This window comes from Trachemys scripta, chromosome 5 (assembly GCF_013100865.1).
Source record: "Trachemys scripta elegans isolate TJP31775 chromosome 5, CAS_Tse_1.0, whole genome shotgun sequence".
Lineage (NCBI taxonomy): Eukaryota > Metazoa > Chordata > Testudines > Emydidae > Trachemys > Trachemys scripta.
Window position 1 is genome coordinate 97,956,437 of NC_048302.1, and position 282,837 is coordinate 98,239,273.

The 282,837-nt window shown below is 42.5% G+C and overlaps 1 protein-coding gene across 1 annotated transcript; it reads right to left on the reverse strand.

The window, feature by feature from the left end:
- Positions 1 to 10,076: 10,076 nt before the first annotated feature.
- On the reverse strand, positions 10,077 to 145,387 carry NWD2 (NACHT and WD repeat domain containing 2). The gene is made up of 7 exons (XM_034772686.1): positions 145,204 to 145,387; positions 96,043 to 96,131; positions 73,964 to 74,080; positions 19,981 to 20,184; positions 17,606 to 17,750; positions 16,702 to 17,291; positions 10,077 to 15,794 (listed from the first exon to the last, which is right to left on the reverse strand). Exons 1-7 carry the CDS (start codon positions 145,352 to 145,354, stop codon positions 11,859 to 11,861), a joined length of 5,232 nt encoding a protein of 1,743 aa, XP_034628577.1. The 5' UTR covers positions 145,355 to 145,387; the 3' UTR covers positions 10,077 to 11,858.
- Between the last annotated feature and the right edge of the window lie 137,450 nt (positions 145,388 to 282,837).

A 282,837-nucleotide genomic window follows, 5' to 3' on the forward strand; every position in this document is an offset into this window, starting at 1 on the left:
CATGTCACTGCAAGACTTCATTACTCACTTGCCAGCACACACATATACAGGAAGACTCACAGGTAAATACAGCCATCTGCAGACAATGGGAGTCATCAAGATTCCAAACCATCATTAATGGTCCACACTTTACACAATTACAATAGGCCCTCAGAGTTACATTTTATATTTCTAGTTTTAGATACAAGAGTGGTACATTTATACAAATCAGATGATCACACTCAGTAGATTATAAGCTTTGTAATGATACCTTACAAGAGACCTTTTGCATGAGGCATATCCCAGTTACTTACATTCACTTATTACCGTATTTTCTCTAAAACCAGCTCAGTTACATTATATTGACTTATTATCAAGTTTTTATAAAACCATATAGACTGCACAACGTCACAGAAGGCATGGACCTAACTGCAGATGCAGACCAGGCCCTGTCCACACTCCCACAAGAGGAGGCTCATGACCCCTGCAGAGACCCAGTACAGCCCTGGGCAGAAAAACTCCAGGATCATCTTCTTTGAACAAAGCAACAGAGAGTCCTGTGGCACCTTTAAGACTAACAGATGTATTGGAGCATAAGCTTTCGTGGGTGAATGCCCACTTCACCCACGAAAGCTTATGCTCCAATACATCTGTTAGTCTTAAAGGTGCCACAGGACTCTCTGTTGCTTTGTTCAAAGAAGATGATCCTGGAGTTTTTCTGCCCAGGGCTGTACTGGGTCTCTGCAGGGGTCATGAGCCTCCTCTTGTGGGAGTGTGGACAGGGCCTGGTCTGCATCTGCAGTTAGGTCCATGCCTTCTGTGACGTTGTGCAGTCTATATGGTTTTATAAAAACTTGATAATAAGTCAATATAATGTAACTGAGCTGGTTTTAGAGAAAATACGGTAATAAGTGAATGTAAGTAACTGGGATATGCCTCATGCAAAAGGTCTCTTGTAAGGTATCATTACAAAGCTTATAATCTACTGAATGTGATCATCTGATTTGTATAAATGTACCACTCTTGTATCTAAAACTAGAAATATAAAATGTAACTCTGAGGGCCTATTGTAATTGTGTAAAGTGTGGACCATTAATGATGGTTTGGAATCTTGATGACTCCCATTGTCTGCAGATGGCTGTATTTACCTGTGAGTCTTCCTGTATATGTGTGTGCTGGCAAGTGAGTAATGAAGTCTTGCAGTGACATGTGATCATGTCACCTGAACTGGAATCCATCTTTAACCTGGTGCTTTTCCAGTGAGGGGGGGTGGAAACCCAGAGAGACAAAGAGTTCCCGCCTTATGCAAAAGATATATAAAGGGGGGAAGAGAAGAGAGAGGGAGAGAAGCCATCATGAAGAATCCCCTAGCTACCACCTGAGCTACAACAAGAGCTGTACCAGGGGAAAGAATTGTGCCCAGGCCTGGAAGGTGTCCAGCCTGAGAAAAACTTACTGAAACATCTCTGAGGGTGAGATTATCTGTATTTAGTTTGATTAGGCATAGATTTGCGCATTTTATTTTATTTTGCTTGGTGACTTACTTTGTTCTGTCTGTTACTACTTTGAACCACTTAAATCCTACTGTCTGTATTTAATAAAATAACTTTTTATTTAGTAATTTACTCAGAGTATGTATTAATACCTGGGGGAGCAAACAACTGTGCATATCTCTCTATCAGTGTTATAGAGGGCGAACAATTTATGAGTTTGCCCTGCATAAGCTTTATGCAGGGTAAAACGGATTTATCTGGGTTTAGACCCCATTGGGAGTTGGGCATCTGAGTGCTAAAGACAAGCATGCTACTGCGAGCTGTTTTCAGGTAAACTTGCAGCTTTGGGACAAGTGATTCAGACCCTGGGTCTGTGTCTGGAGCCAGACGGGAGTGTCTGGCTCAGCAAGACAGGGTGCTGGAGTCCTGAGCTGGCAGGGAAAACAGAAGCAGGGGTAGTCTTTGCACATCGGGTGGCAGCTCCCAAGGGGGTTTCTGTGATCCAACCCGTCACACCTTCTGTCTTCAGGCACTGCAGAGACCCCTTTACAGTGTGCAGATAGTCCAGCCTGGAGCGTGCTGGCACACTCTTTTCTCTGCCACATCCGAGGGCTCTGATACGACCAGCAGCTCTTTTATCTCCACCTGAGAGGTCCCCCGAGACTTCTCTGAGCTGCTGGTCTTCTACCAGGACCTCCTCAGGACCTGAAAGCTAATTTCTGTGACCAGGTGGTGGGACCTGCACCACCTGAGGAGGGAGAGAAACCTTAGTGGGCCAGTGTGTACCCCACACTGGTTCCATGGCCCACCAGGAATATCAGTTGGCAGCTCCTTCATGGAGTTGTGAGCATGAGCAAGTACCCAGCGCAGTTCACGACTTCCCTGACAACACTCCTTTTTGCAGTGAGAGGGACACCCTGGCACACGTCTATGTAAGGTGCAACTGGTTGCCACCTGTATTCTGGCTTTTCCAGAACCTATTACTGAGGTTCTGGCTGCATTTTCCCCCAAACCTCCTGATCCTGGCACACCCCAGCCATGGCCCCATAAAGTCATGGGACCTTCTTGTCAGCCTTCTCCTGGTGCTGGCCAAGATGGCCATCCATCACACCAAAAATAGGAATCTGGAGGGGCAGATACTCTGTGACTGGGGCCTATTTCTGTTCCCTTGTTCATAGAATCATAGGACTGGAAGGGACCTCAAAAGGTCAACTAGTCCAGTCCCCTGCACTCAAGGCAGGAATATGTATTATCTAAACCATCCCTGACAGCTGTTCAGTTACATCTCTGTGCAGAGTTCCTCTGGACAGTGTCCATTGACTCCTGGGATGCTTTAGAAGAGCACTGGGTTTTATCTGGGGTTCTCTGCTCAGGTGTTTCCTTCCGGTTCCTGGATTTTCTGCCCTTGACCTCCCTCCCATTCCTCTTTTTTCCTTTGTTGTACCCTGTAATCAATTGGAGCCTGGACTTTGTGGTTTCTCCCCTTAGTTGAAGGGAAGGGCCTTTAATTTTGGGTGGGCCTAGACCCTCTTGTTTCCATTACTTCAAATTGTACACACTGTCCATCTTCTCTAATAAATGTAGCAGAGGTCATACAGACAACAACCTTCTTCACTGCACAGCCCTGATTCATCCTTACAACAGTTTCATCTTGTGCACTTTATGAAGCTGGGGTTCTGTGGACATAATAATATGTGATTCTGTAATTAAACGTATCCTAATACATAGGCTAAAGAGACAGAATTAAGGTTGCTCAGGCAAACTTTATCCTGGCACTTCCTAACTTTTGAGTGCTTAACGTTGCAATCTTAATTATGTTCTTTTAACATAATTGTTTTGTGTATAATTTCCTAGGTTTTTACAAAACCAAACTGAAAAAAGAAAACCCAGACACACATTCCATTATGTGGCATCATATTGACACCCCCACCCACTGTTCATCAGCAGGTTTGGAACCTTTAGATTCATGACACAAACCTCTGCCACTTAACCTAACAGAATAATTGAGAGCAGCGGGGATAGATTGGCATCTTGTAGACCAGCATTTGAGGGGGATGAGATATTTTGCTGGTGGGATTCACAGATATTTGCTAACAGCAGAGGAATGGTGAGACTCCGGAACCTTGGGTTCCATTCCAGGCTCTAGAAGGGAGTGTCCTCTAGTGGGCACAGATTCTTCTGCCCCATTCTCCCCAAGCTTGACCTCTTTTGCCTCTCCCCTCCAACTTGTCCCTGTCCCTATCCACCCTGGCTCCTCATCCCAGTCTGATTCTCTTCATGTAGCCAGGCCCAGTCTCCACTTCTCAGGCTTCTTATCTCAGTACCAGTCTTGCTGCCTAGCAAATCCTAGGTTTGCCCCTCTGCACTGCCCATACCAGTCTTCTCCCATTTCCAGTCCCAGTCTCCCTGTCTAGCCAGTCCCTGGTTCTCCCTCCTGACTCCTTATGCAATCTGTCTCTCTCCTCCTCCCTAGCCTCCAGTCGCCCCTGCCTTCCCACACACATTTCCCATCCCCAATGGCTCCCTGTCTGTCTTCCCACACTGGCTCCCCATCAATTTTAGTGTGACCCCTTCCCAGCTCCTTGTCCCAATCCCTTTGCTCACCCAGTGTCTGTTCTCTCCTTCGCACTCTGACTTCTTATCAGATCTGCCTCCCCCCTCTTCCCCATTACCCCCCCATCCACTGGTTCTCAGTCCCACTCTCCTTGCCCAGCCAATCCCAATCTCCCCCCACCTACTGGGTTTCTGGCCCCACTCCCATTTCTCTCCAGGGCTCCCAGTCCTAGTCTCTGCCCTGACTCCTAATCCCAGTCTCCTCCCTCATCCCATCTCTCAGTGCCAGTTTTCCTCCTCCCCCTTGCTTAGCTTCCAGTCCCCATCTCCCCCATAGGCTCCTTGTCCAACTGATTCCTCTTCCCACCCCTCAGCAGGTCTGTTTTTTTTTTAAATGGGCAAAACAAGTTATTTTCCCCTAACCTCTTTCTCAGAAACAGCTGAACGATTTTGGATGAAATTTTCCAAAAAAGATCAGTCTGAGGCAGACACTTGGTATGGAATATTTCAGCTCAAAAAGTTAAAGTTTGGCAAAGTTACAAACATTTGAAAACAGTCTCATAATAGGAAGTGTCGGGCAACCTTAATAATAAGCGGCACTACTGGCCCCGCCTAAAATATATAGACAAAAATGATCTCCAAACATCATCATCCTCTGGGATGTTGCATTTTAATCTATGTCATAATGCTCCTAGAATGATCATTGAGGCCTCAGTTGTTATTATCTTTGAAGCCCCAGTCCTGGAAACTTTCACGTATACACATCACTTTAAGCATGTGAGAAGGTCCATTACAGTCAGTAGGACTTTAAAGTGAAGCATGTACTGAAATGTTTGTAGGATCAGGGCCTTGGCATGTAAACCACTTGAGCAGAGACCTACTACTTTTTGTCTGTGCCAAAATAATATCAGTACTAGTGTGTGGAAGGTTGTGACAGTGGGATTGGGGCAGAGCTCATGTATGCAATTCAGGATCGAGGCCTTTGCTTTTAGGTGAATTCAGTGCCAAGCTGACAGTCCTGGATAGTAAAGGTCTCTGTTTCCTTACAGCACAGACATTGCATGGCAGCTGCAATGGAAGCTTCCTACTATTGTTCCTAATAAGATGGTTCAACACTTTTTCTGGAGGGCTCATAACCAAAGGGCTAGTCTCTATGTCCTCTATATTGAGAGGGTGGCCATTGTGATTTAGAAACACCTAGTCTGAGACCTTCAATTCATTTCACATGGCCACTAGTCTGCAGTCAAATGGTAATGAATGACTTTCAGTGACTATCAAAGTGACCACATTTGAAAGGTAACCTAAAGGTGAGACGCTCTATGCCCCATTACCTCCTTCTTCAGCCACTCAGTACTCTAGAAAGAATTATTCCAATAATTTTGAGTACATTCCTCAGTGGATTACAACAACTTTAAAGTGGGTCACATTTGCAGTCTAAATATTTGACAGTGATACTTAATAAACGAATCCTTCATTAAAACTATCCAAAGGGCCTTGCACACATTTTGGTTCAATTACCTGAAAAACAGTGTGTCAAAAATCAAGCTGGCATTTCTAGATACTGGAATTCAGAAAAGTGTATCGATGAAAGGCCCTTTCAGAATGCTGCCTTTTCACTCTCCTAACCCGCGACCTGAATAATTGCTGAACAGGCTGTATTCAGACTATTAATAACTTGAGTTATTATTTGCATTGGTAATGCCCAATGGCCCCAGTGAGGGTTGCAGTCTCTTTGTGTTGTGTGTTGCACAACCACTAGATGTCATGATCCCTACTCCAAGGATCTTACAATCTCACTGAAGATAACAGTTAAGATTCTGTGCTTTAAGCCAACTTTGTGCCCTTGTTATTTTGGAAGCAGTTCACAGTGTATATTAGAGCAGGGGTGCGCCAATTTACAACAGCCTCTTGAGGGCTCACTGTAGGCTGCTCTGCAGTTTGGAGCAGCCCAGAGTCCCCATAGCAAGTCCCCCAATATGTCCTCTGCACGGGGGCTTGGGAAGCAGGGCAGCATAGGGCCTTATGCCAGTGCTTAATTTGTGCCATAGCTTGCCAGGGCTGAGCCCCAGCACCTCCAGGTTTGGCAGTTCATAGCCCCGGCACCTCTGGGCTTGCTGCACCAGTTATGGATGTAAAAAAATTACGTGAGCCCTGGCACCTCTTTCATTACAAATTAAGCACTGCCCGAGGCTGTGCCTGTACTAGGGGAATGAGCGTGCAGAGGTCTTACGCTGGAGGCATTTCAAACTTGTGCTTTCTTAGGCTGGAGTAATTTTCTGCAAACTGGTTTGCCGTGTCTTTCAGTGCTGTGATAGGGAGGCCCATTGGTCCCAATTGGCAAAGTATTCACTGTTCATTACAAGCTACTCCTGTCTCAGTCCTGATAGACTCACTACACCTAATACACCACTTTCGTGGTATTTATCCATAAAGGGTAGCATGTGAAATTTCACTGGAAGCCTGTAACCTGTTGATATTCATAAACATTGTAATATGTGTGTTTGGGTAATGTTTAAGGAACAGTGTGACTACACTGAAAATTATGCCATTATGGTCTTGGAACGAAATTTGGTCACCAAGGAATCATAAGTCTTGGCAATGGCCCATTCAAATAGGAGGGAGTTTTCACCCCTCTCTTGCGAGCTGATTATTTCATATATTGCTCAATTTTCCACCTTTGCACCAACACAGAAAAGTCAATGGGAAAACCATCAAACTACAAACATGAAAATCACTTGGCAGTGAACAGGAATGATCTGAGAACTTTTGGGGTGAGAAACTACTTTATTAGATAGGGAAGGTAACTCTTAATAAGTTTAGGCTAGGGAAGGTAACTCTTAATAAGTTTAGGCTGTAGTTCACATTTTATGATTTTATTTTATATGTAACCATTTGTTTCCATCACTCACCCCCATTTCTATTTAAAGCTCTATTTTTTCTTAAAATTTCTTTTGTTTTACTATAATTGAATTTAAATACTGTGTGTACACAGGAACGGTAATTAAAGATAAAACTGGTAAATGGGGGTTCACCATTCCTTTGATCTGGGATTTCTGTGGGTATCCAGTGATGTGGGGTTGGTTACCACAGGGCTACTTTTGAAGGGATTCGGGGGCTGGTGTTCATATATATTTAACCTACAGGGCAAAGGCAGAGTCAGGCCCACCAACAGGGGTGAATTGCCCAGGGGTCTGGCAATTTAAAAGAGCCACGCGGATGAGATAGATATGTATTTTTTTAATAATAATAAAGATTAAAAAAATAGAAATCTGGTTTCCTGCTGCTGCTGCTCTGTACAGAGCGCCGTCCCTCATTGTGATCGTAATGGTTTGCCAGAGCTCTGCTGCACCCTGCTGGTCTGGCAGTCTGGTAGAGCATCAGCAACAGCAGCCTGGGAACTGCGGAGCTTGCTGCCTCCTCCGTGCTGGCTCTCTGACTACAGGGCTCAGGACAGGGATACTTTAAAGAGGAACAAGCTCCCGCTGCATTACCAGTTTTCCTCCCCCGGGGCTGCAGCTCTGTGCCAGACACAACCCAGCAAGTTCAGCCACCCAATCGAGCCTCTCTAAGTTTGCCGAGAGGCAGCTGGGGCTAGTCCCCCTGACCTCCTTCGCTGCTGCTAGCACTGGCTGATGAGCCGCTATCAGGAGCGCAGGATGAGGGGCCCCTTCCACTGCCCAGGGAACGAGGTGCAGGTTTTCCCTCTGCCTTCACCCCTGGCCACCTCCTCAGAGATCTCCCAGTAGATGTGGCATACCATACCTGCTGTCTCCTCATTGCTCTGAGTGTTGATGTCCCACAGCACCAGCAGCACAAGTATTGTATTGTATGTTTTAACTTTGTTGGTCATATTCAGTTACATCTTGTATATCCGTTTTTTCCTTGTCTTTAGATTACACATGAATCATGATTAGGTGTTTAATTAGCCTACTTGATACTTTAGGTGTGTTCTTACTTTGTGCTTCTTTAAATGGTTTATCTATTAATTAATTTCATTCCATAATGTATTTATTTAATTTAAATATATAATTCAAAATAACAAATTCTACATCTTATATTTAGGCTCACAATTTGTCTAACACTGGTGCTATAACTGGAAAAAAAAAAGTTAACTAGATCAAGCAATGCCACAACTTATGCACAGTGGGTTCTAATGTGTTATCAGTAGGATAAAAAGTAGTGTTGTAAACCTCAGCCTTCCCTTTCTAGGGGGGCCATTGATTGTTTTGCCCTGGGCAAACAGCAGAATTGCTGTTGGCGGGTCTGGGCAGAGCTGGTGTAGCCTGGAGGAGACTGCTTGAGTGGCTGGCAGGCTGGTTGTGTTAGGGAGCTGACACCCAACCATGACTCAGCCACGCTGGAGGCAGCGGTAACAAGGTGACTCACAGCCATGGGTGCCCTGAGAAGTGTCACAAATGTGAGGTCAGGAAAAGTTACCTGCAAGTGTTGAGCAGTAGGAAGGTATTTCTTCTCATTGGCGATTCAGTTATATAACCTTTTGATTTCATGTTGCCTTCGTTACTGAAGTCTTCCACAGAGAACAGGCGGAGGAAAATGACTGGTATTAAATGTTCTCTTTGGATATGTCTACACTACAGTGTAAGCTCAGGATTCAACTCAGGCTCAAACCTAATTCCCTTCCATCTACACACACATCGTGCTAACTCAGGGCTCGGAGCACAAGGTCCCAGGACCCCCATGGGGGTGAACTCCAAGCTTGAGTCACACTGGGACCTAGGGTTCAAGCCTTATTGCTTTGCAGGTTAGACACAGCCCATGGACTTGTGCTCTGGAAGTCCACTAAAAGTAACCCACAATGCCACGGGCTGACTTTCTTTGTCTTCTGGAAAGTTAAGTTTGGTGGACAGTCAGGTTTTTCCATACTGCACCAACAAAGGGCTAGACTGGCCACATTTTGGGAGGGTGCTAGGAAGTCTGGGATATAGGTGTTTGGAATCATGCCCACATAATGCAATATAGATGCTGCAGCCCCAGGTTGGGACCCAGGGTTCAAAAATTCCTAACCTAGGATTACAAATGAGTGTAAACCCTCAAGCCCTAGGTTAACAAATCCAGGGTCTGCTAACTCAAGTTCTACTAACTCTAAGCTTACAGTGCAGTGTAGACATACCCTCTGTGGCTGACCTCAGGCTTAGCTTTGTCTGCCAAAGAAGACTCCACCTTCACACTTCAGCTTAATTCCCCTTTAAAATTTAAAAGAGAGACTCCTTCTAAGCAGACTTATCAAGCCATTCAGTTTGGGAGAAGCAGATAGTTTGTTGTGGGGATGCAAATTGTGCTACCAATGAGAAAGTAAATTGTTGCATTCTCTCCTGAAGAATCAGCAGCAAATCTGGAAGCTGTAGGCCTCAGCCATTCTACCAAGCTTCTGTGGGCCAAAACTCAAGGTTGGCTCCTGAACTGGGCAGAACTGGATCAGTTTAAAATCTTGATAGCTGTTTGTTGTTTTTTAAACATCCATGTTCTCCAGGCTGGGTTAAGTTCTGTTATTTACTCAGTTTTCTGGTGTCACTGTATTTTTCTAATGAGCAGGTCACAGATATTGAGAGAATGCTTCTAGGTATTCACCAATCCTAGGAAAAAAGTAGCTTAGCGAGCTCAGCCAGTGTTTGGTATGTTACGGGTTCATAGGCAAGTCAACTGTTTTGTTTCATTTTGTACAGTAGAATTTAGATATTTAGTTTTTATTTAGTTTGAGTATGGGCCCATTCAGTACTCCTTGTGCAGGAGAATCTCCCATAAAAGTCAATGGAAATGCTTTTGTGCAAGGAGTACTGTACTGGGCTCCGTGAAATCAATGGGAGCTGCAAGCACTCAGCACCTCTCAGGTCCTTGCCATTTGTCAGAATGAAATTCATCCCTATGCAGAGGGCCAGTGTAAAACCTGTGCATCACTTATATCTTGTGACCTCAAAATAATGCTTAGCTTCTATTGGAGCTTTGTTGATTTATACCAGCTGAGGACCTGGCCCTAAAAATTTATTCCCCGTTCAGAAATTTCTTTACTAATTAAAACCACACACTTAGTAGTCTATTTACTTAGTTTATTCATACAAACAATGATTACACAAGACTGTATATTGTTTGAAGACTGCAATAGATTTCTAATTTAACAACTCTGTAACAAAATTTAACTAAATTTAACATTTATGAAAATATAAATCTCTGATTGGGTAATTCTTCCCAACAATACAAAGTTTACATAAAAACATTCAATATGATCTATTAGTTGCAAACAAGTTAGGAAAAGTCATTCAAGTCACTTGATATACTATATTGGCTTTTACATAGAACATTCACACACTATGTTAACCCTTAGGTTGGCATTCGTTTCTTGGAAATGCAGTGGCATGGAGTTCCAACTTCCCAAAAAGAAAAAAATGTGGTTTGTTTAAATTATTTGAAAACTTTGCCAAGGACATGCCATGTTTAAGATAAGTAAAGGGTGGGGTTGGGGGACCTTTTCACCCTTTAGATACAGATAGCCACTTCTTTTAGTTAGGTGAAACTGTTTTTTAAAAAATAGTTGATGATATTTCACAATTTCTGCCTTGAAACTGATAAAACTGTATAAAAGGCTCAGAACAGTCTTAAAGCAGGAAGTGAAACATAAAGGAGCATACATACAGTATGTAAAAGTAAGAAATTTATTACAAATTGGAACAGTAAAGAACCTTTGGACAGCCTTTAGATTTTATGGAATATTTCAGCACATATACAGGCATATTCTGTTAGTCCCAGAGTATTTGGTCATCTGATCTGTGTTGAACACAGGAAAGAACAGGAATGGTAGTAATAAGGCAAACTTTATCAAGCATAATACATGGCATGTCTGAAAGCTTTCTATTAAGATCACTGTAGGGATTTAAGAGATATTCCAAACTTATACAACAGAGAGAATAAGTAACCTTTTAACATAAAGAGAGAAGTGAACAGGTGTTTGACTGTTTATCTGTTAATGCCCTTTCTCTTTGAAAAAGTATTTGTTTTATCCAGTACTAATATGCACTGTGAAAGAGACAGAAAAACAATACAATTTCAGTGTTAAACTTCTTTTATGACCTAGGTAATAACTAGTTTTTCTTTTTTATCAGACTATAGAAAAATCCTTGCATGCAATGTTTGTAACTTTCAGTACTTTCATTTAGATGAAGACTGATTTATTACCTCACACATAGATGTGTTTGATGTTGATTGGCTTCTACCCCTTTCAACCCAAATGTTAATCCCAATTTTTTTTAAAAAGTAGCTATTTCTTTAAATGATGGAATGCATCAAGTGTTCCAGGTTGGCAGGTGACATCTTGTCATTGCACCATCAAGCAGAAAAACACATTTTTGCAAGTGGGTATAAACTTAGGGTAACAGTTGACCTAGCTTTGTCCACAATGAGGCTATCTGGATTATAAAAGAGTATCTTGCCTCCTCTCCAACAATAAATGGAGTTTTGTCTCTAGCTAAAACTTTGTCAACCCCCAAATAAGATTTTTCTAATTCCTGTAATGGTATAACAATTGTAATAGTATTGCTAGAAATTGTCAGTCAAGGCCCTGGATCTAACCTTGGACTAAACCTTGTATTCCAAAATTTAAAAAACCCTGCAGCCCATTGGATAAATGTTTGTTTCACATTTGGTTGATTTTTTTGCTTATTTTTGTTCACATAAATGTAAGAATATTTGTTGAGAAAAACAGCATTCCTACCCTCTGCTGTTCTTTGTCTTTCAAGAAATGCACTGGTACTTACTTTTGAATCAGAAGACTAGCCTATGCACATGTATTATGTATTCAGGAAAACTAGTCCATGTTTATAATCAGTTATCAGCAGCAAAACTGTGTCCTCTGCAATCTATGGCTGCGCACACTTTGTCATAACAGTAGTTGTGTTTTTTGGGTGTTGTTGTTTCACTTGTCTCAGGGTCTGTCACTGTGATGGGGCTATCTCTTGCAAACACCTCGGTAGACTCTCTCCAAATGCAGTCTGCATTCACCTTGAAGCTATAATTGTGACACTTTGGCCTAATCACTTGTGTTGCATTACTGAAAATTTGACGGCTATTTGAAGTAGCAATTTTAATTTTCAGTGCTGCATCTACCCGATCCACTACAGTGTAAGTACCTATACTTCCATCATCAAAGCCAACAATAATATTCAAATGCCTCTGTGAGAGAGAAAGAAAGGTTGGAGTTTTGTAAAGGGAACAAGCACCAATGTTTTTACCGTCAGCCAGTCTCATTACAATTAAACTAGAGATGGCACCATTGTCATCATCCTCTTCATTACGAAAACAGATGTACACAAGATAGCGGCCATCACGGGACAACCTCTGTCGCCAGATAATGCCAGGGGCATGAACCACACGAAGTTTGCCGCTGTGTAAATCAAGCACATTGATGTTCTCATCACCACGGGATAGAATTCCTAGCTTCCCATTGGGGGATATTTCAAAGTCTTCTAAATCTTTTAAGAAGTTATTAGGCAGTTGTACACGCCTGCAGATTACTTCCTCTGTAAGACTCCAGATGTTCACTGTTTCAGTGGATGTTATAAACACTACAATATCTGGGCAGTCTGGGATCAATTTAATATTAACAATGGTTGCACCATCATCGCAGCAAAATTTCTTGGTTATACTTCCTGTCCAGAGACTTACTGCCAACACTTTATTCTTTGTCATTCCAACTACAAATGTATTAGCAGTGGTTATAAATGCATTCTGTAAGGCAACTAAAATATTGCAAACTCTGTGTCCCGTGGCCAGTCGCCAAACTCTAGAGGCATTTTGTTCACAGAGTGAGACAACAAACTGATCGTTGTGTGTAATCATCAGCTGAGATATCCTTTGTCCATTAATGCGGAAGATATTTTCGCCAGTAATGGTGTGCCATACATATTGGCTACATTTGTCATCTGATGTAATCATTATTTCTCCAGAAGAGGTCAGCACACAGTTTTCAACAATACCTTCATGCTTGAACACAGCTTCAATGAATCCAGTGCTGAAGTTCCACTTATGTACAGATTCTGATCCATCCAGTGTATAAATTAATTCACCTCTGGTTGGCAACACCAGTCTTTGGATGGGTTTGCCAGATTTGTCAATGTTGGACATAGCAGTTATGATATCTATATCCCAGATAGAAAGGACACCACTGGTGGATAAAGTTAGCAGCATGTTATGGTGATTGGATTTAATTAGTCTGACTATGGTTCCTGAGATTTCCTGTAAGCTTGCCATACACTGTCCTGTATCTCTCCTCCAAACAAAAATGGCTGAGGTATTTTCCATAGAAGCAATTATACAGTCACCGTTTTTGGATAACACAGCAGATATAAAACGCTCATTGTGTTTTGCTCTGAACTTTTCAGCCACTTTCCACATGCCAGTGTCGAGAAGTTCTATACTGAGTGCCTTACAAATTAAAATTGCACTTTGGTCTTCAGAAAGTTCAATGCTGACAACTTCGCTGTCTTCTTTCCTGCAATCGAAGTCATCTGTCAGTTGGGGATTTGTGATTTCCTCAGTATTCCAAACTGAAAGGCCACCCTCATTGTCCACCATCACCATTTCTTGAGCAGTGTCCAGAACAAGAAGAAATTTCACAAATCCACCTGAAAATTCGGAGGTCACGGTGGACAGTTTCTCTCCACTTCCTAAATGAAATATAGTGGTGGTGTTAAGGTACTGTCCGCAGAATGCATAGACTCCATCTGGAGAACACTGTACACAAGTCACTTCATACCAGCAGTGGAAGTGATAAAGAGGCCACCCATAAAGTAGATCGATTACAGTAACATCTTTGCTGGCTTCCAGCCAAGCAAGTGCATGATTAACGGACAGTGTAAATCCATTAATAAAATTTGAGCCTCCCCCAATTCCACAATGTTTTGATCCCTTAATTTCTACTTCAGACAAAAGACAGGAATTTTGGTTATCGTAAATCAAAAGCGTGTTCTTCGTTGTAGCCACTACAAGATATTTTTCATCACTCGTAAGTTTGATCCCTAAGATAACAGATTGAGCTGTTGTAATTTGCCTTAATAGCTGGCGAGTCTCTGCATCCCAAGTACTGATGGAGCCATTTTCCAAAGCAGCAATGACTGTATTTGGATTAAAAGTAGGCAGGATCTCAGTGACATGCATGCAACTGGATGACAAGGGTAGTCGCTCGGGGCTGTAAGTCACATCCATGGAGGAGTGCAAGGGAACGATAGAACAGTATTTGGGTCCATCTCTGTCACATTCTAAAAGAAGGTGTCTCAATTTAGGCAATGAGCTGACAACTGGAAGGAGCCTCTGTTGCAATTCAGCTGAGAGTGAACCTGGATATTTTGTTACTTTGAACTTTATACTGCGAAGGGTACTTGCCAGAAATTTCAGCTCCTTTTCTTGTGAATAGTTATAAGCCAATTCTATGTCAGAAAGTGCTTTGTCAAACTGTCCTATTTTAATCATTGTGTACAGCCAGCTGAAGTTCATAATAACACCATACAGCAGATCATCTGATCTTCCACATCTTGTCAAGTGATGCAAAAGTTCTGTCATTTTTCTGTGATTGACAAAAAAGATGTCAGGCTCTAATGGATTACATTGGAAGACCCATGGCTGATCAGGTGCTTGCCTGTCAAAAGAGGTGAGATCCATACAGTGCTTCTCCTCATCATTCACACTTCTACTGTTATTGTCAAGGCACCCATTCAAATATTGATCTTCGCTATAAAAAGATTTCCTTCTTCCACCCGACCAAACACCAAGGAAATACTCTGCCATGATCGTATGCATTTCATGTACATCTTCCTCACTGTGGAGATACAGTTTCTGGGCAATAAGCTGCAGGTGCCTATTTGCCCACACAAGAAGTGTTATATTTTTCACTTGCCGCTCTATCAAGTATCCCTTTAAGCCCTCCTTAAGCCTTGCAATGTATATATACGGTACCCTCAATGGATTACATTGCCTGATACTCTCATTTAGCTCATACATAACACTGTTGTCAAGAGCTAAAATATCTTCCAATTCCATTTCACTCAGGCCAGATTTGGACATTGTGATGTAGCCCAGTGCTCTCGACAACAGCTTCAGCCCACACTTGTTTTCTAATGACCAAAATAACTGCTCTATGCTTTCATGAACAGTGACACTAAGGGAGGACTCATCAACATCTTTGTGAGATCTCCAGTTCCTAACTTCTCTGAAGGTTAAGTTTACAAACATAGGCAGTGTGCACTTTGAAAAAGCTTCATTGACATAAATTTGTTGCCCTGATGTTACTTTTCTTTTAACACGCAGCAGCTGATGTTTCAGTACTTGGCTGCACATCTTTCTGTCTCTTGAAATCAACTCAATGTAGTTGTCCTCTTCATGAATAAGGCACCTCAGTTTTTGCAGGATACCATGTTTGTTCGGCAGTGTTGACATGATTATCCGTACTGAACGGGGAAGGTGAATGGGGAGCCACCATAGTTTCCTAGCATCATCGTTATCTGAAAGCTGCTCTAGGGCATCAAATATTATAACCAGTGGTCTGTGAAATGAAGACTCATTCAACAGATTTATAAACAAGTCCCGAAGATCATGAATCTTTTTAGGGTAACTCTGTACTAGGCAACGGTAATTAATTGCTAATTGTTCACAAATACTTTGAAGCAGATTCTTAAGATCTGTACTCATTTCTGTGGATCCCAAAAATCTTATAACTACCACAGGGTCAGATTCTGGTCCCATCTCTTCCTGCAGCCAAGTATAAGCCTATAATGTAGAAGCATAATTTAGTTAATGTCTAAATTAACAGAGCCAAATGAAGCACAATAACAGAGCACATCATTGTTTTACTTATGGTTTTATAAACAGTATTAATTTGTTTGAAAACGTAAGTTTATTTTTGAAGTGTTCCTGTCTGAGTGGAAATGTTCTTAATAGCGGGGTTATAGAATGTGTTAATATTATATGTCACGAATGAAATATTAGATTATATGTCATCTTTAACTCAAGCAATACTGCCAGACCACTTAGTAATACAGCAGTGGAGCTGCGATTTTCAGTGGAGACAAGTTCACAGAAGTATGAAATGTGCTCCTCACACTTCACCATGATAATCTAGTTAATGATTGGAAAGGCATAGGTGAACTAAATGACTTCTGAAATTTTGAAATAAACACAAATCATGGAACTTCTGGAGCAATTCTTCAAGAGGATATGAAACAAATTAGCATGTCTTGGAAACGTGCTTTACTTGTAAGATGGATACCATATGAGCATTAAATGGTGTCACATCCTTATGACGCCAGGAAACAAAAAGGGAGGGACTAATGATGTTATGATGGTGTATTTGTAAAGTTGTTTATTTCTCAAATAAATTCATTCTTACCAGTGGTCTAGGAATCAGATGAAATATTCACATTTCCTTAAAAAGCTCTACTAACAATTATGTTTTGGCTGGAAATATGATATGGAGATGTGGCTACTAGGATGTACACTGCCTCTTTCCTGAATAAATATCCAGTAATGTGCAGAAGACTGGATTTATTGTCTGTATCAAAGACTAATCTTAGATCTATTGATACCACAATAAGGAAAATGGGAATTAATTTGGTCTACATTTACTTCTGCTATTAAGATTAGCATATTATAAAATATATTGGTTTTTATTTTTTACCTTCTTTGCCACTTCAGCTAATAAAAGGGTTTTTCCAGTGCATGGTCCTCCATATATGATAAGAGGGTTAATATGTCCTGTTTTGCTGTGCAGAATGTATTTATGAACTATGTTTAGCGCCTCACACCTGTACTCATAGAAAGAGGAGTACGTTTTACATAATGAAGAGTGTTGAAGGACTTCATCATAAAGCAAGTCTGTCTCGGTGTCAAAATTCTGTTGTACTGTTGCCTGAATTATATCAATCATGTCTTCGTAGAACTGTTTACCAAGTCCTTCAATGTAGTGGTTCTCCACTTCTTGTGAATAACCAAGTTTCATGTCACAATGAGTAACAGAAGTGTACACTCTCAGATTAGATGCTGCAACGATAGTAGGAATAAATTCATCCCGGAGTTTGATCAGTTTCTCATGAGCTTCTGGATCCCGCAGAACCTTTCCACCTATATGAATTACATCCATGTATTTTCCCATCTCTGGAATTTTAACAAAACGTTCAATGTTAGCAATTTTTCGAATGTAACAGACACACTTCTTCAGGAAAGCTGGTGTTTGTTTTCCCAAGGCAAAATCAAGCTCATCTTCAACAGCTGCAGGGAGAAAAAAAGAATATAGGAAAACTGTTAACTTCCTTCAAAACAAACAGGAAAAAAATCTCTGTTCCCTCTAGATGAACAAGCAAACAAAAATACTGTATGCAAAATTTATCAGGTGCGGTTTTATTTAGTACTAGCTATAATGCAGGGCTCAGGCTTAAGCATTTATAAATTTACTTTTCTCCTTTAAATTTATGTGTGAGAAATGACAATCAAAAATACTTTGGTAATTGTGGAAATATTGCTAGGCTAGATTATGAATGGGTGCATAGATCTAGAATAGTTTGTGTATGTATTCTGAACTTTACCAGAGGAAAGATATCTCTTTGCTTGGCTGTGTTTCATTTTTCCTTTCTCATGCAGCAGCTTCACAGCAGTCTTAAAAATCTTCTTAATCTCTTCTGATATGTCCTTCCATTTGTTCTCATTCATAGAATTTGAAGATGATTCCATCTTTAAAAAATATTCATAGTTAAACAGTAGCTGTAACATCAGTTTCTACAACTTCAGAAAGCAAAGGATTAATATTTAAGGTAATGATATATACAAGAAAGGAGAATACAGGAAATAAAATAATGCATACATTAAAAAAACTCCAATATATTCACTTTTAACCTTTTATATTGGACAAATCATAATTTTACATAAATTGCTCTGTTCTGACTATAAAACATAAGACTTCCTGACGTAGTGGACAAAACTAAAATGTAAACAACATTATTCAGAAGTAAATGAGACTAACTGGTAAAATATGAAGAGAACGTGGGGTTTTGGGTCAGACGCGGAGTACTACTATTAGGGAATAATTATAAAATTTTTAGATTAACTTTCATCCTGGGATTTCAAAGCTGAAAATTAGGCACAAGGAATTTCAAATTAAGCACCCCAAATTAGGTGTCACTTTTGAAAATATTGGATTTTATTTGATGGTACTTCAGGTCTTCCTTTGCAGAATGGTGATCATAATCTGACTTGCCTCAAAGGGGTGGCGTTAGGCTAAATTCATTCATCTTTGTAAAGTAAATTGAGACATCTGGAGGAAAGTTCCTGTGGGCCAGATTGTAACCAAGAGAGAGAGCAGCCCAGTGGCAGTTAAGCAGGAAGTGGGTGGAGCTTTGGCTTTCCTTCTAAGCCCTGCATGCCAGCTAGCACAGCTGAGCTGGTGCAGAGGGGGGAGTAAACTGTACCAGGAAGGAGCTGGCACATCTTACTTCCCCAGGTGGAGGAGGCAGGGACCAAATTGTAGCTCTCTGAGTCAGAGTTTTGTCCCTGTTCTGTTCCTGGGGCAGCACAGCTAAGCACGGCCCCCTTTCTCACGTCAGACTTTAAGATTACAGGCTAGCCCTGTTTAAGTACAAAGTAATTTATTATTATTTCTGACTTAGTGCTAGATTGTCAATTTGCAGTCTAGTCCAGAGTAAAGGGGCAGTGCCTCATTGTGCTGCCCCAGGGAATCATAATCTCTCACAAAGCCCTTCCCACAGAAAATTCAGAGTTGCAGATCATTTTATATTCTGTCTGTTACTTCTGTTTTGTTTACCGGGTGTAAGGCTGCACTAGTGTTGCTATATGAACCTTTTCTGCTTACCCTTGTGGGACGGTAGCTTGGGGAAATCTATAAAATGTTAATAAACAAAAATACAAAAAAACCTTCAAGATATATTTAAAGGGCTATTTTGGGCTGTGGGGGGGACGTTATGTAAGTTGTTGTTTTCCCCCCAGTGATAAATATTTCAGACTCTGCTGCACTACACTTTCTTGAACTCTTTTAAGTCCTTACTGCTCAAACATTTTTTATGCAACGGAGGAGGTTATTACATTTTGTAACATGGTAAATGCATGCTATAGAGTGGTTTAATTTCCTTTTGTAGTATAATTACAGTCAGTATGCACTAAAATAAAGTGACATTTTGATATGGGATATAGCTCTACATTAAAGGGTTTATTCTCCTCTTGGAGGGCCAAATTCTGTCCTTGGATATAAACCAGCTCTTGCTGTGAGGGTAGAATTGGGCCCTGTACCATACATAGCTATGGTCAGACAAAGTTATGTGCACATATGGGAGATGAGAATAAGTGGGACTGTTCAAAAATATTTTACCAAGAAACTTTTTTTAATATGAACCCCAATTCAGGGTAGTCCTTGGGTGTATGCTTAATTTTAATCATTTGCTTAGCTTTAAGCATGTGCTTAAGTGTTTTGCTGACTTGGGGTCAGGGAGAGAAATTCACATTTGCCATGTAAGTCCTATTCATGGGCTTTTAATGAGAGCCCCATGCAAGACCTGAGAGAGAGAGAGAGAGAATCTTCCCCACTCCAACAAGAGGGATGGCTAGAGGCACCTTTGCAGCTATTCCTCAATTGCTGCAGAAAGCTCATGAGCTGTAATGTGCTTGAAGCCCACTGTCATTGACCTATAAAGACAACAATTGTGACCAGTGGACCCTTCTTAGACCCAGTAGCCTTGGCCCATCACTCCCTGTGGTGTCCCACACTTCCTCCTTCACGACCCACCAGACTGGACCATCACAGAACTAACCTCTGCAGCGTGAAAGAGTTCATAGACTGTGGAGGTCCAAACCATTATGACCCATAGATTGTTTTCAAACGATGATGGTGAATTCCATGCACTATGACCAATCTATGTAGGTTTTTTTTATTAAGGACATGAAGATAATTTACCGTATTATGATTGTTCTTCAGCATTTCAGATTTTGGTCGGAGGTAATATGCTGGTGGCACTGCATTTTCATCTCTACAGTACCACTCTTCCAAAATCCTTGTCTCTAGCTTTGCCTCCACAGCAGCATCTAGGATCATTTCAAATTCTGATGATTCAACTTCTCCAGGTATTCGGATGGTCCCATATTTTTCTCCCAACAGGCCCTGTGTATTTGCAACAAAGTACAGGTTTAGTGTCCCTTTCCAGTGACGCTAAAACCCTAGTCAGAATATGGCTAGATACTTTCATAAGAATCAACATGGCATTATCAGCAGTTCTATCACTTTGAGGTTACTAGGAAAGTAAATAAATATAGTTAGGCTTTGTAGAATTGGATTTTTATTTTTTTATACTTTTGATGGCTAATATCAATGTTTATTTTAAAGCATTTTTTTCCAGTTTTTATCTTCTTAAATTTTCATAGTTCTGGGAAATTATGGGGGTGATAGACAATAATTATTTAATGAAATAGATATTAAGATTCAAAAGTTAAAGCTTTATAACCGTTAAAAACACAATCTGTCAATCTCATATCAACACATACAAAGTAAATATCTGAGTTCTTCAGTAGCATTTTTCTTTCTTTGCCTCTCTGTAAATTACTATTATCTAGACAAATATTTTTCCATCAGTTTGCGTGTGTATGGTGAAATCAACGGTTACAGACATTTACTGATAAAAATCAACTCCTTCCAAGCCTAAATATAGCAGAAGACTAATTCTTACTAGGACTATTGTACTGAACTGCAGTTTGGTAGTAAGGGCTTGGATATTTAGTATCTTTCTCAATAAGTAATGCTAACAGAAAAACCTCAGGATCAGGGACACTGAAATTCTGAAAATGAAAAAAAAAAAAAAACTCAAAATATATTTTATTAGGGAACCAACTATCTATTCATATGATATGTTGGCACAGAACACAGGTTGCCATGAAAATCCTGTGTGGCAGTGACAATGAAAGGTTTCAGAGTAGCAGCCGTGTTAGTCTGTATCCGCAAAAAGAACAGGAGTACTTGTGGCACCTTAGAGACTAACACATTTATTAGAGCATAAGCTTTCGTGGACTACAGCCCTCTTCTTCGGATGCATAATGAAAACGCCTCTGTTTGCGCTAGGTAGAAAAGAAGCATCAGGTTTTTCAGCATAATTGGTTACTAGCCACATTGCTCTTTGAGTACTCCAGGTGTTCAAAGTGGTGAAGAGCTGAACTCTAAGCAGTACTAATCTTTTCCTTTTACAGCCAGCTCTGTGCCACTACAGCGATCATGCCAGGGCTGGATATGCCAGCTTTATGGCCAGACTCCACCAATGGCAGTGTGGGACAAAGGAGCTGCACTGCACTGGAGAATTTGGCTCCTAGCCTCTCTTACAATGAATGTTATCTAAAAACACAAAAATCTACAGTTTTCAAACATTTTGGCTGAGTCAGTCATTATAGACATGTATTTTAAGGTAACTTTCTGCCCGTTTTTGAGCATTGTCATCCTTAATGTTGTTCATAAAGCGTGAAGATCTGGATTATGGCCTCCTTGACTTCTATGCCTTCCTCTTATTTTCGGCAGTTGAATGTATGTTTTCATTTTGATGAAAATTCAAATGGCATATTCAGACTGATAACCATATAGCCACATTTTAAATATTTTAATAATATTAGTAACAGCAACAATTACCCAGATTACAACTTTAGAAACACAAGCTGCTTCACTGCCTTGAGAACTCTCATTAGCAGAAAATGCTGAACATATTTATCCAAATAGCCACCTGACGAATGAACGAATGGAAAAAAAAAAAAGAAAAGAAAGAGAAATTGGTCAAAACTAACAAATATTCAGGTGCACCCATTTTCTGTATTAAGAGAAGAATTGTTTAAAATCTCAGAGCTGAGACTGTGGTAACTCAGGAGTTAAATTCTGTTACAGGGGCCATGATGGGGTTATAACTCTTTTGGATAATATATTCCTGGAGGTAGCATCTCACCAGTATTCTACAGAATGAGCATTGGTTGGATAATCATATAGGAGATACAGCTCCAAATAGAGATTTTCAAATCTGCAGCTAGCTGAGATTAATTTTGGACACTATGGGTTGCTAATAAATATTAATATTTTATTATTATTTCTATAGTAAACTCATGATTTCTTGGCCAAATGTCCTAAAATCTTTTCTGTGTTAGCCAAAAGTGATGGTTAAATTCTTATGTGAAAGAGGTTTTGTTTTGGACAAATGAATGTCTTTGTCCTAGCAGGCCTATTCTGAGTTATACACTCTGTTTTTACTCTGAACTTCAGCTGACTCTCATGTGTTATCAGTAAGCTTTAGCTGGATCTTAGCATATTATTAAATAATGGATTGTGTGTCCTTTAACTCTGGACCCTTGGGGAAATGTGTCCACATGTCCAGGAAGGAACTGATTGTAACCGATACGGGGCAGATGTTTTCTGTGATTATTAAGATAAATTTAAAGCATCTTTCGACAGATTATTATCAGGATTTAGTCTAGCAGATTATTTCTTTCATAATGACTTGGTTACACATATCTTTTTCAATTAATGAAATAATGGATGGTTGAACGAACGTTTTAGCTTATCAATTGTGTGAACCAGATACCATGAAAAAAAGTTACTGGCCAATAGGTTATTTTCTGTTTCTTTTCTGTAAACTCACATAGTACTGTATCTAAAGAGATGACTGCAGTTATAGATGCATATTGTAGTGGACAAAGTGATGTAACTGATAAGGAACAGAGGGTCCTGTGGCACCTTTGAGACTAACAGAAGTATTGGGAGCATAAGCTTTCGTGGGTAAGAACTTCACTTCTTCAGATGCAAGTCTGATACTTAACTGATAAGGGATGCTCATAAATGCTCTACCTAATAAAATTAGTAATTGACAAAATGGACAAGGAATATGTGGTATAGCAGATGTTTTCTATAATCAATGTATCAGCAAAACATTAATGCATGGATTAATGGCTAAGCATTAAGAGCTAACTGTGGTCACAAGTGGTCCCAGTAGTGATAAATTAGTTAGAAATATCATTGGCTTTTTGATTCAAAATAAGATCAAGCAAGAGAGAGGATTTTTCTTTGTTCTGAACAGTATCTAATAGGTCAGTTTGGGGGAGTTAGTCAGAAGAGAACTGAAGTAAAGCTGCCATCACGTCTCCAGTTACAGAGAGTTGGCATGTTGGTTTCCTTTCTGTTTTCTGTATAGTGCTGTATTAAGGATTGATTGACTGTCATACTTAAACAGTCCGTCAATGGAGTTAATTATTTGACATCATATCTTATTAAATCCAAACACAACAGGCCCATTGAAGTCAGTAGGAGTTTTGCCATTGACTTCAGTGAGGCCAGGATTTTACCCTGTATACTATGTTTGATTTATCTTCTTTTAGTGTTTAGTTTATGTAAATAAAGAATTTGAGCTAAATACAATGAGGTTAAAGAGAGGGAGTAAATTAATAGGAGGGAAACAGACATAATTTGTATGATTCTCATTTAAGGAATCCTTATGCAGATACTTTCTTAGAAAAGTACATGTATATAGTTGTGACCCCGAGTGCCAACTGACAGAGGGCACGTGTGTGTGTGTGTGTGTGTGTGTGTGCGTACAGGTTTTCCAGGGATCACTGGATTGGATATCTGCATAATATTTCACCAAAGGTGGCATGTGAGGTCTCTACCTGAATGGACGATATTTAAGGAGTTATGTATCTATATGGAAAATTATGTTCTTAAGGTCTTAGAATTAAGGTAGATCACCAGGAGGTGACATACCTCAGAAACGTTCCTTTCAGGCAGGTGATGACAGATACCAATCTCCCTGTTAAGCCATTTGTGTATTGTATATCTCCCACTGTATGCCTATTTGAATACTGAATCACAGGCAAAAGAAGAGATTGAAAAATCTGCAAGAGAGAAAATCTACAAAATAAGCAAACAGTGGTGGGTGGATGGGTGGGGGGTCCTCCTGTATATGAATAAAGACAAAGGATTTTTCTGATATATGTTGGACTGCGAAGTGACACACTGAGTCCTTCACTGAAAAGGCAAGCTGACAAGCCTGCTTGTCTCATGAAAGGAGGGTCCTAGCCAGCCTGGTTGTAAAGTGCTGAGGATTTGGGGTGACCAAAACTCTGAGAAAGTATCTTGTTAATTAAGCCTAGGGTCCAGAAAGCATGTTACGATTTTATTTTATGTTACCATTTTTTCCCAATACTTCTACTTGCTACTATTTGAATCTCTATGCTTTGTTAAATAAACTTATACTTTATTTCACTATAAATATACGTAGGTGCTGTATGTTAAGTTGAGCAGTGATCTGAGGTGGAACTGGTAAGCTGGAGTATACTTGCTTCTTTGGAAGCAGCGAATCTGTGAATTCTGAGTGTCCAGTGGACCAGGGACTGGGCATTTCAGGGGGACACTTGGAGGGCTTGAGAGTTGGAGTGTGCCAATAGCTAGCCTGTAGAATAACTGAGGCCTAGAGGGGAGTGCTTGTGCTGCCTATGGCTGGAGGAGTTGGGGAGCAGACCCACTAAGGGCAGGTACCTTAAAATCATCAGCCTTGGTTTGATAGAAAGCTGGTTGGAGAAGTCATTCTTGCTCAGTCAGAAGAGTTAAATAATCATCATTTTGATTAAATGAGAATATTTGATTATATAAATTTCTCTAGTTTGTGATCATTTCTAATTAGCCCGTTTCCCTAGAAAGATTCACATCTCTTCCCACAATGGGGTAAACACATGGCCAACTTTAGAAGTTCATTCTCCTAATCTACTTTTTAGAATCCTAGGTTTTCTGTAGTTCTGCAGCTGCACAGTGTGACGTTCCCCTCTGGTGTTATCTGGACCGGTGATCTGGAGGTCACTCCAATCCTCAACTCTGGGAGCCAGCCTTACCCTGCTCTGCTGTGAGAACCCTCACTCCTGGGCTGTTCACGCACAGTGTCTGGCATGTAAGCTGCTCCTTGGATTGTGCAACTGAATGACACTATATCCAATATCTCCGGTCCCAGACACGACCCTAGAAACCTCCATCTTGCAGTGTCCAGTTATGCCCGCTGGATGCTGCAAGCTTATAGGAGTTTGTCAGTTTAACAAAGAAATTGATATGTACCAGGCTTGTTATCCCAAGGTGAGTCTCTGACACGCTTCAAACCAAACGCACTGCTTCAGGTAGAATAAACAAACAAATTTATTAACTACAAAGATAAATTTTAAGTGATTATAAGTCAAAGCATAATGAGTCAGATTTGGTCAAATGAAATAAAAGCAAAACTCATTCTAAGCTGATCTTAACACTTTCAATGCCCTTACAAACTTAGATGCTTCTCATCATAGGCTGGCTGGTTGCTCTTCAGACAGGCTCTCCCCTTTAATCAGCGCATCAGTCACTTGGTGTGGTGTCTGTAGATGTAGGTGGAAGAGAGAGGAAGAGCATGGGAAACGTCTCTCCCTTTTATCATGTTCTTTCTTCCCTCTTGGTTTTGGCCCCCCCCTTCAGAGTAAGGTGTGCATTATCTCATTGCAATCTCAAACTGACCAAAGGAGGAGGGGTGACTCACTCGAGAGTCCAACAGATTCTTTGGTTGCTACCTAGGCCAGCGTCCTTTGTTCCTGTGAGGCTGGGCTGGGTTTGTCTCATATATTCCCTGATGAGGTGTGAACTGCCTCTCTGCTCTTGGTGAGTTTTTGACTGGGCTTATTTTAAGCTATGAAGACACATTTTCAGCCTCATAACTATATACGTGAAATTATAACCTATAACATTACTATAACAACAATTACTATAACATCACTATAACAACAATGCTTAGTGCATCATGAGCCTTCTGAAGACACCAGACATGACAAACTTGGCATTGGATACCACACAATCATTTTACAAGGATGAAACATGGGGGTGCTGGGTGTTCCCCCGAGGTACAGAGCATCACACACAGATTAAGCAGGAAATAATAACCCTTCCTCTTCTGCTGCTGCTGCTTCTGCTTCAGGAAAAAATAACTTTTTTCTCTGTCAGAGTGAAATTCAGCCTTGTGCAGATGGCCAGTACAAAGCTTATGCACTATTCAAGTCCAGCGTAGGTGGTGCATAGGCCTTGTGAATTTCACCCTCTGCAGAACTCCACTGTATGGATTTTGCAGTTATTTTCTATGGCGATTATTAAATGAAATGACCAGGGCTGTACTTTTTCCGTATTTGGGCCCTCTAAGTTCAATGAGCAGTTTTACCTGAGCAAAGATGGTAGAATTGGGCCTTTCATTAGCAATATTAAAATGTCTAAGTGTCTGCTGCATTTTTATGTTATATTTAAGGCTGTAAGAAAATCACAGGCCATGATTTTGTTGCAGAAACTGCAGCCTTTAACACACACTGCCACTTTTCATAGTTGCTGCAAATTTGAGTGAGTGACCTGAGGCACTGGGTCTCAATATCACTCATATTTGTGTTTGTCATGGGTTTTATTTATTTTTTTAAACATTTTTTTATAGTACTTGAACTGACCGCACCAAAATCACAACTGTAGCAAACTGTGGCTGCAACTTTTGAACCAAAAACCGTAACTTTCATACAGCCTTATATGCCAATTACTGCAGCTGACTTAATCAAGGTTAAGAATAACCTAATTAATTAAAGTTATTCTTAAGAAGTCTTTCCTAATGGAATCTGTACACTTTGCTCTTCTCTGGTACAGTCTGTATTGTTATGTCTCCACTGCGCTAGAAGTAAATAAAAAAATTAAGCAGTCTTTTAAGAGGCAGATTCTTTATTCTATATCTTATCTAAAGCTATCCTTGCAATGGACATTACCCAAACAGTCATGCATCACTAGATCATCATTCTGACTAGTGGAGCAAAGCACAAATAGAATGGGTGTGGATAGGTTATGAATGACTCCTAGCAATGGCTTTTTAATAAAGTTGAGGCATACACAGATTTTATTTAAAAGCTTTTAAATTATTTTTAACTGAATGCTAATACAGTAGAGGGGACACATATTTATTGCTGCCTGTCTTTATTCTGTGGATGGCATTGTCAGTACCTAGTGTGACCAAGTTCCTCCTCTGCCTTGATTTGTCCTGCACTTATTGGCAGATTTGCTTGCCTCAGAGATTCACGGCAGCCCTCAGTTTGGCCACTTTTGCTAGTGGCTCAAACCTGCTGTTCACTCAGTTAACCTCATCACTGGCCAGCATGGGGAAAATGGAGGAGAAAAAGCCCCGCAGTCTCTGCTGACCCACCTGATGGGTTATGGGACACGCCAGGGACCTTCCCCTCTGGTGGGACCCACAGTCCAGGTCACCTCCTCTTGTCTCAAGTAGGGATTGCAATTATCTACAGTGTCTCTTGTAACAGCTGTGTGACAGTTACAAGTCCCTGGGCTACTTCCCCATGGCCTCCTCCCAACACCTTCTTTATCCTCACCACAGGACCTTCCTCTTGACGTCTGGGAAAGCTTGTACTTCACAATCTCCAGCAGGATACCTACTCACTCTCAGCTTATTGCACTTCTTGGTCCCAGCTCCCAGGTCCTTTTTAAAACCAGGTGCCCTGATTAGCCTGCCTGTCCTAATTGATTCTGGTAGCTTCTTATTTGGCTCCCGGTGTCCTAATTAGGCTGCCTTAATTGGTTCTAGCAACATCCTGATTGCACTGGAACAGCCCATTATCTTACTCAGGGAAAAGGGACCTGCTTAATCTGAGGCTAATATATCTACCGCCTATCACTATCTTGTAGCCATCTGGCCTGACCCTGTCACACTAGTTATGTGACTGATGTCACTTGAAAAAACAGCCACAGGAGAGAAGGAATAGTATTTGCCCACCAAAAAGTACATACAAAAGAGCATCCCCCCATCTGTTATGGGGATAGAGACCAGTCAGTAAAATGAGCATACAAGAACAGAAAGTTTGTGCCACTCTGCGTGAAATCAAGCTTTCTTTGTAGAAGCATTTCCCTACACGCTGCATTGGTTGAATAATGGAGAAGCTTTAAAGTTAGTCTGAAAAGAGAATATGCATTCTGTCCAGAGAGCAATGCAATTTACCACGAAAGTAGCAGCAGCGGGGGGGTGAGAAGGAAAGGGAAATCTGAGTGAATTTACAGCATGGTGAAAATCTGCAGCCTAGGACAATAGGGCTGGCTTTGCTGATGTTCTGTATTTAGGATAACCTGGAGCCAACAGCTATAGGGCAACAACAAAAGTGAACACCACACACTGTGTGAAGTGACTATGTGTGAATGAACATTCCATCACTTAAGAGGAGGTGGCCGATGGTGGAAGGGAGCTACTTAAGGGTAAACCCATATGGGTACCCCATTTCCATTAGAATGTTTCCCCAAGGTCTTCTCAAGGAGATGGAGGAACAGGAACCAGCTGCAGTGCACATTGTAGAGCTAGGCTCCTCTAGTCTTCTGCCCACTATAGTACAGAATATTTTTAAAAGGGAGGGCATGTTGTTGTCTAAAAAGGGAATCCTCTGTGTAATTCAGGGTTCCTTTGTGGTACAGGCACACTGACAAAAACTGGCAGAACGGGATTACTATTAGATGACACCATTTTAAAGTGTGGGAATGGGAGTGCTCCTGATCTATATTTAGCAACATTGCAATTAGTGGTGAAAAGAGAGTACTGCAGTCCCAGATAAGTCATTATTTCTTCATCTGTATTGCTGTTTGTCTTCTCTTCACTTTCTCTGTTTTAGAAAATAAGTACACTTTTTGTTATATAAATAAATAACAATAACTATACTAATGGTGTTGTATTCCTCTGGCTTCCTTCTGTGCTCACTGGGTTTAAAAAAATCAAACTAAGAAGGGGGTAGAAAGAGACTAGAAAGGTGCAAAGAGTGAACTGGCCAAATACAGGGAGAACTAGAGGTCCATAAAACTGGTATTCAGTTTCTAGGCATATCATTTCAGGATAGGGCAATGTAAGGCCCTGTGATCTTATGCAATAGCCAAATTCTTGCCAAGGTGTCAGTAGGAGGCTAGCTATGGTGTGGTATCAATACCTGGCTCCAAGTATCCACTTGAAAAAAAAATTCTAGATAAAGAGCATTGTTTGGTAAAGAGCATGTTTTCTAATCACTCCAAACTAGTCTGAGTCTACAATCCAGTTTCCAGACAATACATTTCATGGTGACAGTGTGAGTCATTGAAAACAACATTTCTTCCATTTTCTGCAGGATGATATAAATAACTGACATCATTTTTCTTAAAGAAAAATGTCAGATCCCAATATGAGGAGCAGTACAATGCATAGCCTTGTAAAGAGAATGGGGTTCAAATGCTGCATTAAGTCACATACAAAAATTAGTTTGGTGGCCTCATCCAAGTCCCTATAGGACACTTCTCCACAGTGACACCCTTGCTCATGATCCACTGTAGTCGTTAGCACAAACAGCAGTCTCTGCTAAAGAAAGTCCAAGGACTATAACAGGTATTCAGTAGACTGGAAGCTTGCACTTTACTTGCTTGCACCTTGCCTAATTTTAGCCAATGATGTCTTTCAATTTCCTTAAGCACCAAAATGAGATGCACACAAAAAATACCCCCACTCTACTTTCTAAAAAATCCAACTTCTTCTTCTTCTGCCCTACCAGGATGTAAGATTGTATAATAAATCAAATCCTGAGCTGGTATAAACATACATAGCTCTACACATTCTCAGGCATGCGGGAGTGAAATCAGGAAGGCCAAATCACATTTGGAGTTGCAGCTAGCAAGAGATGTTAACAGTAACAAGAAGGGTTTCTTCAGGTATGTTAACAACAAGAAGAAAGTCAAGGAAAGTGTGGGCCCCTTAATGAGGGAGGCAACCTAGTGACAGAGGATGTGGAAAAAGCTAATGTACTCAATGCGTTTTTTGCCTCTGTCTTTACAAACAAGGTCAGCTCCCAGACTGCTGCACTGGGCAGCACAGTATGGGGAGGAGGTAACCAGCCCTCTATGGAGAAAGAAGTGGTTTGGGACTATTTAGAAAAACTGACCAGCACAAGTCCATGGGGCCGGATGCGCTGCATCCGAGGGTGCTAAAGGAATTGGCGGATGTGATTGCAGAGCCATTGGCCATTATCTTTGAAAACTCACGGTGATCAGGGGAGGTCCTGAATGACTGGAAAAAGGGTAATGTAGTGCCAATCTTTAAAAAAGGGAAGAAGGAAGATCCAGGGAACTACAGGCCAGTCAGACTCATCTCAGCTCCTGGAAAAATCATGGAGCAGGTTCTCAAGGAATCAATTCTGAAGCACTTAGAGGACAGGAAAGTGACCAGGAACAGTCAGCATGGATTCACCAAGGGCAAGTCATGCCTGACTAACCTAATCGACTTCTATGAGGAGATAACTGGATCTGTGGATGCGGGGAAAGCAGTGGATGTGTTATTCCTTGACTTTAGCAAAGCTTTTGATACGGTCTCCCTCAGTATTCTTGCCAGCAAGTTAAAGAAGTATGGGCTGGATGAATGGACTATAAGGTGGATAGAAAGCTGGCTAGATCGTCAGGCTCAACGGGTAGTGATCAACGGCTCCATGTCTGGTTGGCAGCCGGTTTCAAGCGGAGTGCCCCAAGGATCGGTCCTGGGGCTGGTTTTGTTCAATATCTTCATTAATGATCTGGAAGATGGCGTGGACTGCAATCTCAGCAAGTTTGCAGATGACGCTAAACTGGGAGGAGTGGTAGATACGCTGGAGGGTAGGAATAGGATACAGAGGGACCTAGACAAATTAGAGGATTGGGCCAAAAGAAACCTGATGAGGTTCAACAAGGACAAGTACAGAGTCCTGCACTTAGGACAGAAGAATCCCATGCACTGTTACAGACTAGGGACCGAATGGCTAGGAAGCAGTTCTGCAGAAAAGCACCTAGGGGTTACAGTGGACGAGAAGCTGGATATGAGTCAACAGTGTGCCCTTGTTGCCAAGAAGGCTAACGGCATTTTGGGCTTTGTAAGTAGGGCCATTGTCAGCAGATCATGGGACATGATCGTTCCCCTCTATTCGACATTGGTGAGGCCTCATCTGGAGTACTGTGTCCAGTTTTGGGCCCCACGCTACAAGAAGGATGTGGAAAAATTGGAAAGAGTCCAGTGGAGGGCAACAAAATGATTAGGGGGCTGGAGCACATAACTTATGAGGAGAGACTGAGGGAATTGGGATTGTTTAGTCTGCAGAAGAGAAGAATGAGGGGGGATTTGATAGCTGCTTTCAACTACCTGAAAAGGGGTTCCAAAGAAGATGGAGACTGTTCTCAGTGGTACCAGATGACAGAACAAGGAGTAATGGTCTCAAGTTGCAGTGGGGGAGGTTTAGGTTGGATATTAGGAAAAACTTTTTCACTATCAGGGTGGTGAAGCACTGGAATGGGTTACCTAGGGAGGTGGTGGAATCTCCTTCCTTAGAGGTTTTTAAGGTCAGACTTGACAAAGCCCAGTCTGGGATGATTTAGTTGGGAATTGGTCCTGCTTTGAGCAGGGGGTTGGACTAGATGACCTCCTGAGGTCCCTTCCAACCCTGATATTCTATGATACACCACCTGAGGATCTGGCTATATAAATACAATCTAATGCTACATCATATGTACAAATACGAAAATAAAACAATATAGTTTGAAAAAGATTTTTTATGTTTGATGCCTCCTCATATTAAGTCCACACAAAAAAAAAAGAGGAATAGTCATTGACAACCCCTGTGATGAGCCAAACAATACATGTTACAGTATTGATACAACAGTGTTTTGTGAGATTGACAACTATAGAAAATGAGTATTTTTTAAAGGGAAACGTTACCAAGAATATCTGTCCTACATTATATACCAGGAGGCACCTTGATATGCAGATTCATGAATTAAATCTCCCACATGATAACTCATTAACTTTTAATAGCAAAACAACAAATTACAGAATCATTAAATTGGAGGTGATTGGAGGTGATTGAAATGTTTAATGTTACCAGAGCAACCAACATGCATAAAACCCTCAGCAACCAATTGTATCTAGCTGGGGTTTGCATAATTAACATAAACTGTAATATAATACCAAGAACAACCTCAGCAGTATCTCTGTTAGCTTTGTTAAGCCTGGGGTCAAAGCGACCATTAAAGGAAGATTAAACAATTATTATTTAGATCCAGATGGGAAATGTTTTTATTCCCCTTCCACATAGTGTATGAATATACTCACATTACAGACACACTCCTAGTCACAACAGAAGGAACAAAACTGAAATGATTTGGGTTTGCTCTTCAGTCATGACAGACTCACAGTGCATGTGTGTAATTATTTCAAACACTTCATCACCAAAATGTTCGTAGACATTTATACTAGCAGCTTTTATGAATGCAGAATCAGTGTGACTTTTAGGTTAACTTGCAGTTCCCTGAGATCCTTCATGATAAAGTTTAATAAGAACTGTTATATCACAGGAAGTTGTACCAGTTACTAATTAGCTTCATTCATTTAATTTTTGAGGAAATGATGCAGTAAGACCTGCAAACCAAGTCAGTTTAACATGCTAGGTTTCCCCATGATCTGTGTAGTAATCTCAGATACTATTTATTGTAAACACAGTAATTCCTTGCTTCGCTACTAAAAGAGAAAGTGGTAGATTCAGTGAATACCCAGTTTTGTTAATGTTGGATGGATTGGAATAGGAGCTAAAATTGGTGATCTTTTGCTGGACCTTATAGGTAAGTAGCAGGGCTGGCTCTCAGTTTTTATGGTGCTCTGAATTTGGCACTGAACATGAACACAATTAGTTTTTTCCCCTGGTTGACTGTGTCTCTCTTCACAGTAATATCATGGTTTTCAGCTCTCTTTTCATAGAGACTGTTAACTTTTTTATGGGATACTATTCTAAGAAATCATACTTGGAGGAATCAAATATAATTGGTTCATTTTTATAATCTTCCTATTATCTAAAGGCAAATAATACTTTTAACAACAATCTTGTGTCAAGCAGCCATTTTGCTCTGAGAAATATGTTTTGATTACACTGATGCTTATCATGATGCTCACTTATTTATCACCAGACAGCCTCACAAACATCAGTGCAATCAAAACGTATTACTTGGCATCACCAGGGGTGTGTGTTGGGGAGACGGGTAAACCTCAACAGTGGTGCAAAAATGGTTATTAATACAATTATAATTTATTGTGATAATTTTTGGTAATTGTAAACCTGCCTTTGCCTTTCCTGAAGTTTAGAAGATTTTTGTAATTACAAATTCATACATGTGGTGTTTGGAAAATAACAGTTCTTATGCTTATGTTTTTAGCTATTTATTTTATCAAATGAAATATTCAAGCCAATTAAAGAAACTCCTAGGAAATCTTTGCTTTCTCCCAATTAGTAAGAGGCATGAAAAGCTTCAAGGAGACCTTCTCCCGTGGCCATATAGCTAATACTTATCACTTTCATGTCCAATTGCAGATTCTGGAATGCAGTTTTTCAATGACTATTTTGTTGTAATATTCTATGTAGTTTATTTTATGTGATGTTAGTGCTATCTGAATATTAGTTATTGTGATTTTTGTTTTTGTATAGAGGGTCTGGTAGGAGTTTTTAATTGTGAACTGTGAGTGAAGCTACTGTAGACTAACATTGGGAACTGTCTGGTTAAAAGCAAACACCTAACAGGAGTGTTGTCTTGAAGAGCCAGACACCTTCCCTTAGTTAAAGGAAATTTTCTAGGATTTCAGAGAAAAGGAATGTGTAGTACCTGGTTTATCAAGGACACAAAAGCTAGGTCAGGAGCCTCTTATCATCCCTTTTCCCCCTGTTCCCTGCCCCTCAAGTAAAAAAACAAACATTTTATGGGGATATTAAAATGATATTGTAATTAAAGATATTAGCAGCTTCTCTTGTAAAATACCAGATGGCTTTTAGACCATGTATTCCTAGAGAGGAGACATAAGTTAACCCCTTGGTAAACAGAAAGAAATAGTGGAATTTAATTTGGAATTTGAGACTTACATTGGTTAATTGTTTGTCTTAAGACAGTTCCTGGAGTGGCTTTTTAAGTAACTGAATATAAATACTTAATTGGAATCACTTGCCTTTGCCCATTTATAAATTGTTGGTTATCCATGATATACCAAACAGGATTCACCTTTCCTTAAACAAAAGCCTTGCCCATCTATAATATACTAAAATAGGACTCTGTGATTTTGAAAATATAAACTCTGGTATTCTCTTACCTAGAGAAGAGCGCTGGGTAGATTTACTCTTAAACTGTTAACAGCTTTCCACAGAGAGGCATACAGAAGAGCTTGTAACTGAAGTAACCAGTGTTTGTTTGTGTTGTTTGTTGTTTTTAATTTTCTTTCTTTTAATAATAACATAGTCATAGTTAATCATTGCAATTACTTTGCTTGTCTTTAATTGTAGTGTCCCAAGGCATGGAAAGAACCGCATGTGACTAAAACAGTGCGCGTCACATCCCTGAATTGGCACTAAACAAAACAATTCAGATTTGATTTACCATTTCTTGTTTCTCTAAACTATAAATTTTAGTAATTTGGGGGGATAAAATTAACTGGTGCACAACTTGAAATACCAAGATGAAAGTAACACAAGTGGTGGCTGAGAGATGTTCTGAACATGGTTTACTTTGTTTCAGCTGTGTAGGTAGCAGTGATGTAAAGAGCTGTACAGACTGCTGTACTGCACCTTGGCCTCCTGATCGATGAAGCAATAGTGTGCTCTCTGAACAGACCCTTTTAGCTGCTTTTCTGGCTGTTAATGGCAGCAATCAAAGGTAATTGGAGAGAACGCAGTTTGCTGCCCTTGAATAAAACCCACCAAAACTGCTACCATCAGGTGGCTTAAAAAATAGGTAGAAAAGTTATTTCCCTAGATTTCTAGGATTTACATATCATCATGTCTCCAGAGCAGTGCAACAGAGCGGTAACTTTGCTGCTGCTCCACTGAGGAGGCAGCATGGCCTACTGGACACTGGGCTTGGACTCAGCTATAGGAGACCTGGGTTCTCTTCCCAGCTCTGCCACTAGTCTGATGTGTGACACTAGACAAGTCATTGTGCCTGTCTGTACCTCAGTGCCCCATCTGCAAAATGGAGATAACGATCCTTCAGAAAGTACTTTGATATCTACTAATGATAAGAGTTAAGTATTATTAAAATTGAGCCTATTGATCTAATGGTGTTAACATTTAAAAGCACTCGTGATTATCCACAAATTATTTTGTACAGCACACTGCATAGTATTTAATCCAGAAACCTGTACAATTCTTCCTTTCCTTATTCCTGAAGTGCCTCCAGGGAGTACCTGGTGTGGATGTCATATGCCTTTGTATTTCAAGAACATCAGATCAGTGGACTCATAAAACAGGTTTGGTTTCGTTGCACCAAAGATGAAAGCTGGCTGCTGAACTACATCCTAGGAAATCAGATTGGACTGGAGAAGGCAGCAGAGTTCCTGGGAAGACCCTAGATTGAAAGGAGAAACGAGCCCTCCATCCCTGTGCCACATGAGTACCATTCCTGCCCCACTAGGTAAGGGGTTAGAGTGGTGGTAGGATGGTTCTGATCTTTTACCAAACTTTCAGAAATTTTGATCTGGGTTTGGTTCAGGATAATGATAAAGGTAAGGGGTGATTCTTCTTTGAATGAACCAGTTCACTCATCTCTAATCTTTGCTTGCACTTTAACATTTCCATTTCTCAAAGCTTTTGTCTCCCTACAGTGGTGCTAGATTAGAGATTATGAAAGATGATTCCTCGGCACAGAGAAAGGGAGGAGATAGCTATCCAAAAGTACATCAAACACCATAGAAATCTATTTTGCTTATTTCACAGGAAATACATGCTGTATCTCTGATTTACAAAGCAACAACGTACAGAAACCAGAGCATTATATATGCACAATAATGTATATATATGCATGCCATATATATACCCGCCTCAGAACTTTCTGTTCACATGTATATAAAAACAATGAGGCCCAGGCCTTATACAGACTCAGGGTCTGTCAATTTAGCTTAAGTCAATTCCTTACTGACCTAAACTGCATCAACATAAGGTCCCCCTTAAACCAGTGGTCCCCAAACTTTTCACATCACGCCCTCCCTCCCCCTCCAAGGAACTGGGGCCAGGAGTGGGGCAGCGGCTTGGGGCTGGTGGTGGACAGAGGTAAGGGGGCCCCAGCTGGGGGTCAGTCTGAGGCCAGGAGCAGAACCATTGCTGAGAGCAGAGCTGCAGCCAGGGGCCGAGGCTGGGGGCAGGGCTGTGGCTCGGAGTAGAGCTGTGGCTGGGGGCAGGGTTGGAGGTGGGAACCAAGGGGGCGGGGTGGTGCTCCCTCCTCACCCGCTGTGGGGGCTGGCCCAGGCCCTGAACATTCCTTCACACCCTCCTGTTTGGGGACCAATGCCTTAAAATGGATATAATAATGTCCCCACAAAGAGGTTGCAATGATTTAACTCAATCAGCTTCAAATCTGAGTTAGCTAAATCACTAACCTTCTTCTGTAGAAAATACCATTGACAAGCTAATGAGGAACTGTGATGGGGTGTGTATTCCATAGAGGTGATGAAAGGGTTAAATGGAGCTGGCTAGCTCAATTACTCTACCTGGCTGCACCTTGTAGTTGCACCTTGCGTATGAGAGGGAGGGAAATGGAGGCTTAATTAATGATGAGGCCCAGCTGGGGAAGATGGTGGGTAGTTTCTATAAAGAAAGGAAGCCCACTGGTGAGGAGTATAAGGAGAGAGGTAAAGAACTCTGCAGCTCCTCTCTGAGTAACAGAAGGTGGGTCTCTGAGAGATGCAGAGCAACCATCGGGTAGAGCACGTGGTGGTGGTGGTGGTGAGCCCTGACAAAAGGACAGGATGTGGCAAGGTGTCTGATGGAGCAGACCTTGGCTGCAGTTTATAGGGTTACTGGACTGGAAGGCAGGGTAGAGCGTGGGCCTGAGTTTCCCTAACTGCTGCTGGGAAGATGGTATGAGGCCTCTGTTGTAAGGGGTTAAGAATGACCTAAAACACTGAGAGAAGCATGTGACAGTGGGCAGAAGTTGCTTTCGTTTTGACTTGTGTTTTGCTTTTGAGCTTGTTTAAAAGACTCAAGGAAGAAGTTCTTGGGCCACTCTGATGCAAGAGGAGCCCTGGAAGGGTGGAAACCCTCCAACTGATAACCATTGTCAGGTAGCATGTACCCCTTTTGGGTAGAATCATGAGAAGAGACAGACAACACTAGGGCTGGAGTGGCTGTCAGCAGCGGGTGCCTGCTACTGCATGCCCAGCTATAAGGGGATGCTCCAATGGTAAGTCAACTCTTACACACACCTCCCAAAGCGGTCTTTGCGCGGATGTCCTAGCACATGCTAAGTAAAGCAATTGTCATACTGCAGGTAGACCAGAGAGGGCTCTCCAGCAGTTTTGACGAGTGCATTATCTGGCGTACAGATGTTTGGATTTGCATTTGGTTTCTCTCCAGCAGGGGTCACTTGGAATGATTGTTGTTGTTTTGATTACAGTAGTGTCCAAAATGTGTTAGGTATTGTGCAGACACATAGGAAGAGACAATCTGTGCCCAAAATAGCTTATAGTCTAAAAGACATGAGGAAAGGGATACGACATAAAGTTGATTTTTTTTTTATATATATATAGAGTCCAAGGCCAAAGGGACCTTTGTGATCATCTGGTCCAGGGGTGGGCAAACTATGGCCTGCGGGCCATGTCTGGCCTGTCAGATGTCTTAATTTGGCCCTCGAGCTCCAGCCGGGAGCAGGGTCAGGGGCTTGCCCTGCTCCGCGCGTGCCGTGGTTCCATGCGGCTCCCGGAAGCAGCAGCATGTCCCCCCTCTGGCTCCCACGCAGAACCATGGCCAATGGGAGCTGCAGGGGCGGTGCCTGTATATGGGGCAGTGCACAGAGCCATCTGGCCAGCACTGCGCCTCTGTGTAGGAGCCATAGGGGAACATGCCGCTGCTTCTGGGAGCTGTGGGAGCAGCGCCTGCAGATGGGGCAGCGTGCAAAGGCGCCTGGCCGTGCCTCCATGTAGGTGCTGGAGAGGGGACATGCTGCTGCTTCTAGGGGCTGCTTGAGGTAAGCGCTGCCTGGAGCCTGCACCCCTGACCTCCTCCTGTGCCTCGGGGCTGATCCCCCTCCTGCCCTCCGAACCCCTCAGTCCCAGCCCGGAGCACCCTCCTTCACCCCAAATCCCTCATCCCCAACCCCACCCCAGAACCTGCACCTCCAGCTAGAGCCCTCACCCCCTCTGGCACCCCAACCCCAATTTTGTGACATTCATGGCCCGCCATACAATTTCCATACCCAGATGTGCTTGGGGCGGCCACTCCGGAGAGGGGTGGCATGTCCAGCTATTCGGCAACAATTTGGCGGACGGTCCCTCACTCCCGCTCGGAGCGAAGGACCTCCCGCCGAATTGCCACCGCCGATCGCGGCTTTTTTTTTTTTTTTTTTTGCGCTGCTTGGGGCGTGAGGGTGGGGGAAGGAAGAGAAGAGGCGGCAGGGATAGTTGCAGAGGAACACAGAGGGCAGTGAGAATAATGTGGATGAAATGAGAGAGAGAGAGGGAAGGTGCAGCAAACAACCAGTCATTAGAAAGGAACAATGTTCAAAGGGCAAACTGTAAAATGCAAAGTGTGCTAACAATGTTTGGCATCTGGGAGGTTGCAAGAAGATAATATTACATAGTGTCTTATTCAGGCCTCAATCCAGTAGGGTGCTTTAAGGTGGTGTCTGAGTATGCCTACTGGATTGGGCCCCAGAAGCAAGATTGGTGGGAATGCCTTATTTGAGAATCCCCTGGGGGCTTAGGCATGAGTTAGGTGTCAGGACTTTGGTGGCTTTGCACATGCCAACTGGCATACACTAAGATCCCTACAAAATTTAGGTGTCTAAAGTGGCAGTTATGTACTTAAATCCCTTGGTGGAACTAGCCCTAATTGCCTATCAGACTCTGCAATTGAGTCACTAACTCATTTCCATCCTCATCCCACCAAATGAGTCATTTTCACATTGTCTATCCTTTTCTGCAAGTGTGTGGGAGGTTGTCTGCTTGGCATGTGATAGGAAAAATTCATGTAAAACTCAATGCCTTGAATGTAATTCCTACTGCAAGCCCTTAAATTCTTGTTCTCTCTCTCTAGCAGGTCCTATAACAGTTCAGTTAGTGGAGGCTGGTGGTGGTGGTGAGAAAACAAACTCTAAGCCTTTACGCCGTTTAGTAGCATAATGCTATTTTTCTCAGTAATGCATAGCCATTGTGCTGCTGTTCAGAAAGTGTTCCTTAACAGGCATTATCATAGACAGATACACGTTTATGAAATCACTGCATGCAAGACCCCAACAAATCCCATGACTTTGGAAAATCTAACATATGATACTTCTTGGCTAATTTCTCTTTGCTGTTTTTTTTCCTTCTTCTTAGAGCTAAATAGATTGCAATTCATTGAGCTAGTAAATGATACTTTTTTTTTTAATTAAATGCTAAGACCTGAGTGGAATAATACAGTCATCAATGACCAAAAGATAGATTGTGTCAGACCAACCTGATCTCCTTCTTTGAAAAAAGATAACTGATTTTTTAGACAAAGGAAATGCTGTAGATTTAATCAACCAGGATTTCAGTAAGGTATACAGTTCCACATATGAATTTATAAGTTAAATTGGCAATGATGGGAATTAATATGAGAATTGAAAGATGGATAAGGAAGTGGTTAAAGGGAAGACTTCAGAGGCTCATACTGAAAGTTGAACTGTCAGGCTGGAGGGAGATTACTAGTGGAGTTCTTTAGGGATCGGTCTTGTGACTAATCTTATTTAACATATGTATTGCTGACGTTGGCACAAGAAGTGGGAGTGTGCTAATAAAGTTTGGAGATAACATGAAGTTGGAAGGTATTGCCAATATGGAGGAGGACTGGGATATCATACAAGATGATCTGGATGAACTTGAAAACTGAAATTTAATAGTAAAGGTCTTGCATTTAGGGACTAACAAGAATTTTTGCTATAAGCTGGGGGTGTATCAGTTGGAACTGACAGAGGAGGAGAAAGATCTGGGTGTATTGGTTGATCACAGGATTACTGAGCCACCAATAGAGAGTCCTGTGGCACCTTTAAGACTGATAGATGTATTGGAGCATAAGCTTTTGTGGGTGAATGCCCACCTCGTCGGATGCATATAATGGAAATTTCCAAGGGTAGGTATAACCTCGTTATCTCCAGACTGATTCTTGCCAGCATATTTATACCTGCCCCACAGGTCTCTCTGTTGCTTTTTACAGATCCAGACTAACACAGCTACCCCTCTGATACTTGAGCCACCAATGTGATGCAGCCATGAAAAAGGCTAATGCAGTCCTAGGATGCATAAGGTGAGATTTCCAGTAGAAACAGGGAAGTGTTAGTGCCATTATACAAGACACTGGTGAGACCTCATCTGGAATACTGTGTGCAATTCTGGTCTCCCGTGTTTAAGAAAGATTAATTCAAACTGGAACAGGTGTGCAGAGAAGGGCTACTAGGATAACCCAAGGAATGGAAAACCTACCTTATGAAAGGAGACTCAAAAAGCTTGGCTTGTTTTGCCTAACAAAAAGAAGGCTGAAGGAAAATATGATTGCTCTCTATGAATACATCTGAGGGATAAATACCAGGGAGGGAGGGGAGTTATTTAAGTTAAGCGTTAATGTGGACACAAGAACAAATGGATATAAACAAGAAGTTTAGGCTTGAAATTAGATGAAGGTTTCTAACCATCAGGAACGAAGTTCTGGAACAGCCTTCCAAGGGAAGCAGTGGGAGCAAAAAAACTAATTGGCTTCAAGACTCAGTTTGCTAAGTTTATAGAGGGGATGGTATGATGAACCTGCCTAAAACAGCATGTAGCTGATCTGCAACTGCTAGCAGCAAATATCTCCAATGGTCGGTGATGGGACACTAGATCGGGAGGACTCTGAGTTACTACAGAGAATTCTTTCCCAGGTGTCTGGCTGGTGGGCCTTACCCACATGCTTAGGGTCTAACTGATCACCATATTTGGAGTCGAGAAGGAATTTCCCCCCGGGTCAGATTGGCAGAGACCCTGGTTTCTTTTGCCTTCCTCTGCAGTATGGGGCACGGATCACTTGCAGGTTTAAACAAGTGTAAATGGTGGATTCTCTGTAACTTGAAGTCTTTGAATCATGATTTGAGGATGTCAGTAACTCAGCCAGAGGTTAAGGGTCTATTATAGGAGTGCGTGGGGGAGGTTCTGTGTCCTGCAATGTGCAAGAGGTCGTATTAGATGATCACGATGGTCCCTTCTGACCATAGTCTATGAGTCTAATGAGCCTTGTGTGACTTGGAGGTGAGTATTATGTAGGGTGCAACAACAAGGCTAAAACTCCCTTTAAAGAGACTTGGGATAGAAAAGGCCCAATGGGGGTTCTTTATACTTTGGGACATCAGCAAAAAGCAGACTGTTATGCCAGTTTCCTAGTACTTGCTGTCCTGTCCTCTTCTCCCCCGCCATACTGACTGGTTGTCAGATTATGCAAAAAGGATGGTATGTTTAAATGAATCTGTGGGATGGTCTGTTGAGAACTGATCTTCATCTCCCTCCTCCCATGAATGATGGAGAAAGGGATGAAACCTAAGGAGATAAATAGCTGAGAACAAAGAGGTCCATTAGTTCCTCACAGTTATGTTACCTCTGATAAACAAGTATGTCCGGTCCCAAGACGGAAGTCAGGCTGGGGAGTCTAAGAATGGACATTAACATTTTTTATTTGGCTTATCTTTCTTAATGTTTCTACAGTACTTGGAACATTCAAAGTGATATATGTGTTGTTATTGCAAAGCTTTCCAAAAGCATGAATAATAGGTTGTTAGGCAATTTTAATAAACTTGTTTCTATATAGTCTGTTTTCATTTCCTGTTTCTCCTCTGTTGTATGATTTCAGCTTGGTGAATAGTATTAATAAATGCTATCATTACTGTCTTCTAATATATGCATCATAAGTAAGAGCGATTCCTCTCATGGCATCTCTTGGAGTCACCTCACTTAAAAGAGAAGAGAGAGTTCCATGCTTTCTCTCATGCTGTTCCCTATGCATGGAGGAAAACACTCCATCAATCACCACCTTATCCTCCTTCGCCTCTGCTGCAATGTCTACAAATTATTGCTGACATCTTGACTATAAACTCTAGGGCAGGGACTATCATCTTTGTTGTTTGTCTGGACAGCACCTAGCACTATGGGGCTTTGATTCTTGACTGGGGTTCCTAGCTGCTACTACCATAAAACAAAGAATAACAATAATTCTGACCTTATTAGTTGGGAAGACATATGTTTGAACCAGACCCCATTGACACCAGTCTCTCTTAACAAGACAAGTCAGTTGGATTGTACCTTTGAGGTACAACCTTAGGTATTCCATAGAGCATTGGTTCTCAACCAGGGGTATGACTACCCCTGGGGGTACACGGAGATCTTCGAGGGGGTACATCAACTCATGTAGATATTTGCCTAGTTTTACAACAGGCTATATAAAAACACTAGAGAAGTGAATACGAAATTAAAATTTCATACAGACAATGACTTGTTTATACTGCTCTACATGCTGAAATGTAAGTACAGTATTTATATTCTAATTGATTTATTTTATAATTATATGGTCAAAATGAGAAAGTAAGCAATTTTTCAGTAATAGTGTGCTGTGACACTTGTATTTTTATGTCTGATTTTGTAAGCAAGTAGTTTTTAAGTGACGTGAAACTTGGGGGTATACAAGACAAATCAGACTCCTGAAAGGGATACAGTAGTCTGGAAAGGTTGAGAGCCACTGCCATAGAGCTTCAGGCTGTCTCAGAGGAAGTATGGAATGGCATAAAACACAGGCTTTAGAACATGTGCAAGCATTGTAGGCTGATCTAGTGAAATGAAATTTTATTCCAAGCTCTTCAATCAGTACTAAACCCCTCTTTGCGTGTGTGTGTGTATGTGTAGTAAAACTGAAGGCCCCAAAGAAAAGCTGGATCCTGTTTCACAAAAAAAAGACCTGCCAACCCTAGGGTTTAAGGAGGTGGAACTGAAGTTTAAACATAACATGATGTATGGATTTGAGAGAGGAACTACAAGGAAGAAGTAAAGGATGAATGATTTACTTTAATGTGCTGGATGCTATGCATTGCATAATTCAGGTGACTTGATGGAAATGTTCTTTAGAGGGAGAGGTTTGGGATTCAGAGAGGATTTTGATAACAAAGAATGCTGTAGAAGTCACAGGTCTCTTCAGTGAGAAGGTATCTATCCAAAAAAGGAACACAAGTGTAACTGGGGGCTGCAATGGAGATTTGCTGGGAGCGTAGGGGACTGAAATGGAGCAGTCTGCAGCCATCCTCATCTTTTATATGAAGGTGCAGCCCATGGTGAATGTGGGTCCCAGATTGTGATGTTCCACCTTGATCCAAGCAGAGGACACACATGCATAGTAGAGATGAGTGTACAAATTTGTTTATAGCATGTTGCCAGATTAGGATGCACTTTGATCATCCCTGAAATGAATGAAATATGGGCAGAAGGGGAATAGAAAAAAACAGTGATTATAAAGTCATCAAGCATTGCTATCTATAGCAATGTAAACGACATTTATTCAGAACATCCTAACAAAACAATTCAGCATGAGCTCAACAAGAATACCTTTAAAACTGGAAACACTGACTTCAGAAAGACAAACTTCTTGACCTATGGTTTGCTAAAGGAAAGGATAAGATGGATAGTTGCATAAGACCTAATTGTTGGTGGCGGAGTTATTGATATAAGAGGGTGGCAAAATCAGTGTTGCCAATTAGGATCATAGTAGGCTCAATAAAAGCAGAATTGCCTGAAAGGTATCAGGCATTTTTTTTAACAGAATGAGCTAGATTTTTTTTTTCATGAGCATGTGCACACTTTTGCATGCATCTCTAAACCATATGTTTGCAAACTTGATGCACACGCAATCCCCAATTTTCAGAGCATTATGGATGATGCCCCGTACACCGTTACACTTTTTTACAGATTTGGAGGCTGCTGGTAGGTATAAAACAATCTGGACTGGAGACAACTACTGGAGTGGGAAGAGGAAAAGATGAACAGAGGCAGAAAGAGGGCACAAGACACAGTCGATGTGTGGTTGGAGGAGCCAGTTGATTGGTCTGCACACTTTCTGTTGTTGCTGAATGGAAAAGTACTGCAGCGCTTATTCTAACATGTCTCTTGAATAAATGCATTGGCTCAAGTTTTGGAGCCTGAAAAGTTAGTCATTCCCACCATCCAGACAGTTTGTTAATAGTCTCAGAACAGAGTAAGTGTTCAGAGGCCTAGTTCAGAAGCTTCAGTCAGTAACTAGTAACATGAAAAGGATGAACTTCTCAAAAACTGCGCACACACCAAGTGCATCTCTGCAGAAGTGTAAATTCACAGACTTAATCCATTTTCTACATATATGCACAAGATACCTTTCCTAATTACCAATTAAGTAGGGTTACCATATTTCAGCAAGCAAAAAAGAGGACGGGAGGAGCCCTGGCCCTGCCCCATCCTGCCCTAGCCCCGCACCTGCCCCTCCCACTCCCCCCCTCAGAATCCCCAACCCTTCCCCCGCTCCTTGTCCCCTGACTGCCCCCTCCTAGGACCCCTGCCCCTAACTGCCCCCCAGAACCCCACCCCTACCTAAGCCTCCCTGTTCCTTGTCCCCTACCTGCCCCTCCTAAGACCCCCCCCTAAATGCCCCCTAGGACTGTGCCCCCTACCTGTACCCTGACTGCCCAAAACCTTATCCACACCCCCACCCCTAGAAAGCCCCCCCAAACTCCTGACCCCCCCGTCTCTTGACTGCCCCCTCCAGAACCTCCCTGCCCCTTCTCCGACCCCCTGGCCCCCTTGTTGTTGGCCTTCGCCTAATGTCTCTGTGAGCTTGCTCAGGAACGGCCTGAGCCTCTCGTCCCGGCACGCTGGGCAGGAGGAGCTGGGGAGGAGCTCCAGACTGCCGGAGACGATCTGCGAATGCAGGGAGGGAGGGAGTGAGCTCTGCTGCAGGGGGGAGGAGGGGCTCTCTCTGGCTGTTGGAGCCCCATGTAAGTGGCACCATCTGGCTGGCTGCCCTGTTAGCCGCGCGTGCTCTGCATGGAGGGGGGAAAGTCTGGACATTTACAAATTCCCCCCGGACGCTATTTTTAGCTCAAAAAGCCAGACATGTCCGAGGGAATCCGGACGAATGGTAACCCTAACCAACTAACTCTTTTCAGGCTCTATTATAGAAACCCTCCTGAAAGAGATTGACAAGGTGCCTCGTTTGAGCATTCTGCTTGTCTAACAATCTGACTTTTGTTTATACAGTATCCCTCTTTTATTTTTATAATATATACACATCAAAAAAATTTTCTCAAGCTTCCCCCAAAAGTCTGTCTTTGGTCAGAGACCAAGCATGGAACATTTTAGCCATAAAGGAGATTTTGTTGTTTGGAAGGTTTGATGAATAAAAGTGGGATTATTATAAGTGAAACTGTTTTGCAACCTCTAGTGTACTAACTAGTGAAGCTGTCATTTGGCAACTGCCAAAGAAGGTAATTAGGAACTTTGGGTGATAAGACTAGTTCATCCAGCTTGATGAGTTGCAAACTGCCTCCAGAACGAATTTTGCCATGGTAGTGTGACAGGGTCAGATGATGTAAAGACTGATAAATCAATGTACAGGTGAGCAAAAACAAAGTTCAAAGTTAGATCCGTTGATATAGCAAAACCACTGGGTGCAAGATTATCACATGGTTTCAGAATGACTTTGATAAACTGAATAGACTGCGAACCACTAAGTAAGTATCTTCTTCCATTTCCTTTCTGTTCTTCTTAGGCTGCACCCTATGCCTAGAGCAGCTGGTCTGCCTACTGTGGTGTTTAGATGCTGCTTGTAATTATTAGAACTGGGAGCACTGGCTGTTGGGGGTCTGAAAGGACAGGAAAGGAAACAGGAAGGAGGAGGCTGGGAGAGTTAGAGTGTGCAGCTACAGCTTGCAGAAGAGACTTGCACTGTAAATAAAGTTCTGTTGAAGTTGTTAATACTTTGACTGATGGATACAACACCTACCCTTGCAAAAAACTTTTGAAATCTACCTAATCCATAAAACAGACAGGCTGTGATGGCCACACTGAATTGTCTGACTCTTACTGTACCATACTACTGTACCCCCTGATACTTGTACCATACTGTTGTACTTTAAGTTTAGAAATCCCATGTAGTAGGATCAGCTACTGCACAATGTTTTATGTACTTATGTCACTGTATAAATAAAATAGTAAGACTTTCAAAAGGGCCTAAGTGGCTTAGAAGCCAAAGTCCCATTTTCAAGAGTGACTCTAACCTCTTGTGGGCAAAATTTTCAAAACTTAATCATAGAAATGTAGGGCTGGAAGGGACAGCCAGAGGTCATCTAGTCCAGCCCTCTCTATTGAAGCAGCATCCAGTAAACCTAGACCACTGCTGATGGGTGTTTGTCCAACCTGTTCTTAAAAACCTCCAGTGATGGGGATTTCCTGGCCTCCCTTGGATGCCTATTCAAGAACTAAACTACCCTTCTAGAAAGATTTTCCTAGTATCTAACCTAAATCTCCCTTGCTGCAGATTAAGCCCATTACTTCTTGTACTACCTTCAGTGGACATGGAGAATAACTTGATCATCATCTTTATAACAGCCCTAGACATTTCTGTTATCAGGTCCACCCTCCGTCTTCTTTTCTCAAGACTAAACATGACCAGTCTTTTTAAACTATTCCTCAGAGGTCAGGTTTTTCTAAACCTTTTATCATTTTTGTTGCTGTCCTCTGGACTTTGTCCAATTTGACCACTCCTTTCCTGAAATGTGGGGCCCAGAACTGGACACAATACTCCAGCTGCGGCCTCACCTGCACCAAGTAATGTGGGATAGTTACCCTCCCCGTATCTTACATACAGTATTCCTGTTAATATACCCCAGAATTATGTTAGCCTTTTTTGCAACTGCATCACATCATTGACTCATCATCCATTTGTGATCCCCTGTAACTCCAAGATCTACTACTGCCTAGTCAATTATTCCTCATTTTGTAGTTGTGCATTAGTTCCCCCACCTCCCTTCCTAAGTGTAATGCTTGACACTTGTCTTTGTGGAATTTTATCTTGTTTCATTCTTTAATATGCCAAAGGTGTTTTGAATTTTGGTGTCATCCGCAAATTAAGTATACACTCCAGACCATTATCTGTCAATGAAAATGTTGACCAGCACCTGACCCTGGACAGACTCTTGCATCACTCCACTAATAAAGTGGAAGTGTTTTTGTGGTATTTCTCTTTCAGAAATTGTATCACAAGCTCTATTTGGGTTTTTAAAAATCTTTTAAATACTTCTTTCCTATTTTTCCACCCCACTCCAAATTCTAATCTTACTTGTAAATTTAAAAAAATCTCAGTCTGGCATTTTAAACACAGGCATTTGTATATTTGTTTTCTGTTTTCACTTGTCTTCTGATACAATGGGGCCAGTTAAAAAGGGACAGACTAAAGCAAGACAATTGTGATACGTAGCCCTGGTCGACATTAAAAACTTATGTTGGGTATAACTACGTCACTCAGGGGTGTGGAAAATCCATACCCATGAGTGATGTAATTATACTAACCTAACCCCTGGTGTAGACAATGCCAGTCAACATAGCTACTGCCTCTTAGTTGCTCTCCCGTCAGCGTAAGTAACATCTTCACTAAGCTCTACAGCAGCACAGCTGCACTGGTACAGCTATAGTGCTGTAAGTGTAGACCTGCCCTACTAGATTAAAGCGGTCCTGTGCTTCATAATCCACATCCTTCACACTTGATAATGGATATTGCTTATGAAGCTCAGAGGTGACTTCAGATATTCAGAGCACCTTCTTCTATGTCTTTTACTGTCAGTTCACATCACCAGTGACAGATGGATGTTGAAATGTCATTAATATAAACCATCCCTTCAAGCAGCCGGGTAGCTCTATTTTCAGAATTACCAGTTTTTTAAATTGTTCTTTAACACCATCTGTTGTTGGTGTTTTATTAAGATTAATTCACTCCAGATATATTTCTAACACCTCTACAGAGCTTTTATTAGCATTCAATTGCCATCTCTCCTAAAAGTGAAATAAATCAAAATAAGTATGTTAGATATCATAGGTTGTTTGCAAAGATGGCTTCATGCTTTTACTTTTTGTTTCATTAACTAAAAAAATTGAGAAATATAATGACCACATACACTAGGAAATATTTAAATACTAGGCATCCATTAACTAATAGGCCAGACCACCAGCCCGCTGATGCAAATCTCTGTAGCATCTTCCCAGGGAAGTGCATGGAGGAATGGAAAAGAACAGATTTAGAAATTATTACTAATTAAAACACTATGTCCCATGCAAAGCCATGCTTGAGAAGCTAGCACAAGTTTCATGGAACCAGAAGTATTTCCAATTGATACTATCAGCTAATAGGTGGTACCAATATTCTATATTTTTAACAGTTTAATGAACTAGTTTACGTAACTTCTGTGCTCTGCAAAATATTCAGAAAAGAGGAAAAAAAGCAGCTACTTATAACAGTATTCTCTTTAGAGTTTTAAACAAAATGTTCACTGCTGTGTTTTTAAGTTATGTGGCATGTTAATTTCTCTAGGAATGAATGAAACAGGCATATGATATTTAGCCACTTGATGGCACTCTAACAGAACAGTGAATTTGAAAAAAACTCATACTGAAAGCAAGTATTTTTACATTACAGAGGAAAACGTATGGATCTATAATTACTTCATCACCTGCTTCTGTAAATAGCAGTGTATTTTCCTATTTTACTTTTGCAAGCTCTAGTGTCCGTGTTGAAGGAAAAAAGTTTCCTTTTCAGAAAACTGAGTCTTTAAAAACTTTATATATTCTCACTGAGTAATGTGGTAGTAGTTTTGAAATCATTGGTAATAAAACCAGACAGTTTAGGGTGTATTTACAGATTTTAGAACATTCCATAGACAAAGCTTAATCCCTCACAAAAGAAAGATTTTGACTGAAGTTTAAAGAAATTATTTGAGCAAAAGTGACCCTGTTTAATACTAAAAGCAAGAGTAATAGCAAGAATTTGGGTTACCATAAAAAAAAAAGTGATTTCCTAATGGCTGTTAGGATTGCTATGAAATGATTCACTCTGATTATTTTAATGAAAAAAGACCAATGATTATCAAGCGGATTGAACATAATTCAGCCTGATACCTGAGCTGACTGCTGGATTTTGTTTCTTGTGGTGGAGTTCTACTCCTGGGACCATCATAAGCAAAGAATTCCCAAAAGTGATGCTTTGTATTTTGGGAAAGGAAGGATTTATAGTCTAAGTACTAGCACTAAGATTAACATTTCCCTCTGAAAAATATTAATTGCCTGCTTCATACAGGAAAGTGATGTTGGAGAACACAAAAGAGGAGGTGTAAAGATTAAGGCTAATTGTCTTTTCTCAGTTCTACATAGCAGAGCTTGATCTAGGCTTTCTGATCTCATTGGGAGTTCCACACATATACAGAGAACAAACTGTTAGCGTTTTACTCCACCAGCTGTAGCTAGGCAGTGGGTTTTGTCACATCAGGGAGGACAGGTTAGAATGAAAGGTACACACATAGCCTTTTGAGGCCCAGGAGAGAATAAGATACAAAAACCTGTGCTCAGACACCTTAGGCAGCACATTTCCTTCTCAAATCACACACTACAATACAATCCCTCTCTATGCAGTTGCCAATTTTATGCAATGTCATCCTCAGCAATCATATATTTTATACACATTGTTGAACCCTTATCACAAGTAAGCCCCCAAAACTGTCACTTAACCACTTTTTTGTGTATTTTAATCTATATTGGTAAAATGAGTTACAGGGATAGGGGCAATTTAAAGATTAAATTCAAATATTACATGGAAAACATACAGTTCTGAAGTACCATACAAAAGTTTGCCAAGGAACCTCATGGGCAATTTCAAAGGAACATATTCACAAAAGCATAAACCTTTATAACTATTTCAGACTCAAAGGTCATTCAAAGGGAAATGCATTCTAGGGATTAAGGCAGACCAAAGAACCCACAGCAGTTTAATCACATGGCAGAGCCAGAGGCATCATTGCATGCTTCTCAGTTCAACTGCCTGTACTACCTTGCCAAGAGACATATACTGCTGCAAGGGAAAATACACTCCACTGCTTGATAGTTTGGAGACTGCCAAAGAGAAGGATGGCCCAAGCATGCCAAGAAGAATCCTACTGCTGTATGTCTTCGATTGCAAATTCCGGTTCTGTGCTCAGTTTTGGAAATGACTTTTTATCAAAACAAGGGATTACTCATTGCATGTTTGTCTGTATCAAGGAGGAATTGAATGATGAGTGTTCCATCAGGAGGAGCCAAGCACTGTCTATGGCAGGACGCAATATTACAGAGAAAGGGCCAGATTCTGCTATCTTTACTTACATTGAATGGAAACTTGCTCCATGAATTGTCCCATTTAATGGGACTCTTCATGTGACTACTTGAAGAGTAAGCTACTACCTGATGAGAATAAGAGTGGCAGAAACAACGGGTGCTCCTATTTATTTCAGTCAACTCAGTTGTGGAGGATGGCACTATTCCATGTGAGTAAAGGTGTCAAAATCTGGCCCATAGTGATTGTAAGGAGTTAATATAATTGGCAGCAATTTTAGGACTTTATTTGTCTGTTGATTTGGGGGTGGAGTGGGGAAGGCAGCAATAAAATGGAGTTACAATAGGTTCAACAAATTGAGACTTATGACGGGGTGTGTGTGTGTTAAAAAGCATTTATATTAGTAATGCCAAGAAAGATTTAATACCAATTTCCTGTTTATACTTTAGGCCATTACAATGGGGCAGATCCAGATGTCTCTTCTGCAGCTGCCCAGGGAAAGGAATTGGGACAGTGCTGGATGCAAGGGGTTCAGGCTGGGCCCTGCTCTGTATGAGCTCCTGATAGGGCAGCCACACAGGGGACAGGGACAGCTCCAGCACTGGGTTGGGATCCTCCCAAACTCCCACAAGGCAGGAGCCTAGTTATAGACTCACAGAGACAACTTCAGCCATTGGGTTGCTTTTGCTTCTGTGGGGGAGCTCCCATTATCCAAATATCTGGCTTGCACCTCATTCAGCTACCTAGCCAGGCTCTGGATTTACCCCAATAAAGAATATAAATTTAGAATCAGAGGTGGTCAGAGTTTTTTGACTACATGTATTTTTACCAGAAAATGCCACATTGAAACTGTTGGTGGGAAAAGGTCAGTTTCAATGAATTTCCTGTTCCAAAAAATGTTGAAAGAAAAGTTTTGAACGTGTTGAAAAATCCTGTTTTGATATTTCAAAAATGAAAAAAAAAATCCATTTTTGGGGTTGAAATGACGTAACATAAAATTTCTAAACAAACATAGTATATATTAAAAAAAGCTTAAAAATAAAAGAAAACATTAAAATTGATCTGAAACAATTTTTTTTTAGATTTTAACTCAGTTATGATGCGGGATTGGGACAAGTCTCAAAAATCTCATTCTCACAGGACAGGAAACATTTTCCTGCCCAGTTCTAATTACAGGTCTCAAAAAGTGAGATGACAAGTTCCTATAGAAAAAGACTTTGACTCCACATAATCTGTACATCTAGACTGCTATTTACTACCTTTACATGTACATTGAGGCTAGTCAGCCCATTGCAGAATAACAATGTTCTGCAAACCATGAGCATACAAATGTCGTAGTGAAGTGTTTAAAGTTAATTTTAGTGCAGTGAAAAATATGGGATTGACTGCTGGGGAGACAGAAATCTTTTAGACCAGGATAGGACCCCAGAACAGCTACTGCATTGGTAGCAGCCATATATGCCTTCCCCCTCACACTGCACACCCAACGTATCTAGTCTGAACTGGAGGGGTCATCTCTGTTAGTGACTAGTGCAGTCTAGACTCATTCAGTCCATGGACCCTCAATGGGGATTCTCCACATAGGTGCCATTTGTGATGTGGGCTGCTGTCCGCTTGGAAATGAAAACAAACTGCCCATTTCACATAAGTGACTAAACAGCATGACAAGATAGTAAGTATCATTCTCTACTGCATTCATACTGTAACCTAGAGGTGAAATGCTTCATGACCTTTAAGCAGCCCCTTGAACCATGCACTCCCAGATTTTATTTATATTTTTGTCTTTCAGGGTTTTGTGGCTCATTTAATTTTGAGTTTAAATTAGGGCAGAAAAAGCCCGAGTCATTCCCTGCAGTTGCTCAAATGCTTCAGTGGGATAGGATTAGAACAAGGATCAGAAAGCAATATCCTGCACAGGGAATATTTACGTGAATTGCGATTTTGAGCCTTTTTGAAGAACAAAGTATATATGTACACACTTCAATAACAGACCACTTTCAATTTCTATAATAAAAATTACAAATTCAAACACACAGGAGACATGCCCTGTGTAAAGGTAAGGATGATAGATCAAATCACATTTTTGCTAAAATCTGAAATATATTCCATCTACCATTTTCCCTTTAGTTTATTTCGCAATGAAATTTCTAGAAAAAGAAAGCGAGCTTGCCTGGCAAGTTCTGTCCTTTGAAGCCTCTGCTGCTTATTGCTCATAGCTTTGTTATCTTCTAGAAGCCAGATTTTCAAAGTTACATACAAGCAAATATTTCCAGGAGTCTAACTTATGCATGCAAATAACAGATAAATGTGCTTGTCCAAATCAGTTATTTTCCATGTACAGATTAGCAGCTAGGGCCTAGATCCACAAAGGGGTTTAGGAGTTGTGATGCTCAGCACTGCAACTCCTAGCTTTTAGGCACCTAGGAATCACTGGAACAGTGGAATCCACAAAGCCTGCTTTAGGTGCCTAGATTCCCTATGCAATATGTGGGGAGAGAGAGGCGCCTTAGAATTGGATCCACAAAAGCCCAACATGCTAGATAGGGAGCTGCCTCAATTAGCCAATGGAGATGCTGCTGAGAGGAGTGTGTTCGAAGCCCCACCCTTCTCACAGAGATAGGCATCTCTCTGTGGCCTGGATGTAGGCACCTAGCTCTGCTAACAATCCACAAGTGAGAACTCCTCTCTTGGAACCAGGCGCCTAAGGTGTTTCCTGTGAAAATGAGTTAGGTGCTTGCCTCAGTCCACACAAAACCTGAGAAGGAGGAGGTGGCGCCTTAACTTCTAGCCCAGTGGTGAAAGCACTCACCTGGGATATGGGTATCCCAGGCTCAATCACGCCTTTACCTGAGGGGAGAAAAGAATTCTGATGTGGGGGGAATCCCTCACTGTCTCCTGTTGAAGCCATTTCACTGTAGTTAAATAGGGAGTTATTGGGCCAGGCAAAGTGAGAATGACTCTGTAGCCTGGTGATGAGGGCACCCAGCTGGAAGGTATGAGACTCAGGACCCAGTCCCCCTGCTCCAATGACTCTTTAGTTAGCCAAAGTGGAACAGCTTCAAAAGGATAGTGAGGGAGCCCCACTTCAGAATATCTCATGGTTGAGTGGTTAGAGTACCTCTCCTGAAAGATGGGAGACCCCTTTTCAAATTCTTGCCCCCTCCTCAGGCAGAGGGGGTATTGCACCTGGGTCACCCACATCCTCCTCAGTGAGTTTTGTAACCAGTGACCTAAAAGTTATGAGGTGAGTGCCTCCTCCTCCCAGATTCTGAGTGGGACTCAATCTGGTAGGTGGCCTCTGAGTATGCCTACCGGATCAGGTGAGATAAGCAGAGGTGCACCTATCTTCCCCTGGCTTGTGGATTGCACTGGGACTTAGGCAGTGGATAGGTGTTCAGACAGTAGAGTGAGGCAGCAGCGTGTGTGCACCCAACAGAAATATAGGGGAATAGAGAACTTTTACAGTGGACATTTAGGTGCAGAGTTTAAATGCCTACAGGGTTAAGCAACAGCAAAGTGGGGGTTTTGTGGAGTGTAGACATGCCTAAAACTGGGATTTAGCCACCTAAGTACCTCTGTGGATGTGGGCCTAGGTTTCTAACTCTCCATGAGGTCCTTTAAGCATATCATTTGTGTGTGTGTGTAACACTGACAGACTCGGTCGTCAGGATCAAACCTGGGATCTCTGAAGCTTAGTGCATGAGCCTCTGCCGCATGAGCTAAAAGCCAACTGGCTCTTAGCTAAGGCTGTAGAGCAGACTCATTTAACTCTCGCTAAGTTGTTTCGGTGCCACTAGATGGGACAGAACATCACACCCAGGAGACGTGAGGGTTACATGTGCACTACTAGTCTCTTCATATATAAATTAGGTGCACATAAAATCTACATGTATCTAATGTAGATAATCTGACTCTTGAGGTTCAGTGATTTTTTTTCTTTTCATATTTGTTCCATTATTTTACAGATGGTAATTGCCAGGACCTCTCTAGAAAAAGATTTTATTGAAGACTGGTATTATTACACCTGCTCTTTTCTAATATCTCCCCATGATATTTCAAAAAATAATTGTCACTGGTAGATTCACTTGTTAATTCTTTGGATACACCTCAAGACTTACTTGGCCTTCCGCAGAGAGGGTAAGAGAGAGCTGCTGCCATCTGACCCTGATTCCAATGCCACAGGAAATGGCATCCCTCCCACACTCCGGGAATTTAAAATCCCTCCCACACTCCGGTCACTGACTTCATTTCCTTGTAACTATTTTGAAGAATCCATTGTTGTTTGTTTCTCTTTGACATTCTTGGAGAATCTTCTTCTGCACAGCCCACCATTCAATCATTCTAGCCCAGCTTGATTCTCTTCACACTTGCATCAGTTTTACATCAGTGAACAGCACTGAGGTCAGTGAGATAAGGGGATTGATCCACAGCGCACTGACATTGATGGGAATCTTCCCTTTCCTTGAATGGGTTTCAGATCAGACCCTAAGTGAGAAGAGAATCAAGCTCAATATGTTGAGGAGATTTAGTAATTGGGTTATATTCCTGGGATATTTTTTATTTTACTTAAGACTTACATTTTGAACTTTTGGTCCATCCTACAGATTTAAATATTGACATGTGCTGAACCCCACAATTCATGCTGACTTCAGAGGCAGTTCTAGGTGCTTGGCACCCCCTGAAAAGTGGGAATTAAACATAGATTTAGATGCATGATTTTAGGTACCAAGCTTGAAATGCTACAAAGAGAGCAAAAGCAAAGATTAACTCAGATACTCCAGAGACTTTACTTAATTTTGCACATTGATAATAAATCTTAAAATCACTTCAAAACTGAACTGGGAGTTAAAGAACATTCGACAAATTGGAGTAATACGATTTGGGAACTTTCTCTGAGCCAAAATGTGTCCAGAATTAATCACCAAATTGTAATCTGAAGCAATATTAAGAAAATACTACTACTTGTGGCATGATTAAAGCATGCATTATACCATAAGAACAAAAGTTTCAGCAGATGTAAAAGCCAATCCACTCCTATATTTTACTATACACCATAGATGATTGCAGGCTGACTTAAAAACGTGTCTAAGATTTTTAGATCATTAAAATACTCTTCTTAACCACACCAGATTCCTAAATTCCTAATATCAGGTCTTGTCTGATTGCTGTCAATAGTGCTCAAATTCACAAGCTGTCAATAATTTCACACTGATAATGATACATTACCAGGTCTGTTGTACAGGTCCATAGAGAACGTGTTTCCATTACTATTTGGGGCAATGGATTTGAATAACAGAAATCAGAAGTGGATGGAGGAAGCCTCTTACATTTGCTCCCAACACCAGAGGAAGCTAATCCTCACAATCTACTTCCTAGCCAGAATAATCTTAAATGTCCCATAGGACGCACCTTTGACCTTCACCAATTATTCACCTCAGATTTTACAATTTGAAATTTTTCTCTGCTGATAATGTAAACACTTTTGAGTTACTCCTAGCCTCAGTCAGTCATTCTTCTCATCTTTGGTATTAACACCCCTCAAATTTGTGTATGTGATTATCAGGTTCCCCTTTCAGTGGTCAATTAATTTTGACTCATAAATTAATGCTGAACGTCCACTTCACTTCAATTCTTGACTCCTTTTCCTGCGTACCTGAGGTGCCCACAGTTCTTCACCACTTCTTCCGGTCCATGGCAAAGGCCTTGGAGTTCCAGCCTTTTTTTCTTCAAACTTCTCTTACGGAGTCTTTCCATCATCTCTTCATTCTTCCACATCCTTTCTTGCTATCCTCTTCCTCACATGCTTTCTTTGCTGGTTGTTTTTCTTCCATTCTTATCATATGTCCAGCTCTCCAGCCTATTAATCACTGAGTCCCAAGTTCATCTTGTCCCTAATTTCCTCCATGTGCACTCTATTATTTTCTACTTGTGTAGGCTTTCCTTCTATTTCCAAACCATAGAGCAAGCAGGGGCAAACACATGCAGCATACACTTTGCCTTTCAGTTTGTTACTAATTGATGGTCCACAGTACTCCTGTCACCTTTTTCACTTCTACCCATGCACACTGGGTTGTTCTTTTCTGTTCTCCAGATCTCTCTCTGATTGCACTAAGTGTACTGCTCAAGTGAACATTCTTTCTTTTGATTCAGATTCTCTCCTGAAACTTCAATCAACAACTCTTCTCCCATCTTCTCTACTTGCATTATTTCAGTTGTCTTTGTGTTTACCTTTGCTGTCAGCCAAAAGGGTCAGATCAGCAGCATACAGTAGTTTTCTCTGTCTCCACAGGCTCGGTTCTCCTACTAATTAACCTCATAACTATCATGAAAACAAGTGGACTCAGCATACTGCCTTGTCTCAATCCCACCGTCATCTCAACTCTCAGAAATCCCATGTATTGTTACCACCTTACCTCTTGCCCTCAATACAATTCCTTTATCATTTTCAGTTGAAGTCTTCTTCCATCTACATCAATACTCCAAATACCAGCTCCTGCAGAACCAAATCATATGCTTTCTCAAGCTCAATAAATGTTATGTAGCAGTTACACCTACATTTATCATTCTTTCAAACATTTGTTGCATTGCAAATATTGTGTCTATAGTATGCCTTCCCCTCCTGAAGCCACATTGCTCCTTTCCTATATTTTCCTCAGTCTTGCCTCCAAAATTCTGTCAAGGATTTTGAAAGGTTGACTTAACAGGGTGATGACCCAATCGGTGTTTTGATCATTTGCCTTACCCTTACCCTTCCAGAGAGGCATAATTAATCCATTCTCCACTCCTCTGGTGGTATCCTTGCTTGATTCCAGCTAACACACAGTAATCTGTGAAGCCACTTTATGCCAGTATCTCCAACTGCCTTGATTATATCAACAGTCCCACACCATTATTATTGGTCTTCTTCAAACTGCCTTAAATTTGTCAATATTATTCAGGTGCCTAGCACAGAACATAGTGTTCCAAATGGCATCACTACAGCTATACAAAAAAGGGTCTATCACTTCCCCGTTCCATGAAGTGATGCTTCTATATATGCAGTATAGAATCATATTGACGGTCTAATATGGGAATGAAAGTGACCAGTCATTTCAAGAGAGTAAAGTTTAACCTGTAGCATAAATGTAGGATAAAACAGAACATTTCCCTTGGGGAAAACTAGCTATTTATACTAATACAAAAATAATTTCTTTTTAAATTAACTGTATTGTATTACATTTTCAAGAATTGGTCTTTCATTATGCCCATACAAATGAGTATTTGTGCCCACATATCAGTTAATTGGGCAGCTGACATCCCAATTTGCATGCCCAAATACCTGTATGGAACTGCAATGTGGGGATTACATGCACAAAATATAAATAGGTAAATTTTAGAGTACAGGTTGATGCTGGCCGAAATGTGATTCTTTATGTCCACATATTGGTCCTTCCATTATGGTGACCATAATGACTGAAAGCCAGGCATTCAGTTAAGATACTGATCTATTGAATTCCTTTGCTCCATATCCTGCTAGGAATAAAGTAATAATTTCAATTGGTTTCCAAGCATTTTTGCTGCATCTTGGAAGAGGGCCCTGCAAAAATTTGAATTGGAAAAACTAAATCATAAGCAAAGAACATAGATCCATTAAGTATGTCTCTTTGGACAATGGAAAAGAACACCTGCATGCTTTTTATAATTGAAGCTTGTTGCCTATAACCTTTTCTGAGACTCCATTGAATAGATCAGAAAATGATTTCATAAGCTATAAATGCTGTTTTTAAATTTTAGAGATTAAAAAGTGAATGAACAGCATTATTAGTATTCTTTCAATGCTCTGACTCAATATCCAATTTTCCACAGAGTTTTGAAATTGAAATCTTTTAGAGTGTGATATGTGACTGGAAAGGTGTTAGCAATGAGCTGTAACACAACTTTTGGTGTGTCAAAGGGTGTACCAGGCCTCCTGTGCCCTCTGCTGGAGGCATTGCCACCCTGACACCTCTGACCTAGAAAAGCCACTTAGGCTCGGGTACTAACAAGACTTCATGTTCCGATGGCTAGAAGCGCCAGGACTAGGCAGCAGTAGCCAATCAGGAACCACTAGGCAAGACTGCCTGCTTCTTCTGAGGGGGAGTGCTGGGTGTAGCTGGGACAGGAGAGGAGTTCCTAAGTCCTAGCCCAGAGTCCTGGGCCAGGGTCTGTCAGAGTATACCTTCAATTAAACAGTGTGACAAACCATGTGAAGTTTAAGAGCTCAGGTAGTGAAATTTTTAGTTTTACTTTACTTAACTATGCAATGACTACCAAAAAAAAGCTTGCTGCAGGAGACTCTCTGCTCCAGGCAAGCTTTGCAGAGTGAGTGTTGCATAACTAGCTGTTACATAGGCTCAAATCTAAATGTATATAATAGAGAAAATAGTAATAGGTGACAAGCAAACAACTTATTTCCATGCCCTCTTTCAGCTAGAATCTTGAAATTTGGTAAAATCATTAATTCTGGGCTGTTGAATAAAGAAATCCAACCAAAAAGCCAGTATTTGAAATTTGACGTTTCTAGTAAAAATCACTAAAACGTTATTGGTCATTTTTGTTGGATTTCAACAATGCAAGTGCCCTTACATAGTTATTATGTTCATAAAAATTACATTAACGCTTATTAGGAGTGGTCATATTGGGTGTGAGGCTCTAGTCTGGAGAAAGGAAGGTCATCTGAGGTCATTAGTGCAAGATGAGATTTGACCTGTTTAATCAGATTTTTAGCCCCAAAATTTCCACAGATCTATTTATTGGGTAATTACAAACATTACAGTCATTTCCATGATGAAAGCTACTGTTTAAGGACCCGATCCCGTGAGAGGAACAGTTCAGGAAGACCTCTGAGTCCAAACAGATCCCTGCTGATATCAGTGTGGCTCTAAATAGACACAGGAGTCTGCCTGCACATTGTAACTTGCAGGGTATGTTTTAAGATTACATATTTGTTCATGGGCACTTTCATGTTGCACTAGGGAATGTTCAATCATGGGCTGAAAGTAGAATGGTAGATGTGAAACGTTAGAGGTCTGTGAACTCATTCCACTCAGAACCAACATAGCATTACCACAGCTTTTAAAAAGACACGGTCAATAACATTCCCTTGTGATATTAATACAATCTGCCAGTCTTACATAGTATCAGTGTTGCCAATTCTCACAATTCTATCATTAGTCTTGCGATATTGGCCCAGCTCCTGGAGTTATGCGATCTCAATCTATTTTTTTTTAATGTAAGTTTCTAGCCCACATGGATATGGAGAAAAATTTGACAAGATGAACTTTAAAAGCTCAAAAAGCTGAAGGCAAACAAAGAACTTAAATCTTACTATTTTAAAAAAATCTCATAACTTAAAGCAATCTCATGAGTTTTAAGGGCAAGATTCATCATTTTTTTTAACCTTTAGTGTGGCAATACCGCAGTGTTTTAAAGTAGGGGGAAATTACTTCATTCTTTCAAAAAGTGGGGGCATTTGAAAATACAGTGCCTTCCACATTGTGTAGTCAAAGTGAGTGCCAAGTACCTCTCTGACCAAAACATAACCCTTTCATTCCTGTTCTCTGTTACAGCCTCTATGTGCTTGTACAGTAGCAGGCACATAGAGCAGCACCAAAAGTATGTTTTGCCATAGGTATAAGGTATATAGTGCAGCATTTAAATAACTAATAAATTAAGGAGCATACTCTACCCTTGTTCCTCATATGGAACTTCCACTGATGATCGTAAGAATTTCGTGCAAAGTTCAAAGGGAAAATATCCCTCCCAAAAGGAGAAACTTATTTTTAATAAATAAACTTTGTAAGCACATACTGTATTACTTTGATTTAGCATGTGTACCATTACAGTTATACAGTAAAAGCTAAGGTTTTTAAAAAGATTACAAATTACAGGTATACTTTCTACTCATCCCAAGGATATTTCCCCTGGAACGGATATATAATCCTACTCTGATAAGAGGAAAGTGGGGTACTGTACTTTCACAAAGAAGGTGCCACAGACTGAGGATTTCTTTCACATGTTTTTTAAGGATTTACTTATTTTTTTTTGTCTCCAGGTAAGACCTTGATATTTGTGCTTGAACAAAAGTTTAGGTCTCTTAAGTTACTGCCCTGTGCTGATTTAAGAACTGACATTTCATTTTTCTCACACTCATAGCACAGTATTGGCACACAATGCCACAAAAAAGCAATTTATAAAATCAATCTAAACCCAGTAGTTTATTCAGTTTAACAAGATTTAATCCCAAATTCAGAATGTTTGGAAGGGAGAGGAAGAAAAAAGATGTGATTGAAAACTATAAGAAAAAACCCTCCCTAATGGAGGTTACAGGCATTATTGCAAGGGACCAGCTCACTGGAAGTAAAACTCACAGAAAGGAAGGATGACTTAAAGCTATGGTATGTACACATTGTAGTTAAACTAAAACAACAAACAAACAACCTCCCCAAAAAAACACAGCTTGCACCATTTTCTTAAGAAATGGAAGTCAGCTAAAACTGGAGGGCCAACCAGCTTTTAGTTAATGTTATTGTAAATCCAGAACAACTCTGCTTGCTTCTGGTGTAAAGGAAAGCAGAATTTGGCCCATTGAATTCTGATTAGGCAAAAAGACAAAGACACATGAAAAGACTTCTGTAACTTTGCCAATCTGGTCCAAAAACCTAACATAGTAATGAACTGCAAATGGAAAGGGATTTTGTCATTTTCCCGAGACCACCTTGTGAATTTCATGCATAAACTGAATGCATATTGAAAGAATATGCCACTTAAAACATATTGTACACCTTAAACCTTAAGTGGTATATGTTAGGCCTGGTCTAAACTACAGAGTTAGGTTGGCATAAGCCTTACTCTGTAAGCATCTACACTACAATGTTGCTCCTGCTGATGTAAGTTGCCCATTACCCTGACTTAATAACTCCGGGTACATCTACACTACAGGGGGGAGTCGATTTAAGATACGCAAATTCAGCTACGTGAATAGCGTAGCTGAATTCGACGTATCGCAGCCGACTTACCCCGCTGTGAGGACGGCGGCAAAATCGACTTCTGCGGCTTTCTGTCGGCGGCGTTTACTCCCACCTCTGCTGGTGGAGTAAGAGCGCCGATTTGGGGATCGATTGTCGCGTCCCGATGGGACGCGATAAATCGATCCCCGAGAGGTCGATTTCTACCCGCCGATTCAGGAGGGTAGTGTAGACCTAGCCTCCACCTCCGCAAAAGGCGTAGCACTTAGTTCTATGTAGTTAGATCGACACAGTGTCAGTGTAGACACTGCATTACCTATGTCAGTCCCTGGCGGCTGACAGCCTGAGGACCGCTGTCCTGTCAGCCCCGTGTTGTGGGACTCGTGTGGTCAGTGCCCTCCAATGCTCCATACTGACAGTTAAACTATGCTCCTGGTGAGGATGCGCACCGCTGACAGAAGGAGCATAGTGTGGACATGCAAAACCAATGTAATTACTGTGGTTGTATGTCAGCGTAACTTAAGTCAACTTGTAGTTTTGACTTGCCCTTGCTATTTATAAGGCAGAACTGATGCAAGTATTAAATATACCATTTATGACATTCTTGGTTTTAGTTTTGCTATAATGAAGGGAAATGGCTTCTTGCATACTTGACAATGGCTAATTTCTCACCTGAAGAACAAAATACCCCTAATATAAAGGAATATTGTAACAAATCCAAGAATGCTCAGCATTCTCACTGTTTGAGGGGCTTGATTTTTTGACACCACTTTAAGTAGTATCGCTCAGTTGTCAGTGGTGCTGGGGTGGGGATGAGTTTTATTTTTTAAATATGTATTTTTAAACCATTAAAACTCTCATAGAGGTAAGGTGCTTTAGAACAAATCAGCAAGTGCCTTGATCTGATCTTTCTGTGTGTCATGGTATAAAGTTGAAGGGAATTAGGTCATGTGTAGTTCTTTTCCACTTGCCAAACTGCTAATGAAAATATACCATAGGAGTAAAGGTATTGCTATATGTGATCAACCAATGGCCTGTCTAGTCCAAGATCCTACCTCTGCCAGTAGCAAGTATTAGATGCTACAAGAATAGTACACTCTCCATTATAGGCAGTTATTCAATATCATACCCACACAGGAAATTTCTTCATATTCCTGCAATCAAAGATTTGTTTATCAGTGAATCTGACATTCATATTTGTTATATCTCAGACTGAGAAATTCCATTTCTATTACTACCAAATTGTGCATATTCCTCTCTGATATGCTTTTCCTGGACTTTACCCTTTACTAACCAAGTTACTCATGTATACTAAAAAGCTGTGGTTATAAGGTAGAATCAGGTGAATCTGCTAAGCCTGTTCTCTGTGGAAAATAAAAAGGTGAATAGGATCTGCCCCAGACATTTCTTCTACTCAAAAACATTCTCACACTTTTCTTGACTTGGTTAATCACTACATTTAAGAGGCGAGCTCCCCGAAGAGTTAAGGTACATTGGTACTGGAGAACCTTAAACTAATGTTTCCCAAGCTTGTATCTCTTCTGAGGAGAGTGATTGTACGAGAACTTCCACTTCTAGTGCTGTCAGTCCAGCACATTTCCACTGATGAACATTACATTTACTTAAAAACCCTAGCTTTTGGAGCTTGATGATTAACCTGGTAAACTCCTTCTGCATCAGTTGAAATGACTGGATTTAAATCAGTCAGGTACTGCGATACAGGATGGTAAGAATACCTGCTTGTTTCCAATCTGATAACTGTCACCAGCATTTACTCAAGAGCTGTCAAGGAAGGTAGAAGAAATAAGAGGGAGCAGGGATGAATATGAACATTTCAGGGGAGGGTACCAAAGACATATTTGGTGTAATTTCCTTGGTTCAGTGAATGGGAGCTGGAAGATTTGTGGGAGCTATAATCACACTGAAATGCCATTGGAAGAGCTATTGATAGGGTTAGTCTCGGTAAAGAGCAGGCGAGAATTTGAGATCCAGTGCTGTGGCAGATTTGGGCATCTCTCTAGGGATAGGTATTGACAGGATTACCAAGTCCAGTTATCTCTTCAGGTCCATTGATTTCCATTCTTTCTTCAGCAGCAATGCCAGGTATAAACAGTTTCAAAATTCTTAGTTCATAAAATATTCAGGTAAATGTTAGTGTAAGTGGATGTTTTTTATGTTCCATAGAGACATCTGGGGATGATAGGATTTGTTTCAAGTCCATGGCTACAAGAAAATCTTGTAAAATATCTACCCTGCAAGCTTGGTTTCTTTGTCAAAGAAAAAGTGAAAAGTCATGAAAATATATCCAGAAAACTGGACTAGGTCCAGGTTTCTTAGCAAAAGAAGAAATAGATGGAAGCCAGCTCTCTAGAGATTTGAGACAACATTTAAGTGTTACAGTAGCAATTAACTCTAATCAAGGACTAGGGCTCCATTTTGCTAGGCTCTGTATAGGCAAATAACAAAACCAGTCTTTGCCCCAGAGAACTCACAATCTACAAGACAGTCAGGATGCAACAGGTGGATGAAATTGACAAATGAGCGAGGGTGGGCTCTAAGAGTGAGATAACAATAAAATGTTTTTTTCAGAAAAGTAGAAGTCATAGCTCACTACTTGCCTGACCAGTGCCACACATAGGGAACTGTAGGCACCACAGAAACAATAGGTTCCAGAAGATCACTGGTTCCCAGGGCTGGCTCCAGGCACCAGCTTGGCAAGCAGGTGCTTGGGGTGGCCTCTCGGGAGAGGGGTGGCACTTCCACCTATGCGGCGGCAATTCGGCGGAGGGTCCCTCACTCCAGCTCGGAGCAAAGGACCATCCGCCGAATTGCTGCCGCAGACCGCAATCGCGGCTTTTTTTTGGGGGGGGGGGGGGGGGGGGGGGGGGGGGGGTGCTTGGGGCGGCAAAAACCCTGGAGCCGGCCCTGCTGGTTCCATGTCACAGGCTGTTTTGTACCATTCAAGTTCATATAGAAAACTGTGTTAACAGTTTTAGCCTTTTCATCTTTTGTTCCTTAATAACAATCTAAGATTAGGACTTTCCTCAAAAATCTTCTCTTCTCCATTTAAAGTAGCATTTGCCATTTCGGTATGACAGGTATAAGACTCAAACTTCAGCTCTTTATCTGCATTTAGAGAATCAAAGTGAAATTTGTCTTAGCCAACTTTTCTTAGGGAACACTAGTGAAAATTTCTATGCAGCTAAAACCTTAGACAGAATTGGAGATGGCAAAGAAGTGATTGTCAAAAGGCCTTCTACAAAAACTAGTGCATGTACACTGCTTCTCTCCAGTGCATTCAACTATGGCAACTCAAGCCCCCAAGGAGCCAGTTTCCTGAATCTGAGCTTTTCATGTTGCAAATGGAGCTCAGTAAAAGATACGAACGCCCCAGTAGTCTCTGTTGAAAACTCTCTATAAACTTTTCCTTAAACTGTCATTCTAACAAAATAGCAAAGATTATTTTTGTTTAATTTAATGTTAATCCCCCCCCAAACTTTCTCACTGTCTGCATGTTCCTATTCCTAAGTGTCTTCAGCTTACCGATCTCAGGACTCTCTACATTCTAGTAACTTGCAGTGACTCCAGCATGGCTTTTTCACTTTAACAACAGGTTTTACCTAATGGTTTGTTCCGTGCAGAGCTATTCTAAACACTTCTTCAGTCCTTAGGCTTTCAGTTCCATTTTTGTGATTGCAGGCAAAATTGGGTATCTGGATGTTTATTATGACCTTTCAGGACTTGTGGATGGGGACATATTCTGCAACTGATTGGACCTTACAGGAAGCTTCTACAATATATTATAATATGTAAATGAAGATCTCAGAAGAAAGATGTTGGTGTCCTGTGTTGTCTTATAACAAGCACCTCCATTAACTCGATATTTGCAATAAGAAAATAACAGAAGGAAAAAAAAGTTCACCAGTAATAAAGGACAACATTGTGTTTTAATTTTCAGCTCTTAAATCACCCAGTAAAACTTTAACTATTGAAAGTGCAAGAATTACAGAATTGGGTTTACAGGCATTAATCTTATCCAGTTGAAAATATCTGGGCTGAAGGATAGGGAGTCAGATATTCTGCCTTTTGGCCCTGTCTACGTTAAGAGAAATCTGCTTTGGTGTAATGATATCGGTGCAAATTTCTACAATGTAGACAGATCTTCTATCTTCCACAAACATTTTACGTTAAAGCCATGTGAGCTATATCTGTGAATCTAAATAAAAAGCTTTTATAGTGTTTGTGCATTAAAGAGAATTGATGGAATCTGAACCATTCCGCTGAGCAATTCCACTAGTAGCATTATTGTAGTTCTACAAAACTGTTCTCAGTAGTAACAGAATGCATAATTTACCTGTTTTCATCTCGCAAACCACGAAGTCTAAATATCTTTATAGAGAGATATTCTAAGTTGTCATTTTTATACAGACCACCTTTTCAGATTGTCTGACTGTAACATAGGCAACACTAGGTGAGACTTTGTACTGTACCTCTCAGCGGTTCAGCTCAGAATTCACAGCTCTGTTGTAGTGGGGGTGTTGAGGAGAGGCTAAAGAGGTTTAAAGCCACCTTTTTTACCTTCAGAGTTCTTGGCTGCTCTGAGGGCTGGAGAGTTCCCTCTGTAATTTAGAGAGCCCTGAGAGTCTAACAGCAGCCTTCCTGAGTTGCTCTGAGTCTCCTCAGCCCTATGTGCTGCAGCCTCACCCCTGATATGCCCATGCCACCCCCAGTGATGCCCCTCTATGCCCCTCTATTGGAGCACCGAATCAGTTGACTAAGGAGAAAGTGACTGATTACGTGATTTGGCTGACAGCATGGGCTCTGGGTAGAAGAGGCAGGAAATAAAAAACAGGTCCTATTGCTAACTTTGAGTGGGACTAGGGAGTTTCTCCACTGGGAGACCTGAAGAGGGAAACTGGGTGAAATCCTGGCCTTAATGAAGTTAATGGATTTTAAACACTGATTTTAAGTTTGTCAGGATTTTACCCTGGGTGCTGTTTGGTCTCTCCTGGTAAAGGCCTGGGGAAAGAACCTGAAAGGAGCTGTGATCAGAAGCCAGTGAGGGGGCCCAGAGAGAGACTGGAACTATTCACAGTCCTTAAGAGGAGGGCTGTGGAGAATTCCTGAAGACAAGGGACTGAAAGGACAACACAGCCATGAAGCAGGGACTGTGTTTTGGCCCCTGACACAAGAGAAAGCAACACCCCTGCAGTGAGGGGGAAAGTACTATGAAACTTTAGGGAAGGGCTGAAAGGACTCTGAAGCTGTGCCAGAGGGGCAAAACGACATGGAGACAGAACTGGTTAAAAAACAAAATCCTAGTTTTTGCAAAACTAGTTCTTGTTTGAAATTAACCCTTTAAAAAAATCACAAATGTTGCAGGAATTTTTATTGAAAACATCAGAATGGTGATAGAAATTGTATTTACTAAAAACCTGGTGTTTGGTAATTGAAAAGTTTGATAAGTGTTTTAATAATGTTTTTGATAAATAATTGGAAAAATATTGAAAAGATGCACAATCTCCCCACTCCCCCCATAAAAACTGAACAAATTTTGTTTTTGAAAGAAGGCCGTTCTCTGACTAAAAATAACTTCAACCAACTCTGGTTGATTAGCCTTGATACAGGGCGAACAGCTGAATATATTTTGTTTAATAACAATAAATGAAACCCCATAGGGAAGACTTTTGTATTAAACATCAGCATAATGTAGAAGACTTTACTGATTTTGCTAAGATGGGGCCCTGAAGTAAAACTGATACACAAATGGTGGGTGCAGATGGAGAAAATATCGCAACCAACTGACAGGGCCAGGAGGGAGGAGAAGCCTTAATACAGTGTCTGAAACATCTCTTCAATAGCAAAAACCCAACAAAATACTTGTTTAAAAAGTTATATTGACTGAGGGCTATTGGGAGGTTGTGTGTATGAGGCTGGGCTGTTATCCCATATGTAACTGGCTCTACCTAGCTACAGCAGTTTGCTATTCTGAGAAAAAGAAAAAAAACCAAAAAAAATAGTCCTTTTTTTTTTAAACTAGCAGACACATATCTTGAAATATAATTGGCTTTTATACTAAGATCCTTATTTTCGTCCTTTAAATCTTCAGAGGTTTTCTGGCTTCTACTGAGCAGAATTTCACATCAATTGGCAGATCCTGGTAATGATAGCAAAATACTAAGACACAGATCTTCAAAGGTAATTGGGCACCGAACTTCCATTGATTTCAGTAGGAACCAGCTTCTCAATATCTTTGAGGCTCTGGGCCTGCATGTCTTCTCTCAATGACCTGGGTTCTGCTCGATAAGCAATTGCTGCTTATTGTTAACAACTTGCTGTAGTGATTCCACAATATCATCACATCTCCAGACACTTCTCTAACAAGGAAAGTGAAAGAGACATATTTGTGGATTTTTTTAAAACCAGTTTTGTAGATTTAAGAGCAAGGATACTGGGCTGGATCCTCGACTCCATTTAATCGATTTTGCATGGCTCCTGCAGCACTAATCAGACTTAAAGCCATCTTAAGTGACTCTCTGAAGATTCCCCTGGCATTGGAGGGGTAGGGGAAATATTTGGGTTGCAGCTTCTACATCATCTCCCTCCTGAACCCAATGTAGGGGGCATGATAAAAAAAATGAAGCATGGTTAAAGTGCTTTCTTGCCATGTTGATCCTTGGTGGCCAGAATGGCTCCCTGCAACTGCAAGCAGTCAGTGGACAGAGCAATCCTGGTCTTATATACTTTTTTTGAGTCTGGGAAAACATAAAACACGCCCAAGACAAGGACACCTTAAAAGAGGTTTGGAAACCAATTTTGCACCCTCCTCCTCTGCTATTGCCATCCACCTACCTCAACAGGTGGCAAACTTTATGGGACAGGAGGTGACTGGAACAGCTCCTAGAGAAGTGGGGAGGAGAGCACACACTGGGGGAATGCAAGGGTGGCCCCTATTACTCCGTCCATTGGCCAGCTGGAGTAGGAGGGGAGCTGACTGATCCCTTGTTGGGGCCAACAAGCTGACTGATCCCTTGTTGGTGGATTTTTTGCCTTCCTCGCAGCAGTCGGGAGGCACAGTTAAGTTAAACAGGACTAGGATTTAGTAATCAGTGGTAGTACTTGGTAGGGATGTTGGTTTGTCGTAACTTGCAGCCAATTTCCAGTGTGGTTAAAAGGCAGGGATTGTTCTCAGAAGTAAAAGACCTGGGATTTTGCTGGTGGGCTTTATGCCCAGGGGATAGGGGGAGACCTTCTGGCATGCATGGGCCAAGTTCCTTCCCCCGTCACATTTCAGTACTTTCTGTCCACCTCACAGGGTGTGTGGCTGTGAGTGAAAGGATTCAGATGAGAGAGCTGAATCTAAGGGGTAAGCTGAGGAGAGTCTGAGTTATGGGCTATGCAGTAGGAGCCTTGTAACGCTGCACTGGAACCACCTAAAATGCCTGGTATGCAAGAGTCTGGTTGACAGGACAGGACCTCCTTTGGTTAAGTTTAATAAACTTACAGCCTGACATTTAAAATCTGTCCCTCTGTCTGTCTTCATTCGCTGACATGTCCTGAATGATACTCTGGTACATGGCTTATTAACTGTAGAAGTTGGATATGTTGGCTGCTGCCATTGATTTTATTGTTCTCTCATTACACTGACAACAAACTCACACATCCTTTATAGATGACCTGCTTAAGATTTCTTTTTATGGGGTCCGTGAAACTTAATGTGCCTTTTTATTGCAAAATGAAGGGGTGGAAGGTGTTTTCCAAAGAAACAAATTTTTTATTTAATTTTACTTAGAAATAGATGGAATGTCATGAGTAGAGGACTCAGGGATTACTCGATATCTCAGGTGTTGACTGGGTGTTTTCTCATTCCCTAACCAAAGAGCAGGGTGCAGAATCCTTAATAAAGACTATGTTCCCAGGTGTTTATTATTCACTGAAGTTAGATAGGTGTTAACAAAAAATAACAAAACAAAAAAAACCCCAACAAATAACAGTCTGACTAAAAATTCCTTCCAGGCAGAATACATCTCCAGTGAAATAGCCTCGCTCACCTTATTCACAAAGAATCCCAGCCCATACATACTCCACGCACAACAAAACGAATCCACTTGCCTCCCAAATTGCATCGTGCATCTTGTTTCAGATATCAGTGCTAACCTATGATGCTTTAGTCTAAATTGCTCAAATACTGATTTCTGGCTCTGCCATTGTATATCCAACCTCATTAGTTACCTTAACACTTTCTGGGTAGATTAAAAGGAACACCTTATTTAAAAAGTTGGCAGAAGAATGATAAATCTTGATTATGGACAAAAGTTAAGATTAATGCAGTCTATATGCCACATACTGATGTGCCAAAAATATTTTTCAATATTTTTTACCTATGTGCTCATTAAAACAAGGCACAAATTTTTCTAAGGGAAAGAGAAATAAAACTTTACACTTACAAGTCTATTCTGCACCATATAATGAATACAACACCACTGCCAGCAACATTTAGCGCATATGCTTCACTGAAAAGAGAGGATTCCTATTTTGCAGAATTTAACCGATGCAGTCTACTCCTAGTGTCTTTCAGTTACTGAGCTCAAATTAAGCAACAAAGAGTCCTGTGGCACCTTATAGACTAACAAATGCATTTGTTATATATATAAGTCTATAAGGTGCCACAGGACTCTTTGTTGCTTTTTATAGATCCATACTAACAAAGATACCCCTCTGATACTTGAGCTCAAATTAACATTTGACTTGGCGCCATAAATTCAGAATTGAAGATATTGTGATGGGCAGGGCCAGCTCTAGGTCTTTTGCCGCCCCAAGCAAAAAAAATTTTGGCTGCCCCCTGTCCCAGCCCTGGGCTCCTCGCCGCACCCTCCTGCCACCCAAACCCTGGGCTCTCCCCCACCACCCGCACCCCCCTGCCGCCCAAACCCTGGGCTCTCACCCCCCGACCTGCACCCCCCTGCCGTCCCAGCCCTGGGCTCCCCCGTACCCCCCCACCACACACCTCCTGCCACCCCAGCCCTGGGCTCTCCCCCCCCGCCCCCCAACCTGCACCCTCCTTCCGCCGCAGCCCTGGGGCACTGGTAACTCGCTCCCAGGGCAGGTCATTCAGCAGGAATTTTGGATGTGCACAGAACACAGACAGGATTGGTTCCCATATGGTTACAGAACTGCAGTAAAGTGAAACAATTTTCAGCTTGTGTGATTGGAGGATATCTGGATGCATATTATAAGACTGTCCTCCATAAATGAGGAAAAGTTGAGATGCCTTTATTATTCTTTTGTTCCACTCTTTCTTTCTATGGGGAATTTGCAAATGTGATAGATATCATTGTCTTCCTTTTAAACAAACAAACAAACAAACAAACAAACAAACAAAAAAGGCAATGGCTGTTGAAAATAGCAATTCCAGTCCTAATAACCACTGGGAAGCATTTCTTGCTCAATTTTATCCTACTTTTTCTACAGCAGGTTACAGTGGATCTGTATATTTGATTTGGGAGAAATGAAGTAACTGAGCTTGAGCACTCCTGAATTTTGAGGTGTTCAAATCTGGAAGGCAGGTGGGGGGGCACGGGGAGGGGACTGTGGCTCCACAGGGGAGCACGGCAGCATGTATGCAGCAGTGTGTCTGGCACTGCGTGAAGCCAGACACGCTGGTCTGAGTGGCACGGTAAGGGGGCTGGGAGGTTGCAGAAGGGGTATGAGGTTCGGGGGGGGGGGCAGTCAAGGGACAGGGAGAAGTGGGGGTTGGATGGGTCAGAGGTTCGGGGGGCAGTCAGGGGACAGGCAGTGGTTGGATAGGCATGCGAGTCCAAGGGGTTTGTCAGGGGACAGGTAGGGGGTGGGGTCTTAGGGGGGAACTTGGGAGGGGTCTCAGGAGGCGGCAATCAGGGGACAAGGACCAGTGGGGCTTAGATAGGGGGTGGGGTCCTGGGGGGCAGTTGGGGCAGGGGTCCCGGGAGGGGGTGATCGGGGGGGTTGGGGTTTCTGTGGGGGGCAGTCGGAGGGAGTGGATGGTGGCAGGGTGGGGCTACCCTCCCTCCCCATGGAGTGTCCTATTTTTTTGAATGTTAAAATATGGTATCCCTACCCTTCGCAATGCAGCTCTCCATTCACAGCAGGCATGAGGTCTCAGCTTCCTCACTCCCTCCCCCTCTTTCCTGTTGGTAGTGGCCAAGGGAATGCTGGGAAATGTAGTTCTTTCCCTGCTCCAGGGCTGGCTCCATAGGCAGGGAGCTAACCAAGGAACTACAGCTCCCAGGGCCCCCTGTTGGTTCTCAGCTCCCATGCTGGATCCCTGCCACCCCTGCAAATGGGCTGCCCCAAGCATGTGCTTGCTTTGCTGGTGCCTAGAGCTGCCCCTGGTGATGGGCAAATATTGTAGCTATCTCTAACGAGGGGAACAAAGATGACCCTGGGAAATTATAGACCAGTCAGCCTAACTTTGACACCTGGAAACATACTTGAACAAATTATTAAACAATAAATTTGTAACTACCTAGAGCATAATAGGATTATAAGAAATAGCCATTCTGGGTTAGTCAAGAACAAATCATGCCAAACCCACCTAATTTTCTTCTTTTGACAGTGTTACTGGCCTGGTGGATGTGAGTGAAGCAGCAGACATAATATATCTTGATTTTAGTAAGGCCTTAAAAACAGTCCCACATAACATTCTCATAAGCAAACTAGGGAAATGTCATCTAGATTAAACTACTATAAAATGGGTGCACAATTGGTTGAAAGATGATATTCAAAGAGCAGTTATCAAGCTATCAAACTTGAAGGGTGTATCTGCCGAGGTCAGTCCTGAGTCTAGTACTAGTCAATATTTTTGTTAATGACTTAGATAATGCTGTGGAGAGTATGCTTATAAAATTTGCAGATGACACCAGGCTGGGGGGGGGGGTTGCAAGCACTGTGGAGGACAGTATTAGAATTCAAAATGACCTTGACAAATTAGAGAACTCGTCTGAAATTAATACAAGATGAAATTCAGTAATGCCAGGTACAAAGCATTACACTTTGGAAGGAAAAAACCATTCAAATGCATAACTACAAAATAGGGAATAAGTGGATAGGAAGTAGTGGTGCTGAAAAGGATCTGCAGGTTATAGTTTAGTATAGTACAATTTGAATATGAGTCAACAGTGTGATGTAGTTGTGAAAAAGGCTAATATTCTGGGGTGTATCAATAGGAATGTCATGTGAGACAAAGGAGGTAATTGCTGTACTCAGCACTGGTGAAGCCTCAGCTGGAGTACTGTGTTCAATTTTGAGCGCCACACTTTAGAAAAGATGTGGATAAATTGACAGAGTCCAGAGGAAAGCAATAAAAAAAAAGATAAAAGGTTTAGAAAACCTGACCTATGAGGAAAGGTTAAAAATAAATTGGGCATGTTTAGTTTTGAGAAAAGAAGAGTGAGGAGAGAACCTGATAGTCTTCAAATATGTTAAGGGCTGTTATAAAGAAGACAGTGATCAATTATTCTCCATGTCCACTGAAAGTAGGGCAAGAAGTAATGGGCTTAAAAGATTTAGGTTAGATATTAGGAAAAACTTTCTAATCATAAGTTCTGGAATAGGCTTCCAAAGGAGGTTGTGGAATTCTCATCATTGGAGACTTTTAAGAACAGGTCAGACAAACCTTGTCAGGGATGGCCTAAGTGCAAGGGGCTGAACTTGATGACTTCTCAAAGTCCCTTCCAGCCCTACATTTCTATGATTCTATGGCAGGAGATCTTTTCTTGAGCTTCAGGTAAGATACTAGCTACAACCTTAAAAATATCTACTCCTATCATACAGGAGAATGTATGCCACTTTTACAAAAGTTGATGGGCGGGCCAGTGAGGATGAACACAGGAATTATCATTTTTTTGCCAGGTGTCTACAATGTTATTGAACCTTGAAGTACCTTCTAAAAGCAACTTGTCCTGGCAGCAGTGAACTATGGGTGTTTTGCGTCCGTGTGAGAGAGAGGGAGGATAGCCACAGCCTTTCCAGGCTGTCACTGACCATCTCCCATTTTGATGTTCAGATCGAAAGAGCATCCTACCGTTTCCTTGGCCTGCCAGGCACACCAGCAGAGAATGGATTGAAGAGGATAACCTCTGCCTGCTGCTGTTCTTTTATAGGCAAGCCCTTTTTGGCCTGCCAATACCAGAACTTGGGAGAAGTACTGGGAATTAATTCCATAACCAAGGAGTGCTGCCATTGGCCAGCAGTCACAGTGCCCTCCAAGGGGGGGCACCAAACCCCCCAAAATGGGCTGTGAAGGGCCAGTCCTCCTTTACTGTTGTCAAATATCCATTGTCAATTTATAGCACCGTCTGGGAAATCTCAAGTCTGATATTTCAAATGTATAGTAAGAAGTATACAAGAAATATTTTAGAAGTAAAAGAGAAAATACATTTGTCTAGGAAAAAGCCTTTAACTGCACTACAGATGCTAGGATAGCTATCAATGTATTTTTGTTTTAATGTAAAGCATTATTTGTATACCCACAACAAAACATGGACCTGTAGAAGTTTTCAAGCAATCTTCTAACAGCTTCATACGAGTCTTCTGGAGCTCAGGACTGTCCCACTCTTCTGTTTCTACTCCCCAGTATAAGTCTATGACCTGGAAATCAATGTATAACACACAGTTAGTTTTATCCATTAGTTTAAGCTTCTCCTACATAACAAGATGAACAAGATCGCAATTAAGACATTTGTTTTTTATCTTTAAGAGTTAATGTGGGCCAGCGGGTAGAGCAGTGGGCGGAACTGGGTGCTATTCCCAGTCCTGACATGGACCAGCTCTGTGATGTAGGCAAGGCAACTTACCTCTCTGTTTCCCCTCCCACTGTCTTCTCTATTTAGACTGTAAACTCTTTGGGGCAGGGACTGCCTCTTACTATATGTTTGTACAGCACCTAGCACATTGGTGCCCTGATCTCAGATGGGGATTCTAGTTGATATTGTAATGCAAATAATAAATGAATAATAGTAATTATAAGACTCTGGTCAAAATCCTGGCCCCTATGAAGTCAGAGTCTTGCCATTGACTTCAACACAGCTCAGATTTTACCAAATGACTTTTTGACCCACCAGAGATCAAACTATCCTGTGCTAAAATGAACAAAAAAGACAGGACTGGATTAGATATTGTAATATCACTATTCCTTTGTTTCCTAATGTTTTGTTGCTCTGGAAGCAAAAAATGCATGAATTTATAATAGCAGATGGCTTGCTGTTCAGACTTTCATCTGTTGCTATAGATTCAGTTTTATAATGCTAATAAGATGCAAGCAAATGCTTGGAAGAAGCTGGCTGAGGTTGCTACATTTATTTAAAGAGATTTAGTGATGAAGCGTGGTTTCGCTACATATTTTAACTGTTAACGGATGGAAGTTTCATTATTGCAGGACATTTTATTTAAAGGAACAGAGTCCTTTATCTGTCCAAATGTCTCAGGTATTTTTAAAAATAAATTGATGATATATCTTGCTGCGATTTGCTTATTTATGCTACTATCAGCTTTCAATACAACCAATACTATTATAAAAAAGTCATTACTGCACAATTAAAAAACAGTATTGGGACATACCTTCATTATTTAATTTATGTATTTATTTGTATTGTAATAGCACCTAGATGCCTCAATCAAGATGGAACCATATTGTGCTTGATGCAGACTGAACACAGTAGTAAGAGAGAGTCCCTGCACTGAATACCTTACCATCTAAAATGTATATGGTTGATGCATTAGTCAAGTTAACCCACTTGGAAACAGGCAAATCTTAGGAAGGTTCTGGTAACAATAACTGATGGGTTATAAGACCCAATCCTGCAAACAGTTATGCACATGCTTTACTGCCATGAGTACTCATAGTAAAGTTAAGCACATGTGTAACTGTTTGCAGGATTGGGACCACAGGCATTACATGCTGGAGGTAAGAGACCACATGTGGTGAAACAGCCCAAAGCGTGAAGTACATTATAAAGTGGAACAAAAGAGAATAATGTCAGAAAGAATAATTTTATACATTTATACTTTACATAAACTATGTCCCAAACACCTGTTAGAGCAAGAAACTTCTTCTTTGCAGCTCTTGCCATCTCAGCCTTCCTGCATCTCTCTGCTTCATTGATCTTTGTCTCTTTACAAGTGAAAATATTTCTTTTCTCCCTATTTCTTTCACCTTCCCATTATTTCTCTATGGATTTATTATTGAACTCTGTGTTGTTTTCATCAGATGCCTGAATATTAGAATTGCATAAGACAGAAATTAACTAATTCAGTCATATATTCTCAGTTCCATAGATACTTGAATTTTGCAGCCGGATGAACTTATCTCATTCAAGAATTTTCTCAGGCATCAAAGGAAATTTTTACTCTAACTGACCAGTCAGAAGTCAGAGAACTTGAGCTAGGACAGAAGAGAGAACATTGTGTCAAGGGCTGACTTTCTAGCATGCTGTGTGTCTCTCCTCTATGTGTTATGAAAGGTCAGAAGGTATCTTTCTAATAACAAAATCGCCCAGCAAAATTTCAGTAGGATAGAGAAAAACCTAGTATCTTATGTTTAAATGATTTTATTGTTATTGTCTTCTTACTTTATGAATCAAACTTTGTACCCTGTACACATGGTAAATGCATTCTGATTTATTAAAATGTGATTATCTCCAGAAGTGGGACTAAGTAAAAATGTCAGATTTCTCAAAAGACTTCTCCTTGGGTGTTTTCTAAGTCATAACTTCTTTCTTTACTGACAAAAAAGAAAGATGATTGACAAGGAATTTTACATTTTCACATTTTTTTTCTTGTAGGGTGAATATCTGGTGCCACTGACTTTCTATTCTTTTCAGGTTCTTATTCTGTGCTCATCACTGTAGTATTTGAGCACCTTCCACTAATGCACAGAGCAATGGGACTAACGTCTGTCACATTTGTTCTCTCATCCTCTCCCCAGGTGGAAAAGTGTGTGTAGTGGGCAGTGTTTTGTTTTGTAGTGTGTGTGTGTTATTGTTCAGTGTTGTTGTAGCCATGTTGGTCTCAGAACTAGATGGCATCATGGAACGGGCTATCCAAATACCCCGAGAGAATCTGCTTAAATATGGAAAAAAATCTGATCTAACTGCACATATCTAGTTGTCACCTAACACCCCACACTGGAACCCATACAGGGTATCATTAAACAATTATAATCCATATTTGATGGGGACCCCATCCTGAAAGAAATCTTTCTCAACTCTGCCCCCCTTCTGCCTTCAAACAACCACCAACCTTGCCAAGCTCATCATCAGAAGCAAGCCAGGACACACCAACTCAAAGCAGCACCAGACTCCGCCATAACAACTGATGCAAAACTTGTAGACATATTTCTATTGGTACGGTGGTCAATACACCCCTGAACACAGCTATCACAGCATTTGATATCCATCATCCAATGCACTAAATGCCCCAACAACAAGTGTGTGCGTGAAATGAGACAATCGCTAGGCTCTTGAATAAACTCACACAAGAAAGTGATAAAAGACAAAAACACCATATACCCAGTGAGTGAACACTTCTCACAAAGTGATCGCTCTATATCTGACCTCTCAGTCCTCATCCTCAAAGGAAACCTGCATAACACCTTCAAAAGACGAGCCTGGAAGCTTAAATTCATAACTTTGCTAGACACTAAAAATCATGGACTTAATAAAGCCACTGGATTTATGGCTCATTACAACAATCTGTAAGTCACTAACTTCCCCCCTCTCCCCGCTTCTTTGTTCTATGACTCCAGAGATGTTAACTGGGCACTTCACCTTGAAAGGTCTCTTACAGTACGTGTTAACTTCTTATGCTAAATAATCTGTTCCACCTTGTTTTTAGCTGACACACTCTGTAGGCAAGTCTACCCTTAAAACATTGCATGGGTGTAGCTGCACCGATGCAGCTGTGCCATTGTAGTGCTTTCATGAAGACGCTCCAAGCCAACGGGAGAGTGCTCTCTCAAGTCAGTGTAGTTAATTCACCTCCCTGAGAGGTGGCAGCTAGGTTGGCGGGAGAAGCTCTCCTGCTGACATAATGCTGTGTACATGGGGGGTTAGGTAGGTATAAGTACTTCGCTCAAGAGTGTGAAAAATCCACACCCCTGAGTGACGTAGTTATACCAATAGAAGTCTGTAGTTTAGCCCAGACCTGAGTACCTTTTTCAGATCTGAGGAAGTCTGTAAGCTCAAAAGCTTGTCTCTTTCACCAACAGAAGTTGATCCAATAAAATATATTATATACTCACACATTATATGTTTATGTTAGAAAAGGCAAGGTCAAAGAAATGCACCTTGCACTTACACTAGAAGGGGCTGAGGTTTGTGATGGTCTTTAGCTGCTGGGGCGTTCATTCCATAATCTTGGGCTGGCCCCTGAGTAAGTTCTGTCTCCTGCATAGATGAGCTTTATTTTGATTGTAGCTTCAGGTACTTTCTCAAAAGTAGGGCTCATTAGGATGCTGGAAATGAATGCTTGGAGCAATGGTTGTAAAAAGGTAGTTGGGGGCCACCTGCCTCAGTCCTTTCCAAGGAAACCTGAGAGCCCGATGATGGTAGAATGCTGAAGAAGAGATGAATGGGAGTGGTGCATGTATTAATGCAGAGGCAGCACTCTTAAAGAACTACAGTTACTGGTGAATAATCTTTCCTTTCTGCTCGAAAGTGAGGTTTAGGATCTCCCGATACTAACGTGGAAAATACATTATTACTGTTGTGCTAGACTAGAAGATGTTGTTGGAGGCCAGCAAGTTTTTAGGCAATCACATTATCTTGCTAAAGCGGGTGGATGCACTAGCCACCTTTCATTCATGCTAAATGAAGGAGCAATTAAATGCCCATTTGTTCAGGGACAGCTGAAACAATAGAAACCATTGCTGAAGGCACAGACCAGCATGGAAAGGGCTGAACAAGAACTAACTCAGGGAGAATAAGAAGGGTGTCCCTGGGACTGATTGAAAATGCAGAGGCTGAAGAACTGATTGGTGGACGTGTGTGTGTGTCTGTTGGTCGAGAGCAGAAAGCAGCCAGAGAAGCAGATGATAGCATAGCCTGGAGAGGGAACAGAAACAGAACTCCTTGAGACACAGGACTAACAGGAAAGTGAGCACAGATTTCTGAACAAAGAAACTGCTTCCTGCTTCTGTGTTCAGAGGAAAAGACTTTGTAAATATAGTCTTTGTAAATAAACAGGATTGCATCAAAGAACTGACTGATTCTATCATCAATTTCTCCTACTAATGGAAATAACCCTGTAAGGCCCCAAATATTGGCTATCCTCTCAGGCTAAGGGCAACATTATTAAATCAGAGAATTGTAAGGGACCTTGAGAGGTCATCTAGTCCAGTCCCCTGCACTCATGCCAGGACTAAGTATTCTCTAGACCATTCCTGACAGGTGTTTTTTTAATCTGCTCTTAAAAATCTCAGTGATGGAGTGATTCCACTATCTCTCTAGGCAATTTATTGCAACACAAATGATGAATCCTTTGCAGCTACAGTTCACTTAGCGCTAGTAAACACGCTTTGGCAAGCAAATCTTAGCGACATAGGTGCTGACTCCAAGGGTGCTCCAGGGTCGAAAAAAATTAGCGGGTGCTTAGCACCCACCGGCAGCCAAGCTCCCTTCCTCTTCCCAGTGCCTCCCACACACTGGTGGCCCCGCTGATCAACTCCTCCCCTCCCTCCCAGTGTCTCCTGCATGCTCTGGAACAGCTGTTCCATGGCATACAGGAGGCGCTGGGAGGGAAGGGGAGGAGCAGGTATGGAACATGCTTGGTGAAAGGGGTGGGAAGAGGTGGGGCAGGCGTGGGAAGAAGCAGGGTGGGAATGGGGCGTTGAGGGAAGGCAGGGGCAAGAAGAGGCGGGGCAGAGGTGAGGGCTTGGAGGAAGGGGTGGAGTGGGGGCGGGCCTGGAGTGGAGGGGGTTGAGAGGAAGTCGGTGCCTATGCGTAGGGATATTCAAGACCCATAAAGAGACACAGGAAAGAAATAATTCTAGGGTAAATCCCTATGCTTTATTGCTCATAAGCATGCTTCCATCCCAATTTTGCCTGAGCTCTCCTATATCCTACATAACAATGGACCAGATTTTTGATAGTGGTTTGTAATTTTGTGCCTAGTAACTGCATATCCAAACAGGCATGCTTGCACAACTTTGTGTGCACAAAAATAAGAGGCCACTTTTGAAAAATTGGCTGTAATGTCTCAAAAAATATCTTTCAGGACTGGCGTTACACAATCATGACCTAATCTTGCATCACGACCTCATAACATTGTGTTACAACATGACGACTCTGCATCTTGATGTCATGATGTTGCATTGCAATGTGGTGATTCAGTGTCAGGCTATTAAAAATCAACTGTCACAATGGGATGACATGAGAAATTTGCCCTGCCCAGCAAGCTGATATAGGTGTCAAACCTATATGTGCATGAAGGACACTGAGAATTTAGAAAGAAGGAGTATATGGGATACAGCAGAACAAGAAGATGCTTGTGACTGATGTCAAAGCATATTTATTACAGTAACTCCTCATTTAACATTGTCCCACTTAATGCAGTTTCAATGTTACGTCCCCGCTCAGTTAGGGAACATGCTTGTTTAAAGTTGTGCAATGCTCCTTTATATCGTCGTTTGGCTGCCTGCTTGTAAGAGTCTGTGTAAGAGCAGCGACTTTTCAAGGAAGCATTGCACAAGTTCCACTTCTCCGTCTCCTCCCCCTCCCTCCCAGCGTTTCCCCTTTCAGGGAAGCACCGTGTTTCCACTCCACCCCCTCCCTCACAGAAAGTCCTAAGCACCGCCAAACAGCTGCTTAGCGGCACTTAGGATTTTTGGGGGAGGGTGGGGAGAGGAATGTGGCGTGCTCCAGAAAGGTGGTGGCGTGGGGGTGGGAAGAGGTGGGCCTGGAGTGGAGTGGGAACAGGAAGAGGCGGGCCAGGAGCATTCATGGCAAAATCCGAGCCTGTTCTCCAGGGAAGCTGCCGCTGCTGCTGCAAAGGTGCTTCCTAGCATCCTTGCCTGCAACGAGCTGTGCCTGTGTGGGGTAAGCCAGGGGCACTTCCCAACCACAGTACAGTACACAGTATAATGTCTTTTGTCTGCCCCCCAAAAATTTCCTTGGAACCTAACCCCCGACATTTATATTAAATCTTATGGGATAATTGGATTCGTTTAACATTGTTTCACTTAAAGTTGCATTTTTCAGGAACATAACTACAACGTTAAGTGAGGCTTTATTGTACTTATAATTGGAGACACTGCTCAACCAATGTCCCTCCTAATAGAAATATTACTCAGTATTATTGTCTAGGTAGGTTGCCAACCTGACGCTCTGTGTAAGAGTTGACTGCCCAAGCTAGACTACTTGCACATCTGATTTCTTTTTTTAAGCTTTTCACTCATGAGTCAGTGTTTTCTGTTTGCTTTCCTCAGCTTCTGTCATAACAACTCCTATCATCTTTATAGGTCATTCTTTTTTTCTTACTAATTAAAAGAAGTTAGTGTTTTATTTTGCATATCTTTCTGTAGGGTGCATTATCCTGTTGAGCCCTTTAAGCAGAAAAAACTGTAAATTGTTAACAGTATACATGAACTTTTTTGCTTGAATCTGGATGCCTTCATTTTCCTGTGCACACTGGATTTTCTTTCTTCCATTTATCATATATCTTTTTTTCCTCCCCAACTATACACCAGAAGATGCCCCCACTTAAGAGTTACTAATTATCCTGAGAAAATGTTTCCATTACAAACTAGTTTCTCAGTTTAACAGAAACCTAGAGAAACAGATATATGTCAAGCTGCTTAAAGATTCAAAATATCATGTGTTCTGGAGATATCCTTTCTAACGTACTTTTTAATCTCTATTTTAACAACAGTCCAAATCAAAATACCCGTTTTTCAGAAACATTTTCGTGATTCAAAGGAAAACAAATGGAACAAATAGAGTCTACCCTAAACCAATTCAGAGATGGGATTAATGTATTCAGTCACCTTTCCCCACATATGGTAATTGTGTCCCACAGGAGTGGTCAACACAGGAAGCCTGACAGATCTGATGTTTTGCAACAATTGAGAACCTGTTATCGGTGGAGCCAGATGACTCAGAGAAAACTGGAGCACTGAATATATTAAAATGAATTTAAGTTAAATCACGATTTATCAAGTAGATGATAACTTGAGGATACTCTACAGTATGTGGCTTTCATGGTAGCCAGACACTGATCAGATCTTATAAGTAGAGGACCACATATAAAGAATAAAAAGTAAAGTACTCCCCTTTCATCCACCCAAATATTCTCTCTATTACAGGAAGAAGCTATGTCCCTTCTTGTATGTTTGAAAAGTGCCTAGCACTTCATGGGCATCACTGCAAACTAATAATTAATAATAATGATTTTTTTGTATTAAAAGATGCTTCCCATAATAACCATAAAATAGTGGGAGGTCAGACTGCCAAGAAAAAGATATTTTTATGAGAGAAAAATCCATCTCAGAGCTGCTGCAGAATGCTTTCTCACTTTCCCTTTGTAATTTTTAAATAACCTTTCCCACTTGAGCCAAAAAAACCTGATAAAATCACTTGTATACTAATGTCAAAACTAGGACTGTCGATTAATTGCAGTTAACTCATATGATTAACTTTCAAAAATTAATCGCAGTTTTAATTGTACTGTTGAACAATAGAATACCAATTGAAATTTATTAAATATTTTGGATGTTTTTCTACATTTTCATATATATTGTATTATGTTGTAATTGAAATCAAAAAGTGTATATTATTTTTATTACAAATATTTGCACTGTAAAAATGATAAACAAAAGAAATAGTATTTTTCAGTTCACCTCATACAAGTACCGTAGTACAAACAATCTGTCATGAAATTGAAATTTACAAATGTAGATTTTTTTGTTACATAACTGCACTCAAAAACAAAACATAAAACTTCAGAGCCTACAAGTTCACTCAGTCCTATTTCTTGTTCAGCCAATCGTTAAGACAAAAAAGTTTGTGTACATTTACAGGAGATAATGCTGCCCTCTTCTTATTTACAATATCAAAAGAAAGCGAGAACTGGCATTTGCAAGGCACTTTTGTAGCCGGCATTGCAAGGTATTTATGTACCAGATATACTAAACATTTATATGCCCCTTCATGCTTTAGCCAACATTCCAAGGGACATGCTTCCATGCTAAAAAAATAGTGTGTTAATTAAATTTGTGACTGAACTCCTTGGGGCAGAATTGTATGTCCCCTGCTCTGTTTTACCCGCATTTTGCCATATATTTCATGTTATAGCAGTCTCGGATAATGACCCAGCACATATTTATTTTAAGAACATTTTCACTGCGGATTTGACAAAACGCAAAGAAGGTACCAAAGTGAGATTGCTAAAGAGAGCTACAGCACTCGACCCAAGGTTTAAGAATCTGAAGTGCCTTCCAAACTGAGAGGGGCGAGGTGTGGAGCATGCTTTCAGAAGTTTTAAAAGAGCAACACTCCAGTGCGGAAACTACAGAACCTAAACCCCCAAAAAAGAAAATTAACCTTCTGCTGGTGGCCTCTGACTCAGATAATGAAAATGAACATGCACTGCTTTGGATTGTTATTGAGTGGTGGAAGATGAAGGGACATATGACTCTTTAGCGCATCTGGCGCTAAATATCTTGTAATGCCAGCTACAACAGTGCCATGAGAACGCCTGTTCTCACTTTCAGGTGACACTGTAAACAAGAAGCGGGCAGCATTATCTCCTGCAAATGTAAACAAACTTGTTTGTCTGAGTGATTGGCCGAACAAGAAGTGAGAATGAGTGGACTTGTAGGCTCTAAAGTTTTACATTGTTTTATTTTTGAATGCAGTTTTTTTATACATAATTCTACATTTGTAAATTTAACTTTCATAATAAAGAGATTGCATTACAATACTTGTATTAGGTGAATTGAAAAATACTACTTATTTTGTTTTTTACAGTGTAAATAATTGTAATCAAAAATAAATATAAAGTGAGCACTATACACTTGGTATTTTGTGTTGTAACTGAAATCAATATATCTGAAAATGTAGAAAACATCCAAAAATATTTAAATAAATGGTATTCTATTATTGTTTAACAGTGCGATTAAGCACGATTAATTTTTTTAATTGTGTGATTAATTGCGAATAATTTTTTTAATTGCTTGACATCCCTAGTTAAAACTAGGTTTGACTAGTCACTGCCTTTTATGGATCCCCAGTTGTTTCAGGACATGTAAGTAAAATAGTTAACGTCTGCCTCTGCGCTGGTGGGGCTGCCCATCTCACCTCCATCTACATGAAGAATTTCCTGATGTTTTGAGGCCTGTGTCACTCGGTCTTCAGATAATAGTTGAATCTATTAAATAAAATAGTTTTATTTTTGTGAATACCTATGAGGGAAACCTTCCTCAATCAAGATATTCATATATCATCATCAAAGCAGGAACTGAGGTCTTTCTCCATTTTATACTACAGCCCATCTCAGAGTGTGTTTTCTTCCCGATTATGGATTAAATGCATAGTGTTATGTCTAAAGGAGACATCACACTGTTTCTTTCTTTCCTTTCTTTGAGATGTCTCCTCAGAGATGACTGAAGAATAAGGAAAATAAAGGAATTTGATAAAGATATCATAATTTTTCATGAATAGTACAGGAGAGAAAGAGAAGCTGGTTTTATTATTTTATACTCCCATTTGCATTCTCCCCATGCAGCATTGCTACAGAGACTGTCCAAACAGCTGATCAGCTGGCACCCTCACATCAAGATTTTTCATAAACACAGTCTAAAATCACATTGGATGCTATCTCTACTGCCATACAGGCTTTCCAACTCCATTTGATTCGAGGGGATCTAAGGCCTGGCCTACACTACGAGTTTAGGTCGACTTTAGCAGCGTTAAATCGAATTAAGCCTGGACACGTTCACACAACGAAGCCCTTTCTTTCAACTTAAGGGGCCCTTTAAACCGGTTTCTTTACTCCACCTCTGACGAGGGGATTAGCGATAAAATCGGCCTTAGCGGGTCGGAATTGAGGTAGCGTGGACGGAATTCGACGTTATTGGCCTCCGGGAGCTATCCCAGAGTGCTTCATTGTGACCGCTCTGGACAGCGCTCTCAACTCAGATGCACTGACCAGGTAGACAGGAAAAGCCCCGTGAACGTTTGAATTTCATTTCCTGTTTGCCCAGCGTGGAGAGCACAGGTGACCACGCAGAGCTAATCAGCACAAGTAACCGTGATGGAGTCCCAGGATCGCAAAAGAGCTCCAGCATGGACCGAACGGGAGGTACGAGATCTGCTCGCCATATGGGGAGATGAATCGGTGCTAGCTGAACTCCGTAGCAGTAAAAGAAATGGCAAAATATTAGAAAAAGTCTCCAAGGCCATGAAGGACAGAGGCCATAACAGGGACACACAGCAATGCCGCGTGAAAATTAAGGAGCTAAGGCAAGCCTACCACAAAGCCAGAGAGGCAAACGGAAGGTCCAGGGCACAGCCGCAAACATGCCGCTTCTACGTGGAGCTGCATGCCATGCTAGGGGGTGCAGCCACCACTACCCCAACCGTGTGGTATGACTCCTTCACTGGAGAAACACACAGGGAAGAGGGTTTGGGGTACGAGGAAGAGGAGGATGAAGATAATGTGGATAGCTCACAGCAGCAAGGAAGTGGAGAAACCGGTTTCCCCAACAGCCAGGATATGTTTATCACCCTGGACCTGGAGCCAGTAACCCCCGAATTCACCAAAGGCGTGCTCCCAGACCCTGAGGGCACACCGGGGACCTCTGGTGAGTGTACCTTTTGTAAATATTACACATGGTTTAAAAGCAAGCGTGTTTAATGATTAATGATTAATTTGCCCTGGCAATCGCGGCCAGTACAGCTACTGGAAAAGTCTGTTAACGTGTATGGGGATGGAGCGGAAAGCCTCCAGGGACATCTCCAGAAAGCTCTCCTTCATGTACTCCCAAAGCCTTTACAAAAGGTTTCTTGGGAGGGCTGCCTTATCCCATCCGCCATGGTAGGACACTTTACCACGCCAGGCCAGTAGCACGTAGTCTGGAATCATTGCATAACAAAGCATGGCAGCGTATGGTCCCGGTGTTTGCTGGCATGCAGACAACATCCATTCCTTATCGCTCTTTGTTATCCTCAGGAAAGTGATATCATTCACGGTCATCTGGTTGAAATGGGGTGATTTTATTAAGGGGACATTCAGAGGTGCCCGTTCCTGCTCGGCTGAACAGAAATGTTCCCCGCTGTTAGCCACGTGGTGGGGGGGAGGGGTGAAGTGATCATCCCAGAGAATTGGGTGTGTGGGGGGACGGAGGGGGGTTAGTTGGGTTTGTGCTGCATGTTAACCCGGAAACCGCAGCCCCTCCTTTTACATTGCAAACCCATTTTAAATGGCCAACCCAACGGGTGCTTGGTATGGGAAATGAGGGTGCTACTGTTTGAAACCATTCCCACACGTTAAGAAGGTGAAAAAAGCCAAAAGACTGTGGCTTACCATGACTGCCTGCAAGCCGAAATCTTTTGCCTGGCACTGCGTGAGTGATCTCTCACACCAAACCGGCAGGCCCTCAATATAAGAGGAAAAATGCGACCTTGTAACGCAAGCACATGTGCTGTGTAATGTGAACAGCAAAATTTAACTCGAAAGAGTGTACCCATTGTTCTCTAAAATGTGTCTTTTTTAACCACCTCTCCCTTCTCCTCTACCAGCTGCAAATGTTTCTCCTTCACAGAGGCTAGTGAAGATTAGAAGGAGAAAATGGCGGACTCGGGATGACATGTTCACGGAGCTCCAGATGTCCTCCCACGCTGAAAGAGCACAGCAGAATGCGTGGAGGCAGTCAATGTCAGACTACAGAAAAGCACAGTATGAACGAGAGGAGAGGTGGCGGGCTGAATCGCGGGATGAAGAGAGCAAGTGGCGGGCTGAAGATGATAGGTGGTGTCAGCTTGCAGACAGAAGGCAAGAGTTGATGCTCCGGCTGCTGGAGCATCAAACTGATATGCTCCAACATATGGTTGAGCTGCAGGAAAGGCAGCAGGAGCAGAGACCGCCGCTACAGCCCCTGTGTAACCAACAGCCCTCCTCCCCAAGTTCCATAGCCTCCTCACCCAGACGCCCAAGAACACAGTGGGGGGGCCTCCGGCCACCCAGTCACTCCACCCCAGATGATTGCCTGAGCATCAGAAGGCTGGCCTTCAATAAGAGTTAAAGTTTTAAACTGCAGTGTGTCCTTTTCCTTCCCTCCTCCCCCACCCATCCTGGGCTACTTTGGCAGTTATCCCCCTAGTTGTGTGATGAATTAATAAAGAATGCATGAATGTGAAGTAACAATGACTTTATTGCCTCTGCAAGCGGTGATCGAAGGGGGAGGGGAGGGTGGGGTTTTTGGTTTACAGGGAAGTAGAGTGAACCGGGTGGGGGCTGGTGGGGCGGAGGGTTCATCAAGGAGAAACAAACAGAAGTCTCACACCGTAGCCTGGCCAGTCACAAAACTCGTTTTCAAAGCTTCTCTGATGCGCACCGCACCCTACTGTGCTCTTCTAACCGCCCTGGTGTCTGGCTGCGAGTAATCAATGGCAGGATGATGTGCCTCAACCTCCCACCCCGCCATAAATGTCTCCCCCTTACTTTCACAGATATTGTGGAGCGCACAGCAAGCAGCAATAACAATGGGGATATTCTTTTCACTGAGGTCTGAGCGAGTCAGTAAGCTGCGCTAGTGCACTTTTAAACGTCCAAATGCACATTCCACCACCATTCGGCACTTGTTCAGCCTGTAGTTGAACAGGTCCTGACTACTGTCCAGGCTGCGTGTGTACGGCTTCATGAGCCATGGCATTAAGGGGTAGGCTGGGTCCCCAAGGATAACTATAGGCATTTCAACATCCCCAACGGTTACTTTCTGGTCCGGGAAGAAAGTCCCTTCCTCCAGCTTTCAAAACAGACCAGAGTTCTTGAAGACGCGAGCATCATGTACCTTTCCCGGCCATCCCACATTGATGTTGTGATCCACCAGGGCTTGCAGCAGCATTGAAAAGTACCCCTTGTGGTTTATGTACTCGGTGGCTTGGTGCTCCGGTGCCAAGATAGGGATATGGGTTCCATCTATCACCCCACCACAGTTTGGGAATCCCATTTCAGCAAAGCCATCCACTATGGCCTGCATGTTTCCCAGAGTCACTACCCTTGATATCACCAGGTCTTTCATTGCCCTGGCAACTTGGATCACAGCAGCCCCCACAGTAGATTTGTCCACTCCAAATTGATTCCCGACTGACCGGTAGCTGTCTGACGTTGCAAGCTTCCACAGGGCTATCGCCACTCGCTTCTCAACTGTGAGGGCTGCTCTCATCCTGGTATTCTGGCGCTTCAGGGCAGGGGAAAGGAAGTCACAAAGTTCCATAAAAGTGCCCTTACGCATGCGAAAGTTTCGCAGCCACTGGGAATCGTCCCACACCTGCAGCACGATGCGATCCCACCAGTCTGTGCTTGTTTCCCGTGCCCAGAATAGGCATTCCACGGCATGAACCTGCCCCAGTAACACCATGATTTGGGCATTGCTGGGGCCTGTACTTGGTGAGAGGTCTATGTCCATATCAATTTCCTCATCACTCTTGTCGCTGCGCTGCAATTGCCTCCTTGGCTGGTCCTGGTTTTGCTTTGGCATGTCCTGGCTCTGCATATACTCCAGGACAATGCGCGTGGTGTTCATAGTGCTCATAACTGCTGCGGTGATCTGAACGGGCTCCATGATCCCAGTGCTATGGCATCTGGTCTGAAAAAAGGCGCGAAACTAGTATCTGACGGACGGACGGAGGGAGGGAAGGAGGGGCGAGTGACGACATGGCGTACAGGTACAGGGAATTAAAATCAACAAAGGTGGCTGTGCATCAGGGAGAAACACAAACAACTGTCACACAGAATGCCCCCCCCCAAAGATTGAACTCAAATGAAGCAAATGAATACAGAACAAATCTATTTTTTACATCTTAAGCTGGCAGACGACGGTGCAGCATGACTGATAGCCCTCGGCATCTTCTGGGTGCTTGGCAGAAAATACTGGGTGCTTGGCAGAAAATAGCATACTACGACTGATAGCCATCATCGTCGAGTCTGCCCAGGTGCCCATGATTGACAGCCACTGCAGTACGATGACGACGGATATCAGTCATAATATACCATCTTCTACCAGAAGGCAAGGGGCTGCTGTTGTGTGCAATGCAGCCCCACGTCTGCCAGCCCCACGTCTGCCAGAACCCAGATCACCGATGAAGGCTACCAATCATACTGCACCATCTACTGCCAAAAGGCAATTAGCTGCTGCTGTGTAGCAATGCAGTACCACGTCTGCCGGCACCCAGAGGACATATGGTGACGGTGAACTGAGCTGAGCGGGCTCCATGCTTGGCGTGGTATGTTGTCTGCACAGGTAACCCAGGTAAAAAGGCACGAATCGATTGTCTGCCGTTGCTCTGACAGAGGGGGAGGTGCCTGACGACATGTACCCAGAACCCCCCGCGACTCTGTTTTGCATCATTCAGGCATTGGGATCTCAACCCAGAATTCCAATGGGCGGCGGAGACTGCGGGAACTGTGGGATAGCTACCCATAGTGCAACGCTCCGGAAGTCGACGCTAGCCTCAGTATTGTGGACGCGGTCCGCCGACTTCATGCACTTAGAGCATTTTATGTGGGGACACACACAATCGGCTGTATACAACCGATTTCTATAAAACCGGCTTCTATACATTCGGCCTAATTTCATACTGTAGACATACCCTAAGATGGATTCTCTTAATTCAAATAATATTGATTTTCATAAGAAAAAGCCCCAACAACAATCAGAACCTGCTGATGAAAGCATATCAAGAGGGATGCAGGACTTCAGATGCAGAATGATAGCTTAAAGACATTAACTGTTAACACTAAAGACAATGCTTCTTTATTTCATAAAATTGAGTTACGGGGAAGCAATGCAAAGACATTTAATATTAGTGTGTTGGGAGGAATGCCTGAAGATTTGGAATTAGAATTTTCTGATAAGTTACATTTTTACAATATTGCATAGTGAATTTATTCCTCCTTTCTGAGAGCCTAAACCAAAGCCCAGTGAAGTCCATGGGAGTTTTTTTTTTAAATGCAATACAAGTTTATTCAAGAACATCTTAGGTATTTACATGGCCCCCATTACTGATGTATCTGAGCACCTCACAGTCTTTAATGTATTTATCCTTCCCCGTGAGATAGGGAAGTATTATCCCCCCATTTTACAGATGTTGAACAGAGGCAGCTTGAACCCATGACTCCCAAGTCAGGATAATGTCATAAGCACTGCATCATCCTTCCACCAATACCACAAGACAGGGAGCAGAGGCAAAGCAGACTGGCTGATGAGAACACAGTCCTGCTCTTGCAAATGAGAGGCTAACAAGGAAGGAGGGGGCTTTCAAAGGAACCTAAGGAAGTTAGGTACCCAACTCATACTGAATTCCATCTGGAATTGAGCACCAATTCCTCAAAGATCCACTGAATAGCCCAGCTAAAACTTTGGAAGTTTATGTGAAATGAAAACAGCTGAGGTGCTGTTTTCCCAAGACACAGGTTCAGCATGGCACTCTGGGAACTAGGTTCACCTCTCTCATCGCCACCAAAAGAAACTGTCTATTTAAGTCTTTGTATATGGCCCTTGGCAATTTACTTATGTTTATTTCACTCCTAACAGATGGAGAAGATGTAAAGCTGGACATCTTGAGAAGACACTATCATAGGATGTATTCTGTGCCAATTTATGCAGAGTAATGGAATTTCTACTTCTGTCTTCTCACCCCTTGCCAAAATTAGCTCTGTTCTCTGCCATGCTTACCTGTTTCTTGTGAGAGATGGAGAAACATTTTATTTTCAAATTGTTACCAGACAGAGCTAAAAATTAACTTGACAAGAGAAACTTGTTAAAGGTGATTGGCTCCCATTAATTTTAAAGGGACTTCTCTCATGCTTAAAGTCAAGTATGTGTTTAACTGGATTTAGGGCTGCACACTCAACATCTTGCAAGATCCAAGACCAAAGTCAACAGAAAAGGAAATTTCTTCATTGCTTCTGGAAATACAAGTCTGGGACTTTACCAAACCATTCAACTGGCTACATCAAACAGTGAAGAGACACTATTTAACTCCTGACCGGCATTCAGGCTTGCACTTGCCCTGTTCCTCCTCCTCCAAATTGTAAGTAGAAATAGGTCTAACCTACTCTCACCACTCTGGCAATAATATCCAGGATTAGGCAGCTGTCACAGAAGCACTGTCTCCCACTGAAATTTGTTTAGGCATCTAGCCACAGTAATCACCAAGATCATGCTAATTTTCAAAGCAGGAGACATTTAGCCTTTGGCAATTTTCTGCTAAGGCAACTTTGTACCAAGTGACTGACCTGCATTCAAGAATTTGGTCCCATCAACACTGGTAACACATAGTAGATGGAGTTACTTAGTGTCATTCATGAGCAGCTGCTTTTGATAATTCAAGTCTGTTCTTTCAGCCTCTGTACGTAGGAGCCAAAAAACAATATATATAAAAGTTCATAATATTTCTCTGAATAAACTACTTTCTTACTAGTTGAGGTTTATCAAATATATGGAGACATTTATGGCTACAGTGTCATTCACCTGACACCAGTTTACAAGCCATATATTTGAGGTCATCAAATTGGTGACAGAATGGGCCCGGTCAGGGCCAAACCTTCCTTCAAACAGGACCTTTGCTGCAAATTATGCAGCTCTTTATTGAGGGCCTAACACAAAATGTGATTACATTGCAATCATCTTGCGGACTCAAAATGTTGATGTCCTAGAGCTACAAGAAACATACCTGGAGAATGAAGACCACCATGCAAAGATCAACAGAAATGTTCTCATATTTGCAAGGCATCACCCTAAATATGGACTTGTAACATATGTAAAAAACATGACCTTAAGAATTCCATCTAGGTCATGCCTACTATGAACCCCTACTCAATCGCCATCAAGATCAGTGATCTGCAGTCGTAAACGTGTACAAGCCACCATCAACGAAATGGCTCTGTCCAGCATTACCAAGCCATCCTACATCCTACATGGGGCTATACAAGAATGACTGTACTGGAGAACAGCTGACATTCTGGGCTTTCACCAAAGACCAACACCTCCTCTATAATACCAAAGATTGTGGCATGGTCAGTTGGATTGATGGAAGAAGTGCTACACTCCAGTTCTTTGTTTTGTCTTGCACAACATCAGTAACCACCCAATACCATTCTCAAGGTCAGTTCTTGATGACTTTCCCAATAACCGATACTGCCCAGTTATGATTTGCACAGGCCTACATGTTCCACTCATTCAATCCCTCCTGAAACTGTGCTGGAATCTACAGTCTGCTGACTGGTCCTGCTATATGGTTATCATAAAGGGCTTGACATATGTGGCTCATTACCACCACTTTATAGGCCTATTCATATCAGTTGATTGCAAGGGATTTTTAAAAAAGCATTCACTCCTTGCTGGAAAGAGTGAGCGAGGCCCTCTTCTGGCAATATCACGCTGACTAAAAGCCCCAAAACTGCAATGGCTTTGCTTGAGTCTTTGAACTCAGCATGAAGAAAAAGGTGGTGTGAAACTGTGATGGCACTTGACTTCACGTCAAGCTGCAAAGCCTAGAAGCTGTTTAGTGTTTTAGGCACTGCGGCTCCAGCAGTCTACAAACCACCTCAGATAAGTGCAGATGCCACCTCCACGCAGTTAATTGCCAACTCCCATGTACCAATGAATAAAAACATAAGGCAGCAAGTCCACAAACAACTTTACTGTGCACTAAACTAGTGCCCATTGTTTTCAACCCTTTCTGTCCCCTAGACAGTAGATAAAGTCAACAAGAGTCTCTCCAACACGAAGTCCAGGAAAGTGGGAGGAATGGATGAAATATATTCAGAATTCCTGAAGAATCTTGTTTCAAAGACAAGAAGGTGACTGACAGACTTCTTCAGCAACATCCACTCTTCTAGCATAATACCAAAAGAGTGGAAGGTAGCCACGATCATAGCCATTTTGAAACCCAGAAAAGAGGACACTGATCCAAAAAGCTACCAGCTCATCTCCCTCTTTAGCAGTTGCTATAAAGTGTTGGATCAGGTCCTACTTCAAAGGTTACAGCCAATACTGGATAATTGGTTCCCAAAGAGCAGGCTGAATTTAGAACCAGTTACACCTGTTAAGACCAGCTGCTGGCCTTAACCAGCTATATAAAATGTGGCTACCAGCAAAAATTAAAAACAGTGGCAGCATTCATTGACTTTTCTTCTGCATATAATACTGTATGGTGCAAAGGTCTCCTGCTGAAGTTATCATTAGCTTTCCCATGCCAATCAACAATCAGACTCATCACCAAGATGCTGAGTGATGGAAGATTCACCGTACACCTTGGTGAATCTGCCAGTAAATTACAGAGATTGGGATCCGTTTTAGTGCCCACACTATTCAATCTCTATACCAATGATATTCCTATCACATTATCCTATAAATTCATCTATGCAGACGACATTGTGTTAGCAATTCAAGTGTCCTCTCTGGAGGCCACAGAAAAGGTCATGAACAATGGCCTCTGGACACTTGAGATGTATTTCAACGCTTGGCAATTGAAACCAAATGCTTCGAAAACACTTGTCTATGCCTTCCATTTGAATAACTACAAGGCCAAAGTGCTGTTGAAAGTGGACTTTTGTGGTCTGCCTCTTTTGCATGACCACAACACTACAGGCCAGCAGAAAGAACACCAGCATTCACTGGCTCAAATCATGGGCCTTTGTGATGTCCCAAATGCAGACCTGATTGAAGATCCAACAAAAGAAGTCCTAGGATTCTGCCTTCCCCATAGGCAGTGGCCTGCACTCAACTGCATTCAGACAATGCATGGAAGATGTGGATATCTCCTCCACAAATGGAAAATCGGAGAATCTCCAAACTGTGCTATGAAAACCACGGCTAGGGGAAAGACTGGGTACAAACCATGCAATACATTACAGACAATTGCCCCCTTCACACTTACAGTAGTGGCACAAGGGGCATCCATCTAGCTACCCTACAAGCATTAGAATGGCTGTTGAATCTCAATATTCAATTTTAATTCCAGCCTGTTGCTTTTTAAATGCCATACAAAAGAAGAAATAGAACAAGCCATATATTAAGATCACCTGTGGCAGGACCACCTCATCCACTACAGAAGTGGAGCCACCTCATTTTCTTTGTTTGGCATGCTAATGGACGAAATGAGGAAGAATACATTCTGCTAGTAAAGTGATACACTTTTTTGTCTTCTGCATGACTTGTCTGATGTTTTCAACAACTGCCTTCATCACAAAATACCAAATGTCATCATAATCCAGGTATTTTTGGAAACGCGAGTTCAGGAGTGAAGAGTTCTCTTCTCAAGAGATTAAGTTCTTGTGACGGGGTATTGACCCCACACTTGCTCTGAAGAGGTTATGGTACGCTAAGAAAGGGGCCAGTTAGCCAGACAGGCCACAGCTGAGGGGGATCAGGTAGTTTAAGTAATCCCCTGACTGAATAATGAGGAAGCCCAGCTGAGGAGGAACAAGCTGGGCTGGGTTTATAAAGACAGGAAGTTAGCAGAGGAGGGCTGCAGGGAAATAGGCTGTAGTCACTCCCTGGGAGAAGGGAGGTATGTCTAGGGTCTACACGGACAAAGTATCCTGCAGTTACCCTCTGGGAGGAGTGAGTTTTGGGGCTGGCAAATCTGGGGGGCGGGGAGCAGCCAGAAGGTTATGAAATGCTAAAGCAAAAGGTAGTAAGATAAAGAATGGAACAGACTGTGGCTGCTGATTAGATGGTCCATGAGCTGGAACCCAGAGTAGAGAGCAGGCCTGTTTCCCCTATCAGCCACTGGAGAAGTGGCACCAGCTGAACAGTGAATGGGAAAACTGCCTGAGCCCATTCATAAGAAGAGACTTTGATACCCCAGAAGAGGAGGACATGTGACTTAGCCAGAGGGCCAAGCCATGGAGCATCTTGCCTCACTGAGGGCCAGGAAGAGAAGGCAGGCGTGCAGCGAGAGGTGGAAAGGATGTGTCGGACCTGGAATCAGCTAATCCCCAGAGCGACCAGGAGGACGCTCACTAGCGGTAAGCAGACCCTATGACAGTTCTCCACAAATAATTTTAAAAGCCCATGAGGGAAACTGAAACTCCCATTCTGCCTTGACCAAAGGGTATTTCCCTTCCAACTCATCAAAGTTTGTGATAATTCCTTGACCTGAAAAGACTCATGGCCCATCAGCTCCGCCAAGCAGTTGACACAACTCCTCCATATTTTGCACTGCAGTTCTCTGTGAAAGAGGACTCTTGGTCAAACAGCTGGCCTACAAACAGCTCCCCCCACTCTAGCAGTGCCCCAAACTGGCTACAGGGTCTGATGGTGCAAAGGATAGTGGCATCTTCAGCTGCCTCCAGGATCTTGAAAAAGTAGCTGGCATTGGCCTGGCTCTGCAACACCAACTCCAGGCTGGTGGCCAGCATGGCGGCCATGCTCTGTCCTGACAGCACCATCACCTTGCGCTACCTGCGCCACTGCTGCCAGCTGGGCCCAATGGGAGTCTTCTATTGCCAGAGTCTTCAGGAAGGTACTTAAACACATGCCTAGCTAACTGCAAGATGATGAATGACTTTTATATTCATTACTGATATTGTTCCACAAAAGGTATGGAAGGACCAAGTTACTGCAAAATACAAGGTGAAAAAAGTTCATGAGTGAAATCCTAGTCCCACTGAAGTCAGTGGGAATTTTGCCATTGACTTTAATGGAGCCAGGATTTTACTCCATATCTTTCCAAACCTGGTCATGACTCTGCAAACACAGGGGATAGTTTAAAAAAAAATGTTCAGAGTTTGTTTCATTAGTCATCAAGGATTCAATAATCTGCCTATCAAATTCATTTCTGTGTTACTGCTGACAAAATTGTAGTTGGAGCAGTAATTATTATATGTAATATGAAGATGCGGTAACTTAAATGATGATCAAAAGAAAAGCAGTAATGATGTGATTAACATTAACCCAAATGTTGAAACTATATGTGACTTTAATTTCTAGAAAGACAGCACCATAACTTGGATGTGACATTATTTCCTCTTAGGTGTTTTGTATTTTTAAAACAGACAGTTTCATTATGCATAATTTTCAAGAGGAAATGTTATTAATTTGTTACTGTATTGTTCTTATTTACCAGTAAACACTCTTACATAGAGCAGTGGATTTTTCCTAGTTGTCTTTTTATTAATAACAGCAGTCTTCACTTGTGATGCTTTCAGCACTTCAATTTGACAAAATTATCATATTACTTATACTTTTTTTTGTTTTGTATAGGCTTCTATTTTGTGCCAGATTTATCAATAATTACACTATTTTTACATATAAATCAAAAATATTTTCAAAAAATAGGAAGGTTAATTATATATCATAATTGAATAATTAATGTGATAAAATCTACCTGTAATTCCAGCCCATAGTTTTCCCTGCAGAATTCTCTCAGCTTCGGACAAACATGTTCTCTTAGTGTACTTCTTTCTGCTACTGTATCTGTGATAGAAAAAAAAGAATGGTGTTAACAATATTTATATTAACGCTATATTTTTATGATATATATAGATTTATGGAGGAAAATAAACAAGTCTTGAAAAAATGAGTGAAAATCTAATAGGGGGATTTCAATACCTAAACTTTATGTCCCTGGATGTTATGTTTAATGTAAATTTGTTATGATATTTAATACATCCATCTTAATACATATTTTACTAGTACTCTTCTGTAAAACATGACTGAACTGACCCTGTAAAGTCAGCAGTCATATGTCAACTTGACTTTTATTTAATTTTCAGGGAGCTGAATTTTACTGATTAGCAAAACCTCCAGAACAAAGAGACAAACCAAAGATTAGGTAGGTATAGCAGAATATCCATAGATAAATCAAGGTTTCATTGCAGTAAGAGCAAAATTCTGCCATCATATCTTCACCCCCTCTAATTTTGTAATCTCTTAAAAGAGGAGCATTGAAATAAGTATACAAAAATGCACCAATCCTGACACCCACATGTGGCCTACAAGTCTGGGTATGCAGATCCCCAGAGGCCTGTTTTCATAATAAAAAAAAATTGGAGATTACTAAGACTACCTCTGTTCTTCGAACTGTGGATTTGATTCTCATCTCGCATAGACATACTTGTGGTAGTTCTCATCTGAGCAAGTGCACTAAAAATAGTATTGTAGCCACAGTAGCGCAGGCAACAACGGCACCCAGGGGGTTCAGGCAGGTTTGTACTCAGGACGGCTAGTACAGTGCCACCACTGCCCATGCTACCATGGCTACACTACTATTTTTAGCATCCTAACTCAGATGAGAGCTAGCAAGAGTATGCCTACATGAACTGGGAATAACACCTCTAGTATAGATGTAGCCTTAATATCAAAGATCCTAGCAAGTGCTCTCTGTCAGCCACCCACTGGGACTGCTGTGAGGGGAATCCAAGCCTCTGCTGGTCTATGTTCCCAGTGTGTTTCAAGCTTTTAGAGCTGCAGCAGGCTGTAGCACTGGTTCCTCCCGTGGCTTCTCTGACACATTTCCTGAGCATTGACTCTATCTGTCTGTTCCTCTTCTAGGAAATGTGGGTTCTCAGCCCACCTGCTGTAGCCCTCTAAGACCAGCACTGACCTCAGAGATACCCTGATTATTCAAACTTTGCCCCAGGGGTACAAAGTTTCTTGTTTACAGTTTACCCCTCTCAGGGGCACACAGCAGTTCTGAAGCAGTCAACACATACATACACAAACACTTTGCACAGTCTTAAACGCCTTTATCCTCTTTTATACTTAATCAAGTAAAGCACAGGAGCGCACTGATCATACAAAACAACAAACACTAACTGCATGTCCCTGCCTCACTTTCTTCACCACTCCAGGGCATTCTTTGAGCTGGGGTCCGAGTTCCCGGGATTTTGCAGAGTCCTTGGGGGCCAGCTGGGCTCAGGAAAGTATGTAGGGCACTCTTACCTCATTTAAACCCTTTCTGGCCACCTGGTCTCTTTTGTTCTCCTCCTGGTACTGTTCCACTGCTCCTACTTTCCTTCCAGAGGAAACAGCTAAACTAGGGTTACCATATTTCAGCAAGCAAAAAAGAGGACGGGAGGAGCCCCGCCCTAGCCCCGCCCCTGCCCCTCCCACTTCCCGCCCCCCCAGAACCCCCAACCCCCCCCTGTTCCTTGTCCCCTGACTGCCCCCTCCTGGGACCCCTGCCCCTAACTGCCCCCCAGGACTCCACTCCCTATCTAAGCCTCCCTGCCTCTTGTCCCCTGATTGCCCCAACCCTTATCTACACCCCCACCCCCAGACAGACCCCTGGGACTCCCACGCCCCATCCAACCACTCCCCACCCCCTGACAGCCCCCCCCAGAACTCCCAACCCATCTAAACCCCTCTGCTCCCTGTCCCCTGACTGCTCCGATCCCTCTCCCCACTCCTGCCCCCGACAGCTCCCCCACAGAACTGCCAACCCCCCCCGCCGCTCCTTGTCCCCTGACTGCCCCCTCCTGGGACCCCTGCTCCTAACTGCCCTCCAGAACCCCAACCCCTACCTAAGACTCCCTGTTCCTTGTCCCCTAACTGCCCCCTCCTAAGACCCCCCCAACTGCCCCCCAGGACCCTACCCCCTACCTGTACCCTGACTGCCCAAAACTTTCTCCACTCCCCCCAAAAAGCCCCCCCCTGAACTCCCGACCCCCTCCCCCGTTTCTTGACTGCCCCCTCCAGAACCTCCCTGCCCCTTCTCCTGCCCCCTGGCCCCCTTACCCTGCTGCTCAGAACAGGGTGTTGGGCTCTGTGCGAGCCGGACACATGGCTGCGCTCCCCAGCACAACAAAACCCGGTCCCTGGCCCTGCACAGTGCTGCCGGAGCCGGGCTGCAGGGGAGAGCTGCCGGCTCAGAATGCAGGGCGGAGCTCCTCTACAGCTGCTCCGGAGTCCAGCCCGTGACTTTCCTGCAGCCCTCCCAGCCGCTCGCTCTGCTCTGCCGGGGGAGGGGGGAAATCCCGGACATTTTGAGTTATTTACAAATTCCCCCCGGACGCTATTTTTAGCACAAAAAGGAGGACATGTCCGGGTAAATCCGGACGAATGGTAACCCTAGCTAAACTGGTTTTTCTAAGGATGCAGCTTCTTTTTTGCATAACTGTTGTGAGATCTAAGTACTGTCATTAACCTTAACCTTTCTATCTGTCTGGGGTATATACGCTTTACGTCAGTTTCAAGTATTTAGTTAATTTATTTCAAAATAAATTATGCAAGTATGTTTGTAACAATACAGACACACGCAAAAATTCCCCCAGGAGTAGAGTGGCAAAGAAACCTCTATGACAACCCAGTTCCTGTTTCTCTAACCCCTTCCCCCCCCAACCCCAGAGTCCAGGCTGGGGGTTAGACACCCACAACTCCTCCCTCCCAGCTGTGGTGCCCCCCCTTGCTCAGACACCTGTCCCCTCCCCTCCCCCAGAACCCAGGGATCCAAAGGGAGAAACAATCTGATGTTTGGTCCCAGGCTTGAACAGAGTTTCCTGTGCACCATCCTCTCCTTCCCTCTGGGCATGCTAGGAACTGCAGCTGCCAGGAACCCTCTAGCTCCTTCCCAGGAGCAGTGTCTTCCATATGCAAGCTGGGCTCTGCCAGGTCCAGTGGCCCCTAGTGGCAGCTAGCAGCACTGCAGCCCATTTTTGTGGGGAAAGGAAATTCTGCGTGCAGAATTTTGCAGAAATGAATGTGCATTTCGCAGTGGCACAGAATTCCCCCAGGAGTAATGCTTTCAGGCTCTGTGAGCAATAGTGTATCCACATATATATAGGCCCTCAGGAAAGAGCAGCTTTTCATAACACAACTTCACAATATCAATCAGAATTTATAAGTTGTGCAGACAGAACCCCAAGTGATCACACTATGAAACCAAAGTTCTTATTAAAATACTATCTATCCAAAGTAGCTTTGGACACATTTATTTATAATTAATTGTTGAAGAACTGTACTGACACGTTAGAGCTAAATTAGATGGTTCATCAAGAGCTATCTCAAGTAATCTGTTTCATAGCCTGAGAAAGTGGGACACGGCTATACCTACACTGCAAACACGTTAAACATGTTTCGTAGCCTCTCAATCTAATCCTAAAAAGGTGTAGGTTTGTGGATCGGATTTTGTTATGGAACGACACCTACTCTGCGAGTCAGTAAGGGATGGGGAAAGGCACAAAGTGATTTTGTCAGTGCAAGGTTATTATTGGAAATAAAATTATGCTTGTGAACGACTGGGTCTGTGTGCCATAAAATGAAAAGTAACAGAGCATTCATTTATGAAAGATAAAGTAGAGCTGTGGCAGTTCGAGCAATATTTGTATAACTGCTTTGACATTAAAAGAGCCATTTTAAAATTGACTTAACAATCCTCTTATGTTGTAAGCTACAGATGTCCACACAAATCAAACAATATGCCATGTTTACCAATGCCATAACTGACATATGAATGCTGATTCTGAGGTCCATTTTCGCAATCTAGAGTTTGAGAGTGTGTGTGTTTGGGTGCATAATTTAATTAGTTAGATTAAGTAGTTAATATTCACACATATCTTTGAAGTGCTATATAAGTATGAGGTATTATCACAATTTATTATTGTAAATCAATGAATGTATTGGTTTGTTTTGTTTGTTATATTTATCTAATTTAAACTAAAATCTAATTTTATTTTATTATCATCTATTACCAATGAATTGATTTTTCTGCTCCCATACATTGTGAAAGAAACAATATTTTTGAGGGAAGATGTCTTCTTGGATTTCTCCAGTTTCCCTCCCCTCTGTTTACTCCTTCACTATCTCTTCGCCATCAAAAGATCCAAGCTTCTCTGATGCTCCCATTCCCCACAATTTTCTTTCAAACCTATGAAATCTGCATCAAATTGAAAAAAGTGTGCTATAAAGGTTTTAAAATATATATCTACATATTAAAGTCAGGCTATCTTTAGTACCATAGGTTCTTTCTGCATAAATCTCTGGTGGAGAGAAAAAAATATAACTAAAATACATTACATTAAATATCTTTTCTATACATAATGAATTTATGGTCTGACATCTTAAATTATGTTTAACGTATTAAAGAGAGAAAGGAAGATTCAGTGATTAGGGTGGTAGGGGACTTGAGAGACACAGGCTCAATTCCCTGTGTTACCACAGACTACCTGTGTGACCCCAGGCGAGTCACTTTTAGTCTCTCTGTACCTCAGTTCCCCTCCATGTGTTAAATGAGGATTATAGTACCTTCCTATCTCACAGGGATATTGGGAGGAAAAATTCATTAAAAAGATTATGAGGTGCGCAGATACTACTGTAACAGAACATAAAATAGACGGCCTACTAAGGAATGAAATACTGCCTACAATGGCATGTGACTCATTGGCAACTGCCAGTAGCAAAAATCCCCAATGGCCAGAGACAGGATACTAGATGGGGAGGGCTCTGAATTACTACAGAGAATTCTTTCCTGGGTATCTGCCTGCTGGGTTTTGCCCACATGCTCAGGGTCTAACTGATCACCATATTTGGGGTCAGGAAGGCATTTTCCCCTGGCTCAGACTGGCAGAGACCCTGGAGGGTTTTCACCTTCCTCTGCAGCATGGAGCACAGGTCACTTGCAGGTTTTAACTAATGTAAATGATGAATTCTCTGTAACTTGAAGTCTTTAAATCATGATTTGAGGACTTCAGTAACTCAGCCAGAGGCTAGGGGTCTATTACAGAAGTGAGTGGGTGAGGTCCTGTGGCCTGCAATGTGCAGGAGGTCAGACTAGGTGATCACAATGGTACCTTCTGACCTTAATCTATGAGTATATCAGAAATGTGTTTAATTTATCAAAAATATTTTACAGTATCAGTTTCTACACTTATAGCCATTGAAGTATTGGACTTCAAATTTGTCACTGATCCAGGATGAAATATTCTATGTACTTTGCCTTGAGCCAGGATAATTTTGGTGTGAAACAGTCTACCAAAAATAGAAAGTCTCATATTCTTAAGAAATGCAGTGTTTCCTTAAGAAAAACATTTACATGATGGCGGGCCATCAACTGATATCTGACTACAAAAATACATACCTGTAGTAGCATCAAGTGTCTTAGTGACTGTAGAGAATATATTTTGCTGGAAATTCAGAAGCCCTAAACATTACTCAATGGAGAATCCTGAACCAGTCTGAAATGATCTTTTCCTATTTTCCAAAATGTGTAAAAATAGCATTGTCTCTTACAAGCAAGCAACTGACCGTTGGGACATGAGCATTCAGAAAAACAGTTTTAATTGGCTAATGCTATCCACAGTTACTAAAATGACCAATATCATAGCAGACAAAATAGTCTCTATATTGAAAAGCTAGAATGAGGAACAAAAGTAAAGATCCACTGAAGGGCAAAAATATGGCGTGAACCATGATGGTTTTTGGTCTGGGGAACAAAATATAGAGCGTACAAGTCTGCCACCCTCACTCAGGTTGTGTGATTTCAGTGGCACTACTTTTGGAATTAAGTATTCCTCAATGTGATGAGGGTGGTAGAACCTAGTTCAGAAAGAGAAATAAATCCAGCTCATCACACAGAACAGTCCTGAATTTTTTAATGCTCCAAAAATCAAATAGAGCTAAAGCTATTTGTCTAACTGGAATTCTGTCTGGTATTGCAACAAGGTACCCTACATTTTTAACTCCTGTCTACAAATCTTAATGGAAAAAGATAAAACATTTGTTTAACTGGAATTCTGTTCATTTTAACTCTTATTTGTTTAAATTGCACTGTCCTTGTCAGACTGGGAATAGAGGCCCTTGTTGATTTTGTGATCCTTACATGCATGTCATTCCTGTATGAGCCCACCAAGTGTTAGAGGCCCATGTGGCTGTAACAGTTGGAGATCCTGCGGTGGTTGCAGATTGGAGGGGAAATTTTTGCCTTAATTCTTTAAGTTTCACAGACTTGCAGGTTATGTCTGAAGCTAAGGACATAAGCATGTTCCACCTTTATGATGAGGCTACTCATTCAGAAACAATATCATTACCATAGGACCTCACTAATTCAGAAGTTTTGGTACTTTTATTAATGAACAATTAAGAATTCCTGTTTTTTATTACTTTATGAAGCTTGTCTTTCTGGAAATGGAATGGCATGTAATTTAAGATGGGGCAGAGTAATTAGGATGGATGACAGATAGATTTTATTTAATTAAACCAGTTTAACTTGAGTCATACTGACAGAAAATCTGTGAGGTTGGCAAGTTCCTAAAAACTGGGAATGTCACAGACAGGCAAATTTTAACTTACAGGCTGCTGCAGACGAAGAGATTACTTAAATGACATTCTTCCAGCTGCCAGAATGAACTGGTGGCAACAGCAGAAGAGTATTTTATCCTAATGTTAATCAAGTACTCTGAAACCCAAATGATAGACCCAAAAGCTATGATAAACTGTAGTCACAAAATTGTATTTGCAAAAGTGGAGGATGAGTTGAGACTTTTTTAAAATTCAGGGCTGATATAGATATCAAACCAACAAAACACTGTGTCCTTTGTCAGACACAGCCTCCCTGAATGAATAATTACCCATGAGCAGCAACTCCTGCAGATCACTACTTCCCTGAGGGCACACCTTGTATCATTACAAAATGCCCTGCCTCATTCAGGGTCTGAACCAAAGCCCACTGTAATCAGTGGAAAGACTCCCATCGACTTCAATGGGCTGTGGATCAAGATAGCATGCACTTTACTTTGCAATGTATGAAGCAGAGCTCCTGGTGGTCACATTAGAAAATGCACATTGTATGATGCAGGATGCTTACAGAGCCCTGCCTCATTTGATGCGTAAACCTTCAGTAAATTTTTGATGATGCAGCTAAATTAGCCATATACACGTGGCCCGCCTTCCTGCCAAATGATAGGTGATCACTGTTTATGTGACGTATGATTTTTTGAAAGCTCATAGATAAGTCAAATCACAGCTAGTTTTCATCAGAATAATCAAGTGTACTGCTTCTCTGAGTGGTCTATTTCCTATGCTAAATTTTAATTTCTGAATGCAAGCTCTTCTGTTAGTAGTTTTATATATATATAAGGTGAATGGTTTTGACAAGTTTGAGACAATACGATTCACTCATTTTCAAATCCAAGAATGTAAAATATACACTCTTCCCTTTATATATATATAAAGGGAAGAGTGTATATTTTACATTCTTGGATTTGAAAATGAGTGAATCGTATTGTCTCAAACTTGTCAAAACCATTCACCTTCTGACTAATACCAGACATGGAACAGTTCTGTCCAATCGATGAAAGTTTCAGAAAGATATAAGCAAATGAAAATAGGGAGTTAAAAAGGAAAATTGTAGGCAATCAACTCTTTGCAATCACTAACACTTCTGCCATAACAATCCTGCCCACACAACTATTCACTATTCCCTGAGGCACACCAGCAGCCACAGTGGCCCAAATTTGGCAATGGGGATGAGAAAATTTGTAGAGGTTAATCCCACAAATTGTTTACAAATCCAAACTGGTCTTCAAAGGTACAGAACATTTAAGTTTACAGCCTATTAATGTAACTGATACACATATGTAATGATTACCTGCAGTGAAAGTCACAGCCACAGCAGTTGTATGGGCCATAACAATGTGATTGACTGGATAGGAGTGTTGTGCTACCCGACTCGCAGAGGACAGTAGGAAAGCTGTTGACTGACACAGCAGACAACATTTGTGACGGGCAGGCAGCTAAACCTGGAACCAAGAGAGAGAGAAAAAAGCAGCCTTTGCAGCTGCTGAGACCACCACACAAATGAATGCTATATAGCAGGGGTAGTCATTTTGTCAAGGCCCAAATTTCTTGGTCAAGGTAATCAAGGTCCAAACTCCAGAGAAAATAAAACAATAATAAGTAAATAAAAATATATCTGGGTCCGTTCAAAAGCGTCTGGCAGTCCAGATTTGGCTCACGGTTCGCCTATTGACTAGCCCTTCTATACAGGGTCACACAAAGTCCAGAGCCGTCCACAACATTAACAGTGATCATTTCTTCCAGGGCTGCTCCTTGTGTACAAGGGGTGAGCAACATGCTCTATCATAATGGATGCAGCAGACTTCTCTCTTCCTATTCTCAGTGTGCCAGCCCTGTTCCATGGGCAACCGCAGAGAGGTGGTAGGGCTTTGGCCCTGCCTCTTCTATAGCCCCTTTTTTCTAGCTTACTCCCCCCGGTGATCAGGACTTGTGCTCTTTTGAACACAGGAGGTACAGGCATTGTTATCATTAGATGCTCTTGTACAGTCATAGAAGTGGGGGTGGGGGGACATTTTGCTGGCACCTCTGCCTTTGCATGAGCGAAGGGCGTCTCTCCTGATCTAACCCTAAATGCATAGCCATTCAGAAACCGCACTGAAGAGCATGGTATAAATACAATACTTAGCTTTGTTGGGGTAAGTAGCATCATGGGCGGCACGTGAGCCCTCCCTTCGGGGAGGCTAGCCACACAGCCCTGCCTCTTCTGCCCAAGGCCCCAGCCCTACCCCCATCTGCGGGAGCCCCAAGTGCCCTCCACCCCATTTGTGGGAGCCCTGAGCACCCTCCCCCCCATCCACTGGAGCCTTAAGTCCCGTCCCCCTGCAGCCAGAGGAGCCCTGGCCGAACCATTCCAGGCCGCCACTTGGCCTCAGCACCGGCCCCAGCACCGGGCCGCCACCTGGCCTCACCACCAGTCTGCTGACTTCCGGCCAGCAGCAGAGCTGAGCTCCTGCCAGCTTGGGGGAGAGGGCAGAGCATGCGCAGGGCCAGGGGCTGGCTTAGGGGAGGCTTAGCCTCCCCTACTCTATTATACCCGCCACCCATGGGTAGCATAGATGCTTGGCACAAAGAACATTTTTGTGCTCTACAATATTATAACGTGTGTGCATTTTATTTGGCCATCTGTACAAATTTTCTGTTCATTGCCATGAAACTCTGCTAGAAATAGCAGAGTATGTGGTGAAAATAATACTGAACTTTACTTAGTAGCAATACTGAATAAGGGCATTACTTCCATACCTAATAATGATAAGATGCTCACATTACCTTAGACTTTTCAGCAACTCCTACTAAGCAGTTTTTTTTTTACCACATTTAGCACAATATCACTTTGTATTACTCGTGTTACTAAAAGCTTTTGAATATCAATAGGAAAATAATGTTCTCAAACCTTAAATATTATGGAAACCTTGTCTCTGCATATAATACCATAATAATAACAGTAATTTGCATTTCTATGGTGCCCTTCATCTGAGAATCTCAAAGCACTTTACAAACATCAGGCTAGATTCACAGAAACTGGCACATAGAGATGAAAATTACATGTCCCTGAGCTACTCTGGACCCCGGAGCCCCTGGAGAAATTCACACTGAAAGAGGGCAGGCTGCGTTGCTGCCTTCTCCCTCCCTTGGGTTTCCGTGAACAGGGACCAATTGGAATTAGCAATTGAAGCTCCACAAAAGCCCATTTAGGGTAAGTTGTTAAGGGGACACGGTGAACCAGCTCACTCCCCAGCCTCCATGCTGTAAAGATAGGATTATGGAAGATTATAATTTAGAGACACTCCCTAATACGGGATAGTATTATGAATACAGGTTTCAGTGGTAGCCATGTTAGTCTGTATCAGCAAAAAAACCCAAAAACTGAGGAGTCCTTGTGGCACCTTAGAGACTAACAAATTTATTTGGGCATAAACTTTTGTGGGCTAGAACCCACTTCATCAGATGCACGAAGTGAAAAATACAGGAGCAGGTATAAATAAATGAAAGGATGGGGGTTGCTTTACCAAGTGTTAGGTCAGTCTAAGGAGATAAATCAATTAACAGCAGGATACCAAGGGAGGAAAAATAACTTTTGAACGCCTAATCTGATGGTATCCAGTTTGCAAATTAATTCCAGTTCTGCAGCTTCACGTTGGAGTCTGTTTTTGAAGATTTTTTTGTTGAAGAATTGCCACTTTGAGGTCTGTTATTGAGTGACCAGAGAGATTGAAGTGTTCTCCTACTGGTTTTTGAATGTTATGATTCCTGATGTCAGATTTGTGTCCATTTATTCTTTTGCGTTTAGACTGTCCAGTTTGGCCAGTGTACATGGCAGAGGGGCATTGTTGAATACAGGAATTTAGAGATGTGCCCTGGAAGCTGGGGTTGAGAACACCATGTAGCTGTGTACAGCAGTTCACCACAGAAGCTCTCTAATTTGTTTATTAAAAGTTGTATTCCTTTCTCATTCACTGGTTTGGTGTTTAATGAACCCCAAGATCATTACATGGTGTCAGACGTGCTGAATGAGAAGAAAATTGCAGTCATTTTGAAGTTAACTCCTGTGTTTGCAGCTGAAAGCAGAAGGAAGGAGAGTGCGTGGAACAGCAAACAGAGAAGAATAAAGGCTTTTGTGTGTACTTTTATAAGGACAATAGTAGCTTGACTAGCTTAAGAAAGGGGAAATAGCCAAAAATGGATGTGTTGCAACTTCCATACAGTCTGCAATTGCCAGGCAATGTTGCAGAGAACTGGGAAAAATTCAGACAGAGATTTGAATTGTATTTAGTAACCATAGGGGCAGCATAAACTGTGAAAGCACAAACCAAAGAGCTGAATTCACCAGAAGGGTTTATCTGTGTATTAAGTACAAAAGAATACAGCCAAAATAGGTCAAGTAAAAAAGTAAAACTGTACTGCTAACAGACCATGGTCTTCAGTGGGCAGGATTGAACCTGGGACCTCTAGAACTTAGTGCATGAGCCTCTACCACATGAGCTAAAAGCCATACGGCCCTTAGCTAAGGCTGTAGAGCAGACTCATTAATCTCTCTCTAAGTGGTCTCACAGGAGGTGTGTGGGTTACAGAACCACTTGCTATGAAAATCACTGCTAGGGGGAAGACTGGGTACAGACAATCAGGTGGAAGGTGTGGATTACAGCATGCCCCAAACAGCCTGTTGCCTCTGGTAAATTCTGTCATAAATGTGGGGAAAATAATCAATGTGCAAAATGCTGCAGATCTCAAATCCAGAAAACTCAAGTGCATTCTGTTGAAGACAACATGGTTGAGGAGTTTTTCATAAATGTACAGAAATCAAGAAAGCCTGATGAGAAGGACTGGATACTGCCAATGAAAGTGAATGAAACAATTATTCCACTGAAACTGGATACGGGCGCTCAGGTTAACATTCTGTCTGAACAAGATTATGAGAGACTGAAAATAAGACCAAAACTGAGCCGAACAAAAATAAAGGTACCTGAGTATTCTGGAACAAATATACTAGTGAACGGGAGGTGCATTACTAGCATCAACAACAAAGCACCATGTACCGGCTCCAATTCATTGTGGTGCCAAAAGAGGTGACACCAATTTTAGGCCTTGCTGCGTGTGAAAGACTCAGTCTGGTAAAACTGGTGCTTTTACTACAAGATCATACCAAACCTGGCTACGAGGCACTCATTTGGGAATATCATGACCTGTTTCAAGGAATGGGTTGCTTGTAGGGTGAACATACAATCCAGATAAACAAGCAGGTCCCCCCAGTTATCCATCCATGTAGAAAGGTGCTCTTTGTACTCCATGATAATCTCAAGACTGAGCTTGCAAGGATGGAAGCAATGCAAGTAAACAAAAAATTGAAGAGCCAACAGAATGGGTGAGCTCCCTAGTCATTGTGGAGAGAAGTAACAGCCAATTACACATATAGTTAGATCTGAGAGACCTCAATGAGGCTATAAAACGAGAACATTTCAAGATACCGAGGGAAGAAATTATGACTCAATATGCAAATGCTCAATATTTCAGTAAATTTGATGCATCCTCAGGATTTTAGCAGCTAAAATTAACTGAAGAAAGCTCAACACTACGCACATTTAATATCCCATTTGGATGATACAGATTATTACTGTGACGGGTTGGACCCCTTGGGAAGCCACCTGATGTGCTGAGATACCACTGAGTCTACCTGTTCTGTCAGCATGGGCCCCCTTTTACCTGTCTTGCTGAGCCAGGCTCTTAAAATCTCCTCTAACACACACACAAGCAGGGCCACACCCAGCTGCAGATCAGCTCTGGGAAGACTCAACTTCAGGGACTTGCCACAGCACCCAGATGTCTACCCCTCCCCCCCAGAGTACAAAGCCAAAATTATATGAACTTCACTTCTTCCCTCAATGCGGAGGAGGCTATGCACAACTTCGCCTCCCCCCCAGTTAAAATAAACATAAACTGGGTTATACTGTAAACCAAACATTAATTTAAACTATAACAGGTGTATTTTAAGTAGTTAAGGAGGTAGCAGACAGAACAAGGCAGATTACAAATCAAATAAAACAGAGCACACAAACTAAGCCTCACAGGCCAAATGCCCTTCCAGCCTGGGTCCAGTTCTTTCCCCCAGGTCAGTCTTAATTGTTTCCAGCAGTCATCTTGGATGGGATAGCAGGGGAGAACTGATGACCTGGATTACCTCACTCCCCACCCTTAAATAGGATTTGTATAAGGCAGGAGTCCTTTGTTTCCTAGTCTGACCCCCCTTCCCTTACAGTGGAAAGTTACAAGAAGTCCCAGGTAATGTTTTAGTATCAGGTGACAAGACCACCTGACTCTGTCAGATTACAGCATCCATGAGTCAGGGGCAGTATGGAGCGTCCACAGGAAGGCCAAACTTTTCACAGTCTATTGTCCTTGCTGATGGGCTATCCGATCTATCTGGCTTTTCCATTGTTGTACCTGAAATATTAGTAGTGGGTGTCAGCCAAAGTAGCATAGTTGAAATACATATACATAGTCAATATTCCTAACTTCAGATACAGAAGTGATACATGCATACAAATAGGATAATCATATTCAGTAAATCATAACTTTCCAAGGATATCTCATGTGTCATCTTGCATAAAGTATATCTCAATTATGTCAGATATATTCATATCATAAGCATATTTTCATAAAGAATATGGAACGACATGTCACAATTACACTTAACCTTTGGCATAGCTTCAGCACCAGAAGTGTACCACAAAACCATACATATGATCTATAAACATATTAACGGTGTTGACACTTCAATGGATGACATCATCATCTGGGGCTCAACAAAAGGAAGCATGATTGTAGACTTTAGGAAGTCCTGGATGCAAGGAGAGCTGTAAACCTCAAACTAAATAGGGAGAAATGCGTTTTAGGGGTTGCAGAACAGACTTTTGTTGGGGACATTATTTCCAATGAAGGTGTAAAACCTGGTAAGAGGATGATTTCTGCCATTAAAATGGTGCCATGTCCCCAACAGTTCCTGGGAATGGTTAATTATCTTGGAAATTCAAACCTAATCTATCTACAAAAGCAGTGGCTTTGAGAAAACTCTTAGAGAATAAAAATGAATGGTATTGGGGTGCAGAGCAGGTCATTGATAAAAACATTAAATAGCATAGGGCCAAGAACTGTTCCATGCATGACCCCACGAGAAACACACCCACTTTATGACAATTCCCTGTTTACAATTACATTTTGAGACATATCAGTCCAGCCAGTTTATAATCAATTTAATGTGTGCCATGTTAATTTTGTATCATTCTAGTTTTTTAATCAAAATGTCATTTGGTAACAAGTCAAATGCCTTACAGATATCTAAGTCTATTACATCAACACTATTACCTTTATCAACCAAACTTGTAATCTCATTAAAAAAGATATCAAGTTAGTTTGACAGGACCTATTTTCCATAAACCCATGTTTTACATACATTACCTTGCACAGGAATTAAGGCATGCTGCAGTGAAATTGTAGGAGAAATCTGTCAGGCAGAATGCAATAAAACCAAGCTTGCACCTGACCAGAGAAACAGGATCAACATAAAAACTCCTGTAAGAAACTTCAATTGGACACCTACTGGTAAAGAAGCATGTTGCAAAGGCCACACTCAATTTGGTTCCTTCTGAATTAGTGAGGTCCTATGGCAGTGATATTATTTCTGAATGAATAGTTTCACCATAGAGATGGAACACGCTTATGTCCCTGGCTTTAGACAGATGCATCGTAAAAATAACCTGTAAGTCTGTGAAATTTAAAGATTTAGGGCAAAATGTTCTCCTCCAATCTGCAAGTGCTGCGGGATCTCCAATTGTTACAGCTACATGGGCATCCAATATTCGGTGGGCTCATCCAGGAATGACATGCATGCAGTGATCACAAAAATCAACAAGGGCCTATTCGCACTCTGACAAGGACAGTATAAATTAATCAAATAAGAGTTAAAAATGAATAGAATTAAATCATACTTAGATATAAACACAATGAATACATCCAACAACAGTCAGTCACTAACAATGAGAGCTTTTGTGCTAGGGCAGTCCAAATCGCCTTGGGTTCCAGGGCACCCCTAGGGCAAACACACTATGAGAATAATGGCGTTCGCAAACAGGAATTCTTAAGTCTCTAGGGCTAAGACTTCCCTGCTCAGGCCCTTCTGTACTTAGTGTTCCCTCTCCCAGGTGAAAGCCTCCCTGCTCAGGCTTGTTCTTAGCTGCCTGCCTCATTCTGTGATCAGTTTCAGAACAATGCAGTTTGAAGGGGCCAAGATGAACACACGCTATATATAAAGGTTTCTTTTCTTTATGTAATCATATTTTACTAAGGCACCTATATGCAGGGAAAAAACAGTTATGATGCTGCTTTGTTTAGTAGTATACTTGTCAGATTTAATCCCTGAAATTTCAAGTGTTAACTCCTATTTTAACCACATGACTGTCATTAAAGGTAAATAGATTGATATGCCCACAATAATATACAGCTCTGAAGTTTCTCCCAACGTGTTTTGGGAGATGTTCACAAGACAATTCAATGACAGGATATGGCTGTAAATGTGTAAGTCACTTGAAAACATTAAACAAAAGCCACACTGACAACATAACATAGAATTCAAAAGTCAGGTCTTAGTTGTAAGCCCGATAATTCTATTTGTACCAATCAACTTTACGTCTTGTCTCCAAAACCAAAGAATGACACTATTTAAAACGATGAACAAACTTTAAAATGTAGACATTCTGTTTCTTTAAAATGTTAATTTAAATTCCCTACTACAAATTGTGCAAATAAAAAGATTTAAATGTAGTAGGTTTTATTTCTCATTAGACATCAATATCATTAGACATCACATACACAACCACACACAGGAAAATAGGATGGTATTATGGTGAAGCGAGGTGTTAAAATACAGAACTGTGCATTTTAAGAGATACCAGCATAAAACTAGTGTGACAGATTGGAGAACCAGTCCCCATGTGCCCATACTCAGAATTTCAACATAAATAATTACTTGATCCATGTATACTCAAGCTTTCTATGTTCCCAATTTAAAAGAGACATTGTTTTCTGAAAGTTCACAATTTTTATTCGAAGGGTAATATTTTTAATATGGTACAAGTTTAAGGCCTGATTCAAAGCCCGTTAAAGCCAATGGAAAGACTCCAGATGACTTTAGTGGGCTTTAGACTAGGCCCTAAATTTGTACCATATAAGCCCACTACCCATTGAAATCAACAGTTGTTTTTTTCCATTTACCTCAATGGGCTTTGGATCAAGTCCTTCGAGTCCAATTCTGCCCTCAGATAAATGTAAACCAGGGATCAGCAACCTTTCAGAAGTGGTGTGTCGAGTCTTCATTTATTCACTCTAATTTAAGGTTTCGCGTGCCAGTAATACATTTTAACGTTTTTAGAAGGTCTCTTTCTATAAGTCTATACTATATAACAAAACTATTGTTCTATGTAAAGTAAATAAGGTTTTTAAAATGTTTAAGAAGCTTCATTTAAAATTAAATTAAAATGCAGAGCCCCCTGGACCGATGGCCAGGACCCGGGCAGTGTGAGTGCCAATGAAAATCAGCTCGTGTGCCGCCTTTGGCACGCGTGCCATAGGTTGCCTACCCCTGATGTAAACAATTCCCATTAAAGCCAATGAGTGTGGCATGTGAGTATCCTAAGGCAGAATTTTATCCCCTGTATTGTGCTTATAACCTAACACCAGATAATTTTAATGCATCAATCTTTCATGATTAAATTCATTCAGACTCACAGACTTTTAAGGTTAGATGATCATCATGCTCATCTAGTCTGACCTCCTGCACATTGCAGGCCACAGAATCATACCGACCCACACCTGTAATGGACCCTTAACATCTGGCTGAGATACTGAAGTCTGCAAATCATGTTTAAAGACTCCAAGTTACAGAGAATCCACCATTTACCCCAGTTTAAACCTGCAAGTGACCTGTGACCCATGCTACTGAGGAAGGCGAAAACCCCCCAGGATCTCTGCCAATCTGACCTGGGGCAAAATTCCTTCCTGAACAGGCTGTGTGTGAAAACCTCTAGATTGCAACTACATTGCCTCAGTCACTGCCCCTCACATCCTCTATGCATAGGTTTGGGGGCAAGGAATGTGCACAAGCAGTGTGGGTGTTTTACAGGATGTAAGGTCATGAGCAGAATCTCTGCAGTGGCATTAATTTCACCTTCTGTAAACTACAGAAAGAGATTAATTCAATAAAAAGACAAATTTTCTTTCATTTGATAAAGCAGACTAGCAAAAGGTCTTGAAAACAAGACAATTTACAAACAATTATTGTCATACAATTAAATGATGTGAAGGAAGAAGCTGTAGACAAAGCACATTACAGACACCAAAATTAAGTCTGAAAATTACTTCTACAGAAGACCAAAGCTCATTACAGCTAAACACAAGCAAATAGCAAAGCCTGCAATGACAAGAATTGTTACTGTAATCAAAATTAATTTGAAATAACATATTATTGAACCTAGAGTAGGTTTCCTGGGTGATCTGTGCAAAACAAATTATAACATAAAAATTATCCTCAGGACCGATACTAGGCTATCAAGCAGATGTATGCAAAAAATTCCATGAAAATTAATTAATCTGAATATATTAATTCATACTTCAAAAATGTTAAGGCATTGCACTTAAAAACAAATAGAGAAATGAAAAATATTTTAACAATTATTTCATGTGTATTCTGGCAATTCTAGTAGTTTTTCTGGCACTATTAGAACAAAGAAAAACAACCCGGACATGCTACTGAACCACTAGGGGCACTGAATCTGTGACAATCGATAAAACCACAGGCTATCTCAGACATTTTGTCTCCCAACTAAGCTACATATCAAAGTAGTGGAAGCAAAAGAAATAGGATACTTTAGCTGATAGTTTGAGCAGACACAAAGCACAGGAGGACCACATAAAAATAAGTGAAAATGAACGTAAGAGTGCATTAAAAAAAAAAAAAAATCACACATACAATACCGTGTACGTGATAGTTAACAACTACTAAAGAAAAAAAAAATATCAGACAGTTGTAACAAGGCATTTGTTGCTGAAATGAGTGAATTGCATGAAAAGATGCTGAAAGGAAATTGTTTGCTGCTGAGGGAAACTCCAATATGATCCACATCATATTAAAGAAATCCAAATAACTAATATAATGATTCTTTACATTTATACAGCACCATTCTCAGAAGATATTAAGAGCAGTACAAACATTAACTAATTGACTTTTACAGCACTCCTGTGAGATAGGGTTAGGTTCTTGTGAACTCCTGGTTTCAAATCTTAAGCAATCTGGATAATTTTTTCTAAGATTATATATAGGGCCCTTCCAAATTCACGGCTGTGAAAAACACATCATGGACGTTGAAATCTGATCTTCCCCGTGAAATCTGGTGCCCAGCCAGGGGCTCCTACCCTGCACCAGGACTCCCAGCTGCTAGTCCCAGACTTCCTCTTCCCCTGGAGGGGTTGCTCCTAGGGTGGATCAGACCCACCTCCACCATGTGACCTCCAGAAAAAGAAAGAGGAGAACCCATGTAACCCATGATGGAGCAGGTCATCAAGGAATCCATTTTGAAGCACTTGGAGGAGAGGAAGGTGATCAGAAACAGTCAACATGGATTCACCAAGGGCAAGTCATGCCTGACCAATCTGATTGCCTTCTATGGTGAGATAACTGGTTCTGTGGATAAGGGGAAAGCGGTGGACGTGATATACCTTGACTTTAGCAAAGCTTTTGATACGGTCTCCTACAGTATTCTTGCCAGCAAGTTAAAAAAGTATGGATTGGATGAATGGACTATAACATGGATAGAAAGCTGGCTAGATTGTCAGGCTCTAAGGGTAGTGATCAACGGCTCGATGTCTAGTTGGCAGCTGGTATCGAGCGGAGTGCTCCAGAAGTCTGTCCTGGGGCTGGTTTTGTTCAACATCTTCATTAATGATCTGGATGATGGGATGGATTGCACCCTCAGAAAGTTTGTGGATGACACTATGCTGGGGGGAGAGGTAGATACGCTGGAGGGTAGGGATAGGGTCCAGAGTGACCTAGACAAATTGGAGGATTGGGCCAAAAAAAATCTGATGAGGTTCAACAAGGACAAGTGCAGAGACCTGCACTTAGGATGGAAGAATCCCATCCATCGCTACAGGCTGGGGACCAACTGGATAAGTGGTAGTTCTGCAGAAAAGGACCTGGGGATTACAGTAGATGAGAAGCTGGATGGGAGTCAACAGAGTGCCCTTGTTTCCAAGAAGGCTAACGGCATATTGGGCTGCATTAGTAGGAGCATTGCCAGCAGATCAAGGGAAGTGATTATTCCCCTCTATTTGGCACTGGTGAGGCCACATCTGGAGTATTGCATCCAGTTTTGCCCCCCCCACAACAGAAAGGATGTGGACAAATTGGAGAGAGTCCAGTGGAGGGCAATGAAAATTATTAGGGAGTTGGGGTTCATGACTTAAGAGGAGAGGCTGAGGGAACTGGGGTTATTTAGTCTGCAGAAAAGAAGACTGAAGGGGGATATGATAGCATCCTTCAACTATCTGAAGGGGGGTTCCAAAGAGGATGGAGCTCAGCTGTTCTCAGTGGTGGTGGCAGATGACAGAACAAGGAGCAATGGTCTCAAGTTGCAGTGGGGGAGGTCTAGGTTGGATATTAGGAATAACTATTTCACTAGGAGGGTGGTGAAGCACTGGAATGGGTTATCTAGGGAGGTGGTGGAATCTCCATCCTTAGAGATTTTTAAGGCCTGGCTTGACAGAGCCCTGGGTGGGATGATTTAGTTGGGGTTGGTCCTGCTTTGAGTAGGGGGTTGGACTTCTATGATTTGATGAACCTCTCCCAGCTTCAGGAAGCTGCACGGCTCGAGCCGTCACCTCCTGATGGTGTCAGGGAAACCAAACATATGGTAACCCACCCCCCATACCCTGCAACCTCCACTTTTGCACTGCTGCTGGCAGTGGTGCTGGCTTTAGAACTAGGTGTCTGCCTAACTCTGAAGGCAGTGCCCTTGCCAGCAGCAGGGCAGAAGTAAGGGTGGCAATCCTATGACCCCTCCTTACAATAGCCCTGCGACACTCTCCCCCACCCCACGCTGACCATCTTTTGGGTCAGAACCCCTACAGTTATAACACTGAAATTTCAGATATAAACACGTGAAAATGTGAAACTAATTTAAAATCCCCCTGGCTATGAAATTGACCAAAATGGACCCTGAATTTGGTAGGGCCCTAATTATTTAGAACTATTCTTTCCATGCTAGAAAAACAGTTTTGTCTTCATATGAAAAATCTACCCGACTCCACTGGTCAAAAATTCCATATAAGGTTGTAGCAACACCAGCATGGTACATTGTTGCATCATATGTGGGGATGCACAGTAATATGACCACAGCAGCTTTGCAAAGTCTATTTATAGTACCTGGGTAAAATCCTGAGCCCAATGAAATCAGTGGAAAAGCTCCCATAGATTTCTCATGGGTCACAAGGATTTCACTCAAACTTAATTTTGTGCTTATAAAAGGAACTAGATCAACATCTCTGCTGATCCATCTCTCCATTTATGCACAAAACAAGCACCACTTGAATACATTTCCTACTCTGGTCAGTTTGGATCTAGAGCTGCATTTTCCCTGGGATTTCGATTCTGTCATTGTAAACATAGGGGCTATCTAGGAAGTTCAGATTCAGATCCTAAATTTCTCCATAGAGATGATCAGATGCAGGATTTTGGTTCATGCCTCTCTCCAATATAATTAATAGACTTCGCTCAGTCTGAACAGCAGCTTCCCCTTTTTCTCATGTTCCTACTGCCCTGAGGTTTTTCATCCTCCTCTAGCCTCTCCCCACGGAAGAGTCTGAAAATGTTCTAAGAAATTCACTGTATTAAGTGTGACAGAAGTGAGAATGCTCTGTAACTATTTATGAATATTGTATGTTGACCTGATTATTTGGATGTTTACTGTATGAATAAATATGTCAGTTTACTTTAATAAGAGGATTGTCTGGACAAGCAAGCAGGAAGGGAAATAATGGGTTAAGATAAGCCAACCTTGGGAAAACATTTATGGGTTGTTAAAAGACAATACTCAAACTGTTAGAATTTTCAAAACTATCTCCTGGCTCTGGCCAACTTACAGAACTGTTTTTGATAAGCAGGGCCAACATCTGAGAACCAGAGGATCAAAAGGATTATGGGAATTTTAAAGGAGCACTATTTCAAGAAGAGGGCAGTTGTTTAGAGGAATTGTTCGGGGGGAGAAAACTAACATACAGGGACCCGCTGGGTGTCTAAAGAAGTTAGACCTGCTTAGGTTACCATCAGAGGATGGTAAAACTTTAGGTTAGATAGACATGCATGTAGGCTGTTTGTGGTTTCAAAATCCTCTTTCCAAATGTTTTGTTCCTACTGAATGGTTTGCTACTGTATACCACTGGTCAGAGACTCCAGAAGGGAAGAACCATATACAACTGAACTCAGTTGGGCCTGCTGGGTAAGCTTGGTCGATACACAGTATTGTAGCCCAGGGCCTGGTCCAAGAGTGGGAGAATTGTGGAATCCCATGCTAGGAGAAGTAAAGGGGGTACACTCAGAAACAGAAAGGAGACAGAAGGGCAGCTAGCCCTGTAATAATGACAGTATATCTGCAGCCGTCAAGTAGCAGGTTTTTTTTTTTTTTTTTTTTTGCAGTGCTGTATTTTAAAACTAAATTGAGATGGCTATTAAATTACATCACTCCGCATTAAGAATAGTACTTGCCTGCTGCAGAAATAAACAACAAAGAGGAAGAAATGAAGTGCCACTGGCAACAAAGCAGCAGCAACAGGGCAAAAAGCCCAGGATGGCAGGAATATGGGAGGGAGGGGAATCAGGAATTCAAACTTTCCTTGTCTAATCAAAAGAAGCACAATAGTCTATTTGTATAATTACTTCATTCATCTATAACTAAGGCTACGATTTAGTCATGGAGGTCACAGAAGTGAACGAATCTGTGACTTCCTGTGAGCTCCGTGACTTCAGCCTGTGGTGGTCGGCAGCTGCAGGGTCCCCCGCAGCTCGTGGGGGCTGGGAGCTCTTGGGGCCACCAGAGGCGGTGAGGGTACCCCGCAGCTCCTGGTCAGCACAGGAACCCCCGGAGCTGCTGGCCACAATGGGCCCTTGGAGCTGCAGGCAGCGGGGGTACCCTGTAGCTCCTGGCTGACATGGGAGGCGGGGGCACCCCCCCAGCTCCTGACCCCCACAGGCAACAGGGGGACCCCTGGAGTTGAGGGGGCAGGGGTACCCCCAGCTGCTGCAGGCGGCTCCTAGCCCCTGCACAGCTGCCCTGCTTCAGGTGATGTGGAGTCCCACAGATCCCCATTTTGTCCTGGATATTTTAAGTAAAGGTCAGACAGGTCACCGCTTCCATGAATTTTTCTTTTTTGCCCATGATCTGTCTGTGCCTTTATTTAAAATATGTGACAAAAATCTTAGCCTTATCTAAAACCATCCACATGTAGGTAATGCAATACTGTATTTCTCAGTAAAATACAGAAGAGAGGATTCCAGATGGTGTCTCAGCTAAAAATTATTCAGCAAGACCAAATCATTGACAAAAATGGCCTGTTTTAATGGATTATGTCATGTCTGAAAGGAAAACAATGACAAACATACAAAGAAGTAGTTTATCTTTCCTCCTCTCTCCCTAACCTTTTCCAATTTTTATTATTTGTGTGAATGTTTTCTTTATGAACATTGTATGATCTATCTACAGGGCTACTGTTTATGTGTTTTCCAATGTATGTGTTTTTAGGGGCTTAATATATACCTTGGGTTGTTTTTCTGTTGGTTTGTTTTTGTGGTGTTGGTACTTTCATTTTAACTAGATTTTTTGTCTGTTCCTTATTTTACCCCTGGCCCAATTTCTTCTGATTGCTAACCCCATCTGCCTGATTATAAGTACTAAGAGAACTAGTATGTTTGTTGGTTCAACAATCTTTGGATAGCTGGTAGGCAGGGCCGGATTAACCCAGAGGTTAATAAAGCTATAGCCTTACATCCTCCTATTTTTAGGCCCTACTTGTCAGGCAGGGGCACGGCTGGGACCAGGTGAGCGGGGGAGGGGAATCGATCTTGTTCACACAGCCAGGGCTGGCTCCAGCTTTTTTGCCGCCCCAAGTGGCGAAGAAAAAAAGAAAGAAAAAAAAACAAAAACCCTGTGATCGGCAGCACTTCAGCGGCTGTTCTATCGCGCTGCTTCATTCTTTGGTGGCAATTCGGTGGCCGGTCCTTCCCTCCGAAAGGGACTGAGGGACCCACTGCCAAATTGCCGCCGAAGACCTGGACGTGCCCCCCCCTTCCATTGGTCGCCCCAAGCACCTGCTTCCTGCGCTGGTGCCTGGAGCCATGCACACAACCCTGCTGGAGTGCTTCTGCCAGCAGGAAAGGCAAAGCAGCCCCCTCTGGCTTGGAAGGAGCTCAGCCAGCAGCCTGCTGCTTCCGCTCCCTCCCATCTGCATCTCCCCGCACTGCAGGAACACACTGCCAGGTATCCGGTTAACACTGGTGACTGGACACAAAAAATCTGGTTACCACAGGAAGCCATGCCAGCCATGGGTGTAGTTTGAGCAGGCATTGTCGTCGTCCCCCCAGCACTCCCCACTCTCGATTTCTCCGGAGCTCTGCTTAGCTGTCAGGGAGGGAAGAAGCTCCCTCTGTCCCTCTCCTCCACTAGGCTGGCAGGAAGCTCCAGGACACTACCTCCTGGGTCCTAGTGCCCGTCACCGTCATCTTCTGTGTGTGCTGGGTCCCATTTCTGGACAACTGGTGAGTGCCTGCGGGGGGTGGGGGGGCAGGGCAAGATGGTGGAGGTGGGGGGAAGAGGCGGCACTGGAGCGATAGAGTGGGAAGCTTTCACAGAACCCGCATACACTCTATCCAGCTCCAGACAGAACTATTGCCCCTCCCATGTATAAGGAACGAATTCCCACACATTAGTAGGAAAAACAAAACAAAAGATCCCATTCTGGATACCAGTACTTTAACTTTTACAATACCTTCCATCGAGGGGCTTTAGATTTATGATGCACTGTGTTCAATACTGTATTGAAATGTACTAATAATCAAAGAAATCCAATTTTCTTCTTTGATGTATTTTTCTGTACTGGGATGCACAGGCAAACAAGTTCTTTCCTTATGCTCAGCCTAGCTCCACAGGCCAATGCATCTTTGTACTTTTAAACAGTTGCACTGGAGGAAGCTCAACACACAATGTTGTAGGTTTCTCCCTCAAGGATTTTAAATCCACTTCTTAGCAGGCTATGATAGAAAGACTGGCTGAATAGGGCAGGTTCTGTCCATTTGCTGGGTCTCTAGCAGTTCAATCCATCATAAAGATACCTCACATTTGATTTCTGTTGAGTTTCATTCCAAAAATTTAAAGCTAAATAAACCTGAAGTTAGTCCTCATTTTTCTGCCCAAACTCAAACTAACTTCTTTCCCAAGTGGAAAATGTTGGGTAAGCATGGAATGTGTATGATTTAAGAAAGGAAAGAGAACAGGTCAATTCTTGCTGACAATTACACCTGTGTAGCCTTATCGACTTCAGGGAGAACAGATTTTTGCACAAGAACAGATTTTGGTCCCTTCTGCTTTTTCACACCTGATATAAGCAGAATCTCTTTCACGTTCCTTCCCTAAACTCTGAGCACTTTAAGGGAAAAAAATAAGCAAGGTTTGCTTGATTTACACATGCAAACGAACAGGAAGCTCTCCCTTCATTCTACCCCAGCCTTAAACAAACATGAGACCTGATGTAACAAGGGTGTCACTACAGCAGCCTTGGTTGGACTGTTCTTTTGAAAGATCCTTGATTCTTTTCAGATGCTGATTTTCAATTAAGTCTTTTTGTTCAGTGGGGGCAGAGAACACAACAGGGAATAACTCTGTTTTGTCAACTCCTAGTCATTCAAAAGCTGAAAGTATTATAATAAGTTTGTTTAATGTTTGTACAGTGATTTTGAAGAGTTAACATAGTACAGAAATGCTAAATATTACGACGGGGCAACCATCTAAAGATCTGTGTCACTTCTAGCTGTTACCTTTTTTTTTTTTTTTTTTTTTACAGAAAGCTTAAAACAAATGCAAACTGTAGGGGGCTGGTCACACAGAACTCATGCTTAAAAAACCTCATGTCAGAGCTGCTGATCACACATTCTAGAATAGATAATACTTAGTCCTGCCATAAGGTCCCTTCCAGTCCTATGATTCTATTCTATGACTCTAATTGTGGAAGAGTTTGGTGACAGAATAGCCTGATGTGGTGAATCACTGGAGATTAACTACACAAACTGGGTATCACCCCACAAATAATATTTGGGTTCAATGTGAAAACAATAATTCATTGTCCTCAGCCAGTGCAACCCTGGTAGGCAGCTTTCAGAGCAAGACAGCCTAAAATACAATGCCACCCAATGTAATTTTCCCACTACTACTTCCTCTACTTCAGTGGATTTTACACCTGAGTGGTTTTCTTTTACATAATAAAAGTTGGCTGCCTCCCAGACTGCAGTCAGACTGAGATAGGGTATGTGGTGTAGAATCCAAAGCTTGGGAGAAACACCTGCAGGGCTTGGCTTTGCACTGTACCATGTGGAGAGCTGAGGGTAGAAGCACAAGGTTGAAAGGGGTGAGCAGGATGGGGAATGTTGCAGTGTTCATCCTCAAAGATGAGCACTCCACTACCTAGGAGGAAGGAGGCCTAAGAGAAGGACAGCGTAGCATCCCTCGTGCTACCTCTTACTCAGAAGTATCTCTTTGAATAATTGAGTGTAGTGAGAGTAGAATAAACATTATTTATTTATGTAAAATTAATATGTAAATATCTATGTAGGTAAATGTTTGATGATTTCATAATTTTTTTTTCACTATGTAATCCATACTTAGTCCCTTCCCTCCCATTAGCCTTAGACCCCTCATAACCTTATTCTGGCCCTGCTGGTAGTCCAGAATTCACACAATTTATTAACCACGTTTGAGAAGCAGATGCAAATGAAACTCTTGAGTACTGTTTCTCACAAATAGTAAATGCCATAGAAAAATGCTATAGAGAAGATAGTACTTAAAGAGATTCCAAGCCCTGGAATGCCCAGTTCAATTCTGTGATTTAATTACAGTATCTCTTCCAAATAGTCTAATATTTTTAAAGACTCTCTGTACTGCAGTTATCTGTAACAATGAGTCATGGTAGCTTCCTTCCCCAACCCTTTTTCATAATAATAATAAAAACATTAAGTATTATTCTTTCCATGTGGCATTTAATAGTACATATGATCTGGATTTTTCTGTACAATTCAGGGCTTTGGAGCGGAACCTGGAGCTGGAGTGCAGAGCAGCTCCGGAGCAGTGGAGCTGCAGGTTTTTGCCTGGAGCTGGAGTGGAGCCAGAGCACAGCTCCGAAGCCCTACATTTGTTTACTATAAATATAGGGGATAGATTTATAATGGGACATAGCTCAGTTTAAGTACCCAAGTCCCACTGTAAGTCAATGGGAGTTGGATATCCAATGCCCACCTTTGAAAACCTCCTCCATGGTTTTACAGGTTTTGGCTTCTCAATATACTTTGGTTATATATAAATACGATTATATTTTGAACATAGTATATACAGGTTTCAGAGTAGCAGCCGTGTTAGTCTGTATCCGCAAAAAGAACAGGAGTACTTGTGGCACCTTAGAGACTAACAAATTTATTAGAGCATAAGCTTTCATGGACTACAGCCCATCCGAAGAAGTGGGCTGTAGTCCACGAAAGCTTATGCTCTAATAAATTTGTTAGTCTCTAAGGTGCCACAAGTACTCCTGTTCTTTTTGCGGATACAGACTAACACGGCTGCTACTCTGAAACCTGTATATACTATGTTCAAAATATAATCGTATTTATATATAACCAAAGTATATTGAGAAGCCAAAACCTGTAAAACCATGGAGGAGGTTTTCAAAGGTGGGCATTGGATATCCAACTCCCATTGACTTACAGTGGGACTTGGGTACTTAAACTGAGCTATGTCCCATTATAAATCTATCCCCTATATTTATAGTAAACAAATGTAGGGCTTCGGAGCTGTGCTCTGGCTCCACTCCAGCTCCAGGCAAAAACCTGCAGCTCCACTGCTCCGGAGCTGCTCNATGGGCTGTAGTCCATGAAAGCTTATGCTCTAATAAATTTGTTAGTCTCTAAGGTGCCACAAGTACTCCTGTTCTTTTTATAGTATATACAGTAATACATGATAATATAATCAGAAAATAGCACAGTACATTACATTTGAAGTAAACCACATAGTTATGTAGTTGCCTATTTTATATCACGTTTTCCATTGAACTCTTCTGTGTCACATTTGAACTTGAATATTACATTTTGCACACAGAGATAATCTGATAAATTGTTAAACCACAATCCACATCACACAGGGTGTGTAGAAGGACAATACAGCAGGATCCTAATCCAAAGCCCACTGAAGTCAATGGTAAGACTCCCATTGAATTCAGTGGCTTTGCAGGAAGCCCCAGCAGCAGGAGTCTCCAGGCAGGGCTGGCTTTAGGAAGTGCAGGGCCCAATTCAAACATTTTCGGCGGGGCCCCGGCAGGGATGACTATAAAAAAAAAAAAAAAAAAAAAAAAAAAAAAAGTAAAAAAAAGCCTTTCATTTCTTAGCAACCAGTTCCTTATAAAAAGTTCTGATTTAAGGGATGTGCCACAGTATGTATTTTTTGTACCAACAGGGTTACCATACGTCCGTATTTTCCCGGGAGGAATTTTTAAATTTTAAAATTTTAAAAATTCCTCCCGGATGGCGATCTAAAAACCAAAAAGCTTGACATGTCCGGGAAAATACGGATGTATGTTAACCCTACCTAAAGTTCTTTTTTAAAAAGATGGGCCTGAACTAGAAATGAGCTCTGTTTCACTTGTGTGGGTCCCCACCACTCCCTGCGGGTGTGCTAGGGTGACCAGATGTCCCGATTTTATAGGGAAAGTCCTGATTTTGGGGTCTTTTTCTTATATAGGATCCTATTACCCCAACCCCCTGTCCTGATTTTTCACACTTGCTGTCTGGTCACCCTAGGGTATGCACATGTGTGGGTCCCAGCTGCTCCCTGCCCCCCTCATTGAAGCAGGTGTGGAGGGTTACTGCCCTGGGAACTGCAGGGCACTACTGGACATGGGGCTGGCTGGAGGCAGGGCAGGAGCTGACTGGAGGTAGGGTCTGGCTGCAGGCAGGGCAAGGGGTGCAGGGCTGGCTGGAGGCAGGGGTGTGTGGGGTGGGCTGGCTGGCTTCAGGCAGAGCCAAAGGGGGGCGCAGCATGGGTTGGCAGGGCTGGAGACAGAGGAGTGCGGGACTGGCTGGCTTCAGGCAGGAGGGTGCAGCAGGGGTTGGCTGGAGACAGGGCAGGAGATGCGGTGCTGGCTACAGGCAGGACAGGGGGTGCAGGGCTGTCCTGCTCCAAAACCACCCCAAAAGGGTTTTTTTGTGGTTACCAGTTCGTAACCGCTTTGGCTCAGAACCAGCACACCCACGAATCTGAAAGTCGCTCTTTTATCCACTTTGGGTCTTTGAAGAGACCACGAATAAGTAATCAGCCAGAGACCTCAAGAGACCGCTTCAAAAGGATGGATACAGAGGTGGGTAATTTGTATTCCCCACTTCCCAGGTATGTCCTAGGAATACCATTTAAGTTTGTTTGTCAAGAATATTGTTACAAAGAGTACTTTGAAGCTCTGTAACACTTCCCAGGGTTTATATTAGCCATGTCTCCTCATCAAAGAAGTTACATACTATTCCAAAATAATACATAAACATTTGCCTTCTTAATGTAATGAACTCCTAAAATACTTAAACTTAATTCAGTAAAGTTTGTCCAGAATAATGCAGGAAATTGCCATCTCTGTCACAAGGTGTATTATAGCATATGTGAAACTGAGGCGGCGATATTGATATTGCATTGGAATATCATTTCTGCACAGCAAAAAATACCACATTATATAATTATAGATGGCTTAATTATGGAATGAATTAGTTATGTTTACTTAGGCATTTTTTACATCCTGCGTTACATTATTCATGCCATTATTTGGCTGGCCTATGCAGGTGTGTTTCTTGGAATGGATTTTCTGCCTCAGAATGTACAAGCATTGGACAAAGAGCCAGAAATATACAGGCTTGGAGCAAAAAAACTAGCTACTGGAAGCTGCTGCAAACCCATTCTGAGTGAGGAAGATTAAATGGGTGATTTTTATTCATTTGTTTTTTAAAGTGTTTTTTAATGGCATCTCCAATTTTAGCTTATTAGGCCTTGACAAGAGTTTACACTAATTCTTGTGTGGGTCTCTGAGTGTTGCTGGTAGTGCTGTGGGTGTCAGTTGTGGGCCAGCTGGTTTTTAATTAAACTAATTAAATTTAATTAAATTAAGTCAATTAATCGCAGTTAACTCACGTGATTAACTAAAAAAATGAATCACAATTTAAAAAATTAATAGCGATTAATCTCAGTTTTAATCACACTGTTAAACAATAGAATACCAATTAACATTTATTAGATATTTTGGATGTTTTTCTACATTTTTATAGATGTATTGTATTTGGTGTTGTAATTGAAATCAAAGTATATTATTTTTTATTACAAATATTTGCACTGTAAAAATGATAAACAAAAGAAATAGTATTTTTCAGTTCACCTCATACAAGTACTGTAGTGCAATCTCTTTGTCATGAAAGTGCAACTTACAAATGTAGAATTCTTTTTGTTATATAACTGCACTCAAAAACAAAACAATGTAAAACTTCAGAGCCTACAAGTATACTCAGTCCTACTTCTTGTTCAGCCAATAGCTAAGACAAACAAGTTTGTTTACATTTACAGGAGACAATACTGCCCTCTTCTTGTTTAAAGGTCACCAGAAAGTGAGAACAGGCATTTGCATTGCACATTTGTACTTGGCATTACTAGGTATTTACGTGCCAGATATGCTAAACATTTGTATGCCCCTTCATGCTTTGGACACCATTCCAGAGGACATGCTTCCATGCTGATGACGCTTGTTAAAAAGATAATATGTTAATTAAATTTGTGACTGACCTCCTTGGGGCAGAATTGTATGTCCCGTGCTCTGTTTTACCCGCATTCTGCCATATATTTCATGTTATAACAGTCTCGGATGATGACCCAGCACATGTTGTTCCTTTTAAGAATACTTTCACAGCAGATTTGACAAAACACAAAGAAGGTACCAATGTGAGATTTCGAAAGATAGCTACAGCACACGACCCAAGGTTTAAGAATCTAAAGTGCCTTCCAAAATCTGAGGGACCAGGTGTGGAGCATGCTTTCAGAAGTCTTAAAAGAACACTACTCCGATGTGGAAACTACAGAACCCGAACCACAAAAAAGAAAATCAACCTTCTGCTGGTGGCATCTGACTCAGATAATGAAAATGAACAAGCATTGGTCCACACTGCTTTGGACCGTTATCAAGCAGAACCTGTCATCAGCATGGACACATGTCCCTTAGTATGGGGTTGAGCATAAAGGGACATATGAATCTTTACCGCATCTGGCACGTAAATATCTTACAACACCAGCTACAAGAATGCCATGAGAACACCAGTTCTCACTTTCAGGTGACATTCTAAGCAAGAAGCAGGCAGCATTATCTCCTGCAAATGTAAACAAACTCGTTTGTCTGAGTGATTGGCTGAACAAAAAGTAGGACTGAGTGGACCTGCAGGCTCCAAGATATTACATGGTTTTATTTTTGAATGCAGTTATTTTTTATACATAATTCTACACTTGTAAGTTCAACTTTCATGATAAAGAGATTGTATTACAGTACTTGTATTAGGTGAATTGAAAAATACTATTTTTTTTTACAGTGCAAATACTTGTAATGAAAAATAAATATAAAGTGAGCACTCTACACTTTGTATTCTTTGTTGTAATTGAAATCAATATATTTGAAAATGTAGAAAACATCCACAATATAGAATACCATTTATTTCAATTATTGTTTAATAGTGCGATTAATGGTAATGAATTTTTTTCAGTCGCTTGACAGCCCTACAAAAAAGCCATAAAACAATGGGGAGTGATTTTACAATTGGAAAAATAATTGTTTCTTTATTGGGATTGTGTCTCCCAAAGTGGATAGATTTCTCCAGACACCCATACATAAACCATGAGAAATTAACAGAAATATTATTACATTACCAGCCCCACAAGAAATACTATTACTCATTTTCAGTACCATCAATTTACCTGGATAAGGATAAACACTGTGATACCTATTACTCAGAAACTGGAGAGTAGGTTTTTAACATATATTTAATTGCTTATTGGTTTTCCTCATTACAGTTTCCTGTGAGTTTATAAATTTTACTTTACGGAACCTTTATTATTTATATATAAAACCACAAATTAGTGACAAACTGATGGTATGTTAAGTAGTTTCTGGGGTGCCTTTTGACCTAATATGACATGATACTGGATACCCCCTATATGTAGGGCCCCGCCAAATTTGTGGCCGTGAAAAACACATCATGGACCGCAAAATGTGGTCTTCAATCTGGTTATTGTAAAAGGTTCGCAGTATTGCCACCCTTACTTCTGCACTGCCCTCAGAGCTGGATGCCTGGTGGCTGCCCAGCTTTGAAGGTAGCACCATTTCCAGCAGCAAGGCAGAGGTGAGTGTGGCATGATATTGGGGTGGGGGTCACTTTGGAGGGCGGGCAGGGCTGGCCTTTTGGATGGGCGCCATGGGCAACTGCCCAAGGTGCTGTTGTCATGGGGGTGCCGTGAACTGGGAAGGGGCAGGGCTGGATGCGTCCCGGTTGGGGGTTCCTACTGTGCAACAGACTACAGCTGCTAGTCCTGACCAGGCAGGGGAGGGATAGGACTTCCTCTTCTCCAACCTGGGCTGCTCCCGGGGCCAGGTCAGATCCACCTCAGTGAACCTCTCCTAGCTGCAGGGAGCTCTGCGGCTTCTGGCTAGGAGCCCAGCTCTGAAAGCAGCATCACCACCACCAGCAGCGCGAAAGGGTGGCAATACTGCAACCCCTCTACAATAGCTTGTGACCCTTTTGGGTTTGGACCCCCACAGTTACAAGACTGTGAAATTTCAGATTTAAATATCTGAAACCATGAAATTTAATATTTAAAAAATCCTATGACCGAGAAATTTACCAAAATGGACCATGAATTTGGTAGGGCCCTTCTTATATGTGTGTATAACTTTCTAACATGAATAGTCCCTCCTCACCCCCAGACCCACCCCAGAGCCTGCACCCACTGCACCCTAACCCTCTGCCCCAGCCCTCTCCTGCACCCCAAACCCCTCATCCCCAGTCCCACCCCAGAGCCCGCATCCTCCCCCACTCCCAGAGCCCGCACCCCCAGCCAGAGCCCTCATGCCCCACATACCCCAACCCTCTGCCCCAGCCCTGAGCCCCCTCCCACACTCTGAACCCCTCAGCCCCACCCCCACCACATGAATTTTGTCATGTGCACCAATATAACAAACGGGGAGGGATAGCTCAGTGGTTTGAGCATTGGCCTGCTAAAACCCAGGGTTGAGAGTTCAATCCTTGAGGGGGCCACTTGGGGATCTGGGGCAAAATCAGTACTTGGTCCTGCTAGTGAAGGCAGGGGGCTGGACTCGATGACCTTTCAAGGTCCCTTCCAGTTCTAGGAGATGGCATATCTCCATTAATTATAAAATTCATTCCACATATGGACGTAAAAAATTAGAGGGAACACTGTGGCACAATCTGGTCCCTAAAGATTACTGTATTCTCTAGATCAGGCCTGCACAACTCGTAAAGTGGCGAGGGCCATATTACTCCAAAGAAAACAGCTGAGGGCCGTAACCCCCTGAGCGCCGCCAACCCCCCCCCATCCCCAGCACCGCCCGCCCCACCGAAACAGCAGTATTGAACCTCGGTAATATGTTATAGCGGGCCCCTAAGGTAGTATATTTAAGGTAAAAGAAAAATGTCTTTTTGCTAGAAGTAGAATAAGATCTTCCCCCCACTTTGTCATTAATTGCCCTGTTGAATGAATGAGGTGTAAATGAGGAAGGTGTGGAAGGCAGGCACCTCCAGACAGCTGCAACCCTTGGAGAGGGCAGGGCCGGCTCTAGGATTTTTGCCGCCCCAAGCAAAAAAATTTTTGGCCGCCTCCCCTTTCTTTTTTGTGCCCCTCTGCCCCCGGCCCCACCCCAACTCCACCCTTCCAAACCCCTTCCCCAAATCCCCAGCACCGCCTCCTCCCCCGGCGTGCTGCATTTCCCCCCACCCCCACATTGCTTCCTGCGGGCCCCCTGCGACCTCCCGCCTTAGCGCACCTTCGCTCCACCTGCTCCCCCAGGCACGCCACCACTCCGCTTCTCAGGCGAGGGAGGGCGGAGAAGTGGAGCAGCGGCGAGTTCAGGGGAGCAGGTGGAGCAGAGGTGAGCTAGGGTGCGGGGGAGCAGGAAGTAACGGGGGAGTAGCTCGCCGGCTCACCTGCCCCCCCGCCACTGCCCGCCTACTCAGCCCTTCACCCGCCCGGCTCACCTACTCATTCCCTGCCACTGCCCGCCCGCTCGCCTACTCAACCCCCCCCGCCCCACGGGCCGCACAGTGAGCCTATCTACTCAACCCCCGGGGGCCGCACAGTGAGCCCACACGGGCCGCATGTTGTGCAGGCCTGCTCTAGATGATGGTCCATATTCTGCTCTCCCTCAGACTACAGTAAAGCTTCTGATATTAATGGAGTTACACTGTTATAAACCTGTCAAGTGAGAGCAGTATCCTGCCCAGTGGAGTTATTCTAGATTTACATTGGTATAACATATTATGTATGATTAAATATGGTCCTCTAACTCTGTCCTTTATGATCCTTCCTTAATTAAAATCCTAGACAAGGGTTGAAGTAGCTGTCTTGAACAACAGTGCCTATATTAAGGAAAAATTGTCAGACCTCGCTATACTCCCTGCATATGACTATTTGGAATCAACTAATATAACAGCAACAAATGTAATTATTTCTACCACCTTCAGACTATTTAAATCTTATTGGGACTTATATATTGTAAATGCTTTTGTTATACCTGAACACATGCCATGTCTCAAGAGTTATTATTGTATATTTTTCAGCATAAGAAAAATCAAGGAAATCTGATACATTTCTTAACTTGAAACTAGTCATTCAAGTAATGTCCTCATATATATATGTAGTGCAGTATATAATTATAGTATAGCCATCTCTTGTTCTGAAGATTTCTTTCAATGTCAAAGATTTTAAAAATTCCCCATGCAATACTTAGATATGAATTGCTACCTTCAGGGTATCTTTTCTACATGCCAATATTTCTCATGCATGAGGTATAATTAATTGTCAAGGCTCATGGCATGCTATCAGTTATGAAGTAGAACTCTTACCGAAGTCCATGAGAGTTCTTAAAAATCAGTCGTGTGAGATGGAGTAGTTAAAAAAAAGAAACTGACTACCAGACTTCTTACCAGGCTTGCTTTTTGTGTGAATTTGTACAGTTTGTCATGAAGCCAATTACAGGTTTGCATTGTTGCTTAAACAAGTACAGTAATGCAAGTATCTCAAAGTGGCATAGAATGAACAAGCTTCTTGGTAATTCCAGTTTAGCAAAACACCATCCTATTCTGACACTGCACAAATGTCAAAAATCAGTTTTCCAAGAATTTATGAGATATGGAAACCGGGTGCTTTTTGGGACTGAACTGGATCCTGACAATGGTAATGTAGAGGAACAGGAGGAAAGAATCTTACAGGAAACAATATGTATAATTAAGTACAATGAAATTTGTGTGCAGAACTGACTCATGCCACAGAAATACAATGAAAATTTTCATATTTAATTTTAAAATTATTTCCTCATTATCTGCAACATATTTATCCGTGCTGATATCTACAATAAGACCACAAACGTAGTCTAAGTTAGAATATTTTTTCCATCTCAGATGAAACTACAAAACAACTAGACTAAACTAAACTTACAGGTGCTACAAATATTCCATGTTGATCCTGGGCTAGAATTAAATATAGGATGCTATTTGTAGCAACCTTTACTACTTTTATATATATTACTAAGGCTGCTTTGCTGCAGTAACTGCACAAAAGGGTGTGAATTCTCCATTACAATAAATAAAAGATGAGGTGAGCACCATGGCACGGTAAAAGTCTCACAAGCAGTACACATGGTTTATTTAATCCCTCTTTTACTGTTGTTACATGGGACTGAGACTGTTTCAGTGTTTAAAGACTGAAGCCCTGCCAGATAAGAAGCCTCAAGCCCTAATTAGTTGGCTTCACAGTGGGACAATCGTTAAACAGAAAGGTCAACCCATTACACTAGACCAGAGGGAGAAAGAAGCAACTCCATAGCTGTTAAACTCTCCTCCCTGAGCAGCTCTATCTCCCTGTGCATTACATCTTCCCATCACAAGCTAGGTCCTCACACCATGCTGAGGCTGGAGGAATTATTGGGGTGCAGGAGCCACAGCGGACTGACTTTCGGGCCACCATTTCATCTTCTTATGTAAAACAAACTTGGGGGGTATGAGTTCTCCCAGCTCAGATCGATGCAGAGTGGTGATGTTTCTGTTCTTGATTGCTAAATGTGTTGTAGTGCTAGTCACCCATCTAGCTGGAGAGCAAAGACTTTGTTGTTGTTTACTTTGAAACAGAAAGTGAGATAATAGGGATTGGAATCAATACTGTAACTGTGCATCTTTCAGTCCATAGTTTAATATAATGTAGAATCTGCACTTGGAAATTCCATCTTCCCTAACCATACTTGGAAACTATAATCAAATGTATGGAGCTCAAATCCCTTCCTACAAACCGAGAAGTGGAAGAAGAAAAGGACAGACTCTCAGTGGCATTGAACTTCTAAAACAAACAATGAGAGATATGCTCATATGTATAAAGACCAGACTATCAGGAGCCAAGATTGGTATGTGAATACTTGTGAAGATATAAAGCAACATTTAAACAGTTATTGTGGTAAGAAAGAAAATGATGCACTCTGCCATGTTGTGATTTTTTTCCCTCTTTGACGGTAACAAGATGGACCTGCACCAAAACTGAAGATCCAAACAATCTGAACTTTGGGTAATGTGTACTTCTGGATACAAAGCAAACTCCTCTGCAGGAACCCTGACTAGGCTGAAACAAAACCCAGACTCTATATATCCTTGAATTTTGCAGAAGTCTGTGTCTGGGTCCCCGCTTGGTGGCTCAGGCCCATCTCCAGTTATAACGGTGTTTGGATGTGCAACTCTAATATTCTTTGAACATAAATATCCAGTTTGCACAAGAAGTAATGTTAGTTTTGAAAGCTGCCTTGTACAATGTTGTCTATAGGGTGCTAATAGACTGCTGTGAATCTGGAAACCTTAAATTTTTCAAGCACAATTTTGTGACCTGGATAACAACATTATTAACTATTTAAAGTCTTAGAAATAGATTTCCCTTCTCTCAAATGAGAAGGCTGTCAAAATTATCTAAGTATCTAGAGTTTTATAATGCTGCTCATCACTCAGCCTCTGAACATCTTCCATAATCAATAGCAATAGTGCAGTCCTAGTGGACTTCATGCAGTCTCTGGCTCTCTGTCTTCAGAGTAAAATCTCTGCTTGGTTTTTTTGTTTGGTGTTTTGTAGTTGGTTTGCTTGATTGATATTTTGAGGGGAAGGTGTTTGGGGAGAACAAACAACACAAGTATGTAGGGACACAATTAGATTTCAAGGCACAAAATGAGATCAGACTAGCTGGAGACATACAGGATAACAAGAAAACATTCTACAAATACATTAGAAGTAAGAGGAAGACTAAAGACAGGGTAGGCCCTTTACTCAAGGGGAGAGGGGAAACAATAACAGAAAATGTGGAAATGGCAGAGCTGCTTAATAACTTCTTTGTTTTGGTTTTCACCACGAAGGTTGGTGGTGATTGGACATCTAACATAGTGAATGCCAGTGAAAATAAGGTAGAATCAGAGACTAAAATAGGGAAAGATCATGTTAAAAATTACTTAGACAAGTTAGATGTCTTCAAGTCAAGTCTAGCCTGATGAAATGCATCCTAGAATACTCAAGGAGCTGACTGAGGAGATATCTGAGCCATTAGCGATTATCTTTGAAAGGTCACGGAAGACGGGAGAGATTCCAGAAGACTGGAAAAGGGCAAATATTTTGCCAATCTATAAAAAGGGAAATAAGGACAACCTGGGGAATTACAGACCTGTCAGCTTCACTTCTGTACCCGGAAAGATAATGGAGCAAATAATTAAGCAATCAATTTGCAAACATCTAGAAGATAATAAGGTGATAAGTAACAGTCAGCATTGATTTGTCAAGAACAAATCATATCAAACCAACCCGATAGCTTTCTTTGACAGGGTAATAAGCCTTGTGGATAGGGGGAAAGTGGTAGCTGTGTGTGTATCTTGACTTGAGTAAAGCTTTTGATACTGTCTCACATGACTTTCTCATAAACCAACTAGGGAAACATAACCTAGATGGAGCTACAGTAATGTGGGTGTATAACTGGTTGGAAAACTGTTCCCAAAGACTAATCATCAATGGTTCACAGTCATGCTGGAAGGGCATAACGAGTGGGGTCCCCCAGGGATCAGTTCTGGGTCCAGTTCTGTTCAATATCGTCATCAATGATTTAGATAATGGTATAGAGAGAACACGTATAAAGTTTTCAGATGATACCAAGCTGGGAGGGGTTGCAAGTTCTTTGGAGGATGGAATTATAATTCAAAATGATCTGGACAAACTGGAGAAATGGTCTGAAGTAAATAGGATGAAATTCAATAAGGACAAATGCCAAGTACTCCACTTAGGAAGGAACAATCAGTTGCACACATATAAAATGGGAAATGACTGCCTCGGAAGGGATATTGCAGAAAGGAATCTCGGGGTCATAGTGGTCCACAAGCTAAATATGAGTCAGCAGTGTAACACTGTTGCAAAAAAAGCAAACTTCATTCTGGGATGTATTAGCAGAACTGTTGTAAGCAAGACACGAGAAGTAATTATCTGCTCTACTCTGCGCTGATTAGGCCTCAACTGGAGTACTGGGTCCAGTTCCGGGCATCACATTTCAGGAAAGATGTGAACAAACTGGAGAAAGTCCAGAGAAGAGCAACAAAAATGATTAAAGGTCTAGAAAACGTGACCTATGAGGGAAGAGTGAAAAAAAATTGGGTTTGTTTTGTCTGGAAAAGAGAAGATGGAGAGGAGACATGATAACAGTTTTCAAGTACACCTCTACCTCGATATAATGCCACCCGACATAACATGAATTCGGATATAATGCGGTAAAGCAGTGCTCTGGGGGGGGGGGGGGGGCAGGGTTGTGCACTCCGGTGGATCAAAGCAAGTTCAATATAACCCGGTTTTACCTATAACACGGTAAGATTTTTTGGCTCCCGAGGACAACGTTGTATCAAGGTAGAGGGTACATAAAAGGCAGTTACAGGGAGGAGGAGAAAACTGTTCTTAACCGCTGAGGATAGGACAAGAAGCAATAGGCTTAAATTGCAACACAGGAGGTTTAGGTTAGATATTAGGAAAAACTTCCTGTCAGAGTAGTTAAGCAGTGGAATAAATTTCCCAGGGAGGTTGTGGAATCTCCATCATTGGAGATTTTTAAGAGCAGATTAGAGAAACCTCTCAGGGATGGTCTAGATAATACTCCTGCCATGAGTGCAGGGAACTGGACTAGATGACCTCTCGAGGTCCCTTTCAGTCCTATGATTCTATGATAGTCCCCCCCACTCCCCACTTTCAAATTTCTTAACTTTCTCAAACACATTCCTTTTATTTTTGAATTGTGCAGAGCAGGGAAATGGCTTGTTTTTAGGTAATTTTGTTCATTCCTAAAGATGTAGGAGAATTAACAAAGCTGAGGAACTGAATATTTTGCAATTCTATAAAAGTCCCAAAACACCTTTTTGCTTTTCCAGTTCATCTTCTGCACTTAAAACACATTAACAAAATCTGTTCAGCCATTTCTGGCATCAATTAAACAAACAAAAAACTTCTCATTGTTCCATTTATAAATTTTTCAAAATAGACCCAAATCCTTAGCCCAGTCACCAAGTTCGGTGGCCTGAGCACTCAGCAGATGCATAGTAGGTCATGAGGAGCAATTCTCCCAACAGAGCATCTCCACAGCTGCCCCTATGGAAACTACTTTGGTCCAGCGCACCCTCTTCCATGGCTCAATGAGCACTTTCCACAATGGAAACAAGCACCAACGGATCTGCACTGCCATGGATCCTTTCGTGCCACTTCTGGAACAGTCCTTCCCATCATGCTATTCAGGAAACTTACAGTTTACACAGAGCAAGGTTCTGCATTCTGCAGGAGGTGTACACACACCCAAAACCTTCCCGTCACCAACTGATGCAGCAGAAACTCATCAGTTCTGAAGCCGCAGAGGAGAGGGCCCCACAGACACAAAAAACAGCAAGCTGAAACTTTTTCATTCATTTTTTTTAGACTGAGTCCTGCCTTGTATGGCAGGAATGCTGGATCTTATCAACCTCTGAGCCTCCTGAAATGGGCACTTGTTTCAAATTAGAGATTATTTTTAAAAAGATTATTTGAAATTTGCCACCATCTCAGACTCTGGGTCACTGAACTTTAAAAGTTCATAACTTTAAAACTACTCAACTGTTCTTCAAATGTAGTTTGTTTTGTAGCTATTAGACACCTCAACAGGGCCGGTGCAAGGATATTTTGCACCCTAGGCGAAACTTCCACCTTGCGCTCCCCCTCCCCCTCCGGAGCATCGCTTATTATAAACTTTCAAAAATGAATACTGCATAATGTGGCATTGTTCATTAGAATTAATACACATTTGGCTTTAAAATTTATTAATTTCATTATTTAGTCTACATATTTAATGAAAATAAATGGCCTTGAGTCTCCTGCACATGGCTAGAGTCCCTCCTGCCCCTCCCCGCCCATGGATCTGGAAAGGGCTATTTTGGGGATCAGAGCACAGACCTGGGAGTCGGGATCTGGCTTCTATTCTCCACCCTGGCACCAACTCACTGGATGACTTCAGGCAAGTTACTTCCCCATTCTGGGCTTCCGCTCCCCCCAGCACTAAGGTGTGAAATGGTTCCTTGCTCCTGGGCTGGAAAGTGCAATGCAGGCAGGAGGGGGTGTCTGAAGGCCTGTCTTCCCCACAGGTGTGAGGCGAGGACAGAGTTCCAGCCTCTGTCATGACTGTCCTGGTTGCTTTATTCTGCCCCATGCCAATCACTGCTGAAGCCCCTTACTCAGAGAGCTCTGGCCCAGGGCAGAGGCGTTACTGTCACTCTGGGCCTGATTTTCAGAGATGCTGAGCAACTGCGGTACCCCCAATGTCTGTGGGAACTCCAGAGTTCTCAGTACTTCTGAAAATCAGGGCAATTTATTTCACATGCTGGGCCAGGACTGAGCCTGCAAAGGGAGTTCGATATACATCCCTCAATCCACAGCAGATCTCCCATCAATAACAATACAAGCAATCAGGAGAATGAGGAGGAGCATTTGGTTCAATGCTGGGAGTGGGGAGGATATGGCCCTAATGTGGTCACTAAACTTCTACCTAGTAAAGTTACTGGTGCATCTGCTGTCATTCAGTGGGAGAACAAAAATCTCTTGGGTGCTGCAGCCTGCCCAGGGTTCAGCTGCACTTAACCTGATTTGCTCGCACGCTTGCAGTGGTTGTGCACCATGCAACTGGTCACCCATGTTACATGAAAATCTGGCTCTGACAGTGTCGTAATTAGATTCAACACTTACTGCCGCATTTCCTAGAGCTGTTGTCCCACACTGGCTGCAGACTCAGGCAGACAGAACTGTGTCGGCTAGACACCCGTCACTTTGGAAGATTTTTCTTGTAGCCATAAGGGCTCGAGACAGCCGTGTTTCTTCATTGAAAACTTGCACTGTGCTGCCCCTGAATCCCAGATGAATACCTTGTGTGGGCAGGTGCAGAGCTCAGGGCTTGAAGGCCTCTGGTCTAATGGTCTGAGCCAGCGCAGAACTAGGAGCCTCGATCTCCTGTGTTCAAAGAAGGATTCCAACAATGACTTCCCAGGTGACCTTTGGCAAGTCACATCCCTGTTCTCTGCCTCAGTTTCCCCCAAAATGGTGCTCTATTTATATGCTCCACAGGGCTGCAGGGATGGATGGGGATGAAGTCTTGGAAGGTGGCATGTGCGGAGGACGGTTACATTTTTGCAGCTTTTTAACCCTGTATCCTCTGGCAGGGCCATGATCCACACCCGCAGGTGGACCGGTGGCCACGGTCTCCTCTTCCTTTCCCCCACCCCTGCCCCTCCCTCCCGCTGCTGCATTGCTGTCAATAGGGCCAGCTGCAGGCGGGCTGATGTTACCCGCTCTGATCTGCAGCCGGCAGCCCTTGGGCAGCAGCCGCTGCTGTGGCAGGGGATCCAGGACTGCCAGAGCCAGAGGGAGTGGGCTAGGGAGTGATATGGCAGCCCGAGAGCTCAGGGAGGAGGTGGCTCAGGGCTGGCGGGGGGGCACAGGCATGCAGTGATGTGGGGCGCGGCGGAGGGAGGTGGCGGGGCCCGCGGTTACAGAGGACGCCCACAGAGGGAGGTGCTAACGCGACTGCGAGTGGCCCATCCTCCTGCTGGGAGCAATAGTGTAAAAAAAAAATTGGGGGGCACCGCTTTTTGGCACCCCCAAATCTTGACATCTTAGGCGGCTGCCTAGTTCGCCTAGTGGTTACACCGGCCCTGCACCTCAATAATAAATGCCACAAAAAACTGTAACAGATACAACTTCAGGTAACAGGAACTGACACTTAACGTACAAAAGTCTGGCGTTGTCTCCACATCTCAACACCTCCCTTGTTATCTCGTGCACTTGAGCATCTGTTTTCCTTTACACAAGAAATAAATTCCTTCCAGATTACATAAAATTATATTTATAAATAAGATATTCCTATGATGCAATTCATATAAGATGAGACCATGCAGTATTTTGGGGAAGAAGCATAATGGACCAGAGCTAACTGCTTTAACAAGTATTTTCTTGACTTCTGTGTGTTTGATTATTCACTGATTTAATGTTTGTTTTTTTTTCAAAAGGAAATCAACATTTCAAGTAAAAATAAAGTAGTATAGTGGGAATATGCTACAGAAGGGAAACATCGTATCTTTATTTCCCCACATATGGCAAGAACACCATAATTAGAGCAATCATAATTCTTCATCAGTTGTGCGTTGCCAGCCTTATGCTCATTGGTAGCAGTATATGTTCTATGGCATGTCCACAGAAATGCATATTCCATTTCATTTTCTCTGTCTTTCACACACAGGAGAGAAAATTTCTCAAAAACAGCAGGCAAAGAAGTCCAAACATAGTAATGCAGGTAAGACCCATTTCTGCAACTTTCTATCACAAGAGTATCCCTAGTCTACTCAATGGAACTAATCACCTGAATAAATACTACAATATCATGAGCAAAGTTGCAAATGTTTTTGGAATATTCAGTGTAAATGGAAAACATTTTAAATAAAATTATTCTAGCATTATATTATAAAAATAAGATAACAATGTGATACAATGTAATGAAATCCCATTTTGGTCATCTTGCGAGAGACTGATAAAGTTCTAGGTGTTTAGTTTGATGTTAGCAAAGCCTCCGAAATCTTTATATTAAATGATGTCTTACCTAACATTCTTATATGCATACATTATGGCTCCATAGTTAAGGTTACACTGATTTTTTTTCAAATAAGTGGGATTTCAGTATCCTTGTAAGAGGTGAAAATAAATGTTTGTCATTACAAAATAACACAAATTACTTCCTTAGTACAGTACAAATTTCATTTTCTAGTGAAAGCAACTAAGGTCAGTAGGGCTCTGCTTCAGCAAAGCACACAAGCAGGTGCTTAACTTTAAACAAGTCCCCATTGACTTACGTGCTTTGCTAGATCAAGGCCTAGTTTAAGAGTTCAAAAGAGTTAAAGCTGATCTATTTTATGATCCTTGTAATTTATAAAACAAGGCTTGGAAGGATTAGATTTTTAATCAGTAAATGTAGGTAAACATTGATTTCACTATATACACACAAACTGATGAAAAAATATTCCATCAATAATAATTAAAATTTACAGATAGACAAAGTAAGCAAACTACTGCCTGAGAACTTATTAGAGTTTGATCTAAGGACATTACTTTGTATATTTTGACATGTGATATTGACAATTTATGTTTTAACAGTTATAAATATTTAACTTTTTGAATCTCAGCATCTACTCTCATTCAATAATTATAGTCTTCCTAGAGCTCAGACCTAACTATTGTTATAGTTAATGTGAGCTGTGTGTTAACAGAAGGAAGAGACACTGGAGTTAATACTGTTGATGTAAGTAAAACTTTACAGAAGATGACTCTATATTAAAAAAGCTGTCATTTTGTACAGATTTCTTCTACATAAAATTGTAAAATAATTTATTACAAATATTAAGAGAACTGAATTTACTTCCTTATTACTTTAAAACAACCAAAAATTCTTGATAAAATTGAGGTTACTATAAAACACAATTTTCTAACTTTCCCCTTTATATAAATATATTTCTAATTAGATAATAAGAAGGGATGTAATTTTCTTTGACTCAGCATTTTAAAATTATTTAAAATTCTTGATTGATGTAGGAAAAGGCTTTCTTTTTCAAATAATAAAGCAGCTTTAATTTGCTTTAGAAGACCAATCATTTTCAACTACAGAAACAAGGGTCACTATTAGTATCAACTACTAGAGAAAAATATTTTCACTTATCTAAGCTAGAAAAAAAAGTTTCTATAGATTATTATTGTTTCTAATTAGCCATACCCGTGATTGTTGTTTACTGTTCAATTATTCAGTGTAACAGTGTTCAAGAAATTTGAAAGGTAACATCTTTTCTAGCTGTAAAATAGAAACCATACAGCATATTATGTTAACTGTATTGTGGAGATGCCATAAGAGTTCCAGGGTTAAGGTTATATTGAAATTTGCACTGAAATAGGGAATAAACCCCTGATTCAGCAAAGTAATTAAGTGTGTGTCCAACTTTAATAGACACTGGTAATTTAAGGGAACTACTTATGTGCTTTAAATTAAGTATATTGCTTATGGGCTTTGCTGGATTGGGACCAGAATAAAGAGTGGTCCTCAAAGGTCTAATTGGTATTAGATTCCTGCAAAACTCTGAGGACCTGGGCCAGTGTCCCTAAATTCACAGCACTTACTATTTGACGGCTTGGCCTGCAAGGTCCTGTGAGATGCTGTACACCAGTGGTGGGCAACCTGCAGCCCACAGGCCATGAGACAGTGTTTACATTGACCATTCGCAGGCACGGCCACCCGCAACTCCCAGTGGCCGTGGTTCGCTGTTCCCGGCCAATGGGAGCTTCAGGAAGCGGCGGCCAGCACGTCCCTGTGGCCCGTGCCACTTCCCGCAATGCTCATTGGCCGGGAACAGCAAACTGCGGCTACTGGGAGCTGCAGCCAGTCAATGTAAACACTGTCTCGCAGCCCACCAGAGGATTACCCTGACAGGCCGAGTGTGGCCCCTGGGCCACAGGTTGCCCACCACTGCCGTACACTTTCAACTCCTACTGAAGTCAATGGGAGTTGAGGCCACTCAGCACGTTTCAGGAATGTTCAGAACAGTGGCAGATTTACAGTTAATGGAGCCCTGTGCACAGCTTATTTTTCAGGGGGGGCCCCCCTGGGGACCCAGCCAAGAAAAAAAAATTCTCTCTTATCTTCCCCCCCACACCAGTTTTTCATTCTTTTTTTCTTCCTCCTCCTCTATTATAAGTACTGGGAAGTAAATGAAAATAAAGACTGGAACCTTGATTGGGGAAGGGGGCTGGGGTGCAGGCTGGGGTGCAGGAAGGGGTGCAGGGGTTGGGCTCTGGGAGGGAGTTTGGATGGGCTCTGGGCTTGGGCAGGGGGTTGGGGTGCAGGAGGGGGGAGGGGTCAAGGTCTGGGAGGAAGTTCGGGTGGGGGCTCTGGGCTGGGGCGTGGGAAAGAGTTAAGGGGCTGGCGCTTACCTCAGGCAGCACAGCTCCCAAAGCAACTGGCACACACACCCCTCTGGCAGCGGCTCCTAGGCAGGGGAGCCAGGGGGTCTCCGTGTGCCCCTGCCCACTGGTGCCACCCCTGCAGCTCCCATTGGCCACAGTTCCCAGTCAATGGGAGCTGCAGAGTTCGCTTGGGACGGGAGCAGCGCGTGGAGACACCCCCCCCAGGGGCCACAGGGACATGCCGGCCACGTCCGGGAGAGGCCCAGTGTGGAGGGAGGGAGGCAGAGCGTGCAGGGAGCCACCTTAGCCCTGATGCTGGCATGTCTCTGCGTGCCCCTTGGGGAGCAGGGGGCAGCGGGTCTCCGTGAGCTGCCCAGGGCGGGGGTAGCATGCAGAGCTAGGGGCATGCAGAGACATACCAGCAGCTGGCCGCTTCTGGGAGTGGCGTGGGGCCACCGGCCACAGCACGCAGGTAGCCTGCCTGCCTGAGCCCTGCTGCACTGCCTGCCAGGACTTGGGGGCAGGTTGTCAGATGAGATGTGTGCTGCATTTTGGGGGGCCCCCTGTCATTGGGGGTCCCATGCCACCACACGGTTTGTTTCACGGTAAATCCACTCCTGGTTGAGAAACTAGAAAGATCAAGCCCAGAGTTCACAAATGGATGTTGTGAGAATTAACAAGTAAGGCTTTGAACCTACAAACACACACAGGATCAGGTCCTAAATCTGTTAGTGAATCTGAAACATTTTCAAATGGGTTCTTTTTCAGAATTATGTTTGTATTCACTGTGGGGGGAGCTCTTTAGAAAATAATTTCCTGATTTTATTAAGATATGAAAATAACTAACTTCTAGATTATAGTTAAATCCAAGGCACAGGGAACTTTTTCTAGTTTATAATTTTTTTTATTTATACGCACTGTTAGTAATAGTTATTTCTGTCACAAGAAAGATCAAAAAAATATTTTCATGGATGGATATTTGTCCTCAAGAGGATTCTCTAGATTCTAGGGCCAAGATTTTCCAAAGGGACTAGTGATTTTGGGTGCCTCAGCTTTAAAGGATTTTTATGCCACAAGCCTTACCTTTCTCCAAATCAGACTCCTTTTAGGTATCTCAAGTTGGGCACTCAAAATCATGAGTCACTATGGAAAACCTTGTCTCAGGCTTTCATTTAAAAAATAGAATGTATCTATACCTTACTGTTGTGAAGAAAAATTTGGAAATGTGAACCAAAGGTAAATCAATGCAATGTTGTCTTCCTGAGTCTGCAAACAGCCTGAAAGAAATCACTCAGAGGCAAAACTGCTCCATTCATCTCAATATGATTAGTAACTGATATCTCAAAGTAACAATTTAAGGAACCAATCCTGCTAACTGTGAGATATGGGCCTAAATATTAACTTTTTAAACTAATTGATTGCTGAGCATTTTAACAGAAATATCTAGCTAATATGACACATGGATGTGATGACAAACAGCTTTGATGACAAATATTATGAAGGCATCACAATCAGAGTGACTCCATAGTTAAGAATACATTTACGCTTCCAGCAAGGTTTAAATTGGTACTTATGCATGAATACAATTATGTATTTTCCCCAAATCTGCAGCACTTACTCCTTCTGTACAGAATTAATATCTTGTAGATTTACATTAATCTTTTAAATGGTTTAAGAATTATAAACATTTTTAATGACCATTAGTTGAATTTTATTTTGCTGACTCTACCTTTAAAAATCCTTCTAGCAACAAAATCTCCCAAATTTGGGAGTTGAAAATTGACTCATGCATTCAAAAAAGCTTTGAAAAAGTTACTACTGTGCCAATCTGTTTTCTGTACTCTATTAGTCAGAGCCACATGTCTATTTATGCTCTGATATTTGTCATTTTTTTAAATCAAATTAATTTGTCATTTTAAGTGTGACTTTCAGCTTTCTGTTATGTGCATTGAAGGTGACAGTATTGTTGAATTAAATTAGTGTATTAGGGAAGACATTAGGGGGTTGATGTGAATGAGTATGGTAAAATTAGTGCACTGTTTCTTGGTAAGCAGTATGAATGTTGCCTTAATCTAGGATTTCCTTACTTTCACTGTTTGGATTTTTGTAAAGAAATAGACTTGAGCAATATTCTAAATTCTAAATTAACTGAATTTATGAATGGGAATAACTCCTTCTCCTGAATGTATGCTAAATTCTTCAGCTCTAAAGGCAGAATATTTTGTATTTCTAAGAATAGGCTGCTTAATTGTTTCAAGGACTTCTAATAAAGTGCCTGATGCTGCAGTGTTTTTAAATCAAGGCTGTAGACTTCAATGGAAATTCTTCCTTTAAATAGACAAGGATTAAGATCAAATTATTGTGTTAACTTTAGTCCTCAGCTCTCCGAAATACCTATAGAGAAAAAAAGTTCCCCTTAAATTCTATTTCAGACTAATCACTGTGTATGAGGTACACTTAATTGCAATATATTGTGAAATCTGTACATGAGACCGCCTTTATCATGCAATCTTACTAAGAGACCCCTATACCGTATCCTCAAGTAAAATGCACTTTCTTCTGCACCTTCATTAGAAGACTACCTATTTTTGTAGTTGCCTTGAGTGGTCACTTCACTGTGTTTTGCTCATAGTATATTTCAGGGGTTGGCAACCTTTCAGAAGCAGTGTGCCGAGTCTTCATTTATTCACTCTAATTTAAGGTTTGGAATGCCAGTAATACATTTTAATTTTTTTAGAAAGTCTCTTTCAAAAAGTCTATAATATATAACTAAACTATTGTTGCATGTAAAGTAAATAAGGTTTTTAAAATGTTTAAGAAGCTTCATTTAAAATTAAATTAAAATGCAGAGCCCACCAGACTGGTGGCCAGGACCCAGGCAGTGTGAGTGCCACTGAAAATCAGCTCGTGTGCCACCTTCGGCACACATGCCATAGGCTGCCTACTCCTGGTATATTTGATTCACCTTATTATAAATATACATAGCCGGTGATACATAGAAACTAAAATCACAGTATTACTCTTCAGGAAAGGGGCTGTAGCAAAATTTGAGTATATCACAGCCTATATTTATGTGAAATGGCCCGTTTCCTAAAAACGGAGCTAAACTTCAGGTAACCTAGGGCAGTGAAATACACGATCCAGCAACTTAGGTGCAAGACTGCTCTTAGACATTTAGTTCTCGCAGCTGCCTCTTGTTCAGCTTTTACCCTTAAAAATAACAGATCCCAGCACGATCCTGGAGCAAGAGCCAGATACCCGAGTTGTTCCTTTTCAGTTTGTTTTTTTACAACCACGGGGAAAAAGCTGAGACCCGAGGCCGACCCGAGGCCCCCCCGCCCAAGAGCAAGCTGATCGGGCTAGTGGTCTGAAGAGGGGAGAAATAGAGTCATCCGATGCCAGCCGTCCTCAGGGCTAGGAAGCTGGCGACTCGTGACTATGGCTGTGACACTGGGCTGAAGGCGCCCTGAGCAGCTCAGCTCAGGACTAGGGGCTGCAGCAGTAAGTACAGGAGAAGAGCCCTGCTCCCCCAGGGCAGGAGTGAACCGCACGTGCCCGGAGGCTCCCCGGGTAGCTGACACGACTGCAGCCGCGGAACCGCCTCCTCTCTTTATTGGGCGGGACCCCTGCACTGCTCCCCCACAGCCGCAGGCCAGCTGGAGAGGGCTCGCCCCGCTGTGCCTCTGCCCAGGAGGCGCGATCACAAGAACAGCCCAGAGAAAGGAAGAGCAAGAGCTGCTGCTGCCAGCAGGGAGCTGGCTGGCTGTGCCCGCTTTGGTGCCCTTTCCAGGCAAGCCCCTCAAGCAGAGACATGTCGGGGGGGGGGGCAGATGTGGGCAGACAAGTACCAACTTCTGCCAACACCACCCCGTGCAGAACAGCTGGGAGCTTGCCAAGGCCCCACTGGCTTGTTCTCAGGTGTGATCCAAGGGGTCAGGCTAGCAATGCCCGGCATCAGTGGGGGGAGGCGGGGTGCATGGGGGCCCTGGGTAGAGACCGCTGGAGCCGCGCCTGACAGCCCCCGGGGCTGCAGAGCCAGGGGCACCCCAGGTCCCCCGCGGGGTGGAAAGCGGCCGGTACCCGGGCCAACGCGCGCAGGCGAGTTACCTTCGGGGTTGGCGCTGATGAAGATCCGGACGCTCCTGCCGCTGGGCGCTAGGTGAGACGGCAGAGCCGAGAGGTTCCCGGAGAAAGCCGCCCGCCGGAGCGCCGAGTCCCGCGGACAGGGCAGCCGGCCCGCCGCTCCCGCCGGCCACATCTCCCGCCGCCGCCTGCTCGGCCCCGCAGTGCTCCGCAGGAGAAGCTCCGAGGCAGCCGCAGTCCCCCCTCCCACTCCGGGCTCACAGCAGCCCCCGGCCCGCAGTGGCAGCAGGAGCAGCCGCGCTCGCCACCTGCTCGCTGGAAGCGGCCATACGGGCTCCCCGGCTCCTCTTCTGCCGCCGCCGCCTCTTGTGTCCTCAGAGCAGCACCGGGCGGCAGCGGGAGGTCATCGGCGGCAGAGGCAGCTGGGCTTGAGCTTCCCCCGGCCCCGGGAACGTGCAAGCAGGAGGGCAGCCCACGGCCGAGGCAGCAGGAGGGGCTGCAGAAGCAGGTGGCGGGTGGAAACAAACTTTATGCGCTGAGCTCTTCCCGGCTCCCTGTTGGGGGTTCAGCGATGACTCCACAATCCCGGCCCCATCACCAGCGATGGTGCAGCACAGCAGAGCTCGGCTACTGCGGCCAGCCCGGGGATGCGGGGGGGCACCTCCGCGGGCATCCACCACGCCAGTGCGCGCCTCTCCCCCCTAGCTTGGCACAAGCGTGGGCGATTTCACAGCTCGGTCCATGAGCCCACCCCCAGCGCCTTGGGCTGTGGCCCCCCTCTCACTCCACACCTGCCCAGGGAGGCACAACGCATCATCAGCTGCTCCTGTAGGACTTCCAGAGAAAGAGAGCGCGCGGGGCTTTTGCAGAGAGATTCTGGATGAGGGGGTCGAGCCTCAGCTCTGATTCTCGGGGGCCAGTCTCAGCAGTGTCTTGGCGGGTGCAGGAGAGCTTGGTCACAGCTGAAACACTGTAATAATAAGTCTCTTGGTTGGTAGATTTTTCTCATGCATTAAGGGCTGCGGCGTCCAAAAAGAGATCTTCCCTTCTGCAACTCTTCTCCAGCAACATTTCCAGCCCCTTCCCTCCTCAAACTGTTTCACAGCGCCCGGCGGGGATTTTTATAGGAAAACTGCTCCTGGCTCATCCTCTGGCCACTAAAGAGTTCAGAGAGATGTGAGGTTTTTTTGTTGTTTTAATTGCATCTAGGCAGGCTCCCCAGCGGGTCAGCTCCAGCAGAGGGGTTTCATTTCCAAAATCAGTCACTCGTTTGTAAGAAGGATTCAAAGCCCGCTTTGAGAGGCTGCAAGGGGCAGGAAGCGGCCAGCGCGGCTCTGCGGGAGCTCGCTCTTCTTTGCAGCAGTCAGTGGCCAGGCATCCCCGGCGGGCAGCACCAATGAAATATTCAGAAAGGTTGGGGCGTCTGGCTGGGCGGCCGCCGCCTGCTGATCCGGCGGAAACCTTTCACTAGACACGCTCAGGGCCGAGCAGCGCAGAGAGAAAGCCGCGCGCGCGCGCACTAGGGGGGCGCTGGACTGCCTGGCCCCAGCCCGCGAGCCAGGCAGAGGAGCGGGAGATAGTGGCTATGCTGCAGCAGCAGGCGGCGGACCTTTCACAATCTGCAGAGTTTAGAAACCTCCCAGAGAGAGAGAGAGAGAGAGGCAGGGACCTGGCATCAGATGGGCGGGGGCTAGACCCCGGCCCTTATATGATACTCCCAGACTCCTGGATCAGTTCTTGAAACAAACTGCAGATTCTTCCTCCAGCTGGTATACAGGGATCTTGGTATATTCCAAAGTCTCTCTCTTGATAGATATTTCTTTCTTGGTACATATATAATAATACATATATATAATACATGTGATATGCATACAGGCTGTATGGTAAATAAGTGATACATAATAAACTTATTTACTGTATGTAACACAGGTGAATATGATACATTTAAGTAAATATAGCCTTAGCATTTTATAAATCCACATACACGGAGCTTTTCTCCCTGGGGCCAAAATCAGTGCACTGGCTATATACAGGTTGCCTGGTATTTAGCAGTATAGGGAGTCTTTCTCCCCGCCTCAGCTACTAGTCTTAAGCTCTCTCTCATGTGGTCTATGCTGGAAAAATGGCCTGTTGCTAATAATGAGTGTCAGCAACAGGTGAAGCTGAAGTGGGGTTGGATTATGGTTTAGCTGCAAGTGTAGTCAATGGCAAACCGTGTTCAGCATTGTTTCAGAAATTGAAGTAAAAACCTGGTCATTTACTGAAGTGCTGCCAAAGCCAGGGTTTCTTTGTCTGCCCCCTGCCTCCCTTTTGTGCACCTGTGTTCACCAGTGGTTCAGCTGCACCCATTGCTAGCTCTAGTTGTCAGCAACTGATAATTTGTCTAAAGTAGATCAGGCCTAGAAGCAGCCCCTGGAGGCTGCTGACAGCTCACTGAATGAGATGTAAGTGATTTGTGGAACAGCCTGGGCTACATCTTATGCATTTTACTAGGGTTAATGCTTAGCTGGACTAGACTCTCTGCTTTTTTTCCAGCTGTAACAAGATAGACAGCATGGAGCCAAGGGCAAGTCATGATTATTCCTGCAACAGTGGAAGCAGCTCCTCAGGGGTGCATTGGGGCCCTTACTTTATGCTGGGCCTTTTTATGTTACAGTTGATCTGGAACCCATCATAAACAGTTTCCTAAGAGAGTTTCTTAAGGAGATTCATCTCATGGCTATGGCTTTTGGCTACCTCAGCCATGATGTGTTGCATTTTATGATGGATCTTGGCAGTCATTTTAACCTAATTAAGATCCCCAGGCTGTCTCATTTTAATTCACTGGGAATTTTGCCTTAGTAGGAATAGGATCACGTCCTAACTGTCTTAGATTCTGCTCCTGTGAAGTGCTCATGTGCAGCACTGGGAATGAAGTGAAATGACAGATGTTGATATGAAAAAGAGGACATGTGTGTACGTTGTGGGGGAGTGAGCAGTTCGGCAAAAAGGAGTTTGATTTTTGTCAGTATTTATCAATATTAAAACAAATTTGAATTAATGTAGAAGGTATTTAGTTACTCTTTCTTTAATTTAAGTTTTAATATGTTAAGCTAACAATAAAAGGAACAGGATACCAAGGGATGTCATGTAAATTGAAATATGAAATCTAAATAGGATATTTATTATGTCAATCATAAAACATTAATTGAAAGTCCCAGTAGACTAACACATTTGGCAAATTTTGATGTGGAGCAAGCTATAATTTGCTTTTAGATTTTAGAACAAAACTACATCTTTAGGCCTCCTTCCTGCCACACATGAAGACCCTGCCCTCATGTGGCAGCATTCCATATAGGCACAAGAATCCACCCATGGAGCTCATTGTAGGACTGGGCCTGAAGACCTGATCCAAAACCCATTAAATTCAATGGAAAGACTCCCATTGGCTTCAGTGGGTTTGTGATCAGACCTTTAATGTCCAGTTCTTCCTAAATTCTTAAGGTTAATGGGCGATTTGGCATTAATTCAATAGGAATAGAAGCAGACTCTCATTCCACCAGTGACTTGATATAAAACATTATGAGTAAGAGCCTGATCCTGGAAAAACATAAGCAGTAAGTTACTTTATTTATGTGAGTAATCTCTGAGTACTGGGATTATTCATGTGACTAAAGTTACTCACCTGCATAGGTTTTGAATGAATGAGCCCTATATTAACTACATCCAAATGTTAAAATATATGTTGATCCTATTCTGTAGTTTGTCTTGGCTAAATACTCCTGAAGTCATTAGAACAATCAGATTCATAAGAACATAATACTTTTACACACAAAATTATCAAAGTAGAACATTGCAAAAAGCTGATATTTTCTCTGCAGCCTTTTGTGCTTTATACATCTTATATCTTTACAAGTCAGGTTCAGGTAGGATTTCATGTATTTAAAAGATTTCCATTATCTCTACATTTTTATATCCTGACTATTTTTCTTTGTTCTAAAAAAACTGTTTTAAATATTAGTTGATATGCTTGGTTTTCAGTTGACGTGTGCTCATCACTGGTTAAGTGTCAGATTGGGAACCCTTCCCTTCACCCACACTGGGAAGTAGTTGTTACTTTTATTCAGGCTAAAGTGTCACAAAATGAAAGACAATCTGGCCCTAAATGCTTACAGCTGAACAATATTTTTTGTTTTCACATTTAATTCTAAAAGACATTTTTAGGAATATTTCTTCACTAGTTTGATAAACCTACCCAAGTTTCCTCTAAACATAATACTAGAGTTTAATTAATTCCATATTTCTTTCTCCCCTTTCCCCTCTTCCTGTACCTCTCTTGTTTATCATGTAGCTAAATGCATTTTTTTCAAAGAGACAAGGTAGATGAGGTAATATCTTTTTCAAAGAATGGTTATAACCGACAGAGCACTAATCTCGAGCGACAAGGTGGGTGAGGTAATATCTTTTATTGGACAAAGAGAAGTTTGTTCAAAAAACGGTATTTCCTCACCCATCTTGTCTCTCTAGTATCTTGGGACTGCATAGAACACTAATCTGTAAATTAGGTATAATATTACAAAATGAATATCTTGAATAGATTCAAGTTATTACCCGAGAGCCTGATTCTTATATCCTTGCTCACAGTGAGTAGCATCTTACTCTTAGAGTAGTCCTATTGAAATCAGTAAGACTTTTCAAGATGTAAACTACAACTCAATGGGCCTGATCCAAAGCCCACTGACACTAATAGAAAGACTCCTATTGGTTGCTATAGGATTTGAATCAAGGCCAGTACATGCTACGTGGTCCTTCAGTTGAAAAAGAATATGTTGAGAGTTACACATCACTTTAAATCTTATTTACTGAAGAAATGAAGAATAAGGATCAACTCTAATTGAATTTAAAGCTTGGATAGTAACCTGTGTGAAAAATTAAATGCAATGCTACGGCTCATATTTAACTGCACAAAAGTCTGGAGATTTAAAATTATGGTTCCCACTGCAAGCTAAACTTGTGTTGTTGTGGATGTTTAATAGATTAAATTTAATGCTATAATTAGTATATGTCTGGGATTTTCAAAAGAGCTCCACATTGGTTTAACTCATTGTCATTGACTTAGCTGAAGCAGAGTTGGAGAAATGCTGAAGACTTTTGGAAATCCCACCTTGTGGACGTAATGGGCTCATGTTGCTTAGAGCAAACCTCATCTCTGAGGTTTTGTATTTTAAATTATAACATGTGAGTTTATGTAGCATCTTTCCTCCACTAAAATACAGCCACCCACACAGTAGATTGTGGCTATTTAATAATCCACAACAATATTTCACAGTAGTTTAAGGATGTGATTCTGAAAGGTGATGGGCATCCAAAATTCCCAATAACTTCCCATTGAGATGCTGGAAGTACTCTTTGCAGCTCTGGGGATCTGTGGACAGTATTGCTGTGGTAGCAGACCCTCTCAAACCCCCTCTTCCACATGGAAAGAAGAGATCCCAGTGTAATACTGTGTGGAGCAGAATCACTTCACTGAGTAATGACACCATTTGTCCACTCACAGGAGTAACTCTAAAGCTATGCGATTCTTACAGTTGCACATTTGGTTTATAGCCCTTAGCGTGGTCCAGCTCATTCAGTCTTTGCCTTCGCTACTGTCTCTGTTATCAGTTAGTTGCAATCGTGAGAGTGTCCTTTGTACGGAAGAATTGGACTAACAGTACCATCTTATTTCACTTAAGGGCTGAGTCAGGTCAGGATCGTGTCTTTATGCAATCAATAAGATGTCAAATAATAACAAGCATTCAGTATAGACATGGATGAGACTTGAATCAGTGCAGTTGAGGTTAAAGGCTCTATATCTCGTTTCTTATGCCCTGGGTCATCGTTTCGTCAAATGAAATGTTTATCTTTCATTGTCCACATATATTTACTGAAGGGTTGTTGGGCTCCTCGAGTTTATAGTTTGCCTTGAAACTGTGATTTCCAGGAATAACATATGCATCTGTAGTCTTACTATGGTGCTGTCCCTGGCCTCCAATCCTTTGATATCAGTTTCTGAGAAATTTCTGGTAAAGTGTCTGATAAATTTAAAGCTCCCACTCTCCATCTACCTTTATCTTTTGAAAAGGAGCTTTTTCCTCCTTCCTTCCTTCCTCCCTCCCTCCCTCCTCTCTCTCTGCTCCCAGTCCCACACCTCTAGATTTCTGGGGTGATCCACTACTCTACCCCTTCCACAGCTTCCATGCAGCTGCAATCAGCCCCACTACTTTACTCTTCTTCTCCAGGTGCCATTGTTTGGTCCTCCCTCCTGTTGAATTATGCCATCATCTACCTTTGCTGATGGGGGTGGGGTGAGGGAAGAATTGACCTCATTCTTGTCAGTCTCAGGGCCAGGGCCGGCTCTGGCTTTTTGGCCGCCCCAAGCAAAAAAAAAAAAAAACCAACGGGGCGGCCAGAACGGCAAAGCAAAAAAAAAACAAAAAACAAAACCTGCGGCGCAGCTGGAGCGCGGGTGCAGGGGGACCAGCTAGCGGGGCGGGAGGGCGGGACAGAGAGAGAAGGGGGGCGACCAGGGCTACAGCGGGGGCACTGCCATGTGGCCCCTCCCACAGCACCACCTCCTGCCGCCTGCCGGGAGAGCTCTGCTCCGGTTGGCAGGGAGGGAAAGACGAGGACTGCCCTGCCGGGGCTTGCTGCAGGGCGCTCCGGTCCTCCGCACCGCCGCCCCCTACAGGGCGGCCGGAGCGGAACAACAACAACAACAACAAAAGCAGCTGTGCCGCCCTAGGATTGGGTGGAATGCTGCCTCGAACAATCTGCTGCCCCAAGCACCAGCTTGCTCAGCTGGTGGCTGGAGCCGGCCCTGCTCAGGGCATAGGAACAGTGAAACTGTTCAGAGTTTTGTTAATTTCACTCTTCTCCTTGGAAAAGCTCTACTTCTGCTTGAGTAGAGGCAGAATCTGTGAGATATCACAGTTGGTTCACATTAGGTTCATATTTAGAATGTTTCTCTTAATTATAAGCACACATTCTGCAACTATTGATGGCTTGGATCACTAACTGACACAGGAAGTCATTGAGGGCAAGAACTTTAACAAGATTTATATCGGGACTGGAAATGGGTACAGATAACAAGACTATCCAAAGTTGTTATAATTAATGATAACAATTAAACCTCGTGCATCAGGATTTAAATCAGTCTCTTACTATTAGAGATCAGGACGAGACCCATGTGGGGGCAGATTATCCCACATCTGGCTATTGTAAGATTCCTACTCCTTCCTCTGAAGCATTTGATGCTGGCCTCTGTTGGAGATAGGATACTGAACTAGATGAACTTTGGGTCTGATACAGAATGGCAGTTCTAATGTTCCTATTTTCCCTGCCGACCAAGGAAAGTTTTCTGCTGGGAAGTCTCTGATGAAATCCCTCTAACCCCTTCATGTTTTCCCCACAATTTAAAAAGTTAAAAAAAAATTGCACTGTAATATTTATTTTTGAATCTACAATATAAATTATATATATTATAAATTAATTCCTATTTAAAAGAAAACAGATCTTACAAAATTACACAGGTCTGAGGGGGGGAAAACAAATCACTTTGCTTTTTATGGGGCCCAAACCTGCTCAGCCTTAGGCTAGGGGTGGGCAAACCTTTTGGCCTGAGGGCCACATCTGGGTATGGAAATTGTATGGCGGGCCATAAATGCTCATGAAATTGGGGGTTGGGGTGCAGGAGGGGCTGAAGGCTCCGGCTGCTGGTGAAGGTTCTGGGGTGGGGCCAGAAATGAGTTCAGGCTGTGGTAGGAAGTTGGGGTGTAGGGGGTTGAGGGCTCCGGCTGGGGGTGCGGGTTCTGGGGTAGGGCTGGGAATGAGGGGTTTGGGGTGCAGGAGGGTGCTCTGGGCTGGGACCAAAGGGTTCAGCGGGTGGGAGGGGGATCAGCCCCTGGGGCACAGGAGGAGGTCAGGGGTACAGGCTCTGGACGGCGCTTACCTCAAGCAGCTCCTGGAAGCAGTGCCATGCCCTGCAGCTCTCATTAGCCATGATTCTGCGTGGGAGCCAGAGCGGGGACATGCCATTGCTTCCGGGAGCTGCACGGAGCCACGGCATGTGCAGAATGGGGCAAGCCCCCGCTCCTGGCTGGAGCTTGAGGGCTGGATTAAAACGTCTGACAGGCTGGACGCGGCCCGAGGGCCGTAGTTTGCCCACCTCTGCCTTAGGCACATACGTTATTTTGGCGTTTATCAGTATTCATGTAAATTGTCCATGTGCCTGAAGTTTTGCAGGATTGGTCCCTAGAATGTCAAACTAGTGGTGTTTGTGAATAAAGGATGAATGATCCAGCCTTTAGTACTTAAGTAAAATGTTGTACATAATTTTCTGGTAACAAATACAACCATCTTTAGTTGAACCTCAAACTGAAGGTGAAATCCTGGCCCTGTTGAAATCAATGGGAATTTTGCCAATTGACTTCAATGAGTGAATGTACATAGTCTCAATAACTATAGGCTCCAGGGTGGGCGTTTTCTTCCCACCTTGACTGTAACCTGATATAGAACAGAACAGGGGTCGGCAACATTTGGCACGCGGCTCGCCAGGGTAAGCACCCTGGCAGGCCGGGCCAGTTTTATTTACCTGCTGACGGGGCAGGTTCGGCCGATCGCGGTCCCCCCTGGCCACGGTTCACCGTCCTGGGCCAATGGGGGCGGCAGGAAGCGGCGCGGGCGAGCGATGTGTTGCCGACCCCTGGAATAGAACTTTCTCTAGAGTACAGAGAACACAGTTCATTTTTTGAGAGCTGTATAAGTTTGTACCAGTAGGCTTTGGACTGGATGACTGATGAGAATAGACTTTCTTATGAGATTTTTGGTATTTGTATTTTCAGTCTCGCAGTGACTACTAAGACAACAGGCTTTCTCTTGGTATTTTACCGTGATCACCTTAAGTCAGAACTAGGAAGAGCTGAGGTGCTTGCAAAAATGAAAAATTATAAATAGTTTGAGTCTGAATGAGTTAATTCATGTCAATCACAAGAAGGAGTACTTTAGTACTTAAGTAAAATGTTGTACATAATTTTCTGGTAACAAATACAACCATCTTTAGTTGAACCTCAAACTGAAGGTGAAATCCTGGCCCTGTTGAAATCAATGGGAATTTTGGCCATATTTTATTTGAAACCAATTCAGCTGTTAAAGATGATTGAATTTTACAAGGAATTAAGTGGAAAAGAAACAATAATGTGAATTTTTTGTAAGAATGCTTTATAGGTTTGATCCTGCATCATTTAAGTCAATGGGAGTTTTTCCATAAACTTGACTGAAACTTGATTTAAGCCCCACATGAGTATTATAAGAAGGAAATTTAAGAACAATGATGTTGAGAGAATGAGTCAGTGCTGATATCATCATAACTAAGAAAAAGGGCCTTTAAGAATATGAATGGAATACAATTTTTGTTTACTTTTTAAGATGCCAAGGGGTGATATGAAATGATAATATGCCTTCTGCTTCCACTGAAGTTGAGAAGAATTTTGTTATTGCTTCAGAGAGAGCAACACTGGGTCTATTGTCTGCCTTTCTGGTACTCTTAACATTGCTTGCAGAATGGGCATGTAAATAAAGAAAAATAGATATTTCACCTAGGGGGTTTTCAAATGTATTTATACGACATTTCCCTCTTGATTATTCTGAACATGGGGATCTATGTATTTGTAAATAATATTTATGTCACTATACTTTTATGTTTTGGAAAATAATAAAAAGGTAACAATACAGCATGTTAAATGTTTTGGGTTCTTAAATCGTTTTCTTATTTGTTTGTTGTTTTTAAGGCATTTCAGGTCACCTTTAAGATACTTAGACTAAACGGCAACCAACTTGAAGTCTTGCGCTGCTTTGAATGACAGTAGTGGACCTCATGAGCACGTTCAGTGAAGTCTGTCCAGTTTTGTTACTGGTGGATTGTAGATCCATAGATTGTGGTGGATTTAGATTTTTGACATGAAGGTAAACATTAAATGAGGACAAAGAAGCCCAAAGGCAAAATTCTGCAAATGAATGAGGAAGGCATCTGTAATTAGGCTTTCTGGGCACTGAGCTGTAGAATATTCTGGATCTTCTTTTGCTGGCACCATGAGATATTATATTTCCTGCTGCACAGAAGATTTTAAGGGTCAAATCATGCCCTATGTGGACTACTTGCTATGGTAGAATTTCCACAATATTTCCTGGGGTGGCAGTGTTATCCCTTCAATCAGGGCCGGCTCCAGGGTTTTGGCCGCCCCAAGCAGCCGGAAAAAAAAAAAAACTAAAAAAAAGCCGCAATCGCAATTGCGATTTGCGGTGGCAATTCGGCGGGAGGTCTTTCGCTCCGAGCGGGAGTGAGGGACCATCCGCCAAATTGCTGCCGAATAGCTAGACGTGCCGTCCCTTTCCGGAGTGGCAGCCCCAAACACCTGCTTGGCAGGCTGGTGCCTGGAGCCGGCCCTACCTTCAATGGATTTATGTGATGTTCTGGGGTGCAATCCAGACCAGTGAAGAGTTATGTTACATCTTACCTTATAACCCCGAGTGCCTTGCTACTCTAGCTATGTGTTGGGCTGCCCTCATCCAAAGCTTTGGATTCTGGAACCTGCCTGCAATACCACAGACTTCCACAGGTTTCCACCAACCTTGCTTAGCAGCTGGGAAGGTGACCCCACACTCGTCCCAGCCCCAAATTTCCCCAAAAATGTGTGTTCTGAATTGTCCAGCCCTATCCTGGAACAATCAGAGGAAAGTTAAAGTCCGTTGCTCCTTTAAAGAGTCAATATTCAAATTTGTTATTTTACCTGGAGTTACCAAATAGTTCAGTTTAAACACAGCACTGGATTGGTTTAGATTAAAAATAAAGCAAAGTTTATTTAATTACAAAGAGAGATTTTAAGAGTACAAACATAAGGATTAAAGTCAGAAATGGTTACAAGAGACATAAAGATAAAACACTTTCTAGTAGCTAAAACGTAAGAAGCTAGACTTGGTTCAAGATCAAATCCCTCCCTACTTGTTTCCATCAAGAGCAACAAGAATGATTAAAGGTCTTGAGAACATGACCTATGAAGGAAGGCTGAAAGAATTGGGTTTGTTTAGTTTGGAAAAGAGAAGACTGAGAGGGGACATGATAGCAGTTTTCAGGTATCTAAAAGGGTGTCATAAGGAGGAGGGAGAGAACTTGTTCACCTTAGCCTCTAAGGATAGAACCAGAAACAATGGGTTTAAACTGCAGCAAGGGAGGTCTAGGTTGGACATTAGGAAAAAGTTCCTAACTGTCAGGGTGGTTAAACACTGGAACAAATTGCCTAGGGAGGTTGTGGAATCTCCGTCTCTGGAGATATTTAAGAGTAGGTTAGATAAATGTCTATCAGGGATGGTCTAGACAGTATTTGGTCCTGCCATGCGGGCAGGGGACTGGACTCGATGACCTCTCGAGGTCCCTTCCAGTCCTATAATCTATGAATCTATGAATCTATGAATCTATGAATCTATGAATCAAGATGGTTGACTAAACTACTGGGTTAGGATCAACCCCCCCCCCCCACACACACACCAATAAAAGTGAAAGGGCTGGGACCTTTCCTCTGGAAACTGTCTTCTTAGGTGAAAGACAGATAATTTGGGGTTTCTTGGCCCCTCTCTTTTATAGTCCAATGACTCTCTGAAATGGATTCTTCTGAAAGATACCTCCAGACAAACATCTATTTATAGTTGTGAGGTATGGAACATGGAGCCTGTCTAGAAGGAAGTTTCCTGCTGTTTCTTCCCTGCTGGAGTTGTCTGCTAAAATGAAATTTTTTTAGTTCCTACTTCCTCCAGTGCAAGTGAATGAACATTAGACATGTGATTGACAATCTCCTCCCCTGCTGTGATAGTGTAAAGTTTTCTTCCACCCCTTGTTAGCTTGATGGGTCTGTTTACAAAATATGTAACTACATTCCCATTGTCTTTCAAAACACTTTGGAAGTAACTCCCCAGGTGGGGAAACCATATTGTTTTCCCTGGGTGAGGTAATTCCTGTTTGGCTGACAAACACAGTCTAAGAATTATAATTTCAGTTTCTGTCCATAACTTTGCATCAGTTGCTTGCACCTACATTATGCAATAATATTAATAACCAGTGAGTCACGAGCTTTTCATTGGTACCTTTCCTGACACTTATCAGATACTCTTCATGATGCTAAAGAATTGGAGTACACTTGAACAGATTAAGCCATTACCAGATATCTGGGTACCCCTTGCCCTCTGCCCTTGGGCAGGAGCGGCGGAAGCACCCTAAAAGTGTGTGGGGGGGTCCCACAGGCACTCAAACTGTGGCCCTGCCCTCTTGCACCATCTCTTCTCCCCAAGATTCTGCCTTCACACAGCCTCTTCCCCCAAAACCCCATCCCTGCACCGCCTCTTTTCCTGAGGCCCCGCTCCCGTGTTGCCTCTTCCCCCCCCCCCCCCCAACCCCCCTCCCCCCCCTCACTCCTTTCTGCCCCATCCCCCCCATCTCTTACCTAGGAGCGGCGCCAGGGTTTTTGCAGCCCTAGGTGGCAGTGCTCCTCCTCAGAGCATTCGGCGGCGGGGGTCCTTCCACTCCACGTCTTCGGGGCGCTTCGGAAGCAGGTCCCGGAGCGAGTGAAGGACGCGCCGCCAAAGCGCCCCGAAGACACGGAGTGGAAGGACCCCCGCTGCCGAAATGCAGCCGAAGATGGCAAAATGCCGCCTCCCAAATCCTGCTGTCCTGGGTGACCGCGTAGGGTCGCCTAGTGGAAGCGCCAGCCCTGCTCTTACCCTTACAGTTGGTAAAAAGTGGGGGGGCATGGCCCCCTGACCTCACCCCGTGCCAGCACCCCTGCTCTTGGGCTGTTCTTAAGGTCACAATCTATCTCTGTTCTTATATGGTGCCCAGTACCATGCTATCTTAGTGACATCCAGAGTGCAGCCTTCAAACTCCCTGGCTTTCATGGGATCTGAGGAGGCTTTTCAGAAAAAGACTCTCCCTTCAATGGCATTCTCTATGTAGAGACCTAAGAACAATCTTTTAAGGAGCCATTAAGCAGTACAATTACAAATATACAGGTTATTTAATATTTCAGAAAGCTTATCAACTCAGACAAAGAAATGATACTGCCTGCAATCTTGGCTGCTATTGTATGTATGCAAGCACAGGGATATTACACAGTCATCTCCAAGCTCCTGTCTACTCTGCCAGCTGGCATCAGTGCAAGGAATGTTATTTCATCTTCAAGTTTAAAAAAACCAACCAAAACACCTGTCTTATCTTCTGTAACTGCAGCAGTGCTGGTAAGATTTGAAAAGGAGTATTCCAAGGAGGCTCTGTAGAAATTCTTAATTCCCCTTTTCAGATAGATAAGCAAAAGCTTGTGATTTTTCTCTTAAGATGGAAGGGTAGGTGGCTCCAACACATCATTATTTTCATTCCTTATTCCTTGCTTCCTTGAAAGGTTCCCTCCAATTTTAAAAGAGCACAATCAAGGTGTTTGAATAGTTTTTGTCTCTGTTTTTTTATAATAAATCATTGGAAGCTTGAAAGTAAAATCTGCTTCCTTGCACAAAATCTGTTTCTCTCTCTCACACACAAACATACAGACACATACGCACACCCTGCCCCCCAGCAGGTTTACTGATAATTATGCACAAACTATGTTAAAAGAAAATTATTAAGGTTGCAAAGTTAAGAACTCTGAAGTTAGGAAATACCAGAATTAGGGCTGTCTGTGCCATCTTAATTCAGCCCCATTGCGTGTATACATTATAATACAATCTTTAATTACATGATCACATACTATTTATTCCACAGGAACCCAGTGTTATTCAGTTCACAAAATGAATGGTGTTAACTTAATGAGCAGGTATTCTGGCGTGGAAAATTTCAGCCAGTTAAAGTTTAGCAAAGTGATATATAATTGAAAACAGGGGCTTATAATGGCAAGTTTAAGTTGACCTTGACAATACATGGCACTACCAGTGGTGACAAAATAATAGTTGGTACTTACACATTACTATGTATGTAGTATTACACGTGCATGGCACATTACAGAAAACGTAAGTGGCTCTTGCTGTAGAGTTTTCAATCTAACTTAGATGATGGAGGTCAGTGGGAGCTGTGGGTACTAGACATATGAAAAGCAGGCTATGTCTGCAAACTAAAAGTTTGGCCTTTTGTTTTTGGGCATTGTTTTAAACCTTCTCCCAGTAACTAGGCCAAGATTTTTCAAAAGTGGCTAGTGATTTTGGGTGCCTCATATGGTAGATCAGTATGCCTGCACAAGCGGGTATCAAAGTGTGTTCTTCCCTTGACATTGTGACTGCCGTTTTGAAGAGTATAACCTGTATGTGGAGTGTGTAGCTGTGATGAGGACAAACCAGAGCAGCTTATTGTGATGCCGGACAACTCCGGTGCTAATACAAGAGTGATCAATGGTGACTGTCAGAACAATAGGTTTTCTAAAGAGAGTGGCCAAGTTAGAGGAAACTGGTTCTCTCAATTTGCCTCCAGGAGAGGGCTTGGACTTTAGCCACCTGACTGAGATACTGTATCTATTCAGTGAGTCATATGACAGAGGGAACAGAAACCTTACAGTCAGGATCTGCTCCCATCCAGCTACCTCTCTAACTGGCTGAACATTGCTGGGAAGCAGAAAGACTGCAGGAAGTAGAGGGCAGAAGGGGACTACCCATCTGACACAGAGGCTGGATGTAAGGACTTACAGAAGGGGTGAGCACAGACTTAGGGGACAGAGTGTATTGGTTGCTGTTCTTGTCCCTAAAGATCTGTACATCTTGTATGCTTTAAGAATAATAATTACTGTGGTTTTAGAAATTCTCTGTGCTAAGTCTGTGCTCCTTACAAGAGCTGGGTGGGAAACAGTTTTCCCATCCCACAAAACTTTTTGTGATTTCAGGACTTTTTCCGTTCTGCATTAGGATGAAACTGAGACCTTTTGAAGGTTTCTGTGAAAAACCAGAGAAAGAGAGCTATTACAGACTGGCCAATAGCCTTGTGATTAGGACAGTCATCTGGGCTGTAGGAGACGCAGATTCAAGTTCCTGTTTTGCCCCTGTATACCACAGACTTGAATCTGGGTTTCCTTCATCTCAGCTGAGTGTCCTGATTAGCTGGCAATGATGAGGTGGGACTCTCTCCTGTACAAGCTGTTCCATTTTGTATAAATAATAATTCACCAGAGCAGGGATTTGAACTTGGGTTTCTCAAGTGTCCTAGCTACCAGGCTATAGAGTCAATCTCTTGCTTTCTTTCTGGCCCTGGGAATAAAAAGGGCTTGATTTTTCAAAAACTACTTGAACACCTGCATTCCAGAAACTAGGCTCACCTTATGACAGGTTTCAGAGTAGCAGCCGTGTTAGTCTGTATCCGCAAAAAGAACAGCAGTACTTGTGGCACCTTAGAGACTAACACATTTATTAGAGCATAAGCTTTCACAGGCTACAGCCCACTTCTTAGCCCACAAAAGCTTATGCTCTAATACATTTGTTAGTCTCTAAGGTGCCACAAGTACTCCTGTTCTTTTTGCTCACCTTATGGTGTTTCAATTTGGGCACCCAACAGTTGAGGTCAGTCACTCTTGAAAGCTTGGAGAAACTCTCTAAAAGTCCCAATGTTAAATAAAAGGTCCCATATTAGCTGCTATAATGAAATAAGGAAATTGCAATCAATCCTCATAGAAGAGCAAGAGTAGGTTTCAATCTCGGAAGATAACTGACTTGAACTATAGTGGGAGCAATACTGTGAGTGGTGATAGGTTCTGAAAAATCCCAGTGGCATAAATTTTGGGATCTATCTAATTGCTATTGTGTGTGCAAAAATGCTTGGTGCAGAAAAGAAGTAGATACACATTATACTGTCTCTGGGGAAATGAAGGCCCAATAAAAGCAGGGGAAATGAAAGGAAGAAAAGTTTGAGCTATTTCCATATGCGTCTACTCAGTGTTTCTGTGTCATTCTTACTGCATAAATTGTATGGCAAGTAATCTTGGAATAGGATTTGAAACAGCAATTAGGGAAATGTTGACTCTAGTGAGTCTATACATGCCTGCAGTAAAGTTAAGAGGGAGCCATCTGTTGTGCAGAATACTATCAGTACTTTCCTCCAGTAAGTGAGCTACACCTGCTGTACATAGGTTAATTAAATCAGAAATAGAAAAGTCAATATCCCTGTGCTGCGAGATTGCTTATGAGTACAACCCACCATTCTCATTCTAAAAGAATTGTTTGTGCACATAAACTGAAAAATAAAATCACTGCTCTCTGATTTGTCTGTGTTAATCAGAGGAGATGGACAGCATTTACACTCCACTCTTAATGTGGTTTTCCAGGATTTATCACTGCAAGTTTGTTTTGGAATTAAGAAGTCCCAGAGGAATGAGATTATAATAGTAACTCTGATTTGTCTATTTCTATGCTGGGGGAGATAAAAACTTGCTCAGATTTGTTTTACCTGCAAGGGTTCTAAAGAAACAGCTGTCAATTTTTTAGTCTCATTTAGTGCGTGTCATTATTTTTTATCCAGCTCACAAATTGATACTGCAGCTGTGCTTGGGGAAAATAAAGCTCTCCACCTGTTTCAAATCCGGAACAATGTACTTAGTCTTGGAGACAATCACTGTGAGCAAAAGGGAATTTCACTGTATGAATCTACAGCAGAAACTATGTCAGTGGATTTCTGTCTCTAGTCTACTGTATCCAATAGTGATTTCTGTAAATTGATGGAGCATGCAGTACCCTATTACCAAATGCCATCATGGACATGTTTTGCAACTGTTGCTGTGCCACAGTTGCCCAGCACTGTGCTCTGAAGTGTTACAAAGGCCCTGAGGCAGCCCGACTATAAAAACATTCATTCAATGATCATGAAAATAACTGCCATGACTAGGAGTGCAAATTTTTTATTTTGAAATAATCCTTATCTCCCAATAAAATCACTTGGGTTGTTGCTTTCATAGTGCTAATAGTTTTGTCTCTGTAAACAAGAATAGTTCAGGCCAGATCCTAGCATCCTTACTCATGTTAAGTAGTACTTTACTCAGTATGTAGAACCATTGAATTCAATACGACTACTCACAGAGTGAGGTGCTACTCAATGTGAGTAAGGGTAGCAGAATCTGAATGAATCTATCTCTCTGACCTTTAAAAAACCCATCTTGCTTGCACAGATGTGCTTTTCTGATCTATAGTACTTGGGTTTATTAATATCATACTTTATTGGCTGTGTTATCCATTGGGTGAGGCCACTTCTTTGAAGTTTCACCCCTCAACCAACAGCTCAGCTTCAAACAGAAACCGCCTACCTCTAAACTGGATGCCAACTTTTACAGGTTGGACCTTTTATGCAGGTACCTTTATGAGGAAAAGTTACACTTTCAAAGAGAACATCTGCCTGCATGAAAAATGAAAACTGTAAATTACCTCTCCTTCCTGAACCCAGCTGTTTTCCCAACATTAGGGAGTGCTCTTATTCATGGGCATTTCTGTTGCATTCAATCTACAGATGGATACCTGAGGCACAGAAAGGCTAAGTGATTTGTCCAAGCAAACCTTTGTACAGCCATAAACAAAACCCAGATCTCCTGAGTCCCATTTGAGTACCTTACCTCTAAGAACAGTCTTCCTCTCTTTCTGTAATGTAATTTGAACTGAGAACATTTTATCACTCCCAAGCAGGCCCCTAATTCAGGAAAGCACTTAAGCATGTGCTTACTATTACCCATATTCAGGATCAGTGATAAAGCACGTGCTTAGTTTAATAACATGACTAATCCCCTTGATTTCAATTGATTTAGTCTCTCTCTTCCTCAGTTTCCCATCTGTAAGCAGTGGCGGCGACAGCTCCTCACAGATGCTGGAAACATTGATTGTGAGGTGCTCAGTTCCATAGTGATTTGGGAGTGTTCATATAAGTACCCTCTCCATAGCTAGAACCCTGTTTCCATCTGAGTCAGTAGCATATCTCAGACTGATCTGACACTTAAGAAAGTAGAATTTAATTAAGCAAATTGGAAAAATCTAATTTACCAAGTTAAAATATGGCCAAGGCACTAAAGCTAACCGCCCCTACACTTCCAAAATTGTTCTGATTTTAATGATCACAAGTGGTTATGGCTTAATTTAGTGTTTCATGTGGAAGACGGCACCTCCAACAGCACAGTAATGCTAACTTATCCTGCGGTATCAGTTCAATATTGACTGAGAGAAGCCTGGGACCTAATGAGTCCCAAAAATCACCACCTATAGTACTCTGGGTTTTCCTGTCCACGTACTAAACAGCCATAACTCTGCTTAGCTAGTGATTTCTTACAAGTCGCTGCTTGAGACATTATGTTTGTTTACTTACTTATCCATTTTTATTTTTGCTTTTCCACACTGTGTATGGACAAGTTTAAAATCAGACATGAAAAGACTTAACATTTCTTATCACCCTTTTTTTGTATAATACACAAATCTCAAACATTATGGGCCCATTTGTGATCCGCTTACGCAGGAGTCGTCCTATTAAACTTCAGTGGGACTTTTTGTTTGAGTAATGTGATGCAAATTTGGCAAGTCAGTAGAGTGGAGGTGCTCTGTGCCCTGAAAGGCAGGTGGCTTGAATTAAGGAATGAATTAAAGTCTCACGCTTCAGACTAGTGATGTCACAGAGACTGTTTGCTTGATCTCCAGGGAAGGAGGCCAGCTGAACTGCTCAGACAGTGCTCACTGCCAAGCGATCCATTGAGCAAATAGCTTGCTATGTCTGCTCAGCTAAGATTGCAAGGCAATGAAAACATGGCTGTAAGAGAAAACAATACTGCAATGGTTGAAAATTATTGGGAATTATAACATCCAAATATGATTCATAACTGATTATTTATCAGAGTTAAATGCACATAAGTATTTGCTGCTGTATTGCATATGTAAGAGCTTTTTGTAATATTTTGCAGTAATATAGAAATAGGTGGGATGCTGCAGCTGTTACATTCCAGAATCTTCTTGTGTTTTCAGAAAAATTTAGTCTGAGTGATTGAGAAACTTTTTCTCAGTCTGAGAAATTTAATTTCATGTGTATTCCAGAGAAAGTCTGATTTAATTAACCATCCTCTCCGTAGGTAGGAATTAATTAGTTAGCATACCTATGGTATGATTTAATTAGTTTCTTAATGGGTATTTACATGACTATGTTTGAGTTATTTTTTTCCAGCAAATAAACAATCACTTTACACTTAACAGACGAATGAGTATTGAAAGGGGCCAGGGATATGTTTCACTGTGGGGGTCTCAGATCACTTTTACAACCAAACTAATACGAACACAATTGAAATGTAGCCACCTCTAAGGCCGGGTTTCCTGAGCGCCTGCGCGGCGCTAAGCAGTTTGCGACGCGGCTGCGCACCTTACAGGGAACATAGACTACAGTACTTGTATTAGATTAATTGAAAAATGCTATTTCTTTTGTTTTTTACAGTGTGAATATTTGTAAAAAAAAAATAAATGTACACTTTGTATTCTGTTATAATTGAAATCAATATATTTGAAAATGTAGAAAACATCCAAAAATATTTAAATAAATGGTATTCTATTATTGTTTAACAGTGCGATCAATCATGATTAATTTTTTTAATCGCTTGACAGCCCTAATACATATACACACTTACATATAGATACGTGGATTCACACACACAGGTACTATATGCGCATGCGCACACACACACACAAAGAGTTGCTGGTGACAGATGGTATAATCAAGGTTGCATTTCAGCATCCATTCTAAGTCACTTTTTCAGTTGCTCATAAATTTGGCATTTTCCCCCTGTGCTTCTTTTGCTAATGTATTTACAGTCACAAGCTCTATGCCTCTTTCTAGGGCCGCTGTTTGTGTTTTGGTTTGTTTCACTGCTTAACCTTTTTGAATTGCAGATGCATTATCTCTGAATAATTTTACAACCCCCTTTTTATTGTTGGGCCTCATAAAATTGGCCTTTAATGAGCAAATCTTATCAATGAGAGACTTTCCATCAACTTCAATCGGCTTTGGATGAGGGCCCTGGGGTAAATTGGTATAGCTCCATTAAAGTCATTTGAGCTGTACTCACACCAGTTGGTGAACTGGCCTCTGTGTCTATCAGAAATTACACAGTTGAGAATGTAATGGCATTTTCCACTATGAATGCACAGATGTTCATAACTTGGTAGAGGTCATGTTTTGGTTTTTTTTCTGGAGTATTTGGAGAAAGATCAGGGTGAGAGCTGCCAGGGGTTATTCATGGATGCAGTAGGATCAAGTTTGGTGGCAAGATTGATTATAATAGCCAGGCGAGTGTGCAGTGAACATAAGCAATTTAATATGACTTGCTTATTGTGAATTCTAAGTTGTTAAGGGGCAAAGCAATTGTATTATGAAGGGCTATTTATATGTTGATTTGGAAGCACCAGTATTCTGTTATTTTTGAGTTGGCATAACAAGATAGATGGGTCCTTTAAGGGCAGAGCCTTGCCAGTGTTTGCTTTACTAAGATTGAGCATTCAGGACATTTGTAGCCCTCAGTGATGGAGCACATGACTGAGAGGGAACAAGGCCTTCTGGGAAAATGAGACAGAAGAGCTCCAAGTGCTCAGTATAAGGGCAGCTTTGGAGCCAATGGTTGGGCTTCTGAGAGAGAAGGTGATAGGGTGGGACCTGTGCTGGGTACTCTGTAGAGAGGGACCCAGGGAAGGAGCCCGAGTGAGGTTTGGAACAGGATTGCCTGGGAAAGGACCAGGGGAAAGGCCAGACCCGGAACTGGCAATGTAGGAAATGACCCTTAGAGATAGTAGAGCAGGCCAGATTTGGGTTTAGGGCAGATTGCTTCCTGATGGTTTAGGATTCCAGGGCTGATGCCTATAGTAGAGGGAGATCATATCCTTCCCTCTGCCCCACCATGAAGCCTCTTAAGGAGATGGTGCAGAAATTCCTGACCTGAGGAGAGAGAGATTGTTAAGCCTAAAGAGGGCAAAGAACTGCAAAGCCTTACAACAGAGACCCTGTTCAATGCCTGATAAAAGGGGAAAATCTGGGAGCACCTGCATTTAGGGTCTGAAGAACTTGTCTGTGGAAGTTTTGTTTGTTTGGGATCTTTCTTTTTCCCTGGAAAGGGAAAATTTTTTGCTTTGTGTGGAGATTCAAAAGTGCCAGCTCACCCTGCCGGCTCATCGATAATAATTGTTTTCAGGGAAATGGAGGCACAAATACTGGGAAAGTATTCTATTTCTTCCCAGTGGGTCATAATATTTTCACAATCAGAAAAACACACATTCTCTTTTCATTGTTTCAAATCTCAACAGGGATTTTTCCTAAGAGTTTTTTTTTTTTTTTTTTAAAAAGGTAGGCACAAAAATTATTTTCGAAGGTGAACTTTGGAGAATGTTGTGAGTGAAAACAAGGCGTTATAGTGGAAATTGTTTTGCAACTTTAACCATAATTGCTACTGGTGACACCTCTGCAGTAATGTCTGAATGTTCATATATGTTCAGTGCATATGTACTGTATGTGCATGTCTACCAGGGCATTTTTGAACATCTGTGTAAAGCCTTGTAGCACATAGTTCTCATTTTTTCGGCAGGAAAAAAGGAATGTTCTATTTTTGGACCTGAACAATTTTTTTTAAAGCACAGTGACAGTTAATGATTAATAGACACAGTCCACAATACTGTCAGCAGGAAGCCAGTAAGTGTGGGGGAAGCCTAAATAATTGAAGGGAAGAGGTGACAGAGGCAGCCATTAGTTATACCAGATAAGAGAGGCTTCACTGCTGGGCAGCCTGCCCAGATGAGAGGGCTGTCTTACCATTTGTAGAGTGAAATTCATGGACTTTATGATGCACTTCTCACGTTAAAAAAGTGTATCAACATCTGCAGAAATCTGTGTGAAAAATCTGCATCTTAACTTGTTCCACAGCACATCGTTACACCTGCAAGATAACCAGTTTCTCAGAAATATGGGTGTGTGGTTTCAAAACCCAGCCTGTATACCCTAAACCAGCACAAATCATAGTTCATTAGCTGAGGGAAATTGCACAGCAGTCTTCATGCGGTCTGCCTGCTAAAGGCAACGAGGCCCTGTTGTCTGCAGAATAAAGTCATGAACACTGTGACCTCCACAAGGGGCCCCATGCATTTTCAGAAGTGGTCAGTGATTTTGGATGTCAAACTTGAAACATTTTGGTGCTGATATTCAGAGAGTCCCATGTGTCTCAAGTTGGGCACCCAAAAACTAAGGCATCCAAAATAAAGGAATACTTTTCAATATGTTGGCCATAATCTACATGTCCTATATGTTTCACTATAGCTTTCTGTCTTATTGATAATTGGACATATCATATTCTCATAATAGATGTGAAAGAGGATCTGCATAATTCTCCTCTTTCACTTTTGAAGAAATTGTGGGCTAGTCTCTCATCCAGCACTCTGGATAACCTACAGCCATTTTCTTCAGTTTCCAGTCAGCATTTGATACAGTGCCATATGACAGACGGTGGTTGAATTGCTTAAGATGGCAAGGACACAATGTAGCTCTTCAATTAACATCCTGTTATAAGAAGAATTGTGTTCATATGAGAAATAAAGTGTTGAATGGCATTCCACTGGGGTTAACAAGGGTTTTTTCCACATGAATAGAAATAATATGATATTTTACAAAAAAGTTGATTTGAGTGGCAATGTAAAACTGCATGGTAGTGAAAGCTATAGGGGAAAAGCAAGACAAATTAGAAGGGCCTTGTTGCAGTTTCAGTGAAAGAGAATATGAAGAAACATATGGGGCCAAATTTTGTTCTCACAATGATTTAGATCTGGAATAGCATCATGGCTATAAAATATTTGGGTAGAATCATACTCTGAATTTAAGCTAACTTGATTAGGAAGGATTTTTAAAAGGACCTTGTAGCAGCGATGACTTGTACCTTTAAGAGCCAGGAGGTCTTGGGCCAGTCATCCCTGTTCAGTTAGTTCTTCCCTGTTACATCTGTGCTCTGTGTTGGACTTCAGAGGAAGGAAGCCCCATTGCTGAGAGCTGGCTGGAGAGGAGAAGAGAGCACAAGGCTATGAGGAGCCAGCAGACAGCACAAGGCAGACAGATGCCTGTGGAAGACTTCAGGTATGAAGGCTCAGGAAAGAGCAGGGAGCAACCAGAGGAGCCCAGGAGAGACTGAAGGGAGAGATGGAAAAGAGCCTGTGGAGGGTGAAAGTTGAGCTCAGAGCCTGGGCAGGAGAGTGCTTGAAATTAAAGGAGAGAAGACCGAGAACCACAAGTGATGTGGCTGGAAAGCTAAGTCACCAAACCAGACCACTGGAGCCTGAAGGAGGAGATCATAGAATATCAGGGTTGGAAGGGACCTCAGGAGGTCATCTAGTCCAACCCCCAGACAGATTTTTACCCCACTTCCCTAAATGGCCCCCTCAAGTATTGAACTCACAACCATGGGTTTAGTAGGCCAATGCTCAAACCACTGAGCTATCCCTCCACCCCCAGGGTGGAGGGATAGGGGTGAAGTTGCTGCAATGCCAGGCCTTGCTGTGAGGGGGAGCTCTGGGATGGTGACTCTCTTACAGACTTTAAAAATAATGATGTGTTTTCCGCTAAAAATAGGGAGACTAAAAAGAACCACAAGTCTGCCAGTGGGATACCCTTCTGATAATCATATCCTGTTTTTTTCTCTCTGTGCCAAAATCTCAGTAGGCAAAATATCAATGTCCAAATTACAGTGAACTCTGGCTTAGGAGCATGCAAAGATGATGGTAGTGGCTATATGACATGCTACCCGCCACTGTGTAGCAATCAACAGCTCTTGTCACAGCAACTCAGCATGTTCAAATTATTCAGAGCTGTGGGGCGATTAGAGGGCCAAAAGCTCTATACAATACGTCACAGACAAGTTTATATCTCCTTCTGCAGCACCAACTTCCACAGCCCAGCTTTTATTACCCCCTCAAAGGTTGTACACCACCATTGAGAAGCCAGCTTCAGAGGAGGAGGTCAGGGTGGTGCATGTAGGAGACAAGCACTCTGCAAACTTGCAGAGGCGACATGTGGGTTGGGTCATGTGGGGTCAAGTTCCCCCTCCCCCCAATTTGCTGCTTGGCTTGCACTTGAGCATGGCTAGTAACCCTGCTGAAGCCGACTGCCCTCACTCTGCCCCCTTTCCCATTATCAGCAGGCATGGATCATCTCTGCTGCAAAGGTATTCTGAGAACCATGGGCTTGGGACCAAGATTCCCTGTAGAGTCCTCAATGTCAGCTTGGTTAGAAAGCCTCTTTCACAAGGGCAGGGTGCTACCGCTAGGGCATAATTACAACTAGGCTGGGGCGGCTCCAGGCACCAGTGCACCAAGCGCATGCCTGGGGTGGCAAGCCGTGGGGGGCAGCCTGCCAGTCGCTGTGGGGGCGGCAGTCAAGGAGCCTTTGGCGGCATGCCTGCAGGAGGTCCGCTGGTCCTGTGGCTTCGGCAGCAATTCGGCAATGGGTATCCCGAAGCCGCGGGATCAGCGGACCTCCCGCAGGTGCACTGCCGAAAGCCGCCTGACTGCTGTGCTTGGGGTGGCAAAATACATAGAGCCACCCCTGCAACCAGGTATAGTTTTGCAATTATCCCCCGTCTGCATGATTTTTCTAGGAAGAGGATGATGTGGCTCAGTGTCTTTTTCAAGTGGTCTTCTGCTTCTGTATATGCAGGAGACAGATCTGTAATACTGCAGAATACTGTTCAACTCAGTCATAATATCTATCACATGCAAGTTTAACCTACAAAAATGGAAGCTCTTCTTTTACTATCTAAATCAACCACATTAGACCCAATTATGTCATTCAGATAAATGACCACACAGTGCTCCTAGCATGGAGATGAATCTGTTAAGCATCAGCAAAGAGATTGCACAACAAGATAGTTATAAATGTATATGTCACCATATTTAAAGGGAACCCATTAAAAGTCTGCCTAAAGTACATTTCTTAACTTGTCTGCCATGATGTGCTGATAGTGACTATGAGCACCTCTTCCCATTAAGATTCACCCTTCTGAACTGTTTAATTATGATATTGGGGCAAGTGCTATATGTGAGAACAGGGACTGGAATTCGTTAGCAATAATTTTGCATTTCATAACTCCATGAAATATTTAAAAAATGGGTTTAAAAATGCAAGGAATCCTGTTGAAAGGAGGCTTATATGCAACATCCCATGGAAAATAGCCATAATTTGGATTATTTATTTCTACACCGATATGCAGCTATTTACTCTTACTTGCTATGCTTCAGTCAAAGGGAGGTGTAACATTAAGTGGCATTCCAATACCAAAAATGACAGGTGCTGTAGAAGTATTCCATGAAGAATCTGAAGGAATGGAAATCAGGGCAGTAATTGTACATGCCCTTTTCAAGGAGTTTAGAGTTGGAGGGGAACCAGAGACTGTCTTTTTGATATATGTTTGTGGAGGATAAGGCTACTGCGGCAAAACTAAATGAATTCTTTGCATCAGTCTTCATGGCTGAGGATGTGAGGGAGATTCTTAAACCCAAGCCATTCTTTTTAGGTGACAAATCTGAGGCATTGTTGCAGATTGAGGTGTTATTAGAGGAGGTTTTGGAACAAATTTATAAATTAAACAGTAATAAATCACCAGGACCAGACAGTATTCACCCAAGAGTTCTGAAGGAGCTCAAATGTGAAAATGCAGAACTACTAACTGGGGTATGTAACTTACCATTTAAATCAGCTGCTGTACCAGAGGACTGGAGGATAGCTAAAATGTGATTCCAATTTTTAAAAAAGGCTCCAGAAGTGATCCGGCAATTAAAGGCCAGCAAGCCTAAGTTTAATACCGGGCAAATTGGTTGAAACTATAGTAAAGAACAGAATTATCAGACATATAGATGAACGTGATTATTGGGGAAGAGTCAACATGGTTTTTGCAAAGGGAAATCATGCCTCACCAATTTGCTAGAATTCTTTGCGGGGTTCAACAAGCATGTGGACAAGGGTGGTCCAGTGGATATAGTTGTGACATTGTGCAGTCTATATGGTTTTATAAAAACATGATAATAAGTGAATATAATGTAACTGGAATATGCTTCATGCAAAAGGTCTCTTGTAAGGTATCATTACAAAGCTTATAATCTACTGAGTGTGATCATCCTATTTGTATAAATGTACCACTCTTGTATCTAAAACTAGAAATATAAAATATAACTCTGAGGGCCTATTGTAATTATGCAAAGTGTGGTCCATTAATGGTGGTTTGGAATCTTGATGACTCCCATTAATCAGGACCATTGTCTGCAGATGGCTGTGTTTTACTTGTAAGTCTTCCTGTATATGTGTGTGCTGGCAAGTGGGCAGTGAAGTCTTGCAGTGACATGTGATCATGTCACCTGACCTGGAATCCATCTGTAACCTGGTGCTTTTCCAGTGAGGGTGGGTGGAAACCCAGAGGGACAAAGGGTTCCTGCCTTATGCAAAAGATATATAAAGGGGTGGAACAGAACAGAGAGAGGAGAGAAGAGCCATCATGAAGAATCCCTAGCTACCACCTAAGCTGGAACAAGAGCTGTACCAGGGGAAAGAATTGTGCCCAGGTCTGGAAGGTGTCCAGTCTGAGGAAAAAAATTACTGAAACATCTCTAAGGGTGAGATTATCTGTATTTAGTTTGATTAGACATAGATTTGCGCATTTTATTTTATTTTGCTTGGTGACTTACTTTGTTCTGTCTGTTACTACTTGGAACCACTTAAATCTTACTTTCTGTATTTAATAAAATCACTTTTTACTTATTAATTAACTCAGAGTATGTATTAATACCTGGGGGGAGCAAGCAACTGTGCATATCTCTTTATCAGTGTTATAGAGGGCAAACAATTTATGAATTTACCCTGCATAAGCTTTATACAGGGTAAAACGGATTTATTTGAGTTTAGACTCCATTGGGAGTTGGGCATCTGAGTGCTAAAGACAAGCACACTTCTGTAGCTGTTTTCAGGTAAACCTGCAGCTTTGGGGCAAGTAATTCAGACCCTGGATCTGTGTTGGAGCAGATGGGAGTGTCTGGCTCAGCAAGACAGGGTGCTGGAGTCCTGAGCTGGCAGGGAAAACAGGAGCAGAGGTAGCCTTGGCACATCGGTTGGCAGCTCCCAAGGGGATTTATGTGATCCAACCCATCACAATAGTGTACTTTGATTTTTAGAAAGCCTTCGACAGGGTCCCTCACCAAAGACTCTTAAGCAAAGTAAGCTGTCATGGGATAAGAGGGAAGGTCCTCCTATGGATCAGGAACTGGTTAAAAGATAGGAAACAAAGGGTAGGAATAAATGGTTAGTTTTTAGAATGAAGAGAGGTAAATAGTGGTGCCCTAAAGGAGTCTGTACTGGGATCAGTACTGTTCAACATATTCATAAATGATCTGGATAAAGGGGGTAAACAGGGAGGTTGCAAAATTTGCAGATGATACAAAACTACTCAAGATAGTTAAGGCCAAAGCAGACTGTGAAGAGTTACAAAGGGACCCAATAAACTGGGTGACTGGGCAACAAAATGTCAAATGAAATTCAGTGTTGATAAATGCAAAGTAATGCACATTGGGAAAACATAATCCCAATTCTACATATAAAATGATGGGGTCTAAATTAGCTGTTACCACTCAAGAAAGGTCTTGGAGTCATTTTGGATAGCTCTCTGAAAACATCAACTCAATGTTCAGCGTTAGTCAAAAAAGCTAACAGAACGTTGGGAATCATTAGGAAAGGGATACATAATAAGGCAGAAAATATCATCTTGCCTCTATATAAATTCATGCTACACCCACATCTTGAATACTTTGTGCAGATCTGGTCAGCCCATCTCAAAGAAGTTATATTGGAAAAGGTTCAGAAAAGGGCAACAAAAATTATTAGGGGTATGGAATGGCTGCCATATGAGGAGAGACTAGTAAGACCGTGACTTTTCACCTGGGGGGGCGGAAATATGCTAGAGGTCAAATAAAATCATGACTGATGTGGAGAAAGTATATAAGGAAGTGTTGTTTACTCCTTCCCATAACACAAGAACTAGGGGTCACCAAATGAAATTAATAGGAAGCAGGTTTAAAACAAACAAAAACGAAGTATTTCTTTGCTCAGCGCATAGTCACCTGTGGAACTCTTTGGCAGAGGATATTGTGAAGGCCACGAGTATAACAGGGTTCAAAAAAGAACTAGATAAATTCATGGAGGATAGGTCCATCAATGGCTATTAGCCAGGATGGGCAGGGATGGTGTCTATAGTCTCTGTTTGCTGGAAGCTGGAAGTGGGTGACATGGAATGGATCACTTGATGATTACCTGTTCTGTTCATTCCCTCTGAAGTGCCTGGCATTGGCCACTATTAGAAGACAGGATAGGATACTGGGCTAGATGGACCCTGGGTCTGACCCACTATGGCTGTTATGTTCTTATGGGGCCATCATATCTAGGTGCTACTGTAGTACAAATAAACAATAATAATGGTAGATGAAGAATGAGGGGGAGTTAAAGGCCTTTTTTGAAGACAGAGAATACAAGTACATACTTGTATGTTGAAGGGAAGGAGCAAATGAGAGAGAGAGAGCGGATGAGGATGAAGGGTAGGGAGTAGACCAGTAACAAGCAATGTAAGTCGAAAGAAAGTTTATGGAGGGGTATCAAGGAGAGACGTGTTGGGATTAGCAGGGCAGAGCTGACAGTGAGCAGAGGCAGGAACATCAGATACCGGAGAGGGTACACAGGAGCGTTACAGGTGCATCATGGTCCAGATTCAAAACAACATCTAAATTCAGGACAATACTTAAGTGTTGCACTTTTATGAGTCTTAAACACATTAAACTTAATCATGTGCTCACGTGCTTTATTGAATCAAAACACACCCAAGAAGCATTTCCTGGAGGCATTTGGCCTGGAGACTCTGGCTGTAGCATTACTTTCTCACAATGGCAGCTCTGGTCTGCTAGTTAATGTAGAAGGGTGCATGGACACAGTCCTGTTCCACCTACTACAGGGTATTGAGCACTGCTAGCAATAGGACTTCCCCTCCTGTATGCCATGCTTACTCAGAAGAATGATGGATGTGGCCAGAAAGGGGTTTTCCATACATAGGGGACTGTCTGAAAGAAAGTCCGGAGGCAGGTATAATAGAAGGACTACTTCTTCGTAGTGTATGCACAACCTGCCTCAGGTGGCATGTGACCAGGATTCATCACCAAATTTGGTCCACTGGTTGAATAATTAGCTACCCGAGCCCAGGCCAGGTACTGACGGGGAGTATGTATAGACCTTGGGATAGATAATGTAAAGAAATACGTTGTGAACTTGCAGTGATTTCTGAAGATGAAATAGGAACAAAAGTTGATCTATAATTGCTCAGGCAGCTTGCCAGCTGTCCTTTCAACTATATCCTTTTGTGTAACTTTTTTTTTCATCACCACTTTAGTCAGGTGTTTTCTCTTCTAATCTTGTTTTTTATTTTGCCATTTTAATCTCTTGGGGCTGTAAATAGGAATGATCATAACTAAGAAAGACAGCCATTGTAGTGCCTGCATGAGGATACAAGATTGTCCCTAGAAGAGCAACTAAATTACACACTATCAGAAGCTGATATATCTTACCCTTAATCAGAAATTCATATTTGCCTACTATGATAAAGTTTTAGGTGGACACATTTTAGAAAGATAATAAAACAGCACAGATATTGATAACTTTTAAAGATAGAGGATGTAATACTTCATATGGTGTCTCAGGCTGGAAAGGACCTTGCACTATCTATCTGTTTCAACATTTATATGGCCGAGTGTCATAGCATTTGACCTGACACAGTCATTAATGGATTTTATCCTCATCACACCCATGTGGTGGAGGGGGTATTATCTCCATTTTTACACAGGGGGAGCTGTGACACAAGATAGATTAATTGACTTGCTTAAGTTTGCACAGAAACTCTTTGGCTAAAATGGGAATTCAGTCCAGCTCTCCTGAATCCCAGTCCAAGATCTTTACCACAAGACCATCTTTTCAGATTTTAAGGCCAGAAGGTGTGATTACAGTGCTTAATTTGTAATGAAAGAGGTGCCAGGGCTCAGCCGTGGCAAACCCTGGCATAAATTAAGCGCTGGGTGATTACTGTAATCTAGTCTGACCTCCTGAATAACACAGGCCATAGAACCCCTTCAGGTGATTCTTGCATCAAGGCCATAAATTCTGGTTGAGGTAAAGCATATTTTTTAAAAAGACATTGCATCTTGACCTAACATCCTAACATTCTGCTGCAGTATGGGGAGTTCATGGCAGGTTAAAGCACAGGAAAAGAGAATATTAAATAAATCCAAGAACAGTGGATAATACTCATGGAGACTGATAATAGAGGGGTCATATAATTAACTTACCTACTTGAGAGGATAGACTGTGATCCTCAAAAGTTGTTATATATCTGAAAGCTTCTTTGGGCAATGGACTGATTTAGCTGCATTAATCTAGTTAAAATTAAATGCAACTTTTATAATAAAAGTATCTTGGAATTTCCCAATAGTAAAACTCGATAGTGTTCCACTATTTGGAGCGTAGTTCATGAACAAGGATCATTATAGTTGGGTTAATTATAAATAAGGCACCCAATAATTCCAAAAAATGCTTCCTTGAGGCCCTGAAAATCAATTTTATAATATTTTTTTTTAGGCAGCTGTAGTTATTCTAAAGAAATATATTGCAGTTCTATATTGAAGTTTCCATTGCCATCTGGCTTTGCTTTGCTAACCCATTTGGACTCCACAAATTGTTGATGACAATGTCTATAGCTACTGCTCTGCTCCTTGCTAGTTTACTTTAAAATATAGATAAGAGTATTTCAGAATTATCTTCTGTGCTTCTGATTGTACTGGGCAAGCATGGCCTGATATAACTGAACTATTTTTGCTATCTGGCTTGGTCACAGAAGGATAACATTTTAATACCTAACCAGATAGGAAAGATACATTTGCTTTTGCTGTCACTACACTAAAAATTCATTTTTGTTCCAAAGATAAAAGTAGTTTCTGTGTACCAAATCCCAAATGGTCCACATTTCCAGCTAGGAACCTGTTGACCTGCTAAAGGCAATCCAGACCTCCCAAACTTCACATCAGCTGGTTCCAGAAGTGATAAGATCCCACATATGAACAAGACACACTGAGCTAATCTAATGAGGGTAATGTTGGTACTAACCTGGATAAGAGATGTATAATTGGCTATAGTTATAATTTTATCTTATTCCTTGTCAGGCATAATGATAACTAGAACAGGGGCTTTAGAAAGCAGAAATGACATAAATAGGTGAAATAATGTTCCTAACTATGGAAATAATGCAAACAGGTATCTGTGTAACAAATGCATGGATTCTAGCACATATCGGAATAACTGAGATGGCTGACAAAGCAACAAAACATGCTCTACAAAAATGAGGAGTTGGATAGTAAGATAGACAAGACTTTAAAATCTGGTCATGCAGGAACTTGAGAAGGAATGGCAAGAACTATGGGCTAAGGAAACAAAAGGACAAAGTTTCTACAATGTATGATACCTTAAATGTTAAGTTAAACTTATTAAAAAGACATAAAGATGGGCTGTGTGTAAGCAGAGTCTGAATGAGCTCTCCCCTGACATCTAGTAGTGAGCTGTGGAAAAAGACTTCAGAAGCTGATCTCGTTTGCATGGACACAGCCACCCTGCTTACATGCTCAGCATGATGGAATTGCTTGCCCAAATGATGACTTGTGGCTGGTGTTGGATCCCCAGTCTCCTTGTTATTGGGGCAGGAGTAAAAAAGGATTGTTATCCTTGTTGCGTGAACCGAGGGCAGCAGAACTGTACGTGGCATACCCCAATGGAGGGACTCATGCTCAACTGAACGGCACTTACTAAGCAGGGGACATGGGTTCCAAAACCCAATGTGTTGAGAGAGGGTGGGGACAGGTACTTGTACCTGGTGGTGTGGGCCCTGTTTAAGGATCCTAGACAGCATTTGACCCTTCCTTTCTCCATGGTATAATAAAAGAGCTAATTTAGACTCAACTGAGAGTCTTATTACATGCTACAGAGCTGAAATCAATGATACCTAGGTCTAAATAGTAGACCTGCTTTGGGACAGTGTCTCTATTGCAAGAGACTGCCCAGTGTGCACCAGCAGTGAGGCTCCCCCACTAACAGCTGAAATCACTGAGGAGCTGTGTCAAGTGGGGAGGGGCCCTGAAGACATCTTGGTGAGTGGCCAGCAGGGCAGCTGGCAGAGAGGTGCGGCTGGCGGAGAGGCATGGCCAGCAAGGCGGCTGGCGGAGAAGCTGGTGGAAAGGGCCAGAGCAGAGCCCTGCAATCAGCTGTTGGGGTGACGAGCGAGTGCCTGAGCAGTGCAGCATGTAAGGTGCCTCCTTACCCCTCCCGCCCCATGCCTTCCACACAGGGTGGGAGGTGACCTCTGTGGATGAACCTCTGAACTCTGGGGCTGCACTGGCCAACGACAGCAACTGTGAGTGGGGTACAGAGAAGGGACAGGCACGTTAAAGGTATTTTGGGGTTACTGGACTTAAGACCCCGAGGGAAAAAGGACATTGCCCAACTTACTTGGGGGTGGGTCTTTTGCTCATGGTTTGTGTTTATGAGCCCTAATTGCAATGTTTTCACAAATTAATGCTGAGTTAATTCCTTCCTTTTTATTAAAAGTTTTTGCTATACTCATACTCTGTGCTTGTGAGAGGGGAAGTATTGCCTCTTATAGGTGCCCATGGGGCGGTGTGTAATTGTCCCGGTCACTGGGTGGGGGCTCAAGACGGTTCTGTGTTGTATTGTTGAAAAGGAACCCCTAGATATTGAACCTGACCTTGTTGCTGCTGGCTTCACCTGGCAGAAGGGTTACATGTGTAATGTGTACAAAACCACAGAAACTGTTGATCATGTTCTAGGGCATTGTGGGCAATATTCTATGGAAAGAAAGTTTCTTTATGAAAAATGGAGTCAGCTTGGAATCAAATATTTTTCCCTAAAGGGAAATAGAGTAGTGCAAAAACAAAACATGATGTGTTTCCTTAAGGATACTAAAGTGAGTGAAAGGATCATAAAAAACAAACCACACACACACTTTGGCTAAAAATGAATGACGAAAGTGGTGGACATAACCTCGTATAATGAGATCGCTATGCCAAAAAACAAAGAATGTCAAAGGCAAAGGAAACAGGAAGAGGAAGCTCTGGCAGAGGAGACCTGCGGTGAGCAGGAGACCCTGCCTGGGAGAAGGGTTGGGTCCTGGAAGCCAGAGCCAGAAGGCTGAGCTCCAGCTAGGAAAGGCTGGGAGTGGTGGTTTTCTGAAGAGCAAACTGGGACGGAAGAAGAGCTCTTGGTGTGATAAAAGATGCCATAGCTGAGTATGAACCTTTTGTTGTGGTGATGGACTTTATTTTGGGGGCTGAAGGATTGCTTTGAACTGTTACTGTTATTACACCAGACCCAGGCAAGAGTCATGGCATTAGCCATGAAAAAGACTATGTGGAATTCTTAAGTCTTGAAGAGGGAAAACGGAGTCTGGGTGCTGCAGAGGTACCCCAGCTATGCAGGGTCCTGTGGGAGGTGGCTAGCCCTGTGACATGGTTACATTTTTCCAGGAGTGTTCCAATGCCTGGCAGTACATGGTGGCTCTGTGTGCTGTGGTAGGTGCATGTGAATTTAGAGGTATGATATACTTAATGCTCAGAGGCCAGTTATTGGAAAAGGCTTATGAATGCATAAACTCATGAAAGTCTGTTACTTGAACTTACATTGGAGTAAGCTCCAAATCTAGCAGGCCAAACCAAGTCAGCTATAAATAATGCAAAAATGTTTACTGAGGGAGCTATTCAGTCTGTAGAAGTAATTCATATTCAGTAGTCCAGAAAGCAGAATTCCAGGAGGATACTTGAACGTGTCATGCTCCTAGGAAAAGCATTACTGTTGTAAAACTAAACTGAGAGTTGACAGTGTTTCCATTGTGATTCTACAACCTAGTTGCAAATTTTGATGGGAGTTGTGTGCAGAAAACAAAATTAATTGTGAACCAGTTGGCTATTATTATGCTAAATCATAATGCACAAGAGAGAGCTTCTCTGAAATATTAGTTCCACAACCCACAGTACAGTTTAAATGCTGTTTGTAGTAAAAGCACAATTATTTCTACTCTGAGGAGATTAGTTCATTTCTTATTTGGCAAGGCATGTCTGTAGTGGAAATTGTTCTTCAATGTCTCTTTACCAGCCGTGCTTTTTAAAGTCTTTTTTACTTAATCCAAAGTATGGCCAGTAACCTATTCCTTTGGAGACTTACTTATACTAGCATATTAGACTAACCATGCTATGCATTTCAATAAGATGAAAAGCTTTTCTTTACTGCATAATGACCAGGTATCACTTTTCCAGTTAGAAGTTGCAGAGAATTGGGGGCACATTTCCTAATGTAACTCAACAAGTGATGAATATAGATTCAATTTGGCACCTTCAAAGCCTCATAACTTTATCAAAGCAATTATTTTGACCAGGGATAGGCCATACTTTCTATAGACCTATTCAACATTTCCTCCACTCGGGCTTTGCAGGTCCAGACTTCTTTCCTTTCTACCCCAGGATTTAACATAAATGATACGTAAAAACTTCTTATTCTGGTGCAGAAACTTCCAGTAATGCTAGCTCCCACTAAAACACTTAATGCCTATATGCTACAAACAGCTGTCTGAGTATTTACTCAGCATGTCTCTTTGGCCCAAAGTATCTGGTCAGTGGAGCTTCATTGACTTCCATGATTTACCTGGGTCTGGCCCTTTAGGTTTAAATAGAACCTGTGACATGCTCAGGGAGATTAGAGAGCCTATTAAAATAAAAAAAACTCAATAATGGGGGATTTCAACTATCCCCATATTGACTGGGTATGTGTGACCTCAGGACGGGATGCAGAGATAAAGTTTCTTGACATCTTAAAAGACTGCTTCTTGGAACAGCTAGTCCTGGAACCCACAAGAGGAGAGGCAATTCTTGATTTAGTCCTAAGTGGAGCACAGGATCTGGTCCAAGAGGCGAATATAGCTGGACCCTTTGGTAATAGTGACCATAATATATTTAAATTTGAACAGCCCTGTGGTGGGGAAAACATCTCAGCAGCCTAACACTGTAGCGTTTAATTTCAGAAAGGGGAACTAGACAAAAACGAGGAGGTTAGTGAAACAGAAATTAAAAAGGTACAGTGCCAAAAGTGAAATCCCTGCAAGCTGCATGGAAACTTTTTAAAGACACCATAATAGAAGCTCAACTTAAAGGTGTACCCCAAATTAAAAAACATAGTAATGGAACCAAAAAAGTGTCACCGTGGCTAAACAACAAAGTAAAAGAAGCAGTGAGAGGCAAAAAGGCATCCTTTAAAAAGTGGAAGTTAAATCCTAGTGAGGAAAATAGAAAGGAGCATAAACTCTGGCAAATGAAATGTAAAAATATAGTTAGGAAGGCCAAAAAAGAATTTGAAGAACAGCTAGCCAAAGACTCAAAAAGTAATAGCAATTTTTTTTTAAAGTACTGTACATCAGAAGCAGGAAGCGTGCTAAACAACCAGTGGGGCCACTGATGATCGAGATTCTAAAGGAGCACTCAAGGACGAGAAGGCCATTGCGGAGAAACTAAATGAATTATTTGCATCAGTCTTCCTGGCTGAGGATCTGAAGGAGATTCCCAAACCTGAGCCATTCTTTTTAAGTGACAAATCTGAGGAACTGTCCCAGATTGAGGTGTCATTAGAGAAGGTTTTGAAACAAATTGATAAACTAAAAGTAATAAATCACCAGGACCAGATGGTATTCACCCAAGAGTTCTGAAGGCACTCAAATGTGAAATTGCAGAACTACTAACTGTAGTCTGTAACCTATCATTTAAATCAGCTTCTGTACCAAATGACTGGAGGATAGCTAATGTGACGCCAATTTTTAAAAAGGGCTCCAGAGGTGATCCCGGCCATTACAGGTCTGACTTCAGTACTGGGCAAACTGGTTTAAACTATAGTAAAGAACAAAATTGTCAGACACATAGATGAACATAATTTGTTGGGGAAGAGTCAAAATGATTTTTATAAAGGGAAATCATGCTTCACTAATCTGCTAGAATTCTTTGAGGGGGTCAACAAGCAAGCGGACAAGGGGATATAGTGTACGTAGATTTTCAGAAAGCCTTAGACAAGGTCCCTCACCCTCTTAAGAAAAGTAAGCTGTCATGGGATAAGAGGGAAGGTACTCTCATGAATTGGTAACTGGTTAAAAGATAGGAAACAAAGAGTAGGAATAAATGGCCAGAGAGAGGTAAATAAATTAGTGTTGTCCCACAGGGATCTGTACTGAGACCAGTCCTATTGAACATATTCATAAATGATCTGGAAAAAGGGGTAAGCAGTGAGGTGGGAAAATTTGCAGATGATACAAAACTCCTCAAGATAGTAAAGTCCCAGGCAGACTGCAAAGCGCTACAAAAGGATCTCTCAAAATTGGGTGACTGGGCAACAAAATGGCAGATGAAATTAAATGTTGATAAATGCAAAGTAATGCACATTGGAAAACATAATCCTAACTATACATAAAAAATGATGGGGTTTAAATTAGCTGTTACCACTCAAGAAATAGATCTTGTAGTCATTGTGGATAGTTCTCTGAAAACATTCATTCAATGTGCAGCGGCAGTCAAAAAAGCAAACAGAATGTTGGGAGCCATTAAGAAAGGGATAGATAAGACAGAAAATATCATATTGCCTTTATATAAATCATGGTATGCCCACATCTTGAGTACTTAGTGCAGATGTGGTCGCCTCATCTCAAAAAAGGATAAATTGGAATTGGAAAAGTTTCAGAAAAGGGCAACAAAAATGATTAGGGGTATGGAACAGCTTCTGTATGAGGAGAGATTAATAAGATTGGGACTTTTCAGCTTGGAAAAGAGATGACTAAGGAAGGACATGATAGAGGTCTATAAAATCATGACTGGTGTGGAGAAAGTAAATAAGGAAGTGTTATTTACTCCTTCTTATAACATAAGAAGTAGGGGTCACCAAATACAATTAATAGGCAGCAGGTTTAAAACAAACAAAAGGAAGTATTTCTTCACACAATGCTCAGTAAACCTGTGGAACTCTTTGCCAGAGGACATTGTGAAGGCCACGAGTATAACAGGGTTCAAAAAAGAACTAGATAAATTCATGGAGGATAGGTCCATCAATGGCTATTAGCCAGGATGAGCAGGGTGGTATCCCTAGCCTCTGTTGCCTCTTGCTTATTTATTCTGATGGTCTTAACCTAACAAGGTACATAAACCTACATCCCAGGGCATCCTCTGATAAAATGTGCTACAGCAATGCAAAGTGTTAGGGCTTGTGTACAGTACACAGCTTTTAGCGACATGTCTGTGTCACTACAGCCGTGTCACTAAAAGTTGGGCAGTGTAGCTGCTGTTTGCTGGATCTCCTGCTGACAAAAAACGTCCACCCCCAACGAGCAGTGTTTGTGTTGTTGACTGAAAAATCGCTCCTGCCAAGAACTTGCTGTTCACACTAGCACTTGTTGCAGCAAAACTTTTGTCTTTTGGGGGGACTGGGGGTGGGGTTTAAGACCTCTGAAAGACAAAAGTTTTGTCATTCAATTGCCAGTGTGGACATAGCCTAAGTAGAAATAGTATGGTGGGGTGTGTGTTAAAGAGCTAATAAACCTGTTGTGCCACTGCTGACAGAATAACAGAAGTTTCAATGAGATTCCTCTTATCAGTTTAGTTTTGTCTTCCTGTGCTGATAGGCTGAATAAATCCTACTAATTTCCAGCTATGCAGGAACACAAACAAAAATCTTTGGCATTTTCATTGATCACTACATTTGTATAATAACTGTGTGCTGGTTTTGCCCAAAGGAATAATGAAATATCTTATTATTGCTTTCAGTTAGCTGTTGTGTTAGTGGGCTCTAAGGAGCATCTGGGCTAAGATTACTTATGAAAGAAATAAAACAAATGTATTATTTCAAATGATTACTGATAATGATACCTTGTGTTAAACATCATTAGATCAGTGGGGTTTGCACTGTAAAGGCCTCTGGTGGGGAAACCTGCAATATCCTTGCAATGCTGCAACTGCTGCTTCAGGGATTTTGGCAGTCACAAACACCCAGGTTTAATAAGGAACAAGGATGTCTGAAAACATTCAAATTAGAGGCAATGAAGGCAAACAAATCAAATTGAGGTGGACAACTTTGGGTGAGATGATCCAGTATTTCACCTGTAAAAAGAAGAAAAATGTGTAATAAATAAAATACACCTAGGATGTATTGGACAGTGTGTGCTAAATGTTATTGATATGATTCCACTATAACATCTCTTCATGGCTTTAGCATTATCAGGAATCAAATGTGTTTTATATTTAAGAGAAAATTTACAAAGGACTTCACAGTGATGGGCCAAGACTGAAATATCCATTCCCTGAGATATTTGACCTACCTACAGACGCAGCTGCTAGGGGCACTCTTTTTGATGTCATTCCAGGATGTACCATTGTCTTTGAATGAACACGGTGTCATTCCAACTAGTGTTGTCTTTTGACAGTGCTGGAGATATTTCTGAACAGAGGTAGACAATGCTGCTTAACCTTTGTGGGCACAGAATTTTCTCCTTGAAAATTCTATAATGCTGGATACTTCAGAAGATTCTGTAGAATCCTTAAAGCATTTTAGCAGCTGCTGACAGTGTAAAACTACAAATATTTTTGTACTTACTTCCGCCACTAAATATTTCAGTTTAAACAACAGGACACAAAGGCATGACACAAAGTATCTGTTAGAAAATGAAAAAATTCTCATTAGTATGTTAACCAAATGCATATGGCGTATTTACATTCCAGCATTGCACCCAATGTCAGTTGTATTTAATTCACCAACAGGTGGCAGCGTTCACTCAATTCCCTGCAGACATGTCTGCACATGCAACGTTGAACAGTCATTTGTCATGCACTGTGGTACATAAACAATATTGTATGTTGGAGAATATTTATAGAATTTTTGCAAGCTGCACCAGTATTGTTAGTGTTGTGTAAGTAGCTGATCTGGTAACAAAATGCTTTATAAATCTTATGGAATTCAGTTGTGATTTAACAACAACAACAATTAATTAATAAATTTACCTAAGCACAATGATTTGGGCAAAGAGGGGATCCAATTCTGCAAAATGCTGAGCAACTCCTCAATGGTGCTGTGATTCCGTGCGCCCCACTGAAATCAGCATCAGGCCCCATATTTGTTTTGTGCTTCCTTAATTTTGCAGAGAAATGAGACTGTTGACTCATAAAAACTTGGACACTTTAGACAATAAGAAGTACAAGATGGCAAATTAACTCCTAACATTTTTGAGTGCTCTTGTGCTATTACATACTCACTCTGCTTTTGTTTAATAAAATTAGAAGTAACTGCAAACTAATCTTGTGATTTTTGTCATAGGGTTTTGGATATTGTTACACTTGTTATAATATAGTTTTACTTGTGCATGTTCTATCTATCTCTGTATTTATAATGCACTCAAGTCAGCATGGGATCTGAGTGCATCATAATTATGAAAACATACATACTTGTCACCCAAATACTGCTCTCCTCTTTGTTTCATGACACGGTGAGACTGTATATGTGGTAACGGAACTTTTTTTTTTTTTAAAGTCACCTCCCCTCTTAGGTGAGTTATTGTGAGAATCTCAATGTGAAAGCAGAGCCAGTGCTAGGCATCAGCAGACTAAGCAATTGCTTAGGGTCCCAAGCAGCTCAAGGGCCGCCCCTCACTTTTTTAGTATGTGTTGGGGGGGAGGGGGAATATTCTTCCTTAGGGCCCCCAGTGGGCTAGCACTACCTCTAAAAGGTTTGTGTGGTTGATCTAAGATCCTGTGGAATGGTGTACCTTTGCCACCACAATGGTCTGATCAATTGGCAATAAGAGTTTTATATTTAAGTATCTTTTTCTGCTTCTTTTTTACCTTACAAATAGCAAGAATATAAAGTCTGGCCTTCCTTGGTTCTGCTAAGGACTTCTTCTGGTCTCAGATATTTATTGTGAGCTGTCATACTTTAATTGAAGAAAGGGATTGTTGTTTTGGATTTTTAACAAAGACTTAAAATTCTAAATTCACAGTAGACCCTGGAGTTAAATATATGTTTATAAAAACAAAGAGTTTCTCAGTCTTACTGAAAATCCTTTCCCTTTTCAACAGATCTGTTTTCACTCTCTGACTCTTGTGATGTATTTTCACTAGCTGTAAAATCAGCATAGAGCCTTCAGGGCAGAAATATCTTGAGTTTCGAATATACAAAACAAATACATATCACTCTTTTTGAGAAACTTGCAAACCTTGTTTATACAGGACAAAAAAGGAAAAATGGGCATAATCCCAGTTTTTGTTACTACACATACGACCTTTCACCAGTCTGCACCTCAGTTTTAACCTGTTTTAATCTGTAAAGTGTGTATAATGATATTAACTACTTCAGACATTTTGTAAAACTTCCTAATGATATTTGTAAAGTATTATTGAGGCCAATCAGTAACAGAGACAGGACTAGCTTTCTGGAGTTCTGGGTTCCCAACCCTGTGTTCATTCTTCTAGGTCGTGGACACGGGAAGAAAAAAAAAGTAATAAAAATATTGGCTTTTCCTCCCATAAAGGCTGGATTCTGCTTCTACTGTTTTTAGTGGAAGATTTGCTATTGACTATCAAAAGAGCAGGCCCTAAAATGATGCCTTTGAGTAGAAAAAAATTAAGTTGTCAAGTTGTGAAGTAAAAATAATCAAAGTTTTTAACTTCAGGTATTATACAGTCACACTGGCTGAAAAGGAGTTATGTTTTGGAAGAAAGCGGTAATTCTTTTAGTAGTTGTATAATGGGACCCAGTGGCTACTAGTCACAATCTTGGATTGCAAGTGCTTTGGAGGAGATCCCCTATGTTTTGGAAATTTATAAAAATCAATTTTAAAATGTCTCTTCACTTTGTGAGTTGGTCTTGGGATGGGCTGTGAGACCTTATACAACTTGCAATTTAGCCTACAAGTGCTTTTTTGGAACATGATTTTTGAAAAGTGGGCTCTGGCAAACCCCTCTGTGTGGCTCACCCATATGGTTCAGATACTGGCCGCACTGGTCACTATGTTAACAATGAAATGAATTCACCTCCTCTTCCAAATATGCCCCAACTTTGATTTTCACAACCTCTTACATACTAGGGATACCATTGTGATCCAAATGGAATTGAGATGTAATGCTGTTGTGTTTGCAGTTTAATTCTTCCAACAGCCGTCTGAAGCATGTTGCAAGCCAGATCAATAACGTCCCCAGTCAATTGCATTGTTAAAAGGGTGGCGGTACCTCTTGGTGAGCAGTCTCTATCTTGGTCGTAAGCAATGCTTTGACATCTGAATTGTTCTTTTGGCAGCCATATCAGAGAAATCACAGATGAATCAGTAGAAGGGTAAAGGAGTCAGCATGGATGACCCAGAAGCAGGAGGCAGTGGCTGTAGGAATAATGCAGCAGCATGAGCATGCTGCAAATGTCTCATTAGATTACAACACTCATCCCCTGTTCTTAGGACCTCTGCTGACACTGTTTATAACAAGTTATAAGCTTTCAGCTTACTGTTGGGATCCTTAGAAAGGTGAATCTAAACAGAGGCTGCGTTGTTCAGTTCTTAATGCATCACCACACAGCTTTAACACAAGCAGAATCAAAGATGAAAAGACTCTGTATGCATTATTTGAGATCGATGGGGTCTGATTTTTCTTAGAGTTTCGCTCCTTTCAGGAGTAAGATCTTGCATCCCAAATTCCCACTTTAAGATTGCGCCCCTGTGCTCAGAAAGCTCTGACGGCTGGTTAGAAAAATCTTGTGATTATTTTTGTCCTTCAGTGGACTCCATTTCTGGAATCGGCCTGTTTTGCGGATGGAATTAACTGAACAGAAAGCATGAGGGGGGATAGTGCTGTAAGGGAAACTCATCCATTGACGGGATTGACAGACGGTTCTGACACATTGTTCCCTGCACTAAACTTCAAGGCAATGAATGTTCATGTTTGTGTTGCACTGCACAGTATATTGAATTATGACAGACTTCTCCTGCAGATCCCTTTTCTATTTGATATCAAAATACTGGCATATTTTCCCACTTGCTGGCAGTCAGATAACATTTGTGCACACATGATTAGGCATCACAGCATTTCAAGAAAATGCAATAGCTACACTTTCTAACAACGAATCCATGTTATCAGCTATGAAGAGATCCCACACCTCAGCTAATGAACGCTAGTGTTGAATTTTTAAATACTGTATATTTGTTAGTTGAAGAGCACTTAAAAAATAGCAGCAACTTAAGCATTGTTTCAAATGTCAGCCTATAATTCTAATGTGTTTTTTGAGGGGGAGCAAATTGAAATGTGTCCTTTTAATGACTTGCATTAGCTGAAGAGCGAGACTGCCAAATAATAATTGAGCTGAAACCACAATGTGCTGGGGTTAAGAGTTAAATCACCTGGGTCAGTCCTTCTGCATTGGAAGATTAGTCTTGGCTGGAGTTAATGTACCACTGTGCTTCCACATCAAGTTTTCCTATTAAGGCTTACTGTATGAATCCTTTTGTGGTTAGCTCAAGATTCAGAATCTCACTAATAAATCTTTAAAATTCCAGGATGGGAGCCGGGTCCAGTCAGTAAAAGACGACTAGTCAGTAATGCCCCTGATTCAGAAATGTCACAGGCTGCTTGAACTGTATCTTCTATACTGTTTTCCCAAGACAATGTTCTCAGTAGGTGATGTAAGTTTTTGTGGGGAAATAAAGACAATTCTATATAGGAATGCACAGAAACCACAATTTACACAAGTATTTAGAAATGGAAAACAAAGGAATCTGCTGTGGATGATATTTCTTTCTGCAAGAGTTCTTAGAATGGGGCATGTATTGCTAGTTCTCTGATGCTACTTGGCAGAGTGTCAGTACAGAAGCTATAAAGGATAGACAAATTTTGGATGGGAACTTGTAAATTATTTCACAAGCAAGGTGTTTTTAGAGATGTATGAGGCATTATCAAATCATACTAAAATGGGAATTTGAAAAAAGTACAGCAAGCGCCTTCCTGTCTTTTGCATGTTGGTGTTTCTAAACAGGTTTTTAAGAAATCTAGATCAGTTTGACTGGTTGAATACAGCCTACATTTGTTTTGGGTCTTACTAAGGAGTGAGATATCTCCGTAATGTGGAAGCTATCCCTATATCTGGGTATTGTTTACCAAAAAAAAAAAAAAAAAAAAAAAAAAAGAAGAATTTGGTCAACATCTCAGTAATGAGAAACGTCTGAATTAAAAAAAGAGAGCCAGAGCCCGGATACAACAAATATTGTATGTGAGCGACTTCCACTGAAATCCCCTGGGGTCACTCTTTCTGATAGCATTTAATGTTCTCCTCTAACGGTTCACTGATCTCTCATGATTGGGCTGAACTCTGTCAGGGAATGTGGTGTGTTCACCACTTTCTCATCTGCTTCTCTTTTCTCAGGTTGAGCAAGATCATCTCAGATACTTTATCTTTTCCGTAAAATAGGATGAGCGCTTGTTGCATGAGAAGTCAGATGGGTCTGGGTTTGAAGTTTATTTGATGACCCACTGTCTGAAAGATTTTGTAGATGCACTGGCATAGCTACAATAGTGCAAGTGGTGCAGCTGTGCCAAGGTCAAGTTGCAACAGTACTCACTCAATTTGTGCCCCCTCTGTCGGGCAGAGGGTGGCCAGGCCAAATCTGAGTGGCATTGTGACCAGGTGTGCAGCAGTTGCAGCACCACTCAGGTTTGGCCCATTTGCCCCTCCATCATGATAGGGGTGTGTGTATGTGCGCAAATTTGAGTGAGTGGTGGAGCAACTTGGAGCATGGGGTCACAACATCATCATTCAAATTTGGCCCTTGTTGTGTGAGTGGGGACAGGTGCTGGGAATGTGCAGAGTCACTGGATAGCCAGGATCAGGAGGAGCCACCCTAGGCCAGAAAGGAGCAGAGTGCTGAGCTGGGAGGAGGTGCTGGTGAGTGGCCAGGAAGATCCTGGTGGTGATGAATGGGGCTATGGGCCAAGTGGAGAGTGTGTGTGTGGGGGGGTTTGGAGGGGATGGTGGGGAGAGTTGGAGGGAATGGGGAATACTGGTGACTGTGAGGATGGGGCTTAAGCAAAATTTTAGTTCAGAATCAGGAAGGGGGCCTCTTACCTATTCTTGCACCAGGGCCCTCTAGGGTTTTGTTACACCACTGTATGGCAGAGAAGAAAATGGACCTCTTAGTCTCTCTGGTAGTTGCAGAACAGGCTTGCATGATCTCTGTGTGTTACAGGTCGCTAGATTCTGAGCAGGACTTGTGGTACCTTTGCTCTAATTACTTGCCTTCATTTGGCATAGGTTGCTGATGAAGCAGGGCACTTTGGGGATGATGTGAAGGAAGGAGGTGTGTTGTGTTCCGGGCTTTAGAAAGAGGGAACTGCAGATGATTGTAATGTTAGCCATGGTGGCATTTTTTTTTGCTCTTACTATTTTTTTTTTGGGAGGGGGGGCAGTATATATTTAGTTTGAGCCTCTATTATTATGCTTTTACATAGTTTCCATGCAGCTTACAGGCATTTCGCTTTTGTAACTGTTCCTTTTAGTTTCCTCATTTTTGTATAGTTCCTCTTTTTGAAGTTACATGCTATTGTGGTGAGTTTCTTTGATATTTTCCCCCTTACAATGAATTAAACTTAATTGCATTACAGTTGATTTATTAATGAGCAGTTAAGCTATATTCACCTCTTGGACCAGATTCTGTGCACCACTTAGGACTAAATAAAAAATTGCCTTTCCCTTTGTGGGTTCCAGGACTAGCGGCTCCAAGAAGCAGTCATTAATAGACTAATAGTGTCTAGAAATTTTATATCTGCATCCTGTCCTGAGGTGACATTTCCAAGTCAATATGGGGATAGTTGAAATCCCCCATTATTATTAGGTTTTCTGTTTTTGTAGCCTCTCTAATTTCCCTGAGAATTTCACAATCACTGTGAGACGGGGTTGGGACTCACCACCTGGCGCCTCCAACTGGTAGTCTCGGGAATTAGCTCAGTCCAGTGGAGCGCCCCCTCCTGGTGGTTTCCCGTCTGCCGTCCTGCCCTCGGTTGGCTTCTGAGCCCTCATCGCTCACCAACTCGTGGTGTCCTCTTCGGGACCACTGCCCTCCGGCAGTGCCCCTCAGTCCTTCCACACCCCCTTCTGGGGTGTGTGTGTGTGTGTGTGTGTGTCAATCAGCAGTCTCCTTGTCCAGCCACCGTAGTCAACCACACACCCCAAAGTCTAATCCCTCCCGTCAGGGATCTGGCGTGGTCTGTACTGGCCACTCCCTACGGCCAATGGCTAGATGTACTGCAAGGAGGTAGGGGGGAACCCAGGCCTGCCCTCTACTCTGAATCCCAACCCAGGGACCCTCTGGCGGCAGCCTCGTTGTCCTCCTTCTCTCCCCTTGTCTGTCCGCTTCCCTGGACCGCTTCCCCTACGGCCCCTTGCACCCGCTAGGCCCTTCCACTCAGGGCCTGCAGCCTGGCAGGCCTCCGGCCAGAACTTACCTCTGCTCCCTGAGCCTGGCCAGCACTGCGTTGTCCACGGTGCTAGTCTCCCAGCTTGGAGATAGACCTTCACCTCTCGAAGGCTTGGGACAGATTGACTGCTCGCTCCCTGAGCAGCCTTTTATAGGGCTGAGCCTGGCCCTGATTGGTGGTCTCCAACCTGGCCCTGATTGGCTCCCAGTAAGCCCTTCTCCTATTGGCTGTACATCTGCGCAGGCCCACTGGCCTGCCGCAGCCCATACCATCAGGGAGTGGGGCAGCCGCCTCACTACACACTGTCACTGTCCTGGTGGAATTGGCCTATTCTCAACAGTGGACAAGAAGAGGAATTCCACCAGGATTTCAACGATTTCCACCCCACCATCAACCTCAGCCTGGACCAGTCCACACAAGAGATCCACTTCCTGGATACTACAGTGCTAATAAGCAATGGTGACATAAACACCACCCTATACTGGAAACCTACTGACCGCTATACTTACCTACATGCCTCCAGCTTTCATCCAGACCACATCCCATGATCCATTGTCTACTGCCAAGCTCTAAGATACAACCACATTTGCTCCAACCCCTCAGACAGAGACAAACACTTACAGGATCTCTATCAATCATTCTTAAAACTACAATACCCACCTGGTGAAGTGAAGAAACAGATTGACAGAGCCAGAAGAGTACCCAGAAGTCACCTACTACAGGACAGGCCCAACAAAGAAAGTAACAGAACGCCACTAGCCGTCACCTACAGCCCCCAACTAAAACCTCTCCAGTGCAGCATCAAGGATCTACAACCTATCCTGAAGGACGACCCCTCACTCTCACAGACCTTGGGAGACAGGCCAGTCCTTGCTTACAGACAGCCCCCCAACCTGAACAGGGCTGGCTCTAGGCACCAGCGAAGGAAGCAGGTGCTTGGGGCAGCCAATGGAGAGGGGCAGCACGTCCGGGTCTTGGGCGGCAATTCGGCGGCAGGTCCCTCAGTCCTGCTCGGAGGGAAGGACCTGCCGCCGAATTGCCACCGAAGAATGAAGCGGCGCGGTAGAGATTGCAGCTTTATCTTTTTTTTATTTTTATTTTTTCGCTTCGCCGCTTGGGGCAGCAAAAAAGCTGGAGCTGGCTCTGAACCTGAAGCAAATACTCACTAGAAATTACACACCGTGCAACAAAAACACTAACCCAGGAACCAATCCCTGCAACCAAACCACGTTGCCAACTCTGTCCGCATATCTATTCAAGGGACACCATCATAGGACCTAACCACATCATCCACACCATCAGGGGCTCGTTCACCTGCACATCTACCAATGTGATATATGCCATCATGTGCCATCCATGTCCCTCTGCCATATACATTGGCCAAACCGGACAGACTCTACGCAAAAGAATAAATGGACACAAATCAGACATCAAGAATTGTAACATTCAGAAACTAGTCGGAGAACACTTCAATCTCCCTGGACACTCAATAACAGATTTAAAAGTGGCAATTCTTCAACAAAAAAAGACTCCAACAAGAAACTTCAGAACTGGAATTAATTTGCAAACTGGACACCATCAAATTAGGCCTGAATAAAGACTGGGAGTGGATGGGTCACTACAAAAAGTAATTTTCCCTCTGCTGATATTCACACCTTCTTGTCAACTGTTTGAAATGGGCCATCCTGATTGCATTGGCTTCATTAGCACTACAAAAGTAATTTTCCCTCTCTTGATATTCACCACTTCTTGTCAGCTGTTGAGAATAGGCCCCTTCCACCTTAACTGAATTGGCTCGTTAGCACTGACCCCCCTACTTGGAAAGGCAACTCCCATCTTTTCATGTGCTATGATATATATTCTGCTTACAGTATTTTTCACTCCATGCATCTGATGAAGTGGGTTTTAGCCCATGAAAGCTTATGCCCAAATAAATAAATAAATAAATAAATTAGCCTCTAAGGTGCCACAAGGACTCCTCGTTGTTTTTATCCAGAGAGAGGTGGTCATTCAATGCCATTTATCATTACATTATACTAAAAGATGAGTTACACCAAAATTTTGTCTTGCCCTAAGATGTATTTTCATAAATTATACACCAGTAATAGAAACATTACTATAAAACTCTATTCTTTGTACAACATTTTTCTATTTTCTCTAAAATCACAAAAAAGCACTTAATTTGGGGGGGGGGACCCAGTTGTGTTCATAGCATTTAAGGACTTTTAAAATAATATTGCAATATAAATAAATAGTGCAAATGCCATTTCTGCAATCAGAGATGAACAAATTTGGTGCTCTAGAAATCAGTGAATGTGATGTGTCACCAGTGAGTCCATATTGGTACTAAAAGGTTATACAAGAATCTCTTCCTAGATTTCTTTTGTAGTTGATATGTTACCAGGGAAACTGTTTTTCTAAAAAAGAGAAAAAAAAAGGTTCCATTGTATCATGGTAGGTCTGGAGGAAAAGTCAGGAAAACGTCCACTGCACAGTTGTGAACACAATGCACAGCAGACAGCCAGGACACATTAGGCATTAGAAAGTTGTTTCCCCTGTTTCCTTTCAGGTCACTTAATACTGAAAATGTGGACAACTGCATGTAGCTCAATCTTATTTACAGTTATTTATTTAATACATGAATAACAAATTGAAGTGGGGAAAAATGTGGTGATTTCTAAAGGCAATCTTGTATTTTGGCTTAGCCAGCTCCCACAAGCTCTCATCCCATCCAGTTATCAATAGTGTCAACTCTATGGACCAAATTCTGACTTTCATTGAGAAAAAGCCATTTAGGGAATAGGAAACTGGACTTGGAGTTTTCTTCAACTCATTCCATTGGGAGAATGAGTATTGTCCCCAGAATGTGCAAGGAATTCAGCATTCTCATGCACATAATATTTCAGTACACTCCCATAGCATCATAGCTCCAGGATGCTGTCACCCTCACACCACCTTCAGCCCAGCCAAGGAGTCCAGTAGATGAAGTGCATACATAGAGTACCTCCTGTTGGAGCAGGAATGGGGAGTATGCTGGGGAGTTGCTGCTTTTCTATACTGTGTCCTGTGACAGATTTGGAGCTGCTCTGTGATAATGTATGAATATTGTATGTTGGCTCATGTACTGGGATGTTGTCTGTATGATTATATTAGTTTAACTCAACTGGAACCTGCCTGGAAAAACAGGCAGGAAGGGAAAGGATGGCTGAAGATAGCCACTACAGCTGGTTGGAACATTTTTTGACTAAATGTGTTGTCATCAAAATATTTTGTTTCATCAAAGCCAAAATGTTTTGTGATGACATTTTGATTTTGAAGTATTTGAAGGGAAGTTTCCTGAGGCCCAGGTGGACTCTCCAGTCACTTCCAGAGATATCTTGAAACAGAAATTTGACCTTTTTTGATCCAAAAATGAATGTTGTGACACAACTGTTTCATGAAAATGTTGGAAAGGTTTTGGTTTTGTTCCAACGTGTAATGAAAATGAATTTCAAAATCTTGCAGGTTATCACAAAACAGAATTGTCATTCTTAGCCAGTTCTAATAGCTGCCTCTCAGCAAATATTAAAGATTTAGGGACAATGCCAGAACGATAAGCTTTTATGTCTTTGCTGTCTCCGATCAACCTACAGTTTGGATCAGGGCAGGAAAAGGCTCATGAACATGGAAGAATAAACAGACTCTGGAAGGATTAAAAAGGACCCTTTGTCAAGAGAGGAGAGGTAGCTCAGTACTTGATGCTGGTTAGGCCTCAGCTGGAGTACTGTGTCCAATTTTGGTCACCAATGTATAGAAAGATGTAGAGAAACTGGAAAGGATCCAGAGGCAAGCAACAAAGATGATCAAAGAGATGGAATTCCGGCCATATGAGCAAAGGCTGAAGGAACTGAGTATGTTTAGTGTGGAAAAGAGGAGATTATGTTTAGTGTGGAAAAGAGGAGATTAAGGGGGGATATGATAGTGGTCTTCAAATACTTAAAAGGCTGCCGTAAAAAAGATGGAGACAAATTGTTCTCTTGCCACAGAGGGCAGGACAAGAGGCAGTGGGTTCAAACTACAGCATAGCAGTTTTAAATTAAATCTCAGGAAAAACCTCCTAACTGTAAGAACAGTAGGACAACCAATGGAACAAACTGCCTAGGAAAGTCGTGGAATCTCCTTCATTGGAGGTTCTCAAAAAGAGGCTGGATAGCCATCTGTCTTAGAAGGTTTAGACACATCAAATCCTGCATGTATGGGGGGAATGCAAGACCATCTTTATTTCCTGTTTATGCAAACTCTTACTTGCTCTATGCCCCCTAGTGGCTGCTATAAACATTCACCACTAACACCACAAATCTCATTGACTTTCAACAGACAATTAGCAAGCAGAGCTCGATTAATTTGGACTTCAGTGGCTCCATCTGTCACAGGATAATAAAAATCATACAAGGTAGATGGGAAATTAATCACATCTGCACACTTAGGATATGTTTTCACTGCCCAGTTAACCAAGGTGATTGGCACCTGGGTTAGCTTAACCCAGGTGTGAGTGCTCCCACCAGCCCTACCAGTGTTACTGAAGCCTCATTCTTTCTGCACTTGCTCTTGTGTGTCCGGGGGCATATCCCATGGTCATTTGAGCTGAGATGCTCTAGAATTCTTTCCCTGTCAATTGTAGGAGAACTTGTCTGCTCTTCAGGGGGAGCTGTGGGAAGGGCATTGGAGGACTACCAGCACTCAAATGATTTTGCCTGCAATCTCACTGCAAAGTGTGCGGGGGTTCCTGCCTAGTGAAAACAGAGCCCAGTTTCTAACTTACACTCCCAGCTGGGTAAGCTAGCATGGGTGCAAAGCACCTCCAAACTGTGGTCAGATTTTTCTATGTGGGTAGTAGGGAGGTTTGGGATAAAACCTGTGTAAAAGTCCAGGTCAGCTGTTCAGTGAAGACACTATCTTTAGCCTAGCTCTTCTGGAAGTTATTTTCTTCGCAGAGATGGAGCAGGATTTTTCTGTTTACATGTCCCCTACCAGAGGAACAAACCAGTCTGCAAATAGAAAACAACACTTTGTGAGTGTTAAGGAGGGCTTGGAATTCCAGTGAAATTGCCTTTAACTCTTTCAAAGGACCTCAGCGTGCCTTGGGCATCCCATATAAGGGACAAATGTATATCAAAAATTCAGTGTAATTTAGTGTGGGGTTTTCAATATGTCATTCTGTCCCAGGGAGAGGGATTTACAGCCACATGGAAGGGGCAGGTGGTGTCGCTTCTATCAGCACAGACACGCTAATGTATTCAGGGACTTCTTTGGATTCTATGACAACTGTCGCTGGAGCCAATCCCCCATGGCTTACTCAGGACCATTTCAGCCACTGGCTACAGCTGGTTGAAAAATACTTTTGGGAAATATTATTTATTTACAAAGGAAAAAAGGATCTGTAATTTGCTGTGCAAAGATGTTCAATACATTATAGAAAAAACAATAATTCCTGACAGTGCAGCTAAAATAATATGCTATAAGATGTATTTATGACTTTTAGTTGTACCAGGCTGGAGATACAATGGCAAATTTATACAAATCCTAAGAGTTCCCCACAATGCCTAAAGCAGTGATATTTCAAAGAAGCTCAAGGCCTATTAGAAAGAAAACTGAAATAGGTCATGATGACCTTAACCTTTGAAGAAAACTCAAACTCATTTTGAGGAGCTGCAAGGCATTTTTTCCAGCACATGAAATTTGACCTTTTATCATTGTAGTCTGCTTTGCTTTACACAAACGCACATACATAGATATACATATTCATGCCAAACAAATGCTTCCAGTGTTACGAATAATATTCAGTTACTTAAAATCACAAACATATTTTTGTTGGCTAGAGTGCATTTCACACAAGACACAATCACGTAATACAGAACAAAATCTCATTTTAGCATAACTCCTTGTGGGGATCCTATAAACTGAGTAATGTTCACGTTTGGGTAAGTGGATTTAAAAATAGCTTCAAGAGAAGAATAGGCAGCCTTAACTATAGCTTTTGCTACCGGCAAAAGCTATAATAGAGCAATCTATTACTCCATAAGACTTTTCTTGGAACTCAAGGTGTAGCAAAAGAAATGGGGAGCAGCTGGGGGGAAAGTGGCTGCTTGTGGAGAATATGCAGTCATAAAAGGCCAAGTGCCCAATTCTTAAATGGCGTGAAATTGGAGTAACTCTGATTTAAATGGATTTAAACTGGTTTAATGATATCAGAATTTGGCCCAACAGATCAGACTTTAGGGGAAAGGAGTTTTTACTTGAAGTTAAATAAAATGCTCAAAAATATGAAGCATGTAGGTTGGTGAAAAGTAAATAAATATCATAATGTCACATACAGTGGGTTAAACCACCTTATATTTTTCTCCTCTGGACTCTTCTTTATATGGTCTTTTAAAGTAAATGGTCTTAAAGAGGTTTGTAAGAAAAACAGGGTGTTGATTTAGATGACCTACTATCATATGCTCTAGGTCCTTTCTAACCCTAGGCATCTGGATTTGCTTCCATGAAAGTGCCATGGTTTAACTTTGAGTTTTCCAAATATGTTTAAATTTTAAACATATTTCTCTTTGCCATGCCTAACTGCAGGGCATCCCATTGCTGGCCAGCCCTTGTAATACAAGGGACATCATATCTGTCACTGGTAGAACAAAGATAATATGTTTAATAGGTCCACTATAAAGCATCTCAATGCATTGTGATAAAATTGCTTCAGCTACCACCTCATTCCCTTTTTACAAAGGGAGAATTTTTCCTACCAAATGACTATTTATTACATTTGAATTTGTGATTAATAAAAAGAAAATCTGCCCATCATTAAACATCTAGTACCATGTACAAGAAGAAATGTTAAAAATATCAGCTCCCCTGCAAAATATCTTAATTCATCCCACAGTCATCCTACTGAAGCGAAACAGATAACCTCAGACCATGCCTGAAGTTCCACAAAGATAAGGGGAGAAAGTTCCAGGTGTGAGAGCCCTTCACCAAGAATTTCCTATGCCTGGGTTTCCAGAGCTAAAAATCTGGAGACTTATAGCACGAGTATACTGGCTGCTGTCAACTGCCTGACAGGTAAATAAGAAGGAAAATAGTCTTTAAGACATGGATTTTGCAAAAGCATCAGTATGGATGGGTGAGTCCTGTTGGATTCATTGATCTGTGTGAGCATAAGAATTGCCACATTTGGATACTTTTTCAGGATTGGGATATGAGCTAGCTAGGAATCAAACACATAAGGTTTTATAGATACAAATTGACACCTCTGATTGCATGAGAAATAAACTGGAAGCCGATTTAGGGTTGAGAGAACAGGTGCAACATGTGCTATGCCACCAACACTTCTAAGTAAGTGAACAGTCATATCCTGTACTCTCTGAAGCTTCAAGAGGTTTTCAAAGGTAGTTCCATATAAAGTTCATTGCACTAATTCAACCTGGAGGTCAGAGAGCTCTTAAAGATCTGATGAAATGGAGCATGAAAAGGCGTTTTTGCAATTCTCTGCTATTTGAGAAATTGGCGTTGAAGATCCATTCAGATTACAAATTCACCGCCAAATGGTGAGCACACCCCCTCAGGCAGAGAAATAGAAAATACCCCCATATCTTCCAGAGGCTTCCACTTACATCTTAATATCACCTCCATCTTGCCTGAGCTTAAGTAAATTTTCTCTCATTCAGGACCCTCTTAGCCAACCAGGGAAACACCATTCAGGTCTGATGAAAAGAGACATGAGACATTACTATCCTTAGTCCACATCATCTCATTATCTGTCTTAGGGGCCTTCCATGCATGTTGAATGGTAGGGGTGTGTGATGGTGTGATGGTAGGGGTAGGGGTGTGCGATTGATGGGGTCCTCAGACTGGTCCTGAAAGAGCTGAATTGGGCAAAGTGGGCCTAATCAGTCCATTAGGCTGCAATCTGAGAGAATTAAGCCTGGGAGGAAAGCCCTAATTAGGGGAGCTCACCTGTGTGGGAACAGGTGGGGCTTATATAAAGACAGAAAATTGGAAGAAAGGAGGCTGTAGGGAGTTAGTTTGCAGTCACTCCCTGGGAGGATGGAGGTGTTTGGAGAGCTATAGAGATAAGTAGCCCACAGTTACTCCCTGGGACTTGAGAGGCTGGCAAACCCAGATGAGGGACGGCCAGGAGGCAAGGAAGAGGCAAGGGGAAAGCTGGCGAGGTGCAGGGGAGAACCACACCTTGGCTACTGTTTAGAGAGTCCCTGAGCCAGAACCCGGAGTAGAGGGCAGGCCCAGGTTCCCCTACCAGCCACTGAGAGAGTGGTACCTGGGGCAGTGAATGGGAGGCTGCCTGAGACTGTGTGTGAGCAGGGACTTTGATACACATCCCCGGAAGGGGAAACCACACAGTGACCTGGCTGGAGAGATGAGTCACAAAGAGGATGCTAAGGTTCCTGGAGCAAGAGAGGGGCCTCAGAGGGAGAAAGAGAATGAGTGCAACTGTAGGAAGGAGTTCCAGCTATGCAGAGCTAATCCCCAGAACGTCTAGGAGGAGGCACCATCCTGTGGTGAGTAGAGCACCCCATCACACAGTGATACAATGGAACCAGGTTGTACCCACACAAGAGAACATTTGGGGAAGATGAGCAATCGTCCAGTCCCACTTTTAGGGACTTCTTGGAAAGGAACAGATGGAACATTGCCAGTCCATTGACTTCTACCAGAGTCTATAGGCAAGTAAACAAAATATCCTGGTCAACAATACTAAAGGCTACTATTGGATCTAAAAAAATTCACCTTTCACTGCCAAGAGAAGAAGATTATTGACAATTATGCACAGCAAATATTTCATAAAAGAAATAGATAGAAAAAGGAAGAAAAAAATACTCCAAATAGCATCAATGTCCACAACCGGACATTTTCCCCCCAAGTGTCAAAACTTTAGATATTTTATTGAATAGAAACCTACCAACCATCTCATAAGTTTTTAAGGCCAGAAGAGACTATTATGACGATCTAGTCTGACCTTCTGCACAACACCAGGCATAGAGCCTCACTCAGAGTCAGAACACCCAGAGAAGACGTTCTCCTTTAAATCAATGCATATATGGGAAAATATGCTACATTCAGAAGTCCAAAAATTCCTGACACTGGTGGGAATCAAGTATTTCTTAAGTTTCTTCTGGCTGCTCCACATGAGCACTGAGCTTTTGATGAACACAGTACTACATTCACTTTCTGAGAACAAAAAGAAGCAAACTGTGACACAGACAACACTGTATTTCATGTGTGTATGTAGCTGCACACACGAACAGAGACATATTAACCCCTTGTTAAGGATTTTCTCCTTAAACATTGTGGTTAGCATCATTGCCAAAGAGCCAGTTACAAAACAGTTTCAATTTCTCTTAATGTAAACCAGTAACATTCCTCTAAGTCTTTTGGTAATTAAAAGGGCATTTGTAGCAGATAGAAATTTAAGTTTAAATGTAAATAGAAATTATTTGTTTGAGTGAGTGTAGAAAAGGGTCAAAATAGCATTGTCAGTGTTTTCCCAGAGACCTCTTTCCACTCAGCTTCCAAAGAATTCAGACTCCAGCCTTTGTCACTCAGGTATTTTTATTTGGCATACACCAACACTACGCTGTGTTGATCAGACTTAAATGCTGTGAGGATGGATGTAGGGCACACAGGGTGACCATGTTTCCCAAAGGGAAAATGGGACATCTCTCAGGACTGGCCTAAGCCGCTTGCCTGTGCCCGGCCCTTCCCCCCACTGCACATGGGGCTGGCCCATGCTCTGCCCTGCCCTGCCCTCCCCATTCACAGGGCTGACCTGAATTACTGGCCCAAGCCCTGCCTCCCCCAGGTGCACGGCTCTTGTCCGAGCCCAGCCTGCTCCCTGCTTGGGGCTGGTGTCGCTCCTGCTGCTCCCATTCCACACAGAACTGGCATTGCCATTCACCTGATCCCTGCCGCCCTCCCCCTGTGTGGTTGGCACTGCCGCTTGCCAGATTCCTGCTACCCTCCCTATGCAGCTGCCATCACTGCTCTCTGGAGCGACACGACATATGTTTCACTGACAAAAGTGCTGGTGTGGACAGCGCTATGTTGGTGAGAGATGCTCTCCTGTTGACATAGATATTGCTGCTCATTGCGAGTGGTTTCATTATGCCAACCGGTGAGGTCTCTCCCGTCAGCATACAGCTGCTAAAGCTGTGCCTCTGTAAGGTCTGTAGTGTAGACATAGCCTTCGTTCGCACAAACAATCTATTTTCAGCATGTTGATTTTATTTATCTCCCTAATCCTATTGTCCAAAGAATGAGGCCTCCTCCTAAGTGTTTAATTACTCATGACAAGCCAAGCCTACCAACATTTCACTATCTTTGTTTTTCTTTTTTATATTAGCATTTGTTTGATTTGCATTATATTTTTGTTTTTTTGTGCTTTCTTTTTCAAGATTATTGCCCATCAACTCATTCCCAGGACTACAGTAGATGTAATTAGTTGAACCACCATTAAAATTAAGCTTAAAGTACAAGCCAAGAGGTGCACGCTCCCCATCTCTGGTACAGCCCACCAGGGCGTCTCCACTGCCCATACACTATTGTCCCCACTTTTCTGTTGCGCAGCTATTAGTTGGGCAATGGGTACTGATTTCTCTATTTTCCTTTATATTAAATCAGTGGTGTTAATGGCCCCGGGTGGTATGGGTGCAAAAAGATTGGTCACCAGAGACTCCCATTCAGTGCTGTCTGCCTGGCATTTGTCACATTCTCCTTCATCTGCACACTTGGCCATAGGACATGGGTCCCAATCTGAGTCAGAGAGGTGAGGTTCAGACAAAATCCATCCAGGCTCCCCTGGCATTTGGTTGTTCCCACCAAAAAATTGTGGTACCCCAGAGCACATACTGTGTCCCTGAGTCATACTACCTCCTTTACTCTCTCTTTAGTGATTAGTTGGGCCCAACCTCCCTCACTCTGGCCAGGTTCATTCGTGCTGAATGTTTACAGAATCATCTGTGCTTGATTTATTTACTGCAGGCTGTGTTTATTTCCTCTTTTCCTTGTGTTGCTGTCTTCATGCTTGGGACCTATACTATTAAAATATACCAATTCTTTAGGATTCCCTGTCCATCTAGGAATAGCAATCATAATTGGCACTGTCAAGGTGCCCAAGGTCCAGGACCTTTCAGCTTTGCAAATTGCAAATTCCCCTACATCTCCCCCACATTCTTAATTCCCTTTTCCACTAGTGTGAGCCACAAAGTGTGCTGTTTAACAATTATGGCCTTCCTACATCTGGTCCATCGTATAGAGCCGTAACAATGTGAGATGTTATCTTTTAAAATGAACAGCTAGTCCCAATGGACTCAATGAAAAGAGAAGATATAGTTTTGGTTTTAACCATAAAATCATTTGGAAGCGAATTAACAGCAGAGGCGATTAAATTTTCAGTGCTGTGCTTGGGATCAAAGGAAGAATTAGCTGGCAGTCTATTCCCTGGTCACTGCTAACCTCTGCCCAAAACCACAGTAAAATTTTCACATTACTTTTTTTGTCTCACCATAAAAATAAGTTCTGCATATATACATTAAGAAAAAATGCTGATGTGTTGTTCCATCAAAGATTTAAGTGTTCTATTATGACAAGGGCTCAAGCTAGCAATGTCTGAGTAACATGCAAGTTCAATTTTCAACTGGAACCATGCAGGTTTTGAATAACTGTATTTAAAATGTCTTCCAGTTAACTTAATCTTTTCTTCAAGCTTTCATCATTAGCTGCAAAGGTATAGGGAATACCATAGAAAACGTAACATTATGCATCTGGGGAAATAAAGGTCTGATCCAAAGCGCAGTGAAGCCCAAGGGAGTCTTTTCACTCATTTCTATGGGCATTGGATCAGGCCCTAAGAAAATGTATATCCCAGTTTCTGTAGTAATACTTAGTGAGATGTAAACTCTTCTTTATTTATTTATAATTCTAGCTCTTATATAGCACTTTTCATCAGTAGATCTCAAATCACTTCACAATCTTTAATGTAGTTATCCCTATGGCAGCCCTATTTCCCCCCATTTTACAAATGGGGAAGTGAGGGGCTAGGTCACTTGCCCAAGGTCACTAGGAAATCTATGGGAAAACAGGGATTTGAACCCAAGTTTCCTAGCTCCTAGGCTAGGGTTTTAAAACTGGTCTATTTAAACACTACTGGACAGCGTGGAAGAAATATCACTTTTATCCATAAAAGATATCCTTAAAGAGATCTTGTTAGAATTAACTGAGTTGTGTTTTAAAAAAAAATACAGGCCAGGGAAAGTCACCTTCACATAGCAGGAATTCCCTTCAGTGACAGGAGCTAGCCAACTTAGTCAGCTTAGCCTGATCATGACAATGATCATGCTTAAGTCTTATTTAAATTATTGGAGGGCATCCAACCCATTTATCTCTCTAGCCACAGTGAGTAGCAGGTTGCATTGCTGTCTGTGTCTCACTGCAACAGAGTATATCCAATACACTCATTTCTAGCTCCTTTAAAGTACATGGAATCTTAATGAGTCCATAGCTTTGCATTTTTCTTTCTTTGAACAAGGTATTTAATGCTATTTCTAAGCTGCTCAGACATACCATACACTATTGAAACTGTGACAGACTAGCCTGTTCTGAAGCATTTTGTTTAAAATCAGACATCACTTATCAGCCTGTGAAGCACAATGGTGGGCAGTATTTATGCACAATGCATGCCACTGGGACTCGTCTAAGAAACTGGAGCAGGGGAGTCATTCCCTGTAGGAGTCATTGACAGTTTATAATATGAGAAGATATTTTTCACGGATCAGATTTTCCTCTGATGTGAAAATCCTGAAAGATAACAGATGAATGAAGGAGGGTTAGGATGAAATCTGAGCCCTGTTCAGCTTTCATGAACATGCTGTTAATACACAAGGAAGGAAATACAGCAATATTATAGCACAACCAAAGGTATGCACAGCTAGAGAACATGGGGCTGATTCTCCATTGCTCTGCACCTCATGTAGTCATTTCCACATGTGCAGAATAAATGTAAACCATTGCCGTTTTGATATGGCGACACTTCACACCCTCTTTACACTCAATTTGCACAAGTGTAAGTGACCACACAAGGTGCAAAGCATTGGAGGCTCAGACTCAGTGTATTGCATTTTGAGTTAAAGACCGCAACTGATGTGTGCCCTTGAGAGCAGAACTACTGTACTGCTAAGTGTGATGCTTTTACTGGTCTCTCCAACACACTGCCATGATTTACAAGGCAAAAAAACTTAAGAGCCCCTTTTTAAGTGTCTGTTGGAGTGAGTGGCAAAATGGTTAGTCACCAACATATTCAGTATTACACAATCACTTTATTGTACTGCAGTGTACACAGTATAACAGTGCCAAGAATATCATGCTTTGGAAGAAAATCCTTCACATCCACGGACTTGAAGATATCCTTTGAAGGAGTGAGTATTTATAGCACTGGTATAAATAGTACAAGCCACTGTTAGCTTCAGGGGGAATTAAAACTTAGGTTGAAATCCATTAGAATTCCACATTTGGACAAATTTGGTAAGCAGCAAAAGCAATTTGAACTTGTGTGCTTCTTAAATTTCCTTTTGTCTTTGCATGCTACAAGAAAGTATTTTTGCCTCAATAAGTTTTTTCCTATTATAAATAGCCTTTGCTTTCCACACTGAACCTTTACAGCATATCTTTAGTTTAGTGAGGGCTGGATCTAGAAAGTGATTTAGGTGCCCGACTACCACTTTAAGTACCTAAAATCCAAAATTTAGATCCTCACAACCCCCGTTCAGCTGTTGCTTAAAACTGTAGGCATCTGAGTTTCCACTGGTAAAGTTCCTGAAGCCCCCCATTTCTGCTGGTGGACATGTGCATAGCTGCTGAAGTCCTGATGCCACTGAGTTGCTTGGTGTCTAGCTCACATCTAAGCCCCAGTAGAATCCTCAAACTAGGCATTCCCATGCCCATCTCCCCTGTAGGGCACCATCCGGTTAATGTGGTCTGAGAGAACTTCCCAGATTGGGTTCTGCACAAAACAGCTGCTGAGAAGGAAGCGGTAGGGGTGTCAGAGAAAAAGTTTAATAGATTCATAGATTCCAAGTCCATAAGGGACCATTATGTGAGAGTGACTGTAGCTTGGGGTACCTACCTGGGAGACCAGGCGCTGCTCCGATAGATATTCAAGTATTTTAAACAAAATAGAACAACTTAAACAGCAGAGATTGATAGAAAGATACCCCAGAATACCCTTTAGATTTAGGGTACTCAGATAGCAGGTAGGAGACCCAGGTTCCAGTCCCTCCTCTGATTCAGAAGTGGAATTTGAATGCTGGTCTTCCACATCCCAGCTGAGTGCACAAACCACTGGACTCCTCAAACTGACCTGGCTTAGGCATTGAAATCCAGGAGGAAGGTGTTCTTCCCCATTCATTGTATGGGAAGCCTGGGTAGCTAGCTCATGGCTGTGATTCCACTAGAATCTAGAGAGAGCCAGGTGCCTAAACTCAGCATTACGGCACCTAATAGTTAAGTCCCTTTTGTGGTTCTAGCCCATAATTTCTATCACAATGTTGAATGTTTTTTCTGTGTATTGCAATATGATATAAGAAATTAGATCATACTCATTTTGAACATCAGAATATCAATTATGTATCAGAAAAAGGATTACTTCCTATAGCAAAGAATTTCCAAAAACTGGAAAGATTCCAATTGTCTTTAATGGGTGTCGAATCAGGCTCTAAATAAATCTTTACTAGTGTGGAAAAGGAAACAGATCTTAATTTTAGACTATCAATAATAAAATGCTGGAGAGAATACAGATGTCTAATTGGAGATTCCAAACAGGTTCAGCATAATAGTCTATATATGAACCTAGAACCACAGGACTTCTCTGTGCAGATCTAAGATGACATACAGCCCAATGTAGATAATTCTGATCCAGGTATTTAGAAACTTGTGAATAGATCAGGCTGTTGACACCTGTAGTACTTCCAGTCTCTATTAGTTTTCCATCTTTCCAGCAAATATTGCCTCTAAGAGTGGCAATTCTGGGAAACATTGCACCATCTAAGATGCTGATTGGTTGTTTCTCTGAAGCCTCATCCTAGCACTATCTTCATTTCCAGGACTGATGAAAAAGAAAGGTGTCCATCCATGCCAACATTATTCAGATTATTTTCAAGGTGAGTTAGGTGCTTTGAGGTTACCTGCTCCTACATATCTTGATATTTGGTACCTGGTGTAACAATGCCTTTTATACTGCCCCATTTGTCAATATATAATGTGCTCATATTGCAAGACAGGCCTGAAGGATAATCCTGTCAACATTTACTTTCTCAGACATTCCTATTGATTTTAATGGGACTACTCATATGAGCAAGAGTTAGATAAGGTGGCTGAGGTAATATTTTTTATTGGAACAACTTCTGTTGGTGGAAGAGACAAACTTTTGAGAAGCTGGTCCAATAAAAGATATTGCCTCACCAACCCTGTCTCTCTCGTATCCTGGGACCAACACAACTACAACAACATTTCAAACAATGAGTAAGAGTTGGCAGAATCAGGCCTCGTCATCTTTGTGGCTGTTTAGCTTTCAGCTGCTCGTTGTACTAAAAAGATAGGACAAAATTATGCTTTGGCTGTCAGGGCAGAATTCAGAATGACTTCCAGCCTAATTATAGGCCTAATGAGTAGAACTGGAAAATGGATTCCCCCCGCCCCACACAAAAAATCCAGCTTTTTGGTGAAACTGAATATTTTATCTAAAACCCCAAATATTTTTGATTCAGAAATTCCTTGACAGTGCCTCAGGGGAGTAGTGGTTCTGGACTCTCTTCTATGGGCTGTGTTCCCCTTTCAGCCCACATCACTCATGAATGACCATCTTCTCTCTTGGGAAGGGGAGGCAGTGTATTATGGAAGTTGCATGTCTATGGTGAATGATAGGAGATGAAGTTCAGATGGGAACCTAAGCTCATAGAGGAGAATGGGGACATGTGGCAACTGGACTACATCTCCCATGAGGCACAATGGTGGCATATTTAAACTGAAATATTTCAGTTTGTAGACTTTTCATCAGACATATTTAAGTTTTCAGATGAAAACCACAAACTTTTTGGGGACTATGACACTGGCAGACCCAGCGCCCCCTATATTTCCCTCTGTTGCTTTTCTCCATTCATCCCTGTATTTCCCTTTCCTATGTTCATTGTACTTTTTCGGTGTGTGTTCATGCTGCGGGGTTTGGAACAGGTGCCCCTGGGGTTGAAGGGACTTTCCTGGCTGCATTCCTGCACACGCCTTCTCTTGGCCAGAACTGCCTGTAGAGCAGACTCAATCTTCGCCATGAAGGCGCGAAAGTTACATATTAATAAATCTTTAGTTAGTTTACTAAGGATTGGCCGACAGCATGATATTTGGGTAAGATCTGAAATATATATTGACTAGAGGGTAAGTATCCGATCCATTGGGATTGGTAGAGCTTTAAGTATGGTGAATAGGGTTTTCCATAACCCCTCACTATATGAGACCTGTTTACCTAGAGAGGAGCAAGGACTGGAATGCTTAAAGGAGTGTGTGTTTGGCTTCTTGCTAACCAGTGTGGTACTACAGAAGCTCTTTGTGACAGAAATGACGGAGTGTCTGCCAAGACTGATCAAGCCTTCGGACTGCTACCCCTTCCTACTTCTCCACGTGGGTATCAATGATACTGCCAAGAATGACCTTGAGTGGGTCACTGCAGACTATGTGGCTCTGGGAAGAAGGATAAAGGAGTTTGAGGCACAAGTTGTGTTCTCATCCATGCTCCCTGTTGAAAGAAAAGTAGGTAGGGTCTATTGAATTGTGGCGGTAAATGCATGGTGTTGGAGAGAGGGCGTTGCATTCTTTGACCATGGGATGTTGTTCCAGGAAGAAGGATTGTTAGGAAGAGATGGGATTCACCTAACGAAGAGAGGGAAGAGCATCTTCGCAGGCAGGCTTGCTAACTTAGTGAGGAAGGCTTTAATTAGGTTCACTGGGGGATGGTGACCTAAGCCCTGAGGTAAGTGGGGAGTGGGACATCAGGAGGAAACACAAGGAGGAGGGTGCAACAGGGAAGGCCTCCTGATTCATACTGAGAAAGCAGGGCAATTGGCTAGTTATCTTAGGTGCCTGTACACGAATGCAAGAAGCCTGGGAAACAAACAGGAAGAATTGTAAGTCCTGGCACAGTCAAGGAACTATGTTGTGATTGGAATAACAGAGACTTGGTAGGGTAACTCACATGTCTGGAGCACTGTCATGGATGGGTATAAACTGTTTAGGAAGGACAGGCAGGGGAGAAAAGGTGGAGGAATTGCACTGTATGTAAGAGCAGTATGATTGTTCAGAGCTCCAGTCTGAAACTGGAGAAAAGCCTGTTGAGAGTCTTTGGATTAAGTTTAGAGGTGACAGCAACAAGGATGATGTCATGGTGGGCATCTGCTATAGACCACCAGACCAGGAGGATGAGGTAGACAAGGATTTCTTCAGACAACTAACCGAAGTTTCCAGATCACGGGCCCTGGCGGTCTTCAATCACTCTGACATCTGCTGGGAGTGCAGAGACAATCCAGGAAGTTTTTGGAGAGTGTTGGGGACAACTTTCTGGTGCAAGTGCTGGAGGAACCAGGTAGGGGCTGTGTTCCTCTTGACTTGCTGCTTACAAACGGGAAAGAATTGATAGGGGAAGTAGAAGTGGGTGGCAACCTGGGCAGCAGTGACCTTGAGATGGTCGAGTTCAGGATCCTGACAAAAGGAAGAAAGGAGACCACCAGAATACAGACCCTGGACTTCAGAAAAGCAGACTTTGACTCCCTCAGGGAACTAATGGACAGGATCCACTGGGAGACTAATATGAGGGGGAAAGCGGGGGAAGGAGTCCAGGAGAGCTGGCTGTATTTAAAAGAAGTCTTACTGAGGGCATAGGAACAAACAATCCCGATATGCAGAAAGAATAGCAAATATGGGATGATTTAGTTGGGGTTGGTGCTGCTTTGAGCAAGGGGTTGGACTAGATGACCTCTTGAGGTCTTTTCCAACCCTAATCTTCTATGATTCTTTTGATACTGGTTTGGTGAATCTAATTTTAGAGTAAACCACCAGTTTTGGGGAATTATCTGCCCTGTTTCTTGCAGCCTGCCATGAGTGTGGCATTCTCAGTGTGGCCTATCCAGGCACCCAGTCACAGGGAATTTTCAGTGAAAAATAGAAAATTTCCACCCAAGGTAGCCACTTTCTGCAAAAGAAACAAAGCAAAACAAAAACAAAAACCCCCTCCAAAAATAGTTTAGCTGAAAACCCAACATTAAGTGTAACAGTTTTTGATGGAAGTGCTTTGGACTGCCCTCTACTAAGTAATAGTGAGCTTCTATCTCATTTGAAGGCAGACCTCAGGTGGAGATTTTCAAGAGAGCTTAAGTAATTAGGTGCCTAAATCTCACTGAATTCCAAGGGGATTTGGGCATTTAGCTCCATTAGACTCTCCTGAAAATCTCAGTCTTAGTCTTTCAGGATTTCTGTACAATAATTTGTACAATACATTTCATCCCTGGTTTTAAATGTATTGCTACACCTTTCCATTTAGAAGATGATTTTTCCTTATTCTGTGTGTGAAGACATGGTTTTTTTACATTTACCTCTGGAGTGTAACAACTCATTTATTACTATTAAAAAGATTAAAATAAGCACTTTAGCCCTGTTGAAAAACCTTTAGGAAATGGTATAAATAATTTCTTTACTTTTTTTTTGATAAATCCAAAGGTCCCAGAGGCTTTAAAAGGTGAACTAATTATTGGCTTGTTTTAGTTTTGAGTAGGTGAAGATGAGAGGAGAAACAAATTCACCATTGGGCCTGACCTGGGTTTTAGAATGTTTTAGGCCTTCCCACTTGCAGGTGTAGGGCCCTGGGTGCTAGTACTGTTTGATGCTGAAATTGAGAAATAGTGCCCTGAAAATTAAAATATATGCTTTAAAAAGTTTCCTATCCTATGCACAGTTAGACAGCAGGATCAAAGGGCTGATTTATTTAAAATAGAATCCCTTTTATTGGAATCAATATATTAATTGCCCTGGTTCCATCAAGATTACATAGGAAAGTCCCATTTTGTAAGGGGAGTGCTCCACGCTAAATAAAAGTTGAGGGCATGATTCAGAAAAAGTTGAGAACCCCTGGAGTAAGGCCCTAACTCTTCCTGCTTATAATGCACCACTAGTATTGTACCATGAGGAAAATTTCTTCCTGATGTTAGCTGTGATGAATTTATGCCTGAAGTATGAGGATAGTTAGCCCTTGTAATTTAATCTTAGCTTGTGGAGCTGCAGATGCTTTTCTCCTTTATAGATATGGCTAGTCCATCTAAAAATTTCTCTCATCAATGGATAACATCCATTCCTACTAGATTCCCAGTGCCTCCCACTCTCATGAATACATTTAAGGTATGATTACACTGCACATCCCTTTTGGTGGTATGTAGAATACATACGCTACATGCTCTCCTAGCACAAGTATAAATAGCAGTGTAAACAGTGAGGCACTAGTTAAGCAAGTGGATTAAAGACATGAATCGTATGGGTAGGTACCTGGCTATTTACCCTATATGGCTCATTACTCACCCGACAATGCCTCCCTGTCTACACTGCTATTTTTAGCAATGTATTGTCCCACAGTTGCCTCCCTGCTGCTGGAGTCTTTCCTCACATCAGGGAAAGACTCTGGCTGCAAAGAGAGGCTCTGGCAACAGAGAGACAGTGGGGAAAATCTCCATCAGTTCCCCACTGCTGGAACCTTTCCCTGCTGCAGGGACCTGCCAGAATCTTTCCCTACCACAATGAAAGACCCTGGCAGCAGGGAATGACTGTGGCAGTGAGGAGGCAGCAGGGACAGGTTCTGGGAGTTCCCCATTTCCTCATCTTGCCAGAGCCTTTCACTGACGTGTAGCTGCACCCTGCACTGTGCTTTTCACCGCAGCGTTTGGCTACACATACCCTATGTTTTCACAAGAGCTGTGCAGTGCAGACATAGCTTCAGACATTGAATAATGTACTGCCTCTGAGTGCAATTCCAATATAAGATATGGGTGGAATTTTCAAAGGTGCTTAGTCTTTGCTTAACTTTGCTCACACTGAAGTTAATACAATCAATGCTAAAATACCCATTGACTTCAGTGGGAATAGACTTGGGCCAATGCTGATTGCTTGCAGAAATAGCACCCTTTGGCTTAAAAAGTGGGTTGAGCATTCAGTGAATCAGCTGAAGTGTGTATGGTTGGAATTCTTAGAACAAAGGACAAAGGTGATACATTTACTGGGTGAAAGGAAGAATAGGAGTGAAAAAGGAATTAGCAATAAAGCAAAAATAAATAAATAAAAACAAGAGAAAGATTGAGCAAACATTAGGACAGTTGTCTTCCTATTCCCAATATTTCTAAGGCTTTGGAAGGTGACCCCAGTGGTCAGTTTAGAGAGTGAATGCATTTAGAGAGTGAATGCAGTTCTGGAAGGTCTTCAGACCCAGTGCTGCAAATGGGTGGTGTGGTGGTGAAGGTCATACACTGAAAAAAGTCAGTATAAAAGTGTGATGCCAAGAGAAGAATTTCTCATAGGCACAAAGTTAATATAAACAGGATTTCTCTCTTTCAGAAGTTAGATATTTACCTGGGACTTTAAAGTCAATGTCCTGGCCTCAGGGGCTTTTTCTTAACCTATCTGCATATAAACATCATGGAAAGGTCGCCCCACAGTGTTCAGCACAGATGGAAACTAAGAGTATGTCTATACTGCAGTAAAGTACCCGCAGCTGGCCCGTGTCAGCTGACTTGGGCTTGCAGGGCTTGGGCTGCAGGGCTATAAAACTGCAATGTAGACGTTTGGGCTCCAGCCTGAGCCCAAATATCTACATTACAGTTTTATAGCCCAGCAGCCTAAGCCCCGTAGCTGGAGTCAGATGACACTATCCAGCTGCAGGTATTTTATTACAGTGTAGACATACCCTAAGGGACAAACCTGAGCAGTGTGAAAGTCAAGTCAGAGGCAAATGGATTAGCAGATTCTTGGAGGGAATAAAAATTGACTTACCAGAAGGAGGAGGGATGCCGCATCCCATTAGCCTTTTTTACTGTAATAAACATGTCCCTGTCTTGCCTGAGTCAGGAATGTGAATTGCTGATATGATTCAACTCCTAGTCGAGTGAAGGGGTATTATTGTAAAGGTGAGAATCAAATAAGAGAAAATTTTATATTTCCTGTCTTCATTCTGGACGCTGTTGGATCAATTGTGGAAATGAGTTCCAGAGATGAAAAGACTCTTAATGGAAAATGTGCCCTCACTTTTAAAGGACCATGATTAATTCCTCTACTGATTAAAGCTGCTGTGGTGTCACTCCAGGGGAAAGGTCTTTGTGGAAGGCAGGACCCAATTGTTTAGGGCTTTTGTGGTTCCGCTACACAATCCTGACAAAGATTATGAGTATTCTCAATTCCAATATCCTGAATGCAACCGAGAAACTTACTGGAAACCAAGCAGACTATAGGGCCCCAATGTAAGGTCCTCTGCAATGCACTGCTTTCTATACTAAAGGTGAAATGTGGCCTCCTTGTAGTCAATGGGAGTTTTGCCATTAATTTCAATGAGGCCAGGATTTTAGCCAATGAATTATTCTGAAGCATCTTGAAGTGTGACCCCATAGAGTGCATAGTAGTAGACCAAATATGAGGTGACAAAAGCAGGGATAACTATAGTGAGGCCAATATTAAAAACAGATATTGTAGCCTCACTAAGCACAGCTGGGGAAAAAAGCATTGGAAGGGGTTGCAAAGTAAACTAGGTTACAAGGGTTTATTTGAAAGGATACATATTGCTGTGGGAAGAGTTTTAATGATCTTGCATAAAAGAGATGCTTGAACACTATGGAGTAACTTTTGTGGATGATGTGAGTCAATTTTACACTAAGACACTGATATTTGCCTTTGTGGAAATGCCAGTCTCTCATTGTACTGTCTGAATGAACTGAGATTTAAACCCTAGAAATCAGCTAACCCACTGCTTCAGCTTCTTCATTTAAACCAACAGCCTTTTTTGGGTTCATTCATTCTCTTATATCTAGAGTATTAACCACTCAGTGTGTTCCAAAAGAAAACCCAATGTACATGGGTTTCAAGAGCAGCCTTTCACAGCACATCTCCTTTGTTAGCTGCCATTCATGAAATCTGCCTCCGCTGCCATCTGCTAGGCTCTCTCGACAAAATGAATTTTATTTTGAAAGGAAATAAATAAAGAATGAAAATTGACAGTTGCTTCACAGCAGTCCAAGGGCACATTTATCCTCAGCAGAATTGATGATGCTGTATTAACATAGTGTGGAGAGTCAACACAGTGTTTACTGCAAGAAAAAAAGTGTTGCATGAAAGCACTCCAGGGTTACTGATGACATTTGATGCTTTCCTGCCTATCTCAGTAATTTTAAAACAGTGTGCCAGTGTCCTGTATTCGTTATCATCACTAGTCAGACTGTTAAAGAATAAGTTACCAGTGGCTAGAGGAACTTCTGAGTACTTGGATACAACAAAAACAAAATAAGGATTGTTATACAAATTAATATAAATTTAGGGCAAGTGCCCACCATCCATTATGTGAGTTCAGAGCTTGGGATCCTGTTGGATTCCCAGTTAGTTGTTTGATGATCAGTTAGCAGCAATGACTGGGAGAGCCCTCCTCCATCTACATTTGGCCAAAAAGAAGCTACCATACTCTGTTGGATGCAAGCTGTAGTCCACGCCTTTGTTACCCTGAGGTTATATTGCTGCCATGTGATCTTCAGGCCACACCTTACCACATTTGGAGGCAGCAGCATGAATACAGCACATGTGGCAGCAGCGTCTTTCTAAGCAGAGTTTCTCTCTGGGAGCACGTGATACCAGTGCTCTGTTATTTGCACTGTCTACCTATTGATTGCTAGGTGGATTTTTAGCTGTTGGCTTTAAGCTAGAAGTATGTACCTGGCCTGGTGCTTGTCTCCCTGTTAGATATTTGTGCAGTTGCCATCAGCAGAGGAATTCTTCAGTTTAAGAGACAGGGCTGTAGTCAGGGTGTTCTCTGAATAGTCCTGAATTTTGGAATTTACTGCCATCTCAGTCCAAATAACAGAACTGTTGGCCATCAGACAATACTTATAATCTTTGTCAGGATTGTGTAGCGGAACCACAAAAGTTTGAGGCATTAAAACTGTTAGAAGCTGAAAGTCATGTTTTAAAATATTTTATAAATGAATTTCTGAGCTCTCTTATTGACAGTTATTAGCTTATCTTGGTTAATGATTTCAAACCTATCAAGTCTTACTCATAAGAGTAGTCCCACTGAAGTCAACAGGACTATTTGCATAGGTCAGTCGTTATGTCTCACTCTTTCCCCTTCACCCCCATTCATACATTCTAGCAATGAATTGTTAGGCTCTGCAAACACTGACTCATGCTGATAGCCCTATTGGCTTCCATGAGAATTCTGGTGTAAATAAGCATTTTTAGGGCCAGGCTTTAAAATTGCTGAACAAATTAAAAGGGTACTCTTTCCCTTTAAGAATTCTAGAGTTTGTTCCTTCTAGAACTCTCTGAGAATTTAAGAAGCAAACTGAGACACAATGTGCTCATGTACATGACAATAGTCAGAATGGTTTTCTATATCACAGCTATTTCATAGCAATGAAGTCAAGGGGGAAACCCAAAGTTTGTGTATACTCCTATAAGTAATAATTTCTTTCAGAATAATTTAACAGACTTCTGTTTTGTGTGTGACCCCTTTATCAACTACAGGCCTAATCCACAGACCACTGAAGTTAACAAAAAGACTCCTGTTGACTTCAATGGGTTTTTGATCAGGTCTCAAATACAGGCCAAGTAAAGATAAGTCACAGACAGTCCAGTGTGATTCAGGAGATCAGCTGATGCTTCATTGGATCTTTTTGTCCATGTCAGGTTGAAGATTTCAGCACATTCAAACCATGTATACGCTACAGAGTTAAGTCGACTTAAGTTATTTTGATGATCATAAACTGTTGTAATTAAATTACTTTTGCATGTCCACACAATTCTCAACGGGTCAGCAGAGCGCATCCACAGTTGGTGCTCTAGCACCATCACAGAGAGCAGTGCATCTTGCACCACTGTGCAAATTGCTACCTTCTCCTGCTAGGAATTCTGGGATGGATCACTGTGCATCATGGGACAGCATCACTGCCCAATGATGCAGTTTTCTCTGTCCCATAATTCCAAGGACTTCAGACTGCATTTCGTGCCATTTTTCAACTGCCCTTGTAAACTTTGTGCCTGGCACCTCTGCCTGAAAGCATGGATCCTGACAGTCTTGTGATAAGTGTTATAAACACAACACGGCTAATCCTCCAGTATTTCATGAGCTGCGAATCTGAACAGGAATTCATGCTGCCTGCCCTGCTGTGTGCCATGGAAAGAAACAATTCAAGATTGACGTTGACATTCATGGAGCAACCGCACATGGGTGGACTGTCACTATTGGGCTTGGGAAACAAGCACCTAGTGGTGGGATTGGATTGCGATGCAGGTCTGGGATGATGAGCAGTGGCTGCAGTACTACTCTTTCATGGGTAAGAACTACTCTTTCATTGGTAAGAAGAAGTCTTGCATCTGAAGAAGTGAGGTTCTTACCCATGAAAGCTTATGCTCCCAATACTTCTGTTAGTCTCAAAGGTGCCACAGGACCCTCTGTTGCTTTTTACATTTCTTATAATAATGGTTGGTGCAGCTGTGGCCTGGTTGGAAATCCATGTGTTCATTTGGTAACATTGTATGAGGTTCTGTGCGAATTAGACCCCAGATCTGTGGAATGGCTGATGGTTCCGCGTTGCTATTCAGCAGCCTTGATAGGGTCATGTGTGTTATCATATAAACCTGTAGTTCTGTCAAAGTAGCTCTGGAAGGAATAATTTTTCTTGCAGGGCAACTCTTTCCATTCCTGTTCAATCCAGGGCTTCACTCAGTGATGTTGGGATGTTGATTTGATGACATTTGTTGTGCCTTAGCACATAACAAGGCAGCCCACAAGAAGATTGTCATCACCTGCATTTAAATGAAAACGTACAAAATCTGAACTCTCCTCCTACCCCATGATGCTCAGAACTGTCAGCTTTGTTAAAATCCTGGATTTTTGGATGGTTGGCTATCACTCACAGCTGAATGTGTTATATCTAACTTATAAAGAGCAACAGAATTTCAAGGTAAGCTGTCATATATGCCTGACCAAAGGAGGTTATAAGAATATGCATTGTAACATAGTTGTCAGTCTCAGTGACATCTTAAATGCACCCTTGGTTGGCAGTATCATAAACAGGCCAGATCTGAATCTACTTTTAGAATCCTAAAATTTATTTTAACATACTCCACAACTCTTTTCATTTGAAGGATACAACATAATGTATCTTGGGATAAGGGAATTCAGCCACTATTCTAGTTATTGGGAATTCATCTATCAATCAACAGACGTTTACATCTTCCAATTCCTTCCCCCACACCTAATTATGTAATAGTTAATAATGTTAGTTAATAAATTATTATTTATTATTGTTAATATAGCATCCAAAAGCACATGGCACTTTGCCAGCATATAAAAAGCAAATGGTCCCAGCCTAAGGCCTGGTCTACAAAAGAAAGCTGTACTGGTTTAACTAACAGATTAGTATGGGCATGCTTCCTCACATAAAGGGCTGTAACCTGGGTGTTATCTTTGACTTGACCCACTCTCCAGATCCTCACATTCAGGCTGTGTCTAAATCTTGTCAGTGCTTCCTGAATAACATCTCTAAGTTCTGGCCTTTTCGTATTGTCTGTGCAGCTAAGTTTCTTGTCCAGTCCCTCATCATCTTGTTTACTGAAACATCCTCCCCTCTGCCCTTGACAAATGCAATCTTACCTCATTTAGGTCCATTTGCTGCAAAGATCATTTTCCGGTTTCCTTGCTTTGGTCATCTCACGCCTCATTTTTGTATCCCTCCATTTCTCCATCACATGAAACACAAATGACTTTATTTTTGAGACCCTTCATGGCCTGTCTCCATCCTGTCATCTCTTGTACACGTTGAGATGTTGGTTCCTGCCTCTGCTCTGATGGTGATACTAGCCTTTGTCGCCCACTTGTTACATTTTCAAACAAGCATCTTCATGCTTTCTCCCTTGCTGACCCTCATGCGTGGGAGGAGCTCCCAGTAAACATCCAAGAAACAACCTCATTGTCCTCCTTCAAAGCCCTCTTTTGCTATGACACCTAAAACTCAACACTGGTAGCAGCTGATGTGCTGTGACCATGGCTTTTCACGCTGACTGATATTATTTCATTTTATCCTTGTGCTTTCCCCCATATGTTGTCTCTTGTCTTATACTTAGAGTCCCTGAGGAGCTTACAATCTGTACAGTATCTGAATAAAGGGGTCCAGATCTATGATTGGGTCCCTTGGTCTCCTGCAATACTATACTTATACTACCACTGCCATAAATCATAAATAAAGTGTGGTTTTAAACTGATTTTGTTAAACCAGTGCTTAAGTTTATTAGGAACAGGTTTAAGCTAAAGCAAAATAAGCCACTTTTAAACTGAAATCAGAATATCCATGCAGGGACTTGCACCAATTTAACAAAAAAACGTTTAAAAACTGATTTATGTTAAATCTGTGCAGCTTTCTCATGTAGATAATGCTTAAGAAGACCGCACACACAGACAAAGCAACATCTCCTGTTATAGCTTTGCAACCAGTTCCAATGAGGAATTAGATTGTGGTGTTCATTGCCATGGGAAGTCAAGGGCAAAAAGCATAAGAATATAACACTTATATGGATAACAACAATATCTAGAGTGATAAATAGTTGATGCTGATAAAAAATTTGGAAAGGATGTTAAACTTCATGCTTCAGGATTTAAGCTGACCTCTACCTATTAGAGATCAGGATGAAACCTAAGATGAGAGTCAGTGTATCCCACATCTGCCTATTGTGGGGTTTCTTGCATTTTCTCCTAAACCATTTGGTGCTAGCCCCTGTCAGAGACAGAATACTCAACTAGATAGACTTTGGGTGTGATCCAGTATGGCAATTCCTGTATCCAGCCACAATCTAACCTCTGTTTGTAGAAACATCCCATTCATAAAATCTGCAAAAGTGTTTTGCACTTTCTCCAAGCTTGGGCCTACAAGGACATGAAAGGCTGGATCCTAGCTAGTTTCACTGTTCTATAACCAAGGGGGTGTTCTGTGTGCCAAAAAAATCTTCCTGCTTTCACTGTTGGCAAATATTCACTTAGCCTTATTTTTCTATGGAAAACAAAATGAATGAAAAGGCCAAATTTTCACTTTACGCTAATCTGCTTGAACCATTAATCTCAACCAAATTTATTATAGGGAAACATTTTTCATACAGTTCAACCTTTAAGTAAAGTATAGCAAGACTGACTTTTTCTATATAACTGTAGTACAGGGGTGACCCCTCAGAGTTTTGGATCTGGCCCGTGGCACCGCCAGCACCATGTCCCTGCAGCCCCCAGGTGGGGGGAGGGGCAGAGGGCTCTGTGTGTTGCCTCCAGGCACCGCCTCTCACAGCTCCCATTGTCCGGGAACGGGGAACCGTGGCCAATGGGAGCTTTGGGGGAGGTACCTGGAGGTGCGGCAAGGGCAGCGCATATGGAGCCCTCTGCCCCCCTCCCCCAGGGGCTGCAGCACTTTTGGGAGCGGCGCGGGGCCGGGGCCGGGGCCAGGGCCAGGGCAGGCAGGCAGGGAGCCTGCCATGGCCCCGGTGCATGCCACTGCCATCCCAGAGCCGCTTGAGGTAAGCGGTGCCAGGCCAGAGCCCGAACCCCTCCTGTACCCCGCCCCTCAACTCCCTGACCTAAGCCCCCTTGTGCACCCCGCACCTCTTCTGCACCCTGCCCTGAGCTCCCTGCTGTACCCTGCACCCCTCCTGCACCCCAACCCCCTGCCCTGAGCCTCCTCCCACAGTCAGCACCCCTCCTGCACCCCTGCCCTGAGCCCCCTCGTACACCCCGCACCCCTCCTGCACTCCAACCCACTTCCCTGAGCCCCCTCATACACCTCGTACCCCTCCTCTGCCCCAATCCCTTGCTCTGAGCCCCTTCCTGCACACCGCACTTCTTCCCGCACCCCGCACTCCCGCATGCACCCCAACCCCCTGGCCTGCATACAATTTTTCCACCCAGATGTGGCCCCTAGCCCAAAAAGTTTGCCCACCCCTGCTATCGTATATGTGTTAAAATATTTTGTTGCTAACGGCAAATTATTTGACAAGGTTTTCTGCACCAGGTAAATTTAGCCCACCTAATATATGACAGCTATCTGTACTTATTTTCATTACGCATGATCTAGAAATAGTGTCTACAACAATGTGAGAATTAAAATTTAAAATGTGGAAGCTCTGAGATAATTACAAACTCTTCCATTTTAGAGGATTTTCTTCTTGATGAAGCTTTATTAATGTTTTTGGTAAACTTATAGCTATAAAAAAAAACCCACTGCAGATCTGAGTTTATAAATGTAACATGACCAGCGTGCATTAATAGAAATGTTCCGTTATTCCATGCAAAACTCTCTAAAATCACCACTCAAAATCCAGAAAATCTAGAATTAAGGTTGAAAGTTAAACCTTCACTCTGCCCCTCATATTTAAAGTATGGTATCTATATAGCTTTTGTAAATCAACTATAAAATGCAATGTTACAGATAGTAAATTACAATAAGTATATGCATTCTTCAAACTCCACTTGATTTCTAAATCTCAATCGGATCCACAAAATAAGTCAAATGTGAAGAAATTTGGTTCAATGTGGTTTCAGTTACTTAAAGCTGAAGTGATTTTTTTCATATTAAATCAAACTCAACCATGCTGTGAAACAAATGAGGTCGAGCTTTGATGAGATTGTATTTAAACCCCTTCCCTCACCAGAGTGTAGTATCAGAGGGGTAGCCATGTTAGTCTGAATCTGTAAAAAGCAACAGAGGGTCCTGTGGCACCTTTGAGACTAACAGAAGTATTGGGAGCATAAGCTTTCGTGGGTAAGAACCTCACTTCTTCAGATGCAAAACTGAGGTTCTTACCCACGAAAGCTTATGCTCCCAATACTTCTGTTAGTCTCAAAGGTGCCACAGGACCCTCTGTTGCTTTTTACAGAGTGCAGTAGAAATGTTTAGCATACTTTTGGTTTATTCAGACTTAGAATTAGCCAGAGAGCAAAGACACTAGGAGTCTGTGTGTTGTCTCTCCAAGGGCTGCTTTGTTAACTCTTTTGGGAGTGTTTCTGGCTTATCTTTTCTATTAAACCTTTTGGATTGTTCGACTACTTAGGGAAATACATTTAGGGCAGGTCTACACTTAGAACACTGCAGCCGGTGTAGCTGAGCTGCTGTAGCATTTCAGTGAAGAAGCTACTTACACTGATGGCAGAGATTCTCCCATCGGCATAGGCACTCCACCTCCCTAAAAGGCAGTAGCTAAGTTGAGGGGAGAAGCCCTCCTGTTGACAGCATTGTGTACATTGAGGGCTAGGTTGGTATAACTACATTGCTCAGGGGTGTGGATTTTGAACACCCCTGAGTGACACAGTTATACCGACATACGTTTCTAGTGTAGACCAAGCCTTAGTAAAGTATCCTGTTTGCCTGTTACACTCCGATGCAGCCTAGAATAGCAATCCAAAAACACACAAAAAAAGTGAAGCAAGACATGCAGCTAGGTTCTCAATCAAAACATGTAATAACCACGAACCAGTTAGGTCAACAAACTATATCTTTCTTCAGATTCCCATGCAGTGATTCCATTATCCCATTTCCTTGGGGATGGTATAGAACAGATTTATAATGTACTGTATCAATACTTGTCAGAAAGCCTTCAAACTCTCTTGATACAAAAGGTGCCCCATTGTCTGAAACAAGGCTCTCTGATAGGCCAAACAGAGCGAATAAAGTGGTTAGAATGATCATCTGGGTGGGCTCATCTGCATAAGAGATGTCGAGTAGCACATGTCTTCACTGTGAGCTCGGAACAAATTTTGTAGAATGTAGACACAGTTTTCTTAAGCACTGGGTCCGTCCAACCCACTTATAGAGTACGTCACCTTTCGCAGTGCAGCATCTTGAAGATTAATTTTTAATTAATGACTGTTTCTTGGAACAGCCAGTCCTGGAACTCACAAGGGGAGAAGCAATTCTTGATTTAGTCCTAAGTGGCACACAGGATCTGGTCCAAGAGGTGATTATAGCTAAACCGCTTGGTAATAGCGACCATAATGTAATAAATTTAATATCCTTATAGGGGAAAAATACCAAAGAAACCCACTACATTTAACTTAAAAAAAGGGGAGTGACACAAAAATGAGGAAGTTAAACAGAAATTAAAGGGAACAGTCAAAAAAGTGAAATGCCTGAAAGCTGAATTGAACCTTTTAAAAAACACCATAGTAGAGGCCATGGGCGGCAGGTATATTAGACCATGGAAGGCTAAGCCTGGCACAACTGCAGCTGACCTGCCACCGGACACCTGGGGGGCTGCGGTGGCCCTGCTCTTTCCCCGACTCTGAGGCACCCCTGCTGCTGCCTGCCCTCCACTCTATTACCCCCCTGGAAGTCCCCGCTGCTAGCTCGCCGCGTCCCTCCTCCTCTTCTTTTGAGGGGGAGTGAGGAGGGACATGGCAAGCCAGCGAGTGGCCAGCGGGCAGGCAGGGGTGTTTGGTGGGGAAGTGAGGCAGCTCAGCCAGGCACTGGGGCTATCCCAGTGCAGGTGGTTTGGTGGCCAGGGGGTGGTGGCAGTTCAGTTGGGGGTTCTTCAGAGGCAGGGGGGGCTGATGGCTCGGTCTGCGCTCAGGGAGGGGGGGCGGCCCTGTGTTTGGGGGGCTGGTGGCCTGGCTCGGCTGGGGAGGGCCCTCAGGGGCATGGGGGCTGGAGGCTCGGCCTGGTGCTCAGCTTGGACCAGCGGCCTAGTGCTTGGGGGGGGGGGCGGCGGCTCGGCTGGGGGGTTTCAGGGAAATAGGGAGCCAGCGGTTCAGCCTGTGCTCAGGGGGTGGGGGTGGGAGGGCTTGGCTTAGCACTGGGGCCAGGCCGGCAGCCTGGTGTGGCTGGGGTGGGTGGGCCAGGGCTCCTCTGGTTGTGGGGGGCCTCATAGTGCTCCTCCTGTTAAGGGGTGGTTGTTTTGGGTTTCTGGCCTCGGGGGTGGGGCCTCCAGAGGAAGGGGCAGAGCCAGCAGGTTAGTGTCCCCAGAGCAGGGGTTCACCTGCTGCCCATGATAGAGGCTCAAAATATATGTATACACCTCATTTAAAAAAAAAAACAACAGCAACAGAACCAACGACAAAAAAAAAAAAGCCACTATGGCTAAACAGCAGAGTAAATGAGGTGGTTAGAGACAAAGGCATCCTTTAACAATTGGAAGTCAAAACCTCGTAAGGATAATAGAAGGGACAATAAACTTTGGCAAGTCAAGTGTAAAGGTATAATTAGGCCAAAAAATAATTTGAAGAGCAACTAGCAAAAGACACAAAAACTAACAGCATAATTTTTTAAAGCCTATCAGAAGCAGGGACTCTGCCAAACAATGTGTGTGGCTACTGGAAGATCAAGGTGCTAAAGGAACGCTCAGTGAAGACAAGGCTGTTGAGGAGAAGCTAAATGAATTCTTTTCATCAGTCTTCACCGCAGAGGATGTGAGGGACATTCCCATACCTGAGCCATTCTTTTTAGGTGACAGATCTAAGGAACTGTCCCATATTGAGGTGTGACTAGAGGAGGTTTAGAAACAAATGGATAAATTAAACAGTAATAACTCACCACGATCAGATGGTATTCACCCAAAAGCTCTGAAGCACTCAGATGAAATTGCAAACTACTAATTTTGATAAGTAACCAATTGCTTAAATCAGCCTTTGTATCAGATGACTGACAGATAACTTAATGTGACACTGATTTTTAAAAAAGGTTCCAGAGGCAATCCTGACAATTATAGTCTGGTAAGCCTACTTTCTGTACCTGGCAAACTGGTTGAAACATTAGTTAAAGAACACAATTATCAGACACACAGATGAACAGGATATGTTGATAAATGCAAAGTAATGCTAATTGGAAAACGTATTCCCAACTATACATACAAAATGATGGGGTCTAAATTAGCTGTTCACATTCAGGAAAGATCTTGGAGTCACTGTGAATAGTTCTCTGAAAACATCTGCTCTATGTACAGCTGCAGTCAAGAAAGCTAACATAATATTAGGAACTAGTAGGAAAAGGATAGATTGGAAGACAGAAAATGTCATAATGCCACTATACAAATCCATGGTACCTTGAATACTGTGTGCAGTTTTGGTCGCTCCAGCTCAAAAAAGGTATATTAGAATTGGAAAAAGTACAGAGAAGGGCAACAAAAATGGTTGGGGGAGAGGGGGTGGAACAGTTTCCATCTGAGGAGAGATTAAAAAGTCTGGGACTGTTCAGTTTAGAAAATAGACAACTAAAGACACATGTCTATAAAATCAAGAATGCGGTGGAGAAAGCGAATAAGGAAGTGTTATTTACCCTTTCACACAACCCCAATGAAATTAATAGGCAGCAGGCTTAAAACAAACATAAGGAAATACTTCTTCACATAATGCACTAACAATCTGTTGAATTCATTGCCAGGGATTTCTATGAAGCCCAAAAGTATAACTGAGTTAAAAAAAGAATAAGCTATGTTCACCTAGGATAAGTCCATCAATGGCTATTATCCAAGATGGTCAGGGATGCTACCCCATGCCCTTGGTGTCCCTAAACCTCTGATTGCCAGAAGCTGGGACTGGATGACAGGGGAGGAATCTCTATAAATTGCCCTGTTCTGTTCACTCTCTCTGAAGCATCTATTAACAGCCACTGTGGGAAGACAGGATACTGGGCTAGGTGGACCCAGTTGTTCTGACCCAGTATAGCCATTCGTATGCTCTTATATTACGAGAGGACAGACTGCTGGTGCCAAAGTCGATCGGCATATCTTTCAGTAAAAAACATATGGTGTGTGCTGTTTCTTAAATGACAGTGCCAACCCAGCTAAATTTCTTGAAAGAGTAACAGCAAGTAAATTACATCTTTCTTTGACATGTACCAAATCAAAGTCATACTGCAGCAATTGAATAATCCCCTTCTGCAGCCTCACATGCAGAATGTCAATGGCCTTATGATTGAGACCCAGAATAGGCAAATCATCTGTTTCTAAGGTGAAATGTCTTCTGATGTTCAAGCGTACAATAGTAAAAACCTTCGCTAAGAACTCTAGCTCAATCTGGGAATCATTTCTATTGGGCTGAGAGTATGGGCCAATATAACTGGCCTGTGATGACTGGTGTGTGTGTTGCCTGCCACCGATGTATTGAACTAGGCCAAGCAACCTCACTCACTTCAGTTTTGCTGATCTTTATCTGCATACAGAGCCTCACAGACTGGTGCTGACTGTTGTATTTGAACCCCAATTCCCTCAGGACATTGGTTTGAGTTTTGTCAGACATGGGCTAGGACTGTATGTATTGTACTGGCTTTGTGTGTACAAGTGAATGTGATTTTGTCCTCTAATATCTGGCCCTTAGAGAAGTAAGGGACCAGATATACTTTTAGCTAAAGGAGTTCCCCTTTTACCTCATTAGTAGAGGTCTGTGTTTTTAGCCCAGCTATGAGGATATGTGTACTTTAAAACTGGAGAAGGAAACCAGGCAAGAAGGGTGCTGGGGAAGGTTCAATGCAGAAGCTGTACAATGAAGCTGAAAAAGAGGTTGAGTAGCTTTAGGATTAATACTATTTTCCTTATTTGAATAAAGTTCCTTGTTCAGTGTTGGAAGAAAGCATATCTTTCTGTGAATCTTTACTACACAACAAGCTACAGCTGTGCATGCGTGCTTGGTTTTGTATAGCAATATTCTCTATTGCCAAGTTGTGGATTGATGAAGGCTTCTGTAGGGAGACAGGGTGGCTGCCCTCCGAACCTGAGGGTAAAGGGCCTTTCCCTCAGCCTGAGTGGGCGGGGCCAGCCCAAGCTTGCTCCACCCCCCGGAAGGGGAGGGGTGGAACAGGAAGTATAAAGGGCGGGGCCCTTAGCTCAGTTAGGGCAGCACCAGGGAGGGAGGCAGACGCAGACCGTGGGCTGCTCCCTTCAGACCCTGCTGCCACGCCAGGGGAGGCACTGGACCAGTGGAGACCTCACCTGGAGGACGGACTGGGGCTGCCAGGACTGCCCGCGGCCGAGTACCCAGAGGAACTGGAGGAGCCGGAGGGGGAGCTGGAGCTGCCAGCCGCCGAGTACCCAGAGGAGCTGGAGGAGCCTGAGCCTGAGGGGGAGCTGGAGCTGCCAGCAGCGGACTACCCCGACGCACCGGCGGGACCAGAGGGATTTGGACGAGCGATCGGGTAGGAAGTAGCCCAGGGACAGAGCTGCACAGTGGTGAGTCTATATTGCAGAAAGACCCCGCTGATCCAGTGGCAGGACCCTCGCCCTGCCACTGTCAGGGCCCTGGGCTGGAATGCAGTGGTGTAGGGTGGGCCTGCGTTCCCCTACCCGGCCGAGCCACGCCGGGACCTTTGCCGGCGCTCCCCTGCCTGAGGGGCGCGCTACTGACTTTTGCCGGTGCTCCCCTGCCTGAGGGGCGCGCTACTGACTTTTGCCGGCGCTCCCCTGCCTGAGGGGCGCGCTACTGACTTTTGCCGGCGCTCCCCTGCCTGAGGGGCGCGCTACTGACTCTGGCTGGCGGCCGCCCCGCCACTAATTCCCCGTGGACGGAGGCGTGACCCAAGCCGGCCAGTGACCTCGTAGCTCCCCACCTCCCCCTAGCGGGTAGGTGGGCCGACACGGATCACAGCTTCCTAAACCCAGACACCATTGCTGTTGAGTACTCAGGACAATATGGCCCATTATCTTTGTTTGGCAATTCTCTCTTAAAAATACTAGGGTTTAGAATGTAACATCTATTTAACATCTAGTTAAAAGCCACTTAATTAAGTACTAGCAAAATTCACTGCAACAAAGTGATTTTTTTCTAATATTGTGACAATTAAGCAGGAATCATTAACATCCACTATCATTAGACTAAACCAGTTTCCTATGAAACTTTGTCCCAGTACAGCAGTCATCCCAAATGTTCAAATCTCAGTTAAGTAGAATTAGGATTAGGCATTTGACTGGGAAATAGTCAAATATTTAAAAGCACTAATTTATCAGTATAGTTACAACCGTAACAAAAAAGAGTGAGGCTATGTTTCCACTACCACTTTTGTTGGCATAACTTATGTCATTCACTGGTGTGAAAAAACACTCGACTGAGCAACATAAATTTTGCAGGCATAAGTGGTAGTATGCACAGCGCTATGGTGGTGGGAGAGCTTCTCCAGTGACATAGCTACTGCCCCTCGATGGGGGTGCTTTAATTTTGTCAACAGGAGAGCTTTCTCCCGTTGGCATAAAGTACTACATGGAGATCTTACAGTGGCTGTAAGGTCTCTAGTGTAGACATAGCCTAAGATTTTATAGTTTCCAAAAGGCTTAGTCTTAGATACTTTTTCCTAATTACAAAAAACAAGTTACTTAATTGAGTTATTCTAATGTAGAAAAATACAAAACAATGAAATGATGTTCTACAAAAATGAAAGAATAATAATTATTTTACCTTTTTTGGAAATGTTAGATTACCATTTGAATGTGAGCTTTATTCAAGACTAAACAGTTACAAAAGAAAAGAGAAATGAAACAGAAATAAAACAAACACTAGCAACTATAAAAGAAAAGTTATCTTTAAATGCATTTATGTGTCAGGGGCTGCAAGTCTTAAACCCTGGGCCACAGGGCTCTTGTAAGCTAATAGTTTGCAACCTGCCATCTAGTGCCCTGCTAACAGTTACTAAGATACAAGCTGAACCCTGATAGAGGACTGCCGTCCAGGAATCTGATTGGCAAAATGGTGGGGGTCCTGACTGATTCATTGCTTCTATATCAGCCCAGCACAGCAACAGGAAGTTGTCTGTGCAACTGGGATCCACCTTACTCCAGATTGTGTGCCTTGAGTTTTCTGTTCCCCTGGCATGACCCTGGTTACTGATTTGTGGTTCTGCTCTCAAGTTTGTCTCCTGGTAACCTGATGCTGTCTGACACTTGACTTTTGGCTTGCCTTCTAGCCAGTCTGGAACTCTGATGTCTGACCCATCCTGACTTCTGCTCTGACCGCTAGGTCAGATTGCTCACATCCCAGCTGTGACATTATGCTAAGAAGGCAGCAGGCCAACTCTTCAGCAAGCATCTTGTTTTTCATTATCATTTTCTTTATCAGCTTCAACTGCTTCATCTACATTTTTGTCATCATCGGATTCATTGGTATCACCTTTTTCCTCTCCTCCTGATGAATACTGAGTCAACTACTTATCTGTCACTTTCTTCTCTTATCATAAATTGTGATAGGTGGTCACCAGCTTCCCAGCAGTGGTGGTCTTGAGACTGTTTCTGGTTCTTGAGTGGATGATTCCCCGAACCAACCAATTTTGTACCACACATGAGTAGCACACATGAGTGGTAAGAATCTACCATTGTAGCTATAGTGCAAGGAGGACACAACCCTCCTCTACCTTAATGAAGGAATAAGCTTTTTGATTCAACTGCTGGGATGCACTCCACATTGTTTTATGACTGAATGGACTGCTTCTTCCTTTATAATTTGCTAAATCCATCAGAATTGTTTGTTTGTTTGTATATCCTTTAAACTTTGAAACAGTAATTATGAGGTCACAGGCTGAATTAAATTCATCATCAGAAAGCTTTTGGTCCTGAAAGTCTGGATCAAAAAAGGTAGGCAGCATTATCACTTGATTTTTCTGTAAAATTATTTTGTCTATTATGTTTTTTTCTCTTCAACTTTTATAAATGGATTTTGTTCAGTATTCTCACAAATGTTTAACATTCAGAAACTCATTCTTGGCATCAGACTGTGTAGAACTATCATTTTCCATATTCTGAATGGGCTAGCTATAGGTTCAAGCAATAAAATGAATTTTGAGTTTCTTGGTGACAATGACTTTTGGATGAGAATGTCAGTGAGGAATATGTGGGGGCAACACCTGGCCACTGCCATTTCAACAGCAGCTGATTGATGAGCCTTCTTGTATATTTGAAGATCTTTGAGTTATGACTTGAGATAAGGCTTACTCAGTGTGAATGAAGCTGACTGCTGCACTAAATGCTGCTGGTACTTGGTTGTTTTTGAAAAATGTGACAATGCTCTTCACTTTTGATGAGATGCTCTTCACATGTGATGAGAAAGTTGTCAGATTTTCAACATCGCCAGTGAAAAACTACATCATATTGGCAGTACATCCATGACACAGAAGGTTGGATACTCATTTATCAACTAAGCTTTCATATTAGACATGTTGTTGATCACAACTGAAATAACTTTCTGTGGGCCCAATTCATTGATTTATATTTTTTAAATGATCAGCAATATATTGGGCTGTGTGTTGTTCTCAGAATCATTAATATCACCTTCTTTCTCTCCAGCTGATGAATACTGTATCATCTCCTCATCAGTAATTTTTCTGGTCATGGAACACCTCATCCAAAAACATCTTAATACCAATTTAATGAACATCTGAAGACTTTCCAGGAGTAGGAGTTTTCACTGCTGATGCAAATGAAGTAGCAAAATATTTATTAGACGACGAAGAAATAGAATTAGTTTCACTTTCATTGTCACTCATGTCACTATCTTCATCAAAAGGCTACAAGCTTCCTGATGCTGTTGCCAAAGACTAAATAGAAGGGAATGAACAGAAGAAAAATTTTAATGCAGACCAGTTTTTCCTTTCTTGCTGTTTGACTGCAATAATCTATCCTTAACAGTAGCTGGACAAGTCACATGAAATCAACAAGTGTTTCTCCATTCTGTCTACATGTGTCACATATTCAGGTGAACAGAACTTGCACTTAGCTGTCATGAAAACTGATATTATTTTACTGGTCAATAGACCAGTTTGCCAAGACTGCTACTGAAATATCAGGTCCGCCTAGCTGAGAGCCAATAACAGCCAGACAGGGATAAGGAAGGGATTGCTTTATTCTGCAGAAGAAAGGAGAGCTTTGCACCTTAGTACAAAATCTTTAACTTATACAAAAAAAAACAAAGATGTTTTATACACACTTGAACACAGGCCCTGGGCATGTTAACATTTGATTGGTGGTTAACAAACCCTGCACTTCTGCTATCTGGTCAGTGAGAACCGGTTTGGGACCTGCTCCCACTGCCTCAAGGCAGAGAAGGGAAGACAGTTTAAAAGTTCAGGCTACTGTGTACATGAGGTGTCTGTTTCCCCCTAATGCCACTGGCTGCCATAAAGGCTGCTAGCTGTTAGGGGAGGGGATTGCTGCTGACTGTCACAGTCCCCCTTTCAGGCCTGACAAACCCAAATTGTCAGGCCCGTGGCGCAACTTGCGATCAAGCTGGAGGGAAAGATACTGTGTAATCTATCCTTAACGGTAGCTGGACAAGTCACAGGAAATCAAGAAGTGTTTCTCCGTTCTGTCTACGTGTCACATATTCAGGTGAACAGAACTTGCACTTAGCTGTCATGAAAACTGACATTATTTGACTGGTCAATAGACCAGTTTGCCAAGCCTAAGTAAAATATACTATAATATTTTATACTTGTCACCTGAAGCACTTTCAAGTTAGATTCATACAGCACCAGCACCATTAAATTGCAGTACCCTCTGATGTCCATCAGTGATAGTGATTCTTCAAGTTGTGCATGCAGCTGGAAGAAAGTCCTGGAGAAATGAAAAATTAATAAAAGGTGTGGGGAGAGAGAGAGAGAGGAGGATTTTAGAGCTAGATACAGAAAAAGAGGGGGGAAACATTAACTGCCAGACAACCTCCATCCATACCAGCAGCTGGTTTCCTCCATTTTTGTAATACTCATTGGATACCTCAGCTAACTTAAATGGTAGTGTACATGGCACTAAAACATTATTGGAAATGGATAGAAAAAAGCACTCCCTCATCATCCCAGTTCCAGGGACTTGTTAGGGACATAGCTGTATTCTGGTATTCCAAAGAGCACTAAATAAGAGAGGTAAAATAGAAACTCTTTTCTATATTCTCCAAGACCCTATGGTTTCTCTAGAAACCTATGTAAACTTTTTCCATAATTTGTCTTTATTTTTAGTTAGGTCAATTAATTGCTTTTGGTTCTCACAGTCTAGGTGTACATGATTTCTCTTTCCATATAGGTTAATGGCTAGACTCCAGCAGATTATTGCTTCTCAAAATTCCATTGAGGGTTTGTGTGTTATAGCAAAGTATGCAGAATGGACAGGGTATTTGTAATGGTAGTTCTAATATTAGACCACTGTGCTCAAGCTTCTAACTTCACTGAAGATCTATATATACAGGCATGCATGTGCGCGCACACAGACACAAAGAAAACATATATGAGAGAGTGTTATGTGGTTTATTTATATTAAAGGTTCAACTCAAAAGTCTACTTCCATATACATGGGTATGATTTCTACTGGACTCGTCAATAGAAGTTGCATCAGGCAGGACTGGATTCATTGTGACAGATCCTCAGCTTTTGCAAACTGCCATAGTTACATTTACTTCAGTGGAGCTGCTACACCAGAGGCGGGCAAACTTTTTGGCCTGATGGCTGCATTGGGTTTTGGAAATAGTATGGAGGGCCGGTTAGGGGAGGGGGGCATGGCCTGGCCTGGCCCCCACCCCCTGTCCATCCCCCTTCTGGCCCCCTGACAGCCCCCCCGGACTCCTGGCCCATCCAAACCCCCCTGTTCCCTGACAGCCCCCCTGGGATCTCTGCCCCATCCACCTCCCCTCCTTTCTGACTGCCCCCCTGGACCTCTGCCCCCATTCAACCCCCTGTTCCCCGCCCTATGACCATCCTGACCCCTATCCACACTCCCACCTCCTGAGCACCACCCCGAACTCCCCTGCCCTCTATCCAATCCCCCCACCTCCTGCCCCCTGCTCCCTGCCCCCTTACCATGCTATTTGGCGCACCGGTGGCTGGCAGCGCTACAGCCACGTTGCCCAGCTGGAATCAGCCACGCACCACCCAGCACAGAGCACCGGGTCAGGCTGGGCTCTGCTGCTGCGGTACCCAGGAGCTCACTGCCCCGCTGCCCAGAGCATTGCGCCGGCGGCGGGGTGAGCTGAGGCTGCAGGGGAGGGGAAACAGTGGGGGAGAGCCGGGGGCGAGCCTCCCGGGCCAGGAGCTCAGGGGCCGGGAAGGAGGGTCCTGCGGGCCGGATGTGGCCTGCCGGCCGTAGTTTGCCCATCTCTGTGCTACACTAATTTAGACCAGCTTTGGATCTGGTTTGTTATGTTAATAGTACATAGCATGAACCCTTGGTGCTTGTCTATAGTATTTGCTATTGTGAAATAATGCACTTAAAATATGTTGTCTGTATTGCTGGCTAAAATGACCACAAAAACCTGATCACAGGCAGAGATAAGCCCCCATCAAATGCAAGCAGCCTTGACAGTATTTTTGGTGTGGAGAAAGAGCACAATGTTTCAAAATCCACAACTGAATTTAGTTGGTAGCCTCCAGTTGAATAATGGACTAAATAAAAGCTCTTCATCTGGACACTCCCAAACTCTGTGATATTCCACATACAAATCCAATCAGTTTTGCAGTTTGAGACTATATTTCTTTTTACAGAGTGATTACTTCATAAGCAAAAATTTTCACTTCAAAATGAGAAATGAATTAGTGCTTTACCTAAGTCTTCTGAAGTGGATGAGTCAGCTACAGTAAAGTCATTAAATATTTGAACACTTAATCCATGTAATCTCTTTGCTAATGCGCCAGAAATTACAAGATTGATGCTTCCATGTCTGATGAATTCAGTTTTCTGTTCATCATAACAATAAAGGGAAATGCAGGGAAAATATGCATTCAGCTATTACTATGATTAGCTGTTATAGTCAAAAACGTTTTAATGAATAACAAGTGTCCATTTCTCTGTAGTGTCAGATTAGTATTGCCATTGCTGTAACCATTTTTGTGACGAATGAAAACTGTCTATTTCTGAATGTTGGATTCAGAGCTTAGTTTCCAACAGCCTAATCCTAAAAACATAAGAATGCCGATACTGGGTAAGACCAATGGTCCATATATCCCAGTATCCTCACTTCTGACAGTGACCAGTGCCAGATGCTTCAGAGGGAATGAATAAAACAGGGCAATTTATCAAATGATCCATCCCCTGTAATCCAGTCCCAGCTTCTGTCAGTCAGAGGTTTAGGGACAGCCAGAGCATGGGTTGTTCCCCTGACTATCTTGGCTAATACCCATCGATGGACCACCTATCCTCCATGAACTTATCTAATTCTTTTTTTAAATCCAGTAATACTTTTGGCCTTCAGAACATCCCCGGCAACAAATTCCACAGATTGGCTGTGTATTGTGTAAAGTATTTCCTTATTTGTTTTTAAACATGCTGCTTATTAATTTAATTGGGAAACTCCTGCTTCTTGTGTTACACAAAGGAGTAAAAAGAAGAACAGGAGTACTTGTGGCACCTTAGAGACTAACAAATTTATTAGAGCATAAGCTTTCGTGGACTACAGCCCACTTCTTAGTCCATGAAAGCTTATGCTCTAATAAATTTGTTAGTCTCTAAGGTGCCACAAGTACTCCTGTTCTTCTTTTTGCGGATACAGACTAACACGGCTGCTACTCTGAAACGAAGGAGTAAATAACTTTCTTATACACTTTCTCCACGCTGTTCATGATTTTATAGATCTCTATCATATTGCCCCATATCTTTTCTCAACTCAACAGATGTAGTCTTTTTATTCTCTCCTCAGGTGGAAGCTGTTCCATATCTTTAATCATTTTGTTGCCCTTCCCTGTGCCTTTTCCATTTCTAATATATTTTTTTTGAACTTGGGCAACGAGGACAGCATGCAGTATTCATGGTGTGAGCATACCATGGATTTGAAGAAGTGAGGTTTTTTATCCATGAAAGCTTATGCCCAAATAAATCTGTTAGTCTTTAAGGTGCTACCGGACTTCTTGTTGTTTTTGAGGATACAGACTAACATGGCTACCCCCGATACTTGACATGGATTTATATAGTGGCATTATGATATTTTCTGTCTTCTTATCTATCTCTTTCGTAATGTTAAGGCTCCGATTTAGGCACGGAGGTCACGGCAGTCACAGATTCCATGCCTTTACCTCACCTCCATGACTTCTTCAGCTTCAACTGTCAGCAGCTAGACCAATGGCTGGGGCTGGAGCCGGGGCTATGGTCCCCACATAGCCCCATTGTAGGGGCCGCTGCCAGGGGTTTGTGCTTCTGCCCCACTGCTTTGAGCCATACTTGTTTGACCCCCTCAAAGAATTCTAATAGATTGGTGAGGCATGATTTCCTTTTTACAAAATCTGTGTTGACACTTCCACAACATATCTTGTTCGTCTGTGTGTCTGAAATTGTGTTCTTTACCTAATGTTTCAACCAATTTGTCTGGTACTTAAGTTAGGCTTACTGGCCTGTAATTGCCAGGATTGTCTCTTTGCAAAGACCACTTGAGACATCTAGACAGACTTATCTGCAGTGCTGGGGAGGAGCCAGTGGTTATGGTATAGGTAGGTACCAACTGACCTAGGGGAAAGTTGGAGAGAGGTCCATTTAAGGTTGGAGGCTACTTTTAAGCTGCCTAAGTAAGAGATTAAAGTCCACCACCTCCATGGTAGCTTTCTCTGAAATGCTTCCAGTTCCACATGTAGGGCCAGTTAGATGGGCAGAGCTGCAGGTTCCCAATCCATGGATGAGATGGTGTTCAGAGTAGGATTTAGGTTTATTAGGAATTGGGGAACCTTCTGGGATTGGAAAACCTATGCAGTAAGCATGGTCTCCACCTAAACCAAAAACAGAATCAGAGTACTGGTGTGTAAGATTAGAAAGGTCACAGAAGAATTTTTAAACTATGAGCTAGGGGAAAGCTGATGGGTGCAGAGAAGCACATGGTTTTGACAAAGACCTCCTTTAGAGTATCCCCTTTAATAAATCCTCCCCTATAACTTAGTAAAGAGGAGAGGATAGATGTTAATAAAGTACAGGTTGGAACTAAAGAAAAACAGTCAAATGGAAAAAAAAAAGAGTCCAATTCAATTACATCACAAGAAGGTAGACAATTAAATACTGACAAATTTTATAAGTGCTTATATACAAACACAAGAAATCTAAATACTAAGCTGGGTGAACTTGACTGCCTGGTATTAAGTGAGGATATTGATATAATAGGTATCACAGAAATTTGATGGAATTATGATAATCAATGTAATACCATGGTACAAAATATATAGGAATGACAGAGATTGCACTGGTGTTGGGATGGCACTATATGTGAAACAAAGCATAGAGTAAAACATAGTAAAAATCTGAAATGAATCAACCAGTATCATAGAATATCGATGAATAGAAATTCCGTGCTTGAACAATAAGAGTATAGCAATAGGAATATGCTACCAACCACTTGACCAGTATGGTGACTAGGGCTGCCAATTTTGGTTGGACGTATTTCTGGAGATTTCATTTTATGGCATAATTTCTAATTAAAAATTAATCTTTAATTCCTGGAGACTCCCGGACAATCCTGAAGGGTTGGCAACCCTAAGGGTCAGAGGGGTAGCCGTGTTAGTCTGAATCTGTAAAAAAGCAACAGAGGGTCCTGTGGCACCTTTAAGACTAACAGAAGTATTGGGAGCATAAGCTTTCGTGGGTAAGAACCTCTAGACATCATAAATGACTTGCATCTGAAGAAGTGAGGTTCTTACCCATGAAAGCTTATGCTCCAAATACTTCTGTTAACCCTAAGGGTGACAGTGATCGTGAAATGCTCAGGGAGGCTTTTGTGACTGGTCTCCCAGTGTGGGACAGCTATGGTCACTCAATTAGGGTGAACTGCAAAGATGGGGCAGACAATCCCCATAAAATTGGTGGCTATTCCAATACTTAAATTTACCAAGCCAGCATAAAATGGTTTCTTTATTACCTTACTGGTTACTCAGAAGTCCAAAGACAGTTCCCTTAAAGTGATCCAGCCTCAGACCTCCATCCAGGTACCCCCATCAAATACAATGAAAATTTCTGTAAATCTTATTTCATCATATAAAAGAAAAGGTTCTATCAATCCTAAAGGATCAGACACATGACCTCCCAGGTTATTGAATATTCCAGATCTTACCCAAATACATGCTACAGCCAATTCTTACTAACTAAAGTAAACTAAACTTTATTAAAAAACAAAGAGAGAGTATGGTTAAGTGATCAATATACATGCAGACATGAGTTCAATTCATTTAGGTGCAGATTCATAGCAGAGATGGTGAGCTTTGTAATTGCAAAGAGTTCTTTTAGAAATAGTCCATAGGGTACAGTCCAATGTCCAAATCTCATGTTTGGGGCATACCAGCATAACTGGGACCTCAGTCTTGCGACTTAAACTTCCACTGATGAAGCTTAAGCAGATCTGAGATGAACAGGATCAGGACCCAAGAGTCTTTTTATACTGTGTTTTAACATCCACTTGACCACACAGTCCTGGTTAAACAATAGGCTTTTGATGTAACCTTTTGCTTTCTAAACACCACCAGTAATTAGTTACTCAAATTAACATAGGGCAATTTATCCATTAGACAGTCCATTACAAACTTCAAAGAAACATATAGACATTAATCTTGGGTAAAATAATGTCAATCTAAGTGTTAATATTCCCTTTTGATCTCTGAATCAATAGTTATAGTGACAGACAGGAACTGTCTGTTTATGGGTAGCATCTAAGATACAGACAATTAGTATTACTTCTAACAATGTAGATTTGCATTTCAAAGTTCTAGCCTATTTAGCATGAATGGCCCTAATTATCATTCACATATTTTCTAACATGACTTTAAAGGTAGGCTTTGGGTCATTCAGCTTGCAAGCTGTTTAACCCTTTCTAGCCATGTGTCACGGCTTCCAAAACAGAAAACCCAGTAATAGTGGAGAATTTCAACTATCCCCATTTGACCTCCAGATGGAATGCAGTGATAAAATTTCTAGACATCATAAATGAGTGCTTCTTGGAGCAGCTGGTCCTGCAACCCACAAAAGGGAAACATAATTTTTGCTTTAGTTCTAAGTGGTGTGCAGGATCTGGTTCAAAAGGTGAATATAGCTGAACCACTTAGTAATAGCAACCATAATATAATTAAATTTAACATCCTTGTAGGGAGGAAAATACCAAAGAAACTCATCACAATAGCATTAAACTTCAAAAAGAGGAACTACACAAAAATGAGGAAGCTAGTTAAACAGAAATGAAAAGGAGCAGTCACAAGAGTGAAATGTCTGCAGAAGTAGGAAAAACTTTTTAAAAACACCGAAATAGAGACTCAAATCATACATATAGCCCAAATTAAAAAAAAAATAGTAAGAGGAACAAAAGTGGGCCACTGTGGCTAAACAGAATAAAACAGGTGGTTAGAGGCAAAAAGACATCATTTAAAAATTGGCAGTCAGATTTTCCTAAGGTACAGAGAAAAGTGCATAAACTGTGGCAAGTCAAGTGTAAGAGTATATTTAGGCAGGCCAAAAAATAAAAAAATTGAAGAGCATCTAGCAAAAGAAAAACACTAATCGTAATTTTTTTTTTTTTTTTTAAGTACAACAGAAGCAGGAAGCCTGCCTAAGAGTCAGCGGGGCCACTGGATGATCCAAGTGTTAAGGGAGCACTCAAGGAAGACAAGGCTGTTGTGGAGAAGCTAACGGAATTCTTTGCATCGGTCTTCAGAGAAGGGCACTAAAAATTAAAGATATGGAACAACTTCCACCTAAGGAGAGATTAAAAAAAACTGGGTCTGTTTATCTGAAGACTTGAGGGAGATTCACACATCTGAGTCATTCTTTTTAAGGTGACAAAACTGAGGAACTATCCCAGATTGAAGTGGGAAGTCAATAGAGGAGGTTTTGGAACTAAGTGATAAATTTAACAGTAATAAGGCACCAGGACCAGATGGTGTTCAACCAAGAGCTCTGAAGGAACTCAGATGAAATTGCAGAACTAATAACAGTGGTATGTTACCTATCGCTTAAATCAGCCTCTGTATCAGATAAATGGAGGATAACTAACATAATGCTGAGTTAAAAAAATCCTGTTTGAAGTAGAACATAGCTGGGAGAAATGCTATAAAGATCTCCAGTGATCGAGAATCCACAGCAACCCTTTTGTAAATTGTTCGAGTGGTTAATTACCCTCACTGTTAAAAATTTCTGCCTATTTCCACTCTCAGTTTGTCTAGCTTCAACTTCCAGCCATTGGATCCTGGTAGCTATTTGTGTGCTAGATTAAAGAGCCCTCTGTTATCAAATGTATGTTTAGCAGGTAGGTACTTACATACTGTGATCATGTCACTCCTTCACCTTCTCTGTGTTAAGCTAAACAGATCAAGCTCCTTCAATCTGTCTAGAAGGCAGATTTTCCAATCCTTTAATCACTCTTGTGGCTCTTCTCTGAAGTGTCTCTACTTTATCAACTTCCTTCTTGAAGTGTGGGTACTAAAACTGGATACAGTATTTCAGTAGTAGTCACGCCAATGCCAAATACAGAAGTAATATAACCTCTCTGCTCCTACTCAAGATCCCCCTGTTTATACATCCAGAGCCCTTTTGGCCATACTGGGAGCTCATGTTCAGCTGATTATATACCAGGCTCCCCAAGTCCTTTTCAGAGTTACTGCTTCCCAGGTAAAGTTAAAGAGCCCTCTCAGGAGATGAATGGGGTTAGAGGATCCATACTGGGGGACTTTCTAGGGGGACGGGCTGACACACACAGAGAGGCTCTGTGGCAGGAGTCGAAAGAAGTTGGGCCTTCCTAGATCCAGGAAATGGTAAGTTTTAGAAAGAGGTGAGCATTTTTTTTTTTGGGACCAGGGGCTGCTAACAGGGAGTTTCGCAAGGGAGTTTGGAAGGGAGCGGGGGTCCCTTTATTCCCCTTAAAACCTATAAACCAAACTACATTCAAAACTTCTTGCTTAAACAACCCTTTCAATAACTAGGAGACAAAGCAGGCAGAAGCCCAGCTGCAGAGTGGGGCTATCCAGTTTATTGTACTGAGTGCAGCATGTATGATTACCTGCCTTGTGGGCAGGTAGCGTATGTGTGCATTCGGTGTAAGGAGTTCCTGGCTCTCAGAAACCACGTATGGACTTTGGAGGCCAGAGTAGCAGAACTGGAGGAGCTAAAGGAGGCAGAGAGGTAGGTTGATGAGACTTTCCGGGACACTGTAGAATCGTCCCACCTCCGGTCAGACAGCCCCTGTGCAGTTTAGGACGATGAAAGGCCCAGGGAAGCAGAGCAGTCAAAGGGAGCAGAGGGAAACCTTCCCATAGTTGGGCCCCTCCTTCCAGATGGTGCTGGGGTTGCCTCTCGCACTGAGGTTACATCTCCGGGGGAGGGAACTCTAGTTGCTAGGAAAAGACAGGTGTTAGTAATGAGAGATTCGATCATTAGAAATGTAGATAGCTGGGTTTGTGATGACCGGGAGAACCGCATGGTGACTTACCTGCCTGGTGCGAAGGTTGTGGATCTCTCGAGGCATCTAGACAGACTTATGTATAGTGCTGGGGAGGAGCCGTGGTACATGTAGGTACTAATGACATAGGGAAGGGTAGGAGAGATGTCCTGGGGGCCAAATTTAGGCTGCTAGGGAAGAGACTGAAATCCAGGACCTCTATGGTGGCATTCTCAGAAATACTCCCAGTTCCACGCGCAGGGCCAGGTAGGCAGGCAGAGCTTCAGAGTCTCAATCCGTGGATGAGATGATGGTGTAGAGAGGAGGGGTTTACATTCATTAGGAACTGGGGAAACTTTTGGGATGGGGGAACTGATATAGGAGAGATGGGCTCCACCTAAACCAAAGTGGAACCAGACTACTGGCACAAAACGTTTAAAAACTGTTCTACAACCTTTTTAACTAGGAGATGGGGGAAAGCCGACTGCTGCAGAGGAGCATGTGGATCAGACAGAGACTTCTCTTAGGGGAGAGTCTAATGATAGAGAATCTCCAGGTATAGTCAGGAGCAGAGGATGGAGGAGGATAATGTAAGGGCCAAATCAGATGATAAACATTCACATAAAAAGAATCTAACACATCAGAAAAGGGCAGACAAATAAACAGTGACAAGTTTTTAAAGTGCTTGTACACAAATGCTAGAAGTCTAAATAATAAGATGGGTGAACTAGAGTGCCTTGTGATAAAGGAGGATATTGATATAATAGGCATCACAGAAACCTGGTGGACTGAGCAATCAATGGGACACAATCATTCCAGGCTACAAAATATATTGGAAGGACAGAACAGGTTGTGCAGGGGGCGGGGAAGTGGCACTATATGTGAAAGCAAGTGTAGAATCAAACGAAGTAAAAATCTTAAATGAATCCACATGTTCCATAGAATCTCTATGGATAGAAATTTCATGCTCTAATAAGAATATAACATTAGGGATCTATTATAGACCACCTGACCAGGACAGTGATAGTGATGATGAAATGCTAAGGGAAATTAGAGAGGCTATCAAAATTAAGAACCCAATAATATCGGGGGATTTCAATTTTCCCCATATTGACTGGGAACATTTCACTTTAGGACAAAATGCAGAGATAAAATTTCTCGATACTTTAAATGACTGCTTCATGGAGCAGCTGGTACGGGAACCCACAAGGGGAGAGGCAACTCTAGATTTAGTCCTGAGTGGAGCACAGGAGCTGGTCCAAGAGGTAACTATAACAGGACCGCTTAGAAATAGTGACCATAATACAATAGCATTCAACATCCCTGTGGTGGGAAGAACATCTCAACAGCCCAACACTGTGGCATTTAATTTCAAAAGAGGGAACTATGCAAAAATGTGGAGGTTAGTTAAAGAGAAGTTAAAAGGTACAGTAACTAAAGTGAAATCCCTGCAAGCTGCATGGGCACTTTTTAAAGACACCATAATAGAGGCCCAACTTCAATGTATACCCCAAATTAAGAAACAGTAAAAGAACTAAAAAAGAGCCACCGTGGCTTAACAACCATGTAAAAGAAGCAGTGAGAGATTAAAAGACTTCCTTTAAAAAGTGGAAGTCAAATCCTAGTGAGGCAAATAGAAAGGAGCATAAACACTGCCAAATTAAGTGCAAGAATGTAATAAGAAAAGCCAAAGAGGAGTTTGAAGAACGGCTAGCCAAAAACTCCAAAGGTAATAAAATGTTTTTTAAGTACATCAGAAGCACGAAGCCTGCTAAACAACCAGTGGGGCCCCTTGATGATCGAGATACAAAAGGAGCGCTTAAAGACGATAAAGTCATTGTGGAGATTCTTCGCTTCAGTCTTCACGGCTAAGGATGTTAGGGAGATTCCCAAACTTGAGCTGGCTTTTGTAGGTGACAAATCTGAGGAACTGTCACAGATTGAAGTGTCACTAGAGAAGGTTTTGGAATTAATTGATAAACTTAATATTAACAAGTCACCGGGACCAGATGGCATTCACCGAAGAGTTCTGAAAGAACTCAAATGTGAAGTTGCGGAACTATTAACTAAGGTTTGTAACCTGTCCTTTAAATCGGCTTCTGTACCCAATGACTGGAAGTTAGCTAATGTAACGCCAATATTTAAAAAGGGCTCTAGAGGTGATCCCGGCAATTACAGACCGGTAAGTCTAACGTCGGTACCGGGCAAATTAGTCAAAACAATAGTTAAGAATAAAATTGTCAGACACAGAAAAACGAACTGTTGAACAATAGTCAACATGGTTTCTGTAAAGGGAAATTGTGTCTTACTAATCTATTAGAGTTCTTTGAAGGGGTCAACAAACATGTGGACAAGGGGGAATCCAGTGGACATAGTGTACTTAGATTTCCAGAAAGCCTTTGACGAGGTCCTTCACCAAAGGCTCTTACGTAAATTAAGCTGTCATGGGATAAAAGGGAAGGTCTTTTCATGGATTGAAAACTGGTTAAAAGACTGGTGTGACGGGGCAGCTCCGCCCCGCACTAGCCCCGGAAGTGACAGACAGGTAGCTCTGTCAGCAGAAGTCCCGCCCCGCCCGTACTGGGCATGCTCCAAATGCTCCGTGAGTATAAAAGAAGGGAACTCAGCTCAGTCTGGGCTGGCGGCCGAAGGAGAAGTACCTAACTGGGCAGCTCCTGTAGAGGACCAGTCGACGCTCTCAGATCTGCTCGGAGCGGAGGCTTCTTCCGACCGGCATGAACCCCTACTGGGGGAGGAACCAGAGGAAGCGACGGCTCTGGAGACCTGCGGAGGACCCTGGATTCGTGGGTGACCCTGACTCCCAAACCGGTAGGAACCGACCTGGGGGGGTGACAGACTGGTACCTTGCCCCCGGTAAGCCTCAGCATGTTTCGGTAGGACCACCCCCACTGAGCCAGCAGTAAGGTCCTGCTGCCCTGTGACCAAGGGCTAATTCCCTGGACTCTGGCCATTAGGCCATGCTGCCCTGTGACGGGGGACATAAACAGTCACAACTGGGAACAAAGGGTAGGAATTAATGGTAAATTCTCAGAATGGAGAGGGGTAACTAGTGGTGTTCCCCAAGGGTCAGTCCTCAGACCAATCCTATTCAACTTATTTATAAATGATCTGGAGAAAGGGGTCAACAGTGAGGTGGCAAAGTTTGCAGATGATACTAAACTGCTCAAGGTAGTTAAGACCAAAGCAGACTGTGACGAACTTCAAAAAGATCTCACAAAACTAAGTGATTGGGCAACAAAATGGCAAATTAAATTTAATGTGGATAAATGTAAAGTAATGCACATTGGAAAAAATAACCCTGGCTATATGTACAATATGATGGGGGCTAATTTAGCTACAGAAAGTCAGAAAAAAGATCTTGGAGTCATCGTGGATAGTTCTCTGAAGATATCCATGCAGTGTGCAGAGGCGGTCAAAAAAGCAAACAGGATGTTAGGGATCATTAAAAAGGGGCTAGAGAATAAGACTGAATATATATTGCCCTTATATAAATCGATGGTACGCCCGCATCTCAAATACTGCATACAGATGTGGTCGCCTCATCTCAAAAAAGATATACTAAGATATACTGGCACTAGAAAAGGTTCAGAAAAGGGCAACTAAAATGATTAGCAGGTTGGAACGGGTCCCATATGAGGAGAGATTAAAGAGGCTAGGACTCTTCAGCTTGAAAAAGAGGAGACTAAGGGGGGATATGATAGAGGTCTATAAAATCATGAGTGATGTGGAGAAAGTGGATAAGGAAAAGTTATTTACTTATTCCCATAATTCAAGAACTAGGGGTCACCAAATGAAAATAGGCAGCAGGTTTAAAACAAATAAGGAAGTTCCTCACACAGTGCACAGTCAACTTGTGGAACTCCTTACCTGAGGAGGTTGTGAAGGCTAGGACTATAACAGCTGTGACAAAGTTCCTCCTCTATCTTGGTGGGTCCTGCACTTATTGGCAGATTTTCTTGCCTCAGAGATTCACCATGTGGGTTGGGGAACAGCCCAGAGACCTTCCCCTTTGGAAGAACCCACAATCCAGGTCAGTTGGGAGGTTTGGGGGGGAACCCAGGCCCACCCTCTACTCCTGGTTCCAGCCCAGGGCCCTGTGGACTGCAGCTGTCTATAGTGCCTCCTGTAACAGCTGCATGACAGCTACAACTCCCTGGGCTACTTTCCCATGGCCTCCTCCAAACACCTTTCTTAGTCTCACCACAGGATCTTCCTCTTGGTGTCTGATAACACTTGTGCTCCTCAGTCCTCCAGCAGCACACCCTCTCACTCTCAGCTCCTTGCGCCTCTTGCTCCCAGCTCCTCACACTCACACCACAAACTGAAGTGAGCTCCTTTTAAAACTCAGGTGCCCTGATTAGCCTGCCTTAATTGATTCTAGCAGCTTCTTCTTAATTGGCTCCAGGTGTTCTGTCAAGGCTGGATCCCCACTTTGAACTTTAGGGTACAAATGTAGGGGCCTGCATGAAAACTTCTAAGCTTAACTACCAGCTTAGCTCTGGTTCGGCTGCCACCATTTCAATGGATTCCCTTCCTGGGAAGCCTTGAAAAACCTTCATCAAATCCCTGGTGAAAACAAATCCAAAACCCCTTGGATCTTAAAACAAGGAGAAATTAACCATTCCCCTCCTTCGTCCCACCAACTCCTGGTGAATCAGTTCCAACCCCCCTGGGATCTACAACAGGGAGAAATTAACCATCCCCCCTCCTTCCTCCCACCAACTCCTGGTAAATCAAGATCCAAAACCCTTGGATCTTAAAACAAGGAAAAAATCAATCAGGTTCTTAAAAAGAAGGCTTTTAATTAAAGAAAAAAGGTAAAAATCATCTGTGTAAAATCAGTATGGAAATTAACCTTACAGGGTAATCAAACTTAAAGAGCTCAGAGGACTCCCCTCTAGTCTCAGGTTCAAAGTACAGCAAACAAAGATAAACACTCTAGTAAAAGGTACATTTACAAGTTGAGAAAAACAAAGGAAAACTAACACGCCTTGCCTGGCTATTTACTTACAAGTTTGAAATAGGAGAGACTTGTTTAGAAAGATGTGGAGAACCTGTATTGATGTCTGGTCCCTCTCAGTCCCGAGAACGAACACAAACAACAGCCTTCCCCCCCCCAAGATTTGAAAGTATCTTGTCCCCTTATTGGTCCTTTAGGTCAGATGCCAGCCAGGTTACCTGAGCTTCTTAACCCTTTACAGGGAAAAGGATTTTGGAGTCTTTGGCCAGGAGGGGCTTTATAGTACTGTACACAGGACAGCTATTACCCTTCCCTTTATAGTTATGACATGTTCTAATTAGCCTGCCTACCTTAACTGGTTCTAGCAGGTTCCTGATTACTCTAGTGCAGCCCCTGCTCTGGTCACTCAGTCTCTCCCTTCGAGGGAGAGCACTGGTGCTCAATCAACTAGTCCTGTCCATGCTCTGGTACCGGCTCAACACCCTGGTCCCGGCCCCGGGCTTCCTGACCACCCTCCGGATGTTGATTCTGGAGTTCTTTTGGTCAGGACTGCACTGGGTCTCTGCGGGGGTTCTCCATCTACCCCTGGAGGAGGGAGGGCAGGGCCTGAAGTGTCTGCACACTCAGGTCCACGTCTTCCGCCTCCAGGCCCTGCAGAGGCTCCTTTATGGTGCAGGTAGTCCGGCATGGAGCATATTGGCACACGCTTTCCTGCGCCGCTTCCGAGGGCTCCGATATGACCGGCAGCTCTTTTGTCTCCATCCGGGAGGTCTTCCGCGAGGCCTCTCCGAGCTGCCAGTCTTCTACCATGACCTCCTCTGGACCTGGAAACTGTTTTCAGTCACCAGGTCCGTGACGGCCACTGTGGGGGCAGATCTCCTCGTGGAGCCCCTGCTACACAACCCCCAGCTTCGTGTGCAGGTGGCGGAGTCCCCCATGGTGCGCCAGAGGTTGGTCCTGGCAGAAGTCACCAAAGTCGGAGACCTCCTGGACTACGACCGGGGAGACTGGCTGGATCCCCTGACGCTCGCTCAGCGCATGGGTCTCTCCAGACCTCGCACTCCCCGGCGCGTACTTCAGGAGGTGAGGGCCGCTTTGCCGCCCGCTGCTCGGGACTATCTTGACCGGGTCCTAAGAGAGGGCACGCCCCGCCCACCCTCCACTCCGAGCCCTCCAGATTTTTTCATCGGGCCCCTGTCCCGTGGACCCAACCAGGCCCCTCCCCGTCCATTCGCCATGAGCCGGCTGCACCATCTGTAGCCGGTTCTGTTCCAGACCGCGCCAAGGAAACATCTATGCATGCTCGTGCTCCATGTTCTTCATGTCCTCACCCTCGCGTCTCGCCCTGATACGAAGTGGCGGGACCTTCTGCCACCTCTAGAGGGTGAGGAGCCCTGGTGGGCCAGCCTTTACTCTGCTCTGATCCCGAAGCCCACCGGGGACATCAGTTGGCGGCTCCTTCACGGAGCCGTGAGCACGGGCGTGTACTTGGCGCGGTTTACCCCTATCCCAGACACCTGCCCCTTTTGCGGCGTGAGGGAGACCCTGGCGCATGTTTACTTGGAGTGCGCCAGGCTGCAGCCCCTATTCCGGCTCCTCACGGATATTTTGTTAAGATTTTGGTTGCACTTTTCTCCTCACCTTTTTATTTATGCACTCCCTATCCGTCGCCCCACAAAGTCGCGGGAACTCCTGGTCAACCTCCTTCTGGCCTTAGCGAAACTGGCCATCTATAAAACCAGAGTAAGGAGGTTGGCCGATGGAGTTTCCTGTGACTGTGGGGCATATTTCAGGTCCTCCGTTCTTTCACGTATCCGAGCAGAGTTCCTCTGGGCGGCGTCCACTGGCTCCCTTGACGCCTTCAAGGAGCAGTGGGCGCTGTCCGGGGTTCTCTGCTCGGTGTCCCCGTCTGGTTTGCTTCATTTGACCCTTTGACCTCACTCCTGTCCCTGTTCTTTTATTAGTTGTCCCCCGTAATTTTTTGGTCTCCAGGTCCTGTGCCCCCCCCTAGGCTGGGGGGGATCCTTTAGCAGCAAAGCCCGCCCACTTCCTGGATCCCAATAGGTCTGGTCACTCAGAGAACAGAAAACTACTCATCCAGTGACCAGTATATTTGCCCTCTACCAGACTCCTGTACCCCACTGGTCTGGGTCTGTCACACAGCATTTAAAAGAGAACTAGATAAATTCATGGTGGTTAAGTCCATTCCTGGCTATTAGCCAGGATGGGTAAGGAATGGTGTCCCTAGCCTCTGTTTGTCAGAGGATGGAGATGGATGGCAGGAGAGAGATCACTTCTTATGTTCTTATGAATAGTTGGGTTTATTGTTTTAAGATCTGCTTTCTCTCTAATACCTTTATTCTAAATAATTAATACTTTAATTTAAGAAGGCTGTTTGGTTATTGGATACCAGTGTCATTGTTCCTGGAAGGGACAGATATGCAAGTCAGATAACCATGGTTAATTGTAGGGGACTGTAGTCCAGGGCTCAGTCGGAGAGGGGAGAATAATGTAATTCTAGACCAGGAAAGAGGTGATGGCTTGAGGCCTGAGACAAGATGTGGGGTGCATTCAAAGAGACCAGGAGGGGTCAGAATTGGAGTTAGCCCAGTAACTGTGACAGGGAACAACTCAGTAGCAGCCTTTGCACTTCCCTGTTTCCTGTCTCAAAAACTGAAACCAAAACTAAAACAAGCCTCCCTAGTAGTCAGAAAATGTTCTTGTAACTTTTTTGTTTTCATTTTCCTTGTTTCTTCTTGATATAGTCAAAGGCTGAGACAAAAGTAGAAATACTGTGAGAAAAGCTATTCTTGTATGTTTTACAGAGCAATTTCTTCCCTCAAGAGAGCCGAGGAGGTTACATTTAATCAAACAAAGCTTTTGAGGGGTAATGTTACTAATAGCAACCAATACAGTTTCTTTTGTGCTGTGCTCTGATTAATTGAATTTTAATTCAAAATGTAAACAAAAAATTGGATTTAAATGAAAAACAACAATGAAGAATAGCTTTATCTTTTCATCTTGGAAGAACAGAAAATGAGGACTAAATATCCCAGTGTTTTAAAAAGATGGTCTTTGTGATATTGTAATTGTGGACACATTCCTGTCATAATGAACTGAGCACCTACACCACCAAGGAAACATCAGCAAAAAACAAACAGTAAAGTGAATCCAAAGCAGGAATCACAGTGGAGACCCACACACAAAAAGGGAGGAATTCAGGCTGTTCAGTTCTGTTTGCTTGCTCCTTGGAAATTTTTGGCTGGAATTTTCAAAGTAGCTTAAGGGCGTGAGCACCCAATTTCCATGACATTTTGTCTCCTAATTGCCTCATTTGAAAATCCTAGCTTTCACTCCTTAGGCTATGTCTACACTACAAAGTTAAGTCAACTTAAGTTATTTTGATGATCATCCACCACTGTAGCTAAACCACTTTTGCACATCCACACAATGCTCCTTGTGATGGTGGAGCACGTCCACAGTTGGTGCTCTTGGATCGACAGAGAGAGCAGTGCACTGGGGGTAGCTATCCCACTGTTCAACTCGCCACAATCTGTTGCTGGGTGTTCTGGGAAGGGTTCGCAGTGCCTCATGGGGTGGGCTCACCATCCCATGATGCAGTTTTCTCTGTCCCATCATTCCATGGGCTTCCAACTACATTTCATGCCACTTTTCAATAGCCCCTATAATTTGCACATCTGCCATCTGTCTCAAAACATGGATGCTGCACTGCTCTCCAGTACATTGAGTCTTATAAACACATGGCTGATCCTGCAGTATTTCATGAGCTATGAATCTGATAATGATTCCATGGTGTCTGCCTTGCTGCGTGCCATGAAAAGAAACAATTCAAGATTGCTTTTGGCATTCACAGAGCAGCTGCACACAGTGGACTGTCAGTACTGGGTGTGGGAAATAAGTACTGAGTGGTGGGATAACATCATTATGCAGGTATGGGATGATGAGCAGTGGCTGCAGAACTTTTGGATGCACAAATCCACCTTCCTGGAACTGTGTGCAGTGCTTGTCCCTGCCCTTCAGTGCAAAATGAGAGCTACCCTAGTGGTGGAGATGTGAATGGTGATCACTGTGTGGAAACTGGGACCTCCAGATTGCTACCAGTCAGTTGTGAATCAGTTTGGAGTTGGGGTTGTAGTGATGCAAGTGGGCAGGGCCAGCTACAAAGGACTGTGACTCTGGAGAATGTGTGGGAAATAGTGGATGGCTTAGTGCCAATGGGATTCCTAAACCATGGTGGTGTAATCTTTGCGTGGGCTAGAGTTCACGTCATTGCCCTTCTCCAGTGCCTAAAAAAACCCCAACTCCCATAGAAAAGTAGCTGAAGACCCAGAGTTCAGTCTCTAAGGATTTTCAGCGAGGATTGCACATGGTCAACTTCCCCACATACAAGTCCCAAAAGGAACTAAAGAAATGAATGTAATTTAATAAATAACTTTATAAAATCTTATGATAAAGAAATAAATAATCTAATTTTACAGAATAACATGGTTATTATATAATCCACAGACATTATCTTCACAGTTATACATAAACATAAAGAAAGAAAACAAATTAAAATTTGAACAGTTCAGTCCCCACAGAAATACAGTGAGAAGAAACTGAAAGTTCCCAAAAGCTTAGGTTTAGTTCATCTAAGTCTCAGTTAGAATTTTTGATCACCAAATCTATACAGTCTGCTGAGTCTAAAACAACATCTTCCCTCCACTTGCTTGTAGGAATCTTCAGTTGGAATCCATGCAGATTTTTCCTTTGCTGAAATCACTGCTAGTCAGTCAGTTAACTGATTAACCAATCACTCAGTTAAGTCACAAGTGTATAGATTTAAAGAAAACCCTGTTACAAGAAAATACAAAACTGAGAATAGCAAAATATAAATGACTCTTTCCCCATTACTACATTTAAAAAAAAGTTAGTGAATCAGACTAGTTGAGACAATTTAACTAGAACAGTTTGGCTAAAATCAAAGCATACAATTAAAATAGAAGTTATTTTTCCCTCCCAATTTCCCTTGGCTATAATCAACATTGCCCATGCTTCCCTGTTAGAGGGTTAACAATATCCCTAACCTGCTGCAAAATGCTGATGAATTAGGGACATAGCCTGCTTTCTGCTCCTGGGCTCAGTTTCTCCCAGCTCAACAGGGCACATGGTCCCCTGCAAAGTAGCAGCCCTGACTGCTTGCCCTCAAGGAGTGTGATTCCAGCAACAGGGAACCTATTGGAGCAGCCCCAAAACTACCACACCCAATTCCAGAAACTTCCGGATGTGGAGTGCTTAATCTGCCAAGCAGCAGTGACCCCGATACAACTCACTCCTACCTTCCCCCAATAGGTCTCTTAAAGAGATATCTCCCTATTAGGCACATGGGTTACATTGGGGCCATAGATGGCACACACATCCCCATTTTGGCTCCAGAATACCTTGTGATGGAGTACATCAACAAAAATGGCTACTTTTCTATGGTACTCCAAGCTCAGTTGGATCACCGGGATCGTTTTACCAACATCAACGTATGGTGGTCAGGGAAGGTGCATGATGCATGCATCTTCAGGAACAGGGGCCTGTACAGAAAGCTGCAAGCAGGGACTTTCTTTCCAGACCAGAAAATTCCAGTCAGGGATGTGGAAATACCAATAGTGATCCTTGGAAACCTATTCTACCCCTTCTCCTGTGGGAAGGAGTGCATTAAGAACAGGCTTAGCATGTGCAGAATGACTGTTGCTTATGCCTTTGGCTGATTAAAGGATTGCTGAAGCTGCCTTTTTGGCAGGATAGACCTCAATGAGGAAAATATTCCCGGGGTCATAGCAGCTTGCTGTGCGCTGCATAATATTTGTGAAGCTAAGGGGGGAGAAGTTTCTGCAGGGGTGAAGCACTTGAGGTGGATTGACTGGCTATTGCTTGTGAGCAGCCAGATATCAGGGCTGCTGGAGGGGCTGAACGGGGGAACTATTTGAATCAGGGAGGCTTTGAAGGAGCATTTTGAAAATGAGCCCCACTAATGGGTCTCTGTAATGCATTTAGCCAGACATTGTTTTCTTGCACTATAGTATGAATCTTGTAATGGTTGCTGCGTGCGCATTAGTTTTACAGTGTAAATGCACTGATTGCCCTGTGTATGAATATCAGCAGCAACCACCAACTGTAGGAGACAAATAAAGATTCCTTATCTTTCTATAAGTACATTTTTATTCAACAGCAATACAAACATTTCTGTGTTCTGCAAGGGACATGAAAATGAAGAGCACATTTTCACATGAGGCTCTCACAGTTGGATATATGTCCAACTGTCATTGTAATACATGTCCCCCGGGATGGAGTGCATGGGGAACTGAGACGGCCCGGGAACATGCAAGGAGTGTGTGTGTGTGTGTGTGTGTGTGTGTGTGTGTGTGTGTAATGTAAGGAGGGCATGGAAGGCAGTTCTATATGGGCTGCAGCGGGAGGTGAGCATGGATGTGTTCTGTCTGCAGTTCAATCAGAGACCTCAGCACATCTGTTTGGTCCTGCAGCAGCTGTACTGATGCTCCTGCCCATTTCCTCTCCTGACTATCCACACACAGTTCCTCATTGATAGTCTCTCTCCAAGCTCTTTGCTCACAATCCAAAGCATCAGAAGATTGAAGCACCTCCTGGAACATGTCTTCCTTACTCCTGTTTTGTCTCCTTATCAGATGGAGCCACTCAGCCAGTGTGCCGGAGGAGACGCTCAAGGGCACATCTCCCTTCCAACCCTGATATTCTATGATTTCTATGATGAAGCTAAAGAAACAATAGACAGAGGCACTATTGCGATTGCACTCACAGCCTTTGATTCAAACAAGTTAGAAACACCACTTTCTCACTTTCCCATGGCAGGCACCCAGCACAGCGGGAGTCCCAGCCATGGTGAGTTCAGCCTGGGGTGGGGAGAAAGGGAAAATATGGGATTATGGGTGTGGGGGGGTTTAAGAGGGGTATCAGTACAAGCATTTAGGGCCACTATTTTGAATACTGGACCCATTTTCTAGAGGTGGGGGTGATAGCAGCTGATATCTTGCTTCTGAGGGTAACTGAGGTGTAACGGTGCAGCTCCTGCTTCTGTGCGGCTGCAGACTGGATCCATATGCTGCTCACCTATATGTGCTGCTTTGTTGCTTGCAGAAGTAATTGCTGATAAGCACAGCAAAGTTTCTTGCAGCAGGGGAAGAAATAAGGCAGCCCTCCCAAGAAACTTCGGCAAAAGATCGTAGACTACCTCCAGGAAAGTTTCCTAGAGAGCTCTGTGGAGGATTCCTGGGACATCCTGGTAGGCATCAACAAACTTGTCCACACGGCTCCCTCTGCCTAGATGCACAGGGGAATGAGAATAGGGTGACCAGACTGCAAGTGTGAAAAATCGGGACATGGGGTAGGGGGTAATAGGAGCCTATATAAGAAAAAGACCCAAAAATCGGGACTGTCCCTATAAAACTGGGACATCTGGTCACCCTAAATGAGAAACAGATACAAACTGTGCATGTATTGGTTATTTCAATCCCTCTTCTACGCTGATTAAAAAAGCAGAGCTCTACCTCATGTCTCTCTGAAGTATCAAAGCACAATGAGTATTTCCTGGAGCTCTGCTCTCCTGCCTCAGGCATGCCAGAGCCAGAGTGCTGGGACTGGCTAGACCCCTCTGGAATTAACAAGAGGTCCTGACTTGCCACACCACTGGACCATCCCTGTCACCTATCCTCCATCCTCCTTCAACTCCACTTCCTTATCCATCATGTTTTCCTTAGGGTTCATGCCACTGGCCACTGTTTCCAGCCCCCCTCTACCTCCATGTATCGATAGGGCTCTTGGCAGTGGAGGTGGGCTCGTTGCCAAGGATGGCATGCAGCTCCTTGTAGAAGTGGCATGTCTTTGGTGATGCACCAGACCAATGATTGGTCTCCTTTGTCTTCTGGTACACCTTTCTCAGCTCCTTGATTTTGGCATGGCACTGCTGCATGTCCCTATCATGCTCCTTCTCCTCCATGCCATGAGCAATCTGCCTGTAGGTATCAAAGTTTCTGTAGCTGGGCAAAACTGTGACTGCACAGCCTTCTCTTCCCACAGACCCAGCAGATCCAAAAACTCCAGGGTACTCCAGGCAGGGGTATGTTTGCTGCGGGGAGCTGGCATGATCAGTGGGGAAGATGCTATGTGAGCTCTCCATGCTGAGCAAACAAGAAGAATTTCAAAAATTCCTGGGGCTTTAAAGGGGGAGAAGCGCATGCCTGTGTACCTGGCTGGAGGGCAGCAGAGTTCAAACTGCTGATCAGAGCGGTCACGATGGACATCGTGGGACATCTCCTGGAGATCACTTATGGTGACATAAGTAGTGCAGTGTCTACACTCACACTTTGTCACTATGTCTCCCTAAGCGCTATGCCTCTCATTGAGGTAGCTTTATTATGTTGGCCTAGCAGGAGAGTTAAATTAGCGGGAAGAGCATTGGAGTGTATACACCTCCACAGTTAGGGCGATGTACGCTGCCTTATGTCAACTTAATTGTGTAACGTAGACATGGCCTTAGGTTTGGTTGGATTTTTTGTTTGGTTGTTTGTTTCTGTGGCTATGTACAAGAAGCACAGGGGGAAGAAGAACTAGGTTTTTGAAGGAGCTTTGAGACCATAAATATAATGCTTATGCACAGAGTTTCAGTGTTATGAACTCTTTTCCATTACTGTTCTGGTTTGCCTTTTGACTAATCTCATCCTAAGAGCAGATGTTTTATGTCAGGTCTGATATTATCATAACTTAGTGCCCTCGGGACTTCTTTGCCTTCATCAACCCTAATCCTCCTCTGTTTCTCTCTACTTAAATTTGAGTATCATGTCAAGATCTCTCCTGTCCCAACACACTTCATACTAGGAAGCTTAAATTAATCTGATTCAGTGTTCTAACATGCAGCATGCTTCCATTATAAACTTTGAATAATTTTGCTGTTGCTTTCTCTCAAACTAAATTCTTCTTTGTGTGTGTTTTTGTGTGCTTATTTCTTTCACTTAGTCTTCCTCTCCACCCTTTGGCCTGATTTTGTATAAATCAATCTGAATATATTAACACCGTATACAGTACACCACAACATTTTCTTTGTAATACAAAACATTTTACAATTGATCTGATTCTTTGATGACTCTCTGGTTGACTTATGAAGTGGTGCCTTAATGAGAATCATTCTGCCTAATGTAATACATACTTCAATGAGATTGGAGACTTTGAGATGACATAACTTCCAAGAGCAAATTTTGCTTTGTGTAGGCTTTTAAATGTGGGTTTAGGCAAAGAGATGATAGCTTGAGTTTCTGTTTAGGCTGTGAGGCCATTGACTGGCATTTGGTCATCACATTGATGGCACTGGTTGTGTTGAAGCACTTAACAGGGAGGAGTGCATGAAGGTTGGCCCTCATGTTCTCAACAGCTGAATATTGTATGCCAATATGGGCAGACAGTGTACATACAAAACTCATCAATTTGCAATTGATCACTGCTGCAAGAATTGTCACAGGAGTGCTGACATCAACATCAACAATCTGGCTCCCTATCCTTGTGCATATCTTATGAGTATTGTGCTAAAGAGAAGCAGCAATAATATAAGGATGCGACTGTGTGATAATGAACTCAGACTTGCCTATCTATGAAGAGCTTCCTCCCCACTTCCGCTGAGTTGCTGATTTAAGTCCAGGAACTCCTCCATAAAACCTCAGGAGTGTCATCAAAAGACAAGTGGAAGAGGCTGTGGGAAAACAGTGGGGGCAAGAATCAATACCTGATCATGGCTTCTACAGCCCACTTACCTGATTTCATCATGCCATTTAAGATATGGGTCCAGAGGTGAATTAAGGTCTCTGGGGGCCCTGGGCCAGAGCAAGTGGGGGGCCTCAGCACTGGAACAGTGGTCCTGCCCCACACCTTCCACCTGCAGTCCCACCCTGTTCCACCCCTTCTGCCTGCGGCCCTGCCCAGGGCCCCACCCCATTCTGCCCCTTCCCCGTGGCCCTGCCAGTGTTCTGCCCATTTCCTTTGCAGCCAGGTCCTGTTTTGCCCATGGTCCTGCCCCATTCCCTTTCCCCCCCCCCCCGTACTGCAGCCCCACTCCCCGTCCACTCCTTTCTGACTCTCCCACAGCAGCCCCAAGACTGGAGAATCTCTGTCCCCCTGACACGGTCCGGGGGCCACAGCGGGGAGTGAGAGAGCCTCCAGCTCTGAGGTCGCAGTAGGGAGCAAGAGCTCCTCCAGTCCTGGGGACACAGTCATGATTTGGGTGCTGGGGCTTCTCTCCGCCCACCCAGCACTTCTGTATGGGTCACAGAAAAGCAGATCAAAACCTCATGTGGATGTTGCAATTACTTGTTACATAAATGGAAAATGAAGGACACCCTGACATTCGAATATGGAGAAGACATCAAAACCATAGTACTTCTAGTGAATTGCTGCCCTCTAAGTACCTTCTCTGAAGAGAAAGCCTTGATTCAGTCCATATCACTGGAAGCCACAGAATGCATAACAAACTTGGACATTGACCTTTAATGTTGCTTTTCAAATTGCCATATGAAAGAAGGTGGCAAAGAGATTTTTTTCATGTGGTTTTAGGCAAGGAGATATCTATTTTGTTGTTATTTGTTGCTATCTCACTGTCTCGAGTGGTTGGTGAACATGAATGCCAACTTCAGGGCAGACACCTCAACCTTATGGTATATTCTATAATAAGATTTCACCCACCCAATAACAAATGTGAACTCCTGAATCACTGTAAGAGTTTTACTGTTGGTGGGGGTCCAGTTCCCTCCTCCCTCTCAGTTCCCAGACACAGTTCACCAGAAAATAACAGTCCAGGGTCCAGTCTGCAGGCAATTTGATGGGTTTATTGGGGCTAAACAAACAAGCATATTCCGAATCCCTTCACACCAATCGGGCTATTTCTATACGCCGATAGAGTTTTCCTCTTCCCCTCCCTCTTCTACTCTTCTATACGCCGATAGGGGTCAGGAGAAGAATGGGGTTCTATCTCCACACACCGCCAGAGCTCCCTCTCTCGCCCCCCCCCGCCTCTTGGCAAACTTAATTATAGTCTCCTCTCCCCCGGTACCACCTCTTCCAGTTTAGGTCATGTTCCGTTCTGGGGGGTCTTGAGTCTGGGGTCAATAAGACCACCTCTTTTGTACCTGATGTGAGGGGTAAGGAGCAGGGTTACCTGTGGCTATGGTCACTTTCTTGCAGACCTTGCCTCTCCTTCTTACACCCTTCCCTCCAGCTGCTTGGTTACTATAGCAACCCCTTGCTCCATTAGCCCCTTATCTTCAAGGCTACCAGCTGCAGTGGGGGGGAGGGCAGCCCTGTGCTTTTACTTACATTCTCTTGCTTGCTTATTCAGCCTGTTTAAACTAAAAGCAAGGCCAGAAGCAAGATTATTTAGTCTCTACCCTATTTACTTCACATTCTCCTAACACTTACTGTGAAGTCACAGACAGTACCTTGGGCACTCCAGTCTATCTTCGTCACTTACACCAAAAATCACAAAATATTCAGGTTCCTCCCAGTCCCAGGAGACCAGTCACCTCAGATCTCACACCAAAGAGAATGTTTGTTGCTAATCCTATGGTAAACGAACTAAAGATTTATTAACAAGGAAAAAGAAATGAGAGTTATTTACAGGTTAAAGCAGGCAACATACAAATGAGTTAGTCTATGGTTCCAAAAGGAGTCAGATGTAGTAATCTGTCAGTATTGAATGTCTTTTAGGGCTAACGCAGGTTGACCCTAGAAATCTCTGCTTTTGTTTCCTAGCTCCTGCCCTGTGAGAGTCCAAACAGCCAAAAGATTAAAATTTTTCATTTCATCTATCTTTAGTTCCTTCTTCCAGAACTCAAGCTGCGGGAACAAGCTTTCTTGCATGTAGCACCTTCAGGGGCATGAGAAGGCCATTAACCCACTCTTTGCATCATGATGTTTCAAAATGGCCCATTTGGTCTTCATAGTTCTTCTTGATGGGTGAGAGAACAACTCCTCCTGCTTGGGTTCACAAGTTCAGAGCAGCGATTTTTACATTTACAAAGCAAAACTTACATATTCCCTTAGCATGGGATACAGACATTACAAGTGAGATTAATTCATGCAGCATTTTACAAGCATTTTATAGTCTAAGCCAGGGGTCGGCAACGTTTGGCACTCGGCTCACCCGTGCTGCTTCCCGCCGCCCCCATTGGCCCAGTGGGGGCCGCGATCGGCTGAACCTGCCATAACAGCAGGTAAATAAACTGGGTGCTTACCCTGGCGAACCGTGTGCCAAACGTTGCTGACCCCTGGTCTAAGCACTAAACACATCCTTACAATTCTAACACCAATCTTGAACAATACAAACATAGAAGTGAGCTGACTTGCTTTCTAGCTATGAATTTGTCAGTGCTCAGCTGACACCTACAGCTTTGGCAAGAGCTAGCACCTGGTCTACCAGCATAACAGATGCTACAATGTTATAACACTTATTTGATAACAGGAGGTCCCCTTGGATATTATGTTGAAGCTGTCATTGTTTTCCTTTATAAAATATAAAACAATGAGTAAATACCTTTCTGCAAGACATGAGCTCATTTTAGTCAACTTTTCTAAACCAAGTTATTTCAGTCTAGCTTGCCACTGGCATTAGTGATGTTAAAATTAGAACACACATCACTGTTAGCTTACTGCAGGGTATGTGAAGCAATATTATGTAGTATTAAGGTCCATGCTCTTCTTCCTACATATGTGCAACTTCACACTGACATTAATAAGTACTATGGGAGTGGAGTGGAGTAGGAAAGCTTCCTAAGAACGTAGAGATATTAATATTTTTGAAAGGGTATAGTTCCCAAATGCAAACCAGAATTTTTCTATATTTGATGAGAAAACATGAATGAGAACCAAGACTTGTAAGCCTCATAGGCCAGGCTAAGGGGAAAAAAAGAAAAGAAAAAAACCCTGCAAGGAAAACAAACTTTTGGGGTGTTTGAATTACCATGAAGTGAGGGAGAAGTTGAGAGGCAACAGGAGCGGGACAACGAGAAATAAAATTCACTGCCATGGCCTAATTATCGTGCCTATGAACAAATAATAATTGGAGGGGACACGCTGGCATATACTCTGTATTGATTTTGCCAGATTCTGTAGATAGATGTGAGAATGCTGGATCTGAAAATAAACAGATGAGAAAAGGGTTAAGGACTTAGGAATGTGATGTTATTACTGAACTGGGAGAATGTCATGGAAAGACAGACCAACCAGTGAATACAAAGCCTGAGGAGAACAAATATTCATTGATGATGGTTTTATTAGAAAGAATATTTGTGAGGGACTTGTCTCAGAAGATTGTTACGTTCCAGTCACTAATACATAATAACAGACAAAGGGCCTACTTCTGTTCCCAGTAAAGTCAATCAAAGTTCAACTTGTGTGGATTTTGTTTTTCTAATTTCTCTCACACACTGAAGACAACAGGACTACCTGGACTTACACCAGCTGGGGATCTTGCCCTGCATGTCCCCATCTAACTAACATATGCTTGATGTAACCAAAACATTATCCTTAATGCTTTGCAGGAAATCTTTGTCAAGAAGAAAGCATGGAAATTCTTGTCAGTTTCTAATGTCTAGTGGCCACAAGCCATATTTAAACATTACGGGCCTGATCCAAAGCTCACTGAAGTCAAAGGAAAGACTGTCACAGACTTCAGTAAGCTTTGGATCAGGCCTGATAAGAGTGACATATTGATCAAAGCAGTTTCATCTTACACAGTAGTGCTAATCCTCTTCCTTACACAAGTGATTAAGCATGACATCAAGTAACATTTATATTTGTGTTATGTGAACTGTGGCAGGAGTTGTCTGACAATTTCTTATTTTCTGCTGATTTTTCTCTCATGCTGGCAGTAGACTGTGGGGATGTGATATAGATTTCACTGCCTCTGTTGCCAGGAGCACTGTTACACAATGTCTGTCTTTGTACTAACTGTGCAATCTGCAACATCAACAATGTTAGCATGACACTTCTCTTAGTTTTAAGCTGTTACTGAGTGCTTCCATGCAATATGTCTGCAATTAACCTCTACGGTGTCTCTTCTTTCTGTGCAATTGTATGCTAGATCATGACAAAACATTTATTAAACTTAATACATGTGATTTATTTTATTTAGAGCACCTATCACTGCAGCAACTAGGTACATAGTTACTAAGTTATAAAGGGCAATATAATAACCTCTGTTCTGCTTAGTTGAGATTATTTCCCCTGTTGTTGCTGTTTATTATTTATTTGTATGATGGGAACATTTAGAGGCCTCCATCAGGGATTATGGCACCAATGCACTAGGTACAAAAAGATCTACATTTTCATCTGTTTAACAAATCCATGAGCCTGGGAGTAAAGGATCATGTCAGTTGAGCTCTGCTACCTACTTTTATGAGTAGGATGGGGTTTACACTACATTAGTCTCCTGCACACCCATATCTGGGGAAAAGGAGATGACATGGGCCATAATTACGATGCATAAGTAATGGTGGATATTGAAGGGTAAAGAAAACTGATTCATAATATGCTGTTGTAATTCATTTTCCAAGTTGAGTGACTATGATTTCTTATTTGTGAGGACTCCTTGAAAGAGAAGAAATCCCAACAGGATGCAAAAGATAAAAAGGACGTTCTTGATTAAAATGGGGTGAATAATTAAACTTTTTTGAGCTTTGATATCCAGGGGACTAGTTATACACTTAAAGTTAGGCATGTGCTTAACTACCTTGATGAATCACAACCTTCAGTTTCACCTCTCTTTTCCTTGTGACTTGTCCATGATCAGATTATGATTTTATTGAATGTACTCATTTTACTTTATTAGCCAAATAATTTTTGAATAATTTTTAATCTGTAGATCTTTTACAAGCACATCCTGGTAAATATTTGATGTTAGAGGCTTGAAATGCTGGCTCTTTTGACTGGACACATACTACGATGTGCATGGGTATGTTTCTCCCCTATCCCCCCCACAGATGGTTGTAACTCTTAGAATTAGGGTTGTGTGTGTGTGTGTGTGTGTGTATAAATATTTGTGAGTGTAGACACACAAACATTTTATTATTATTTAATTTTATAGCACCAGCACATGGGCTCACAGAAAATACAAAATACTACAGGTTTCTACTCTGAGACGCATACTCATTTTAGACATACATATTCCTTGGTAGTTTAAATGTGTATGTCTGTGTATGAGCCACACTTTTTTTTTGAAGGCAGTGCTGGAAAAAAGGGTCTATAGGACTGGTATGAAAGAGGGTAGTGGTTTGGAGGATGGATTTTGGACAAGGTCTTGGAAAGGTTTCCAAGAATCAGGTGAGGCATGGAAGAAGGTGCTGAGATATTTATTCATGATAGCCCTTTAACACACTTTAAATTCACTGATTTTGTGAACAGTGTTAGTAAACACATGCTATAATATCTATGGAGGAGGAACACCAAATGGGTGAAGTATATAGGTGACCTTCCTATCTTATTGCTATTAGATTACAAACCTACCCAACTGATATGGTATACACTTATTCCTATTCTCAGGGTTTCCTTTATGGTTAAATCAAATAACAAGACACAAACCTCAACCAAAGCTTCTTGATCCTTATTGTCTCCAGGGTTTCTCCCAGCAGGACCCCTCTGTCCCTACCTGTAGTTTCCTCTGCCTCAAAGAGACACTCAGGCACCTTTATACATTGGAGTTTACACTAATTGCTTTGAATCAGCTCTGCATCTGGGCAGTATCCTAGGTCATGGCACTCTATCTCAGGTATAAGCACAGTCTACATTTAAAAAACCTGACCGACTAGCTACAGAAAATATTTTTGCAGTTATCACCTTGCTGCATTTGTGATAATGCAGATAGGAAAGATGTAACTGGCTTAAAAGAGAATACATTGAAGATCACAATAATGACTAATGATATGCTAAAAAAATTAATGCTATTCTTATTGCATATACAGGATTTGACAGGGTAATGTAGAATATTTCCCTCATAATAACTTGAATGAAAGAAAAAAACATATTTTTGAATAAGTGGCCCTATTTAGGGAAAGACCTATACCTAGGACCATCCATGCTCATCACTTTGTTCTCATTTTGCTGCTTCTATGGAAAAGCAAAATAAATTATTTTTAATACTCATGACATTTTGAATGGATACCAGTATGAATGCTTTTCCTTTGAAGGTATTGGGTCAATAGTGTTGCTTGTTTGCATCTGAGCATCATTTGTAATGCAGGAATAATCCTGTATTGGCAGGGAGATGAACTGGATGATGACCCAGTAGCTTTTTTCTGTTTCCAACTTCTAAGGTTCATTTCAATTGCTTAGATAGTCTTACAACATATTCACAAATCTTGTCTCATCATATCCAATAACAATTACACAGACAGCGAACACAATTTCACAGTTTGAATTGCTGGATTACTAGCCAATTAAAATCCATTAATAATTGACCCTTGCATTATCAAGATAATGATGTGTAATGGTTTCCAGTTGCCTTGTAGCAATATTAAGTATCAAAGCACAGTATGACAGTGTGGAAAAATTGATAACGATAGCCTTCAGTGAATGAGGCAATTCTTTCTTTGATAACCACATCACACAAATGCACAACGCTGAAAAAGCATGTGCTGTAAACTCAAAATGAAAGAATTTGAAACATGCCAACCATTGAAATCTTTTAAGTTACAAATACTGACCAAAAAGTTTTGGCTATGAAAATCCCAACAAGGTCTGAAAACCTCAAAATGCAATTTTACCTTGAACAACCCATTTGTCTTAAAACTGGAAAAATGCAACTACCTGCCTGAATGACAACTCAGTTTGACAAAAAGGGAAGCCTCATGTCCATTGCACATGGCTCCCATGCACTTTTGGGAAAGCAGAGCAAACAAGCATGGTCGGAGCCCCCCAGAGTAGAATATTGATGGCTGACCCTGTGTACTTTAGTGGCCTTAAAGGAGGAAGGGTAGATGCACCAATGGTTTGTTGTTTGGATGTGAGGAAAAACACAGAGGGATTGATTCTCAGCTAGTTTAATTACTAAAGCTGCGCTCAGTGTTCACAGCAAACCTTCAACCTGTTCATAATGACTTTGGTTTGAGTTCAACTACATTGTGTAAAGCTCAGGGAAGGAAATCTGTAAAATTTCATTCCCCAGATAACTGACAACCCTCCTTCCCTATCAACAGCCACTATCTTCCTTTCACACAAAGCTCTGAGACTACCCAACATATCATTCTTCTCTTCAGGTGGCCGGGGGAGGGGGAATGTGGGTTTCTACTTCCTGGGGCCATATGTGTTCCTCCTTTCCCATAGTCTTCAGGAAGCGTTGCTGATCATCTGTAGCTTTGGGGCAGGTGCTACTAAGCAAAGCTAGAGATCCCCCAGCCCAAAGATCTTCTAGTAGGATCAAGAAGTCTCCTTCTTAAGGGAATGGGAGGATGAAACCCTTTGTGATGCTTCCTGGTGGTTCCCAGGGTTGTGAGGCACTTCCCTACCACTTGCCTTCAATATGAGGAAGCCTTGTCTGTGCCTGCTGTGGATCAGCTTCCCAACTCCATCCACTCTGGGCAGCCCAAGCCCTCCCCTCTAGGCCTTGCAGGCCCTGCTGTTACTCTACAGACTAGCGATTGCTACACCCGAACCCTTGAACCCTCTGAGTATCTCACTGGAATGTCCAGCCCCTGCTCCACTGGACACTGACCAATTCAGTGCGTTCAAAGAAACAGTACACCCCAGCTTGCCAGGTCCACCTGAGATCAATACTCTGCTTAACACCCAGCACTTAGATATGTTTATAGTGAAATCAAGTATGAGTTTATTGAACAGAGTACAGAGATTCAAGAAAGTAACTGTATTGGAAACAAATGTTTGCATGTAAAATAAAATCATAACATGTATTCTAGACCCTAGACTTAATTAACAAGATACTCATGTCTTGTAGAATATTACTCACCTAAAATCCTTGCAGCGTTTTACAGTCAGGTTGGCTGTGATCCTCCTTTCATGAGGCAACTATGCGGTCAGTCTGCCTCCCAGGTGAAGGATTCAGTGTGTTGCTTTGCACTCCAAGTTATCCCAGACAATCCTTTGTCATTATTCATAAACAAGACACCCCCATGCAGTTTGCTTATTCCTGTAGATTTCTTCTCCTGTAGATTTCACAATTTCATCTTTTGCCTGTGTCTCAGTATGCTAACAGGCATACACTGTGAGACATACAAAACACAAAAAACATACAGGGAGATAGGTGTCTGTTATCGCCTGCCTGAAATGAACATTTCTGAGGTATGTCACCTCCAAGTGACCCGCTTAATTCCAAGACCTTGAGAACATACTTTTTATTATAGATACATAACTTCTTAAATATTATCTGTACATACATTGCACAATTATTATGATGACCAAGGGGCTACTGGCTTTTGGTAAAGACCTCATATGATACCTTTGTGAACTATTATGCATATATCTGACTTGGGGGCTCCCTGTAAAAACCTATGCACCCCTTGTGCTCTCTGCCAGTTGGCACCATTGCCCCCTGGGTCACCCGTCCTCTCCTTCAGCTGTAAATTCTGCACTCATCCCAGGGGCAGATGACACTTCATAAGGCCTAGAGTGGCTACAGCACTCATAACCCCAGGAATAGTGCAAATGGAATCAGAGGCTTCACCCCCTAGTATGCTCATGCATTGCAACCCCTTAGAGTTAGGGGGGGTGTCACCTGTCAGAGAGGTTATTGCAGAGCTAACTATAGTTGGAGAGGGACAGTTTCCTTCTCCAACTCTACTATGGGAGTGTCAGGACAGGAAGGGACAGGATTCCTGCTTGGTGGCTCATTCCCTAAAATATTTGTTGGCACCATTCAATGACCTGAGAAAGAAGCCATCCAGGTGCAGCAGGAATGATTAAGGAGACCAGAGCCCCCCTTTCCCACAGTGAAAGAAAAAGCCATAAGTCGTGCCCAGGGAGTGCAGGAGGAAGCCAGGTGGTAAGTTAGGCCCTTTCTGGCAGCTTCCAAATGGAGGGAATAATTGATGTGAACAGGAAAGGGTTACATTCCCAGTTATTTCCTGGTAAATGAAAATAAAAGGGGCATGGGCAGAGACGACTTCTGTGCTTGGTGGAGCAAGGTGTCACATAACCAGAACTGGATCTTGTTAAGGAAAATGCTCTTTATTGGAGTGGTTTTTTTTTTAAATAAATTCTTATTTATTTTAAAGATTGTATAGTATCTGTCACAAGGTGACAGACCTCTGTAAAGACAGATGGGCCCAGCCCCACCTGTGACTAATCAGCTGCCTCCCACCTGAGGCTTTGGGGTTAGGAGTCAGGTGAAGCACACTCAGACCTTATAATGGACCAACAAGAGCTCAGATGGGTTAGAGAGCTGCAAGAAGCAGGTAGGTTCCTGTGGTAGGCTCTGGAGCAGAGGAAAGAACCCAGTGATTAGGGAATGTTCAGGTAGGTTCTTGCAGGAATCCTGGGGTTGAGACAAAGACTGAGAAGGGCTGAGGAAAAAGCTTTAGCCAAAGTTGGACTCAGGAACTATTATAATGTGGTATTATGCTGGTTTTCTGTTTAACCAATAAATTCTATGTGGAGGCAGTGGCCTGATAGGTGATAACTCTGGCATGGCATCCTGGTGCATAGCCCAGGAGCTCGCAGAGCCCTTTTGTCAATCCTAGGAATTGTGTATATAGAAGCAAACAGGGAGACCGTGCAAAGACTGGCATAACTGCTATAGGCCTACAGTGGCTTGCTTGTGCACTGGAAGAGGCTCCTTTAAAGGTAGCTCAGGCAGAGTGTGACGTTGCAGTCTATATGGTTTTATAAAAATATGCTAATGAGTGAATATAATGTAATTGGAATATGCTTCATGCAAAAGGTCTCTTGTAAGGTATCGTTACAAAGCTTATAATCTACTGAGTGTGATCATCCTATTTGTATAAATGTACCACTCTTGTATCTGAAACTAGAAATATGAAATATAAGTCTGAGGGCCTATTGTAATTATGCAAAGTCTGGTCCATTAATGGTGGTTTGGAATCTTGATGACTCCCATTAACCAGAACAATCGTCTGCAGTGACATTTGATCGTGTCACCTGAACTGGAATCCATCTTTAACCTAGTGTCTTTCCATTGAGAAGGAGGGGGTGGGAAGCCAGAGAGGGACAAAGGATTCCCGCCTTATGCAAAAGAATATAAAGGGGTGGAACAGAACAAAGGGAGGAGAGGAGCCATCATGAAGAATCCCCTAGCTACCACCTGAGTTGGAACAAGAGCTGTACCAGGGGAAAGAATTGTGCCCAGGCGTGGAAGGTGTCCAGTATGAGGAAAAAACTTACTGAAGCATCTCTGAGGGTGAGATTATCTGTATTCCGTTTGATTAGACATAGATTTCCATGTTTTATTTTATTTTGCTTGGTGACTTACTTTGTTTTGTTTGTTACTACTTGGAACCACTTAAACCCTACTTTCTGTATTTAATAAAATAACTTTTTACTTATTAATTAACTCAGAGTATGTATTAACAACTGTGCATATCTCTCTATCAGTGTTATAGAGGGTAAAACGGATTTATTGGGTTTAGACCCCATTGGGAGTTGGGCATCTGAGTGTTAAAGACAGGAACACTTCTGTTAGCTGCTTTTAGGTAAACCTGCAGCTTTGGGGCAAGTAATTCAGACCCTGGGTCTTTGTTGGAGCAGACAGGTGTGTCTGGCTCAGCAAGACAGGGTGCTGAGATCCCGAGCTGGCAGGGAAAGCAGGAGCAGAGATAATTTTGGCACATCGGGTGGCAGCTCCCAGGGGGTTTCTGTGATCCAACCCGTCACAGTATACTACATTAATCTAAGCAGGTAGTGACAACTGTGAGATCTGCATTCAAGAAGACTGCTTCCAGTTTTCTTCTGTAAAATTTCATTTTCTTGTTCTACAAGATCTTCTCAAAAATTAGTAATACTTTTTTTTGCCCCGAAGTGTTTCACCTTTTTCTTGATTTTTCTCTCACTGGTCACACCTATGAGATTTTCCCCCCCTCTGTAGTACTAATGCATATTTCATTCTGGTGAGCATTGCTGTCGGCACATAAAGAGGCATTGATCTAGTTGACGGTTATTTCTAGGCTTAGTTTTTTTAATTGGTAAGTGTTGGTAAATGTCAATTTCATTGTACACACACAAAATGATAAATTTAATCTATAATCAAAATTTACAGATAGGCAAAGTAAGAAAAATGCTGCTTGAGAACATGTTAGAGTTTGACTTAAGGATATTTTGACATGTGACATTGACAATTTTTGTTTTAAGTTATAAAGTTTTAGCTTCTTGAATCTCAATGTCTAATGTCTCTAATTATCTGAGCCCTCCAATAATTTCCAGCAACTGTGAAATAAAGAGGTGGCCCCTGCTCTTTCTCAAGTGTCTGTGTGTGAAAATATTCAGTGGTGTGAATGTTGAAGACAATAGAGTTAAATCCAAGAAAGAATTTTCCCATGGATGTCAAGTGAAGCAGGATTCGGACTAAGAGAGAGAGTAATATGAATAGAATATACTTACAGAATTGAATTAAGAACACATTTATGACTATCATGCCTGGAAACTCCCCCATTTGTATGGATGAGGCAATTTTTCTGAGAAAATGGAGGAAACCACCTAGGGAAAAATCTTACACCTTTCAGTGATCACATACATGATTTCATTATGAACTTGTGTCGAGGCTGAATCCCCACTCTGTCACTCCAAGTGCAGAAGGTGGGGGGCCTGCAAAGATTCTAAAAGTTAATATGTGCCACTCCAGGCTTGTATTAAACTCCCAAGATTACAGCTTCTCTCTAACCTTGGCTTGGTGAACGCTGCCACCACCCAAATGCAAAAAAACACATTTGAACCCAGGAAGGAACACTTGGGAATTCCTCCCTGTGGGTACCCTCAAGCCCTTTCACCATCCCGCCGCCCGGGGAAGAGCTGAGAAAGAAAACAAAGGAAATTAGCTGAGGGTATCAGTTAATCAAAAAACATGCACAAACCTTTTAGAACACCAAAAATCCAATCCTGTTCTTAAAAAAGGTAAATTTTATTAAAAACAAAGAGGAAAAAAATACATCTGGACCTTAGGCTTTTTGATAGATCTTAAAAGAAACAATTACAAAAATTAAGCACCCAAAACAGCTTTCTTGGGGGTTCAGCTTAAAGGTTACAAGCAACAAAAGCATCTGGGGTTAGCACAGAGGAGATCCACAAGCCAAAATAAGAAATAAACCTGATCGTATCTAGCTAAACATTCTGATCTACTTAAACATTTGAAGTTCAGATAAGTAGTTCTAGGCATGGTCTGATGATTTGTGATCATACTTGGCTTAAGCTTTACACAGTATTCCTGTTGCCCTCTGTTCCCTTCTTTCCCAGAGAGCAACAGACAAAGGGAAAGTTTCTTTCCCCATTTAAAAAAGTTCTAGACTTCCCATTGGCTCTTTTGGTCAGGTGCCCACTTTTCCCCCTTTAGCTGGGGGACTTTTTAACCCTTTACAGGCAAAGCAAGCTACCAAGAGGGTCTTTATAGCTAACTGGCTCTCTGGGTGTCCATGAAAGGAAGCTATCCCCCATCCCTTTATTTATCACAACTTGGATCGTCTTTCTAGCTTTCCCCCAGTTGTCAGCATACTCTGTTATATGTTGATTCTCTTATAAAGGGGCTCTGGTAAAGCTAGCGCGTATGGTCCAGATTCTCAACAGGTATAAATTAATGTAGTTCCATTGAACTCAATGGTGGCACATTGATTTATACCAGCTGAGATTTTGGCCCTGTAGGTTTAGTTATGGTCAATGGGAATTTCCAGAGGAAGAGTTATTCCAAAAATCTGGAGGGCTTCTACCTTTCTTGATCAAAATGATTGAAGAATTAACAGCTTGAAAAGAGTCCATTGGCACTTCTATTCCTATCATCGCAGGGCATATGGAATCTAGGTAGAAGTTCCGCTTCATCTGAAATCCTGGTTTACAGCCAAAGTTCAACTAAAAAGAAAGTTTTCAGAGCAGCAGCCATGTTAGTCTGTATTCGCAAAAAGAACAGGAGTACTTGTGGCACCTTAGAGACTAAGACATTTATTTGAGCATAAGCTTTCATGGGCTACAGCCCACTTCATCGGATGCATGCAGTGGAAAAATATATATCTTCCTACTGTATTTTCCACTGCATGCATCCGATGAAGTGGGCTGTAGCCCACGAAAGCTTATGCTCAGATAAATGTGTTAGTCTCTAAGGTGCCACAAGTACTCCTGTTCTTTTTAAAAAGAACATAAGTTTTCTTATACAAAGTCAACTTTGCAAAAAGTAGCACAGAGATGAGGTCAGCAGAGCAATGTTCTGAGTCAGAGAGGATATCAGGGGCAATGATTCACCCTCCTAAATGTATGACACCTCAAAGTAGTCTTGGCACTAAAGAGATCTCCAGAAAAAAGACTGTTTTAGTGGGATTTCCAGCATGATTCTACCCTCATTAGAAGAAGCAACTAAGTGCCATTGGAGGCACATTGGCATAATACGATCTGAATTGCCACTTCTGTATTTATGTCGATGTGGATGTAGGGCTGTGTTACTTCCAGAGGGGAATATATCCAAGTTATTTAAATTTCTGATACCCACAGAAATAAACTATGCACAGATTGACCAAGAGATGTTTGCAACACTTTGGCTGTGAGTTCTCCCATCAACAGGAGGAAAAGTTAAGCTGGTCTATCACCAGAGCTTTTGAAGGCAACGATGGCTTTCCAATCAGTCTTTGGGGAGGACAGCAAAGTTACAAAGAAGGTTGTGGTCAAGGCAATGAACTAGAATTCAGGAAATCTGAGTTCATTTGTGAGTGCTGGCACAGATTGCCTGTGTGATTTTGGCCAAGGTCTTTAATGTCTCTGTGCCTCAGGCTATGTCTACACTACAGATCTTACAGTGGCACAGCTCTACCACTGCAGCTGCTCCACTGTAAGGTTTCCTGTGTAGCCACTCTGTGCCAGCGGGAGAGAGTTCTCCCGCTGGCATAATTAAACACCCCCCAATGAGCTGTGGTAGCTGTATTGGCGGGAGACACTCTCCCACTGAGACAATGCTGTCCACATCAAGTTTCACCAACGAAAGTGCTATGTCGGTCAGAGGTGTGTTTTTATTTTTGTTCACACCCCTGAGTGACAAAAGTTTTGCTGACCAAAGTGCTAGTGTAGACACAGCCTCAATTCCCAATCTGTAAAATGAAAATACTACCTTAGTTGTCTATCGTGATTGTAAGCTTTTTGGGCAGGGTCTATCTTTATCTCTTAGTATGTGTTTGTACAGCACCTAGCACAATGGACACAATGGTTGATGCCTCTAGGGCTACTGTAATATAAATAATAATGTAAGCACATAACATTGTGGCTAAGCATGTATTAGAAAAAAGTATCTTATGCAGGTCATTTTCAGCAGGAAACTACAATATGCAGGTGTCATTTGAAGAAGTTAATTTAATTATACCCAATTTACTTCACCAAACACCAACAGAAATAAGAATTGCAATTTAGTAAGGTCCTCAGTTATCCACATTGCTGGAAACTATCACTGTCGGCTGTATAAAGAAAAAACAGTATCTACCACAAGTCACAGAGGACTGGATGTTTAATAGTTATGGATGATCTGATTTATCAAGGTAAAAAACTGTGATTCCACAATGCCTGAGATCAGAAAAGACCATCTATTGGGACACATGTGAGTGCAGGGACAGAGATGTGCTGTTTAGGTCTGACAGGCATGCAAAAATTGAAGAACAAGTTTGCTAGTTCAAATATTACAGCAAGAACACACAAACGTGACTCTCTATATGAAGGAAAGAGAGCATGCATGCAAAATCCTGATGGGCAGTGGCTTCTGGGCATTGTCAGAGCCAAATTACTGAGATCCTATCAGACAATGGAGGAATGGAATATGTCAACATAACCATAGACAAATTGCAGAAAATCCATCTAATTGGTTCTGCATATAACTCAGTTCTTTTTTTCAGATCACATGGTAGTTTTGTTTAATAGGAAGTCTTTTTAACAACTTTGACCACACCTTCAATTCTGCTCCAGGCACTCAGAGATATCATAAGACACTGATAATTATGTAATCCATGTTGTCATACATAGAATGTCAGAGTTGGAAGGGACCTCAGGAGGTCATCTAGTCCAACCTGCTGCTCAATGCAGGACTAATCCCCAGACAGATTTTTGCCCCAAACGGCCCCCTCAAGGATTAAACTCACAACCCTGGGTTTAGTAGGCCAATGCTCAAACCACTGAGCTATCCCTCCCCCCATCTGATGTACTGCAAAACCACATGCAAAATTGAATTGATTAATATTTGTTAATAAGCTAATATTTGAACATTGTGCTTTCACAGTACAACAGACTGCTGAAATATTTAGTTAGTGCAAACTTTCAAGTCTCTGGTAATAGTAGACTTGATAACATTTTTTTCCTCCTGCAAATTTTGGCAGCTAACTTCTTTAGATTTCTTTAAAAATTTTGACTAAAAAATTAATTTTTTTTTAAATTAGTTCTGCTCAAAAATAGCAAAAGTGGACCCCTTAGCCAAAGCTTTTTATCAGCTGAATAAATTCATACTATCTTGCAGCTGTCGGTAATTGACTGATTCTTTAAATGATGAGAGATAAAGTGGGAAAGGTAATATCTCTTATTGGACCAACTTCTGTTGATGAGAGAGACAAGCTTTTGAGCTACACAGAGCTCCTCTGCAGGTCTGGGAAAGGTACTCAGAGTGTCTTGGCTAAATACATGATGGAACAGATAGTTTAGCATAAGTAGTTAGCACATGTTTTAAGGGACCATGCATGAAGAAGTGGCCTGATAACATCTGTCAATACCCATCATCCTCAAATGGTGACATGTGATCAGTGTTTATCTTTACACCCTAATGAAAATCATAGAAATTCTTTAAAATTATTGTTTGTTTATAGTACAGTAGAACCTAGAGGCCCCTGTAGGTTTGAGACCTCATTGTACAATGGGATCTTGGCATTTCTCTCTCATTGGCTTCTTTGAAAACCTCAGTTTTAACTTTTTTTTTTTTTTTTTTTCCCTTCCCCTGAAGGGCCCATCAGCCCACCTCCACCCCAAACACTACAGTGGCAGTAATGGAAAGAGACTAATCCGTATCTGAATAGTAGATGAAAAAGAATGAAATGTACTTCACCTGAATGTGAATGGAAAACAAAGTCCGATTCCGATCTTGTATCAACTTTACACTGGTGTAACTCCGTTGATTTCAGTGGAGTCATTTCTGAGTTATACCACTGAAAATTAGATCACATTGATCACATTTAATCAATAATTGCCACCTCCCCTAAATAATGGAAAACAATTTTAAAATGGCCCAAGAGAAACAGCTTCTCAGAAAATCATCTCTTTACCTTCTTGCCTTCCATGCATGCAAACAAACAGGCATTTAGAGTGGCATCATTGGCCAGATGTGGTAAAGAAACAGAAGTGCATTTCTTTACATCTAAATATCAGGGGGTAGCCGTGTTAGTCTGTATCCACAAAAACAACAAGGAGTCCGGTGGCAACTTAAAGAGTAACGGATTTATTTGGGCATAAGCTTTCGTGGGTAAAAAACCTCAATTCTTCAGATGCACATCTAAAATCTTCCGTGCATACAGATAATACCAAATTAGTATCTACTACATGATACTGATTTCTTAGCATGGAAAACTTGTTTGTATTTATTCTGACACACTGTTCAAATGATTGTTTCCCCTGAATTTAAAACATCCAGAAGCTATTCCTGTGAGGAAAGGTGATGTGTAGTGCTATTGAATTGCAGTCCAGTTTTATTACTCTGTTTCTTTTAGCCTTCAAGTTTTATGTGATGCATGAGAACATCTCCTGCTGAGACTTTAAATGGGTCTCAGCTGCTAGTTTGTACTAAAAGCTAGAGGTGCTGAGCTATTAGCATTTACATTCAATCAGGATTAAACTAAAAATTTAGCCAAAGCAAATCTTCTGAAGTCAGCCTATGATAAAAAATTCATAAAAACCTTTCCTTTGAACCCACTTGCTGGACTAGACTTCACAATGTGCAGTCTATCCAAGGAAGAGTACAAGTGTGCTCATGGGCAGTCACTTGCATATAGTTTCAGGAAGCCAGTAGGAGGACAGAATTAATTGACACTATAATTATTCTGGCTGGGATTAAACAGGATAGAAATTTCTAATTAGTATTAATTATGCAATTCTCAGAGAGCTGACAATGAAGTCTGCCAGGAAAGACTGTATTCTTGTTAAAATTAAAGTCAGTAGCTATGAAATACAATAGCACTCTCTATTTTAAAAGAGGGGTCAGAAACTGTCAATTCAGTAGCAAATTAGATTTGCTCCTCTTAAGTGGTGCAATGCCAGCAAACTCTCAGTTCACTGCAGCAAAGGAATGTGTTCTGAATTGCAGATACCAGGCTTGCTCCAGTGTTGGCTGTGGAAGTGGGCTGTGCATTTACAAGTCAAACAAGTAGCGAAGATATGACTTTGTACGCAGTGATATCCACTGATAGGTATGGTTCTCACATGGGAAGAATGAAAGTCCACATGGTCTAATACTCATTTCCTAACTGTTGTGATCTAATAGTCTATTTTCTGATAGTTATTACAGACCAATTCATCATTTGTTGTAACATTTTATTTAGTGCCCTATTGAAGTTTAACCAGCTGGTCAGTTTCCACGATCATCTCTCTCCACCTGTTTTTGTAGACAAAGTATATTTGCTCTTCTGAATCCTTTTGGAGCACTCTTGAGCCAAAGTCAGCAAAACACTTAAATATGTATTTGGGGAGACACAGTTGGTCTTGTCTTATTGCTTTATTTCTTCTTTGTTAAGCACTAAGAATGTCCCTGGCTCTTTAACAGACATAAACAATGAATCTCTGGTCTGATGAGTTTACAATATAAAATAGTCCCAGACAAGATGCTGGTAGATATGGATACACATTGTCTTCCTCTCTGTTATTGATCTCTTTCCCAGCAATCAAGATGTTCAGAGCAGAGACCATCCAACTTGCAGTCTAAGGACACACAAGTAGACAGAAGGGGTACAACAATTAGGGAAAGGGATGTAAAAATGGGCAATTTATAACTGATATGCAAGCCAACTTGAATCAGCATAAGCAGCATGGCAGAAGAAACTCTGTAAGAGGGACTTACATGTTGACAGGGTATTGACTTTTCAGATGAGCTAAGGAAGGTCATACTGTGCATGGAAGGCAAGAAGGTACAGAATTGATTTTATGAGAAGCTGAAAAACAGTCAGATATGACTAGGAACTTTGGCAGAATGGAGGGGATGGCGTACAATGTGTAGCTGACACAGCAGGATAACTAGCAAGGGGCAGAGTTATGTCTCTTTTTCCTTGACCCTCTCATCTTAAATATTGGGGTAGAAAAAGGAGTCTATCATATTTGGGACTCACCAAAAAGTAGGTCTCAGGAGGAATTTGCATGAGGAGAGAGTGGGGGAACTGATGCCTGAAATGAGTAGGTTTTTCCATGCGAAGTAGGCTGGATGGAAAAAGGTCTGAAGAAAGTGGTGAGGGAAGCAAACAAATAGGCATTTAGAGTGGCATCATTGGCTAAGAATGGCTTGAGGTTAGATATGATAAGAAAAATGGTCCAAGATACAGTTTGAAGTGGAGAGCCCTTAAGACAAGAAGTTTAAGTCTGACAAATATTTCAGAAGAAGCCAGTGGAGGGATTTGAAGAAGGGATTGATGTCGTCTGATCAAAAGGGTAACTGATTATTTTAACACTTACATCTTGAAGAGACTGGAGGGAAGCAATGTGGATTTCAGTGATGCCAGAAAGGAGGAAGTTTGGCAAGAGTTGACTATGGTGCTGTTGAGTGTTATGAGCCATTGGACAAAAGTAAGGATCAGATTTTTAATATCTTGTCAACCATTTCGATGAATGGGGAGGAGTCAAAGCTGATTCTCAGGCTGCAGGGCTGAGGAACAGTTGTAAGCAGCAATGGAGACTGACAGAAGTGGAGAAGATGTGGAAGGGAAAATAAAAAAACTCTGTTCTGGCCATGTTGAGTCATCCAGTTATCCATTCAAGACAATATGTTGGAGAGAGCCTGACCTACTGGATTATTATTGTTCATTAATAATTTACCTGCTGACAACATGTTCAGTGCTTTGCAAATCACAAAATGAAGATGGCCCCACATCTGGAAAGCTTAGATGCTAAAAGATGCACACAGAAAAGGCAGGATGGGAAGGGGAGGTGAAAGTGCATTCCAAACCTAGGGAGATATGTGGGGGAAAATACCAAGTAAGGAGAATAGGAGAGGTTGATCTGTGAGTGCTCAGCATAGAAGTAATAGCTGAAACTGTAGGAGTGGATATTTCAGTACTCACCAGCATTTCTGACCTGCATCACCTCTTTAATAATTCTCTTAAGGTCACCCTGACCTCCAATACTCTCAGTTCTGCCCTTTTTCTGGTGTCTTTCATTAATATATTTTCAAACACCTCATTAGTTGGGGGAGGGATAGTTCAGTGGTTTGCGCATTGGCCTACTAACCCCAGGGTTGTGAGTTCAATCCTTGAGGGGGTCACTTGGGGATCTGGGGCAAAATCGGTACTTGGTCCTGCTAGTGAAGGCAGGGGGCTGGACTCAATGACCTTTCAAGGTCCCTTCCAGTTTTAGGAGATGGGATATCTCCATTAATTATTATTGCTACACTGCTTCATGAGTGTATACAGCCCCAAATTGTGCTGGTGTTTTTTCTGCCATATCACTCAAGTCTCACTTTCCGTCTAGCATCAATTCTTGGAAAAAAGTAAGAGTCCTGTGGCACCTTTAAGACTAACAGAAGTATAGGGAGCATAAGCTTTCGTGGGTAAGAGCCTCACTTCTTCAGATGCAAGTAATGGAAATCTCCAGAGGCAGGTATAAATCAGTATGGCGATAACGAGGTTAGTTCAGTCAGGGAGGGTGAGGTGCTCTGCTAGCAGTTGAGGTGTGAACACCAAGGGAGGAGAAACTGCTTCTGTAGTTGGATAGCCATTCACAGTCTTTGTTTAATCCTGATCTGATGGTGTCAAATTTGCAAATGAACTGGAGCTCAGCAGTTTCTCTTTGGAGAAAACTGGTCCTGAAGTTTTTTTGCTGTAAGATGGCTACCTTTACATCTGCTATTGTGTGGCCAGGGAGGTTGAAATGTTCTACAGGTTTTTGTAAATTGCCATTCCTGATATCTGACTTGTGTCCATTTATCCTCTTGCATAGTGACTGTCCAGTTTGGCCAATGTACATAGCAGAGGGGCATTGCTGGCATATGATGGCATATATAACATTGGTGGACGTGCAGGTGAATGAGCCGGTGATGTTGTAGCTGATCTGGTTAGGTCCTGTGATGGTGTTGCTGGTGTAGATATGTGGGCAGAGTTGGCATTGAGGTTTGTTGCCTGGGTTGGTTCCTGAGTTAGAGTTGTTATGGTGCGGTGCGTGGTTGCTGGTGAGGATATGCTTAAGGTTGGCAGGTTGTCTGTGGGTGAGGACTGGCCTGACTCCCAAGGTCTGTGAAAGTGAGGGATCATTGTCCAGGATGGGTTGTAGATCACTGATGATGCATTGGAGAGGTTTAAGCTGAGGACTGTAGGTGATGGCCAGTGGAGTTCTGTTGGTTTCTTTTTTGGGCCTGTCTTGTAGCAGGAGGCTTCTGGGTACACGTCTGGCTCTGTTGATTTGTTTCTTTATTTCCTTGTGTGGGTATCGTAGTTTTGAGAATGCTTGGTGAAGATCTTGTAGGTGTTGGTCTCTGTCTGAGGGGTTGGAGCAGATGCGATTGTACCTCAGTGCTTGGCTGTAGACGATGGATCATGTGGTGTGACCGGGGTGGAAGCTGGGGGCATGAAGGTACGCGTAGTGGTCGGTGGGTTTTCGGTATAGGGTGGTGTTAATGTGGCCATCGCTTGTTTGTACGGTGGTGTCCAGGAAGTGGACCTCCCGTGTAGATTGGTCCAGGCTGAGGTCGATGGTGGGGTGGAAGCTGTTGAAATCGTGGTGGAACTCCTCTGACCATGGACATCACAAGTCTTCCCCCCAGGCCTTGCAGGCCACACTGTTACTTTACAGGTTGGCTACTGGCACACTCCAGCCTTTGAGCCCTCTGAGCATCTCCCTGCAGTGTCCAGACCCTAGTCCATTGGACACTCTCAGTCTTCACAAATTTTGCTGCATCTGAATAAACAGTACACACCAGCACTACCAGTTCCACCTCAGATCACCATTCTACTTAACACATGGCATAGGTTTATAGTGAAATAGAGATTCAAATAGTAGCAAGTAGAAGTATTGGAAACAGATGGTTACATATAAAATAAAATCATAATGCACGTTTTAGAGTCAAGCGTTAATTAACAAAATGCTTTCATGCCTAGCCAAATATTGCTCACCCAAAATCCTTGAAGCTCTTTCCAGCCAGGTTTGGCTGTGGCCCTCTTTTCATGAGATAGCCACATTGTCAGCTTGCCTCCTAGGTGAAGGATTCAGTGTATTTCCTTATACTCCAAGATGTACCAGAATGATCCCTTGTCTTTATGCAGTGTAGTTGTAGTGGTGTTTGTCCCAGGATATTAGAGAGACCAGGAGGTGAGGTAATATCATTTATTGGACCAACTTCTGTTGGTGAGAGAGACAAGCTTTTGAAGAACTTTGTGTGGCTTGAAAGCTTGTCTCTCTCACCAACAGAAGTTGGTCCAATAAAAGATATTACTTCACTCACCTTGTCTCCCTTGTATTTAGTCTTCATCAGGACACCCCCTCTGCTTCCCCCCCCCTCGTCCTGTAGATTTCCTATCTTGTAGATTTCACAATCTCTTCTTTAGCCCCTGGCTATGTATGCAAATAGGTCTACATTGTGAGGCATACAACACCCAGTGACCAGACAGGAACAGAGGTGTGTTACATCCTGCCTAACAGGAACATTTCCGACGTATGACACCTAGTGGTGACCTGCCTTAATTCCAAGACATTAAGAACATAATTTTCAGTGTAGATTCTAAACTTAAATAGTATCTATATGTACATTTCACAATGGTTATGAGAGCCAGTGGTCTGCTGGCTCTCGGTAGAAACCTGAGATGCCACTTTGGTGAAGTGTTATGCATATATCTGACATAGGGTATGTTTGTAAAACCCTACCTAACACCTTGCTTTCTGCCAGCTGCCAACAATGGGTTCCTGTCCACAGAGGGCTTCTTCTAGCTGCTGCTGCCACCAGGACCTCTGTTGTTCAGGTGGGGTGGAAGGGACCATCAAAGAGTTAAGGCAGCCTTTTTCCTGCCTGCCTTATGCCCAGCTATGGATCCTCCATCCTATGGAGGGTATATGTAAAGTTCTGTGAGGGTAGGGGGACAAAAACAGAGCCACTGTTGACAGGGACTCACTCCCCTCTGTCTATGAAGGGAGGAAGTCCATTCAGAGGGTTCCCACTGAATGGGATAATACTGGCCAGAAGATCTGGCCTCTGGATAGCAAATTTCAACCTACTCCCGGTACATCTAGAACTCTACGTAGTGCATATGTCAAGAGATACAGTTAAACACAAAGCCCTTTATGATATGTGGTTGTGTGGTAGCTGCCTGAGGCAGCTCTGAATCTGAGTTGGCCAGATGCTCCAGCTGCAATAATATCAGAAGTGAAAGTTTTCCCTGAAGTAAAAATACATGTTGGGGGTGGGAGACTCTGAACATACTGTAATTGAGGCAGACACCACAAGTTCTTTGTTATTGTTACCTTTGTTAACAATAGGCTAATTATTCATATTTTACAATTCAGATCCAATTTTCCTTTTCTTTTTCCTTTTCTTTTCACTACCAAGGAAACAGTTCAAACAGTGGGCTGTTCATAAGGGAAGCATTCGTGGGATTTAATTTGAATGCGAACAGCTGTATATTTATCTGGTTCCATTTCTCAAAAAAATAAACCTCATGCAAATTTAAAGATGGTCTAATTGGAAGGGGAATGGAGGCAGTCAAATGAACTTGGAAAACACATTTATCTTTCTCTTGTGGGACACACAACAATCACATAACCAAAGCTTTTAGTAAGCCTTTAGAGGGCTATGTTACAAGATTATACTCTGATATTCTATTAAGGAAACATTTAAAAATAAAGACAGTGTTAGGAAACCATTAACTTTTATTAAGAATATTTCATACATTTTTTTTTTTTGACTCAATTTTTAAAAACATGAATGTAGAGCTTCTGAAAATGTGCAGACTGACAGTCCTGGAAACTGAGTGCGGAGGGAATTCACCATGGGGCCACAGCTGGGGGCGCGGCTGGAGTTGGGATCCTGGGTGCGGGCCCAGCAGCCTGGGCACGGGGCTGGAACCCTAGGTGTGGGGCGGGTAGCTGGGTTCCAGGGTGTGGGGCCTGTGTAGCACTGAAAGCTGGGCCAGGAGTGGAGCTGTGTGGTGCTCCCGCCCTGCCTCCCATGGGGGCTGGCCCAGGCCCTAGCCGCAACCCCCTGAATGTTCCTTTGCACCCCTCTAGGAGTGTGCGCCCCACAGTTTGAGCGCCTCTGCTTTAGGTTGAGCCATGGCCAATCCAGCCCCTGTTGCCCTGACTCCCTCAATATCTGCATTGCTGCTATGATGACTCTGTGCCTGAAGTCTTTTATTCTTTTATAAAACAGGGTGCAACATGGGCAGCAGCAGCACAAACCTCTCCAGTGTAGCCCCCTAATATGCACCCACCATGATCTGAAAAGACTGCCATGATAGGTGAGGAAGTACTGCTGTCTTTGGCTTCTCTATTGAGACTGTCAACAAGAGGGTTCTACTACTGGCATTTGTGATGGAGGTGCCTGAGATGAGGATACCTGTCAGCATGGAACTCGAATGAGATCACTGATTCAGAAAGGCCACTCAACAGGTGACAAGCAGTAATAGTGGCATTGGAAAAAATTGTATTGTGTGGGTGCTGAAAGCCATTGAATAAAAATATAAATTGCCTAGGGAGGTTGTGGAATCTCCATCTCTGGAGATATTTAAGAGTAGGTTAGATAAATGTCAATCAGGGATGGTCTAGACAGTATTTGGTCCTGCCATGCGGGCAGGGGACTGGACTCGATGACCTCTCGAGGTCCCTTCCAGTCCTAGAATCTATGAATCTATGAAACCCTGTATATGAGAGAACCCACTTCAGGCTAGGGGATGCTGCCGCACCCCAGCACCCCTTGTTCCAGCACCACTGAGTAGTAAAAAATGCAGGCCACTAGGATGCTGCAATGGCTTTAAAATGAGTGCCCGTTTGTAAATTGAACAGCCAGTATTCATATTTCATAATTGTACAATGTGCGTTTCTGTGAAGACTGAAAAGAGGACAAAGCAGAAAGAGGGAGTAGAACCAGTTTTATTTTCTGAGGTGACCAATATGAAATATATGGAGTTGAGCTTCTGAAGTTTACAATATTGTGATCAAAATAAGCTAATTCATTAAAATATTTCAGATGCAAACAGCTACTGAATGTTCATGTTTCTTGGCACTTTTACTTTTGATTCACACCTGTTTTACACACATATCATTTTCTGTACTTAATTTCTGAAGATGGCAACAATTTCCATGTTGGGTTGTGAAATGGCCGTGAGACATATTACAGAGACAAGCTAGGTGAGATAATATCTGTTATTGGACCGACTTCTGTTGGCGAGAGAGAAAAGCTTTTGAGCTACACAGAGTTCTGAGTACACATGTCCTCAGAATGTCACCGCTAAATACAAGACCAAACAGATGGTTTAGCTAAGTAGTTAGCACATATTTTAAGGGGCCATTCAAGGTGAAGTGGCCTATTAACACCCCTGTAGTCATAGGACAAAAAGGGAAGTTGGTGGGGTACAAATTGTTGTAATAAGCCATAAATTCAGTATTTTTATTAAGACCATGGTTTTTAGTGTCTAGCTAAGTTAGGAATTTGAGCTCCCAGGCTTGTCTTTGAAAGTGTTTGTGTCAGGGTGGATTAGGTCCGGAGGGCCCCTGCTGGAGGCATCGTGGCCCTGCATCACCCTGCCCCAGAATAGAGCAGCAAGAAGTCCTCCAGGCAGCCTAGAATGGCTGTAGAGGAGCAGCCAATTAGAGGAGCTGCGGGAGCAACCAATAAGGGACCAGAAGTGCTAAATAAAAGGCAAGCAGCAGAGTAGACTCTTCAGTTGCTGTGTGGAGCTTAGCAAGAGAGGACTGGATGCCTGGCTGGCTAGATGAGTAGCAGGGCTGTGAACAGCTCACTGCAGAGTGCTCACCAGACAGAATGAGCCCAGGGAAGGCTGGATAGAATAGCAGCAGGACCATGAAAAGGTTAGTGGAGGCAGGCTGAGCCTGTGGGAGTGAGATCAGAACCTGGCCAGATTAGAGAGATGGGCTCTGCTGGTTTGGTTGTAGACTGAGCCCAGGGGGAGGGCTGCTGAAAATGACAGTACCAAGATGGGCCCCAGCTGGGTGGTTGAAGAAGGCAGTGCCTCTGGGAAGAAGCCTAAGAACTATGGCCCCATACCAGGGCTGGGATAAGAACTTGGGACTGTATACCCTGGAATGGGGGACAATGTATATGGCTTGGCTGGAGGGGTGAGTTGCTGAAGACCTGCTGAAAGAACCATTGGCTGGGGGAAGGGGGTGCTTGCAAGAGGCAGGGCCACCCTGAGCTAAGAACAAACCAAAAGCAGACTCTCACCCAACCAACCAAAGGGGGCCACCCTGTGACAAGACTGTGATTGCAGGAATATTGGTGAGAGAAAGGGGGCGCTCACAAGAGGTGGGGTGCTGGCCCAACTATAATGTTCAGGTTTTTTGAGGATGAAGAATGACAGGTCAAGATATAGTGATCACTTTATGAAAAGTGTTCACCCACAGGTGATATGGTGTTTTTTGTCTTATTTTCCTGTGAGTTCATTTGAGAGTGTAGTGATTGCCTGGTTTCACCCACATTGTTGGGGAATTTAGTGCACTGGATGAGATAGGCCTGTGTAGGACCTGTGGATCTTGAAAGGTATGTTGTGGGGGATGTTGATCACTGTAGGACTGGAGATATGCCTGCAGGTTTTGCATCTGTTCTAGCAGGGCCTAGTGCAGCTTTTGAGTACAACAATAGTGAGATACATTATCCTATAGGTTTAGACTTGTTTTATTTGCTATTAATATATATTATCTTCTGCTTTGCAGACTGGAAAAAAGACAATATTTGTTGTGATGGTACTCTCCAAATTGTTGCTACATGAAACAACTACATATAGTAATTCCTCACTTAATGTTGCAGTTATGTTCCTGGAAAAATGCGACTAAGTGAAACTAAGCAAATTCAATTTCCCCATAAGAAGTAATGTAGGATCCAGGGAAATTTTTTTTGCCAGACAAAAGGCATTATATACATTTTAAACAATTTTTAAACAAGCAATTTAATACTATGCTGGGAGGAGTAGTGTGCATGTGCTGTGTGTTTACAAACATACAGTACAGTACTATAGTTGGGAGGTGCGCCTGTCTTACCCTACACAGGCACAGCCCACTGGCACTGGAGATGAGGCAAGCAAGGAGGCTGAAGGTGCTGTAAACTAGGAGAAGCACCTTGCGCAGCAGCGGCAGCTTCCCCTATTCTGTAAGCACCGAGGGTGGGGGGCTCAGCCTGCCACTCCCCCCTTTCCCCAAACCCCCATCCTTGACCTGCCTCTTCTCCCCACCCACCTCCCCCCTTGCTCCTCCCTCCCTTCTAAAGGCCGCAAGCCAGCTGATTGCCACCGGCAGGAGGTAGGGGAGGGAGGGGGAACCTGCACGCTGGGTCTTCATTCCTCCTCCTGCTTGGGGCAGTCAGCTGGCTTGCGGTGTTTAGGGGGGAAGAGCGAGGACTTGGCATGCAGGCTCCCCCTCTCTCCCTCCTGCCCAGGGCAATCAGCTGGCTTGCGGCATTCGGGAGGGAGGGGGAGCCTGCACGCCAAGTCCTCACTCCTCCACCTCCCTTCTGCCCTGGAAATGCCGTAGCCAGCTGATTGCCGTGGGGGCGGAGGGGGGGAGGAGAGGGAAGACACTGATTGCAGTGGGGTCTGCCGCCGGGCGGGAGGTGCTGTGGGAAGGGGGCATGTAGGGAGGCTGCCAGCTGTGGAGAAAGCAGGTAGCCAAACGATGTAAGAGTGGAGCATTGCACAGCATTAAATGAGCATGTTCCCTAATTGATCAGCAACGTAACAATGTTAACCAGGATGACTTAGTGAGGAGTTACTGTATTCTGCTTGCCCATAAAACTTGGCCCGAGGAAGTTGTACATTCCCCATGCTATAATAATGTGCTGTTTGCTTTATTATAAAAGGGGACAGAGGAGATCAGAGCTCTAGTCTCTGAGACGTTTTAAACTGAATGTGAAAGCAATACTTTGGTACTACAGGATAGCTGGGACTAAGTGATAAACACCTTTATTATCATAAGTACTGCATATTTCATTTTTGCTCCTTATAAGGCATGATCCTACACAGCTCAGGTGTAGAAAGTTCTGCTTATAAGAAATAGATGGGGCTCAGACATCTGAACTGCAATTAATTACTGTTGCTATATGGCTAGTAGTTTGCTCTGGGTAAATTTAAGACTGAGGCCTAATAGGGAAGCAAGTAACGAAACTCCTCATTTGCAGGCCAATGAACCTCCGTAAGTATGTATCACCTCAGATACACCTTCTCTCCCCACATCCTGCTACTTTTTCATTCTGCACTATAGAGCAAAAGATCTTAGTCCTCCATACCAAGCAAAATGTAAGTTAACCTTATTTGTGCCTATGGGTTGCTTGTATTCATAGCTGTGCAGCAGCCTTGCATTCTCTGCTGTGTGCTGCCAAAGGACTTGCAGGGCCAAAGTATTCCCCAATTTAGAGGTTGTCAATATCGGGTGGGGGAAGCCCTTCTTTGCTTTCAAAAGATGAGAAAGCTAATAAAGAAGTTGGGGCATGGGGGGCCCTGAAAGAAAATCCAAGCACATAGTTACATAAAAAGAATCCAAATATGTATTCATGCCATCCTTGGAAAGACAGTAATTGTGCATCTATAAAACAATGAGCTGATAGGTCAGTCATGGGAAAGCAGTTGGTATGAGACCCTTCTGGAAACATCTGATGGGCACTGATGCTGCTGCTACGTAGTGATAATTGTAAACTGAACTGGATGAAAAGAAATTCAAATGTCAGTTTGAATGCAATTAACATTTATATTTACCATACATCAGGAAACATTATTTATATGTGGGTTTGGTGTTTTGCTGACTTTATTAATGAAAGGAGCAAAAGCCTCAAGGCTACATAATCAGCTGGTGTTTAACTTGTATCTCCATTGAGGCCTGAGGAGCTATGCTGATTTGCACTAACTGACAATCTGGCCTGCCCATTATTAGATATTCCTACAGATGCAAGCCAGTGTACCAAAAATTTCAGCATCTGTGATAAAAGTAGCACTTAAGATGAATGCTTCAGCCATATTCTCAACTGCTGAACACTGGTATAGCTCCTTGACTTCAATGGAATTATGCTTGTTTATACAGCTGAGGCTCTAGCTCATCAGTTTGAATCATCTCCAGTATTTCTGAGTTGTCATTGTGTTCTAGGACAAGGCCCTTATTACAGTTCCAGGTTGTAATCCAGCAGAGGGAATGGAATCAAACAATGGCTTCTTTATACTTCGGTTATTTCTTCTAGTCATCTCCTGTCAAATCTTATCTATGGCTACACCTAAAAAGTACAAAATCTTAACCTCTTTACTCTTACAAGAAATAAGAACCTTTAATTCCTTGGCAGTAGATTACATCAGTTTTAAAGGCTGGCAGGAAATTTTGTCAGTGTTGCTTTCTCTCTTACAGTTTATTGCAGGATTTGGTCAATAATTAAAATAAATATAATACACTTTATAGAAAATCTCCAATTCACTAATACTCTGAGGTGACTCTGGGATACATTGATCAGGATGATGCCTTGAAATGCACGTGTACTTGATGGATTGGATAGCTTGGGCTATCAGACCTTTAAAACATAATATTTATGAAACTACCATCACACCACTTATTTTATTATGAATTTTAGAATACCACATCTCAGATTTTTTGTCTTTTATATGAACATTTTCTCCCGGTAAATCTCCCTTATGTCTATGGATTATGTCACATGAAAAAAGTGCATTAGGCACAATTAGAAAGTATCCACAACCCCTATTTTCGGCAGTCAAACCCCCGACCGGGGGGAATTGCCAAAAAGCCGAACATGTCTGGGAAAATGGCGGCTCTGCTCCTC

Coding starts and splice junctions, on each gene's coding strand:
- NWD2 (XM_034772686.1), bottom strand. CDS start 145,354: ATGTGGCCGGCGGGAGCGGCGGGCCGGCTGCCCTGTCCGCGGGACTCG. Junction 17,292..17,605: donor AAAGAGATATCTTTCCTCTG/GTAAAGTTCAGA, acceptor TTCTCCCTGCAG/CTGTTGAAGATGAGCTTGAT. Junction 15,795..16,701: donor TAGCTGAAGTGGCAAAGAAG/GTAAAAAATAAA, acceptor TCTACATTATAG/GCTTATACTTGGCTGCAGGA.